This window comes from Girardinichthys multiradiatus, chromosome 9 (assembly GCF_021462225.1).
Source record: "Girardinichthys multiradiatus isolate DD_20200921_A chromosome 9, DD_fGirMul_XY1, whole genome shotgun sequence".
In the NCBI taxonomy this organism is placed as follows: Eukaryota; Metazoa; Chordata; class Actinopteri; order Cyprinodontiformes; family Goodeidae; genus Girardinichthys; species Girardinichthys multiradiatus.
In genome coordinates this window covers 30,987,165-31,226,969 of record NC_061802.1, presented here as the reverse complement: position 1 = coordinate 31,226,969, position 239,805 = coordinate 30,987,165, and the positions used below count along the sequence as shown (strand labels likewise).

General features: G+C 39.9%; 3 protein-coding genes across 4 annotated transcripts; all 3 read right to left on the bottom strand.

Moving 5' to 3' along the window:
• Positions 1–9,885: 9,885 nt before the first annotated feature.
• Positions 9,886–53,813, bottom strand: ell (elongation factor RNA polymerase II). Its single transcript, XM_047375136.1, has 12 exons — positions 53,641–53,813; positions 39,488–39,532; positions 27,792–27,913; positions 26,829–26,992; positions 23,468–23,718; positions 23,204–23,328; positions 18,588–18,663; positions 16,266–16,875; positions 15,432–15,498; positions 13,702–13,873; positions 12,301–12,345; positions 9,886–12,208 (listed from the first exon to the last, which is right to left on the bottom strand). The coding sequence occupies exons 1-12, from the start codon at positions 53,773–53,775 to the stop codon at positions 12,104–12,106; spliced, it is 1,917 nt and encodes a 638-aa protein (XP_047231092.1). The 5' UTR covers positions 53,776–53,813; the 3' UTR covers positions 9,886–12,103.
• A 3,318-nt stretch (positions 53,814–57,131) lies between these two features.
• On the bottom strand, positions 57,132–65,453 carry fkbp8 (FKBP prolyl isomerase 8). Its single transcript, XM_047375990.1, has 9 exons — positions 65,297–65,453; positions 64,524–64,794; positions 63,996–64,165; positions 63,771–63,859; positions 61,743–61,963; positions 61,068–61,240; positions 60,905–60,982; positions 58,812–58,949; positions 57,132–58,359 (listed from the first exon to the last, which is right to left on the bottom strand). Exons 2-9 carry the CDS (start codon positions 64,759–64,761, stop codon positions 58,273–58,275), a joined length of 1,194 nt encoding a protein of 397 aa, XP_047231946.1. The 5' UTR covers positions 64,762–64,794; positions 65,297–65,453; the 3' UTR covers positions 57,132–58,272.
• Positions 65,454–66,643: 1,190 nt separating this feature from the next.
• On the bottom strand, positions 66,644–200,300 carry ssbp4 (single stranded DNA binding protein 4). 2 transcript variants are annotated; one of them, XM_047375147.1, is made up of 18 exons: positions 200,145–200,300; positions 184,144–184,216; positions 178,235–178,296; positions 166,522–166,606; positions 98,702–98,791; positions 81,189–81,272; positions 78,953–79,079; positions 78,177–78,244; positions 77,147–77,211; positions 75,144–75,189; positions 75,007–75,042; positions 74,852–74,906; positions 73,676–73,746; positions 73,491–73,569; positions 71,727–71,755; positions 71,530–71,631; positions 69,914–69,935; positions 66,644–69,751 (listed from the first exon to the last, which is right to left on the bottom strand). In XM_047375147.1, the coding sequence occupies exons 1-18, from the start codon at positions 200,198–200,200 to the stop codon at positions 69,690–69,692; spliced, it is 1,212 nt and encodes a 403-aa protein (XP_047231103.1). In that variant the 5' UTR covers positions 200,201–200,300; the 3' UTR covers positions 66,644–69,689. The 2 variants fall into 2 exon arrangements, with proteins under 2 accessions (XP_047231103.1, XP_047231104.1); XM_047375148.1 differs by lacking the exon at positions 69,914–69,935.
• Positions 200,301–239,805: the final 39,505 nt, after the last annotated feature.

Sequence of the window (239,805 nt, the reverse complement as noted above, 5' to 3'; positions counted from 1 at the left end):
ATTGATATAAGTCTATGTTTACATACATGAAAGGACCAACACATAAAAAATAATATAAATATTCAAATGTATTGAAAATATAAAACCATAATGTAAATAGAGTCAACAGTGAATACAAGTATAATATTACACATAGCACAATTAAAAGGAATCAATTTACACACAAACACTTCAACCAGTGCTTTCTTTGACAGGATGCTTAATGGAATCTTAAGAGTGCACACATCTGCAGTTACAAATATCTGACAAGCACTCCCCCCTCTGGGTATTTTAAGGAGGATTCTCATTGCACCATTGTATGCAACATTAAACTTCTGCATGCTAAGTTGTTTATAAGACATCCACAGTTGGGCAGCAAAGAGGGCTGTGCAATATGTTTTAAACAAAGCCACTTTTATTGGAACTGAACAGATGCTAAACTGTAAAAAAAAGCATAGTATAGTATAGTATAGTATAGTATACTATAGAGCTTACAACAGAGTCTGTGTAGATCACCATCATTCTTCATTTGATCAGTAATAAAATATATGAGGTATTTCACCTTTTTATAAACCTCAAGAACATTGTTGGACAGTTTAAACACAGAAAAATGTTGCCTTTTATTCTGCTTGGTTCTACATGTCACAATAACACTTTTAACAACATTGTACTTAATATAATATCACACATCATTTTCAGTACATACATTAAGGAACTACTGTAAACCAGCACTACTTGGACTGAAGACCACCAGGTCATCTGCATATGGTTTATCAGCATTTTACCTAGCATGCATCCAGTATTACAGGCTCTTAACTGAATGGACAGATCAACATATAAATGAAATAAAACTGGAGACAAAATTGCACCCTGTTTAACTTTATTGCCATCATCAAAATGGAGGCAGATGTCCAACTTCACAATTTAACCTGCATCTTCTGACGAGCAAACCAGTAAGGGAGGACCTTCACAATATACCCTGGAACTTCCCGTCGTTTAATTTTGCCAAAAGGTTTTCTGTATTTCACTCGATCAAAAGCTTTAGAAGCATCAATAAAACAAATGAGGACAGATTAATTTTTGGCCCTATACAAATTCACTATTTAATTTGCCAACTGGTGAAATGCTATCTAAGGAAGTTCACAAAGTTGCATTAATAATCGACTTTGCAGAAATCCTATTCTATCCCTGAGTCATTTCAGAAATACAACAAAATAGGAAACATAACATTCTCTAAACATATTTTACCCTTGACATCAAAGCAGAATTCTGATCAAAAATGCTCTGCATTCAGATTTTAGTTTAAAAAAATTTTAAGACTGATGTAACATCACTAATTTGAAACAGTGTGTTGTATAAATAGTTCTCAGATTAGATCATGTTGGCCATTAATAATATTAATCAGTCGGTATCTATTCAACCTTATTTGTTGATCTGTTCAAGGCTTTTGAATTTGTAGATCAGAAATTGCTGTTCAGTCATTTTGGTATGAGTAAGTGGGGCTTTAGGCTGGTTTAGAAGCAGCTTTTCAGAGACAACACACTGAGCTTCTGCTGATGGATACAAATACAGCTTTTTGAAGTCTCTATCTTTGGCCCTTTTATTTTACAAGTAACATTGAGGGAAAAATGTCTATGTGAAAACTATACCTTGGTGCAGATGGCACCACGCTTCGCTCAGTTGACAATACTCTGAGGAAGGGTGTTTCTGAGGTTCAACAGCCTTTCAGTTGTTGCAGGCTTTACTATATGTCCAAAATGTGATTATTAATGTTAAACAAAAAACTAGGATTTATTTTCTTGATATTGGATGATTGTCCTTTGAAACTGAACGCTGACAATGCAGCACAAATATCTGCAGGTTAGACTGGGCTTCTGTTGTCAAAATAGTCCCCATCATAATTTCTCATTCAGGAAAAACTTGTTCAGGCTGCATCCTTATTTTCCTTGACCAGGGTGACCACTTTGCTGTAGAGAATCCATCATGGTCTACTTTGATCTGGTTTCTTGGCCTTCGTTATGTATAAGGAGAGAACAGCACTGGTTTGTTTTATGCACAAAACTATTCAGGATTAACTCCCCTCTTAGAGAGCACTCTTAATACCTTCAAACGTTTAGTATGAGTTTCTGTCCTTGAGTTGGCTTCTCCATAGAGTACCCTGAAAACAGTGGGACTGCTGCATTTGCATCTGCAACAGTGGGATTTTAAAGCTCTTATGTAGTCTTATTTGCCTGAAGAGTGCACCTGCTTATCATAAGCTGGACTTTTTGCTTCTATTGTAACTCTGATTTGTTTTATGTATTTTGATGTCAAACTAAATGTCAAACTAAACCAAATTGTCAAAATATTACAATCACCTGCCTTATGATGTGTTGGTCCCTCTGTTGCTAACACAACAGCCCTGACCTGTTTAGATGTGGACTCCACTAGACCCCTGAAGGTGTGCTGTGGTATCTGGCACCAGGATGTTAGCAGAGAATCTACTAAGTGCTTCAAGTTGCAGGGGTGGCATGTCAAACAATTTTTTAGTGAGCCGCAGCAAAAATACTTCAGGGCACTTCATCCTGCTGAGAGAGGCCACAGTCATCGAGGAAACATGTTTTTAGCCTTAATTGTCTAGGGATATGCAGTCCCATACTCAACGGAGATCTTTCGTGTTTTCTGACACATTTCTCTCCGAACCAGCCTAAACTTCTTCAGCAATTTGAGCTCCAGTGAAGACCGCTTCCTTCTCCATCACTCTTAAGAGCTTACAGTCTTCTCAGGTGCCAATGCTGAAAGTGCTTTTTCATGCATTGCTAACCATATTAAAAACACCAACCGTTTATTCATGAAGAACGTGGAATAATACACTTTTCCAACGAGGTGCGTATATACAGTGCCTTGCGAAAGTACTCGGCCCCCTTGAACTGGTCAACCTCTTGCCACATTTCAGGCTTCAAACATAAAGATTTAAACTTCTAATTTTTTGTGAAGAATCAACAACAAGTGGGACACAATCGTGAAGTGGAATGAAATTTATTGGATGTGTCAAAGTTTTTTAACAAATAAAAAACTGAAAAGTGGGGCGTGCAATATTATTCGGCCCCCTTGCGTTAAAACTTTGTAGCGCCACCCTTTGCTGCAATTACAGCTGCAAGTCGCTTCGGGTATGACTCTATCAGTTTTGCAGATTGAGAGACTGAAATTCTTGCCCATTCTTCCTTGAAAAACAGCTCGAGCTCAGTGAGGTTGGATGGAGAGCGTTCGTGAACAGCAGTCTTCAGCTCTTTCCACAGATTCTCGACTGGATTCAGGTCTGGACTTTAACTTGGCCATTCCAACACCTGGATACGTTTATTTGTGAACCATTCCATTGTAGATTTGGCTTTATGTTTTGGATCATTGCCGGCACTAAGTCGGACCTGTTCCCAGTGCATGTTGGACTCCGGCAGGGCTGCCCTTTGTCACCGGTCCTGTTCATAACTTTTATGGACAGGATTTCTAGACGCAGCCAAGGGCCGGAGGGGGTCTGGTTTGGGGACCAGAGGATTTCGTCTCTTCTTTTTGCAGATGACGTGGTCCTGCTGGCCCCCTCTAGCCAAGACCTACAGCATGCACTGGAGCGGTTCGCAGCCGAGTGTGAAGTGGCTGGGATGAAGATCAGCTCCTCCGAGTCCGAGGCCATGGTTCTCGACCGGAAAAGGGTGGCTTGTCCTCTTCAGGTTGGAGGGGAGTTCCTGCCTCAAGTGGAGGAGTTTAAGTATCTTGGGGTCTTGTTCACGAGTGAGGGAAGAATGGAGCGGGAGATGGACAGACGGATCAGTGCGGCTGCCACAGTAATGGGGGCGCTGTGCCGGTCCGTTGTGGTGAAGAGAGAGCTGTGCTGAAAAGCGAAGCTCTCGATTTACCGGTCGGTCTACGTTCCTACCCTCACCTATGGCCATGAACTTTGGGTCATGACCGAAAGAACGAGATCACGGATACAAGCGGCTGAAATGAGCTTCCTCCGTAGGGTGGCCGGGCACTCCCTTAGAGATAGGGTGAGGAGCTCGGCCATCCGGGATGAGCTCGGAGTAGAGCCGCTGCTCCTCCACATCGAGAGGAGCCAGTTGAGGTGGCTCAGGCATCTATACCGGATGCCTCCTGGACGCCTTCCTCGGGAGGTGTTCCAGGCACGTCCCACCAGGAGGAGGCCCAGGGGACGGCCCAGGACACGCTGGAGGGACTATGTCTCTTGGCTGGTCTGGGAACGCCTTGGGCTCCCCCCGGAGGAGCTGGAGGAGGTGTCTGGGGAGAGAGACGTCTGGGCGCCTATGCTGAGTCTGCTGCCCCCGCGACCCGGTCCCGGATAAAGCAGAAGACGACAAATACGAGTTCTGGATCATTGGAAGATAAATCTCCGTCCCAGTCTCAGGTCTCTTGCAGACTCCAACAGGTTTTCTTCCAGAATGGTCCTGTATTTGGACCCATCCATCTTCCCATTAATTTTGACCATCTTCCCTGTCCCTGCTGACGAAAAGCAGGCCCAAACCATGATGCTGCCACCACCATATTTGACAGTGGGGATGATGTGTTCAGGGTGATGAGCTGTGTTGCTTTTACACCAAACATATCGTTTTGCATTGTGGCCAAACAGTTCAATTTTGGTTTCATCTGACCAGAGCACCTTCTTCCACATGTTTGGTGTGTCTCCCAGGTGGTTTGTGGCAAACTTTAAACGAGACTTTTTATGGATATCTTTTAGAAATGGCTTTCTTCCTTCCACTCTTCCATAAAGGCCAGATTTCTGCAGTGTATGACTGATTGTTGTCCTATGGACAGACTCTCCCACCTCAGCTGTAGATCTCTGCAGTTCATCCAGAGTGATCATGGGCCTCTTGGCTGCATCTCTGATCAGTCTTCTCCTTGTTTGAGATGAAAGTTTAGAGTGACGGCCGAGTCTTGGTAGATTTGCAGTGGTCTGATACTCCTTCCATTTCAATATGATTGCTTGCACAGTGCTCCTTGGGATGTTTAAAGCTTGGGAAATCTTTTTGTATCCAAATCCAGCTTTAAACTTCTCCACAACAGTATCTCAGACCTGCCTGGTGTGTTCCTTGGTCTTCATGATGCTCTCTGCGCTTTGAACACAACCCTGAGACTATCACAGTGCAGGTGCATTTATACGGAGACTTGATTACACACAGGTGGATTCTATTTATCATCATCAGTCATTTGGGACAACATTGGATCATTCAGAGATCCTCACTGAACTTCTGGAGTGAGTTTGCTGCACTGAAAGTAAAGGGGCCGAATAATATTGCACGCCCCACCTTTCAGTTTTTTTGTTTGTTAAAAAAGTTTGACACATCCAATAAATTTCATTCCACTTCACAATTGTGTCCCACTTGTTGATTCTTCACAAAAAATTTGAATTTTATATCTTTATGTTTGAAGCCTGAAATGTTTAAAGAGGTTGAAAAGTTCAAGGGGGCCAAATACTTTTGCAAGGCACTGTAGGTGTGTTTCTACTGCAGGAACCAGAGTAGTTTGTTTTTTTCCCTCCTGCCTTCCACTGCAGGAAACGGGAACAAATCAGACATAAGCAGGTAGAAGTCTACCCTGACAACAGCCCAGGTAGAGAGCTACAACTTTTGGAGTAAATCTTGAACTAAAGTTGGAATTTTGTAGAGGGAGGATCCCACTAATTTCTTTCTAAATATTCCCAGTATTTTATTACAGTCCACCCTCAGTTCATGCTTCTCTGCAGTTTATATGTTCTGTCAACTTTAATTTCAGCCACTCATGCTGAATACCACAGAGTTTTAGAGAGTTTTTAGAACAATATCCCTGATATTGAAAATATTTATTTGAAAGAAACTCCGACTTCCGCTTTCAGAGGAAGATGGATAGTGAATGTTCTCAAAGCCTTTTTAAGAGATTTTAACCAGTAAAGTTCGAATATTTGTTTTGCATTCATGTTCTGAGATACAGATTCAAGCAATCTCATCTGCACAGCCGTGTTAATCATTCACTGATTTTAGGTTTAAACGGAGCAGACACTCTGCTGCTTCCATGTGTGGTTACTGTTCCTATGAGACACATCTTGCAGGCTTTAGATCTGTAGATTAGTGCAAACATCACGTAATTTTAATTCAGTTTCAGAGCAAAAAGAGTCATAAATTAGTGTCTTTACATAGATGATTGTAATCACGACCTGAGCTATTTTTTTTCTTTGTCCCAGAGTCGTTTCTGAGAGTATGAGAGTCTCAGAATGCAGTTAATTTCATTCTTCCTAAACAATTCGGAATGGCAAGTGCAGCCTTCAAACTTTAAACGCTATGAAAAATCTAAGATTAATGCCATTTGGGTCTGATTTCACAGTTTGTAGTCGTGCTCTAGACTCAGACTGCAGAAGCTGCAGCAAACATGGAAAATTAGAACGACCCAGATAACTTCCAGGAACTTTTTTATTTAAGTTCCAGGGAAAACTGTTTAGGAACCCATAGCTGAGACATGCCTTATAATGTCTTAGTACAAAAGTGTTATTCAGTAACATTTAATTGGGCTATGAGAAAGTTACTGGGAGAAGTAACGCATTTGTTTGAGGAAATCTCTCAACTCTGGAAATAGTTTACACCAACTTTTGACCTCATTTTATTTGACACTCATAATGAAAGAAAAGTCAGAGTCAGCGCTTTAACTTCAACCAGTTCGGTAGTGTGTACACAGATCACCTTTGGTAAATACAAACACAGGCACAGAGTTGATCAATGTACATGATCGGAGGTTACAGCAGGGAACCATCAGACATATTTACCAAAAAAAGTTCAACTCTGCAAAACAAACACTAACCACATCGATTCTGACGATTTTCAGAGTTTGCAATTCAATAAACCTTTAATCTTACAAAACAAATCACATATAATATAGCCAAAAAAAAAAAAAAAGATTTGAAATACAAATTAAGGCAATAAGGCTTGCAAAATACTGCAATGTGGTTTTGCAATCACCAGCTCAACCGGTACAGAATAAATAAGCCTCGGCTCTCCTCACAGGCAGCAGTTTTTCAGGTCGATCAAAATCAAAGTATTAACTGCTCTGGGAAGCTGCTATTTATAATAAACACCTCCAGCATTTGCACGAAAGCAATGATGACTCAGCATATGTGAAACAAATCTGTGTGATTGAATAAACTATGCACGCTGCGGAACTTATGGGATGTTATCTTAATTCATTAAAGGTTTTCTGCACAACTGTGAACAAAAGGCCTAGAGTTAAAGGAGAGAATGTAAATTAGAATTAAAGACATTACGGATAAATAAGCTAAACTCTTTCAAAGAAGCTGACTAATTCACCCTGCTAATCTAGAACAGAGCTAGTATTGTGTTGTGGGTTCAGTCATGTGCAGCTGGTGTGTAATATATTTCTTTTTAAATATATTACACACAGGATTCATAGCAGGGGAAGCCTCACAGATAAAATGGTCAAGATCAATAGAAAGCTCCGAAAATGTAATATATAAAAAGTCTCCAGTCCAAAGAGGATACAGGGTGGCCAGTTGTAAACATTTATATATCTTGCATACTAGAAAGCTTGGCTGTAAATCACTTTAGCATAGATAGAGATAAATTCCCAGCAGCCAATCCTGGTGGTTTGGAGTCTCACTGATGCAATATATTGCTTTGTGTTAAAAGCTGGGAGAAGCACTGTCTCTGGCTCTTTTAGAAAAGTAAAAGAAAAAATCAATTTGTCATGCTGTATTAGGTGCTTTGTGTAAAAAAAAAAAAAAAGAAAAGAAAAGAAAAAGACATTTAGCCTGGCCCATGTCTAAGAGTTGAGAAACTGCACAATGATGTCCCTGAGCCTTACCCTGCCAACCCCGGCCACATGCAGTATATGCATGGAGTTTTACTAAGGCTTCAAAGTATGTGAATAAAGAACATTTTGGCTTGCTTGAAATGTACTGCAAATGACCAAAGACATGATTCTGGAACAAGATGAGAATGTTTTTTATTATTAGGCTACTTGGTTGATGGGTAGAAATCAATGAACCCGTTTCCTTACTGTAACTCTCCTGCAAGATGCAGTTACTTTTAATAAACAACCCTTCATTTACACATAAATGCAGTTATACAAGCTGACCCATCTCTATTTGGCTCCGAAATTCAGACAAAAATAAATCCCATCTGACAACCAAAAATCTTGGAAACACAGAAAGGGACGGAAGCTCCGCTGTGTGTGTAAACATGTCAATATACATGGTGCTGTATGTCGGGGGAGAAAGAGATGGCAGCCTGCCACGGTGAACTTGCTGACCGGGCCCCCCTTCAGCTCCCCGGGCTGCTTGGAGGCCAACTTTGGGATGGGAGCCAGTGTAGCAAGGCTCAGGCACAGCACAGAAAATTGGAGCACAAGTTGCTATGAAAATTTCTGGGATCTGTGTGAGATTACAGCGAGGCGTGCCCTCTGCGTTGCATCTTCTGCCCTTGCTGCCATGTTATGTTGGGAAATGATGCTGATCAGATGCTACACATCCATGCACACCTATGAGGAAAACAAAAGGGTCTCAAAACTCTGTCCATACAATCAAACGACTCCTTGTGGATGTGGCCTATAATTGGTTACATTCCACCACTCAAGATTTAGCAGTGTGGGAGACCGTAGGCATTTATTTTTAGGTTTAAGTGTAATCTAATACGTGCATGAACATTCAAAAATAAAATGTGAAAATGTTTACGCTGTGAAACTGCTGCCATCTACAGGAAATTAGCTGTAACCAGTTTTGGTTTCAGAACTCGAAATGCTTGTCATTTCTGTAAATTAAACGCAATGCAAAAACTAAAATCTCAAGAAATAAATCAAAAGAGAAATAAAAAAAGTTATACCACTGTCTCTAAAACCTGAAATGTGTGGCTTGCATTTGTATGCAAACCCCATTCACTTTGATACCCCTAAATTAACTCCAGTCCAACCAATTGCCTTAGAAATTGACCATTTAGTGAATGGACTCCAACTGTATGTAACTTACTGTTGGTATAAATACAGCTTCTCCATGAAAATTTAAAAAAGAATAATGAACAAACAGTAATATAAAAGATTAAGCACACCAGACAGGTCAGGAATAAAGTTGTGCAAAAGTTGAAGTAAGGAAGATGGTAAAACTGGCGAGCCGAGGAACAGGATTGATTGGAGAAGCAGCCAAGAGGCCCATAGATTCACAGTTCAGGTGGGAGTATCTGTTGACAGGACAACCATTAATCATGCACCCCATAAAACTAGCCTTTGTGGAGGCATGGTTAAAGGAAAGACATCAGAAGTCCTTTGCCACAAGCCATGTAGGGAACACAGCCAACATGTGGAAGAAGGTTCTCTGGTCAGGAGACTCAAATTCAGCTAATTAACCCTGCACATCACCCTGAGCAAACATCCTTCTTGATGAAAGATGGTGGTGCCACTGTTACGCTGTGGGGATGCTTTTTTTCTGCATGGATAAAGTTAAAGTGAAGATGTAGTGTTAGATGCTGTAACAAGCCTGAGGCTGGGACAGATGTACACCTCCCAGCAGGACAAAGACTCGTAAATTACATGCAGAGTTACATTGGGATGGTTTGTTTTTTGTTGTGATGGGCATGAAACTGTGGCTAAGCATGAAAAATACTGCTTACCGATCATCTCCATCCATTCTGACTGAGCTTGCGCTATTTTGAAGGAATCGTTTACTCTTCCACTTCACAATTTACATTAGTTTGTGTTGGTCCATCAGATAAAACCCAAATAAATTACATTGAAGCCTGTGGTTGTAACAGGACAAGATGAGGAAAAACAAGGGAATAAAATGTTTTGCAAGAAACCATAGATAAAGTTTCAAAACCACTCAAAACTGAGGGGTCTTTCCTTTTGGTGAAATAAAAGAAGACCCTGAAAATAAACCACAACAACTGGTTCTGATTTTCCCACACAGGGGTTTTAGAGAGTTTTATTGAAACAAGTCACTTTAAGTCCCAGTCCCTTATGGTTTCCAAAAGGAAAAAAAAAGAAAAGAAAAGAAGCATACTTTGGATTTTAGCGCCGACATTTCATGACTAATCTTCAAAGCCCTCCTTGCTTTCACAGCAGCGTGTACATAATCAAAAAGAGTACTATACAACAGGTCATTTTGGCACAATCAGCTCATACAGTGGCACTGTGCTGGTATGTCTCCACTGGCTCAAAACATCTTACGCCGATCAACTCCTTCACAATGGGTTTGAAGCCGTAACAGAGATGCGCTACAAAACTAAACACAGCGATGATGAGGACAAAGGCATTCCTTGTTAAAACAGCTGTGGTTCTGGAGGTAAGGTGAAATGTTGGCTGCAGACATCTCTGATCCAGATGTCATCAAATCCAAGTTCCAGATCCAGCAGCACATGATTCAACACCGTTTTGATACATGCTTGACTATTAAACTTAATGTAGTGTTACCAGAAAACAGAATTAAAGTGAGTATTTTCTGACTTCCTCTTGTGCAGAGCGATGAACTATACAAAATGAAGGAATGATAACGGGAAGTAAAGAACACTGCAACATCCTTCTTTGTCAACGTTTGGTGAAGTGTTTTCTGCCATCTCGCTTCATCAGCACTTTGGCGTACATGCTGGTCTGAGCCTCGACTAACCGATTCCACAGACGCCAGAGGTTCCTCTTGCTCAGATTTTCATGTTCGTGGGCAGATTTTTCCCCCACAACCAGGTCGAGATAAAGGACTGCTTGTTGTAACATTCATTTAGCATGCATTCTGATACACAGAAAAAGTGTATTTTGGACAACCCCCTCCCCAACCCACCTAACCCAGTAACAGCATGATCAGGAGAGAGAGTGCTGATTTGTAATATTCACATAAAAAGATCAATATAAGAAATGCATGACTCGCTCCTGCTGCTTATAAGCTTCTCAGAGGAGGCAGCGGGTTCAGGCGAGACATTTTTCAGGGACCATTCATTGTTGACATCACATTTGAAAAGGCAAAACACTCAGCTCCTTCTACGTGAAGGATCGGGAGATGAACAACAATGGCTTTGTCTTAACAGTCATCTCATTCGGGCTAGAAAGAGGGTCAAACAGCAGACCGAAAACAGAAGTCTTTTTTTTTTTTGTCATTTTAGATACAGTAAACATAACACAAAGGATGATCATGTAAAATTTAAAACATAAAAGATCTGATCTGAAAAACAACTTTTTTTCCCAAATAACTTTGAATCTCATGTTGCTACAAAATCCTGAAAAGGAGTACCAATTAGGAGTCAGCACATGGACTCGTAGGAACCACTGCTGTAAGGAGCACCACAGATCAACACGACAGGGAAAAGAGAGCGACTGAGAACTTCGGCTCCCTCCGTTAAGACATCTCCAAGGTTTGAGAATAGCCAAACACAAAAACCAGTGTCAGACTGTGCATTTCTTTTTGATTCAAATACTAATTTCTGCATCTCTACATAGAGAAAGAATACTATTGCCAACACTGACAATTAGAAGGGAAAGGCAGCTTCTGAGTAATAAAATACTGGCAGACATTCATGATGTGAACACACAAAATAAAGAGACATTTAAGGACTGATTTGTTTTTTGTGTGTTTTGTTTCCTAATGGAGTGTAAGATAATTTCAACCCCACGTAAAGGTAAATGACAAAAAATAATAAATAAAAAGATTCAGCTTTGTGAGCATACAATTATATGGAGAAAACTGATGAGCAAGTCACTATTTTCCTTTTTAAATATTCAAAAACAAATTAGATGCATTCAGTGAACAATCTGAAGTTTGCATCTCCAAGTTTAATTTCATCTGGTTTCAAAAGCAGGGAAGATCATTTGGAAAATCTTCAGAGAAAGTAGGAATATTTCAGGATGAACTCTCAGGCATTCTTTGTGCACTAAAAGGCAGGGAAGGTTGCTGAGAAACAATCTTTCTGGATCCACTTCTACCTACGCTCACAGACCTGGGCCACAACCTTAAAGAAAGAAAAAAAACAAAAAATGGGAAAGGTAAAGGAAAACAGATCATGTGTCCTGCCTAGCCCCAACAAACGGGATTTGTCCTCTCATGACGTTTGTTTTAGTGGAAGAGGAATCCAGAGATTTCCTTTTATCTGCCTGGTAACAGGGACACGCTCTCTAACTACATTTAAAGTTGCTGATGATCGTAGTCCGCGATAAGCTTCTTTATATGAGCCAGTTTGTTGTGTAGATATTCACAACGGTTCTTCTCTTGGCTATAATTTGGATTAGTCTGCAAAGACAGAAGCACAAAGTCATAACTTTATCATCTGCTCAGATTCCCTTTTTTATTTACTGAAAATCAGAGCAGCAAAAATACACTACCTTTTTTATTTTATGATACTCTTGAAGTATCTGATTGTGGATTGACTGTTAGGGAAACAAAGATAAAGAGCATTATATATTAAAACATGCAGCCAGTATTTTCTCAATTTATACAAGTTTTCTGCAAGTTTCAATAGGTTATATTTAACATTTTTTAAGATGCAAACGACTCATGAAAGAGTAATAACCATCTAACCTAACCAATTGGTTTTTAATTTGAGTTAAATAAAACCATCTAAGTAAACAGTTTTTTCCAGTTCTGGCATGTGGATAGAGTGCTGTTACATCTGGGTTATCCAACTTAAACACCTTCTAATAGTATCCAGTGTGCTCTCTAACAATTATGCACGTGTTCAGAAATGTTCGTATAGTTAAGGCACCGGCTATGGGCTGTTGATAACACAACAACTTGAAACCAGTATAAGGAGCTGAATTATTTCACAGGCTGAATGTATGGACATAAACTCCTTTGGACAGCTCTTATTCCTTCATCATGGGTAGAAATGCATCGATCGGGGTTTTTGTGTCTGATACAGATACAATGTATTTTTTTTAAAAGGACAATAATTCACAATGGAAAAAGTGCATCCAGGTTCATAGACTGAAAATGATGGCAGTTCCTACCCTTCTAAGACAGCCAGGAACACCATGGCTGTCCCAGTTTTAAACCCGTAGAACTGAAACCCGATAAGACGCAAATGTACAACCAGAGGCGTTAAAAACTTACATATCACACTCTTAGAGGCTGAAACGTATCAGTACTTTGGGATAGCACTGAACACTGGGATTCAGTAGCTGTCAAAGGTAAAAGAGATGTGGCATAGAGGAGATTGAATTATAAAGTTGAATTTGAAAGTGAGGCGACATGTTTTGTAATGTAATGGCAGGGACACGATCTGAGGAGGAAATTAGTTCTCAATGCGGTCATCTAGGGTTCAATTCCCAACACCGGGATCTGCCGCATCCCTTTCACCTTCTCTCTCCCATTTCCTAGCGTCATAAGATCCTTAAGAAAAACACCAAAAAAGTAACAAAAATGTGTGTAATATTTGTATGGTAATGTCCGACTCCCGCTTAACTATATGAAACAGATTATGTTGATGTATATGCAATCTTCTTGCAAATTGTTCACAATATATATAATTTGTATTTTATTTTGCTCCCCTAACGTCTCAATTCCTCAGTAAGAGCAACAAATCGGAAAAAAGTCCTAATCCTGCCAGCTCATTCATCGAATGAAAAAACGTTTGGAAAGAGCAATGAATGAACAGCCCATACAAATTTAGGGCTTAAGTAAATCTAATTTAAGACCCATTATGGAAAATCTGGGTGTATTTAAGACTTTTTATGGCCCGAAATGAGCACTTTTGAGAGTTTTTGTGTGTTTGTTTGCATATGTACCTTGTACTTGTCTGTGCCTTGTTGAAGCTGTTTCAGCTCGTTGTCAAGCACGGTGAACTGCCGGGTGATGCCCTCTATTCGAGCATGCAGACCCCGGTACTCACTGTACTCGGCGTTGAAGTCGTTTTTATACCTTTGGCGCTGCTCCTGGGAGGTGATCACTGTGTACTTCCTGGGTTTGAAAATACAAGAAAATATGAGCAAAATAAATAAAAATAAACTCATGTCATATAGAAAAATTTCATTGCTTTTGCAGGGAAAATAAAAATATTGGATTTATTTGATGCAAATGGTAGAGGTGCATGCAGATATTTTCTGTGTTGAAACGGCTGCAAGGACCAACACAGGAAGTCTTTCCTGCACCTCACAGGAGCTTTACTAAGTCACTCTATTAAAATTAATTCTACAAAAACGGTTCATGTTTAATTATAGGATTCTTCTAGACAAGTTGACTGTCTATCCCTCAGTAAAATACAAACAGTCACTTATAAATGGTGATTTGCACTAAAAATAAACGAAATCTCTGAATCATGTCGGTTGGGTCTGATTTGATAGACGTCTGACGATATTGCAGCATGGAGGAGATCTGTGTCGACCACAGTTGCAACTAAAGAGTGTGTTTCCAAAATGACAGAGGGTAATCACATGTTTTCAGCACTCTGACTAACACCTGCCTTCCTGACTCCTTTCTCTCGTCTGCCTCACTGTGTCACTAACAGAGCTGCCCTTCAGATTGTGAGAAAATAAGTTTTATTCTTGCTGGGATGTCTCTATCCGATCCAAAGTACTGGCTTAGGCTCCAGTCCAGATATTTTTTAATGAACAGTATCAAAGTCCTGACACTGGCTGGTGGGCTGCGTGATTTGATGACTGCAGCACCCTCAGAAAGCCATGCACCTGTAATTTGTAAAGACGGTTTACTCTGCAAGGTTTGAATAACTGCATTTTTTTGCACATCATTTTACTTATCTGACCAATCGGGTTTTACTCAAGTGTTTTTCATAGAGATGGAACCAATTCGGTTCAATACTACTACTGGAACTGACACCAACCTAATCTTGGATTGGATACTGGGTTGAGGTTACCAATCCAGACATGATCCTGTGTTGCTGCAGGTCATATTTAAGCAGAGTTCACCCTGGAAGCTGTTGCACACTTAACTACCGTTACCTTCCGAAGTCTATTGTATAGAATAACCAGCAGTGCCTATGATTTAGTTACACGAGCTTATACACAACAATCACATAAAGCAAGCTTTCTTTGTCAGGAAAAGCAGCACAGAAAGCAGCTGAAACACCAGTCATTAAAATTAATAACATTCCAAGCAAAATGTTAAGTTTCTAAAGCTGGAAAATAACACCCCTTTTTGTTTAGCCTGCAAAAAAAAAAAAAAAAAAATCAACTGGAACATCACCGAAATACGTTATAAGCCATTTTATCAAGGAGTCATATCTACACAAAGAGCAAACATACTAGCCCAGAGCTAGCAAGGTGGGAGTTTACTGAAGACTGCAGCTGTATGTGTGGAGTCATTTTACTGCACCTCAAAGCTACCACGTTTTCAAGCATACATCTGGCATTTATTTTAATGACGTATCAGACTGGGGGACTTGGTACTGGCAAATGCCCATTTTAAAATTACTTCGATTGAGATTGGGGACAATAATTCCTGACTTGGAAATCCCAGATTGTGTATTTACTGCCCACTTAGTACAACACTTAATACTCACAATAAATAATCTGCCACCTCAGGAGATGATGAAGGAATACTGGTAGTTTTGCACATCCCATTCAGATCTGAAATAAGGTCACAAAAATGAGAATTAAAATATATATTTTTTTTTAAATGTGACGTCTGCAGGGTTTCCAAACACAAAAGTCTTGGGTACAAACTATAAAATGCTAATTTAGAATAAAGACAGCTTATTCGTCCATCAGTCAGAATGTGTTTTGCGCGTACAGGGGAATCACAGATTAGAAGATAGTCCAAAGAACAGATTCCAGACGCAAAACACAGCTTGTCGATCTTTCACAATGGGTTTTGTCTTACAATCCTCCTAAAGCTGTGGTTATTCCTGTTGCCTGCGTACTGTTTTTCTACCACATTTTTCCTTCCACTCAACTTTCTGAACAGCTACCTTCTTTAGCTACCCTCAGTGACTGTGAGCCGGACCACTGTCAAGTCAGCAAGTCAAAACTATTCTGTATTTAAAAATTCTTAATTCGTCACTCTTCTTGGTGAACTTTTTGTTTCTTTAGTTAGCTATAAGCCATAATCACCAAAATGATCAGAATTCAGCAGCTGATATTCTAACTTATTGAGATGCACCTGTATTTACACCCCAAACAGAATATCTCCCCAAAGAACAGATCAGAGAATATTTCAGGTCATTTGGACATAAAGCTGAACAGCAGGGGTCTCACTTTAGTCACTCAGAAGCTTACAGGTCACATGATTCATCACCTACTCACTGGGATGACTAAATAGATAAAGTACTATTTTATTGAAAAATATCCTCAATTATTCCTGTGATAAAAGGTGTGTTTGGGTGTGCTGGTGGTACCTGTGCTTTGAAATGCAATACTGTTGTTGTTGCAGTTTGTCAGGCTCGTTTCACAGGCTGCTTTGGACTCAGACACAGGCTCCTGACCGATCCTTTTCCCCTTCTCCCTTCCTTTCCCTTTCCCCTTGTCCTTACTTTTCTCTTTGTCTTTATGCTTTTTTGACTTCTTTTTGGATTTGTTGTTAACTGGTGAAGGGGTTTTGTCCTGCGGCCCCACCAGCACCGTGTGCCCAGAGGAAGATGTGCCGACACTAGGCGTGTAGGCCACCGTCGACACAGACGAAAGCGACGACGGCTGACTGAGCCTCTCGGACAGTTTCGTTTCCTGAGAGTCACAGTCGCGCCCGTTGTTGCTGGAATCATTGCTGACGTCCGATAACGCCTCGAAAGGACGAGGGATGTCCAGCACCGGGAGCGGCTGTGAGCCGGATGTTATGATGCCTTCGGACGTCGATACCGCCGCTCCGGACAGCGATCCGCCAGAATCTCCTCTGCCACGGGAAGAGCTAAGCTTGCCATTTACTTGGACTGGTACAGCCTTGCTGGCAAGATGCGATATTCTGGGCTTTTTGTTGACAAGAGGGTCGATGAAGTCTGCAGCAGGCCGTTTCTGGCAGGAAAACAAACATTCTTTAAGGTGTGAAGAAAGGCCAAAAGTTCTGCAAGAGTCTTTTCTAGTATAAAAGATTATATTACAGAAAGGAATTGTTGACCGTCCCAAACACTTAAAATTGGTTATTTCAGCTTGATGCCAGAAGACAGAAACCAAGAAACACTGAATGATTGGTACTGCATCTGCAAGACTCATTTATCCCCTACCTAAAACAACCATTAGGATAGCCATGTTCTTTTTATGCAATTTTTCAAACCCTGAGAGTCCTCCTTAATATGGTAGTATAGTTGGGGATAAAACTGAACCAGCCAAATCATGGATGATAGTTTTACAGTGGACCTCAAAAATGTCACATTTTTGTGATATGAAAACATATTATTCATGGTAAAGAAAGAAAGAAATGGTTCCACCTCTAAATGCCGCATATATTCTGTATAGCTCAACTGAAAAACTAATTAGTTGATGGGAAAACATTTAAATGCCCAGATGGCCTGGATGGAACGACTTTGTTGAAGTACCTTGTGATTCAATTTCAGCAGCCGATCTTGAGATAACGTTTGCTTTCAATTTTTGTGAAGCTGATTAATCAGAAATAAAGTTCACCTCTCCGTGTACTTTATTCCAACATCAACTAAAGCCACAGTTTCCAAAGCGCTTACAAAGAATCAAAGGGATCACTAAAGCTTCACAAAACCTTGAGGCAAAATGCATGATGGACTGATAAACCCAGACTTCACCATTATCAAGAGGTAATTCCAAAGTAGCTACAAACATCATACCTGTAGTGAAAGATGGTGGTGGCAGCATTATGATATGGGATTTCTTTTTTCTAGATGCGACGAGCTAAATCTGTGGGGGTCACTTAAAAAATGGCTGTGGGCAAAAGATACCCTCATAATTGATTTGGAGATGAACAAATGTCATCAAGTCAGGAGGTTAGATGCTGATAGAAGAATAAAAGATTACACTGAATTAAAAACAGGGTCAGCAAAGAATTCAGGTGTGTGCACAAAAAGATGTTCTCGGTTTTCTGCCAACCGCTCTTTTGACACTTAAATTGTGGGAAAAGGAGGTTAACAGGATGTAACACTTTTGAAATCCACCGTACTTGTTCAGGGAGTATCAGAAACGTTATTGTGAAACTACCTGATTAAACAGACATCAACCTGAGCATTACACAAAACTCTCTGAGGCTTTTTTGTAAGAATTAAGCCAAAGACTAATCCTTCATTACAGCTGTCTTTTGTGTATGTAAGCATGTGTGTGTTTGTCTGTGTTGTGTTTGCTGAGGGAGGGACCGGAAAGAACGGGGCATACAGCAGGTTTCTGGGGTCAAACAACCTGAAGGGACGAAGCTTTTAAAAAAACAGAACAGGTTCTTGTTTCTCTACCTGATGGAAATGTAAATTATCCTGCTGGCCATGCGTTTTCTAAAAGCACCCGACAACCATTTAATACAAGTGAAATGGAAGCAGTTAGACATACATTACAAATTAAGTTGTAAAATACAAAAATGCAGTCAGGAAGAAAAAAGTTAAAGAATGTAAATAATGTCAGTTCAAGCAGACTTATAAAAAGATAAATACACAAATATCTCCCCTTTCTTAAACTGAGCAGAAAAAGTGCTTAGAGGCTGCAGTAGAAGTGTGTGAGGCCACGTGTGTGGAGTGTGTAAAGATGACGACCAGGTGAGGGAAGATGGGACTCACCTGAGATGGAGAACTGGATCCCAACTCTTTGGGAGGACTCTCTAGTACAGGTGCAGAACTGGTCTGGGCCTGTTTTCTGTGGGAATTCATGGAACCACAGAGGGAGATGCAATTAAGTAGCTTGAAAACAAAACGACAGCCAAAGCTAAACTTGTGACAGCAGCAGAAAAAAAAGTAGTCAATAAAACATCAGCAGTGTCTCCCAAAAGCACTCATTCCCTTTGAAGTTTTTCCACACCGTCACATTAAGCAAACTTCTTTGTATTTTATTGGGATCTTCTGTTATAGACAAACACAAAACTGCAGGGACCCCTTTATCCTGATTCCCATAAATAAAATCTAATGCAAATGATCTGCGTTCACCTAATTAGTGATTAGAGCCAACCTTAATCTCAATATAAATACTCCGGTTCCATAAAACCTCAGAGGTTTTTTAAAGAGTATTAGTGAACAAACAGCTTCATGAAGACCAAGAAACACAGCAGACGGGTCAGGGAGAAAGTTTTGGAAAAATTAGGGTGTATAACATCTCAGAGCACCGTGGAATGGTAAATGTACTTAATTTACATTGTGCTTTTCCAGTCATACCGACCACTCTCTGCACTAGAGCCACAGTCATCAAATCCCACTCACAAACGCTCACATATTCATACATGCAACAAGAGGTTAGGACATGTGGCAGACGCTGGAATTGAACACACAACTTTTGGACTGCAAGATGACTATTCTCTCTAATGAGCCACGGTAACTCCTTGGCCTTTTCCAAAGGGTATGGCACAAATGCAAACTCCTAAGACACGGCCGTCCAACTAAACTGAAAGGAGCAGGTAAGGAGAGCATTAATCAGAGAAGCTAAGATGGCCGCTGTATCTATGGAGGAGCTGCAGAGATCCACAGCTCAGGTAGGAGAATCTCTTGACAGGACAGTGGCAAGAACAAAGCAGTTGTTGAAAGATATCTCATAAAAAGTCCTGCTTGCAGTTTGTTACAAGCCAGATAGAAGAGACAGCAAACATGTGGAAGGCTGTGCTCTGGTCAGGATGTAACTATATGCAAAATGTCTGACAGGAAAGTTCAAATGTAAATCACTGTTTCCAAATAAAAACACGGTAGGGGCATCATCATGCTGTGGGGATACTGTTTGGCCAAGACATGAAAGCTGGTCAGAGTTGAAGATGGATGGAGCCAGATCCAATGGCAGGAAACCTGTTGGATGTAGCATAATGGTCAAGAATGAGGTAGAGGTTCACCTTCCACTTAAAAACTGACCGAGTTTAACCTATTTGTAATAGTTTTCTTTTAATATAAATAAAAAGGGACACCATTAGCCTCAATATGCACAAAGCTGAAAGAGACCTACCTCAAAAATGCAAAAGGTGTTAGCTCAGGGGGGCTGAATAATAACAATCTGATTTTTGTTTGCATAAAGAAAATTCTTTACAATTACGCACTACTTTCTGTTGGTCTAGTGCATGAAATCCTAATTATATTCAGATCCTTCAAAATCAAAAAAATGTATCATTCAAACAAATCCAATCACAGAACAAAAACTACCGAGCTTTATCTCTTTGATGACAAGTAAATTACATGGAAGTGGACGTCAGAGAGAAGTTACAGTTGCTGTGTGAAGCTGAGTGGGTTGCTATGACAACTGTGAAGGGGGAAGTACTTGACAGAGCAGCATTTTCATCACAGATTATGCTGATGTTCGGTAATTAAACCCAAACATTTCCCTAAGTTTGTGTGTTTTTTCAATAAGCATTTAACAGATAATTCTTGTACTGTCTGATCTCACACAGAGCTGAGTGTTTATTTTATAGCTTTACAACTACGGCAGCTTGTTAGAGACTGGTGAGACCGCGGCTTGACACTCTGCACTGACAGAAAGAAAGCGAGAGAATATGGTGCTGCGGCTCACTTTGAGAAGGGATGCCATTTGGCCAGTGGGATTATGAAAACACAGACAAAATGGTTGTTTGGAGGAGTTGAGGCAATGGTAGCGTTCGTTTTTGACCACCCCGAAACAGAGCTTGCATGACTGCTCCATTCAACCTGGCTCTGGAAGACACACTTCATTTAGCCAAGAAGAAACACTACAGCTCCAGGTATGAAAAGAGCCTCATATTGTACCAAAGCAAGCTGTTAGGTGGAAGCAGCCAAACAAGGAGCTCAGTTGATATTAAACTGACCAACTGAGACCAGATGATCTTCTCTGTGAAGTCTTAGGATAAAATAAAAAAATCTAAGCATTGATCCAGTTTTTATGCAAGCATAGCATGCACACTAATGCTTAAGCATTAAACATTAAAGCTGCACAGTTTAATTGCTCTGGATCATGAGTGCACAAATAGAGATGGTTGCAGAGTTAAAAGGCGTTTTGCAGTTGCACAGACAATGCTGCCCCAGCTGATGACAAACTCTGTAGTGGAGCTCTGAGATAGACAAAGTCTTGTCCCTGTCCTGCCCCGGTTAAATATAGTTGCGCGGTTTGGTGTGCCTGCTGTGTGGACAGTCCCACAGGCACCAAGGCAGGGACTACAAGTGAGACGAGAGGCAGGCCGATATGGTTGAACCTTGGACGGATGCCAACTCACACACAGATCAGCATGTGCTGGATCACTGTTGCATCATGTGCGTTCCAGTCATGTTGCTCCGCTGCTCCTGCGTGACTTGCTGCATGAGCACCAAACTCTAGAGGAACTAAGGTGGGGGAGGCAGAATTAGGTGGGAGGATCTGGTTGTTAGTCAGCTGATGAACTCACTAACTGAACTCAAGGTACAAGAGAGACAAAAAAAAAAGAACAAATATGCAGATTTGCACTCAGGTCTGTGAACCTATTGGAAGCACCGGGAAATAAAATAAGAGAAATCCATTTAAAGTGAGATAGTCCAAGACTATTAACAATCTGTTACAAAGTACATCTCTCCTATTGTACTTACTACACTGATAGGCAAGTTTAAAGACAAACAAAAAGGAAGGAATACAACAAATTAAAGCAAAAACATGGAGTATTTATATCATACAACTTTATTAAAATGCAGGATAATTGAAAATGGAAAATGTAGATGCTTTAAAGCAATGTGTGTGGGATTTATTGCAGTATTTTGCTGGGATTCTGCAATATACAGCACAAATGCATTCATATTTTATCACAGTCAGCGATAAAAATCTTATCGTCTCTGGAGCTGTGCTGGAGGCATGACTGTCATGATACTACAATATCATAGCCTATACCGAGACCAAGACAAATATCGGATACTCGATAACATTTTCAGTTTTGTGGAGAGGTAATTGAAGGCAGAGGGTTCTTTAACCAACAAGCAGTAGGCAAATCAGCAGCCCTTTAGATTTAGTTAAAAATGACTTCAAAGTGTCATTTTCCAACAGGTTATTGGAAAACAGATTTCTTCACAGAGCAAACAGATTTGTTCTGTACAAATACATTCAGCAGCAGCCTTGCCCAGTTTCTGTGCTTCTGGTAATTTGGCATCATATTTTCTATGGTGAGTCAGCAGGGCCGTGGGATATACCTCCAAACTTTTCTGCTTTTGTCTTTTCAACTACAGGGATCTGCCAGGATGTACTTGCCATGTTACAGGAGTTGTTAAACTTCCAGCATAAACTCATCGTTTTGATTGTCTGCCCTCATTGTTCAGGAGAGGCTGCGGCAAGGCAGAGGAGGAGCTGAGCATCTGAGTCTGTGTAAAATTGTTGACGAATTTAGAAAAATTAGGCTCAGTTTGAGGTAGACCTTAGGCGGGGGGTTCTACTATGTCCTGGGGCTATGGTAGAGGGGCGTGGGGGCCAGGAACGGGCTGTCCAATTATCAATTTATAAAAAAATAAATAGAAAGCATATTTGTGAAGAGAAATATTTGTCTAATAAGTTTCAAAAACCCTTTTCTTTTATTTTTCCTTCCTAGTGGTCCTTGTAGTTGTGGTTAAAACTTGCTAGTAGCTTGATTTTCAGTATTTTCAGTCTCACCAGATTTCTCAGCAGGATAAATAGCCAAACGATACATAATTATAGCAACCAACACTTTGTCGCACCATTGGTAGACGTGTTTAAAAAGCCTTGAATTAAATCATCTTTTATGTGAGTAGTAATCCCACACTAAACATTTATTTTAGAATCCTCCCTTGAATTTTTAATCGGAAAGTTCCTTTAAAAGTGTTTTAGTGTGTCGCAGGAGATTGGGCAAAAAACGTTTTATATCCTATTTCCTTTCCACCAACTGAATAAATTTACTCAGATTAAAAGAGCAAACGTGTTACTTGGTCTTCAAAACAGAAATGTTAACCCATTTTTCTTTTTTTACAAACAACAAATCTGACATATCTGACACAAAACACATCTGTTTTCAGCCACCTTGAGTCAATATTTTGGACAGATTTAAATTTCTATTCATTATTCTTAACACAACACCTCAAGCTCAGTTAGACCCTCTGGAGGCAATAGCATCAGACTAAAGGGGGGTAAAAACAAGGGCACACCACAGTATTCAGATTTTTTATGCTAAAACATTTTGAAAAACTCTTCCTTCTACATCACAATTATGTGTTTTTTCCTAGTTGGTCTATACCATATAATCCAAATAAAGTACAAGTTGGCATACCTGGACAAAATTCTCTTGAGAAGCTGCTGGTCTCCCTCTGTGTACCCTGGCCAATCCTTCTGGACTTCCTTATACATAAAATCCTTCAATGTGAAGGTATTTTCTTTCCCATTCAGATTGGCAACCTAAGAACAGAAACATAGCAATAGGTTAATACACTAATCATCACTAATCCGGGGAAATAAATCTTCAAGTTTAAGGGTAAGTGAGTGGAAAAAGTGAAAACACTAATGCAGAAACTCTTTCCACGTGTGCATGACTCACCTGTTGCAGGTGGCTGTCCAGAGACTCTTTGTCTAGCTGTGAAAGGCCATCCTTCTGCAACCTCAAAATCATCTCAGGTTTTTTATAAGGTTTCAGGGCCAGCAGGTGTATGAGGCGCTCACGGAGAGGCCGGTGCTGAGTCGTGCTTTTTTTCAGTGTACTGCTGGAGATGAGGACGGGCCGAGACGTCCTCCGTGAGGGGGCCACATCTGTAAGCGCAGGTGCCGGTCTCCGGATCTGGACTTTCTTCCCTGAGAAAATTAGCCACACATGAAAGAAGATTTTATTGACATAAAAAATATAAATTTTTTCTACGTTTGTTTGTTTTTTTTTTACTTTGTATCAAGGTATTTATAGTTCACCCTCTTGGATCCATGCAATTAAGTAGAGATGTCTCATAAAAAAGGACTACACACTAGAAACGCACAAGGAAATCAGCTGTGTGACTGGAATCAGACTCTAATAAGCTCGACTCACCCTGGCTGGTGTACACTGACCTATGCTACTGGGTCACGTTTCACACACCCTTAGTAGATAATAGGAAAGTTGCTTCATTTAATATTTTCAGCTTTTAGCCTCTGTTATAAACCATGCTGGATTTGGATGTTGCCTTTTGGAAATCTGAGTTAAGGCAAGAATCTACATTCTCTCAGGAACATGTAAAGACGGTCGGTTTTCCATTGCTAGCTGCAGTAAGCACTCATAAAAGCCAGCTTAAAATATTAACTCCATAATTGAGTCGTTATTTTTTTAAAGATGACAGTAAAACCCAGTTTTACTAACTGCCCTCTTGCACACACACATTGTGATATCTTGTCAGTCAGTCATTTTCTACCGCTTATTCCATAGTGGGTCGCGGAGGAGCTGGTGCCTATCTCCAGCAGTCTATGGGCGAGAGGCGGGGTACACCCTGGACAGGTCGCCAGTCTATCGCAGGGCAACACACAAACAACCACACACACACTCATACACCTAAGGGCAATTTAGAGTGACCAATTAACCTTATAGGCAGGGGGAGGAAGCCAGAGTACCCGGTGAGAACCCACGCACGCACGGGGAGAACATGCAAACTCCATGCAGAAAGACCCCTGGCTGGGAATTGAACCCAGGACCTTCTTGCTGCAAGGCAACAGTGCTACCAACTGCGCCACCGTGCAGCCGTGATATCTTGTATCCTTCTAATATAATTATGGACCACTCATGGCAGGATGGCTAGAAAAATATATTTTCAATACTGTTTTTGTACCTTCTACTATTCAGAATCAGAATCAGCTTTATTGCCAAGTTCGTACATACAAACAAGGAATTTGACTCCGGTACACTTTGCTCTTTTGTTCTGTTTTTGCATTACAGAATATACAAATTTACAATTTACAATGTACAATATACACATATCTAATAGAAAAGGTGCATTTGCAACATCTGTATGCTGTTGTTTTGTACTTTATTGAATGTTCAACAGAGAAATAGCCTGGGGGAAGAAACTGTCTCTGTGGCGGCTGGTTTTAGTGAACAGTGCTCTGTAGCGGCGGCCTGAAGGTAAAACTCTAAACAGTTTATATGCAGGGTGTGTGGGGTCTGCAGAGATTTTGGCGGCTCTTTTCTTGACCCTAGACCTGTATAAGTCCTGGATGGAGGGAAGGTCAGCTCTGATTATTATAGCTATTAAAGAGAAATCAGGATCACCAATCAGCAGGTCAAGGCTTAAAAAAACCCAAAAACAAATCAGAAATCTGCCACAAAACTCTGATCAGTGCATTTTTCCTAACCAGCCTCAAATCTATACAAAGAAATGTTGATGACAATGAAAAGAACCAAAGCAATTAAAAATATGAAACATAAAACCCTCTTCACGGACAGTTGGACTGTGTAAAAACAAAAGGATTCACACAGCAAACAGAAGTAGCTCAGTATACTCCTGGTATCACATACACACACTGCAATGACAGCAACAAAAGCAGCGTCAGAAGTTGGAGCAGCGCAGCGTATGCACATCACCCCCACTAAACGCATACATGTCACCTCTGAGTACCTCCATTACTGGCTCAGGGGGGTGTGAACTCTTAACTTGAACCAGTGTTAATGAATTAAGCTGTTTTCAGGGACACTAACAGGGCTGTTCACCAAAATAGGTCCAGTGTCTAACCATTGCAGCTAAAGCCAGTTCCTAACGGGTTCTAGAGAACCGATTCGGCTTTCGGCAACCTGAGAGCCATCCTGAAGCTCTGTCATCAAGTCATTATCGATGTCCCATCCAGTTAATGTTTGATTATTATCATCATTTTTAATGTTTTGTTCATGGAGACACTAACTACACAAATAATATCATTCAGGTGTTGCTGCAAACAGTTGTCCTAATATCACAGGACTTAATTTCTTGAAGCCATTTAAAGAGAGGTTACTGCTAGATAAATGTGATAGTTTCAGACCAACCGTGTTTAAGAATCGAGTTCAGGGAAAAATATCAGCTGGGAGAGCTGCTCTATGCGGAGAATTGACCTGCTTAACCTCTGTGACCAGAACGTTAAGATATACAATGGGAAGATAAGAGAAAGGGTGTTTGTGATATTTTAAAGCTAATTTAAACACTTTTTTACAGTTTAAGTGTGTTTTTATTTTTTTCTTAAATTAAGGAGATTAAAAACATAACCAGCTCTAGAAATGTAAACGTTTTGATTGGTTGCTGGTTTCCTCCTGTTACCGGCTCTTTCCTGCTGACCAAGCGCTAGCACCAGTTTAGCACTGGAACCCGTGAAAAAGAGGCCTAAGATGAAAAATGTGTCGTCAAACTGTCTGCAGTCTGACCCTCCCCAAACGTGTAAATACAAGAGAGAAAGGATTGACTATTCACAGAAGAAACATTTCTAATGAAAACTGATTTGGCAGCAAGCTGGTTTTCTGGCAGCAGAAAACCAAACCATTTTTTAATAGAACTGTTAAAGACCTGACTTTGACACCAGCTCTAGTTAGCTGTTAGAATCGTTTTGCTGAAAAAATATTGAGGGCCACTTAAGAAATGATAACATCAAATGCAAAAAATTCTTTCTTGAATGAGGAATACTTGCCGTTAACCATCTAGCACTCTACCCAAACAACCTGTCAAATCTAGAGTAAACCAATTCAATAACAGAGCAAAACTGCATAATCATGGGATGTTTGCAGGATGAGATTCTTCCAGTCTGACTCTGGTATTTAACTCCTGACAAGGTTACGGTGTTGAAGTGGAGGACCTGATTGCTATGCCTCCTGTTCTCAGAAACAAAAGGCAAATTTATTAGACAGCAGTCTTAGCAAGCACAAGGCTAGAAGCTATCTATACACTGACCAACAGTATGTTCAAGTCAATCTCCAGCCTCCTCACCTACATATCTTCCCCCAGGCTTAATGACAATAGCACTCCTACTTCGAGTCTCCTCCTCAACCTGGGCCATACTTTCTCTGGCTTTCTGGTAGGAGTCGTCGGTGGCTCGTACTGTAATTTTGTCCTGGATCCCACCCAGGCAATCCAGCTGAATACTCCCTTCGCTGCCAAAACAAAGAGCAGACACTAAGAAAAACACAGGAAGGAAGAGGATAGTTACTGAAGAAATCTGGAAAATAAAAAATGTATTTGACAGCTAACTGAAATATATTCCAACTCTTCTCATATTTATACTTTTATGCATTACATGCAGTCCCCATCTTTTCCACTCTTCATGCCCACCCAGAGATCGAATGAACCTTCCTGAAGGCATAACTATTATTTTTGCAATTTCCTCCAACCAACCGTGGTTTCCCAGAGTGCAGCTCATTGGCGCATCAAATCTGATTCTTTCCTGACTTTCCAACTCTTTTTGATTCTCCTCCACTTTGGCAGAAAATGAGATGGTGCCTGCACAGTCTGTGAAAAGCTGAGCTCACTCATTTGGGTTTCATATTGCAATTCAAGTCTGATTAGGACCCAGGGAGAGACTTAAATGAACTCTGCCTGACCCAAATGTTAAAAATACTTTCAGAATAATTGAGGTCAGAAATCTCAGAGCCAAAATGACAACATTTTTATCGTTTCCCGTTGGGTTTCTCTGCTCGTCTTTTTAGACACGAAAATCAGAGGGTTTTTATTTAATTAAGCATGTACCATGTCTGCATATTTGGACTCATCACGACTTCTTGTGTAGTGAATTTAACCTCCAGTAATATATTCATTTATTTCTTATTTAGAAGCTTATCAAGAGGTTCTGAGAGCATCTAACAGAGGTTTGTTCATTCAGTTTAAAACTTGTTTGAACTTAATTTTTACTGAAAAAGAGGGACAAAAATGATGCGATTCTGCTATAGCTTTCACCTGGTGATGTACTGCTGGATGCAGTCGAAGCTGCCCTGAGGGTTATCTCTGCCCACATTCGACAGGTCGAAAGAAAACATTTGCAGCTCGCTGGAAGTTTCTGACCGTGGTATTGAGATCTTCTGTTAAAAGACAGAACAAAAGATATGATTTAAATCAAAAAGAGTCAAATGATCAAGATGCCGTTATGCAAGATGTAGTCATGACCTTATAATCTGTGTAATATTGTGTCAAATCTAAATAACGTGATGCAATACAAGGAAAAGATGAGCTGCAAATAAGCTTCAGACATTTCTCCTTGAAGAATAAAAAAGTGTGGACAAAACCATCTAACTCCACAATATTACCATATCAGCAGGGCCTGGGAAGCCGGGTCAAGGTCTAATGAAGTATTCGTTTCAAAAGTGCAAACATTTTCCGCATTACCACTCCTTCAGTTTACGTTTTCTTCCCCCGGCTAGATGCAGCAATAGAGCAATACAATGCTGCCCCTCTCCTGCCTGTTGCTGCACACTACCAGCAAGCAGGCCTAAAGTAGACTCCTACACTGCTCTCTTGCTAAAAGAAAGATTAATTTGGTTGTTTGGAAATATTTCCAGTCACAAAAAACCCAGACAGTCATGATGTGGAAAGTAAAGGAGCAACGCTCGTCATACCTTTCCAAGGCAGCAACATTTAAAGCTGTGCTATGACTAAACCAGCAAATATTTGCTTATTGTACCTGTATTACTCTATGAAGTGCAGAAAAACAAGCTAATTGGTGCTACTTAAGTTGAAGAAATAGCCTGAAAAGAAACAACAGAGGTTTGGACATTGCATGCTAGTAAGCTCTTTCAAAGCCATGTAGAAGAAGCAGCAGAGGGAAACAGGGTGACCTTAAAAACCTTCTATTTAACCTCCTATTTAAGGCTAGGCTTGTGTGTGAGGCTGGCTGGCTAACTGAATTCATGAGGGATCACTGCATCACACTGATCCAGTTCAACACCAGCCAGAAGCAGCAGCCAATTAGATACATTTTAGACTCCTAACACAGGTCCACATGACCAGTCAAGCAGTTCATTAGTAATAGCCTAACCTGAATAAGAAGCTCAGGATGTGACTCAGTGGTTTTCATCAGCGCCAGAACTGACATGTGATCAAGATGTGGGCTGCTCAGCTGCGTTCAAAGAAGATCTCAAAATGTGAGAGGAGAGGACGAGTTACAAAGAGCTCTGCATATACCGCGGCACATCTAAAAGAACTTTAAAACTCACAGAACCGTTTATGGTCAGAAGTATCACATTCAGAAGCTGAGGGGGGTTGAAACAAAGGGTTTTAAAGTGGACAGAAGAGTGAATGTTATTACTAAGTGGAGACTCATAGTTAAGTATGTTTGTTTCCTCTAATATCACTTTACACTGATCACTGATTCACAGATGCAAGTTAAAATGTGTTTTCTACAACATTTTAAAAACACGTCTGCAGCTCAAACAGGCTCCAAGAGAGTGAGATATACAGTGAATGACAGGGAGGTTGAATGGAGTACAGCAAAGTTGCTGTTTTATCCTTGTTTTATCTGTCAGTTATGGATAACAATTATTTTAGATTTAATGGAAACATTTTTGAAATTTCTGACTTAAAAGGTAAGAATGTACATTCCCTAAGGGATACGAATAGGAGGAGGCTGTTTTAGTAATACTAGGTGTGCTTAGCACAAATACAAGTTGCTAATAGCCTGTTTAAAATGTCCACTCCATGTTCATTTTGTCTTTATTTTAAAATGTATTACCTCATTTTACAGTTACTGTTCTCACACAAACAACATGATGATGTCTCGATGTCTACTCAATCTCTTTTTGAATCTTTCTTCCAGCACTGTATGACCTTCAGCTTCTTGATCAGCAATCTTGTGTCAGATCTGGCCATCTACTGCAGTGAGATTTCAACCAACAGCCTTAACATCTTATTAACATGCATAATGTGAAGTTAAGACAATTTAAATACATGAGTAAGCAATTATTGCATTACAAACATTCCTTTGTGATATTATGCAATACAATCTGCTGAAGAAACACGTCTCAAAAAACATTGCGATTGAGCAATCTACAGAGAAAGATCAAAAAGGAGCTCCGATGACTGCCTGAATGGGGGGTTTCAACTAATAATTTACACTTTCATAAAACAGCTGTCCATATTAAGAAAAACAAAGATGGTTTGAAAATGGTCATTCAAATAGCCATCCTTTTCAAAATAATGAAAAACAAAAAAAAACAGCTAGTCAATCAAAACTCACCATATTCTGTTCCATAGAGCTAAGCATTAATTTTTAAGTTATATTAGGCCAAAACATGCAAATAAAGAAGGGAAATTAAATTACTTCTAACATGTAAAAGAGTGCCCTAATGGGCTCTTTTAAACTCATAGTTTTTGTCGACACAGGAGGCCAAGCACGCTTGGCCTATCTGTTAGGATTCTTCTTGTTCATCGATGCGGATGCCAGCATTGTTGTGATTGTGGTTCCACTTCTGGAAACTGGAAGTGTGACCAACACTTTAAGTGCAGATGCTATAGCTGGGTGCATAAAAACAATGCAGAATAGTGCTGGAGGGCAATGTTCTGCTGAGAGACTTTAGGCCCTGACTTAACATGTACCACCCACCTAAACACTGCAGCAGTCAGACCACACACACCTCTTCATGAATAGTTTTACAGTGGCAGGATAATGCACTTCTGTAAGACTTGAGATCCATTTAGCAGTACGATGCTGATACTTTACTTTGCAACCTGGTGACGTTTGAGACTTAACAGCTGCACTGCCATACAGATGTCTTCTGCTTATGCTTTTTGTCATGGCTAAATGACTTGGAACATTGGTATTATCAGTCTCAAAGACAACCAGTGTAACTATGAAGAGCAGTTATCAAGTAGTGATTTCATTTATTCAGGGGAAAAGCTATCCAAAACTGCCTGTGCCTGTGTGAAAAAGTAATTCACCCCTAAACCTTAATACAACCCCCAGCAGTCACGACTGCCATCTAAGGTTTGAAATAACAGGCAATAAGTCGAGGAATGTTGGCAGAACCTTTACAGGATTGTTTTGATGCAGCAACACTCTGGGATTTTTTCAAATGGGTTGTTTAAGGTTATACCACAGCATCTTAAATCGGATTTAAGTCCGAACTTTAACAAGGCCTATCCAAAAGCTCTCCCTTTTTTTTAGCCATAAGGAGGAGAGCTTACTAGTGGGCTTCGGATTATTGTCCTGCTGAATAAACCATGTAAAGGTCAAGAGCTGATTCCAGGACATTCTCCTTCAGGAATTTCCTGATTGAGAGCAAAATTCTACTTTCTATTGATCACAACAAGACATCCACACCCTGCAGATGCAAGGCAGCCTCCAACCATTACACTAGCACCACCGTTTTTGATGCTCTTTGGCTAAAATGTTAGTTTCTATTTTTAAATCATGAACATAGACTTTAACAGAGGCAAGTAAGGCCTGCAGTGCTTTGAATGTCATTCTTTGTTATTTTGTGACCTTCTGGATGAGTCAGTGATTTGCTCTTGCTCTAATTTTGGTGGGCCAAAAATCTCCTGTGAAGGTTCAGCGCTGTCCAATGTGATCTTAATTTGTGAATAAAGCTCAACACTGGTAAGGAAGAGTCCTAAAGTCTTAGAAATGGCTTTTTAAACATTTCAAAAGGTAATAAATGTTAAAAACATTGTTTCTCATCTGTTGTTGAAATTCTTAAGATAAGGGCTTGGTGTGTTGTTTTTTCAAGCCTTCGTATTGTATATTTCCAACCATATAGACTTAGGTTGTTTTCAATAGCTTTTCTTTTCTCTTAAATAAAATTATTTGAAAACTGCTTTGTTAATTTACACGTCATCTTTCTAAAAACCTTTTTTTTAAATGACCTGGCCTTTAATTACAGTAGAGAAAAAAGCCCTCTGGAACATTAAATGTCTACAGGCATGAAAAGGACACCAACACCAAGAAAGCTGTAAAAGTCAAAGTGCAGTCTGCATGTTTAACACATTTCAAAAGACAGATTAAGAAAGAGGCTGAGCTGACTGTGTTAGTCCAGATACGATTAGGAGGCAGAGGAACTGACTGGAAACCAGGGCACAGGGCTGTGACTAAGCTGGTTTACTGACTCACGCTGTAGAGGATGACACCGCGAGAAGAGGCTCCTCCGCACCAAATGGCTCAGGTTTCACTTGAACAAACATTATAGCTGAAATCACTCTGAGCATGCATAAAAATAAGAGCGAAGAGTCTGTAAAAAAGACAAATCCAAGCTGAAGAGCCCCTTTTAACCCAAAACAAGATAGCATTTCTCCTATGTAGGTGAGCTGCGACTCCGGGGTACCAAAGCCTATTTGTATATGCGTGTGGGTATTGATGCAATATGATTCAATTGCATAGTGAGAGCAGCATAAACTGACACTGATTGTGGCTTGAGAAAAAAGTTATACAAGCATTGTTGTGTTTGGTTATAATATCTATGACTACACCTCAACTTAAATGAGATTTACATTATACACCGGCAACGAAAATCACAAAAGTATAACTATAGACCCAAATTAGCCAGAATATAACACTAACTTTAAGCTCCTTTTAGCAGCAACCTGCGAAGATATGATGTAGCTGTAAGTAAATAACACTCTTCCAAATAAAATAACACCATGTATACATCAGTTTTATATTTAAAAAAGTAAACCGTAGACTGGTTTTGCTACCAACAAACAGACTGAGGAGTGTGGAGGAAATGAACACACAGCAAAGACAAAAACATATCTAAGAGCATCCACTGAAGTAGAGTTTTAAAAGATCATCTCATGCTTGATTGGACTGAAGAGAGAATTGCAAAAACATGGAAAAGGCAGAGTTTCAGCTTTAAATGGTCATATTTTGGGTGTACGAACCATGTCAAAAAAACACTTACTATGAAAGCTTTGCACAACCTGGCATAGATAATCAGAATACACAAACAATCTGACCTTTCACCTCATTTCATTTATGCTTTCCTTCTTTAAATGTGCTTGCTGGACATTTAAAAACAATAAGCTTTTATCTCATGCATAGGGCATCAACTCAGTATTCCAAATCAGTTTTTATGTTTGTATGACTTTGAAGGGTTGTGCTAAAAAAAAAAAAAAGTCTTGTTTGGATGCATCTCAGTATATAAAAATGATCTTATTTTGTTAATTTAGAAATAAAAAAGCAGCTTTTCAAAACAAATCATGGTTGGTTAACTTTATTCCTTCCTCTGGAAAACTCTGAATGTGAACTTTTTTATTACAGCAGAATGATTAGTTTTAAAACCCTGAAAGTGAAAAGAGCTTTTAGCCAGCAGATTGTAACTCATGATAGTTTGTTCTCTCTATAGTCCAAAAGTGTCAAACTAGAGTCCTTGAGGACTGGTGTCATGCAGCCTTCAAATGTTTTTCAACACATCTGGGTCAAATAGTTAAGATTATCAGCAGGACTCTTGATTGCTGATGAAGAAATTCAGTTATTTGATTGAGCTTTACTGGGCCAGGAATATCTAAATGTTGCAGAGCAATAGCCCCGAACAACTGGAGTTTGAGACCCTTGTCAAAAGAATGCATGGGGAAAAGGTTTTTAATCACCTCTCCCTAGCAGTTTATTGCACATTGTCCAAAGTCTGCTTCTGATTGGCAGATCAGCACCAAGTGATGACTCTTCCCCCAGAAACTCCAGCTCCAGGCGAGCTTTAATGTGTTCTGAAAGACTAAAAAGCCAACAGTCAGAACCAACAAAAGGTTTTGCCCGACTGAGTTGGGAAGAAAACTGATCAGCAAGCCGAGGTTTGGTTGGAAAAAATATCGTATTTGCAACGTATGCTTTGCTATGTTAATGTAATTTGTGGGTCAATTCTGCAAAGGTGTTTGTTTTTCTTTTACACCTCCAATGAAGTCAGGGTCCCCCAGTGACTTTTATTAATAGTGGCACCCAGTTTCAATTTCAAAATTGGGACACCAACAAACTGAGCCAGAACTAAGAGCCCTCCAGTTTCTTAGTGGTATCGGGACAGATACCACTTTTGGAATAGGAAAGTCTTTCAAATAGGCAGCTAGCCTCTTTCTTGAAACTGTTGAGATGCCAGTAAAAATCTGATAAAGATAACATTTTTAAATCATTGATTTTAATCATTTTTCATAAAACATTCTGCTTCTAGTCTGCTATAAGAAGTGTAGAGCAGTTTTAGTTAGCATATTGGTTTTTATTTTGTGTTTACTTGATTTAAGAAAAATGTATTGTTTTCTTGATTAGATCCTTGTGGTTTTTCTTATAATCCCTGGTTAAAGAGTGATTATTTGTGATTGATGCTAAATCTTAACCAACATTAACATATGCTATATGCAAGGTTTTAAGATCAAAACACAATGTGACAAAGAATCTTAATTTTACAGACAGACTTCATTGCATACCAATTCGGTATTAAAGATTTGTGTATTCCATCCTTTAAATCTGGTCTATCTTTGCTTTCTTTTTACTCCAAAAGAAATTAGTAAAAGCTTTGCCAAAGCTCAGAGAGAAAGAGTTGTACCAGATGAATGAATCCGACTGAATGAAAAGTGGGATTTAGTGACAGCCAGACCATCTGTTCTATAATTCAGCCACTTTCTCACTTCTTACAAGCATTCTGAACTAGTAGCAACAAATATTTTCTTAGACAAGTGTGTGGCATCAAAAAAAATAAAATAAAAAAATCTTCTGCCTGCATGAATGATCAGATGATAAATTAGCTCTGCAACACCACTTCAGCATGTGAAAACCAGCACTGTATGCGCCGAATATGTCACTAGTGGGGGAGCATACTGCAAAAAGCTAACTAACTATGGCATCCCTGCAACATCACTTTATGTTTTGCTGAATTTTCTAGATAAATCTTTTCTGGGCAGATATGCTCATATAATTATCAAAGAAAATAGTTAATATAGTTCAGAAAATGCTCAGTAAGGAGTATTTGTTTGCATTCTTCACCACGAAGCAGAAGGAATCAGAAGAGAAACAAGATGAACTGAAACCAAATATAATTGAGAAATGACATTTACTTTTCGAAACAGCGGGACACACTGTTCACAGCTGGGATACATGTATACTACTAGAATCCCACCCATGGAACAGTGGCTGTACTGGTGAAAAAGGGCCAACAACTTGTAAGGAACAGCATTAAGAGATCCTCCCCCCCTCTTTTCAAAATTCTGACAGCAGCCTTCCCTCCGTTAATCTGAATAGTGAAAGCAAGCTTTGGGTAGGCAGATGGTTCATTCATTGACCTTCGTAGTAATTTCCTCTTTCTGAGTGCTTGCATAGTTTCCACAAAAGGCTTCCAATATAGAAATAACCCATCCTGCAGATCTGGTTAAATGGCGACTAGCACAGCTTGCATCCAACTTTCCTTAAATGGAAATCTGAACCCTACCCTGTACAACTGCAATTTTTATCATACAACAGTTAATTTAATTCAATTACAAAAGCAAAACGTCTATGTTAAAAGAGATTTGTTAGACAATTTCATATTTTTAAGAGCTTGTTTTTATTAATTTTGATGAATATAGAAGAAACAAAAGAAGAACAAACAATTAATATTATGCCTTACCGTTTTGTTGGGTCTGGTGTCTCTCAGCTTCCTCTGAATAAAACCCCAGTTCAACTATGGGGTTTAGGTCAGATGAGTTTGCAGGTATTTGGTACGTTTGGCAGTGTTAGCAGGTGCCACGTACTGCTGTAAAATGAAACCAGAATCTCCCTAAAGCTCATCAGCAGACTCAAGGAAGAAGGGCTTTAAAACTTCCTTGTATATGGCCGTGTGTGGTGGCTCTCTAAGAACCAACTCCAGCCACAGACCACACCTAACGAGTCTACCCAACCTCTTGAATGGATTTTCTTCACAATCCTCTCAATGCTGTTGCTATGCCTATTGCTTCTGCACCTTTTTACTAACCACACATTTTACTTCCACTAAACTTTCCATTAATTTGCTTGGAAGCCTCACTCCGAGCAGCCAGCTTCTTTAGCAATGGCCTTTCTTTCCTGGTTAAATCACTGTGTAATGAATATATTTAATATCAAGTTTCCCTTTTGAACTGAATTACTGAAATAAACTCACGCTTGGATTATGTTCTAAAATCAGTGAGATGCACCTGAAAATCAGCATTTAAGAGAACCAGTGTGTGACTGCCAAAGGTTCAAATCTTATTGTCACTACAAAACAATATTCAACTCATCTCATAGACCATTTTCTCCCCCATCTCATCTTTTTATCTTCTCTACTTTATACTCCAATGTAGGAACATGAATATAGAGATGTAGAAGCCATAAATCCACATGGAGAAGAATTACAAACATTTCTATTATTCCAAGATTTTCTTATATCACCCTTGATGACACATGATGAGCCAATGTCAAATCCAGCAAGTAACAGTGTGGACTGGACAAAATCAGTACAAGAGGTAAAATGAGGCAAAGTAATATTTCTTTTCATACATGCATCATCATCATCATGCATGGACATGTTAGACGTTTCTGCAGTTGTTGGAATGGGATCTACAAGCAGCCTACAATTACAATATTTTGGATGTGGGGCGTTGCCAGCAGAGTGTTTGGAGATAAGAAATCCCTAACTGTGCCAGACTAATGCATGTCAAACCAACCTAAACCTTTGCTGAACAGAAGAGCAAATAAACTGAGAAGGCATGTCAGGCCGAGCATGCTCACACGTGTTAATCATTTGTTTTCCTCGTCTTTTTGTGAATAGTTACGTGAAATGCGTGCGCAAATGTATAGTTAGTTTTATTAACATTCAGAAGCACCAACTTGCTGCAGGAAAGAAAGAAGTGTTAATACTTGAAAATAAAATTCCCTAGTCTATCTTATAAATGCATTATCACTCATCAGAGAGTCAACCGTGTGCTTTCATTGACATGCCTTTGATGCTGAAGAGGCAAAACAAGCAGACGTATGTTGAGAGAACTGAATCTGTGCTGCAGGGTTTAATCATTTGAATACATTTGCTCTTTTCAGTCGATATTATTTGCATCTCCTTTTTCTCACTATGTGAAAACGTTGCATAACTATATATTTCTTTCACAAGTGTTAAAGTAGACTGAATTTCCATGGCAAGTACCACACAGGCAAATAAAACTCCCACAATCTGGGGTACCCTAGCATTTCTCAAGAGACTGATATATTACGATCATATTTCACAGGCCATACAATGATTCTAACAATAGACAGAAACATGAGTATCCTGACAGAAAAAAAAAAAAAAAAAACTGATCCTTACGTCGGCCTCTATGACACCTAGATATACGTACACAGACCAAAGAAATTTTAAAAGATACATGGTCCATGTTTTCCGAACCTACAATGAATATTAACAGGTTTTGATTGGCCGAAATCAAAATACAGTTCTGGCCATATTAATTTGCTACCCCGTTAAAGTGCAAAACACCTTTAAAAAAAACATAAACTCATCTTTAACTGCAGTAGCACAATGTCACAATCAAAAATGTAAAAATCCTACTTTAAATTTGGGCACGTTTTCAGCGGGGGAGGGTTGTGTGTTTGTGTGGTGGGGGGGTGGTGGTGCCATGTTAAGATAATTGTTTTGGGCTTATTTTGCAAGAATTAGTGGTGGCACAGTTATTCGTACTCCCAACAGCTCATTCAACATGAACGTAACTAAAGCACTTCTTTCCCAGTATTCTATCACTTTCTGTTTTCGTCGGGCGTAAACGTAATATAACAGAGGCCCATTTCACCAGGTCTCCAAAACAACCGTTACAAACCATCTGGATGCCAGTTGATTGTGGGTGAAAAAGCCTTTTGTCCCACCAGCAAAAACATAAAACATGTGGAGTTGGCTAAACTCTAACCTTAAGTGGAAGTGTGTTTGAGTGTATTTTTTACCAAGCACTCCTGGAGTGAGAGTTCACAAATATTGCGGAGGTTCCATGAACCTGTTGGTCTGTTTTATGTAAAGTGCAACGCATAGTAACCCTTTGGGAAAACAAGTAAATGCTGGAAAAAAAAAAAAAATCTGGTGGACTCTCAGTGAACAGAAGATTTGTTGGGATAATAATCACATGATAATGATTTAAATCAACAGAAATGGTTCACCAGATAGAAAGCTAACCTTCATCCATGGACATCTCAGTCCCCAGAGCTAAATCGTACAGAGAACCCCAGGATCAGTTGGCAAATGGGAGCTGTGCAAAGTGTTAAAAATGTGGTACCAGTAATTGTACTACTGGTGAATGTTAAAAATGCACCATTTCTTATTTTGGGATTCTTCTTTTCTCACTGAAAAAGGCACTCAAATTAAAAGACAGAATATTAAAATTGTGTTTATGTTTGACCTTATGGTACTCATTAGAATTATTTAGTTTAAGGTTGAAATTAATTTAAGGTTGTTATTTCTTAACCTTAAGTGTGGTTAGTCCTGTAAACCAAAGGAAAGGGTGGGAAACAGTGCAAGAGAGGATTAAAAAAGCAGGCAATGCTCACAGAACAAATGACCCAAAAATAAAGAGTAAAGCAATAATTTAAGGACAACTGAAGCTACATCTGGCCTGGCTCTGTGTTTCGCTGTGGCACCTTTCTGGAGGGGGGCATCAGCCAAGCGGCTGCCGCCAACAACTTAATGCTCACCTTATACTGATAATACACATGGCCCTGTCTTTCAGTGTTTAACCCTGTCTCTCATAGACATAGCTACTGGCTGAGCTTTTACTGTGACTAACTGTATGTGCTCTATTTCATCCTCTAGGCTTGAAAACTGGCTCAGAGTTCATCTGCTTATCTGTCTTTTTCTCCTAGATGAAGCCTCTAAAGGAGCTACAACCATTAATGTTTTACTATTCCTTCCCATAGAAAGTACTCCTGGATCAGTGCTTCTGTGCTCTTTGCTCTGTTCTCTAAAACCCCCAGTCGGTCGTGGCAGATGGCCGCTCACACTGAGCCTGGTTCTGCTGGAGGTTTCTTCCTATTAAAAGGGAGTTTTCCTCTCCACTGTCGCTACATGCATGCCCAGTATGAGGGATTGCTGCAAAGTCAATGCAAGCGACTGTCCACTGTCGCTACACTGTAGGATCAACTGGAATGTATGTACCCGACTTGAAATCTGTATGATTCGATTAAACTCACTTTGTAAAGTGCCTTAAGACGACATGTGTTGTTAATTGGCACTTTATAAATAAAACTGAACTGAATTGAAATAATTAGAATTATATGGCAAACAAAAAAAATGTGAATTAACAGCTTTATATTTTAGATTCCTCTAAATAGCCCCCCTTTGCTTTGATCCCTGCTTTGCAGGCATCTGCCTCATGTGCTTCATGAGGCAATCACCTGAAATGGTTTTCCAACAGCCTTGAAGGAGTTCCCAGAGGTAGGAATAAAAATAAAAACAAACCACTGAATTAGAAGGTGTGCCCACATTTTTTACTGGTAGTGGAGCTTCTGGTGGTCTGCTGCGATGCTGGTGGACATGATTTTATAGCAACAAAAAGTTTCAGCATCAAAATGAGGAAATCTTGAATAAAAGCCTTCATGAAGGCTAAAAAAAGACATTTTGGCATTTATGGATAACTAGAAATGAAGAATATTAACTGCAATCAATGCTTTGTTACACATGCATGAATAGCTCTGCTGAGATAGGGAAGGATTGTGTGCTGCTTACCCCTTGGTTTCCATTAAATCTAATCAATGGCTGTTGTGACAGGACCTGCAATGAAGAAACAACAGAAATTAGAAAAAGTTTTACTTCAACATGTAAAAATGTTTTATTCAAGCCACTTCTCAAAAATCTGTTCCAAAAGAAATGATTATAACAGGGAAAAGTTACTACACAAAATTACTTTCACCAACTCCTTAAACATTAGCCACTGAACAGAGATAATTTAATCAACACAGCCGCATACTGAAAAAAATATTCTAATTGACTGCATTTTACCAGAATTTTGTTATACTTTACATTAAAATATGGGTGATTGCAAATAAAAAAAATGCATAAAAATAAAAATCATTTGAAATGTGGCTTAGAGATGCAAAGCTACACCTGAACCAACTGCAAGTCCTGCACAATAATGTTCTTTTGGCAAAAATAAAAAGTGAAATTGATTGGTCGTAAAGCTCACAGGTCATTTTGATCAGATGTGACAAAGACTTAACAAAAACACCTCACACCAACTATCATGTACAGTGCTGGGAGGGCTGGTCAAACGGGTTCCTTCTGCAGCAGCAGCAACAACATACTTTTAAGTTATTCGGCCAGTTATGAACACTGCTAATTAGTTTCTGGGTCATCTGTCTCATGCAGCAGGTTCATCATAGCACATCAGATAAAGAATCACTGTTTTCCAGTGGTCTAGTCAAAGTCCAAAACACAAACAACTGAAAGCCTCTGGAGAAACCAGAGCATAAATAATACTGGGAAAAAAGAAACTTTATGAATTTGAAACCAACTTAACAAGAAAACAAGCTTGAGTTAGGTGATACAGAGTAAATATTTTAAGTAACGGCTGCTAGAGGTGGTTTTTACATCTACTGGATCATGGAGTTTACTTAGTTTCTCTATGCATAAGTTTAGATTTGGGCCAAGCTTGTTAATATGCAAAGACTGATTTAAAAATATTAATTTATCTACATTTTCCAGATTTTAAAGGCTTGACAGTCTTATTATCTAGTAAAACCTAACTATTTGAAAAGGTATGTACTTTTTACACACATTGAGTGTTGCATAAGTTTGAAATGTGGTCCTCCGAAGATTCTTGGAAGTACCTTTAGCCAGAAAGAGCTGGGCCCAAGACATTGTGCAGTGTAAAAGGACACATATTTAACAGTTTATTACAGATCTAGGCACGAGGATACCATGGATCTTGATTTGTTCTTGGAACCTAATTTAACACAGGATTTAACTTTGTTTTTACACATAAAGGCACAGGTCATTTCTCCACTCCGCCATTTCATACTTTAACGTTTTAGTTGTTCATTCCCCGGCTTTATCCAGGTAATAACAGCTGTTGTCCTCCGTGGGATATTTAGTGCTGACAAGGCGTCAATTTGTTGGTCGCTTAAAAATAAAAAATTGTTTTACTTGTTTTTGAGCCATAATTGTTCATATTCCACAGGAGTCATCTGGTCTACATGGGGCTCATAACCACAGGCAATAAAAACAGGGTCAGTAAAGGATTCAGAACATACTCACTTGAAATTTGAGCATTATATGACAGCAATTACTGCATTATTCAAAGTCATCAGGGTGAAAAATCTGTGAAACTGACTTATGTTGAGGAGGACAAAGTATTTGAGGACGTTTGCAACCCCCAAAAAAAACAAAAAACAAAAAACAGTCTCCACTGTATTGTTTGGTGTTTACTAGTCTATTGCTGGTTCATCGATTAATATCAATACAAGTGAATATTTACTTGAATCCAATTCTTGTGTCCGTTTAATGGTACAACTGCACAATTTAATGAAACTAGTGTACTTAAATAGTATATAATGAGTACTTATTATATTTAGGGTAGTAGAGTTTGTATTGTTCTGACTGAATGGAAATGCAGATGTAATGCAAAAAATACTCAAATAGAATAAATTATTGGGATAAAATATTTAAGTCCGCATTACTTATCCCCAATGTATCTTTATAAACAAAACAACAAAAAAACAAACAATGGATATGCAATGGTCAACAGGTATGGAACGAAATTAGAAAAGGGATGAAATCGCGACATGTGGAAAGGAAACAGAGGTATGAATTGATGTAGCTCCAAATTAACCCACAGCCTCTCTCTCTCTCTCTCACACACACACACACATCCATGTTTTGCTATCTTTATGAGGACTTTTCGGTTACTTCCATTGACTTCCATTCATTTTCCTTGATTTTTAGTGCCTAACCCTGACCCTAACACTAACCCTGACCCTAAACAGTTAATACCTAACCCTGACCCTAACAATAACTCAATTCATACCCTAGTCCTAAACCTAACCCCTGTCCCAAGAACGGAATTTGAAAAAGTGAGGACCAGAAAAATGTCCTCACTTTGTCAAAATGTCCTCACTTTGCGATAAAAATACGAAAAATGGTTCTCACTCAGCAACAAGTACAAGAACACACACACACACACAAAATGGAAACATGTTTTTTTACTGAGATCATTGAGGGTCAATGACAAATAGGGCTTATTTTTTAATATTTGCAGAACAGACATAATGCATGTTTCCGAATTTGGAACAATGTATTTAAACAGGTGCCCATAACGCTTTTTTAATGCTTGAGAAACTACAAACATTTTCACTGAACCACAAAGGTCATTTGGGTTCCTCTAGATAATGAAATCTCCTGTTCACAGTATTTCTTAACAGTATAGTAAAAGCCCAACGTTCTCAGTTGTGTCACCCTGACTTATGAAAACACACAAATTGCTGGACCACCGTTTTATTTTTATTTTCTTTTAGGTATCTCATCAGCTTTCAACCTGTTTGTAAAATTTGGCCTATCAGAGCTTTCAAATAATCCCACCAGTTACTAGGTGTTTTTATTTTAGGTTTGTTACCATTCAAGGGCTACTTTTAAAAGTCATCGTAGACTCTTAATTAGATTGGACAGTTTTACCACCCAACATTTTAGAGGTTGGAGCTGCCAAAAACATATGGATTGTCATTATTTTAATGTAGTCAAACTTTATTCAAACTGAATAGATTTTTAAAAAAATATTTCCATTTCATAAATTGATTAAATGATTTTAAAAGCAAATAATGCACTTAGCCAATAACAGTGCTTAAGGGTCATAGCCTTGGTATCCATGCTTTTGTGTCTATTCGGAGTCAAACTAGCACCTATGTGGAGGTACACCTTAAGAAACTGTTAAGGATTCACTGACAGCTGTGTGGTCCATGCAAGACACTTTAAAGACAGATAAGCACCCATCTCCATCTGTCTGATGCACTCAGTCTAAAACAACAGAAAAACGGGAAGAAAAGCAGTAGTTCACCAGCTTTACAGCAAGAGACTGTTTCATTTCCTCATGAAATCTGCACATTCAGACCACCGAACTGGCCAAAGAGCCACACTGAACTTTTAAACAGTGGCGATCCCACCCAGCAGCCCCCACCTCTTCTCTCTGGTAACATTGCTAACATAGTGCTACCCTCAGCCTGTTCATTTCAATGGGCTGCTGACATGTCACTATTTTCTGGGACCTAAGCCCAGAATGTTCCACAGAGCTAACCTTGGGGACAGCGACTGGGTCCCGACCACCGACCGAGGCCGTAGATGCTCCCAAACAGGGCCAACCAGCAACAGAATGGGGATCAGCTTGACATGGCTCATCTCTGCGGCCAAGCTTGCTGTACAAAAACTAAACAGATACCCCTGTCTAAAATTTGCTTCCTATGCCGTTAACACTTGACCTGCACATTTCCCTGTTTTCTGGGAGAGCAGCTAGCATTATATAAAGAACACAGAGGAACAGACATCGGGCTACAGCCCATAACCAGTGAATTACAAGATGCTACCCTGCTCCTGTGATATCAGTAAAAATCTTTTCTAAAAGGTTTTCAGAAAGGAAGACGTGCCACAAACACACAATAGATGAAAATGATAACACAAAAACACAGATTTATTCAAGTACTTCTGTTTTAATTGGAAATACGCAAAGGATTACCCAGGTCTAAATAGAAATATGAACTAAAATTACCAGGCATTTATTTGCATCACTGTCACACTAATGAGATGTTCAACTTGTCAATGACTAAAGAAGTGGAAAGAGTATTTCTTTACTGTACAAGAGTGAAATGACAGTCTCTATATGCTCAATGAGCATTCATCATTGATGATTAAGTCTTGCCGCTCTGCCCCATTAAAATGACTGTGAATAGGAGACCAAGTAACAGATGTTGGCTTTATTGGACCCAGTTATTTGTGCTTTCATAGGAGCTGGCTCCTCAACACTAGAAGAACGTCCTTTGAAGCTTTTGTCTTTCACTGATGAATGCATCAGTACGTTTGATCTTGTGCTTCAAATGGAGGCATTAGTTTAAGATGTTTGCATCTTTCTTCGCTGTAAGAAGATGATCAGTTTATGTCATATCTGCTAAACACACACCTCATCAACTGCTCCACCGTGGCAGCCAAAGTAGGGAGACGGTCATTAAATGCCATTTTTGCTCTTTCTTGCAGCAGTTCTTAGATGCTATGGGCCAAAATTCTGAAAACATTCCAACAAAAAGGAAATCCCAAGGAAATGTTCATATCTTACATCCTACAGATGGGTTTTAACATTATATGTAGAGGCACAAAATTTGTGTTGCTGTTTTCTGTAAAAAAAAAAAAAAAAAAAAAAAAAAAGACTCCTTGGGTATAAAAATTTGTTTTTCTTAAACAGAAATTCAGCCTTCTGAAAAGTTATACAATACTGATTACTCTGCAGAGATAGGCTACAAAGGTCATTAACAATTGGAAACAAGATAAATTACAAAAAGCAGAAATATTTTTGTTGAATAATTGTTTTACAGTTAGGTGCTGGTTTTTGAGAAAAAGGTGATGCTTTGAAAATCACAATAAAAGGTCCCCCAACTCTTTTTAAAAGCATATGTGCATATAAACCATGGATCAAGCAGCACTTGCTGTTGGCCATACTATTGTTATCACAGGTTGACCAGAACACTTGACAACCCAAACATAATAGTACTATTTTGGAACCCCTTTTGCTCTACGTTACATGGCACAGATTCAAAAGGTGTTGGAAACTTTCCTCGGGGATTCTGGTTGATATTGTCATGATAGCCCCATGCAGTTGCTGCAGATTTGTCCATGATGCAAGCCTCCTATTACACCAAATCCCCAAAGTTGCTATATTGAAATGAAGTCCGGTGAGTGTGGAGGTCATTAAAGTACAGTGGCATGCCCAAAAAACCAGTTTGAGATGATGTGGGCTTAATGACATGATGCTGGAGGAAGTCACCATCAGAAGATGGGTACACTGTGGTCATAAGGGATGGTCAAGGTCAGCAACAATACTCGGGTAGGATGTGGTGCATAAGCAATGTTTGACTGGTAGCAAGGGGCCAAAAGTGTGCAAAATAATTTTCTACTGCTGAAGGTAATCTGTTCCAAGGTTTGACGTGTTGTGCAATCAGAGATGGTATCCTGTATTGTAATGAGAATACAAGTGACAGCAAAAGAAAAATCTTGAGGAAGTACACTGATCATATAAATACACATTTTGACCTTAACATTGGTACTGTTAGGTGTTTTACATTTATGCAAGATTTTGCCTTAAATATTCAGTCTATAGTTAAGAGTTAGCAATGAATAAGCTTCTTAAAACAAAGGTGCTGTCAGACCCTATAATGCTTCTCTTCGCGTTTGGCGAGAGCCACTTGCACCATACATGTCAACCTTAGAAAAACTGAGAATGTACCCGAGCAGCTGGCGCAAAAGAAGACAACCCCTACTGGCAAACTCCCGCTGTTGTTTTGAAGACAACAGTGGCTCAAGTAAATTCCAAATTAATTGGTGATAACAATCTCTTCCACATGCAAACATTATCTGGAGCAAGAAGTGAATTCATCAGATGTTTCTCTAAAAATAATAAATCTATTTCCAGTTTTCAGTGTTGAAGGAGAGAAGGCCATCCTGCAGACTTGAAAGGACAAAAATTTGAATTTAACAAAATATGTGAGATTGCAGAGCCTGGAGCGTCAGTGCTGTGTGAGTTAAGAGTGATTCAATCACAAGCACTAAATGCACTAATGTAAAAATTTCAAATAGCCTTATATGGGTATTACGACATAAAATGAGCTTTACAATGGCTACCCTCAAAGGCAGATGTTCTGTTTTTGGCTGCAAAGACCCACATGTTTCCATGCACATTCTCCCACTGTCGGATAACAGAGATTTGTGGCTTCATTTTATTTTTGAGGGCAACGTTCCAGACACATTGCCGAAGACAGTACTAGTTTGTGTGAATATCTTCACCATGGACTGCTTTGAGAACTCAAATCAGTTCACGTCAGGATTGGCAGAAAGACTTAGACTGGAGAAAATTCAGTCCCTACTGTTCATGGCAAATCTGTGAATGTCAGGTGAATGGCTGTACTGTTGGCATCTGCTGGCAGGAAGTGCTGGCCGCACCCCCTAACATTGAGTAGGGGGTGTGGCCAGCTAATTTGCATAGAGGTGACAGGGCCCTAAAACAGCTCATTCTGAAAGGAGCTCAAAATAGGGGCAACTGAGGAGGTGAAATCTCATTATCTGAGAATGAAAAAAATGTAGTTAACAAGTTTTGTATAATCCATAGACCTGTCCCAAATGTTTAAAAGAAGGTATAATAGGTCACCTTTAAGTCCATCTTAAAAAACGTTAAATTCTAAGCAGGCTTGTAGTATCATAAGCTGCATTAAACATGTCTTCATAGGTGTACTCCTTGTACAGTAACTGGCAAAAGTGAGTTTACCCCTCACATTTTTTAAATATTTTATTATACAATTTTCTTTTAATGTGACAACACTGAAGATGTAACACTTGGATAAAATAGAAAAGTACGCCATGTACAGCTTGTGTACATTTGCTGTTCCCTCAAAATAATTAAAAACACAGCCATTGATGTCTAAACCACTGGCAACAAAAGAAAGTACACCCCTAAGTGAAAATGTCCAAATTGTGCCCAAAGTGTCAATATTTGGCCGCCATTATTTTCCAGGACTGCCTTAACTTTCTTGTGCATGGAGTTCACTAGAACTTCACAGGTTGCTACTGGAATCCTCTTCCACTCCTCCATGACGACATTGTTGGGAGCCACATTTAGAGGCGACTGTGGCTCAGTAGGAAGAGTAGTCGTCTTGCAATCAGAAGGTTGGGGGTTCGATTCTAGCTTCCTCCTGGAAGGTGCTTAACCTCAAGTTGCCTGCCGATCTAAGTTCAGTCCATTTACCATTTATGTTTAACCTCAGTTTATTCAGCAGTGGTCGTCTTGGAGGTGTGTTAGGGGTCGTTATCATGCTGGAATACTCGTTTCTGAAGGGAGGGGATATTGCTCTGCTTCAGTATGCCATGTTGGCATTCATGGTTCCCTCAGTGAACCATAGCTTCCTGCAGCACTCATGCAGCCACAAGCATGACACTCCTACCACCGTGCTAGACTGTAGGACAGACACACTTGTCCATGTACTCCTCACCTGGTTGCAGCCACACACGCTTGACACCATCTGAAGTTTATCTTTGTCTCATCAGACCACAGGACACGGTTCCAGTAATCCATGTCCTTCGTTTGCTTGTCTTCATCAACCTTGTGGTTGTGGGCGTATGGTCTGAGCACTGATAGGCTGACCCCCCAATCATATCCACAACCTGTGGATATGATGCTGAGCAAGTGCAATCAACTTCTTTGCTCGACCATAGAGAGGCCAGTTCTGAGTGGAACCAGTCCTGTTGGCAATCTTTTTATAGCCTAGGCCGTCTTTATGTAGAGCAACAATTGTTTTTTTCATCCTCAGAGTTCTTTGCCATGAGATGTCATGCTGAACTTCCAGTAACCAGTATGAATGCGAGAGCGATAACACCAAATTTAGCACACCTTCTTCCCCATTCAGACCCGAGACCTTGTAACACTAACGAGTCACATGACACCGTGGAGGGAAAATGGCTAATAGGACACAATTTAGGCATTTTTAGTTGGGAATGTCCTCATTTTTGTTGCCAGTGGTTTAGACATTAATGTATGTCTGTTGAGTTATTTTGAGGGGACAGAAAATGTACAGTTTATTCAAGCTGTACACTGACTATTTTACATTGTATGTAAGTGTCATATCTTCAGTGTTATACCATGAAAATATATAATACTTACAGAAATGTGAGGGATGTACTCTATCTAGTTTTGTGAGATATGCATTAATATAGTTTGCAGTTTTTGCCAACACTAGCATGACTTACAGGACTCAGTGGGCCCGAAAACCATTTCACTAGCTTGAAAACGGTGACAGAAAATAACCACTCTGAGGTTGATTTCCATGTGATACACTTGTATTAAAAAAAAAAAAAAAAGATGCTCCTACAGCCAGCACCATGTTATTTATGCTGCCCTAGCTGCATACTGCTGCTTGCTTCTAGGCAAAACTACAATATCAGTTAAAATCCACCTTGGCAAAACGTGTTTGTGGAAAACAAACAGGGACAGAGGCACTGACTGATCTCTTGAAAAGGACACAACAGATCAGGCAGTCTGCTGCCACACTGGCTTGACATGTTCACTTGTAGTAACCCAGTCACAGGACTGAGGAACACCGTGACATTTAGAGAGTCACATTTGGCCTTAGTCACTACAGCCATCTCTGGCACTGACCCGTGACCTGCTGAGTCCGAGGAATAAGCATTCCTTAAATAACCATGGTGCTGGCACAGACCAGCCAAAGTTAGGCAACAAAATCTCCACCCTTACTTCCCTCGGATCTGAGGGTTGAGACGGGCATAGATGCCCAGGCCTATAGCTCCTCATTTTTGAGACTCTAAACAAGGATTTGCTTGTTTGCTTTGTCATCAGCAATAAAATCTGATGACAATTTAGATTAAACTCTAAAATGCATTTATGTGATTTGTACAGCAGCCCTACTAGGACAATAATTATATCAAAAACTATTGATTTCCAGAAAAGAAATCAAGAGAAACATTGCAAACTCATTATTTAAGGTTAAGGCAGCCAACACCTAAACCTGACTGCCTTTCAGATTGTTAAACCAGGGTCTTCCTACCTGCTGGAGGAAAGATCAACAGTTGGGACCAAATATTTTCCTGTCAAACGTTGTCCGGTATACTCTCCGAGGTACTTTTTTTTTTGGTGGAAGCTCCCTTAGAAATCCCCCCTCAAACGACATTTACCTGGCAATACCAGAATTCATACTTTGTTTGGTACAAGGGTTAAGTTACTACAACTAAAGTACACGTGGTACAGGCTCATAACAGTAAGCTTTTAAACCACTAGGTAGAGTGCTAGCCTGTCTGCAAACTACAACCTGCAACACTTCTCATGGCTTCCTGCTACTTAGTGTACAAATAGCAATATAAATCTTTGTCATGTTAGCTCATATTCAGACTGCATCACTACCATCTTGTAGGGGTCCATTAAAACGGTTCAATATGCGATAAAGTCGCCGAATGTTGCAATGATTGCATCTCTTGCCATAAATAAACAAAGACAACAATTTCTACTTTGGATTCACTGCAAACATAAACCCCAAACAGTGAGAAGTGTCCCCAACCACTGGGAAAGAAAATGTAATTATTTCCATCCAGATAAGCCAAGTCTGGCTTCTTATACAACTGAGTTTGTCTAAATTAATCTGAAAATTGCATCACACCGAGTTATTTGTGTTGACTAAATATGCATATTGCCTAAACATTGGGTTTGCTTGTGTACATTTCTATAGGGGTCAGTGGTTTTCTGTCTGACATGCTGACATTTTGTACACACTCAAGCGCTGACACAGTTTGGCAGAAATACGTTTGGTGCATTTGCACGATCTGTGTGAAAGGATGAAGAAAGGTGACCACCAGATCAAACATTTTCTTCCAGGCTAAATTACAACGGTGCAAATAATTAGGTAATAATTTAGACTTGAAACAAACTCACAAATGTATGTGGACACTGAGCTTCTTTGTATGAAAACAATTTAATCTCTAGCAATGCTGAATCACACTTTGTTTCTCAATACAATTCAAAGACAACTACTTTCCAAGGCGTCATTAAAAACTCATCTGCTCTCCACAGACCGTTCTGGATGACGCTAGAATTACTCATTTCCTCACTCACGTCACAGCCGCTTTGAGAGGAAAAAATAAATAAACATGATTAAAAGGAAGAGTGAGTGTTGGGCTCCAAGTCCCCCAGCAGGAGCTACGGTTAACTTTGTCCTCAAATGTACAGAGAGAGGAACCCAGCTGACAATCATGTCTCTTACAGGAAGCACTCAATACACAGAACGACGGCTGCTGGAAGGCTGTTGCGTAACGTCCAGAAACATGAGAAATACTCTCAAATCAATAGACTAAAACTTGTAGAAAAAGCTGCATAAGCTCTGCACCTGAGCCAGCATTTTGCATTTGCTTAAACAGGAATGAGATGAAAACGTCTGTAAGGAAATTCTTCCTCCCCCAGTGTCGACACGATATGCTGAGATACTGTACAGTGATGCAATTAAGAGTTGAATTCTCTAATTCGCCCAACCTGCTGCTGCAGCTGGGTACCAGCCAGGGTTCGGGTTATGATGAAGCTAAAGGCATGCAAATCCCTCAAGAAAAATACCCCGAGTCACAATAAAAACTGTTAAAGCTGCAGTCTAGGATGTTGCAACATGTAAAAGACAAATAAGATCCATTTTGCTTACTTCACTCGTTTGCACAAAAACTCTAATCGGGATGATTAAGCTCATTCTCATTAATGTTCAGTTAAGCAGTCTGTCATACAACACTATAGGTTTGACTGTCATCGAACGCATTTTAGGCTTTATAGACTTTAATTTTTATAGCAAAAAGGCAAATTACTGTAAATCCATCTACGATCACGAGGCCCATCGTGGATAGGAGATTATTCACCCGAGAGTTCCCCAATCATCTATTATCATTGTCATTTACGAGCATTTACCTGAAATGCAAACTGAGATCTCCAAAACTGTTAACAAAGACCCTCCCCTGTTCGAAGGAAGGCAAAAATAGACCAGATCATGATTCGCCGTTCTCCAGATGATCCTGCAACTGCTTATTTTCATGCCAGCGCTTTGAACACTCATCACAAAATAAGCCCCTTCATGAACCCATCGGATTATGTGGTAGACTCCATCCAATAAAACGGAGTAAGCATTTTAAGTGTAATAACTGGGAAAGGCATAAAGACATGGTTAACCTATAATGAACTTGGCAACTGCAGCTGCAAAACCGCTCTTTTGCTTAGGATTAAAACTGTTTTTTTCACCGTCTGGTCTGTCTGAAGCATATGACTCTGCTCTATCAGTTCCTTTCATCTATGGTGTAATATTCTTCTGACAGCAGCTAGTGTGTCTGCACTAAAGAACGGCACCTTCAACAGTCATGCCAGACGGTGACAAACTCAAGTGTAGTTTAATTTGACAAAAGTAACACCCCAGAAAGGTTAGTGTCAAACCAATGCATGTGGCTACATCAGCAAAGAATATCTAGTCAAGTATGCACCTAATGTAAGAACGATGTAGGACTAGGTTCAAGAGTCAACAAATAACTGCAGGAAGGAGTATTTTTGAGACATCTGTTTTAATCTTGAAAACAAGCCGAGGAATTATAACACCAACTATAATAACCGGCAGTATGAATATTTCTGATCACATGCCATGCACTCTAATCAACAAAATTCATTTTACTCCAGGGATTCAGAGGCTTGATATATTTTATTGAAAGACACTACTCACTGGTGTAACAAAGCTAGGTAATGAAGTATGCAGTTCCACTGCAGGATCTGAAGTAAACAGGAAGGAAAAAGGTCTTTTGCTCTGTGTGTATTGGGTTGATGACAAAAGAGCCACAAGAATTGAACTAATCAATAAAAATGATGGCATGCGGGCAACTCTTGATACATTTTACAATAACATCTGAAGCATTCGAGTTGCAGTGGGTTCAACCTCACGTGTTCTAGCTGTGCTACGACGACAGCCCAGACAGAAGCTACAAATGTGTTTGTGGAGCTGCAAAATGTATTGAATCACAACGGCCTTTTCAGTATAAATGTATCCAATATTCCAATTACAAAGGACAGCTTAGATGAAAGGTTTGGCAGGCTGTGATATTTCAGGTGCGATACTCCGCTTCCCAGTGATTTTGTTGGCCACTTGGATAGACCTTCACTGTCCCATTATGTATTAGATGTTTTCTTAATATCTTCCAGCCCTTAGTGTTCAAGTTGTTCCATCCGATTGGTTTCTGTGCACATTCATCACTTGTAAATTTTATCACCGTAATCAGTTTAATGATTTGCCAGTACAGTTTTATTCCACGCAGACCTAACTCTGAGCTCAATAGCTTCTCTCTTTCTGACTGCCCAGTGATTTTTCTTCTTCTTCTCCTCTCCGATGTTGACTAGAATTATGGTTAAAAGGGTCTGCACCCTGCAGCTCTGGAGCCAGAGGCAGCTCTTAAGTTCCTTTACTGAAGCTCTAAATAACTTTGGCCCAATAGTCTATAGAAATGAACAGTGTTTTAAAATGTAAAGGGTACTAGAAAAAGGCTGGTCTTAGGTGTTCTTTGAAGTGTTTTCATGCAGTATTTGCACAGATCTCCACAACAGGTTGTCACAAATAGAGCCAGGAATTTATTTTGTTAAAGTATGTTTTATTTTTTTTTAAACTTTCCTCTTGCAGTCAAGGCTAAAGGGTTTTCTCTGCCCTTAAACTGCTACTATTTGTTTTATTGTTGCCAAATTGTCCTGAAAGCCCTGCAGTCTTCCCACATACGGCTTTTATATTCTGCTGCTGTCTTACAAAGTTCAGATAAGCACCATTTTAAGGAGAATGTTATTAAAAAAACATCCAAATAACTAGATATATAATAAACGCTGATCTCCTAGTTGCCTTATATGATGTCACCATAGGAGTGTGTGTGGGGTAAGCTTTAACCTGACTGAAAAACTATAATAAAAACTTTTAAAAAATCTAAAGAGTTTTATTGATTTTACGTTTAAAATGTGGCAAACCGTTTTCACAACCATAAAACTGAAACAAATGTTTATTTTTCCAAGCCTAAAAATGCTTCTGTGGTACTTAAATCGAATAATAATAATAATAAGTTCAACATAATTTGCATGTCATGCATTTGTGAAAATAAAAATCGAACATCCTACAAGCCAGTCTAATTGTTTTGGGCTATCAGCTGCAGTCCTGTTGCAGACAGCCACTGAAGCTGGAGATGAGGCCCTTTCCTCTCCTCCTGCTCTGCCAGGCTTTCCCTGTCAAATATTTATAGAAGCTGAAACGTTAGATGGCCACAAACAGACTTGAAGCTCTGGGCACAGAAAGTCCAGCAAGCAGACGCTTGTAGAGCCATGCCTGTGGATAATTTGAAAGCAACTGTTGACATTAATGAATAAAGTGTCCGAAATGATAAGTTTGACGCAATTCTTAAAGCTGTTAAGAGTACGTGAGCCTTTACTGGAACTGAGGGGGTTGGGAAACGAAATAATCACTTCTGGCATGAATGTTGGCTCTTCTTTCCTAATTATTCACGGCGTCGACATTTGACAGACAACCTAATTAACTGTTTCCGCTGACATTACTTTTAGGACAAAGGTGTTACTTCAGAACAGGCGATTTAAAGACCAACCCTGACTGCTTCCAGGCAGTGGCAGGCTAGTTCTGCTAGCAAAGGCTTTGCCAAACATTTCTTTACAGCTCAACAAAGTTTCTGGAAGCATCTACACATGACAGCCTAGATTCTCCCCTCGATTTCACATTAATCCCCAACACATGTTGAGGCGAACTAAGTTAAAACTGTTGCGCCAAACCGAACCAAGCACCCTAATCCAATGAAATAACCATTGAGGTTCTGTATGGAGCAGCAGCGAGCTTGAGAAATGCGAGACTACGGAGCCCCACAGTCTGCGTTGAGTGAAAATCAGAGCCTCGCCACATTTCCAACTCAAAAAGCTGGACTTTACGAGCCTGGCTGCTGTGAGTCTCAGCTTTAAAGGCAGCGCAGACAGGTCGGCGACTGACCTCCCTCTGCCTGCCTCTCTGCCTCTCCGCCTGTCACTGCCGACAGGAAGAGTTCAGACCCGAACCAGAATGGCAAGCTGCTACAAAGAACAAAATTACCTTGCTGCTCTGAAAGCCTTCAAGCGCCTTCAGCGCGCTGTCAGTGAGTTTCACATGAAAGACGGTGACATTACTGCCGTTGCTCACTCTTCCACAGGACAGTCCGTAGCACTGCTCCTCCTTCAGCGCCGCCATCTTACCCACCGTTCCCACACTCTGTCGTAAACCGAGAAGTCCCGTTGCTTTTCATTGAATATTCAGTGGCTGGTCATTGATGAAGTCACTGAACTGCGAGGAAGCCAGTGCAGTTATATTTACTAAACCCTCATCCCTTCACGTCACGTTTCTGCTATTTAGTCAAATTAAAGCAATATATCCGTCTCGTTAGATACTTTGAAAAAAAAAAAAAAAAAAAAAAAAAAAGTTAGGTGACCTCATGAAAAATGGGTCATCAGGTAAAATGGGTCAGATTTGGTTGGAAATATTTCTTTAAAAAAATCGTTGATAAATTGTACATATCTGCTCACTTGCTACAAAGCTGATTATTAAAAAAAATCGGGGTGGTATAAGGTCCTTTACATGGGGAGAGCATGTAGAGATCTCAGAGTGGAGCATAAAGCAATATTATGGTATCCCAGTATGGCATTATAGATATAGAGATGATAGAACAAATATTGTATGTTTTCAAAACAAAAAACAGTTTGTTTTTATACATTTTTGGACCAGTTCTAAAACTAAAATTTTACAGATTTTAAATAAGTGCGATTTCTGTCCCAAATTACCAAAAACTCAACATTAAGATTGATTACGTTTCCAAAATACACATTTTCTTCTAAGAATTAACTGCTATTATTATTTTATCCTGATGCTTAAATGTCATGTTTAACTAAACCATTTTAAATATTACATTTAAAATTACTCACGTTGACCCATATTACCTCAGAAATGGATGGCTGCTACAATCATCTAATTCAGTGGTCCCTAAAATTGGGGGTTTAAAAACTGCAAGTATGGCACCTTTAGATACTTTTAACAAATCATTATGTTAGAAATTAAATACTAGTTGCAAAGAGCAATAGTTTAATTGCACATGGTGCTTGTAATGTAGTGCTTGAATGTGCAACCAATAGTTGGGGGGCTTTGTGGGTCTGAACCTGAAACATTTGGAAACTACTGGTCTAAAATAATTTTTTCTTTTACTAAACTTTTCTAAGGCAAATGTCAATTTGCAAAAGCATTTTTTAAAAGTTGTTATAAAATTCTTTATCAAAATGTGGTCAATTTTAGCTGACTTCCTTCTATAATGTACAAAATCTTTTCTAAATTCTAAAACCCCATAAATGACATGCATTTTACAGCAAATGAGATGTAAGTGAACATCTTTTTTCATTCTTTGTTTTTAGGGAATAGTAAAACATTCATAAAATTCTGATTTAAGTTATTAAAACACAATTAATAAAACTTTTTAGTCTCAATCTTAGGATGGGATTAGAGTTATTATATTGTTGGTTTGTGATCACTGATTTTTCTGACCGTATTATAGGCTGCCAGAAATGCAAGTCAAACTTCCTACTCGGTGCAGGAACAGATTTGGCCCAGCAGTAATGCATCGGAAGCGGGAAAGATAAGTCATCTACAGGTCCTTCTCAAAATATTAGCATATTGTGATAAAGTTCATTATTTTCCATAATGTCATGATGAAAATTTAACATTCATATATTTTAGATTCATTGCACACTAACTGAAATATTTCAGGTCTTTTATTGTCTTAATACGGATAATTTTGGCATACAGCTCATGAAAACCCAAAATTCCTATCTCACAAAATTAGCATATCATTAAAAGGGTCTCTAAACGAGCTATGAACCTAATCATCTGAATCAACAAGTTAACTCTAAACACCTGCAAAAGATTCCTGAGGCCTTTAAAACTCCCAGCCTGGTTCATCACTCAAAACCCCAATCATGGGTAAGACTGCCGACCTGACTGCTGTCCAGAAGGCCACTATTGACACCCTCAAGCAAGAGGGTAAGACACAGAAAGAAATTTCTGAACGAATAGGCTGTTCCCAGAGTGCTGTATCAAGGCACCTCAGTGGGAAGTCTGTGGGAAGGAAAAAGTGTGGCAGAAAACGCTGCACAACGAGAAGAGGTGACCGGACCCTGAGGAAGATTGTGGAGAAGGGCCGATTCCAGACCTTGGGGGACCTGCGGAAGCAGTGGACTGAGTCTGGAGTAGAAACATCCAGAGCCACCGTGCACAGGCGTGTGCAGGAAATGGGCTACAGGTGCCGCATTCCCCAGGTCAAGCCACTTTTGAACCAGAAACAGCGGCAGAAGCACCTGACCTGGGCTACAGAGAAGCAGCACTGGACTGTTGCTCAGTGGTCCAAAGTACTTTTTTTGGATGAAAGCAAATTCTGCATGTCATTCGGAAATCAAGGTGCCAGAGTCTGGAGGAAGACTGGGGAGAAGGAAATGCCAAAATGCCAGAAGTCCAGTGTCAAGTACCCACAGTCAGTGATGGTCTGGGGTGCCGTGTCAGCTGCTGGTGTTGGTCCACTGTGTTTTATCAAGGGCAGGGTCAATGCAGCTAGCTATCAGGAGATTTTGGAGCACTTCATGCTTCCATCTGCTGAAAAGCTTTATGAAGATGAAGATTTCATTTTTCAGCACGACCTGGCACCTGCTCACAGTGCCAAAACCACTGGTAAATGGTTTACTGACCATGGTATCACTGTGCTCAATTGGCCTGCCAACTCTCCTGACCTGAACCCCATAGAGAATCTGTGGGATATTGTGAAGAGAACGTTGAGAGACTCAAGACCCAACACTCTGGATGAGCTAAAGGCCGCTATCGAAGCATCCTGGGCCTCCATAAGACCTCAGCAGTGCCACAGGCTGATTGCCTCCATGCCACGCCGCATTGAAGCAGTAATTTCTGCAAAAGGATTCCCGACCAAGTATTGAGTGCATAACTGTACATGATTATTTGAAGGTTGACGTTTTTTGTATTAAAAAAACTTTTCTTTTATTGGTCGGATGAAATATGCTAATTTTGTGAGATAGGAATTTTAGGTTTTCATGAGCTGTATGCCACAATCATCCGTATTAAGACAATAAAAGACCTGAAATATTTCAGTTAGTGTGCAATGAATCTAAAATATATGAATGTTAAATTTTCATCATGACATTATAGAAAATAATTAACTTTATCACAATATGCTAATATTTTGAGAAGGACCTGTAATTATGTCAGTGAAGCGTCATTGTCGGGAGTAAGAGAAAAACGTGATTAAATGTGAGCGGATATCCAGAAACATTTGGAATGTCCAACTGTAATCAAACAGTGAGGGGAAATATTTGACACCTGACCTCTGCTTGTTGTACAAGAGAAAACCATGACTTGATGTATCTGAATGGGAAATGTCCCTGCTGAGCATTCTCTGATAATACAAATGTAAAAACGCAGCCGGTTAAACACAGCTGGACAAGATACATCACAGTTCAATAGTTAAGCATTGCCAATAATGAAAAGTACACAAAACAAACTGTACTTTGATGAGATATTTATTGGTGCAGAATACAAAAATTAGGAAAAGCAAGGAACGCATTTAATGATCTGAAGAGTAACTTGGTTGGCATAAAACAAATTTTGGCTCTGTTATCTCATCTATTCTGAGGACAGCACATCCGAGTCACAGTTCTGTTTTGGAATGAACAACATCAGTACACAACTCAAAAGATAACCTTTAAACGGTCTTCAGCTACGCTCCAAACAATGTACGCCTTTAACAAACTAGTTGGGATGAATGAGAAATAAGGAAGTCTATCAACAATGAAATAAAATTCAAGAAAAATAAGTTATTTTGCATGAACTTTGTTTGACACCACCATCAGTGTCATTGAGGGTTATTTCAACCTTGTGTTATTTTGAAAAGAATGCAGTTTATGTTTTATTTAACTGAAATATTTTGTTCGGTGGTTATTAATTTTTACTCTCTTGTCAAGGAGGGAAACTACCTCATCAAAAATCAACTGAAGAACAGCTGATCAACGTAAAGTACTCAGTTTAGGACTGCTGTATTGCACTGCTTTGTAAAGGTGTTTTGATAACTTTGGTCATTCAGTGTATTTACATATGTATATAAAGTGTAAACGGGCCAGCACACAGCCAACTATCTCGCCATCTTGTGGACCTCAGATAATAAGGAGCAGTTTGACAGGAAACATCGTACCACAAACTGAAATCACATCATTTGGATAATAAATATCATTTTACAAGCGCAATCTACTGCTTTTACTATATCTCAGCAGAATAGCCATTTATTTTATTTTCTATGTGGTAAAAATATCTTCTTTCTCAATCCATTCTCATTATTTTTTTTATTTATTTCAAAAAAATCACTTCCACACACCTACTAACAAGAAGAACAAACTGCCGGAACAAGGGAACGATGCATAAATCTATACATCTACAAGGCTGGAAATACATTTCCCCATATGCAATTATTATAAATTTGATTAACTGTCACATATTGTTCTCAAACATAGCAGAGAAAAAAGTGTTACAGTGAAGAGGCCATTCACCACCTGACATTTCCACCTCCTTTCACTGAAGGACTGAAGGTGCAGCCAGATGTGCTTCAGTGTTTTAGGCTCCCCCCACTGCATTTGACTCCACCGGTTCACTTCAGTTTCTGGCCGCTATGACAACAGATAGAGCTACTCCACCTATAGCCACAGCAGTTGCACCAAAAAGCCACTTCCAGCTGAGACCCTGTAGATAGAAAAGCAGGGAGTAACGGTTCAGCATGAGGCAAAAAATGGTTCAACAAACATCACAGATGCTCCAGTTTAGCCAAAGTAAATCAGCATCACTTCATCAATGATCGACCGTATCTTTACTGGAGATGCACTGATTAGGCTTTTCATAACTAATGCCAAGTTTTGTTTCTGTTTGAGGTCTTAATCAGGATCACAAGATCATCTCCATTTATTCATTAAATCATTTCTCCCCAACCTTTATCTGATATTATTTATAAAACTGCATTCAAGTACAGCTGGTTGATCTACTTATAGGCCAAAAATGGTGGATAATCTTAGTCTTTGCACATCGGTTTTTTTTTCTGTATTGGACCAATTAGAACCAATCCAGAGAAAACTGGCTGACCGATTGGTGAAAAACGGATTTTCACAATACAGACTTTTCTTAGTTTAAGACTTTCTCACCCATGAAGACTTGGCTCTGGATTTCTGTATGCCGCTACTACTGGTAGGATTTCCCAGCATCTTCTTGTACATGGCCTGCTCCGCTCCCCTTTGCTCCGAGTGCTTCTTCACCAGTTTGGAAAGTTCAGCATGAATTGTCTGTAGAGTTTAAAAAACGAATAACCCAGAAAACAAAGTGATGCTGCAGGATCCAGTTCAGACTTTAAACGTGGTTCCTATACATGATGAAAGTTGTAATTCCATACATTTCCAGAGTTCTCAGTAAATCTATGAACCACTGTTTCTGTATAAATGCAAAGGTTGAAAACAGATTTTTGATATTTCCACAGAGGTCGGGCTTTAAATATAAAACCTGCATAAACCGTTGACTGTCATGAGGGATGGGCAAATGGACGGACGGACAGTCAAATTACATGCTGCCAAACAGCTGTCATTAGCAGACAGCCGGTTGGAACATACAAAAATGTTTCATTTCAAAGAGCAATTTGCCAAACACATGTTTTATATTATCGATAAAGGAAATGATAAATACAGCAATTTAAAATGACTAAACACTGGAAAAATGTTAGTTCGACTCTGCTGGCTTCCCTGAAATCACAGGCTTCCATTACAACAATCATCCTGCAGTTTAGCCCACATGTTCTCACAAATATTCCAGAACCTGAGTTTCCAGCATAGGCGCTGATGTGAGTCATTTCTTTTCTCTTAAAGCTCTTGAGTGACTAAGCAAATCAGTCTTATCAGAGACAGAAAACATTTATGCTTGGCAATTGCACTTCATCAGAAAGACTGAAGAAACACTGTTCGGTTTAGAGGAATATTTATTCTAATACTAATTTAATATTTTGAACTAAATCTTCCTGTGCAGACTGGTACAGGAAGATTTTTGCTGCCAGTTATACAGTGAGGGGACAGTGTTTAGATGTGCATCTAATGAAAGTGATCACTGTTTTTAAGGAAATATAAAACTGACAGAATAAAGACCGGTTCCCAAAGGAAAGGACGAAGTGTCCCGTTTGTCCAAACACCGTGCTGAGTAAAAGCAGTTTAAACTAGAAATGTCAAGTCTGCATGTCATATCAGAAAATTAAACAAAGCAGACAAATAAATCCTCTCGTCAGAACTGAAGAGGGAGGAGGCGTGCCAATGTAATCGGAGTTTCTGTAAGGGCATCAAGAGGAAAGCATTAGCAAAATCCTTCTACTTCCTGCACCTGTTAAAAAGCACCTTATTGATTTTAATGAGATGTTTACTTTAGTATTAAAAATGAATCAGACCACCATATTACCAATGTATTATATCTTACTATTACAATGCATACGCAATGGTACTCAAAGATTATTTTGCCATTAGATGTTTTTTTTTTGATGACAGGAAGACAGTAAAGGATGCACAGAAAGGCCTTCCAGCTTAGATTTATGGGGCACCACCCGAGCTAGTTGTGCAAATCAAAATCTTTCTGAAAGTTGTGTTAAAAAGAAACTAGACTTCTGTCCAGCTCTCAATCTTTATTGTTGAAACCATGCTCAAGCATTTTAGTGTCAACTTTTTCCAACATCCTCAGATAAAATGCAATGCATGCTTCAACCTCCAAAATACACACTCACCTGCAAATGATGCAATTTACCTAACATGCATCTCTCCAAAATGAAATGGTACCCATCATTACACTGCATGTGTACACTTGCATGACCTGTGCATGTGGTACACAGGCCATGTGGTGTATAACAGATTGGTGTAAGGCTGACGTGGAGAGTTCTGGGCATCAACTACTATGGTGCTGCAGCTGATCCAAGAAGCCCACACACTTGAAAACACTCTGTTAAGAGGTCCTTATATAGCCAAATAACCTTATATAGTCGGCTGTACGAGCAGAAGAGGAATCATGGGTAGGCTTTAGATACGGCCAGGGTGCAGGGCGAACCTATTTACAGCAGTAACATGAAAACAGATCCTTTGAAATGATGAATCAGCGTTACACCTGACTTTGCACTGCTAATGGAGTCATCTTTTACCCAACGGCGCCATCTAGTGGCCATAAAAGAACACTTTATTTTGTGCATTCACCAAATGCACCTTTTGACAAAATTTACCTTGTTGCTTGGCTCCAGCTTCAGCGCCTTCCGTAAGGTCTGAATGGCCTCGGTGTATTCACCTTGCAAAGCCAGAACCTTAATCAAAAAGACACACACCAAATCATGCGTGAATCTGGCAGAGTTCAGCAGAGCTTGGAAGATGAAGGAACGAGAGCAATACCTTGCCCATGCGGAAAAGGGCTTTTATGTTATCTGGCTGGTGAGCAAGAGCTGAAACACAAGATTTAAGAGCAGCATCATAGTGGTCCAGCTTCAGCTGAGAGGCCGCCATGTTGTTCAGACACTTTACTTTGACATCCAGCAGTTCCTCCTCCTCCTCAGGACTAATGTCAACTGACCCAAAAAAGACAGAAATTAAACAAGAATCATTAAAACCTAATATATGTAGACAAAAAAGATTGGCAGCAACATTGATACTGACCAGTGTTTAATTGCTGTGCACCATGCATTATAGGAATAAGATAAACAAAGATTACAAATAGAAATTAAACAGTAAAATTGGAATTGTATTCAAAATATGGCATTTGCTATGGGAGTCAAAAGGCACAAAATGTGAAGAAGGGACACAGATTGATCAATATTAAAGACCTTAGGAAAAAAAAGATTTAAACTGAACCTAAAATAAACAACCTGGCCAAACAGTGTGTCATTTGGATCATCACGGCCAAGGTTACGCAGAAATAAAATAAAAACACAAAAACATGTCCTCAGGACCCACGCGGGCTAAATAAATAGGAGTTATTTTCTATCATCAAGCAACACTATAACATACTTTACATCAATAAAATGGGACATGAACAAATAGAGAACATTGACTCCTTGCTGTTTAACGCACCTTTGGAGTTAGAATCTGTAATCTGCAGGGCGATGCTGTATGAGTTGACAGCGAAAGCATAGTCTGCACGCTGGTAGTGAACATTGCCCCTCTCTCTCTTGCGGATGGCCAGGGCAATTCTTTGTGAAGGCAGCATCAGCTCCACGTCCGGCGCATCAGTAGCCTCCAACAGTTCCACTTCTAAGGACAGCGGAGTGTTAGGGGGTACCTCAGGTTCAAGACTGGCAAGAGAATGAGACACAGGTCCAGTGAGGGAAACCAAATAAAAACACCTGGATAACCTAAACAATTTCATCAAAGCAGAGAAAATGCATCTACCATGCTAGTGTTGATGTCAACAAGCTGAACAATATCATAAAGCTACACTACTAGCTCAATTTAAATGTATGTTTAGAGGCTCACTATAAATTTCTAATTTGTGATATAATGCGGTTTGGAGCATGTGAAAATAAAATAACATAACATACGGTAGCAGGATTACAGCAGTAGCAAATACAAAGATCACTGAATCTAGATGTAGGTAAGATCATCATTAAAGGTTTCTGGGTTATTGTAAGAAATGGGCAAACAAATATACAGCATTTTAAGAAAAGTATTATTTCATACCTCTTGGACTTTTTCACATTTTGCCAACATCACAACCAAGCACTTCAAAATGTACCATATAGGCATTTTATTTGAATGATACACACAACGTAGAGAAAGGTAAGGGATACGTCGTTTTTAATTTTTTTTAAGCAAACAAAATTCAGAAAAGAGTGAACATAGCTTGTCGGATATAGCATCAACACAAATATGCACTGAAATGATAAATTAACCCATGTTTGGTCTTTCTAAACACATCCAGACTTAAAGCTTGAGAAAACTTTCATAAACCTGAGTTTTTTTTCTGGGTCTAAAACCTTTAAACAAACTAAACACATGAAATCAAAAACATTTAAATGTCCTTTTGTACAGAGGTAAAAATCAGTTGTCAAGTAACAAGTTGAAACATTCCTTGTACACTGACTTGCAAAAGTATTCACCCCCAAAATTATGGTCAAGAATATCCCTGTATTTAGCACCATCCATCTTTTCCTTGACTCAAACCAGTTTCCAGTCCCTGCTACTGAAAAACATCCCCACAACATGATGCTGCCACCGCCATGTTTCACTCTGGGAATGATGTTCTCGGGGTGATGGCATGCGTTGGGTTTGCATCAGACATAGCGTTTTCTTTGGTGGCTGAAATGTTCAATTTTTGTCCCATCTGACCAGAACACCTTCCTCCATACATTCGGGGAGTCGCCCACATGCCTTTTGGCAAACTTCTTATATTTAACACTAAGTAATGGCTTTTTTCTTTTTCCATTAAGCCCAGCTCTATGGAGTGTATGGCATATTGTGGCCCTATGGACAGGTACTCCATTCTCTGCTGGGGAACTCTGCAACTCTGTGAAGATTTTTAATCGCCAAGCAGTGTACTGTGTTACACCATGTATGCAGTCGTAATAATTTAGCTTTGTGCGGACGTGTCCAGAGGTCCTCCTCAACTATGCGAGGTCCTTATAGGCACCATGGAGTCAAGTCATGTAGACTCTAGGGGAGTCGGGCGTACTCAAGCATATTCTACATTTCTCTTGCAAAAGACCACAGTTTAACCTAAAAAGGTTTACCCTTTTTGTAGAGAAAATTGTATCGCATTTTTACTGCAGTCCATGCAAACGGTCAACTCTTACTTCTAGGTAAACACAGCCTTCTTTTTTTTTTGTTGAAGCAATTTAAAATCAGGAAGTTTTTTTTTTATTTTTTATATCAGCCCATTCCTCTCTATGTTACCAGAGAAGCAGGTCTGAATGGCGAGCAGTTGCTGTTCACAGCAAAGTAGCCTGATTAACAGCAAGGCAGAGTGGATACTAAACATTCGGGTTAAAAATCAGTCAGCAGACAGATCTAGATCAGCAATGAGTGTTCCTGCTCTGGAACCAGCTTTCTTGTCAGTAAATTGTTTTCAAAGCGGTTAAAATATACAGAACTATATTTTCCTACCTTCCCCTGGCACCATATGCATATTTTGCATCAGTGTGTATGAGAGCCTTCTCTCCCATTTCCATGAGCTGCACAGTCAGGTCCAGTGCCTAAAGGTGAGAAGCGTAAATTACTGTTAAATACATTTTTATCAAATTTGCTTTCCTAAATGTAAAGCCTGTAAAGCAAATCACAAAAATGTGCATACATCCATATAATTAATCTAACAAAAACAAAGGTTTGTACCTGGGTGATATCGCCATCCCCAAGAGTAAAAGAGAGATTATGTTGCTCTTCTACAAGGGTACCATCCATCAAACTTGTTTTCAGATTAATTCCCACATTCTGTCCTTTCTGAGGTCGGCTGCCTCGCCCCTTCCCTGCCTCTAGGACTTTCTTCTTAAGCTGGTCATTTCCTGCAAACAAAATAATTCACATTGTATCAGAACAAAAATGATCTCTTTCTGGTGATTATGGAGCAATCAGAAGGTAAAATCAATTTTGTTCAACATTATGCAGATTTGGACTCATACATACAAAATGAACAAACAACAGCACTAATCCCAAAGCCTGAGTCTATGTTTAAGATTTCACTATAAGGCACCGTGAAGCATGCTATTAGCTTCAGTCCAATTATGTGTGATTAACATGTAGGCTATAAAGCAGCCTCCTTAAAGCCAGATCCACATGCTGATTGTTACCACCAGCTTTAAAGCTCGAGTAAAACCTTCCACAGGAATGTGATCTGTCTATCATCGTACATTTCAAACATACCTAACACATCCAGCCATTCGTCCAATTGCTCTGAAGCCTCCGATTCTTCATCGGCATTTTTCTTCTCTCCATTCTCTGCTTTATCCCCATCCCCACCCCCGGCATCTTCCAAAGGAGGAAGATCGTCATCGATGTCTTCTTCATCTAAAACCTCAAAGTCTTCCCCGCTGTCCAGCAACGACGTTTTTCCACTCGTCTTGGCAGAAGGAGTATTTTCATGGCCATCTGATGCGTCCATAGTCTCCAGTTTTTCAATCAATAGTGCATCACTCTGGTAGGCAAAACAAAAGGAGTGTATTAATATGCATTTAGGAGTCATATTTAGTTCTGAGCTAAGATCTTAAGAGACGAAATCACAATCACAGATCACTTTTTCATTTAATCAACCTTGAGATGTTCTACATCAAATGTTATATAACTGTTTCACACTAAAATCTGTTTTAATTTTAACAAAAAAAGTACTAAAAGGTCGAGAGGAAAATTCCGCACCTAAGTGGATACTGATAAGCAGAAACAATTGAATTTGTGGCACATTTCTACAAGTTTCTAACCAATTACCTACGAGCCAAACTCAAGCGGCTAGCAGGCTAACAGATTAGCAAGATACAGTAGCATTAGCTGTTAGTCTCGCTACTAGCTAGCTAGCAAACTGTTTGTAAACATAAGGGAACACCTTTTTTCGCCTTTTTTAGCCACGTACAACTCATTTAATAATTTCAGAAGGTAAGAACAGGTCAATGCGTCATTGAATAAACAAATAAATCACCGCTTACCTCCAAACAACCTTGTTTTGGTCCCGAGTCGTGGCCCCCTTCATTCAGTTCACGGCAGAGAAGTTAGCTCTCGCTTCGTCATCGGGACAAGACTTAGTTGTGTTCGTAATGGCGAAGTTTCAACATCATACTTACTTCAGCCAAACAGCAACCCCTGCTTCCGGTTGACCGGAAGTCCTCCTCCGCTCGTGTTAATGGTTTACCTTGCATAAACTCACAACCGTGGTTTAAACGTTGTTGATTATCTTTGCTAATTTAAAAGCAATAGAGAGTATACTGCTGAATAATTAAAGGTTTTCAAAAAGAAAATAACTACAGCATTATTAATATTTACACTCTCCAGAATTGGAGAGTGTAAGTTTTTTTTTTTTTTCTATGGCAGCATACACATTAATATTCCACGTCCTTTACAGAAAAATAAAGGTATATAGATAAATAAAATGACTTTAAACCAAAATATGCATTAAAAGAATTAACGTCAAATTTAAGCATTATGGAAGCAATAAAAACCTTGAACATGCAAATTCAAACAACAAATAAATAGTTAAGAACTGATAAAAATTGAACTGATAAAGAAATGTTTGTCCTTAAAGGCAAAGCTGGAAAAATGGTAATGTTTTATTCCCAACAGTCTGGGCACATCTGAGCTTTTTGTGAAGTTTGTTATGCAGCTGAGGAGCCTAGAAACTAAATGCTGCCTACTCTTGTTTAGGTAAGATCTCTACTAACCTAGTAGTCATGGTTAATACCTGGCCAGTAACTTGGAAATGTAATTTGCCCATGGCCTTTTAATGCTTTATAGGCCTGTGATATTTTAAACGTATCCCTTTTTAAACAGGGAGTGAGTTCAGCAGTCAGTACTCTGACTTTTATATATTACATTGTATGATAAATTAAGAGGAACTAGATCATGTTGTAGCTGGGAACCTTGATCATAATTTAATTGGTGAACTGTGAAAACGAATTAATTCAATTTAACTTGGGTGAACTAAATTTAGAACTAGTTCTTGTTAAGGATTAACTGGTACAACACTTCCTGTCCTCATTTCTCATCCCCCTAAGCTCAGCAGCCCATTTTCTGGCATTTATCAACTGTGCAATTCATTGAATATCATCTGATCACGATTCATAGAAACCCTCTCTAAATGCAGATTGTCTTAATTAAAACTCAAGCTGTAAAATTAGTTAAACAATATTTCTGCCAGTCTGAAACATTTTGGACAAACATAGCATTTTATTCACTTTATGTCAACTAAACCCCTCAGTTCAGACAGTGTATCTATTTTGTGACCCTTTGAATTTAAGTTAAAGAAAGATTTAAAAGAAGAAATACAGACAACAGGGAAAAAAAATCAAATTACATTTATTATTGATGCATTGTTTCTTTTTTATAAGCAAATTATGTTTTTCTTTCAGTCTAAAGAAACTTTACAATATAAAGAAACATACAAAGAACATCTTTATTACCTACACAAGACACCTAAGTCCCTAAGACAAGATTCTCAACTATCCTACCATAAAATACAAAGCAAACCCAAGAGACAGACTGCTTCATATTGAATACTGCCGCGTCATCTGAGAGGACCATGAATGGTTCAATCCAAACTCTCCCCGAGTAAAACAACCAGCCCACCCGACCAGCAAATCTTCCTAATGGTACAGTATTATACATCACAATAGAAGTACAGAGATGGCCAACGATCAATATACACAGAGGACCGAGAGAGGATCAGTGACAGAGCTTTCAACTATACAATGCTATAACAGGAGTGAATAGCAAAGAACACAGTTTTCCTATATTTCTGATTTTGATTTACTCTTAATTTATAATCATGATATCCTTTTTTTGATAGAAATCATTCATATTACTGCAACATGAAGTCACATGTCTTTTGTCAGAAGATGCCCTTTGGAAAACTTAGGCACAGGATTTTTCTATTTCAAAGCCAACAGTTACATTAGACTGAAATAAGAAAATAAGTAAAGGGGCAGAGCGAAGGACGCCTCGGCTCGTTTTGCATCTCTCCATCCTGTCCTCTTTCTGTCCTGTCCTCCCTTACCACACCTTCACCAGGTTGCTGTCATTTACACATTCAGTCACTTTACAGTATCTTATAAACTTAGCCACGTGAGCCAAATGGTTGGGTTAGCGCATCTTTTTCTCTATGAAAAAACATGAACAGTTTTATTTATAATTTACTTTCAGCTGTATTCATTGGTAGTGACTGACATATCAAAAACATGTCAATGATATCAAAATGCATTTTACAGTATTTACAAAAAAATAATAATAAAGAAAATGAAAGAAGGGTTGTTGTGGGAGGAAGAGGAAAGAAGGAAGTGTGTCGCTAAATCTAAAGGAAGGGCAGACTGATTCCCAGGCCAGTGATTGCCAAATTCTGGAAATATCCCTGTTTACACTGATATCAGGAAACATAAATATGTCACTATCACCCACAGGGGCTCCAGCTGTTGATTGCTCATTGTCTGTTGTGAATGATGAAGAGACATTTTGATTGGAGCAACAGAACATATAGGAAAAGGCCTAAATAGTTTGATATGTAACCATGTTTAACATTGAGTAAAGATTAGATGGGCTGCAATTTCTGCCACATACATTAAAAAGAAAAGAAAAAATGAAAGCAGGCAACTGAAAATAAACAATCATTTTCAGAGTTTCCTATGGTTGTTCCTCTTCTTTAGACCGGTATGGCTACATCTGCAAAATTCAAGGTGCATCATCTGAGGGAGTCCATCACCACAAATCGAAGGATCTGGCCAAAGGAGCTGGTTCAGTGAACATTTAATCTGCATTGTCTAAAAGGGGTTCATCCGATTGAATGATTGGCATGGACCAGTTGACTGTATCAAGGTATACCGAGGTTTTAAAAAGTTAAGCTTTTGAAAATGTCAGAATTAAATAGCAACATTTTTACTGTTGCTATGGTCTTTTTAACAAGATTCCAGCTTTTTATATTATTGGTTTTATTACATTAAATATGGTCAGATCTAGCTGTTATGAAATTATTGGTTGCTATACCTATATAAAGAGCCGGAAGAAATAAAAGCTATTATGTTCTGCAAAATAAGACCTGTTTATTCTATATTTTTGATTAAATGAAATCCCAATAACAATGCTTAAATACTACAAATAACTTTATATAAGGGGAATAACTAACAGCTTATATTTTAGCAGCAGTAGAAATAACTGTTGCTTTTCAGTTTTGAATTAAAGCAATGACATCATGCTAAACAGTTTTGTTTTAATATTTTGGTGTTAACATTGTGACGCTGCAGGATTTTAACAATAGTTATCATACCCTGAGAATCTTATACCTGCTAATTCAAAGCAAGATAGGCTTTGTGAGTGTATTACAAGGTTTAAAGTGATCCACCAGTCCAAAAATCTGACACTGACAAGATCTTTGATTAAATCCCAGATGAAAACGTAGCCACATAGGTGTCCAGAAGACAGAGAGAGAGAGAGAGAGAGAAACTAACCAGATCTAAGGATTCACTAACAACTTGTAAATAACAAGAAGACAAGCACGTCACAAGCCGAAACCTGTTGTTATTTATAGAGTAGAAGAAATCTAGGATCCACAAACTGCTGTCCTGCTTTGTTATTGAGTTATCCGAAACAGTTCCCGTCCGGACTGTCAGTGCATCCCAGCTCAGCTACTCTCCAGCAAGTGAAACACAGTTGTTTGAGGGGTGTTTTTTTTAAGACAAGACAGATGATCATCCATGTGCACCAGCAAGCAACCTGTACCAGAACAAGTAGCTCTCTTCTTTCAACCACATCTTCATCAGATGACAGCCGATTGCCTGTCCATGAAGACCATCTGGAAGGCACACTGTACCTTGAAATGCAGTTTTATGGAGAGCCACACAATGAGACAAAAACAAACAACAGACAACATCATAACATGTAAACAGAAAATCATTGTGCATTCCTCAGGTGTGTGCTTCCATTGTTTTCATTGGTGCTGCTGCTGAGATACAATGTGCCCTTTAACAGGAAAATCATACCTGCATTAGCTGGATGGTAGCAGTTATTAAAATTAGAATATTATCACCCAAAAACAAAACAAATATTAAATGAAACTTGTCCTGACATCACATTGCCAGTTCATCCTTTTGAAATGTCTGCCATAGGAAAAGAGTTTTCGAAAAGTCCCATGTGAGTCAACAGCTGCAAAGTCCCCCGCATTTATAATCTGCATGGTGTGATGGTGGCATCTGGGAGGGCAAAAGCTTAATGAAGAGTGCAATCCTGGGTGGCCTACATGAGAAGGTTCTTGCTGAAGGAGAGGCAGGCTCTCAATGCAGTAGATAAACAGAGAAGGTCCTTCCTGCTGTTTGGAGACCCTTTCAGGCTCTCACACCCATTTTACAGGCAGTGGGATGTGGGGCCCGAAGGGAAGTCCTGCTTTCCAGGGGAATCCCCAGGGGCTGTGTGGCACCACACACACCATCCATGTAGAGGAGGACAAGGAGGAAGGGAAGGTAGTTAGAGGTAATGCAAGATGCACCAGAGTAGTCGGGGAGGAAGGGATTCAGATAAAGGGAGATGAAGAGGTAAAATGAAAGATTAAAAAAAAAAAAATCACACACTCATCGTCATGTTGGGTGAATACTGCAAAGAGAGAAAAGAGAGGAGAGACAAGATAAGCCAATGCTGGATTAATATTGTTATGTCACCCAGTTTTAGATGAAAGCAGTACCACTAGGGCAAATGCCTTGTTCAGTAGAAGCTTGCAGCAAACATAGCATACAGCAGATAATTGTCTGTTATTTATTTTAGGTGGTAGAAAGCAGACAAGAGATGAGCTCAAGGAGAAGATGTTGCAGAATTTTAGTTTTTACTGATAGACCAGCTTCACACAACCACAGTATAATTTAATTTTGCAACTGTAAGAGAAAGCATACTGTGGTTTTCTACATGCATGTTTCCGAATAGGCTAAAACAAGCAGTGGCGTTTCTTGCATTTATGGTGTCCTGGGTGAGCCCCTCCTTCTGCCTATCCCCAATGAATCAAAATGCAGGAAATAGTCTGCAATTCTGGGACAGGACAAAATGCAGTGCAATTCTGCACAAAGCACATAACCTAGTCTTGCTGTTGTAAGCATCGAGCATGGAGTTCCAACTCCCGATTGACTGCACATGCTGAAAAGCAATAGAACATTTGTTCAGGGTGCAACTGGTAGATAGTATTTTTTATTTTATGTGATGCTCATTCACCCCTTTTCTAAGGCTGTTCTGGGCAACTGCCCACATGGCCCACAGCCAGTGGTGGCCATGGTTCTGTTAATCCGCTAACAGCTAATAGTGGGACTCATTTTTTGTTTAGCAGATTAACGTTTTTGCTAACGTAGCCTTCTCTAAATTAGGTTTCACTAACTTCAAGTCTGCTGACAAAATTCACAAGTTTGTTCCTTTCTGTTGTGGGTATGTCTCGAAGAGTTCATTATGAAAGCAACTGGCTTAAGTGTACATGTGACAACACGTCATTTTGCGACGCAGCAGCAGCAAGCTAATGGCAGTATTGAACTCCAGTTATGAAGTGTTCTTCAAGCTATAGAAGGTGACAACAAAGTTGTCTTAGCAGTCAAGCAGTCAGGGATAGTTTCCGCAAATTTTTTAATCTGATTAACGTTAGCTAAGCTATTATTTTACTTAGCAGAATATGGTTTATCAAGCTAACGTTTTGGTGAGCTGTGCTCACCACAGCCCATATCTAAAAACACCATTGAAAACAAGACAGAGTAATCAAGGCCTGTTTTTGCTTACATTGACTTGCAACAGCATTAACCCCCCTTAAACTTCACGTTGTTTTAAGTTATAACCCCAAACCATTATTGGGATTTTGTTTGACGGACAGTGAATGATTTCCAATTATTTCTTTTTATGATTACAAATCTCAAAAGTGTGACGTGCTTTTGTATTCCAACCTGTTCTGTAAAGGCCTAAGAGATTTGTTAGAGAACATTAGTGAACAAACAGCATCATGAAGACCAAGGAACATACCCGGCAGATCAAAGCTAAGGAGAACTTTAAAGCAGGGTTAGATAGAGCAAAAGACGCTAATCACAGGTCATATTGAAAAGCTGGCATGCTGAACAGCAGTGTAGATTTAGCTTTTTTTTTTTTTTACCAGGAAGTAGGTGTGACAGCAGAGGTGAGCCATTTAGTACATAGGGGAATGTGTGTTGTGTTACATGCTACTCACACTTTCACTTTGGAATGGGTTTAAAAAGTTGCCTGCCATCTCGCCGTCATCCCGCGGAGTGCCGGGGGGATTGTTCATGCCCGCCATATTGTTAGGCGAATTCTACAACCCAGGTGGAGGAAATCAACAAGAGCCAATATGTAAAGATACATGTGGAAGAGAAATCAGCAACTGTGTAACAAGTCAAAAAGTCTTACCTTTGGCAACCCATCCATGTCACCTGAGCCTGTGATCAGAGGTAGAGAAATTAAAAGCATTAACAAGATATCCAGATAAACTTAAAGTCAGTACATTGCTAAAAAACATTAAAGTAATAAATCAGATCTCAATTGGAAAAAAACATGCTGGATATCCATACTGATATGGAATGGGTAATGTGTTTGGGACAAAAGAGCACCAAATCATTTGATGAACTTGATCAACACACAGAAGGCTCAATTCCAAGTCACTGAGAAATGTAACCAAAAAAAACTGATGTGGCAGTCTAGTCTGATTTGTTGAAATGTCATTGCAGCAACTCAAAATAGTCGTCAGTAGTTTGTATGGCCCTCACGTGCTTGTATACATGTCTGACAACATCGGGGTATGCTCCTTATGAGTTGAGATATGGTGTCATGGCGAATCTCCTCCTAGATCCTGACCAGAGGATCACTGAGCTCCTGGACAGTCTAAGGTGCAACCTGGTAGCATTATGTTGACCTAAAAATTATGTTCCAGAGATGTTGTATTGGATTTAAGTCAGGGAAGCATGGAGACCAGTCAATGGTATCAATTCCTTTATTCTCCAGGAACTGCTTACATACTCTTGAGGTGGAGCATTATCATACACCAGAAGGAATCCAGGACCCACTGCACCAGTGAAGGGCCTAACAATGGGTCTCAGGATTAAACCCGATACCAAATGGCAGTCAGAGTGCAATTGTTTATCTTGTACAGCCCTGTGCGTCCCTCCATGGATAAGCCTCCACTATCAAAATGATCATGCTGAACAATGCTGCCGACAGCATAACATTCACTGCAGCTTCCTCAGACCCTTTCATATCTTTCACATGAGCTCAGAGTGAACCTGCTCTAGCTGTGGCCCTCAGCCCACCCTCACGAAGTCTGTTTCTAATGGTTTGGTTAGAGACATTTACCCCAGTGGCCTGCTCAAGGTCACTTTCTAGGCCTATGGCAGTACTCATCTTGTTCCTCCTTGCACAAAGGAGCAGATACCTGCTGATAGGTTAAAGACCTCCGATGGCCCTGTCTAGCTCTCCTATACTAAATGCCTGTCTCCTGGAATGTCCTCCATGCTCTTGAGACTGTGCCTTCAGGCAATGACACTTATTGATGCCATCCTGGTGGAGTTGGACTGTCTAAGCAACCTCTGTAGGGTCTAGGTATCGCTTTATGCTACCAGTAGTCACACTGACCCTGGTCTAATGCAAAGCTATTGAAAAGCAGTCAAACAAATAAGAAAGGGGAACATGTCTGTAGCCTCCACCTGCAAAACCATCCCTCTTTTTGGGGTCGTCTCATTGTTGCCCCTTTAGGGCACCTGTTGTTAATTTCACTAAAACCAAAACAGCTGACACTGAAAAACACCCTCTACTACTAAACTGATCAGATCAATATTCAAGAAGTTTAACTGACTTGATATTGTACAATGAATAAAATGTTTTCCGTAAATTTTTTGAGTAGTGTATTTTCCCTTATAAGTAATGGGTTTTAATTAAGCTGTTTGTTACTAATACAGACAAACAAGAACTTTTTCTGGCTTCACTAATCACATCACATCCACAAGATCAATAAGCCTGCTCATCCCCCTCTAATGGGTTTAAACTTTGATCAATAATAATAAACACTGTTAAAAACACTTCTTGAATCTGCCATGAGAGGGCAACGTACTACTCCTAAAAGCCTCTGAACAAAGAAAGAACAATGTTTCAGCATGAATGTACTTGTGGTATCTGACTCACCAAGTGATCCATTCATATGATGCTGCTCCATAGCTCCCATTCCACCCATGGGTCCATCCGGACCTGGTCCCATTGGAAACTAAAAACAAACATTTTTTCAAAGAATAGTTAAGAAAATTATTATTTTTTTAAATTTCTTTTTAACATGGCAAAATAACTTGTATATAAGCGGAGTCGATCCTTACACTCGGTCTGTTTCCACCTGGACCAATAGGGTTCATCATTGTGTAGATGTTTTCGCTTGAATTTGTGGAATCTGTCGAAGGAAATCAGGTGAATCTTAGAGTGCAGAAGATACTACAGCTATTGTGCTGCAAGATCTCTGTATTAAGCCAACATAGTACTTCCAGTGTGATGTATACCTTCAGAAGTCACCTCATAGGTAAATAGAGTCTACCTGTGAATAATTTAAGCTCAGTATAAATCCAGCTGCTCAATATAGACCTAGCGGTTAGAGACCATTAGTGAACAAACAGCATCTTGAGGACCAATGAACACAGCAGACAGGTCAGGGATGATGTGTAGGAGAAGTTTAAAGAAGGGCAACTGAACCATTGTTCCTTCTTCCCGTTATGAGGAAATTAGATATGGATACCCTGGAAACTAAGCAATGCTCAGTGCGTGCTGTGTGACTCCTTGTGTGTATGCTGGAACGATTCAAAGGGATAAGGTGACCTTGCTCTGACACTGCAGGTAGTATATAGCAGAGAAAAAGAAACAAGAGACAAATTGATCCAGCATGCATAAAGTGGTGGTGAAATGCTGGCTCTGAATGCCACTTGTGGAAGGGGGGAGGACATGTGAGGCGTGCCTCACTGAGGGAGGTTTGTGTGACTGCAGAGGAAATATGCTTTCCCTCCCGGTGTGCGTGTGAGCGTTGCTGTGAAAAGGTTGCCCCGCAACATATCACAATAGATGAATGTATATAAATAATGAATGGAGGACATAAAAAGAAGCTCTACACAGGCCAACAGGAACAGAGCAGTTACACTGTATCAGTGTTTTCTTCTTATCCAGTCCTCCACAGAGGCACTTTATTGGTAGGCTAAAGCTGGGAGGACCAGTCAGTGGATTGCAGATCTACATGCCTTTGCTTCCTTAAACACACTTGGCTGAGCTAATATAAAATACAGCAAACAATTCTGGAATTTCAGTGTTTTAAAGGAGGAAAAAAAGAGCACAAAAACAACCAAAATTGTATGTATACATCACTTTATTCAGTATTTATTTAAACTTTTTCCTTAAATATTTTGAGGCTGAAGTTTCCATATTTCTCAAGGAGAGACAAGTTGCTGTCAGAGATCAAGTTCAGACGGATCTAAACAAGTTTAGTTTTTTTGGATAAAAAATAAGTTACTCACCTCCAGGACTGGGCATGATTGGAGTTCCTGGAGGTCCACCTCCCCCAGGGGGGCCCTAAAGAGGAAGGATGAGTGGTGAGCGCCAGTCAGACACCACGGTGCAACGAGTAAATTATGGTCTGTGGTCACAAATGAGCACATGATGGGGCACCTACCACATAGTTTCCTGGAGATGAGGATGAATAGGCTATCTGTGAAGAGAACAGACATAATGAGAGAGAAAAAATCAAACTCAGTTCTTGTACAGACAACCAGTCCTGGCAGAGAGAAGAGTTGAGAGAGAGTGACTCACTGAATTATTGTTGGGGTTTGGCCACGGACCTCTTCCACCAGGACCCCTGAGAATACCAGTAAGAGAGGTAAAATTACAGAATGGGATTAATGTTTGTGATTCACAGATCTCAGGAGCTGCTGCTTCATGGAGTGATACTTAACAATAGGAAACAAAAGAGTACTAACAGAATAAATCCTGATCAATAATAGATTATAAGTGACTAACACATGAGTATTATAAACCCCAACTTAGACTAAAACATTTTTTCTAGGGTTTAATTCCAGAAAAGTGAAGGTCTCTTATGCTCTGGAGATAATTGTGTTCTCGAGTCACGACAGATCGACATAATTAGTCAGAAAATGTTTATTTTTTCTGTTAAGGAACCACTGGAATTTTTTTGTCTCAAAAACTGTTTGTTTACCATCTAACATTTTTATAGCAATCCTGGTTTTGTTTGCAACAACTTTCAAGAAAAAAGTTGATAACAGTCAACGTATGTTTTTCCTTCTTTACACCTTTCTTTCATTTAAAAGAGTTTACAGTATGTTTGCATCCAAGCACGGTCACAACTGGTAGTCGGGCAACTTCAGCTAAGCTTTAATTGACTTTTAAAATCTTTTCAACAATGTGAGATGTGTAAATCAGAAATAAAGTCTTTATTTGCACACATTAACTATGGTAATCCTCAAGGCTCAATTCTACATCCAAAGTTATTTCCCCCTATTTATGCAATCTATGAATCATCTGTAGTTATCATATTTATCTTAACATTTATACTGATGACACAGGATTTATACTTTCATGTAAATCCTCAAATGTTCCTGATATGCAGAAAACATTTTGTAGCTCTGCGTTTATTGAAAAGAAAATCCAGTTTATTGCCTGTAATACAGATGAATAATTAGGTCAAGTCCATCCCAACAAGGCCAAACCCAAAAAAAGTTGAAAGTATTTAAATGCTAATTAGCCTTTTGGGTTATTTTTGTGGACATACACAGACAAACATCCCCCTGTTCAAAGGCTACTCTTTCTCCTTTTTCCACCAAAAAATATTTTGCAGACTTCTTGTGTTCTGGTCTCAGTTTGATTAGCAAATAAAATAAATAAATAAAATAAAATTCATTAGTTGCTTCTCAGTCATGAAATCAAACACCATAACAGACATATGGCTGTGAATAGGACATCACAGATAAGAAGGGAGAGTTGAAGGGCCCCAGCAAACAAAACAAATTCTCAGATTGTTCTGGTTCCTGCTCTAGGAGTAATGTAGGTACCAAGCATAATAGTTTCAGTCCTGTTTTTATAATCTTCTGAATATTTTAGCAACACCTCCTCATAGTCCTGACTGCTGATCTTTTTGTCGTTGCCAAGTGGTATCTCAACTGCAGTTTGTTGGGGTTATATCTCTGCAAATCCACATTGAACTATTTTTTTTTAAAGAGCAATACAAATAAAGCACAAACAATTAAGCACAAAATGATTAATAACATTAGTAGATTTAGGTTTAAATTATTTTTTTTATCAAAAAGTATCTTTTGAGGAGAAGTAATATTAATGTTTTGGAGAGCTCATCACCAAAGATAAATTATCAAAATACAATTAGAAAGATGCAAAAAGCTGATTAGCAATCAAAAAACGTAGTTGATTGCCGAAAGGCCGATAAAGATTTTTCATTGATTATTGAAAAGGGTATAAATAACTTTCAACATGTCAGGGTTAGTAAAATGGAAATAAAAATCAATAAATAGTTTTTTGATACTCCATTTGCAATGTTAAATTGTCTCATTTCCAAATGGAAACAAACATGTTGGTTGAATGAAAATAAATTTAAATCTAAATTTGCCAGGGATATGAATAACGTTGCACCTAAATGTAAGTAAACCACAACATTATTTTCTATTGCAGAGATTAACCACGTTAGTTTAAATGTTTAAACACAGGTACACAGATAGCTGAACTACAAAATGTATTAAAAAATTTGTTTTGAGGAAAAAAAAAAGCTGATTCTTCAGCCTACTAACATGTTCATCCCTGGCATCCCCGGTCCCATGGAGTTTGGAGGAGGCCTCATCCCTCCGCCGTAGTTCTACACAAAGAAACATGCACACAGTCAGGACAGAGTCCCACACCTGCTCCTTAGAAAGTTTTTGAATCCTGATGAAGGTCAGTGAAGATCATGTCTCCTCCTAACAAGGGTCTAATTATGTCCTGTGTGTGTATTTCAGTGTGTCTGCACACCCCGCTCTGTATCTGCATGTATGTTTTTATGGCTGCCCTGTGGAGACATTTGGCTGCCAATACATGTTTATACGTGTGTGAGGAAATAGTTCAGGCCACAGATCTGCTCCACCAAAGGAAGAGTTTTGTTCAGCAGACGATTACACTTGTCGAGCAGATGCCACACCAGCTGCTGCTGTGCTCGCTGCCAAAGTCAGAGAGACATGGTGGCACACGGTGGGGCTGAAGAGCACAGTGTGTGTGTGTCTTTGTCTGAGATAATGTTTTAAAATGTGCGGTGGCAGGGTGCAGAGAAAAGAGTCTTTATGGCAAGGAAAATTCAAAAGGAAACTGTTCTTTGAGCATCTGACGTGTTAAAAAAACAGCCCATTCAGTGGAATCAAAGTCATAACAGACAAGTATCAACCTTTGCTTCAGTTTTGGCTCATACCAGTGCATTTGAGTTAACCAGCTACATTTATCATGTATAACTGGTGTTCGCAGGGTGTACCCTCTGGTCAGAGCCAAGGTAGTCATCATGGCTCTTCTGATGTTTAAAGGTAAACTTATGAGGGTGGTCCAGCCAAATAAGCCCATTGGTTATTGGTTGTTGCTTTAAAATAATCACCGTTTTTATAGAGATACTCAGTAAACGGCAGCCAAATGTTGGCTCGGCTTGTAAACTGACAGCCTGAGCACAAAAATGATACTGCAGAGCAGCTGGACAGAGAATGGGCTTTATTGGAGCCCATTCTCCCATGTTGTCACTTCTTTTGGCAACATTTGTGTTGGTCCTTAACAACTATAATGTCCATTAGGTGTGTTATAAATTACCTGTGGGCCCATGCCTCCCATTCCTCGTGGGGGATTCATTCTCATTGGACCTCCCATGTTTGGATGTCCTGTTGTGGTACACAGAGGATGTTGGAATAGGAGCAAAGTTTAGAGTCACAATAACTACATAAAGATTTTTCTCTAAAGCAAAAAAACAACAACACATAAGCATTTATTGCAGCTTCTGGTAAAGATGGTTAAAATAAGATCATCTTGTATTTGAGGTCGCATAATCTCATCTGAAAAATTGGGAAAATCCAACCTTTTTAACACTGCAGGCTGAATTACTATAAAACAACTGCATCTGAATCTTTATGGTAATTAATGCCTTAATTTATAATTTTTTTTGAGTTTCTAAGAGCTTTTAATTCTCTGAGGCACTCCTAAAAATGAGAAAGGAAAGGGAACATGCCATTCAAGTAAGGCAGATATGTGTTGATTCTCAGTAAGTCAAGAAAAAGCACCATACAAATAGTTACTTGGGTAAACTTGCTCAAATCTAAAGTCAAAGCAACAATTTCAAAACTTTCAAAACAACTGGAACAGTGACAAACAAGGCAGGACAAAGAGCCAAGTTTATTTTCCCACCATGCACACTAAAGATGATGGTAAGGGAGATAAAAAAAATCTCTGAGGCTCAGTGTTAGAGAAATGCAGCAACAATGTGAGATTATGCCACTGCTGCTGAAGATCAATTTATTTTAAGGCTTCTGACACATTACTAGGTACACCAATAACTGTGGAGGGCGCTGTAACGCCATTATTCTAGACAGTACCTTGAGGTCTAGTGGGGTCTAGGCTGTTTGGAAGGAGGGGCTGAGAACCTGGGATGCTCCCAGGAGGCTGGTTTGGCATTCGGAGGGAGGGTCTGGGGCCACCTGGGTACCGTGGAGACATGAATGGCTGCAGGATAGACAGGGGAAGAACACTGTTTATACATTATTTCAGAACAATCAATAACTAAACATACATGTTTCATGACTGATAGGTTTTCAAATATCTTAAAAATGTTTTCCTTGAGATCGTCTTTCTAAAATTAAACTCCAAAAGCAAAAAACACTTATCAAAAACTACACCGTGAATTTGATATTAATGTGATATTTGTCCCAGATTGAACAAAATATATAAATTAATGAATAAAATTTGACTATATTAGGAAAATGGGCTAATTAATCACAAAAAATACACTTTGAGCAACTTTTTCAGGTAAACCATAAATACATTGTAGCTTTTGTTAAAATGAAATATCTCATTTTATCTATTTAACTTTATTTGATATGGAAAATAGCTATTTCAAATGTTTTTGTCTTCACAGTTTTGTAAAAATTATGTCAGATAAGAACAGACCAAGAGTAAAACATTGCTAATAAAATATTTGAAACCAATAAAAATGATAACACTAATATCATAATACACTATGAGGGAGACTTTATCTATAAAACTGATCAAATATGACAGAAATCACAGCTTGTAATAAAAAACACACACCTAACATGTCACAGCGTGCTGCGGTCATTATCAGCTCAGTCCTTAAAATTCAACATGAGTTCAGTTGCAATCAAAGTCCATTTTCACCCTGTTCCTGGCTTGCTATTTCAAAATGGACTAATATTTTGTGGGCTCTTACTTAAAAATAAATGTTTGACTTTTTAACTTATCATCTGTTTATACAATTCAAGAATTAAATTGACTATGACCTGAATAATTATTTCAAATAGGCCTCTTAACTACACTTTCTCTTTTCTGTGCAGATCTGTTGAATTCTTTTATGTAAAAAGGATAAAAATATATGCTCATTACAGCCCAACCAGGGGTAATTTTGGGCCAGAAGCAATTAGAAAGCCTGTGCTGAGCTGAGCTGCTCACTCCTAAGGTGTTTTCTCTACCAACCAGCAGGGGGAGCTATTGTGCTGGATAATGATGAGCTTTTGTTTGGTTAGGTATCCTAAAAATGAGAAGCCTGTCCTTATGTCTTGCAAAGTAAGACCCCAGCTGGTAAAAGCCATCAGATTAAAGGTAGAGGATCAGACAGTGTAAACAGAACAATGCGAAGTGCAGCAGAGAATAAGAAGATGCACAGGAAAAAGAGAGATTATACCAATACAGGCAGAGAAAATATTCCTGTATACTTGTAAGGGCAACAAAGAATGTACTAAACCCTTTGTTACCATCTCCTGTAAACCAGAGAACAGAGCTACAGTGATTCTGGACGCATAGTCGGAGCAACTTCAGACGCAAACCTGGACGTTTCAGCAGAGCTGGGGACAAGAACAGGCCGGCAGGCACACGCATACAGAGCCAGCGCTGCTGAACTAGTGAATAATGTAAACCATCACAGACAGACTGTTAGTAGTCCCTATGAGAGTACATTGCTGCAACTACAAATACCCACATCCAGTGGGGCCATCTTTCAGTGTCAAATGAGAAGAAATAGCTGTAAACAAACTCCAACCTGGGGAAACATGCATATTTGAATGGAAGACAGATGTGTTAACATCAACTGCAGATCAACTGAACTGCAGATAAGCAGAGATTGTGTTTAAGGGGGAACTATATGTTTTCTGTGCCATTGTGTGCTTTTGGGGCAAGCGGAGGCCAGCTTATGTAATTACACTCAATGCTGAAGGCGATGGACTGACTTACTACTGTTTTCCTACTCTTCCCTCTACCACTTCCTGTTTTCACCACCCTCCTCCCACATTTTGGTGGGTTTGCACACGAAGAGCTGCACAGTGTCAGGCCATGCTGCAATATTAATGCTCTATTGATGGACTATGGGTTTGTGAGTGCCAGGCTGAGGGAGAGCGGAGGCCCTCCAGATGCACCTCCGCTCCTTACGGCCAACAGAGCTAAATTATTTATCCAGTCCACCATCCTGGATGCTGCCTGTCCCCAGCTGCTCGGGCACCAAGGGACCCGGTAGCTGTTTGTACTTTAGTGTTACAATGAATGAGTAAATGAGTGAGTGTTCACAGACACAACCGGGAGGAAAGTAAAAGGAAGTTCCCTTACCTGTCCATGGGGTCCCATCATGGGATTGCTGGGGTTGTGAGGCGGGGGCTGTGTGTGAGGGGAAGGCTGAGATCCTGGAGGACCCTGGAGAAGATGATAAATAAACATGAAAATAAATTGTGAGAAGAATACAGCAGGTAGTTTTCAAGCTTATGGAGAAATTTGTTTATAGAGTCGCTTGCAAAAGCTTTCAGTCTCTTTGAACTTTTGCACGTTTTGCCACATTACAACCACAAGTTCTCATGTATTTTATTGGGATCAAATGATAGCCCGACAAACAATAGCATCACAAAAGTGTTGAGTGCATTTGAATTCAAGTGTCTCTGAATCAGTACTTTGTAGAACCGCATTTTGCTGCGATTACATCTGAAAGTCTACCAGCTTCACACATCTGGCCCCTGACGTCCCTTTCTTCTTTGCAAAACATCAAAAGTGTAGTCAGACTGTATTAGGAACGTCCGTGAACAGCAATTATCAAATCCCAGAGTTTCATTTCAGGCATGGGCCATTTTAACACATGAATGTACTTTGACCCGATTTGACCTTTCATTTACATTTTCTAACAGGTTTTCTTCTTCAGTATTGCCCTGTTTTTTAGGTTCATTCATCTGCCCATCCTTAGGTGAATTGTTTTTTGTACTTAAAATTTGCCAGTAAAAATTCACCTGCAAGAATACTGCAGGTGAATTTTTGCAGGTGAATTTTAAGTACAAAAAACAATTCACATACATAATTGCACAGGATAAAAATTCAGTGTTATGAATTCAATGTCTAAAAAATGTCTGATTCTAATGAGACTATTTTACTTCCATACCTATTGCATTAAATCGCAATAAAATATATTGATGTTTATGGTTTTAACATGACAAAATGTGAAAAGGCTCAGAAGCTCTGAATACTTTTGCAAGGCACTGTAGATATGTGCAGGGAGTTTCCAAAAACCCTATGGATTCTCTCTGCATTGAAAAGTATGGTTCAACGCATAGAACCACTTTGAACCATTACATATTTATGTGCAACCCAATACAGTGAAAGTGAGCTGAGACTTCCTTTTATTGCTATTTAGAGGCTTTTTAAATTTTGTAAGGCTCCATGATAGCAGGGCCACAGCTATTGAACGCTCAGGATGTCATTTACACAAAGATATCAACAGAAATCTTGAAACAACAAAGACTATTAAACTTCTGCACCTTTGGTTGTTCAGTAGAACGTATGCAGAAGCAGAATATCCTATGAGACAAATGCAGCCCTCTTTAATACAACTTCGCTTGTCCTACAATGTCGAGACAAAACGTCAGCTGCAAAACAAACCAACGGACTAGTGAGACACAATTGCTCCACAAATTAATAGAACAGCAAGATGAACGGTTAGTTAATCAACAATCAGAATGTTAGGAGCTCAGCGAGGCTGCATTTTTTGGATTGGCTCATATGTAGGTTAGAGCCAACTTAACATCTCATTGTAAAAATCGTCACTTTTAAGACCAAACCTTAAAATACTTAATATATGTGATGCGGAGGATTGGGACTTTTTCTCAAGCATAAATTCAAATTAATGTGTAAATCACAGTGAGATTTAACTAGATAAACAATGTAATGACAGTTTTGTTAGAAAATCCATTATGATCACACACTTACAGACACAATATCAAAAAGAGAAAATGTGATGCTTTAGATTGTAAGGAATAAATAAGGCCAGTCAGTTACTGAGATTTACAAACATTTAGAAGACTTTTTTCAGGATTACCAACTTAATCAAATGTGACTCTCATTTACAGTATATGGTCATAATCAAGAAATTGCACCTATTTTAAATTCATGGTTTTACCTTCATTCCATACATTTTCTTTTGTACTCTTTCATTTTCACTTCATCGTTCTTGAATAAATGATAGCATGGTGGAGTCTGTTGTGTAGTTCTGTGCACCTGAGATCAGATTTAAATAATTTCAAACCTCTAAAAGACCATATAATTTGTATGTAACCCTAAAATTGGCAGGCGTGCTTTTGTTTTCCATTATTCTGTAATGCAAAAACAAAATTATTCTGTGATGCAAAAACAAAACCAAAGAGCAAAGTGTACCGGAGTCAAATTCCTTGTTTGTATGTACGAACTTGGCAATAAAGCTGATTCTGATTCTGATTTCCAAGGCTATGGACAAAACAACTATAGGACAAAAATAGGCTATGTGGACAGGTGGCAAATTTTAATGATTAATAAACGTGATAAAGCAGACGTGAACCATACATGAGGAGAGAAAGGCGGCATAACATACAACAATTTGAGAAGGAAACAACAGAGAACGAGAGACTTGACAGAAGGAAGTAACAGTATGTTTGAAATGTAGCTGCAGGTCAGAATTTCAAAGCTCCAAACTCAGAAATGTCAACTACACAACACCCTGAGGTTGGAATTGTCAGTCGGTTTGAAAGAATTTCTAATCAACTCCAACTTTAACATCCAACATGGCTGCAGTGCAAATGAAAGTACTGTAAAGGTAGCTGCAGAATTAAACTGCTTATGTGCACTTTTACCTGTAAGTATCTCATTATATCAATCACATGCATAATAATACTGCACAACCTCTGTTTGGGAACATGCTGCTACAGTAAACGCCAGAGGAATACATTATCAGAATAGTCAATAAGTCCAACAAATCCCACAGCTTTTTTAGACATGCAGCTGGAACGCGGTTTGACTAAGGTGTTATCATCCCGAGATCTAATGAGGTAAATAAAATAGCACCTAAACACTTGAGCATGTGTCACAATCAGAAACTAAACAAAGGTGTGAAAGGAGAACAATATAAAACTGACCAAGGAAACAAAACTAAACATATTCACAAAACCATAACATCAGAATCTAAGAAAGCACACAAAAACCCCACAGATCAAACTAAGCCCTGGAAAGTTGGTATCACGTGAGCAAGCCAAGACCTAAGTTTCATTCTTTCTACATAAATTCATTATTTAAACATAAAGGTGGCATGAAATGCTAAAATATATCATCTAAACATTAGTCGCATTAATAAAAATATTCATGTTACTTTTTATAATTTCATGGTTTAATCAAAAAGACTGACAAAATGCCAACAAACCTGTTGGCATTTTGTAAAAGTAAAACAAAACAAGCAGCAGATTAAATACATAATACAGTATAACACCTAAAGATACATCTAAGATATAAAAGGCTGCTAAAGACAAATGAACCAGGAAAAAATCAGCATACAGGAGGAATGTGAATGATTCATCAGCAAATTAGCTCAATAGTTGTGAATTAGTTTCAGCCCCCGTAGTCACTGCACGTCCAGTATACATATGTAGCCTATAATTACCACACAACTATCATATCTAACCTATTAGCCCAACAGGGAGTGTGCATAATAAGATTTGTCACTGACATTTACAAATGACCACAGTAATTCTGATGTACAGGAATTATTTTTAGCCAGGATGAGGTCAGATCAATGCTTGAGGAATGCTGTAATCAGTGGTCGCTTATAGTAATGTGGCTGAAGGATAACTCGGTGCATGTTGTAACACGGTATTAATTCTGCCAATTTCGCCTTCAGATACACTTGATTCAAGCAGGCTTGATAATCGTTCAAATACAGAATCAGGTGCCAAACAAAGCTTATTTCTTTGGGTCAGTTTAATTTTATGAAGAAGTACAACATTTTCAATGCTGATCAAACATCACAGTTGGAATAAATAGAAGAAAATGGCTCAACTCATTCTTTAACACTGCATTGAAGACACATCGCTGTAAGTAAAATCGCTTCCACTTTGTATTTAGAGACTGACTGTACTTTTTATAGTAAGACTAAGAAATAAAACCTGCTACACAAAGTGATGCAGTACAATAGATCAGTGTGAACTTTCTCCCTGCAACAAGGTAACATTACAGGTGTGAGCTTGACAATAAGTGCAACCAATAGGTGGTACAAGATTCTTCCTGAAGGAACATCAGGAAAATTTTCTCCTTAATGCTGAATGTGCTTTATATAATGAGTTTATGTAAAAGCATAATGAAAAAGTGAAGGATTAGAAGATACACTGTATGGCGTTCGTTTGCACTCCTTTTGTAGGCAGTTGTTGAAGTATAAATAAAAATATTCACAGTTAATATATGGGAGATATTTCTACAGGGGTCAGGCTTTCAATAATGTACCAGCAAAAAACATATACAGATGGATGGATGGATGGATGAATGGATTGATCAATGATGGATGGATTGATGGATGGATGGATGGATTGATCAATGATGGATGGATGGATTGATCAATGCTGGATGGATGGATGGATGGATGGATGGATGGATTGATCAGTGATGGATGGATCGATGGATGGATGGATGGATTGATCAATGATGGATGGATTGATGGATGGATGGATGGATTGATCAATGATGGATGGATTGATGGATGGATTGATCAATGATGGATGGATGGATGGATGGATGGATGGATTGATCAATGATGGATGGATTGATGGATGGATGGATTGATCAATGATGGATGGATGGATGGATGGATGAATGGATGGATGGATGAATGGATTGATAGATGAATGGATAGATGGATGGATGGATGATGATGGATGGATGGATGACAGATGGATGATGGATGGATGGATGAATGGATGGATTGATGATGGATGAAAGGTTGGATGATGGATGGATGGATGGTGATGGATGGATGGATTGATGATGGATGGATGGATGGATGGATGGTTAGATGAATGGATGGACGGATGACAGATGGATGGATGGATGGATGAATGAATGAATGAATGAATGAATGAATGGATGGATGGATGGTTAGATGAATGGATGTATGGATGACATATGGATGTATGGATGGATAAATGGATGGATGGATGGATGGATAGATGAATGGATGGATCGATGGATGGATAAATGGATGGATAGATGGATGGATGGATGGATAGATGGATGGATTGATGGATGGATGGATAGATGGATGAATGGATGGATGGATTGATGAGTGAATTGATAGATGAATGGATGTATGGATGGATAAATGGATGGATAGATGAATGGATGGATGGATGGATGGATGGATAAATGGATGGATGGATGTATGGATGGATAAATGGATGGATAGATGGATGGATAGATGGATGAATGGATTGATGAGTGAATTGATAGATGAATGGATGTATGGATGGATAAATGGATGGATAGATGAATGGATGGATCGATGGATGGATGGATAAATGGATGGATGGATGTATGGATGGATAAATGGATGGATAGATGGATGGATAAAATGGATTTTTTACACTCCTCTGAGGCTGTATGTTGTGTTTGTAATGAGTTTATTGGGGGCATATAAAGATTTGCTTCTTAAAAGGTTGGTTAAAATATATAACTTTTTTGCCATAACTTCAGGGCTGTTGAAAGTGTCATCCAACACATCATAAACACAACAGTTACTGATTTGGTAACCTCATGTTGATATTTTCAGACAAGCTCAGTTCTTTTACTTTTGTTTGTGTAAAATGAGGCCACTGCAGACGTACCTACATAACTCTGGCTTGTTGTGACCACCCTGCTCTTACATTCCCAGCCCGCCCGTGGATTGAGCCTCCCACCCAGAGGGAGTGCCCTGCTAGCATGGCTGGGAGATCTGAGCAATGGGAAACTGTGGGTGACGTTACAGCGAAAAAAATAAACGTGCCTGACTGACTGACAGCCTTAAACAAGCGACGTCATTATCCTAAAGCGACACCAGCGTTAGGATCGGATGCACGGCTGCTAAGAGAGGGACTTCCTATCCTTCAAAAAACTTTCTTTATGCATTAATTCTGTTCATCTCCTCGCTGCGAGAGAGACTTATCTGAGGAGCAGTCAAGTCGTCACTAAAGCCACTTCTTAACAAGCCACACAATGTGCGGCTTGTCAATTATTTATTCAACGCTTTGGAAATGTTTACTTAGTTGTACATACAGCGTATTCTGGATGTGTTGGCACAGTTCTGACATTTGTATCAGAGCCAGTGTGTTTTCTGCTACTCTCTGTGATCATGTGTGTCTGTGTGTGTGTTTTGGGTGGTTAACACCAGCTGTAGTGGCTCTCTCTGTCTCTCAGCAGGTTCACACTGAGGCTAATGCAGCGCTGGCTCCAACTGACCTCAGAGGTTATTGTTGTTGCCAAGCCAGTCTGGATGTGTGTGTGTCTAACAAGGCACCCCCGCGGGGGTCCGCTGACTGCACTGACCCAGCTGCAGCAGTCTGGTTCTTCTCTGCACATAGGCAAGCACCCACAGCTGAGTTTTAGTCACTTAGTAGGATGTCGCAGTGGCTTTACTCATCACTGACAGTAAACATAAGCACAGCACGCCTCGCCTTGATGCTGGCAACAAACTTGACCTAATCCTAATGTCAGGAGATTTAAAGCTACAAGCTAGGCTTTTCTGTAAAATCGATAAAACTCATTTTAGATATAGTTCATCACTCATAAAACAACTATTTTTATTTTATTTGTTTTGTAAATCAGTGTTCAATCAAGACAAGATCTCTACCCGCCTAAAAGAATGCCTCCAAGTACATGTGCCTCTATTGACATCACATGAGGTAACTGATCATTGCTCTTTTGAGTTCAGCCATTTATGTTTCTCTTGTCTTTTTTCTTTTTATTAGCATATTTGTCTTTAAATTTCTCCTTCAGTGGTGTTTATTTGGATAGTATATGGTTTTTTAAAGAGGACCAACAAAGACTATAGGGTAAGGTGGGAAAAAAAATCACTCTACTGTTAGTAATTGAGATTGTTTTAGAAAGTTAAACTGGCTGCTTGTGGTGCCACTGTGCTGGATAAACATATAGCTCTATTTAAGGTGATATGAGCAGATTATGTTATTTACTCATTTTATTAGTGGCAAATATGCACAGAAACAAAAAAGCTGATGTTTAAACAGTAATATAAACAGATTTATCTAGTTTAGAAGCCTATATTTGTCACTGTTAGCTTTGGCTTCACCATCCATGACTGCATCCATTGAAAAATCAGACACAAGGTTGAATGCCTTCCAACTCAAATGCTTCAGAACCTTTGGTAGAATTTGCCAGGAGTCCCTTGCCCACCATAATCTTTACAAATCCCAACTGATCATCTTGATTCTTGGGCCTCCTGTGATATCATCCAGTTGCACACAAAGAAGGATTAGCATCTGGTTTCATTGGTGTGCTTTATGAAAGAATATTTTTACTATTAGAAAAAAACAGCGCACTGAATATTATCTTTAAAAGTTTTGAAGGTTTCCTTTAAATGTTTTGTCCCTTTAACTTCGATTCTACAGGTTTTCTTTGATGCGAACAAATCCGAACATACACAGATCTCTTGTTCGGCTCTATAATGTGCCATAATGAAGCACAGCTCCTTGGACTGAGCCTCCCCAGGTTTTCCTGCTATTACATCTGAATGGGCCAGCATATGGCCTTTACAGCCGCACTGTTCCCTTTACAGGTCCCCACAGAGACGCACCGAGAGAGAGCATTTCAGCCATCACAGAGGTGTACGCGGGGCAACTTATAAAAGTAGCTTTTCTCCTGTGGGTGTGTGCGTAACCATGCGACCCCTTGTGTGATGTTATTTGTGTGTTTGCGTAAGAGAGGGAAAGAAGGAGGGGGACACGGGGAGCGTTAAATGAAGCAATTAATAAAATCATTTTCTACCCGGCTAAGGAGATAACAGCTTGGCACAGCACCACAAACCCATCAACACAAGCCCCCCTCGCCTCCCCACCACCCATTTCGGCTTAAGGAAGACCGACAATGCTGCCCCTGATAGACCACTAACAGAGAGAGAGAGGGAGGAATAGATGGAAGAACACCAGTCTTTTTCCCTTTCTTTTTAAAGCAGTGGGCACTAGAGGGCAGTGTGTAGCTGTCTTCAAACTACTGCTCTAACACACAAACACCAACACACACACAAACATGCAGACAGAGAACACAAAGCCGCCTGCATCATTGAACACAACAAACAAAGCCAGGAGGAACAGCACCACACACACACACACACACACACACACACACACATGCGCGAACACACACACTGGATGCACTCTCATTGTCATTCCTTGCTAACATTCCAGAGAGAGCAGCGGTGGTAGCTTTAGGTCTCCTGCTTGCTCATGGTATATACCAGACAGGAATACACCATCCTGCCGGTATAGGAGGAGGGAGTTTTATCCCAGAGGAGAGACATGCAATGGTGACAGACTTTAAACATGTTAGGATGGCACCAAATGATTTATAAAAGCACTATTCTGCAGAGGTGTTAGGCAGTATTCACGCTGTCATCTAATTAATCAATTCTGCAGCTGGACAACAAATATACCTCCAAACACTGATAAACCACAGAATTCACATTTACTCTCCTTTATAAAGTTTTTCAAACTACTTTACACAACAAGAGGTTTTATGCAGAGGGTCTTTGATCCCTCGAAGGTTGTGTTTGCGTTCATCATTAAATAAATGTGGCAATGGTGACATACAAACTCTGCATTCAGCCTGTACAAAACAGACTTTGTGGTAATAAAAACAGGATTCTATGCACACAGTCCTGCATTGTTTGTATTTGTGTACTTACAGGACTATCCACTTCCAAGTGCAAGATATAAGAAGAAAAATAATCCAGAGTTTTGTTAATTCACCCTAGGCAAGAACTAGTTATAAACTGAGTTTGGACAGACTAAAACTTAAATCAATTTCTTTTAAAAATCTGAGTTAAAGTTAGAACTCCTAAATTAACTGGTTGATGTTCATTTATCACTTTTTTACCAGATGAAGTTTCCAAAAAGTTAAAAGTTTTAGGTGACGTCATTTGTCATTGAGCATATTTACATCATAATGTCGTGTTAGCAATCTGGTCTCTGCCAGCTAATTTAAATCACTTTGATTTTTTGTGCTTGCATAAACTGGATGCACTTAAGATCTACCAACTGAACATCCTAAGTCTTAATTCTATTAATATTTTATAAGGCACAACATCAGCTGATAAAACCTCCACTCCCTTATATTAGGAATTACATCTGTACCATTATTTCAGCTGCACTTTTATTATTGATGGACAGAAAGCAGCAAAGTCTCTCAAAGTTGTTCTCTTGTCCTTATTTCCACAATGCCTTTTCAGAAGAACCTGCTTCCACAGGGTGCATATTACAGATATCTAGAACCTACAGAAAATTAGAACCTAAATCTCCTTTCTGTGTTCAGCAGCTGAGATTTCTCCAAATAATCAGTTATTTAGTAAGGGTAAGGCTGTTTAATATTCCTACAATTAGCTCCGTTAGCTCCAACTCTTTACAGAAAACACTGTACCCATATCACAGTCTTGCGTATTTGCAATACATTTTTGTGGCATACAAAGATAAGTAGATTTGGTAAATAATGTTGCCTTTCAACAACTCTGATTCTGTAGCACAGGTGACTCAGATGCCCGCCCTCAAGGGGCCAATGTCCTACAACTTTTAGATGCATTCCTTTTTCAGTACAACTCCTCAGCATGCAATCATTTTTTGTAGTATCCTGCTAATGACCTAAATATTTAATCTAAGTGTGTTGAAGCAGATGTTCATCTAAAAGTTGCTGGCCTCTGAGGACTAGAGTTTGAAACCCCTGCTGTAGTGAGGGGTCTCAAGTAATTAGTAATTTTGGCTCCAAGTATGCAAAGCTGCAACAGATTATTTTGGACAGTCACAAACGTCTGTGACATAAGTGTCACAACTCAGGGAATACATACAGTACTGTGCAAATGTTTTAGGCAGGTGTGAAAAAATGCTGTAAACAAAGAATGCTTTCTGAAATACAAATGATGATTGTTTATTTTTTATCAATTTACAAAATGCTAAGTGAGCGAACCAGAACACACAGCCAAAGTCATTAAGAACTATCTTCAGTGTAAAGAAGGACAAGACTTACCACAGAGCCCTCATCTCAACATCATCGAGTGTGTCTGGGATTACATGAGGAGACAGAAGGATGTGAGAAAGTCTACATCCACAGAAGATCTGTGGTTAGTTCTCCAAGATGTTTGGAACAACCTACCAGACGAGTTCCTTCAAAAACTATGTGCAAGTGTAGCCAGAAGAATTGATGCTGTTTTGAAGGCAAAGGGTAATCAGTGTTCATTCACTGCATTTTGTTGATTGATGAAAATAAATGATTAACACTTTCAATTTTGAAAGCATTCTTTGTTTACAGCATTTTTTAACACCAGACAAAACTTTTGCACAGTAATGTATTTGCCACTACGTGCTGCACAAATGTTGGGCCAATGATTCAACCACATTACTTAATCTAATGTCATGGTATGCAGATGCTTTGTCTGCACTGAAGAAGATTTGCAATTTTGGCATGTAGAATGCTTAAAGTACTGTACCCGCTAATTGGTAGCAATCTGACAGCAATTTTTGATTAATTTTTTGACAACTAGAGGGCACTGTGTATAGTGAATTCAACTTTTTGCTTGAGATTGTCAGGCAATCATTCAATACAAACAGTAAAAAAATAAATAAAATAAGGCATGTCATCACTGAAAAAAAGAGAAAACTTACTCTGAGCAACTTTTAAGCACAATATCAATTTTACAACCTTCATCCCAACACAAATGCACTAAATGAAAACAGGTTGCATCATAAATAACACTCCTACCTTATATACATGACAGGGGTTGATGTTATACAAAATGGGCTTCTTTTTTCCATGTTTAGAACCACATTTTTTAATCTGCTAAGAAACACAGTAAGAGGTGTGCCCGTGTTCACACCTCTCATGAAGGCACTCATTTGAATGCATTCATGCTAAACGGTCATTTTATTTTCAGGAATCTAGCTTAGAGTGTTGATGATCTTCCACATAATTGCTGACCAACGATTTGCATGTTTCCACAGGTATTTTAAAATTTATCTTTGGAGATGAGCTCCAAGTCTTTGAAGTTGAAAGGCCACTTTGCCATCACCCTAATCTTTAGCTCCCAACACAGACTCTCAATCAGATTCAGGTCGGGACATTGGTTGGGTATGGGTTTACTTGAAAACTATATTTTCCAGGGCTATGAATAATGCTGGGATTAACTTTACATCATTTTAACACAGCAGAGCCCTTTTACAGATGGTAAAGCCTTTACTGAACCTTGATCATTATTATAACGAGCAAACTAGAGAATGAACATAAAGACAGAAGAAAATGTGACCAATTGATCTAGAACGTCCAGTTTTTTAATGGATCCACCGTTGCTAGCAATAGCAACTTTATCTATTCTGTGAACAAGGTTTAGGAGAGTGTTCATAGTTAGATGAGAAAACCAGTATTGTAGCCTCTGCTCTAATTTAACCCAAATGTGTTCAAGAAGGTTGAAGTCAGGACTCTGTGCATCAGAATTCATTGATTTGATGGTGTGACCCAATACTTTTGGAGAACAGTGTATATGCACACAGAGTCAGTGGAATACACCCTAACCCATCCCATTTCTATAAAAGACAATTATTTTGCTAAGGTTACAAGAAAATATAGATTGCAATAAAGCTTCCAATTCTCCAGCTGTGATCTTCTTTCAGAGCACTCTAAGCACCTAAAGTTTCAACAGCTCATGTGGAGGTGTGTATCTGTGTACGTTCGGAGAGATTTCCTACACCTGTCTCCAAACTGATAAACCCCAGCGCGTCGGACACACAGTACTGATAGAGATGACACCTGCACAGTGGGAGACAGAGACTACAGTCAAAACAGTGTTTTACTGCGGCGACTGTAGCAGGGGTTCTGAGATACTGAGAGTAGCAACAACAAACAATGAGTGAGGAAAACTTCAGCAGGACAAATGGTATTTTGATTTTTAGGACTCATTCAGAAAATCATTAGGTATAATTTTTGTTTCCGACTTCTCAAGGATAAGCACTGATGAAAAGAGTAAAGGATGGTCACCCTTCTTGTTGACTCTTATTTCAGGCAGAAGTGAGAAGAAATGCCAGGAAGCTCTTATCCTAGATCCTCTAGCATTTGCTTTTTTTTAAACTTTGACTCCAATGGCTTTTTCAGCTGAGGTAGATAAAAAGGCATTTAAATTCAGCCAATTTTGCCAAGTGATGAAAGAGTTTGAACGCTGTTATATTTCCATTCACTGAAGTTTAAAGTTCAGGAAATATCCAGGATCTTAACAAAGACTCCACTAGTAGAGGAGCAACAATGGCTTTAACCAAATACTGAGATTTAAACCTTTGACTTTTACACTTAATGATGCTGTTTGAGAGCACATTATTCTCAGATGTGCAAATCAAACATCTCATTTTAAGTAAATTCCTAAATGTGTGGTCAATAGCTTGGTGATTTATTCTTTAGTATATAATCATATATACTACCGACTACGCCAAAACAAATTCCTTGTATGTCCAAAAACGTACTTGGCAATAAAGCTTTTCTGATTCTGATTCTGATTCATAGTGAGTTCTACTGTTGTGGTTTTTGTAGCTGAATGTTTTCAAACCCTGCCTTAACAGATTCTTTGAGAACATCGTTTTGATAACTAATTAGGATGTCTCACTTGGAGATGGTAGAATCAGGTCAGGAAAAAAATCGTCAACTTTAAGTGGAATATATTTCGTGCAAAAGTTTGAAATTGTCCCTCATTTCTTTATAATTTGCTTCTAAGAAGCCAGACTTTTTTTCAATCTCCTTAAATTGGTCTTAAACAACAATTTTCCAGGCCTACGCTTTTTTCCTGGACTTTAGGGGCTCTTTTACAAAGTTTCTGTACATGACAGCACAAGTGTCTAAGCAAAATGTGACAAAAGACTTGCCTGACCTAAACACCTACAACAGTTTATATACACTGTATAAAAAGATGCAAACTTTCTTTTCCTCACAGATATATAATTTTTTATATTAGTTTCTTAAATTGTAGAAGTTTACGCAAATTTCCTGAGTCTTTGAAGAATTGAGTTTTGAACTGCTTGACTTGACCTGGTGTAACCGAGTCAGCTTTTAATGTTGGTTTGCTTACGCACACCTCTTCAGCTCTGCCCACGTGTTTTCTATGAGACGGAGTTCAGAGCTTTGTAATGGCCACTCTAAAACACTGGCTTTATTGTATTTGAAACACTTTTTCATTAATTTGGACCCATTTGTGCCCAAGCATTAATTTCCTGGCTGATGTATTAAGATGTTGCTTCAATATTTCTGCATAATCTTTAAACTTCATGATGCAAACAGCCCAACAGCATAATACTGCTACCCCTGTACTTCACAGTTGGGATTCATCAAACTTATGAAGGTCCTTAGTTCTCTTCTTGATGTTCCAATAATGTCACACAGGAAAGCATTCATATTTGTAACTCTATTTAACTCAAATGTTGTGAATTAACCTATCAGAAGCTTACAAAGCCATGGCATTACTATTTGGATTTTCACAAACTGTTCAGATGGAAACTTTTGACTTTGAAGAAAGCAATAAAAATGGTCTCTCCCACTATTCTGGCAATTAGTAAATATAACTGATTTTGGTAATTCTAATAAACTGGAAACAGGGAAAATTTAGTCTGATTTAATGTCAGACAGAAAGAAAAATAAGTTATGTATTTCTTCATAAGTGTATATAAATATTTGGTTTCAGTGGGATCTAAGGCAGTTTAACAGTAGCCTCTTTTAAAATACGTTTCATTCATATAGCCGCAAACACAAGACATTCAACAAAACAAAGGTTTCTCCTTGGTAGGACAGTATAATGAAATAAGAGATTATTCTTTTGCACAGTAATATATATCTAGAAAGCACAGCTTACCTTTTATTTTTGTTTTTTTAAGTCTAGGTGTCCTCTGCTACTTTTACTGTCTACCTTTTATTAACTCTGCCACCCCTCAACCCCCCATTATCCTCTGTCATGTACCCTTTTTCTTGTCCTCCCCAGAGGGACATGAGAGAGAAGAGGATGCCAGTCCAATTGTATACCTTATACAGTATATGTATTCTTTGCTATTAATTCCCCTGTTTTGTTTTGTAAACGAAGGCTGTTTTGTAGCTTTAACTTCAGTCCTACATATATGACATAAGTGGTGGTGAATGATTGTACTATGCGTTGATATCCATCAACAGACGGCAGGGTGTTTGCTTTCTGAAGTTGTAGTTAGTAAATCTTAATTCCACAGATGAGTTGAGACTCATTCCAGAGTCAATAACGGGATAGAGCAGTCTACGGTCGTCCAACACAAATGGAGGGAAGATGTTCAAGGAGATGAGGTGTTAAGGGACTAAACCAACTAGGCATGTGGAGAGATCAGCAGAGTTATGAAAATAAGGCAAAATATTGACTGTTGCATTCAAGTCAAGTCAAACACAACTGTCCTTATTTTTATACTTTCAATACATTAGTTTATTGATGGATGGATGGATGGATGGATGGATGGATGGATGGCTGGATGGATGGATGGATACAACATTTAAACTGTACGTACTGATACGGCAGAAAAGATGAATCACATATCAAGGTTTAACAAAGTTTTGAACTGGACACCCTTCTCCTTTCACCCAACCCCAGTTTCCATTTGTTCCCTTATTTGGCCCTTGCTTCACCCAGGATCAAAGATGGTAACTGATTTTAGGTCGTATATGTTAATTATCAAACCAGTCCTACATATATCTGCAGCATGAGCACATGGACACATCATACATGAGCAGCGCACCCACAGATGCTAGTGAGTTTGCACATGTCCCCAAGGCAGTCAGAGGAAAAAATAATAATTTCAAAGACAAGTAAGAATGGAGGGAGTGTGGAAATGTCATGGAGAAGGGTGGCAGACATGCAGAAAGAGAGAGGCGGGAGAGAGGGAGAGAAAAACTGACCCCAAGTTCAACTGAGAAATGACTAAAGCAGCAGGAAAATTTAGTTTACGGCATATAATCCATTCAGAATTCTATTTCGACAGTCGAGCTGCTGTATCCACGGAGTGGCAGAGGAGGAGCGATGGGAGTGGGAGGAAAACTTCCACAATAGGTGGGAGGAAAGAATCTGCTTCCCCCTTCATTTGAATGAATGAATGTGTTGCAGAAAACTCAGCAGGCTGCACTTTCAGATTGGTCCGCAGCCATTAGTTCACTAGGGAATGGGTGTCGGAGCAGAGAGCAGGGTGTAATGCTCAAGTAAAATGATGTAATGTGAACAAGACACTGCTACACTGGATGCATTCTGGCTGTTTTGAAAGAACAGTTTAGTCTTTGTCATTCAGACTTCAATTTCTTCTTTACAGTAGATTATGATAACGGAGTTAAGCAGATAGAAGAAGGGATAGACAAGAACATGCAAGTAAATCTATCTATTCATCCATTCATTCCCTCTCTCTGCCCACTCTCCCTGCCCATCTAACTGTCTGTCTGCCATGCACGCAGCATCTATTTATGGAAAGCAATGTCCCTCACGCAACACCATCAGATAGCTTTCTCCCCAGCCTGCTCACAACACATACATCATTAACATTCTCACATCCACATGCATGCACAAGGCTGCATAAAGCATGATGTGCTGCCAATCAAGAACTACAAAAAAGTCAAAAGTTAAATCGTCACATTAAATATTGTGCATATAGTGGACACTGAGTCAAGTGAGATTTGTGCAACATGTTCAGGGGACACATGCATAAAAAGAATTAACAATATATAAAGAATGAACCAAGAAATTGACTGATGACCAGAATCAGTTGGTTTTCAGCTTGATGTGGCCTGACTGGTGACTGGCAAGCTGAAAACTCTAATATTCAATCTCTTTTTGACCAGTGAATGCACCATAATAAGTGCTACCAGCTCTCACTGACAACAACACCCTTCTGTGTAAACAGTTACTGATGGAAAAAGTCTCATACCTAGTTTCAGTTGTTTAAAATGAAAATAAAGGAAGCACAGAGATGTCAGAAGCCATATAACAGGAACATGGTTTTCTACAACATGACTACTGTTTCATTTAGGCTATGAGAGAGAGCATGACTTTTAACTGGTAATGGAAAGGCTGAACGGAGTACAGCCAAGTTTCTCCATTTTATCCTTTTAAGCTTTCACCATCTGTCTGTTCTTGAACAGGATGGACAGGATGCCCTTTGGAAATCTCACATACATTCTCTAAGATTACACTCATAGACAGCAGTTTTAGCTTTGCTAGCCATGCTAGCTGCATTACCTGCTAATACAAATTGCTTATGCTAGTTAAAAATGTAAACTCGATATATTTCTGTCTTTGTTTTGAAATATAAAAAAACTGTTTGACAGCGAATATTCACTGACACAAGTGCCTCTGCTCTTGTCGGACAGCTAGAAGAAGATATTTTAAATGCTATACTTATATATTATTTTACTGTGATTCTTAATAGGAAATCAGTATCGGTATTTCCAAGTTTGCAAAAATAAAAGATAAAAAATTGACCGCAAAATCTTGTTCAGTGCAAAGAAATTTTGTTAAGCAGTCCAATAAGATCAAATGTTTTAAATGTGTGGGAACCTTGTAAGATGTTAGCTAGAAAAAGCAAATGATACCCACAATTTGCTGACATTCATGTGAAAAATCTTGGACTGCATTATGAAAAATGTATTACGTCATTACAACAGCTATATAAATGTGGAATATTTGTTTTTAAAGAGGGAAGCTCGCACACATTATACTTAATTATGTTTTCCACAAAAAGTCAGGAGAATCCTTCCTCTCACATGGTTGTACTTAGCTTTAGCATATAATAGAAGTAAAGCTATTGTGGGGATGGCAGATATTTTCTGATTTTCAGCCAGATCCAAGTTTGTTTCTTTCCATGTCTCTGAAGTGCAAATCACCAAACAACAGCTAGTTGCCTTTGCATGGAGAAAGGTTTGTATGTTTCTGCTTATCAAAAGCATTGGCAAGAGAGTTGAAAAAGTGTGTCAATAAAACTGTGTACTTTTTATTTAAAGGCTTTCTTTTAGATCAACATCTTTGTACGCTTTGCAGTGACTGACCTCCCTTTTTTACAGTGAATAACTTGGGAACTATGTGAGACATCTCATCAACTTTTAAAATGTTACTAGTTTAATTAGTATCTGTGTGTGCACATATTAGAAAGAAAGGAGGAAAGGACGAGAAACAAAGAGGATGAATTATCTCACCAGCTTTTGAAAGATTTCTCATTGGAGAATTAGTTAAAAAACAAGAGTAGTAACAGCTTCCTCTGCTTCTCTCAAATAAACACAAGTATTAACTCTGAAAATATTCACTGTAATAAAGCAAACTCTACAGAGAAATAAAGATCAGCGAGAAGACCAGGGGTTAACAACCCAACAACTCATGGACATATGAGACAGAGGCAGGACAGAAAAAGGAACACATCTGGACAGGGATTAGGGTGGCTAAAGAGGCTAAAAAAAGGAGGAGGAGACAGAAGGATGAGCTTGACGCTAAGTGAGGGGGAAGGGTCTGTTTGGGGTGTGTGATAGCTGAACAGCAAAGCTGACGGTGGGTAGGGAGAGGAAATTTCAGGAAAGATTCTTACTTGAAAGAAGCCAGGGGGCATGGGTCCTCCTGGCATGCCATCATTGGGTGGCATGTTGCCCATCACTGGACTGGGAGCAGCAGCCGCACTCTGAAAAGATACAAAAGAAAACACAATTTTTTTCTCAGCATTCTTGTTAAATACAGCAACAAAAAGTGTCATGACGAAGGTGTTAAAATATTCTTGGAATTGCCTAAATTACTAGATAGTGAGAAGAAGTCCAGCTTTATTGGCACGTTCAGAAGCAAACAATGCAGTTACAAATATCCAATGACAAGTGATCTAAAATTCTGTTAGTTAGTGCTCTAACAACTTATATCATAAAGGCCTTAAGACAAAAGTACTGATCTATTATTTGAAAATTGAGTATAGCACAACTACAAACCTACCAAAAACATGGCTGTCCATCTAAATTGGACAGAAAGGGCATAAATCATAGAACAGTCAAGAGGCCCATGGTAATTTTGAAGGAGCTGTAGAGATCCAAAGCTCATGCATTCAACAAATTATGGAAGAGTGGCAAGAAGAAACCAATTGCAACCATACGGGATGCAAAAGACTTGAGACTGAGGTAGAGGTTCAACTTTCAGCAGGACAACAACCCAAAACATACAACCAGAGCTATAATGAAATGGTTTAGATGAAAGCATCAGATTTTTTTTGGTAAAAAAATTGCAAATTCATGTATTTCTTTCATTACTTTTCTCAACAATGAAAAAATCCCAATAAAATGCACTAACGTTTGTGGCAAGTATGCATCATACTCATATGTTATAACCACTTTTTGGCACTATTTCCTTCATCTCTCCTCTCAATTATAATGATTTTTACCAGAAACGAGAAGACTGGCGTAAAATGTGCTGCTCTGATTTCACTTTGAGACAGTAAAACTGACCTTCGGTGTTCAGACCTGTCGTAGCTTGACATTCACACTTCGTTAGGGTCAAAGAGGAACAAAAAGCTACCCCAAGAGACAAGTATGTTGGTTATTTCCATAACTCTCAATGCAAACTTTACGTTTTTCCTGACAGATCTTCATGTTGCCCTCAGAAGGTTGGAAAGATGGATGGCCATGAAAGAAGTCTGTCAGTCAGAGTCTGTTAATCTACCACAGAGCACAAAGGCTCAGTTGCCTACACATAACCTTTAACATGAGGACAAATCTCACATGAATATTTTTTTCAATGGTGTCACCATTCCTATTTCATCAATCATGGGCTTGTTTCCACAAAATGCATACAGAACCCCCCAACACCAATGAGGTCTCCACTCACTTCCACTGCAAACAATCCCAGCGTGACCTTGCTGACCTACACAGCACAGGCGCTAAGTAAGAGGGCCCGGGGCCATGAGGCCAGACACAAACAGCATTGTTGATGGGGTGTGATTCTGTGGGACTCAGAACAAAATGTTGGAGTCTGTAGGAAAGAAAATATTGCAGAGAGCAGGCACGTATGTGAAGAAGAAAAGGATGTAGAAATAAACTGAGAGGTGACAAGAGGTTGTACAGTGTTCAAAGGCCCAACAAAGATGCCACTGTATTACTTTCAGGTCTTGGTGTTAACTCCTTCAGCTCATTCTGAACTCGACAGTGGAGAAACATGAGGAGGTAGAGGTCAAGACTATCTACTAGAGTAAATGTAAAGGACTTAACTGCTTATCAAAGCAAACAAAACAGGTGATCGTCTCACATGAGATGTTTGCAACAGTTTCTGGATTTTCTTGTATCCTTTGAGAAGTCCTTTGTTTCCTCTGAGAAGTGTAACAACAAATGGTATTGTGCAATCTAATAAGATATCACATCCATAACCTCTCAGTTCGTAATAACCAAAACCCGAACCCGAACCACAGTCTGAGCTGGACTCTGTCCTGGTGATTTACAGGTAAACGGACTGTGTTATTTTGTTCTACCAGATCCCACAATTTACTTTGAATGGATATCTACTTTTACACTGCAGATCCTGCTAGCATTGGGCATATTTTGTTGATTGCAGCTTCTGATTTTTAAATGCTTCTGCAGATGCAACAAGAAGGAAAGGAAAGAGGCAAAGCAAAGAGGAAAAGATGCTGGATACAAAGAATGCTTTCAAAAATGGAAGTGTTAATCATTTATTTTCATCAATAAACAAAATGCAGTGAATGAGGAAAAGAGAAATCTAAATCAAATCAATATTTGGTGTGACCACCCTCTGCCTTCAAAACAGCATCAATTCTTCTAGGTACACTTGCCGATGAAAAATAAACAATCATCATTTATATTTGTGAAAGCATTCTTTGTTTACAGCAATTTTTCAAAACCTGCCTAAACATTTGCACAGTACTGTATACCAGAGAGTTATTGTCTTATTATGTCACAGCCATGCAACATCACTAAGAACACTTACACTATATGAGTCTTTGTTAATGATTATAATGGTAAACTAACAAGTGATATGAAGTAACATCATCAACCAATGATGAAAACTACAAAGCACATCCAATAAAATAATTATCCATAGTTGCTTAACTAATATTTGTTGCATTCGCTCAAAAGGAGTTTTAAACTGCTACTTTTCTTTCTTCCTGTAGCAACTAGCTACGCTACAGTGCTAACACTAGCTTGTACGTAAACAGAAACAAGTGGAGATCCGGTTGCAGCTGTTATGTTTATTTCTTTGACAGTACGTCCTCTTAAGCATTGCTTGAGTAAACAATCATTGTATAACTACATACATCATATTCTACAGCCACCACAAGCTGGTGGGGCAGAAGTGAAAAACCCCACTTCGCGCTAATGACTGTTAGGACTCAGAACGTGACTCAAGGTCCGGGAAAAATATTTATCTCCTGTTATTTGGGGTAAAAGCAACAGGGCATGAAAGCCACAGACTGAACACTTGGACAGAGATGAGCATATGTTATAAAAAGATATGTTTTACTCATTAGTCAGGGACATTAGTTGACTACGATCAATTATTTGTTACTATCAATGTATTTACTTTAGCTCTATGGTGACCGTTCTGATGGACTAGTATCATTACAGATAAAAACACTTTTGGATTTTCAAACTAAAAGCACCAAGAGTTCTTTTCATTAAGAAATTTGGCATTCTTTCTCAATTAATCACAACTTTTCGTCTCTCTTTTAATTTTTATATTTTTTATGTGCTTTGCAACATTTTAACTGGTCATACCAGACAAACATTTTAATGTGGATGCACAACATGTTTTCATAACAATTTTGCAATTCTTCCAACTCAGAGTAAGGAGAAGTATACCCTAAAAACCCAATACTGTACTTTGTAGCCAAGGAGCAGACAGAGTGGGCGACAGCAGCTCAGGTGGTATGGGGTTTGTCCTAGGTTGCCGGTTTGAACCCCTGCTCCTGTCTGAGGGCTTGGTGGTGTCGATTGTATGGCAGCTTCATTTCCGTCAGTGTTTCCAAGGGCAGCTGTAGCTACAATTTAGCTCACCACTGTCTGTGTATGAATGTGTGTATGAATGGGTGGATGACTGATTGTAGTGCAAAGTACTTTGAAGTCCTTGGACTTGATAAAGTGCTATACAAGTGCAGGCTATTTACCATTTACTATGTCAGTACAAGGGCACTTTAATTTCTTCAAAAGTAAAAAGCCCTTCCTCTCTGAGTAATTTAGACACTTTTACAGTTTTCTGTGCATCTAATTGCATAAGTATCAAATTTGCTTCATCAAATTTCTAAATAATTTACAGCAGTTTTTTTGCATGCTGAATGGAATGTTTAAAAAGATAATTAATAAATCCAGATTTGTTAAATTAGGCCTTAATATAAACAGGCAAAACCTGCAGCCAGTGTGTGTATGTGGGCCCCACAAGGATTTTTCTCAATCTGGATGCATATTAATGGTAATTGGACTGAACTTATATAGTGCCTTTCCAGTCATACTGACTACTCAACGCGTTTTACACTAGAGCCACATTCACCCAATTGCACTCACATTCATACACCAATATGCAGATCGATAGCCAACTTGCCCAGGGGGACATCGATATGTGGCAGGAGGAAGCTGGAATCAAACCAACAACTTTCTTATTGCAAGACAACTACTCTTCCTACTGAGCTACAGTCGCCTGAGCTCACAAAAGGCCTCTTAAATTGGACCCATTGGGGTTAACTAAATGAAATCCAAATCAGCAAAACAGATTGGGCACCTAACGTAGTTCTTAGCCTCTTCTCAATCTATTTTTGATAAAAATCTATCCAGATTCCACAACATGGAAAATTCAACCTGGGGCACGTTTTAGCCCCATTTGCTACCATATGTAAATGCTGGCAGGGGCTACAGCAATGCAATGACATGGGCAGACTATGTTGATAACATCCAATGAGAGAACTGTATTCTCAGTCATAACCAACTCGACTTTGATTTATTACTCAAAGCCTGGAGTTTCACAATTTTGTACAAAAATGGGGATCAAGAAGTAAATGATATAATCCACCTCCCCTACCCCCCATTGCAGGAGGTTGAAACACAGTAGACTAAATTCTGGATATTAATACAAAGACAAACACATAGCGTATACACAGTTAACCAGCTGTGCTGCTTCAGAGAGCATTACCGGTAACAAAGAGAAAAGACAAAGAAAAGGAGGATGAAATGAAAACAAGCAAAGACACAGAGATCTCAGGGAGAGGTGGAAGAGTGAATGGAAGAGGTGGTGCTGGCATGGAGGTATGTGTGGCCAGCATGGACGTGTTTGTGTGTGTGTGTGCGTGTGTGAGCGTGTGCGTTGCTCGATAGTTTGCAGGTGAAGCAGCAGCAAAAGGCCCCTTCTCCTAGTTGCCATGACAACCCCGGCCTCAGCTCCTGCTCTCCAGCGCCCATTAAAACCCTCAGGCCGTCAATCATCAGCATGGCCAGGGAGCAGTGAGAGAGGGAGGGATGGAGGGAGATATGAAGTGAGAGAGAGAGAGAGAGAGAGAGAGAAATATGAGAGAAGAAAGGAACAGAAAAGACAGAGTCTTAAGCAGCCTGTGGCTTTTGATAACTGCCCTGTCTGCCACAGCTATCTGCCTCTTTTCCTCTCGCTGCACAAACAAACCATCAGCACAATACCTGCACAGTGTTACGTCCTCACACACACCAGTGCCTCCACAAACATGTCTGCTAATAATCATAGTCGCACTTCAAGACGCGATTTAACAACATTGTTATCTCATACAATATTTTTCCACTTTCAAACTAATCATTCTTCTTGGTCACCATTTAACATCAACCATTCACAATAAACTATAAAAGTTTAGTTTCCTGGATATCTATGGGAAATAAACACCCATATGAGCATCTATTTCGAGCCTTTTTTATACCAATGCTGTGGCAAAAAGCAATAAGTGAGACAACGTATATGAGTTTTGTATTTATTTTCTAGCAAACCTCATGAGGGATACATTTTACCACTCGAGTCTGAGAGTAAGATGGTCTCCAGCAGGACACTCACCGTTCATCATCTGAACCATGATAACGACAGGACCAGCATATTTCAGAGGGTTGTTGTCAGATCCTAATTTCCACATTGCCTTATATATACTTTAAGGGTAAAGGTTAGATCCACACACTGATTCCACTATTAGGGCAATATGATAAATATGACATCATAGCCAGCATGAAGAATAAAGCATTTTCACTGGAAACCATGGGAAATGTTTGTCAGGCTTAGCCATGGTAATGACTCCAGTCATTTATTACAACTTAATTTTAATGATTCCATGCCTCTCCACACATAAGAAACTGGCTGTGCACATAGGCTGCAGTTTAAGTTTAGTTTTAGCACAATGCACTGAAATCTAGGTTTTCTTTTTTTAATGGAATTTAAGAATAATATTGGATAATGTGTAGAAGATAATAGAAGGCTTGAAATGGAGGAATAGTTGCATAGCTATCTGCTGAGGAGGTAGCTGGCAAATTGAGCTGACTCAGGCAAAGCTGCACAGGGTGTGGTATGCTTGAAGACAGAGAATGGGCAGCAACCCAGAAGACATGCTATTTTCTTCTCAAATGCATCATTTGGATAAGATGTATTATGTATACACAGCCTGTAAACCCGTGAGCATGTACACTCACAAGAAAGAGACAGCTTTTTGTGCTGTATTAACGGTGTTGGAGGCTAACATTCTTTAATCCAGAAGACACAATGGCAGGTCTAATGTGAGAGATTCTGATGTTGAGCTGAATGACTGATTTAAAATTTAATGCAGTAATATAGGTATTAAGGAGTACTGCAACCCCTCAGCCAGTACAGCAGTTTGTTACCATGGAGACTGAATGCAGACTAGTGGACATACATTGTTGGCCAAGGAGTTACACTGCACTCTTGCTGCTGCTTGGGCATACAAGACGGCCCCATGCTAAATGCTTTTTAATCTACTAGTCCTCAACAATAAGGAAGTTTTAGGAGCACTAAAATCTTTTATTATACCACTATTTCAAAGTCTTTAGATGCAGGAGATTGTGTGTGTTCTTCTGCAATATGGACCCCCCCCTGCCAAACACACCTACTGTTGTGTACTGACTCCCGCACTTTTACCTCACTAACACTCACTAAGTTTTAGCTGTTTTCAAATTTTTCCCATTGTGAACAACACTGATATTGTTGGGGTTGAAACTCATCAAATGACACCCATTTCTCTTATTAACGTTGTTACTGACATAGTTTTATAGTAAGCTATAAATGGCATGTGTTTAGCACCTGACTGTAGCCCAGCAAATTTCAGCATGTAGTTCTCTTAGCCTTACTCTCTGGAGGGCAAAAAAGTACAATGGACAATGCAAAAACGCCTCAAGAAATACCACAAAATTTGGCAATGCTATATTTTGGCTTTTCTGTTTCAAATAAAAGCAGCTGCATTGTGTCATACATTCTTAATTTTTAAGTTTTATGTTAATATTATAATACCGTGAAACCATGGTAATTTAAATGAATTAACTCAAGGTTATCATGTAGTTAGAATCTCATACCGGCTGATGCCTAGCTGTAAGTCATACATAAGATGAGTTAAAAAACGCTCAACTTTCCCTTTATTTACTTTCCCTCCAGTGTTGCATTATCCTGGGATGTGCATCTTATAATTGACTCATACAGAAGGGGGTTCTGCTTTTCTGTGGCCCCCGGTTGTGATCCTCTTTAGCTCCATGCAGGAGGCTGGCTGCAGCACACAGGCTGTGACTGAGCAGCTATATCTGCATGGTGATCAGACCTCAGCTTCCAGGGGGTAATGGATCTGCTGTTATCTTGCTCCAGACAAGCAGGCCAACACACGGCTACCTACTGGCCACAACAACACTGATACCAACCCACTGGTGTTGTGAATAGTTGCGTATATCTGTGTTTCTTTCAGATTGTGAAGGATCACCCTAGCCCTGACAATAAAAACACACAAGAATGTTCACAAACATAAAAAACTCAATCTGCTGACAAGGGTGACAGATAACAAATCGCTAATGTATGGAATTTGTCCTTAATGATCAAAGGCTGTAAAGATAAGATGAATGTGAAGGAAATGATATACAGTGCCTTTCAAAAGTATTCACAACCCTTGAACCCAAACACTTTAATGTATTTCATCAGGATTTTATAACAGAACAACAAATAATTGGGAAGTTCTGTGCTTCCAGCAATTACTCCCTAAATTATTTTCCACCTCAATACATTCACTTCAGACACAAGTCTTTCTTTTGGGGGAACATTTATTTTATCCATTTTTTTTTGTTCTTGGAAGCTAGATTTGACACAAGCTTTAAGCAGGACTTTCTACTGCTTTTTTTCAACAACACCCAGACTGGTGCAGTTCACAAACAATAGCATCAACTGATTTTCAGAACTGAGCTGTTGATCTGTGTGGCTCCTCCAAAGTTAATTGGTTACTTCTCTGATTTATGATCTCCTTAGATGGGCTGTCAGTTTAGTTAGACAGCCATCTCCTTTTGCAGGCATACTCTGGACTGGGGCGATTGTGGCGACAGTGGTAGAGATTCATCCTGTAACCAGGGGGTTGCTGGTTCGAACTCCCGCTCTGTCTGTTTCAGTTGTTGTGTCCTTGAGCAAGACACTTCACCCTTCTTGCCTGCTGATGGTGGTCAGAGGGCTCAGTGGCATCTGTGTAAGGCAGCCTCACTTCTGTCAGCCTGCCCCAGGGCAGCTGTGGCTAAAATGTAGCTTACCACTGTCAGTCATTTCATGTCTGTCATTTACCATTTACCATGATGATGAATTTAGCAGGGCCCCAATGTAATGTTCTAATCTGGGGATATTTTCTATAACCTCAAGCAGCTTCAAACTACTACAACTGAATACAACTAGTACAACTACTACAACTTTATCACTGACACTGTCCGCTATGTTCCTTGGTCATCGTCATGCTTTTTGTTCAATAATATTCTCTAAAAGAGGCCTTCACATAACAGCTGGAGTTTTTATGAGATAAATTTACACACAGCTGAACTTAATAATATAGAGTTCATCCAAAATGGCGCCGCAGATGGCTGCCTCTGTATTTCACCCGCTAGTTTTTTGTGTATTTTTGTATTTTCTTTGTTGTATCCTGCTACTATACTGGACCCACTTTTACAAGAGAGCAACTCCTGCATCAGGGAGACCTCTCTAGGCAGTTTCTCCCTGATCTTCATTGAATAAGAGAGTTTTTTAGAGATCCTGGTTGGAATCGCGGCAGCTCTCTGTGGAATCTACTGAAGATGCACATCTTACGAGGATCTATGCTTGTGGTTCTGAGTGTTAGGAAGTGGACCGATGAGTCAAAACAGATTAACTGCCTTGATTGCACAGATTGGAATGTTTTTGAAGCATCTGAATCTGATTTAAACCAACTAACTGATGTTGTGACTTCATACATCAGCTTCTGTGAAGAAATATGTGTGCAGACCAAGACCTTTTGCACTTTCAACAACAATAAACGATGGTTTTGTTCACATCTGAGGCGGCTGCATCAGACCAAAGATGAGGCTTACCACAGTGGAGACCAGGCCCTGTATAAGCAGGCGAGAAACAAATTAACAAAGGAGATCAAACCAGCTACAGTGAGAAAATAAAAAACAACTTCTCGGCCAATGACAGTACTTCAATGTGGAGGAGTTTGCAGACTATTAACAACTATAGGAAGACCTATCCCCCAGGCTGACCAACTAACCCCCATCTTCACTCATATGTTTAACAACTCTCGAGGAACCAGCCATTCTCAGGACCTGAGATGATCCTCACACATAGATGATGTTCGGAAGAAGTCAGCAGAGACTTCATTCCTATGGCAACTCAAGAAGTACAATGTTCCATGGAAGATGCTGGTCATCTTCTACACTGCTATCATTTAGTCTGCTTTGTGCTTATCAATTACTGTGTGGTGTTGCTGGCCCACAAAACAGGACAGGTCCAAACTGCAACAAACAATTAGATCTCCTCAGCCTCCCTGGTAAGGCCTACGCCAGGGTATTGGAGAGGAGAGTCCGACCGATAGTCGAACCTCGGCTTCAGGAGGAACAGTGTGGTTTTCGTCCCAGCCGTGGAACACTGGACCAGCTCTATACCCTCTACAGGGTGCTCGAGGGTTCATGGGAGTTTGCCCAACCGGTTCACATGTGTTTTGTGGACCTGGAGAAGGCATTCGACTGTGTCCCTCGTGATGCCCTGTGGGGGGTGCTCCAGGAGTATGGAATCGGGGGCCCTTTATTAGGGGCCATCCGGTCCCTGTACGAGCGGAGCAGGAGTTTGGTCCGCATTGCCGGCACTAAGTCGGACCTGTTCCCAGTGCATGTTGGACTCCGGCAGGGCTGCCCTTTGTCGCCGGTCCTGTTCATAACTTTTATGGACAGGATTTCTAGACGCAGCCAAGGGCCGGAGGGGGTCTGGTTTGGGGACCAGTGGATTTCGTCTCTTCTTTTTGCGGATGACGTGGTCCTGCTGGCCCCCTCTAGCCAAGACCTACAGCATGCGCTGTGGCGGTTCGCAGCCGAGTGTGAAGCGGCTGGGATGAGGATCAGCTCCTCCAAGTCCGAGGCCATGGTACTCGACCGGAAAAGGGTGGCTTGTCCTCTTCAGGTTGGAGGGGAGTTCCTGCCTCAAGTGGAGGAGTTTAAGTATCTCGGGGTCTTGTTCACGAGTGAGGGAAGAATGGAGCGGGAGATCGACAGACGGATCGGTGCAGCTGCCACAGTAATGGGGGCGCTGTGCCGGTCCATTGTGGTGAAGAGAGAGCTGAGCCGAAAAGCAAAGCTCTCAATTTACTGGTCGGTCTACGTTCCTACCCTCACCTATGGCCATGAACTTTGGGTCATGACCGAAAGAACGAGATCACGGATACAAGCGGCTGAAATGAGCTTCCTCCGTAGGGTGGCCGGGCACTCCCTTAGAGATAGGGTGAGGAGCTCGGCCATCCGGGAGGGGCTCGGAGTAGAGCCGCTGCTCCTCCACATCGAGAGGAGCCAGTTGAGGTGGCTCGGGCATCTATACCGGATGCCTCCTGGACGCCTTCCTCGGGAGGTGTTCCAGGCACGTCCCACCGGCAGGAGGCCCAGGGGACGGCCCAGGACACGCTGGAGGGACTATGTCTCTCGGCTGGCCTGGGAACGCCTTGGGCTCCCCCTGGAGGAACTGGAGGAGGTGTCTGGAGAGAGGGACGTCTGGGCGTCTCTGCTGAGTCTGCTGCCCCCGCGACCCGGTCCTGGATAAGCGGAAGACGACGAACGAACGAACGAACGAAGAGGATCATCAGGGCTGAACTTCTTTCCATCCAGGACTTGTACAGGTCTATTGTCAAGAAAAGGGCAGCTAACATCTCTGCAGACCCCACACATCCTGGACAAACACTATGTAGTCTTTTAGCTTAAGGTTTTTGCTACAGAGCGCTAATGGCAAAACCAGCTGCAAAAGAGACAGTTTCTTTCCCTTGGCTGTCTCTCTGTTGAACACAATGAACACCTCACAGCCAAAATAGTGAGCTACTGTGCTGGAAACAAATAAGCACATTTGTACTATCACAACCTGCCTTCCATCTTTAAACAGATAAAAAACCATGAAAAACACACACTTGTACATACTGTTCCTTGCCCTTATTTATTTGTTTTCACAAATTGTGGTTGTTGTTTGGACCGATGTTGATATATTTGAGTGATGGAAACCGAAGTCAAATTCCCTGTTTGTGCACTCAAACTTGGCTAATAAAGTTGATTCTGATTCCTGTGGATATTTGTTGTGCTGGATTTTATTCAGAGTAAAGGGGGCTGAATGCAAAGGAAAATAACTATTTTCAGGTTTTCAATTGTAAATAAATGGTGAACCATGTAATATTTTTCTCATACTTCACAATTATTCACTACTTTGTGTTGGTCTGTCACTTAAAATTCAAATAAAATGCATAGACGTTTGTGGTTGCAACATCTCAAAATGTGAAAATGTTCAGAGTATGAATAATTTTGCTAGGCCCTGTACACGCTAGGACACACATTATATATTGTCTTGTTCTTAAATGAATGCTCCATGTATGTGGTTAATATGTGTATGTACTGCAGACAAAATGGTACTTTGTAGTGTTTCATGTAAGCCAAACCAGGAATTAGTCTTCAAGCTGCTCCTTACTGTCACTGCTGTCAAACTATGCTCTCAGTTCCCTCATTTGTCCCTCTGTCAAAGCCCTCCTTCGCCTCTTCTTTCCACAGCTTCAAGTGCTCCAATAAGTCTGTCAGTGTAGTCAACTCTATAAAGATTAGCAGAGAGGCAGGAGTGTGTAAGCAAGGCTGCCAGCCGACAGACAGGCCTAATCGATGGAAGACAGAGAGCTGCCAGGCCGCGCTGCCGGGAACCCCACTCCTGATGCTGTGGCATGGAAACGTCCTCAGTCCCAGGAGCTTCTCTCTGTGTCTCGCACACACAAACCTGTAACAGGTCTGCAGAAAAATATTCACATGCACACATGCCGAGTATGCACGCTGCATAAAGCACACGCAAGCAAACTCGCACATATGCTTCTGCCTTCCCCCAGCTCTGGCAGCTGTTATGTCAATCAGGTGAATTAATTACCAGTAAACAAATCTGCTTGGGATCCCCCAAACAGATCACACACAAACAAACCAACACACACACAAATACACACATCTCCCTCTTCCTCACAATGCCCATGTCTCTGAAGCATCTCCTCCCAACACCCAGGAGCCTGGAGATGCCTCCCAGCTACCAGAACAGCGCTCCAAGGTGGAAGCCCAGAGGGAAGGTGCTGTGGCTGGTAATGCACTGCCTGGCACCTCCCCTCTCTGCCCCAGAGCTCCTGCATTGACTCCCACTGCTACATTTAATGCTAACCAATCAACCTGTGAAGCCCCTAAAGAGAAAGAAAACTGATAACTGTGCGCAGATGGCATGCTTATGTGTAGATGCATGCGCACAGATGGGAAAACAGACACCTGAAAGAACTGCTCTTAGTGAGATGAAACAAATCAACTCAGGTGAAGTGAATTTTGCTGCTCAGTTCCTCCTGCTCTGTAGATGGTAGAAGAAAAAATTAAGGTAGATTGCAATCTGATCGATAAAAATGTGCAAAAAAACATTTAGAACCAAAAGATTATCAGTATGATCAGAAAACTGCTTTCTTTCTATAAAAAATGTATGATGCTAAAGGAGTTTCAGGTAAGTGTTCGGCTAATACCTTTCTGGGAATCATCTTGTAACTAAAATACTATTTTATGTCTGTCAAACTGTGCTATCTTTGGTATTTTTTACAGATTCAGCAAAAGAAATGAGTGCAATTTGTGTCTTTGTGACAGGTAGGCAGCTAGTTACAAAGTGCCTCAGGGTCCAATTTGAAGTTGTTCTTTGTTAAATTACCTGTTATGTGTCAACAAAACATTGGTTCATTCCTTCAGCTCAAGAAGCTTCTTTAACAAATTAGATAAGCAGATAAAATAAAACAATCCTTTTAAAGTGGTCAGACAGCTGACTGAACAAAGTGACAAAGGAGCTAAAATCCAAATAAAACTTGGAAAAATATTGTCCAAAAAACACTTCAGGAATGTTGGACTTAGGAGCGAAGTATAAAGAAGCTGGGGATGACCCAAGACTTTTGTATTGTACTATACGAAGAAGGCCTGAGGTAGACACGTGGTGCATGCCCCCGGTGTTTATTCGCCAACACTGAACAGGTATCACAGCAATCACACACATGTAAAACCTCTGGTTAACAGACAGCATGACATCTCTGTAGCAGCCTTTTAATAAAACTGCTTCCTCAATTATGTGCTATTTTCCATGACAGCGGTAGAATAATCCTGCATGCGGACCAACATCTTAAACTTTTTCACATTTTGTCACATTGCAAACACAAACTTCAATGTATTTTATCGGGATTTAATGTGATAGCCCAGCACAAAGTAGTAGATAATTGCGAGGTGAAAGAACATTTATTTATGGCTTTCTAATTTTTCTGCAACAAAAGAAAATCTAAAGAGTGTAGTGTGCATTTGTATTCATTCCCCTGAGTCAAACGTTTACTGAACCATCTTTCCCTGCTATTACAGCTGAGAGTCTTTTGGGGTGTATCTCTATCTGCTTCATACATCTAGATACTAACGGTTATCTTCTTTCCAATACAACTCAAGCTCAGTCAAACTGGCATTCAGATTCTCAATTGGATTTAGGTCTGGACTTTGACTGGACCATTCAAGCAGATCAGTTTGGCTGTATGTTTAGGGTTTGTTTGCCCTGATGGTTAGAAATTGTCAATTATTGCATGGTTTGTAGTTATTCTTAAAAAAAGAAATCAATCTTCTTTGTGATCTGTGGTAACCGCAAAATCTGATAACACGATTTAAATTGCTACTTTTGATGTTTGAACTACTTCTGTCAATGAGAACAGCAATAATTCCTAAGTTTGTGTTTAAAAATATGATTTAATGCAAGTCTTGCATGCTGTTTACCACCACATTAGCACTACTGGATATAATTGATGTAGGACGGAGGTCTGAATATATGAAGTGATACATTTCAAGCCAAACTAAACAAAACTGGGGAATTGTTATGTACCGGTTACTAAATATTATATCATTGCCTCAAAAAATACCACAAAATATCATGATATCTTTAAGGATTGCCTTTTATTCATCTCCATCCAACCCATCAACTCTGACCAGCTTCCCTGTCCCTGCTGAAAAAGCATTCCCACAGCATGATGCTGCCACTACCATGTTTCATGGTGTGGTAGGATAACTTGTTTAATGTTTACCACACTAGGAAAGGCTTAAATTCAACCCTAACTCAGTTTAAACTAACTGAAGGTGGCACAAACCTTTGCAAACTCTGTAAGGATTATGCTGATGCAAAGTTAATTTAGTAGCTGACCTCCTGACATACACACATACATGTAAAACACACCCATACTCACACCCCAACATCCAGCAGCCTTTACTGGCTGTGTCAGTAGTTAATGACCAAAGCTTGGTGATGGCCTGCTGCTCTCTTAGTGACCCTTTCTAACACAGGTCCCCCCTGCCAGCAATGCTCTTTAATTACACACACACAAATACACAGATACACAAACACACACACACACACACACACACACACACACACACACACACACACGCTGAAATGTATCCCCTGTCCGCCCTCCGCCCATGGCCTTTCACTTCTTCATTAGCCAGTTGGTGTTACGGTGGAAAACCACACAAGAACCAGACAACGGGGTGTCTCCACGCTGCAGTTCACAGATTGATACACACACATTAAAAGAAACACATAGACCTAAACACGCACAATGCTATATGCCTAACTGACGTTTATAAATGGGGCTAATTAGAGGATATTAGAAAGCTCAATGCCTGGAAACTAAACTTAATGTGAGGGACATGATTGTTTAGAATAAAGCGAGATTTAATCATGTACTGTCTGTCTAGATGTTCAACTCAGGTCAGACTGAGTCAGTCAATTTTTCCCTGAAAAAGACCAATTAACAGGTGACGACCCAAAAGCATGTGCAGCCTCCCAAAACACTTTCAAATCCTGACAATAGCTTTAAATGGTGAAGTATGCTGAATTCTCAGACATACTGCATTGTGTCTTTTCTTGTAGCTTGGATGTAAATAAATCCTCAGCAGTTTAACACATCAGTCTTGTCAGGTGTTTTATGTCTGTAACTCAGAATCCGCCAGCAGGACTGTCTTTCATCTGCCACCCTTTTTACATCAAGATTCAGCTGTAATATAAAGAGAAATCAGTCAAAAAGAGAGGCTCATACAGCTCAGCCTCCACAAACGCAGCTGAAAAACAGAGCGGCCGAGATGCTCCTTGATTTCAGCCTCAAAACCTCAACTCACACTTTCAACTCCTCCTCCCACATGGAGAAATTTCGCAACAGGTTCACAGCTTCTGTCTGGGCTTTCCAGAATATACAGGTCCTTCTCAAAATATTAGCATATTGTGATAAAGTTCATTATTTTCCATAATGTCATGATGAAAATTTAACATTCATATATTTTAGATTCATTGCACACTAACTGAAATATTTCAGGTCTTTTATTGTCTTAATACGGCTGATTTTGGCATACAGCTCATGAAAACCCAAAATTCCTATCTCACAAAATTAGCATATTTCATCCGACCAATAAAAGAAGTGTTTTTAATACAAAAAACGTCAACCTTCAAATAATCATGTACAGTTATGCACTCAATACTTGGTCGGGAATCCTTTTGCAGAAATTACTGCTTCAATGCAGCGTGGCATGGAGGCAATCAGCCTGTGGCACTGCTGAGGTCTTATGGAGGCCCAGGATGCTTCGATAGCGGCCTTTAGCTCATCCAGAGTGTTGGGTCTTGAGTCTCTCAACGTTCTCTTCACAATATCCCACAGATTCTCTATGGGGTTCAGGTCAGGAGAGTTGGCAGGCCAATTGAGCACAGTGATACCATGGTCAGTAAACCATTTACCAGTGGTTTTGGCACTGTGAGCAGGTGCCAGGTCGTGATGAAAAATGAAATCTTCATCTCCATAAAGCTTTTCAGCAGATGGAAGCATGAAGTGCTCCAAAATCTCCTGATAGCTAGCTGCATTGACCCTGCCCTTGATAAAACACAGTGGACCAACACCAGCAGCTGACACGGCACCCCAGACCATCACTGACTGTGGGTACTTGACACTGGACTTCTGGCATTTTGGCATTTCCTTCTCCCCAGTCTTCCTCCAGACTCTGGCACCTTGATTTCCGAATGACATGCAGAATTTGCTTTCATCCGAAAAAAGTACTTTGGACCACTGAGCAAAAGTCCAGTGCTGCTTCTCTGTAGCCCAGGTCAGGCGCTTCTGCCGCTGTTTCTGGTTCAAAAGTGGCTTGACCTGGGGAATGCGGCACCTGTAGCCCATTTCCTGCACACGCCTGTGCACGGTGGCTCTGGATGTTTCTACTCCGGACTCAGTCCACTGCTTCCGCAGGTCCCCCAAGGACCTTCTCCACAATCTTCCTCAGGGTCCGGTCACTTCTTCTCGTTGTACAGCGTCTTCTGACACACTTTTTCCTTCCCACAGACTTCCCACTGAGGTGCCTTGATACAGTACTCTGGGAACAGCCTATTCATTCAGAAATTTCTTTCTGTGTCTTACCCTCTTGCTTGAGGGTGTCAATAGTGGCCTTCTGGACAGCAGTCAGGTCGGCAGTCTTACCCATGATTGGGGTTTTGAGTGATGAACCAGGCTGGGAGTTTTAAAGGCCTCAGGAATCTTTTGTAGGTGTTTAGAGTTAACTCGTTGATTCAGATGATTAGGTTCATAGCTTGTTTAGAGACCCTTTTAATGATATGCTAATTTTGTGAGATAGGAATTTTGGGTTTTCATGAGCTGTATGCCAAAATCATCCGTATTAAGACAATAAAAGACCTGAAATATTTCAGTTAGTGTGCAATGAATCTAAAATATATGAATGTTAAATTTTCATCATGACATTATGGAAAATAATGAACTTTATCACAATATGCTAATATTTTGAGAAGGACCTGTACAGGGGTTGGACAATGAAAATGAAACACCTGTCATTTTAGTGTGGGAGGTTTCATGGCTAAATTGGACCAGCCTGGTAGCCAGTCTTCATTGATTGCACATTGCACCAGTAAGAGCAGAGTGTGAAGGTTCAATTAGCAGGGTAAGAGCACAGTTTTGCTCAAAATATTGAAATGCACACAACATTATGGGTGACATACCAGAGTTCAAAAGAGGACAAATTGTTGGTGCACGTCTTGCTGGCGCATCTGTGACCAAGACAGCAAGTCTTTGTGATGTATCAAGAGCCACGGTATCCAGGGTAATGTCAGCATACCACCAAGAAGGACGAACCACATCCAACAGGATTAACTGTGGACGCAAGAGGAAGCTGTCTGAAAGGGATGTTCGGGTGCTAACCCGGATTGTATCCAAAAAACATAAAACCACGGCTGCCCAAATCATGGCAGCTCTCCTGTTTCCACCAGAACTGTCCGTCGGGAGCTCCACAGGGTCAATATACACGGCCTGGATGCTATAGCCAAACCTTTGGGCACTCATGCCAATGCCAAACGTCGGTTTCAATGGTGCAAGGAGCGCAGATCTTGGGCTGTGGACAATGTGAAACATGTATTGTTTTCTGATGAGTCCACCTTTACTGTTTTCCCCACATCCGGGAGAGTTACGGTGTGGAGAAGCCCCAAAGAAGCGTACCACCCAGACTGTTGCATGCCCACAGTGAAGCATGGGGGTGGATCAGTGATGGTTTGGGCTGCCATATCATGGCATTCCCTTGGCCCAATACTTGTGCTAGATGGGCACGTCACTGCCAAGGACTACCGAACCATTCTTGAGGACCATGTGCATCCAATGGTTCAAACATTGTATCCTGAAGGCGGTGCCGTGGATCAGGATGACAATGCACCAATACACACAGCAAGACTGGTGAAAGATTGGTTTGATGAACATGAAAGTGAAGTTGAACATCTCCCATGGCCTGCACAGTCACCAGATCTAAATATTATTTAGCCACTTTGGGGTGTTTTGGAGGAGTGAGTCAGGAAACGTTTTCCTCCACCAGTATCACGTAGTGACCTGGCCACTATCCTGCAAGAAGAATGGCTTAAAATCCCTCTGACCACTGTGCAGGACTTGTATATGTCATTCACAAGACGAATTGATGCTGTATTGGCCGCAAAAGGAGGCCCTACACCATACTAAAAAATTATTGTGGTCTAAAACCAGGTGTTTCAGTTTCATTGACCAACCCCTGTACACTGCTCAAAAAAATAAAGGGAACACTAAACAACACAATATAACTCCAAGTAAATTAAACTACTGTGAAATCAAACTGTCCACTTAGGAAGCAACACTGATTGACAATCAATTTCACAGCTGTTGTGCAAATAGAATAAACAACAGGGGGAAATCTTTGGCGATTAGCAAGACACACTCAATAAAGGAGTGGTTCTGCAGGTGGGGACCACAGACCACTTCTCAGTACCTATGCTTTCTGGCTGATGTTTTGGTCAATTTTGAATGTTGGTGGTGCTTTCACGCTCGTGGTAGCATGAGACGGACTCTACAACCCACACAAGTGACTCAGGTAGTGCAGCTCATCCAGGATGGCACATCAATGCGAGCTGTGGCAAGAAGGTTTGCTGTAGTGTCCAGAGTCTGGAGGCGCTACCAGGAGACAGACCAGTACACCAGGAGACGTGAAGGAGGCCGTAGGAGGGCCTGCAACCCAGCAGCAGGACCGCTACCTCCGCCTTTGTGCAAGGAGGAACAGGAGGAGCACTGCCAGAGCCCTGCAAAATGACCTCCAGCAGGCCACAAATGTGCATGTGTCTGCACAAATGGTTAGAAACTCACTCCACAAGGATTGTATGAGGGCCCGACATCCACAAATGGGGGTTGTGCTCACAGTCCAACACCGTGCAGGACGCTTGGCATTTGCCAGAGAACACCAGGATTGACAAATTCGCCACTGGCGCCCCGTGCTCTTCACAGATGAAAGCAAGTTCACACTGAGCACATGTGACAGACGTGACACAGTCTGGAGACACCGTGGAGAGTGATCTGCTGCCTGCAACATCCTTCAGCATGACCGGTTTGGCAGTGGGTCAGTAATGGTGTGGGGTGGCACTTCTTTGGAGGGCAGCACGGCTGCAGTGCTCGCCAGAGGTAGCCTGACTGCCGAGATGAGATCCTCAGACTCCTTGTGAGACCATATGCTGGTGCGGTTGACCCTGGGTTCCTCCTAATGCAGGACAGTCCTAGACCTCATGTGGCTGGAGTGTGTCAGCAGTTTCTGCAAGATGAAGACTTTGTAGCTATGGACTGGCCCGCCCATTCGCCAGACCTGAATCCGATTGAGCACATCTGGGACATCATGTCTTGCTCCATCAACCAACGTCACGTTGCACCATAGACTGTCCAGGAGTTGGCGGATGCTTTAGTCCAGGTCTAGGAGGAGATCCCTCAGGAGACCATCCGCTGTCTCATCAGGAGCATGCCCAGGCATTGTAGGGAGGTCATACAGGCAGAGAATATTTCATTCATTCATATCTAGGATGTATTGAGTGTTCCCTTTATTTTTTTGAGCAGTGTATTTTAGAGGAAAGCCAATAGAAGAAGTAAAACAAAAATGTACATGTGCATGTAAATATGAAAAATCTACATAAAATACTGAGGCATCTAGACAAAATGTAAATTGTACAGAAACAAACAGCAGGAAATAATCCGAAACAGCTGTGCTCAAAATGAACTGCACACTCATATTTAGAGCATTAAACTGACATTTACATATCTCTAAATATTTACTTGTCGTAATCATGTTCACACAATTTAAAAGCCATTCACAAAACTCGACCGCAGATACGAAGGATTTATTACATTATGATTTAATTCTGCTGGTTTAAACAACTGCTGCTTCTCATATGGGTAAATCCCCATCTATACAAATGAAAAGCACTTTGTTGAAACTACAGGAATAAACAGCGATAATCAGACAAATATTATTTCAATAAACGCACGAGAATGTTAGGAAGAAGTTTTAAATGGCCTTATAAAGGCGATACAGCACAGTGGAAATGATACAAGAAGCACCATACTCTTGTGAAACGTTTTGGATCTTGATTCTCACTTTCCCACCAATATTCATAAACGTTACGATCCTTCAATTATGGATTCTACATACTGTTTATAAATGATTAATATGGTTTTCTCTAATTGCATTAAACTTAGACGAAATACTGAAGATGTGTAAAGTAGCAATATTTCACTGGAAATGGCAGAAAAATTGAGTTGTATTTTTATTTATTTAATGATTGTAGAGCAATTATGAAAATGTTTTTTGTGACTGTTGTTTTAATTTTCCACCGTGTTTATTTTCAACTATATGTGGTAGTAACATACAGCTAACAGCAACTGCGGTGGATGTAATGCATGTTTCCCAGCTGACATGTTGCTTTTTAAAGCACTCGAAATGTTTCTGCTGAAAAACAGAATGTTTTGTTTATTATGAAAAGGGATTATAAAGTGATACCTATTGGCAAAGTCATATTCACTGCTGGACCACATTCCTACTTTTGGACTGATGAAAAATTATGGAATTAGTGAAAGCATGGAGATGTTAACTAGACGAAGAATAAAATCTTTAGCTAAATAGCTCACCGCTGTCTTCATCTGACTAGCTAAACATGATCAGTTTATTTTAACAAAAATTTGAAATAACTGAGTCCTTAAATACTGAAGCTGTTTATAACATTAACGTCTGCTACGATGAACTCTCTTGAGTTCAAAAAGGCATTACACAGTCCTGGTGAAAAGAAGGTACAACCATTGCCAATCCTGGAGTTTTGACATAAATTATTTGGTTTTTACAAGCTTACAAGCTAACCTCAAGTGTGCAAAACCATGCAACACAGACTCCACTGATTTAAGGGTGGTGAAGAGACAAATTTAACTATCTAAAGTTAAAAACATGAATCGTTGACATTTTTATGTGTGTTTGCAGTAAAAGTGCAGGACATCAGCAAAACTTGTAATTGTAATGCCTTTACTGAATATTGACCAGACAAAATCGAATATGATTAGCCTACATCTTTCTACTTTTCCTACAACACAATGTAACCAACACTGTGATTTTCAGCATCTCGACAACTGAAAATACACATCCACTGTGGGCATTGAGGCAGGCCAAATACACCATTGGCATGTAGAATATGCATGTATGGCCCTTCAAAAAAATATCCTACCAAATAATACAAAATAGATGAGAACATTTTTCTATCAGGCCATGCTTTTAAGCAGCCCTGTTCATTTAAAGACAATTACAGCTGCCGTCGCTTTCTTTAAAGACACCCAGCCTTACAGTGTTTCTGAGAACAGGGCTTTCCACAGCTGGGTGCTCTCACTATTATTGCAGTTAACTTTCTGAAGTGGCACTTGGGTTTGTTAACAGCAGCAATGCTTAAAAATTATAAAACAAGAAGCTAAAATAACTCTTTGAAAGCTATTTTTTTTTTTTTTTATTGTTCATAACATAGAAAAGGCATTTCGCTGCTCACTGCTGAGTTATTGATCCAGTGCTAATCACACCTTTAGCCTAGCAGGGTTTTAAAATGTTGCACCAAGCCTGTGTTTTTGTCAATTGTTTGTCAGGATTTATAAAAGTGCATCAGGATTGTTGATTAACACCCCTTTATAAAAGGTTGTTGTCTTATTAAGCTTATTAATCAAGCATACAGTGTTGCATAATCTTGTAACATCACATGAACCCAAATTGCATCCAATAATCTTTTGTCTACCTTAAAATTACCGTAGTAAATCACATTCTATCATGACAGAGGGGGGAATTGTATCATGCCCTGTTGTTTTTGTCCATCAGTGTATGTAATATAAATTGAATCTTTTGGAGTGTATCAAGATACATATGGTATAGGCCACAGACCAGAGTTGCACAGGCTTAGAAAACAACATCTCCCATTTAAGTATGGCTGGCACTTTAAAATGTAATTTCTGCTGTAATTTTACAGCAAAGCCAGAAAAGTCTGGATTTCACAGATGTGTCAAAAGGTATTTAGAAAGTTTACTCAATAAATGATTTGCTTTCATTAAATCTTTACTTGAATGTAAAGCTGATCAGATCCGTGTTTTAGGTCTTAGACACTGTAAAGCTGCTTCTGTTTTAATCTATTGCACTTCAAACTTAGCCAAGATTTAATAATAAAATCTAAATCTTTTTTTTTCAAACAGACCTCCTGTGGGACTATTAAAAATTAAAAGACACTCTGACAACCTTGTTAGCTACATCTACCTCCTTCTTATTCTTTGGCATTTTTTCATTTTCATCTTCTTCTTTTCGTGTTGTGCTCAGACAACTAAAAATTTCTGCCGAGCCGAGGAGGTGCCAGATGAAAAGAAGCAGGAAGTGCTGGTGCCTTTATAGCATAAAAACGAAAAATAGGGAGCAGACGGAGCGGTACAGCCAGCCTGTACACACTCCATAGTGCCTGAAGGAATGTTATGGACCTCAAAGCCAGACGTCTTTAGCTGCCGACAGTTAAAGGATCGCCATATAATGTTCTGCATAATGTGGTCTTAGGGAAAATGAGTTGAGTAAAGAGGGAGATGAAGCCGAGCCTCACAGCTAGTGTTATCCGGTAACTTTTGACACTTGGCCCAAATTCACACCCATCTACCAAGCTAAATTTGTGCATCTCATAATTATGTTTGGCAACCAACAGAAACAAACCAGACATTTAAAACCATCTCTAGCCAGTCTGATCCACTCCCCCTGTTTCTATTTTAAAGCATACGTGCTTCTGGGTGTGTACTTCTATGTGTGTGTGTTCATGTGTTCAGGGCCAAGCAGGAAAGGCATTCCCAAAGGAGGAGTCCTCCTGAGTGCCAGACATTGGGGGGGGGGGGGGGGGGGGGGGGGGACATGCACACACACTCTCTGAGAAACATATATATGAGGCACACGCAACCAATTTTCATTTTGTATCCCACAGGCACCACCATGTAGACCACCTCCACCTCATGAGTCATAGCCGATGAGATCGGCTTCCAATATTTTGATAAATATAGAAATTCCCATGAGGCCTTCACCCTATAAAGATACATCTGTACAGGGTGTATCTGTGTTAAATACAGAAAGGACAAAGGACAGAGTAATCAAGAACATGTTTTAACAAGATATTTTAAGTCCGGAAACTTACTTTAACAGCAGATGTACACAAAAGCGGAGTGTCACCAGCTGTTCTTTTTAAATAGTCTTTAAGTTTTCAGGTCAAAGCCAAGTTTAGACCAATCAGCTGTCCTGGCCCAGGTCCCGAGGTCAGAGAGGTTAGAGTATTTAAACCCAGTGCCCTTGAGGACCCAGGAGCTGAACACCACCTTACATTGTCTCACACCAGACAGGAGGAGGCGGCGGAGGTGAGTGGAGACAGCTAAACCACATTCCCAAGACAATGGATGGTCTGTGGAGCATGCTGAAACTCTGAGGACCCAGAGGCATGTTGAAAACAAGAAGGGAGTGAAAAAAGAGCTCAAGACAGAAAGAAGGCTTGAAGAATAAGGAACAACAAGAGACAAAATATAGAATACGAATAAACAGGAAAGTAAAGGCAGGGGAGAACATAAATAAGGGAGTAGGCGTAAGGAGGAGATTAAGGGCAAAATGATAGAAAACTGATTAGGCGAATCAGGATGCCCTATTTGTGCAGTACATGTTTTAAAAATCTAGACATTCATCGCTCATCAAACAGATTCAAAGAAACTGTGTATATGAGCTACTTTAATTGTTCACAACAACAAGAAAAATGTTTAAAGGAGTCAAGGTAAGTATTAAACATAGCAATGTTGCACCAGCTGTCAACACCTTACCTTGGAAATGGTAACTCTTGGAATAAATAAAACTGGTCAACAATAATACTCTGAAATACCCTTCCCAAAGCCCTGACCTCAACCCATTTAAGATTTGTGAAAAATGCTTTAAAAGTAGGACAGGAAGACAGGAAACAAACCAGTTTAAATGAATTCTAATATTCCTGATAAGAAGAGAGGTCAAATTTTCAGCCATAATTATGAGATAAGAAGGCTGTTTATAGTTACAAAAAACAAGTGGTCAAGGTGTGACTTGCTAGGGGACATTTCATTTGGTAAATATAAAGCCAAACGTTTTCACATGTGGTGTACCTCAAGGATCCATTCACGCTTTTATTCAACATCTACATGATCCCATCAGCTCAGTACAATATCAATGCTGATAACATAACGATAGTCCTCTTCAGTCACCGATTCAGCGTGTCCAAAATATCCATGATTGGCTAGATTCGACTTTCCTCTATCTCAATACAGAACAATCTGAAGTCTTTGCTTTTGATACCAAAAGGGAAGGTTAGATCCCAAAACTGAGCAACACTCCATGGGGCTAAAGACCAACAAGTGAGCAAAAAGAGCCTAGATGCAATTATGGACTAAGACCTCAACTTTAGCCAAATAAACTCAATCATCCTACTATCACATAAAACCATCTTAAACCATTTCCAGAATAAAGTGCATGCTATTATTTTCAGTATGTTAGATAATTGATATAGCATCCTTACAGGCTTCTTCCAATCAGGCAGCTGCAGCTCATCCAAAATGCTGCTGCCAGAGTCTTGAAAAGAAACACCAGGAAAATGGATCAGATTACACCAGTCCATAAATCACTGACTCCCTCTGTAAAATGATATAATTTAACATCTGGTTAATGGTCTATAAGGCACTAAATGGTCTTGGGCCTAAATATGTTTTAGAGTTGCTGATCAGGTATGAACCATGCAGAGTCTTTAGATCTTTGGATAGCTCTTCACTCTGTGTTCCCAGGATGCAAATTAAACAAGGGGAGGCATCATTTAGCTTCTATGTTCCTTAGCTCCGGAACATCTGCCTGAAAACCTAAAATATTCAGAAACTGTTGGCTCATTTTAAACATTACTGTTTACTGCAGCTAATCTATAAAGGCCAAATATCTTTTTATCATTTCTATTATGACCTAGCTTTTTATTAGCTTAAATTTTGTCATTTTAAGATTTCTTGTCTCTCTGTGTGATTATATTTTATGTTTTTAAGCTTTAATGTGATGCTTCATTTATATTTTGGAGGTTTGATGTGTTTTTTTTTATCTCTGTTCCTGTCTTTTTCCTGTAAATGACTTTGAAATAAATGTGCCTTTTACCAAATATTAGTGAGGGTGTATGTATAATTTCTGCCAGGTGTAAAAAAGAATATTAAATTGAAGAGTGGACATAAACCCATCAGAACTGTATATTGGTTGCCTTCTGATCATTTTTTAGCAGATGATTTTAGGGGGACTTAGTGAGACTCCAGAGTACTCCAATCCTCTCCTTCATGAGGTGAGTATTGTTTGGTGATTGTTTCATGCACACAAATCACCCCAGCTCTTAAACAGAAGCTCAAAAATCCAACATTTCCCACTATAGAACAGAAGCTCAACTGAGTCTAGCTCCTAGAAATGTGATACATATGTTTTAATAACTTTAATGGTAAATTCTGTTGTATAAGCATGAACTGGAATGAAGCACACTTGTCTCACAGTTAACAGTGCATATCAGAGCAGAAAACAAGCAATGAGGTCAAAGGAATTGCCTTAAGACCTCCTTTATGGGACTCTGCCGACGCACAATTTTGGAGAATGATAGAAAAATATTTTGACAACATTTAACGTCCAAAAAACCCCTGTATTATCAGGAAGTGGAAAAAGTTTGGAACCACCATGATCTCCCCAGATCTGGCTCCCTGAGCAAACTGAGTAATCAGGGAGCAAAGACATTGAAAGGTGATCAGGAACTGAATGGTTGCTAAAGGGAGTTCCAATGTTCCCTTGTAAACCATCCAGAAGGTCAGCCAATGGTAACATACTCAATACATTAGGGCTTGAAGGGGCAACATGGACACAGCACTCTGCTTCACTTTTATAAAAACACACCTTAGAGATGGCCTTCTTTTCAACCAAACTGTGCTCAAATCAGTTTTGTAATAACTCTGTTATGTAACAAAATGTGGAAAAAGTGAAGGGGTGTGAATGCTCTCTGGTGGCACTGTACATTCTAAGAATCCACTGTCAATTTTGTTTTTGCCACAAGTTGTTATTTCTCGCTTGTTTCTATTTTTGGTTGCTTTACCAGGTCCTCTTCCCTTAGGACCCACTGGGGCTGACTCTGAAGTCAGTAATTGATGCCCTTCGTTTTACTCTGTAAATGTGTCTCACAATAATTATCTATTCAAATTTTACATGGTGAATGTGCACTGTGCCCTTAGGTTAACATCTTATAAACATTTCTTCATTTTTTCAGAAATCCAAGTCAGCATCAGCCAAATATGAGGTGTACTGCCAAAGGAAAATGCTGAAGTGAGTCTACCAATGAGTCGCCCAAATAATACCACTCAGAGAATTCAGATAAAAACAAAAAACTTATTTTGATTGGTTTTAATAACAGTCTTAAGAAACACTGCCAGGTTTTCTCAATCTTTTGCATCATATTTGAAGTTTTTGAATTGAAATGAAAAAAGATTTTATACGCATTCTAAAAACTAGCACATTAAACAATGATCAGCACTTCCCATTTTTAAACAATATTGCCTTTTCTCTTGCATTTTGCCTTTTTAGCAGAATATTTACTTAATACGCAGCTAAAAATGGTTTTAAAGGAAAGTACTGTTTTTAAACTGGTAGAACTCTGAAATAGTCTATTGAAAATACTATTTGTTAACATAGGGTCAAATCAATGTCAACCCTTAACTTTACAACATTCTTACTACTTTGATGTGACTGAGTCCAGTTTGAACAACATAGTCACCAGAAGGTCAGTCGTTCACAACAGGGATACTATGCAACATTAAACACTCTCCTTTCCCAGTCATCCCACTTTCATACACTCCTTGCTCTGTATGTTCCTGGGAGACACGGCAGGAAATAAATGGTTTTGCTGACATCTGGACCACCAGCTGACAGACTCCTAGAGTTCAGTGGGGTCTGACTTACAATGACATTTGACATTAATGTTCTCTATTTGCATTCTTGCACCTCAGAAGTGTGTTGGAGAACGGCTACACGGTTCATAGCCGGTAAATGGCTCCTTGTTGGAGACAGCGGTGTTGGAAAGGGGCAGTTTCAAGGGTGATTTAAACTCCCATCTCAGTGACAATGGCCTTTCATCTCCCCCCCTTGACAAAAGCCAGAGACCCCTGGAGAGGTCAAAGAGTGAACACTTGATGGGGTCGGCTTTAGCGGACGTCGTTACTATAAAGATTGTCAAATGCTGACTCTGGAGGAGTCCCGGAAGAGGAGGTAAAGATTTCCGGGGAGAACACCTCACTTTTCTCTAGACTGAAACTTACATGTGGGCAGGCGCACTCTCACCAGCATTGCCATCAATAAATAAACAGGGACTGACAGAAATATCCCCAGCATAGACTCAGCCAGCAGTGGCACGCACAGAGAGAGGGAGGGAGGGAGAGAATACAGCATGGAGATAAAGGCTGAAAGAGACAGCAAGTGAGAGGAGAGAAGCAAGGAGGAGGGTAACAGAGCAAATAAATAGGAAGAGCTGAGAAACAGAGAAAAGATTACAATGTGTTCTTCCAGTTCAGAATTAATGGCTGAGGGGAAACATGCTTATGGTTTTAGTCCTGTTCCCCCACCCACCCACGTTTCCCCTCTACCCCTCACCTCCACACTCCGGCACACAGACCAGAGCAGCACAGTGACGTACACACACATAAACACACACATACCAATACCCCCATTTCCATCTGAGCCTCTGCTCCATCACCCAGTCTCAACCTCTGGTTCTCATTTAGAAGCAACCTCCCTTCTCCTTCTCCTCCTCCCGAGCACACCTCGCACTCCCTCACTCAGCATGTTTGTGTGTGTGTAAAATCCTTATACCGACACATGTGCAAGCCCAGCCTGAGACATTTATGTCACCCCCCCAGCACCCCGCACCCTCTGTGAGCTGTGGTAACGTGATCACAAATACACATACGCAGGCACAAACACATGAACGAGCAGCATGGAACAACCGAGATCACATTCATGGAGACACACGCTCCCCCTTCTTCCATGATTAGTCTAAATATGCCAGTGATCACAGAACGGCAGGAAGACCCACTCCACACGGAGCTCTAGATACGGATACGCACACACAAACCTCCTCCTCTCCCTCTGCTTCACACACACATATAAAAGAAAAAAAAAAAAACACACTTTCCATTTGCTGTCTCCCAAGCTGGCAGGTTGCCAAGCTTCGCATAAATTTGGTGCAGTGCCTTTCACAGCCCTACTGCAGGTACAGTAATGCAAACCCTGGGTTCAATATATCCAGCGCTTTTAATAACAAATCACACAGGCGAGGAGGAAAAACATTAGAGGATGTTGTGAGTCCTCCAATCAAGGCAAAGAAGCAGACGTTTCATACTGTAAACTCAAATTACCGCTTCACGGTTGTATGCCTCCACCCACCAGTCAAACTGCAGTTCATATCAATGTTCCCATTTTTGCCCATTAATAGGAGATTTTTTTTTTTTGCGCCATCCAGGCTCTGGGTCTAAAGGTATGTTGTTCACTACAGAGACTGTAAAGCTCCAAGAGGCAAATTTTGGTGTGAGAAGGGAGATTTTGCATGAAATAGATTGTATCTTACCTGCAATAGACAGTGGTCAAAGCAACCTGAGAGGTTAATTACAATAGGACAGTGAAGCTTACATGTACCATATGTAGGGACCATTGAACAGTGAATTCCACACTAAGATGGTCCCAAGGACTTAGTTCAATTGGGCAGGGATTGCTTAAACCTCACCTTCATTTGGTTTGGTTCCCCCTTGCACTGGACTTTTAAAAGCGGATCAACCCCCCCTGAACAAAGTCATGGAGTTGCAACACCTGCTTGTTTGGGGCGCTATGACCAATAGTTGCCCGGTATGAGCAGCAGGCGTACATGGTGTCTCCCATTCCCATTTAAATTATAGATATCGGAAATAAAACCTTCTCAATTACAGCTATCCACAATGTTAATTCTAGATAGGAAGGATGTATTTGTGCATAGGTGCAGCTGTAAACCCAACACACATGAAGGAAGAATGATGCTTCAGGTAGCTCTAGAGTTCATTGTGAATATTTGTCTTTAAAATAGCTTTTTACATCTCTGTGCTTCCTCTGACTTAACTGCTACTAACAATAGGTAACTTTAAGTCTTCTTCCCACCTCCACACTGACGAGTGTTGTCACCATGACCTTGAAGCAATTTGCTATGGTTAAAAAATGGTCAGATTTTTACATTTCAGACCAGTCAGGGCCGATAGAGTAGATTAGTCACCATCTGATTTCTCTGTGCATCTTTGTTTGACACCACATCGCTACGTGTAATTTTGATGCAGTCTATTCTTCCACAAGGCTTGTCTACCAAGGGTTTTAAGTCACAGTTTCAACAAGTCATTATTATGAGATCCCAGTGAAAGCACCAGAGTGACCAGATTTTCATTCCTAGGTGTATGGAGCATAGGTTAAAGCAGCTCTGCCACTTTCCCACCTGTTGCTTCATCCTGCCAGTCAGCTGGCTGAAAGAAGGCTCCCATACTTTTCCCTCACTTACAAAAAGACTAATTGTCAGATGCTTGTAGTTTTTATGAAGGTGACACAGTTTTGAAACTACAGCTCACACGCTTTAGCCATTGTGTCTTTTAAGCAACAGACTCTTTATGGTTATGTCTCCAGTATAAGCTCATTACAGCCCACACGTACTGCCACTGTCTGCCACAGGCAAGGCACTGAGATGTACAGCAAATAATCCTAATGAAAAAAATATTTAAGCATAACCTTTTCTTTCCAATATATCTACATTATATCACTGTTCACTAGATGCAGTAGATGGCAGTAGGACTCATCAAATGTTCACTAAGCTTGTGAAAAATGTAATGTTTCACAAATGATGGTAGTGACCACACATTGTCTTTCTTGTTTTAAAATTTTTTAATTTTTTGTAATGTGTTACATGAAACCTTTGTTATGTTTTCCCCAACACAGCCTCCATTGTCTTAGTAACAAGAGAAAAAAGCTCTGAATATGTGCTCATTTGCTGTTGCTCTCTGCCACCAGCTGAACAAAGCAGACGCAGTGAGCTGAGCCTTCGACACGGAAACAAAAGCTCGCTCTTGCTACACGGTAGTTGAGATTGTTTAAAAAGTCACATGATATGCTACAATGTGCTTTCAGAAACAACCTTTTGGCTCTGACACGTCTAAGAACGTCTATCTTCTTCAAAAATATGAGACATTTTACACTAATTCAGAAACAAGTGAGAAATCACACAACGAATCAGTGCATCGGCATCTTGCTCCAAGACCGTTTACCACATGGGAGGGGTAGATATCAAACCTTCTGTCTTCAAACTGGAAGACATCTAAATTCAAGTGTCAGTGAAAACAATAATTAAAAACATTTACATTTTAGTTTGGATGGTCAGGACCTAAATATACATATTGTGTCAATGGATGCAGCAATTGCCTTTAGAGTGTATAACGAAAAATCATCCTTCTTTGCAACTATTTGCATTTTACCACTTCTCATTGTACATCTTTATAGCTTGGAGAAATTATGACAAAAGTGTCCAACCCAGCATGTAATCTACTAGCAAGTCACAGAAGACAAACAGTGCTGTGCAAAAGAAAACCTGCAAATATTCTAAAGGTGTTGGAGGTTGAGTCTCAACATGTAATCATGCAGCTGGACATGTATGCATGCATGTATGCATGCATTTACACGCAACCATGACCAGCAGCTTTTATTATATGACCCAGAAAAGATCATTTACACACATGCTTCCACGCCCTTAACACCCCCACTGGCCCCTTGATTCTCCTCACCCCCCTTCCCACGTCTCCTCTCTGCCCTCTCTCCCACCTCCTTCTACCATTTCTGCTCCAGCACGAAAACCAGAACACACACACACACACACACACACACACACACACACACACACACACACACACACACACACACACAGCCCCATGAGGAGAAATGGGGTCGTTTGCTTCCGTTATCTCCTTTCTACTACACACACGCACATAGAGCCATGCCCCCTTCTGTCTTTCTACCCCTTGCTTAACTTACTCCCACTTCACTCACTCTATTTCTCCTCCCCCTCCCTCAACAGCCTTCAGCCAATGGTATCTCAGAGAAGCTGTTGTCATGGTGATGGGGCTCCTGTCTGCGCTCTGTCCCTCAGGCATCCCAGATCCAGAGAACGCCGTGGTGTTTACGTGAGACCGGAGGAGAGAACAGGGCTGTGGATAGATGTGTGTCAGAGGCAGCAGACGGAGGAGATGGAGAAAGGGAAGACAGAAAAAAATCTTCCACTTTAACCAGCTTTTGTTCTGCCTTGTCTTTGGGTTCAGAAGATTTGTATTTAGTGTATTTAGTCATGTGTGTGTGTGTGTGTGTGTGTGTGTGTGTGTTACATGGCCTTCCAGACACCCAGGCATCCGACACCCCTATTCCTGGCACCTCCACCCAATCTCTGACCTTTCCTGGACTCCAGCAGGCACACTCACAGAGGCTTGACCCAGTACACAATCACAGTTCTTCATATGCACGCACAGACAAACACACACATTGGCTTTCGATCATATAAGCAGCCCAAAACGCTTGCACCTGGTGTGACCTAAAATAAGGTCCTCGGGTGGCCATAGAGTGGAGAAACAGTGACAGAGTCTCAACAGCAACCGCTGTGCTGCTCTCACATTAAACATGTGTTCACAGTGTGGAGCCCAGGTCACCAAATGACTCACCATGGACCAGATCTGGATCCAATTAAAGCTATTAGATTTCTAAAGAATATTTTCTTCTTTACCTGCAGATCTTTTTTCCATTTTAAGTTCTGCAGCTTTACCAGCCATTATTGCAGTCACGGTGTAGCAGTGATCGTGCTTTACGCCAGGAGTATGTGAACGGACCGGTGGTTTCTGCAAAGGGAAAGCAGTCAGCAGCAACAGACACACACATGGCTGAGAATATGAAACTATGAGAGAGGGACTGAAGAAAATCCAAACCGCTGTTTCTAAACTAAGCAGTAGAGCGGACAGAAAACTCTATCCAGACTTAAAGGACTCCAGCATGTTCAATGCTCACATGCAAATTTAAAACAGGTTTGTCTCATATGTTCAGAAATAGTGACGAGGTTTAAAATCGGAAAAGTTTTATTATGAAAAGTATTTTACTTAACTTTCCCTGCTCCTGCTGAAGAGAAGCATCTCTACTACATGATGATGCCACCACTGTGCTTTATGATGGGAATGGTGTGCTCAGGGATGTATGCCCAAATTGATCAATCCTAACCCCATCTGACCAGAGCAACTTGTTGTGATATGTTGCAAACTGCTAATGGGATTTCTAAATGGTTCTTGTTTTAAAGTGGCTTACTTAAAGCCACTCTTCCATCAAGGCCCAATTTGTGGAGAAGACAAAAGAAAAGTTGAGCAATCAACAGACTGTTAGCCTGAAGTGTGGATTTCTGTAGCTTCTACAGACTTACCCTAAGCCTCTTTGCTGCTCCTCTGATTAGTGCTATCCTTGTCCAGTTTTCCAGTCTTTGTGGACAATCATGTCTTGGTAAGGTTGAATTCATACAATACTTTTATATAGTATAGTATGGTACAGCATTTTCTGCGGTGTTCCTTGTTCACTAATATCCTCAAACAAACCACTAAGCCCTTTACAGAAGTGCTGGATTTATAATGAGATTAAATTACACAAAGATTGACTTTTATTTGGGGGTATAGACTTACATAGACTTACATGGTCTATACGCTTTACATGGACCAGTCAAAGCGCTTTTGCATTACAACCCCTCTCATTCAGCCACACTCACCAACATTCATACACCAACATGCAGAAATTGATAGGCAACCTGGTGAGACAGAGGAGCACATAGACAGGTGGAGAAAGCTGGTATTGACCCAACAACTTTCTTATTGTGAGACAACTATGCTTCCCATATATCCACCACTGCCCCAAGTGTCAGACTAAAGGAGTTCAAATACAAATGCACACCACACCTTTGATTTCAGCACTTTCTGATAATATGTCTATCCAGTGGTAGGTAAATGGGGACAAAATGGATTAAGGTAAGGAAGAAATGGGCGAGAGTATTATACCTATTCAATCGTGTTGGTTTTTTGAGAGAAAGTTTGCTTGTATTGTTGCTCTTTGTGTATTCTATATTTAAAAATTGAGCTGGAGTTGAGCTTTATTAGCTGTCAGTATTTTGCAGTCTTCTGAACAGCTGGAAGGTTAAATTACTTCTGCATTTCTAAAGATCTGCCATGCACGTACAATCAAGAATACATCAGTGTTTGCATTGGACCTAGCAATGATGTAGCAAAAGATGAATTATCTCATCATAAACAGAAGCACATAGGAAACAAAAGATAGCATGTTTTCATATGTGATAGGAATAATAAGATGCTACCTGCAAACTGCAATCAGGCGTTCTGGTGTTTGTGTCATTATTACGAATTTCCTTCAATATAATTTTGACATAACACCTATTCGTAATCCTGACCTTTGCAATATAAACTTCAGTACAAGCCTATATCAACATTTAAGGTGTTGAACAGCTCTCTAAGCCCTCACTGACATGTAATAAGTCCCACAAATTCCCGAGCTTCATCAGTGTTGGCCTAATGCTCTACCCACTTGACTTTCTCTTCTCTTTCACAGGACAATCCAGCACATTAATTGCAAGGTAAACAACTGAAGAAAAGTGTTGCCCTTTTCTTCCCCTCCCTTCCCTCCCATCTCTCCTCCTCTGATTTCTTACTGAGGCAAGCTTGGTTTAAGCCCCCCTTTAGAATCAGAATCTGGACAAGCACCAGTCGGAAGCTAATCCGGCTCGCGGACTGGACCCCTCCTCTGAAGCAGCCCAGCGGGGGGCGGACTGATGAAAGGCAAGTTGATATGAGAGACATGAAAGGCATTGTCAAGGCACACAGAGCTGCAGACGCAGCTTGCCTCAGACCCCCGCGCTGCCTTCAGCACTGTACAAGAAGCCATTTAAGACATTAAAATTGCACAGAGTCCTCAGAGCCGCTTCCATATGCCACGGCTGGCGCGTTTTGTCTGCTGCCACTTGACGCGCAGGTTAAGACACTTAATGTCTGAACTGTGATCACTTTGTGTTCTAACAACTGTTTAACTAGCATCCTGCTTGATCAAAGCAGATCCTCTTGACTGGAACATTAGACTTCTCTCTCGGTCAGTGGGGTGTGGCAACAAAATTAGCTCCAGTTGGAGTAAGGAGTAAACTTTTTTGTTTCAAGCTGTCCAAACATCATAGATTAATTAAAAATAGCTGCCTGGAGCGCATTAGTGGAGCTGTTAGGAAACATATGGCTTGTTAGGGTAGATGCATTGACTGGATCCGTGAGTGTTTTAAGCCCGTTCACATTTATAGGACAGAACAAAGCCTCTACAGCAGGAGACTCAAACTCAAGTCCTTGAGGGCCGATGTCCTGCAACGTTTTAGATGCATACCTGTTCCAACACATCTGAATCAAATGGCTGAATGACTTTCTCAACATGCAGTCAATTTCTACAAGGTTATATCTTGGTCAGGTTTTACAATAGTAAGTATGACACATCAGTTTTGATTAATGACCCAGAGTTTGAAGATACAGGGGTTTCATACAAAATGACTAATCAAAATATAGTTTTTATGAAAGACATCAGACAACATATTCTTAAACTGCTTTTCTTACAGGTTCATGAGTGCAAGCAGAATTATAAGGTTCATTATAGATATTTGACTAGAACATGAGACACACAATGTTGCAAAAAGTATTCGCTCACTCATACAAATCATTGAACTCCAAGGCCACAGGTGTATAAACGCAGCATCTTGGCATGCAGACTGTTTTTACAAACAACATTTCTGAAAGAATGGGACATTAAAACTCAAGAGCTCATTGAATTCCAGCATGATACTGTAATAGGATATCACGTGTGGTAGAAGTACAGTCATAAAATATGCTTGCTACTATGTATTGTACGGTCAACTGTAAGTGATCTTATAGCAAAGTGGAAGTGATGGGGAACAACAGCCACTCAGCCAAGACGTGGTAGGCACATAGAATTACAGACCAGGGTCAGTCGATACTTTGGTACAAAGTATGGAGAGGACACCAGCTCTCTGCAGAGTCAATAGCTACAGACCTCCAAACTACATGCTGACAATAAATAACAATTTCTGTCCTGGGCAACGATTTAAGGCAATCAGTTTTTAACTAGAGATGCACCAAGAGCTTGAGGGTGAACCGCAATCCGTTGATTTTCAGCTTAATTTATTAGATTTAAGAAGCCATTCAAAAGAGCAAGAGAGAGCATTATTCTCAACAGGTAACAGGAAGGTTGAACAAAATACAGACAAGTTGCGCTGCTTAATGCTTTTGAGCTTTCAACCTCTTTCTGTTATGAGAGACATTGGATTTGAAACAGGTGGCAACCTCATAGAAACCTCTGAATGAAAATCAATAGTAAAACCCTGTTTTACAAAGAACGCTGCTACTATAAATGAATAAAGTAAGCTGAAAGTGGAAGGTAAAATAATATTGTTACATCTGCTTGTAGTTGTTAAAAAGAAATCTGAGTTGATTAAAATCTTTATCGGCAGGTCAAAGCTAAGAGAAATCAGCCACAAAATTCCCAACATAGATAAAAAAAAAAAAAAACATAAATATTCTATTAACCAACATGTCAGCTACATATTTTTGAAGTATTAAACAAATTAAATAACAAAGGTGAACTATAAACTGTGGCACTAAAATCATGATCCAAATCAAACCTCATTTTGTGAACTATTCCCCAAAAACTGACTCCAGGACATATAATGTTTTACCACTAGGGGAACACTAGCCCCCAAGAGGACTTCTTGTCTTAATCCTTTTTATTGTAACATAAATGTCCCATATTTAACCTATATTTAAATATGGATTGTTTTTGGTATTTACTACTTGTCAAAATGGCCACTGTGCCAGATAAGATGGTAATGTTAACAACATGAGACAGAAATTATTGGAGAACAGAGAACCAGTGGTTAGAAGACTGTGCATAGTAGTTTTTTAAACATTGATTAAAGCCCAGCTCTCATCACCATGCACCCCTTGGCACTAAATGTAGAATATGTTTCTGACACTAGTGCACTGGTTTTGTTTGCGAAAAATAAAAAAGATATGGACGCTGCCAAACATGACACACAGTTCACATATTAAAAGACAGCAAAAATAGTTTTGAAATCCAAACTCACCAAAATGTTAGCTATGTGTTAATTTTAAATGTTCTTGTTCATTTACATGTGTTTGTGGTAATAATTGCATGGGACAAGATCTTTGAAAATAAAAAAATCTTAATTAGACTAACCGACTTGTACTAGCCAAACGTAACCCAATCCATCAAGTTAATGGGGGAGGAAGTGTCTAGTCTCCAAATAAAATTCTGATGTTATCAGAATAATATGTTGTAAGAAACTAGATTTCTTTTTCTTTTAAGGTGAGCATTTTCTGACTACATTACCCCAGACCCATACCCAGATCCATAAAACACACAAGCAAAAACCTAAACCAAAATCAGATGCCAAATGTGCACTCGTATTGTTTATTCTTGCGCTTCATGTTCAAATTTAAAGAGATTAAAAATAGCTTAAAAAAATAAACACACGACCCACAGCTAACAACAGAATCTGGTAAACTGATAAATTTGTTGAGACCTCAGCCTGAGCTTCAAGCATAAATCAAAGCTGTGTGAGTCTGAATGACTTTGACACAATGGAGTAAAATAAGATTTTGATGCTTTTAGAAGAAAAAAAAAGAAACACCAAGGACATTTTTTAAATTTGTCTTTCAAACACAGAACAGACTAATTGTCTGCTAATATCTGAAGAGCATCTTTTCGCTGGCACACACACACACACACACACACACACTCTTGTTTTGCTATATGTAGTGAGGACCATGTGTTGACTCCTATTGACTTCCATTGATTTTCAGTCATTTTCAACCCTTTCTATGCCCTAACCCTGACAATAACCCTAAACCTAACCATTACCAGTTCATGCCTAACCCTAACCTTAACCTAAAGTCAATTCATACCTTAGTCCTAAACCTAACCGTTAGCAAAATAGGTTGTGAGGACCAGCAAAATGTCCTCACTTTGGTACAAACGGTCCTCAATTTGATGGTGAAATTGGGAAAATGGTTCTCACTGTGATGCCAAGACAGGAACACACACACACACACACACACACACACACACACACACACATACACACACACAGAGGACAACTTGATGACAGATGGAAAGAAATTAGAGGCAAAGTAGCGTTAATATTCCATCTCTTAATAACAACCAGGGCCCTTCCCCCACCTCTGCGGCATCACACACACCTAACACACACTCACACGCATGTTCATGCGCATGCAAACAATACTGTCCTGGAGAGCATTTTAGTGTAGCGGGCAGACAAATGAGTCAAAATTCTTCAGATTCAGTCCTTCTTTTCCCCTCTGCTCCACCTTTTTACCCTTCCCCCCTGCCCCTGCCCCTGCGCCTCCCTCCCCTCCCTCCCCTCAGTGCACCCACAAACCCAGCCTAGTTGCCCTCCAGCCCTGCAACCTTCCTGCAAAGTAGAGAGCAATCCCTTGGTGGGTCAGCCAGATTAAACTGCCACTGTAATCCGCTTGGCTTTCACCTCCTTGTCCTAAGCTAAAGAGCACAAGGGATGGAGGGATGCAGAAGAGGAAAGAAGGAGGAATGGGTGGAGGAATAAAATGGGCAGAATCATTGAGACAAAGAAAAGACAGGAGAAGGAGAGGAGAAACAAGGAGGGCTGTGAGAATGGGGGGAGTAGGACTGGGGGAAGTAGCTAAATGACAACGAGGGCACGGAGAAAGGAAAAACAAGGAGAAGGAAAAACGGAGGGAAACTAGGAAAAAGTGGAGAGCGGCATCTGCATTAAAGGAGCATGAAAAGAGGCAACGGGAATAATGAATCGCATAAAGGAACAGATAATGAGGACGAATGAGAGTCAAATAAACTGTGTTACAAGAGGGAGTGATGAAGGACAGAGGGGCAATGTTCGCAGTGAATAAACAGGAAGCTACGCCAAAGCACCCCCTTGTATTGTTGCAATGATGAAATTCATTCTGTATAAAATTTCAAGGAAAATGTCTCATTTCCCTCATGGCTCATCAGTTTCAAATCATTTGCCTTGTTTTGTTTGGACCTGAAACTGCTGCTTCCTGACTTCCCCTATTTTCAACCATTTGCTCTAATAATAAAAGGTATGGAGATGAAGGAAGGAATGTTGTGGTTGACCCTCATCGAAGGGAGTCGGAACGATGGAGTGCGATGATTAGATAGATTAAACTGTCCAGTCACGGCTGAAACACCATTAGGCGTTATCACAAAGTTATGACGTTAAACGTCCTCCTGCCAACTAGTTTTATAGCATTGCTTTGCAATGTGATGGATAATCATTTATAACTCTAGCAAAATTCAATTTTGATCAGTGGTTTATTAAACAACTTGGAAGTTCATTAGGAGTAAGTTCTACACGCACGAAGGTCACTAAATTTCTCCCTGCTGCTAATTAACCTTGTCTTCTCTCTTTTTTTCTTTCCATAGAAAGTACATCTGACCCAAAGCTTCAGTGCATGACTGTTTTTTTTTCCTGAATGGAGTCATTGATAAAGCTATTTCTAGGTTTACTCGCTTTGTTTTACCTTCCAGAGAAACTAATCCTGGCCCAGTGATTCTGTGTTAAGCTATATCTATTGTCTTGACAAAGCTGTTTACAGAAATTTGGTTTTTGATAAGGATGAATGGACACAGACCTTGTTATAAATATATTTAAGATAAATACACTGATAAAACTTTATTATTGAAAATAAATTACCACAGTTTAAAAACTGTTTAAATGTGACCTCAAAGCAGTTGTAGATTGCTGTGTTTGGAAACAAAGCTATGCAAGATGTGCTGAGCTTCTCATGCTTACTTCCATCAGCAAATGTTTAGTTCAAATATGCTGAATCTGCTTTTCTTTTGCTTTGGAAAAATAAACAATTTCTAAATCTTAGAAGTGAAATTTGTATCTGGTAATGGGTAAAGCTCATTTAACACGAGTAGATGTGAGGAAAACAAAAACTGCATGCAACAATTTGATTCTGGTCAAATAAAATGAGTTGATTTCCTTTTGCAAATCTGTCATAGAAAAAAACAGAATGTGTGATAAAATACCTCAAACAAACAAACTTTTCCACCAAAGTAAAAGTAAAAAAAAACTCCATGAAAGTAGAAATAATCTCTTACCATCAGCTCTGGCTACTGGGGGCCTAGTGGAAAATTAAAGCAATGACAGAAAGAGTTATTCGCCTCACTGATGAGCATCTCATCCTTTTAATCGAGTTTAGCTACAATTACGACCTTTATGCAAATAAGATAATTAAGTCAATTTGTGCATATGACAGTTTCAATAATCAGAGAGTTGCCTGCTGCCAGTTAAAGCGTAATTTCATGTAAATTTGCTGAATTTCAGGACAAAAGTGTAAAATGGAGCAACAATAGATCACCTCAACCAGCTGGGATTAAAAGAATCAGCACAAACGCACTAAACTACGATTCGTACCTTTTGCCACAGCCACGTTTTTTAATCAGTTCAGTGATGTCTAACTTTTTTATTCAAAATATAATCAGCAAAACCAACTAAGTTGTAAAAAGTTCTTGCATTTTGTGCAACCACACTTCAAACAACTATGGAAACTAAAACTAAACCTGAGGCACCCAAAGCCTGCAGACTGTGTGCAGGGGGAGCTGGTCCACTGGGTGTATGGGAAGAGTTTTTAGGTGTAGAAACAAAATAGAGTTAACAGGTTCCCCCACCCCCAAACTGACCCCAGGTTTATCACTGTACAGATTTGGGGTGGGGGGTGGGGTTTGGGGGCAGACAGGAAGAGGGAGGATATCCTGCATTGAAAAGGCTGTGATATATGAGCAGGCTACTTCAAACAAGTAGGGGGGTGGAGGGGGACACCCATACCCTAATAAAACCAAGGGAGGTAGAAGAGGGAGAAGAAAAGAGCAAGACTTCAAGAAAGAGTTACAGTAGAAAGGAGGAGATTTGGAGGGAAGTGGTGCCAGATGAGCCACAGTGGCTGGATGTGAATGAGAGTGGGATTCCTCCTCTGAAGGAGCATCATAAAACCCCCCAAAGTAGAAATATTACAGAGGGAACCTGGGGGCTGCAGACAGAAATCAGCAGGGTGGCTTCTTTTATGTTCAAATACAAGCTGAACTCAAAGAGCAACAGAAAAGAAAACATCTGAAAGTTGTTAAAGCAACAGATAATTTGATAATTAATTATGTTTATTTCTTTATTTATGTAATTATTTAGTTCTTTATCCATGTAGGTGAATAGAAAGATCTATTTCTCCATGGAGGTCTGGTAATAGGCTGAGTACAATGTTCTCAAGACATTCGCAGTACTATCATTCAGGTTCTTCTAACAAATCTTTGTTTACATCTTAAATACTTTAATCAGGTGCACATAAATAACTAATACAGAAAAAGGTACAACTTATGAGGAATGCTAAATAGGATCATGTGAGTGAATTTAATATTAAAAAAATAAATGTGATGGACAATATTAGAGCTCAAAGCACTAAAAGCAGTTTGATGGAGGCTGCAGTAGGAATATTTGTGAAACAGTTGTTTCACCAGTTAAGACATCTGCACTTGATTTAACTGCAAAACGGTCTTACAGAAAACTTTCCAATTACGATACACAGATATCAGAATGAAAAATAAGTTTATCCCACAGGAGACCTGAAATCAGATCTCCAACACTGCAGCGCCTCACTCATCCTACTGAGTTAAAACAGCCTGTTGTTTGTGAACGTTCAACCGTGTATCTGCTAGCAGATATGCTTCAGCCTCCAATCACATACAGGGAAGTGGGGCTCTGATTGGTTAGAGCATTGTCTTCACCTTTTCAGGATTCTTGCCTATATTACATTTCAAACTTCTCCTTCAATGTAAGAGCCCTTTCTGGGGTTCAAGTATAAATATTTCTTGTAAATTTACTCAAATTGAAAACATAAAAAGCCCAGGCTGAGCACAAAAGATGGTTAACCTTTTCTGAAAAAAGAAAGAAATATGTCGCTGTGTACCTGTCAACAAAATGTTTAACTCAAGTCTTGAAGTGGTGGATGAATGATACTGCACGTTGCACCTTTTATGTATAATCAATATTAAAATCGGATAACTTGTGATTACTGGAACAACTGAAATTAGAAATTCCATTTTCTTATCATTTAAAGTATGGAACAGTGAAAAACGTCTAAGCTACATCTGTTTTAAACGTTTACCCACATCAGGAAAACACTGAAGCAAATTTCCAAACTTTTCAAACATGTGTTAGGATCCAGACTGATCCAGCTGGGCTAAACCTGTACTAGATAGTTGGTAATTTATCACTAACTTAATACTGTGTAGGTCAGATGTGTCCCACGGATTGTCACTTTCTGATTAAATCTAAAGTGCCTTGCAAAGGTATTTATACTCCTTTTCACAAATTATTTGTATTTTGAAGGGTTTTTTTTCTGTCACAGACCCACAAAAGGAAGTGGAATGGATGATTTTACATGGCTTTTATTTTTTTCAGTAAAAAATACAGTACATTTAAAATAGGTTCTAGACCATTAGTTTATCCTTTATTATTCTTGTGCATATAAAAACTGATCATTTGTACAACAAAATGCTGGATTTTGGGGTTCTCCTGCTCAAAGTACTCAATTTTACTTTTATAGACTCATTATCTTTCAGAAAACTCCCAGTATTGTCCTTGTTTTAAATCATAATTTGTTTTTAATATTAAAATTTATACGATTTTTTGTTGCATCGCTTCATAAAACACACAAAGCACACACACACACGCATACACACTCTGCACGCATACAAGGGAACACACTGCCGCGTCCTACAAGAAGTGATTGATGAATTCAGGAAGGGGCTCTAGGGAAGAGGAAATCCAGTCTGGGTCAAACTTCATATACACATCCATCCGTGGGCACCATCTGTATGCACTCATAGGTCACACTCTATGAGGTCAGTGTGTGTGCTCTCCTCTAACATACACACACAGGAACTTGATCCTATACTTTTGACATGTGATATGGCTCCTCTCATGCTGTTTATTATATAATGTCTTTTCCTCCTTGGCTTTCCAGCGTGGGTGAGACAAAAGGAGGAAGGTGAGCGTGGCATGCTGGCACTTTCAGACTTGGCGTGCCATTGGGGGACCAGCGTGAGGCCGTTTTTGACAGCAGCCATTACCGCAAATAATTGAACAGCAAATGAAGACAAATGATATGATTGCAGAGCGCGTCCCAGCAGTCAATCGTCTATCTTGGTGGTTCCCATTCAAAGCCATTGATCAGCTTTCCAGCCTAAGTAGCCGGCCAGGAAACTAAATGGTGGAGATCAATGCTATTTAACAGATTATTGACTGCTGACTGGTTGCCTGGGATCAAAACAGAGAGAGGGTGACGAAGAAATAAGCATATTAGACGAAGGGGAATAAAAAAAAAAGAAAATCTTGAAACAGGTTTTTTCACCTGGGTTATGATAAATGGGGAAGAAAAACACTGAGACAGCAGAGAGCGAGGAGAAGAAAAGTTGCTTGTATAGAGTTCTGAGATGAATGTGTGTGATCATGTGCATTTAATGTAGAGGGAAAATAAAAAAGGCAGAAAACGGAGCATTACCGGAAGAAAAATATCCCAGTATACAGTCAGGTTTTGTGTTTATGTCTCTGCTGCACACCTGAAGACTTCACAATGAAGCAAAGATCAGCTCAAAGAGAATGAATCTGACCAAAAATCAGCCAGCGCTTTCTACTCGTCTTTGTGGGAATGATTCTTGACGGAGCCTCTGAGAATCACTGGCTGGCACATAACAACAGCTGTACGCACCGCAATTACATGCCTTTGACTACATCCTCCTTCATGTGCCTTTTTCCACTGTCTGTGGTCATAATGAACAAGGCCGACTCAAGCTGGCCGTCGTCTCGTTGGGCCCTCAGAGCTGCGCGTTTGTTGGGCTCTTTATGTGGAGCTTTTCAGTCAATGAAAATGAGAATCGGGGAGTGGAGATTGATTCACGAGTGAGACACCAACTACTGAATAGGTTTCTGTGTATTCAACAGTATAAAGTACATCAACAATCCTCAAGTGTTGTAATGTTTAATACACACATTGAAGTGTTTCCATGGCTGCTTGGGCCAGCCCTGAGGGCTGATTTATGTCAGTGAATATGTCTTTATGACTGTGAGACACTGAAAAGCCACATGTGGATTTATTTGAGCTTCACAAAGGACTTTCCTACCATACAGGTTCCAGTGAATGGCCAATGACTTGTTCAAATTAAAATAATAAAAAATCCAAACACTGTTTAGAACTCAGTTTCTAAATACAGATCAGAGATTGGTATAGTAAAGGCCACTCACTCAACCTGAGTGTTGCTTAAAACAGTATAAACAAGGCTGGTGATACTGAGACAACTGTTTGCAAGGGATAACATAACAAACCCAATGATTGATATGGTAAAATAAAAATTCCTGCGATCCTTCATAGAAATAAATAATAAAACATGGGAAACATTTAATAAAAGAGACAGTCTAAACTAGAGGGTGACACGGGAATGGATTTTCTCTCCTGTCCCATCCCGCTTCCACAGAAAAATGTCTTGTCCCATCCCAATCCCAGGCCAGCATAAAAAAAAAAACCTGTCCCATCCCACTCCTGGTAAATTGACTCCCACTTCCATCCCGCTCCCATTTAGAATGACTCCCACTCCTGTTTCACTCCCATTTTTGTTTTCTTCATTTAGTCTTTTGGCAATTTCTTTCTTTGAAGGACCAGTTATGTCCCTGTTTTTAGCTGTAGTAAAGGCCAGTTAAAGTAAAAAGAATAATAATGAAGAAATAATAAAATATCAAACAAGGAAACAAACCATGTCCATCTTAGTTGAATAAACAAAATGTACCTAGTTGTATTTTACGTATTTATTAAGTGATCGTTTTCTTTGAACAATGACATTACTTTTGTGTTTCAAGTTGCTGAACGAAAGAAAAATGCACCTAGCAAGAGAACTGTACTTGTTGAACAAAAGGGCAAAAAGGCATTACCTTCACAATTTAGAAACTGTACCTTAATGGTTCACAGCCCTGGTCCACAGGGACCCCTTCCCTGCAAGTTTTAGATGTGTGTCTGCTCCAGAACACCTGATTTAAATTCTGACATGACCTCCTATACAGGCATCAAGAATGGAGGGTCAAACTGGACAAAATTAATACAATAAAATCATCATTAAATAAATAAATGTTGTGAATGTCCCATAAGTGAAGTAAATGTAACATGAAAGAAATGTAACATTAAATGTGCCATTAAAGTAAAGGTACCATTTATTTATTTAATACATCATTAGAAACAATAAATGTACAATTATATCATGAAATGGACTATTATGCAAATGTGCCACTGAATAATTAAGTATAATTTTAAAGATGACAGGACGTAATTAGTGGTACACTTAATATTTAATGATGTATTAAATAAAATTTACATTTAATGGTACATTCAAGTTTTTTCTATTTCACAACATATTTATTTAATATCTTCCCTTGATGAAGCCTTTCTATACGGGAGGGAACAAGGGGAATTGTTTTCTTTTGCGTTCTCAAGCAATAGTCTTTGCGTTATTTTGCAATACTTTGTGGGATAGTTTCCAAACCAGATAACTGCAAAAATGAAACAAACACTACACCCGTTTTGAGATTTATTGAGTTTTATTTTGAAATCAGCCTTAAATAAAATTATCTTCAATCAGACTAAAAGACAGTTTTTATCCACAAGCTGTCAAACAAACTACTGAACTCTGGATCATAATACTGCATGAAACCACATCTGTGACACTTTGTTTGCTTATTACTGCTGCATGATGTGTACTTTTTTTTGTACGCTGTGTTTTTGTTTTTATCATGATTTGAACGGTTCTTCTTATCCTAAGTATTTCATCGCATTGTTTACTGCGTGTTAACTTGCATATGACAAATAATCCATACCAAACACATATCAGTGTTTGTTTTATGAGCAGTTTGTCATCTGTGCTGCTGCTCCAAAATGCCGAACGCAAAAGTATTGCGTGGGGACGCAAAATAAATAAATTTCCCCATGTCCCCTCACGGGCTTCCGTACCTTACCTCTTAAATCTTTAGAGCACATGCAGCAATTTTGTTGGTCAGATGAGACTTGACACATGATGGTACTTTTGGTTTGATGAATAAAGAGATGCAGGACTGCTTTAATCCAGAATCTGTCTTACAAGTGTCCCTTAATCACTGGTGTACTTGATTACGACTAAACACGTTTTACAAGCAGCAGACTGCGTGTTAACACCGCTACATTCAACTCTCCTGAAGTTCGGTTATATTTGCGACTTTCCTGTCAGCTCTATGAGTTTAATAGATAAGTCCTTATTTCTGACTTTACGTTCCAAATCCAATTTTACCACGTCCAGTTTTCCACCTGCGTTTGCTCCCTCCATGCTGAACGCAGGTGGAAAACATCGATCAGAAGCACTGTTGGCTTGTGGGTCGTGTAGTTCGTTTGACTCGCATTATAGTATAGGCCTCTTGGAAAAAAACTACACAATGGCGGCGTCGATTCAAGTTTTTTTTTCTTAACATTTATAACAAAGTCTCAGTTTTACATTTCCAAAGATAATTGATCCTAGTTTATTTTCCCTCCTATTGGTTAACTCCCGCTCCCGTCTGCTCCCGTTCATTTTTATCCTGTACCGTCCCAATCACGTGATCTTTACTGATGCTGTCTCCCGTCCCGCGGGATTCTTGTGGGAATACCGTGACCCGTGGGACTCCCGAAAAAATGTCAGCCTCTAGTCTAAACGAAGAAATGATGTGACTCCGAGGTGACTCTCCTGCAGTGGAAAACTAGACTGGTTCTCAACTTTATTTGACGAACCAGTTTAGAACAACTAGCAGTATGGAAAATATAAAAAAAAAATACTTCTAAAGTTGCTGTCACACCGTTTTTTATATTTAAAAGTATGTTGAGGTCCAGTGGTGCATTTGGTAGCATTCCTGCCTTGCATCAAGAAGGTACTAGAGACTTTCTGCACGTAGTTTGCATGTTCTCTCTGTGCATGCATAGGTTCTCTCTGGAAGCACATGCAAATTGCACACATCAACCCCCTTTCAGCCCTCTGAATTAAATCCAGATCTGTCTTGCTGTGAGTTGTAATCACACAGGGTAATGGTGAAAATTACAGAGATGAGAATTAACGTAACTGTTCTTTAGACCTGCAAGTTGAACAATTTAACTCCGTAATGCAATTTAATGTTCCAAATGCTCACATTTATTTTTTATTCTTAGTACTTATTTCTTCTTCAACTTTTATTTCCGGGCTGCAAGGTGACAGCAAGAAAGTCTTGGGTTCGACTCCCGGACGGGTGTCTTTCTGCATGGACTTTGCATGTTCTTTCTGTGCATGCATAGGTTCTCTCTGGGTACTCTGGCTTCCTCCCACAGACAAGCAACATGACTGTTAGGTTAAATAGGTATCTCTCAATTGCCCTTTGGTGTGAATGGTTGTGTGTCTCTATGTGGCCCTGTGATAGACTGGCGACCTGTCCAGGGTGTACCCCGCCTCTCGCCCCTCTCTCTTAGACCACTGGAGATAGGCACCGGCTTCTCTGTGACCCTCTATGGGAGAAGCGGTATAGAAAATGGATGGATGGACTATCAAAACAGTAAATTGTATGGGTTTGACATTAAGGATGCACCAACAAGTCTATGAGTGCACCCAGGTGATCCATTTGATCAGGAAATAGGTTCAGCTGCCCGACTGTCTTAGAAACTCCATGCATTCTTTATCGTGACACACAGAAAGTCTGTATAGCGTAGCATGAGATAAAATAATGTTATCAGATAAAAGCTACCTTATTTGCATCATATTGGGATACATTTTGTACCATTGATGTACCTGCATGTGTGCTATATTTTTGCTTCCTCCCACAGTCCAAAGACATGCCTGTTAGGTTAGTTGGTCTCTCTAAATTGCCCTTAGGTGTGTGAATGAGTGTGTGCTTGGTTGTTTGTGTGTTGCCCTGCGATGGACTGGTGACCTGTCTAGGGTGTACCTCGCCTCTCACCCATAGACTGTGGGAGATAGGCACCAGCTTCCCCACAACCCACTATGGAAGAAGCGGTATAGGAAATGACTGACTGACGGAGGATTCGCATGCTATTAGTTTTTGTCGTCTCTTGCAGCCTGGCTTAGCTGCACTTCGCATTATATGTGCTACAGGAAGGAAATGCTGGTGAGGTAAGAACTTATACATGTGCATGTTTATAAGCCCTAGAAAGGCAGATATGCAGCAATGTGACAATGTGATAGATTCACTTCAGATTGTTGCCCAGCTTCATCGCAATCCTCATTTCTAGAAAGTTACATTAAAACAAAATGACACGGCGTTCATGCTTTGAAACAGAGAAAAAGTGGCCAAGCTTCAGTGAGTGTTATCGCAGACTGAACGAGACTGTGGACATATAGCCTGAGTGTGTGTGCAATGGGTCTGTGTGTGTGTGTGTGTGTGCATGCGTGAGTGTCCCTCTTTATGTGCCTTTGTGTGTATGTATACACATTTCCCTCGCCTTTTCTCAGTTCAGCAGAACCTCATTAATTCAGCAGGAATGGAAATCATTTCTGCATGGAGTGCACAGGAGACAGAAAGAGACGGAGAGGAAGATGCATGGAAGGGTGGCTTGGAGTGTGTGTTTGTGTGTGGGGGGGAGGATGCTAAGGCCACAATGAATTCTGAAATTTCTTTATTGGAAATCATCCCATTCCCGAAAATAATTTCCAACAAAACTTCACAACAATTTATTGTATTAGAAAAATAATTCTACACTACAAGACATGAGCGTTATCTTAGTACCCAACTGTGTGATTGAGCTCTGAATTCTCATTGACTGCCTTTTCTCAGTTTGGATTTATTAAGACTTAAATCTTATAAGGTTTTTACAGTTCCTTCTTCAACAGAGGCAACAAACAACCAAATATAGCAAATATCCAGATGGATACATTAATAAAAAGGTAATCTCATGTAACAGCTTCCCTCCCCCGTCCATCCTGAGGCTTGCCACCAGACAATATGGAGCAGACAGTAATCTGGCCAAGCACTGAAGAGATTACAGCATCCAGCAGAACAGTTCAGCAAAGAGGTGAGTGGCTGAGTTGGGTCCAGCACAGAGAACAACTGATTTCCTTACAGGGAGAGGGACAATCCGGGTGATCGACTGAAGCAACACAAAGCAGCATAACAAGAAAAACCCAAAGCAAAAGACGAAGCCTCTTGTTTCCCTCAAATTCGCAGAGCGACGGCTGGAAGCACACAATCCTTCAGAGCAAGCTGACCTTTTCAAGAAGCAACAGAGTGCAGAGCAGTTCGCTGTATTGCATCTCTATTCCAAATGTCAATTTTCACACTGAAGATCTGATCGGCTCAGTCGGACATAGTGGACAGGACAGATGAAGGGACTAACACATGTAGTGCGCTAACACGCTGTCTTTTAAAAATTTGGTTTGCATACACACCATGCATCCATGAACAGACAAAACAAAGCTAAAACAACTTCAAACATTCAGTCAACAACGAGGCAGATGCGCTGCCCCATTTATCCACTGAACTTAATCATAACAGATATAAATAACTGATCTGAGGGCTTACATCCAGACAGACGGGTTGAGGTTGGAAGTTCACACAGTGCAGTTGTTGCTAAGTACACGAGGTGGATTTTTGTGATTTTCAGTCCTCTCAGAGTTATTAACCCCAAACAGCAGCAGGGCAGCCTGCACGCCCATGTGCTGACCTCGAGGCAGTCTGACTGCTGTTGCACAGCTCATTCAGTGAAACATATCAAATGCACACAAAGATACACTCATCTCAATTTTTAAGGAGCAAATCATTATCTCTAAACAGTTTTAGCTGTGGGAAATACAGAAGCAGTAACATCAGCACTGAAAGGTCTTGCACTGAAAGTGCTTTTGGATTTTACTCCCTTGACTCTCATACCCCAAAATTAAATCCAGTGAGATCAACTATCAGCAGAACTCTTATTAGTACATACAGTCTACCTGGGTGTATTTTGATCGCAGTATAAATACTGCTGTACTGTGAAAACCTCAGAGCTTTATTAGAAAACATTAGTGAACAATCAGTATTGGTGTAATATAAACCAAGAAACACACCACACAGCCCAGGGAGGCATTTGTGCATTAGTTTAAAGTAGCGGTTAGGTTATAAAATGTTTTCCCAAGCTTTGAACATCTAAGAGCACTATTCATTACCATTATCCAAAAACTAAAAGAGTGTGGCGCAGCTGAAAACCTACCAGGACACGATGATCCATCTAAACTGAGGAGTTTGGCAACAAGGGCATTAAGTAGAGAAGCAGCTAATAGGTCAATAGTAATTCTGGAGGAGCTACAAAGATCCACAGTTCAGCTGTTGACAGAATGGGTCAACAGGACAAGTATTTATGATCACTTAAAAAAATCTGGCCTTTGTGGAAGAGGGGGAAGAGAAAAAGTTATTGTTGGAAGAAAGGCAGAAAAAATCTCACCTCCAGTTTACTCTGATGCAGAACTGAATACACCATCTTCACAGTGTAATGTGGTGACAAGATCATGCTGTGACTAGGCTTTTCTTCAACAAGGACAGAGAAGCTGAATAAATGAAAAGTATGTAAAAAAATTCTGTAAATAATTGTGTAAATACACAATCCACACAATCCTTGAAAGTAATACAGGAAGAAAACCTGCTAGAGGTTGTCAAAGACTTGAGATTGAAGAAGAGGTTCACCTTAAGAATGGCCCAGTTAAAGTCTAGACCGAAATACAATTGAAAATCTGTCGCAAAATTTGAAAACGAATGTTCACAGATGCTCTCTGTCTAATCTGACTAAACTTGAGCTCTTTTGGAAAAAAGAATTGGTAATTATTTCTGTTGGCAGATTAGCAAAGCTAATAGATACTTATCCACAAAGGGAAATGCTGCACAGTGTGTCTCTATCTATGAGGGTCTATCATGTAAAATTTCCCTAAAATACATTGAAGTTTTTGGTTGTGATGTTGCTATGAGTTCAGTAAGACAATTAATCATTTTTTTAGCTCCAAGTTAGTGTATGCACATTTAACAGGCACAATCCACAACCCATTTCCATTGTTATATAACGTTTAGCATCAAACCCAGATAATCCACATCTGCCTACTGTCTGAGCCATTAGCAGCTTTTCACAAATAGCTTTAAAACTGTGGGAACAATCCGAGATGGCCATTTAAGGCTGCATGACTTATACATTCAGCTTAAAGTGTTTTGGCTGGCCCTCAGCTTTAAAAATGGACCAGGTTACAAAGCATAAAGAGATCTGTTAATACTATCTTTAAACTGGAATTTATCTCCACATTGTTAAGCCATAATGACTTTGGCAATCTAAAATCTAAAAGGGGTTTTGCAAAAAGATTTATTATGTGTTATAAATGTTGCCATAGTTGTTCATTGAGCAAATCACAGCTAAAGACGGTGTATCAATAAGTGAGTTTAAGAAGAAATACTGAAAAATGTAAGTTTTCAGCCATGAGTGGAATCTAAGCTCATGTTTTGTAAGGCTTGTTTGAAACAAGACTTCGAAGATTGTCCCAACAAATATTGAGTAAACTGAGGAACTATGACAGGTTATTATTAGATATATCACTCGGCAGTAAATATAAAAGCCCAACTTTCAGCCTGGACTCACTCAAGTACTGAAAGCTTAAAATAGCAGCAGCTCAAGGGTAATGTTATTCACCATCTCCAGCTCTTCTACAAGTGAACAGGAGGGAAAGTTCAAAACAGAAAACATCTGAAGCTGGAACAAGACAAATGAGGGAGAAAAAAAAAACTAAAATAAAGAAGGATGGCTTGAGATCATAATAATAGACAGAAAAATAGAAAACAAAAGAGTGCTGACTTGCCATTGTAATCTGAGCACAGACGAGACAAAAAGTAATTAGAAACTGACCTTTACTCCCTTATTCTGTTGTCTAATATTCCTTTTTTTTTTGCTTCCCAACCTTTCACTACTATTATGTTTACTACTGTAATATAATTCCATTCCTACAAGTCAATGATATACTGATATTTAGGGTAGCCTCATTCATCATGGCCAATATGCTGTAAACAAAACACTGCAGCTCCTGCAATGACACGACAGTTTTTAGTGTGCCATTTAGGAAGGGAAATATACATTTAAAGTCTGATTTGAAGTAAGTCTTCATGTCAAACATGATTTGGTTTGAATAAAACCAATCAACAGAGCCTTGTTTCAGATTTCCTAATATTTTGTATCCTCCATGTCTCAACAAATCTGCTCGAAAATTTCAAAAGCAGAAACTCAACCCCTCTATAAAAGATTTCGAGATGTTAGCTGCAGATCTTTACAATTCAGTAAAGTTGATTTGCCTACCAACACTGACTTGGGTTTACAGAGAATCATCCAAGAGAAAATATTCAGAACTGCATGCACTGCAGCAAGTGTTAGCTCATTATTGTTGCTGTTAGAAGTAAGAGGAAAATGGTCAGACTGGTTGAGGATGATGGAAAAGCATTCAGAAGCTCAAGCAACCATCCATCACAACCAAGGTACACAGAATACCATCACTGAATGTTCGTCACATTGAACACTGAAACAGATGATTATCAACAGTAGAAGACCACATCAGGTGCAACTCTTTCAGTTTAGAACAGAAAAGGGAGGCAAATTCACTAAAACGGGACAATAAGAGATTAGAAAAACATTGCCTGGGCTGATTAGTCTCCATTTAAGCAGCAACATTCAGATGGTAGGGTCAGAATTCATTGTAAAAACATAGAAGCATTGATCCAGTCTACGTGTATCAGTGGTTTTGGGTGGAGGTGTAATGTTTCGGGCATCTACAGGGGTTGGACAATGAAACTGAAACACCTGGTTTTAGACGACAATAATTTATTAGTATGGTGTAGGGCCTCCTTTTACAGCCAATACAGCGTCAATTCATCTTGGGAATGACATATACAAGTCCTGCACAGTGGCCAGAGGGATTTTAAGCCATTCTTCTTGCAGGATAGTGGCCAGGTCACTACGTAATATTGGTGGAGGAAAACGTTTCCTGACTCGCTCCTCCAAAACACCCCAAAGTGGCTCAATAATATTTAGATCTGGTGACTGTGCAGGCCATGGGAGATGTTCAACTTCACTTTCATGTTCATCAAACCAATCTTTCACCAGTCTTGCTGTGTGTATTGGTGCATTGTCATCCTGATACACGGCACCGCCTTCAGGATACAATGTTTGAGCCATTGGATGCACATGGTCCTCAAGAATGGTTCGGTAGTCCTTGGCAGTGACGCGCCCATCTAGTACAAGTATTGGGCCAAGGGAATGTCATGATATGGCACCCCAAACCATCACTGATCCACCCCCATGCTTCACTCTGGGCATGCAACAGTCTGGGTGGTACGCTTCTTTGAGGCTTCTCCACACCGTAACTCTCCCGGATGTGGGGAAAACAGTAAAGGTGGAGTCATCAGAGAACAATACATGTTTCACATTGTCCACAGCCCAAGATTTGCGCTCCTTGCAACATTGAAACCGACGTTTGGCATTGGCATGAGTGACCAAAGGTTTGGCTATAGCAGCCCGGCCGTGTATATTGACCCTGTGGAGCTCCCGACGGACAGTTCTGGTGGAAACAGGAGAGTTGAGGTGCACATGTAATTCTGCTGTGATTTGGGCAGCCGTGGTTTTATGTTTTTTGGATACAATCCGGGTTAGCACCCGAACATCCCTTTCAGACAGCTTCCTCTTGCGTCCACAGTTAATCCTGTTGGATGTGGTTCGTCCTTCTTGGCGGTATGCTGACATTACCCTGGATACCGTGGCTCTTGATACATCACAAAGACTTGCTGTCTTGGTCACAGATGCGCCAGCAAGACGTGCACCAACAATTTGTCCTCTTTTGAACTCTGGTATGTCACCCATAATGTTGTGTGCATTTCAATATTTTGAGCAAAACTGTGCTCTTACCCTGCTAATTGAACCTTCACACTCTGTTCTTACTGGTGCAATGTGCAATCAATGAAGACTGGCTACCAGGCTGGTCCAATTAAGCCATGAAACCTCCCACACTAAAATGACAGGTGTTTCAGTTTCATTGTCCAACCCCTGTAGTAGACATCATGTAAACACAACAGCTTACTAGAAGAAGCGGAGCAAGTGCTGTGTGGAAATATAAGGAAGTGCTAATTTACTGCATATGTTCGTTAAACTTTAATTAAGTATTTTATTATTTATTTATGTCACAATTCACAGAGCCACTCATGACATAAAATCCCAAATCTGTGTGTTTTTTACTGTTTACTGTGACCTGATCCCACCAAGGCTCTTACATTGTTTTTCATAAGCCATGGAGAGACAACTGTAAAATAATATTGTATATTCCATAAATTGCTGCATGTGCTATTTTCTTCCTTCTTTTCTGTCTGTCTTGCGTTCTTCCCGTCTTGCCTCCTCATTCCTTAAATATAATGCAAGGGCTTCTTTGGAACAGCATGAGAAATTCATTTTGCAAATAAACTGCAGCCTGAAAACACACACTTCTTGCGTCAATCAGTCTGCGCAATTTTGAGGTGCTAGTCCTTCTACCCCTCTAGGAGCCCAACGGTATAAAAGGTTTAGATAAATGTTTGGCAAAGGGCCTTATCAATTTTCAGTTTTTACTGCCGTGAAAAAGATATTTGGTTTCTTTCAGCCGCTTATGTATCACCCAGAGCAGTGGCAGACTTCTTAAAGCCTCATATAGTTATTCAATCAAGAGCCAATCAAGCAACACCTTTACATGTACATGGAAAACATACACATATACATACTGATATATGCTGGTTGAAAATGAACGATGGGTGATGCTTGAGAGAAAGAAAAATGCTAGTGTTAACGATGACATTGTTTTCACATTAAAAGGCACTGTAAAAAGATGAGGGTGCAGTCTGCAGATGGGTTCAGTCAAAAGGTTTACTAAGAGGGAGGAACAGGAGGCGTGGTGATGAAATCAGGGGGGCTGAGGTTATAATAGTAAGTAGTTTGGAGAACTAAAGGAGCCAGGTGTGGCGACCGTCGCAAAGGTAATCAGTGCACCAATGGGGAGTCATTCCTTTCATAGCTAGTGCGCTGCCAAAGTACCTGGAATAAAAATAATCATTATGCTGCATTAAAGTCACTGTCTGTAAATATGCCCAGGGCGGCTGTAAAACACACTCACGGTGGCCCATGCACCTTAAAGCACACATGTGTGAATATCTAAATACGCATATTTGTAAATTACAATATTGCAAATATTTCAGGGGTTGGGATTTTTCTGCACAAATGGCGAGGAATCCAAACCTTCCCTGCTGAATGTTCTTCTACTTTTATCCAATGCCACTATTTTGATGCTTCTGTAATGTGCAGATTTTGGAAACATATTTTGAATCTTTCTACATAATTATTATGCTCACTTATAACATGCTGTTGTTCACACCTTAAAATGTGTGACGGATTAACCAAAGGCAGAGATGAAATAATGTTTCATCCCCACGAAGGATGACATAAAGTCTCATCCACGGATCCACCTCCCACCTTTAGTAACCAATCATTGTAATTTTGATACACGTTATCTACTCTATAAAACATGTAAGTACTGAATGATGGGGGCTCTTCCCCTGCAATATCGTGTGTGTCTTAGTGTGTACACTGAGTTGAACCAAACCCTGAGCCTCGAATAAATTCCAGACGCAAGTAGTTTTGTGGTCTGTACTCACCAAATGAACATGCAGAGTTTTTTTGTTTTTTTTACTAAACACTGCCTTCATGGCATTATCACAAAGAAGGGAAGCTTTTAACAGAAACATACTCTTCTCCCAATATAAACCAACCTGCTCAAAGCCCATTCATTACCTCCACCCCTCCCCTGAAACTTATAAGTGTTATTTTAGCAACAGAAACCCTAACAGAGGCTTCAATTGGATCTCTTTCACACTTTTATTCTGCCTCACAGCATAGCTGCCTTTAGAAAATCTGAGGATTAAGTCTGCATTTAGCAGAATTTGAATTGCAAATACAGCTTTGTAATTGTTTTTTTCTTTAATCCAAGCAGGGAGGGCCCTGCTGTAATGCAAAGTTTAGACACAAGAGCATCTTGGTTCATCTGAGGAAGGCCTGTGCTTGTGTCACAGATTTGTTCAATGACACAAATGAAAAGGGGGTCCAAAAAGCTTTCTGCACACACACACACACACACACACACACACACACACACATCCGTGTTTTACTATCTTTATGAGGACTTTTCGGTTACTTCCATTGACTTCCATTCATTTTCCTTGATTTTTAGTGCCTAACCCTGACCCTAACACTAACCAGTTAATACCTAACCCTAACCCTGACAATAACTCAATTCATACCCTAGTCCTAAACCTAACCCCTGTCCCAAGAACAGAATTTGAAAAAGTGAGGACCAGGAAAATGTCCTCACTTTGTCAAAATGTCCTCACTTTACGATAAAAATACAAAAAGTGGTTCTCACTCAGCAACAAGTACAAGAACACACACACGCACACGTATACACTCGTAAACATGTACATAAGCACTAACACTAGAAGATGCACTCCTACACAGCACTCGAACTGGAAGGCTTGGGGTAGCCAGTTTATTTTGGTCATGAGTTTGGGTGCCCAGCTGGTACTTGAGACTGGTGGACTGGCAGAGCAGTGGCAGACAGAAGACGCTCTCACACACTGACACATGCTGAGTGCCAGGGACACACAGCGCCAGGCTGCAGCGTCTGCCAACAACAAGCCTGCCCACTGTTACAAAGACAGACCGAGTCTGAAGAGGAAGGCCAATAAAAGTGGACCAAGAAAAGGAAAAGGATAAGGTGCCAAAGAGTTATTCAAGTTACCCCCTTTTTTTAAGAACTTTCTTTACTATGGTTTCTTAATTTCTACAGGTCAACTGAAACAGAAAAGCCAATTTAGTCAGTTCTGGAACTTGTTTTGGAGTAATTTACAACTATCAAGCTCCTACCATGCTCATTGTGCATCTGGTGGTAGCACAAAACATGATGAAAAAAACTCTTGAAATTTTTCTACAAGAAAATCAGCACAAGATGCTCCAAATTTGCCTTAGACCAGATTGGTTTTAATTAAAAGCACCTACTTTTACTGTTAGAGATTTGTTTATGGTCATATATTATCTCTAAACCATAGCTTCCTTCTCAAAACACTTCAATGTGGTGACTTAAATCTTGTCAAGTCTTGCTGTCTCTGTGTATTTTCTAAAAGGACTAAGGCAGTCAAGGCGGTTGAAGTCAATGCAACATTGTTACTCCTTGACTCCTCTGTAAAGGTAAACAGGCACTGTGGATTGTGTATGTAATGAAGTGATTCTCGATGGTCTGTAAAGACCAGATAGCTGGCAGAGACTACATCTCTGTAGTGTGTACTTGGTGCACACAACTATGCCACATGCATTGCATGGCTCTCACCGAAGTGCACTATGATAGAACGGATGACTGGACATCAGCAGGGGGTAGTTTCATTATTAGAGGTGATGCTCAAAAATAGAACAAAACTAAAAAAGGCATCACATTACTGCTGTGCTTAACCCATTCGAAAGGCAGATATCTAACTATGATGTTTAATTATCAATATCAACCACAGTCATTTCTACTCAGCTTCTCATTTGGTTCTGCAATTCCAGTTTGAGGTTGGAAAGCTCACCTACGTTGTATTGCAGACTTGATTTGTGATTTATCAAGGGCGACAGGCAGCTTGGAGAAAGTTCATCTTGATAGGATCAATGAACTAGTTTTACATCACCTCAAATACAAAGCCTGTCAAGTATTTGTAATCAATTGAAGCAGCCAGCTCCTTCAGCAGAAAACCGCATGCAGCAACATATGAAAATATACAGTAAACAAAAAGTGTGAAATATCTTAAAATTTTTATATTTTAGAGTCTTCTACAGACAGACAGACAGACAGACAGACAGACAGACAGACAGACAGACAGACAGACAGACAGACAGACAGACAGACAGACAGACAGATAGATAGATAGATAGATAGATAGATAGATAGATAGATAGATAGATAGATAGATAGATAGATAGATAGATAGATAGATAGATAGATAGATAGATAGATAGATAGGCTCCAGGCTGAGCTATAATTTTGGAACCAGACGTAAAAAAGGAAATGGCCTCTAATCTATCTGTGGGAGTTAACCTACAGGAGTATATGTTTAAAGATAGTTTCTGCTTCCTGGGATTTCACTGACAATTATTCCTCTAACTATCAGCACAGTTTTAGATCCAATGAGGGATGACAGTAATAGAGAGCTCCAAGCTCCTTTTTTCTCAGGGAGGAAAAAAAGTTGATTCAATGAAAAGAAATTTACTTGGTGAAACTGTGCAGTTCTTGGTGATTTAAGTACAAAACTTGAAGTGCAAAAACAGAAAAAAGCTTTAAAGTGGGGTCATTTTTTGCCATTTGTGCAGGTTAGATTGTTATATAATTACAATAGACAAAGATGTGACATGTGTTTTTTTTAAATTGTTGAAGCTCACTTTATTTCCTGTAATTAGAAAACTGAAGTAGAAATGGCAACCCTCAAAAGAGCTGGCACTGATTCCTAGAATGTAGCTTCTGTTCAAAGTGTTAAGTTTAAATATTATCGATTGGTGAAGTTCCATCTAAGGAGGTATTCATGGGTAAGTGGGTTAGGGAAATTAAATGGAGAGGTAACAACCTGTGCGTTGTTACATCTCCAGCTCCATTTTTTGTTTTTGCTCCCCTCACTCTCTCTACACCCGTGTCATTTAGCTGTCTTCATGTGTCCGTCTCCATGTCTGTCTCTGTCAAACAGAGATCCAGCAGCTTGTCGTTACAGAGCTGAGATCAAATGCTAAACCATAGCTCAGCGTAAGCCTGCTCAGAATGAACCTGCAAGGGAGGCAACCATAAACAATATTTGATCTCGTGCTTCTGTCACTTCTAGACCTCCACACACAGACACAGCTTGAGGGCAGCACTTTCTGGCTTTGTTGCCTCCCTCAGATAGAGGAAGGTATACACACAGACAGAGGAGCTGACTGGCCTTTTTCATTTAGACTGTAACAACGGTAAACAACGCCGCACAAAGGCAGCATCCTCTCACTCAGCTTACAGCCTGCACTCCACACGCTGTTTGATATTAAAAAGACAAAACAGGCATGTATGGAGGAGGAGAGGTGGCAGTGGGGATGGTGGAAGGACGGATAGAAATGGACGCAATGTTATGGCAAGATGTTTGCATTGTAGACTACATTTAAGTTATAACCAAGAGCATTTGTATGAAGATGATATCAAAACAAGCCGACTCCTCTTATTCTCTGTCCATACACACTCCTCCTACGGTATGTGTGCTATTATTATTCCTGCATGTCGTCATGCCGCTTCAATCCTACCCTTGAGCAAGAAAGCGGGCACCGCTGGCATCTGGCCAGATTAGACAATCAATCTCCAAGAAGAAGGGAGGCTGGAAGGAGTAAGAAAGAGAACGTGGAATGGAGAAGAAAAGAAAAGAGCAGCAGGAGAGGCTTGGAGGATGGATGGTGAAAAAGAACAGGGAGAAACCGAAGCGGGCAAGATGGTGTAGGAAGTGTAAATTGTGTCTTTGAAAGAAGAGCAAAGACCGAAAAAGAAAAAACTGAGACTGGTTAACAGTGAGCACCTGGTGCAGCAAAACAGCGAGAGGCAGTGATGGAAAACACACAGAACACCGCACATGGCGTCCAGACAAAGACTCGGCCATCAGCGGTTGTTTACAGAGCGCGGCTCCTCCCCTCCTGCCACCTGTTACTGTGGTTGAGCCGAACAAATGTTTAACCCTCTCAAAGAGTCCCTCAGCAACAGCCAGCAGAGCATCTCCATTCAACCACAAACTCCACGCTCCATGCTGAGCAGCTCAGTTTAGGGCTGTTCAGCATATTTATTTCCCCTTATCTGTTTATATGGACTAATTGATCAGGAGCTGAAACGCTTCTGTTTACTCAATTGGTCGACTAACAGAACATGTATCACTAAAATGTATCACCAAGTACTTCACAGCTAGCTTTCAGGCAAACAACAGTTTTCTAAATAAAAAGCTTGACTGATATTTTTGTTTTGTTATGATATTAATTGTTTTCTGATATTAACAAAAACGTTTATGCTTCTAAGTTATCTCTGTAAAAAAAAAAGAAGTTGGGCTGGTAAATATCTGGAGAAAATAATACGTAATAAAAGGATAATAATTTTCAGGTTTCTAAAAATTTGTTTATTTAAAAATGTGTACTTTCCACTGTGACTCTGAATCATTTTTTGATGTCTCATTATAAACATTTACAATAGATGTAAACATTTAAAAGAAAAATTACTTAACTAATGTTACTTAATACTGTGTAATCCTCATATTGCCATGAGGGAAAGGACAGGCTGTATTTGGAAGATGGTGGATGAGAGGGAATGAGACTGTATTTACCGAAACATTTATAAATACATACATATGTATATATATATTATAAACGCTTTTCTTTAAAATGTAAGTTAAAAAAACATTTTGACAGCTGCAAATAACAGAACATGTTCACATCTAGTTTTAGTATTATGCCCAACAATTTTTTTTTGTTATTTGATTTTGATACAAAAACTTACAGAACAAGACTGACAACAGCAACAGGTGTGAGGAGGGTAAGTACTGTATAACTCTAAGATCCATAAAGTTGGCCAAAGCTCTGGTTTCACCATCATCTCATTAAAAGGGCCTTAAACCGTAAAAGCCTTGGCATACCTTGATAAGGTTAGAGGTCTAATCTAGCACCGTTCAGCAAGTGATAGAAGACAGCTTGAAATCCTCTGATTGGTGATCGACAAGTCGAGTTTTTCCCTATTAATTAAATGCACTGAAAGTGAAAAGCAAGACTTTCATATGCTTGCAAACACTTTAACAAACAGTACATCCTTTGATTGATGCACTTTGTTTTGAGAGTTTGGAAAAAATCAGATAAAGATCAAAACATATGCATTGATGCATAGATACATGAGGCTAATCTTTGAATTCCTTTGTTTTCTGTTGGATTCAGAATCACTTCATCTCACTTGCAGCCACTTTTTTATTTACGGTCCATTTAACTGTTGGATTAGTGCGAAGCTTAAGCAAAAGAGTTTATTTATGTATTTATAGTTCTTAGAAAGAAAATCTGAATTCCGTTATTCACATCTGTTATGTCAGGGACAGCATATAGTCAGTATTACATAGAAACATTTCACAGCGTATATAGGCCAGCTAACTTAAGATTTTCATTTCTTAGTTGGGCTTTCCTAATAAAATAAGATAAAAACAAAACAAATTACTTACATATTAATAAAAAGCTCTGCAATTAAATGACCAACAAGGCCAAGCAAAAACTCACACATAGAGATTTATTTCAAAAACAATAAAGAGTTAAAGGTCAGTGCATTTAGATCTAGACCTGATTGGTACATTTCAAAACATTTCTATTTAGGAAAAAAATTGAATCTGAATCTCGAGGTTTAATGTGCGTTAATTAAAGTTAATAGTTAATGAAACCACAACAGAACCATTGTGAAGCACACTTTGAGTTAACTTAATAAGAAAATGAGATTTTCATTGTTCAAATACTAAAATAGTCATAAAAGCTTTTCTGCATTGTAATTGCTGTTTTCCATCCTTAGATGTACCTGGAATACACTAAAAATAAATCTGTTGTCCATACATTTATACAACGTATGGTTAAATCTATTTTTCCTTAACCTCGAATGCCAGAAATAAAAAATGCAAGAAACCAGCAGAAACAAATTAAGTTGTACTTAACACAAAATGCTTTTTTGATTTCCTCATGACTTTCTGCCAGCTATCATCAGCCTCATCAGTCGACCCAGAGCTCAGTGGAGTCAGTAAAGTGCTGTGACGTGACTGACGCACATGTGGCACTAAATCTGTGACTCTCCGCAGGCGGTGAACCCAGGGTTGCGTGAGTCGCAGATGTTTGGGGTCGCAACCTCCAGCTGGGGCAAAGCAAAATGTCTGCAACGAGGCCATGCATAACACTTCCTGAAAGACTCGGTTTGTCTTGGACTGCAAGGGCGCGCACTCGTGTCAGCCAAGCAGAAAACAGGAGGCTCCTTCTTTTAACGCAAACAACATTGTAGGAGTGTGCGTGTGCAGACTTAAGTTCCTGTTGGTACGTAAACATGTTTGTTTTCTTCATCACAAAGTTTGCGTGCTTTAATCACTCATATTGCATTACAAATGACATGCTCTTATAATCAAACACATTTCCTCAACAAAGCGCTCTTTTGAGGATCGTCCAAATTCCCAAATAGAAAAAGGACTACAAAATGTGCCAATCTCATTTAGGAAATAAACATGATTAAAAGGCACTGTGAGGAGGAAGGCTGAAATACAAATCCAACAATTAAGAGAAGAGGGAAAGATTACTTTACAAGACTTTGGGCTCTTTATCCTACACTACCTCACTCACTTGGAGTATGCATATTCATTTGCATAAATGTGTGGGGGTGTGATATGCACATAAGCCTTTCTTCATGTGGGAGTGTTTACATGCAACCTGTAAAGTGATAAACAGAAATTTTCAGATTTAAAGGTGAAGCCCACCAGCTACCCCCCGTGAGTCAGAGGGCTCTAGTTCTGGGATTGTGTCCAGGGATCCAATTCCACCACTCTCCCCTGGATTAGCTGTCAACCATTCCCCCAGATCTGAGGATTAGCACATTATTTTCCAGTATCTCTTCCCAAACTGGGGAGTCTGGATCAAGTCGACATCACTGCTGTCAGTGAGGGACTTAAGACGTGGCTGCAAATCGAGCCAAACGGGGACGTGAGAATCCAGATCTGTAACTAAGACTGTACGCTGGCTTTATGTTCCCCAGCAACCAAATTAGTTTTGGGGAAACAAGCAAACTGAGTGAGTCTAAATATTTATTTTAGAGCACTTTCTTGGTATTTTTTTCAGTGCAATCTCAAGCAGATATTCCAAAGAAGACAACAGATAACATTGAAAAGACCAGACAGTTCTTGGTCTATCCTGCACACATTTTTCTTTCACTATTCTCGTTGAGCAACACGCAGAGCGAAGCATGTGCGGCTCCTGGGGCCGTGTTGTTTTTCACTCAGTAATCTGGGCAGGCTCAGGGGAACGAGGGATCCTTTATCAGCAAGGGGCCACGATGGAGACTCGATCAGGCCGTCTGTCTGTGGGGACCAAGGAGCTGAAGTTAATCAGAGACCGACAGACCCCTCATTACCCTGAGGATTCACACACTGCGACCCTGACACTCTCTCCGTCTCTTTTTGTTGTACAGACACCCACTAACAAAAGCATGAATGCTCACTCGCACCTTCACCTTCTCTTTTTACCATCAGCAGGAACTCTGCCACACCCTCTGAGGCCTTACTTCAGATTATGCTCAACATCAAGAATCAGTAGACAAAAGAAAAAACTTAACTGGAGCCTTTTTCTGATCACATTTCCATCCCCTCTTTTAAGATTGCTTGTATGATTCACATCATATAAGACAATCTGCAGAAATCAAGGGCAGTGTCTGCATTCAGAACATGCGGCTGGGAATGCAGAACCAAAGGAGGCATGGCATATAACTCAGCAGCATTCACATGCTCAAAAGCACCCAATGCTTCAAATAAAAGCAAAGTTGTTCTGTATCAACCGTAATATGTTATCATGTGAATCAGGTTCTGAAGATCAAAGCATTTCTGAGATGAGATGGACCTTGAGCGTCAAAAAGTTGCGCTACTCTCCCTGCACTGTGCAGCTATTGCTTTTTTGCTTCGAATTTGCTCATTGAATCCTGGCTTACACCTACATTACTGCACAGTGACCACTTCCTTTAGTGGTGGAAAGACTTTGGCTTTCAACAGCTAATTATGAGGCATGAGAAACATGCTAGGATTTTGAATTGAAACTATGATCTAAGGCCTAGTTCACAAAAAGATGAAAACGGTATTGTTTTTAAAAACTGTTTCCATGAAGATGGCCTTGAATTAGAAAAAAATTGCATCCAAACACGAGCACGCAGCACCACTAAAATGACATGTCACACCAAGTACAATGACAACGTTTCAGGTGCAGTACCTGAGAGACGCTACAGAAAGAAAATTTCTTCAAGGCCTTACTTTTGTTTTTCGAAAACCCAGGTCACTGCCAAGATAAAAACAAAACATCTGGGCATCATGGTGTCCATGGACGTGTGGTGCTGCTGTTTTTTGAGCTAAGAGATCTGGGGCGGATCACCTGCAAAGCCTTAAATTGATGGAGGTGTCGAGATGGGGGATTTGGAATGGCGTCTCTTCTAGTCAGAGGTCTTCTTCAACTTTGGAGCTTTTAGAATCGTCACAATCCGTAGAATCAACCAAGAGTCTGCTTTACGCAGCGGTAAAGAAACCCAGGAACATGCTCCAGGTAGATTAATTGTATTTTTAACACCGCAACACTTGCTATAATACAGTACTTTATTGGTCATCATGGCCAAACTGCCCTTGGTGGCTTTTTTTTAAAACCTGGTTTAGCTAGTTCCAGCGTGTTATCTCTGGTTTAGTTTTTGTATTAATTTTTATGTGTGCAGTACACTGTATGTTTTTATGTATTACTTTAGTAAGAGATACAAATTGTCTTTTTCCATTTTGTAACACAATTTTGCTCTTTTTAATTTTAGGCAAAGCTGAGGGGACATGCTGAAAAAGAGACTTCCAGTGGACTCTGGAGCGCAGGAAGACCTCAAAATGACAAAGAGGATGTTGGAGCTAATGGAGGAATAAACAGACGCAGCGCAGAAACCATGCAGAGCATAAATGCCAGTATAGCCAAAATTAGATATATTCAGGAAAGCTTTGCTGTGATGAGAGAATTACTCATGCAGCCTTACCCTGCACACCAAAGCAGTAGTAGCAGTGCTGGATATAGGCAATTCACAGGACATCCACCATAATACATGCATGTGACCCCGCATCCCACTACAGCAGCCTATCTTAACACACCTACTGCCATAACAAGCCACGCTTGAAGACACACATCCACACCAACATATGAGAACTAACAGCAGCAAACATCCTCATTTTCACACAGACAAGCATGTTTGAAGATAACTAATGCATTAAGCACCATAGTTTATCAATGCACTTTAAAAAGTTGCCTTTAGGGTATGTTACTCGTTGAAGGACGTTATTTACTCTTATACTACTCTATACTATAGATGTATTATAAACAATCTTTTTTGCTTAAAAAACTGTATTAAGTTTTTTTTTTTCAATTTCAATCCGTAAAGGACAGTTGAGTTGGTGGATGGCAGCTATGAAAATGGACAACTAGTTCCTCTGCCTCTGACTCTGTAAAAGGTAGCTTGATGTACCTTGGACCCAGATGAATGGAGATCGCTGTGCATCTCTGCCTGACAATAGTAGACACAGCCTGATACGACACGGCGAATGCATTAGTGGTCTTCCGTAGCCTCCCCTCATTGCTTTGGTAGTGAAGTTTTAACGCAACCCTTTTGGAAGGATTGATTAGCACCCTCGTGTTGGTTGTTAGCCTTTCGATATGTGTGTGCAGTTTTTTGGTAAGTACGACAACAGCAGCTCTGGATATGCTAATGTTCACCCGCCATTCAATTTCCACAGCAGCACCATTGACAAAGTTGCCCTACCAACTGCTAGTTCTGCTGGGTCTTTTCCAAAACTTTCTCCGAACGTGTCCTTCCTGTTCTTCTCTGAGGTGGATCAAAAAGCATGTGGTTCATGCGGTTCTCTGTATCAAGTTGGAGCTCATGGTTGTAGAAGAGGAGCAGTAACTTCTGCTGTAATTGCCATAACAAAGCCAGTATTTGCCTTAGTATGAATGTCATGCTGAACGACACCATGTTTGTTGTTCTTGTGAGAGTGAGGCAGATGGAGATTACAGAGAGAGGTGGATCTACAACGTCATTGTTTCAGAAAATACACATTTTGCATGTACACACGAAAACACGAAACTGGTGTTTTGAAACCTTTTCACTAAGGAACCGTTTTCTAAAACTATTATTTTTGGTCTCCCAAAATGCTGAATCTGTTTGAACGCAATGCCTAAACGACAAAATACCTTTGCGGATACACCCAACATTCATGTGGAAGGGCTTAGGTAAAGAGGTCAATGGGTAAGGGTTGAGGTGCACCCTAGACAAGTCAGCAGTTCAGCAACAAAGAGAAACACAGGATAGGTAATCATACATGCCAATTGCAAAACTAGAATGATTGATTTTGCATCGTGGGAGGAAGCAAGAGTACATGGAGAGAACCCACACATCCACTGGGAGAATATGCAAACACCATAAAAAACCTCCCAGCCAGGATACAAACTCTGGACCTTCTTGCAGTAAGGCAACAGTGTTAACAACAGTGTTAACCACTGGACATATAAACAGAGATTTTACTGTTCTGACAGATCAAATTAGTCCTCTGACTTGAACATTTCACAACTCTGACATTCTGAACTCAAACCAGGTTAAAAGTCAGGCTACAATTAGTCCGACAGCTCTGCGTTTGTCTGTAGAAAAACAATACAATTGGACCTCTTAGTCTCCAATCTGCCCCAGTCAAGTCAAACCTACCTTTATTTTGTACGGGTGACTTTCACACTGCAATAAACTGCCTGGACAGCGTCATGCAGTTACAACAGCTGAGCATTTGGGGTGCTATCGCAAGAAGCTGCCTAATATGAGCATGAGGAAAGGCTATTGAGCATGTTGCTCATTGTACAAGAGACAAATACAACAGAGGAGAAAAAGACAGCAGAGAGCAAGATACAGTATGATATGCTCCTAGGGTTCCTCAGATGCAAAGTCAAGTATTGCAAAGGTTTTGATATTTTTAGATTACACTAATGACATAAATTTCAGTTCACTAGATAGTCTGTTTGTTTTCACACTACAACTAAACCATACCAGCAGTCCGAACTACGTTTTCAGTCGAAGTTCACGTGTTTGGCCCACACCAGGGTTAAAATAAGCTTTCAGAGGAAACAAACTCTGATCCATTTAAAGTAGACCAATCAGTTCTAGTGTGAAAGAGCCCCTAAACTTTAATTTGACACATTTTTCCATGTCTCACATGTCTCTTAGCTGGCTAATTGTAGTGAAGGACTTCAACAAATGTAAAGGCCCTGCAACAACAGCAGAACTCATACCTAGACATTAAGCCATATATTGACCAGCGCTGTCAAACTGCAGCCATTAAAGAGCTGACACACAGGAATCCAGCTGGCCTACCTCTGGAGAAAGGTGTAGGAAATTATATGGCATTTAGATTAATTAGACACAGTTGTCAGATTTAATTAACTACTAGGTTTAATTAACCATGTAATTAATCTTATGGTGGTCCAACACACGTGCACAAGCAGACAGGCACAGAGGCAAACACATACACTCAACTAGTGTTCACATAGATATGAATAGTTCATGCGCAGCAAATGTAATCTGTTCAGCCGACAAGCGCTCACACTTTTTTCTGTCAAACCTCACAAGAGAGTTCAGCTGAATGGGTGAATGGCTACAAGCTAAAACAGCCTGAATGAAGAGCGTGTGGTAAGAATCGCACCTTTAATCCATTTCAGGTTTAACTCCTGCCCTCATAGGATGATAATCTTACAGCTAAAGCAACTCATTCAGTCAACATCCGCACACCTATGTAATCCTTTATCAAACATATACCAGGTAACATAGTGCAAATATTTATCATAGTCCTGACAGGCTAACAGAAAAGACATGGTAGGTAAAATATAGAGCTTAGTTTCCCATCAAAATAGTCATTTTAAAATATTTGAAGCTCTTCAAGAAAGATGTGAGTTGATTGACTGGTGTAGCTCTTTAAAAGATGAGAGGGTCAGGAGGGGCCACTAACCCTAAACTTTCTCATCAACAAGTCCAACCCTGGTAGCTATAACAAGCGTAGTCTGGGAGCATCTCATGCATTGTGTGTGACTGTGGTTGTATGATCAACGAGCTGGTTTGTGTGGTTCGACCTTTACTTAAACCATGAGTGGACCAATAGGTAGCTGGGCATTTCCACAACCTTTTACCCCAGGAAACAGAGAGTGGCAGGGACCGAAGGGATCAGAGCAGCCAACAGCTGAACAAAGTTATGTTGCTGTAACAGCAAGGAGAAAAAAATCAAATCTGATTGTAGCAGGCTATGTGTGAAGTAGCTTAAATTCATAGATGTGTCTCTGAGGGTTTTCTCATAAAATATGGAGCTGGAGTTCTAGTGTGATATATTTTTAAAGCAGAGTATTTCAGCCATGTGCGTCACTGTCTCGCCCATCTAAAATTAAAGCTGCAACAAATAAACATGTCAGAAAACATGAAGCAGCAGCAGCAGCAGCATTATGACAACAATTACAGTTACACTCTGCACGTGGGCTTTTAAAGATGTTGGATCTGTATGTGTGTGTGCCCTGCTGGAACGGTATTGGTGAAGTTCACTTACATAGTCATGGAAAGCCTTGGCCTCGCTGGAATGTTCGCATGTCTCCCGCCGGTCCGGGGCGGCGCAGTACAGATCCCAGAATACACTGTGCACACGGGACAAGACAGTGACAACAGTCAGACACTCTGCTCTGAACATCTACAAACATTTAATGTATCTAATGCGGACAGGTTTGTGAACAAAGTCAGGTCAAAGTACAACGAATGGAAAGGTAAAACAAACCTTCATTATGATCAAAATTTGTAAACAAGATCCAAATAAAGTTTACGAATTGACAAGTTTTCCTGTAATATGGAGTTTTACCTAAATTTGTCTAACTTTGTATAATTCCAAAATAAAAGCATGCCAAAAATAAATCAGGAAACTCTTACGGCATTTGGCATTAGCCTCTATAAAAAATACCAAAAATAACTCAAACTTAGATGTTTGTAAAAAAGGAAGTGCTGATTGAATGCTAAACATTTGGTGTGACTGGCATTTCTTTTGGTAGTCATGATTCTTTTACTTTTACTACAATAATCTTCTCAAAGTGTCTTAACTATTTGAGTTATTCTAGTTAAATCGTTTAAAACCTTTTGAATTTCATTTGGTTACAAAAGTGTTTCTATACATATAAAAGAAAGAATTATAATTAATGTATTATCAGTAGTAAAAGTGGTAGTAATAGTAGTAGTAGTCACAATGACAGTACTACGACAAGTAGTAAAAGTATTAGTATTAACAGTAGCTATTTTAGGAAAAGTAATCAAAGTAGTAACAGCAGTAATAGTTGTAATAATAGTTATAAAAATTAGTAAAAGTAGTGACAAAAGCACTAATAGCAGTAGTAAAGGTAGTAGTTTTAATAGTAATAACAACTTTAGAAGTAGTAATAGTACTGTTTGTAGTAGTGGCAGTAGTAGTATTAGTAGTAGTAATAGCATAGTTAACAATAGTAGTAGTTATGCTGACTGTGGCTCAATGGGAAGAGCCATCGTCCTGATATTGCAAAGTTGTGGGTTTGATTCCAGCTTCTTTCCCTGTCACATGTCAATGTTGTCAGGCTCAGTGCAACGAAGGAACCCCGAATGCAGACTAGCAGGCAGCATGACGGTAAGTGAAAAAGGATTTAATAAACAAAAAACTCACTCATAGGAAGAGGCAGGAACAAAACAATAAACGAGCAGGCAAGACAGGCAAGGCATGATCCAAAAAACAAGACATGAGCATGATTGAGACAATGTTTCCACGAGGAATAAACAGAGCAAAGGTGTATATATGGAGCGTGAACCAGGTGAAGCAAGGAGACTGATTAGCTAGGTGCAGGTGAACCGAATAAAGTTGATTAACAGACAGGAGAGAACAAAACGTGACTGGAGCCAAACAGAGACTCTTGAATACAAACTAATAGAAACTAGAAAAACATGAAACTAAAGCATAACCAGATCCAAAAACCAAACTTGACAAAACATGAACTAGAAGACAAAAACTAAAGCATGACCAGGAAAATAATAAACAGAAGCATGATTCAAAAACTGTGAGAAACATATAAGAAAAAAACAGAAACCAAACAACCCCAAATCATAACAAATGTGCCCCTGGGCAAAGCACCTAGCGCATGGTTTCTTTCCATATATCGTGGTATGAATGTCTGCGCTTGAGCATTTGTGAGTGTACGACTGGGTGAATGTGGATCCGGTGTAAAACACTCTAAGTGGTTAATATAACCTGAAAAACTGACAATTTACCACTAACAAGCAACAAACGTAACAGTACCAGTAATAATACTAGTTTATTATTATCTATTATTATCTATTACTAATAATGGTACTAGTACTATCAGCATAACAGCAGTAGTAAAACAGCAAGAGTAAAAATAGTAGTTATAACAACATTAGTTACAGCAGTAGAAAAATTAGAGTAATAGTAGTCACAATACCTGTAGCAGTAATAGCTGTAACAATAGCAGTAGTAACAGATGTAGTGGTATAGCAGTAATTATAATAGTAGAAATTGTAATCTTAGTAGTAGTAGTAGTAGTAGCAGTCGTGGGAGTACTAGCAGTAATAGTAGTGATACTATTGCAGAAGGCATAATAGTGCATTATAACAGTAGCAATATTAATAGTATTAATAATACTGTTAATAGTTGTCATAATGATAGTGGCATTAACAGTAGTATAAGTAGTAATAAGAGCAAAAATAGCAGCAGCAATTATAACTGCTATAACTGATTGAACAATCCAATCTCTGGAATTCTTCTGAAAGGCTGATCATTCACACCGTTAAACCCAGAGACCATCTACTCCTGTTTCCATACCTTGACAGTGTATGAAACACAAAGCTACAGGTGCATTTTAGTCAATTTTTGCAACGTTTCACAAATTAAAACTTAAAACTGAGTTTTATATCTCCAAAAGCTCATTAAAGTTCCCCCTTTTTCCACTTGAAAAACTTAAAGTGAGCTCCGAAGAGCTGTTACCATGGAGGACCTCCAGATGCTCCTCTCAGTCTGCCCTGCCGACCTGCAGGTTACTGACCAATCAGTTCTGATTATGTTACTTACTGCCCAATCAGCCGTCCTCATATAATTTAACTGAAGCATGTCCAGTCCTCCAGGGCAACAGGGGCCACAAGGTCCCACTCCAAATGGGCCCTTAATTACTGCACTGAAATTAAGTACTTGGTAAGACAGTTCATATAAAGCAGATCTCCTTCCTCCCTGTATTGATTTTATGGACCATGTATTAGCAGAACTCAGGAGGGGAAATTCTTGCAGGCTTTTAAAGGTGAAAATAATCTGTTAGCTGTCTTATCTTTGTTGATGGAAGGACGGCACCGTGAAATTTGACAAAAGAGAGAAAATATCGATCACCCATAATTGACAGAGAGTGGCTCGGTAGAGCTCTGCCATATGTTTCTTATTATATTATGGACATACTTATAATAAAAACAAAATAATTTTTTTTTTTACTGTTTTGTTTATTATTATTTTTTGCTATTTGAGGGTATCAAGGATACAAAGGAGCAACAACAGGTGTCCTAAAAATAAAAAGATTCATAAACATCCCATTTCAACCCTGCCGCACATCATACCAACGTCTAACAGAAAACTAAAACAGAAATGTATCTTTAAAGCATCTAAAGATTTAAAAGAAAGTCATTGCCCTTGGGTGCACCGTAGTCCTTTCTAGACAACGAGGGGGGCTGAAGAACAGAGAGAGAGCGTGGATTGTGTGCTGTGCTGCTCTCCTGTCACTCCACAATAAAGCCAGCGAACATTATCATATCTATCGGTTGGCGTTAAAGAGATTGCTGCTCTGTCGGAGACGAGCTGTGGCGAGGAGGTGCGACCATTGCAAATCCAATCGCCTCTCTGGGAAATGAAATGCGACTCGGGTTAGAGTTTGTTACGGGGAAGACACTACCGGGTCGGTGGTGCAACGGGGGGTAAGGTGATTTAACACCTCCTGGCCTGTGAAGTCGATAATATATTACAATTTGAACAGCTGACCTGAGTGTCTCTGCGCCTCGCAGGAAAATCTCATACACGCCACGTCTCTGCGCTTAATCTAAAGGAAGAATCACTGTTAGAATGAAAGTGAATGTACAAACCGAGACTTTCATTATTCTGATATTATTTTGAGAGGTTGACATTTTTCTACAGAGCAAGAATGGGAAGTGAGGAAGGTGAGAGGATGTTTTAGATATGAAAAAAAAATTTAAGTGCCTGACAAAAGTTTTAATACCTCTTCACTTCATGTATTTAAATGGGATTTTGTGTTACAAACCAAAACAAAGAAACTTATTGGAAAGTGAGAGGAAAACAGGACATGCTTTTCAAAACTGTTTAAAATTAAAAATCCATCCATCCATCCATCCATCCATCCATCCATCCATCCATCCATACATGGATTTCAATTATCTGTAATTGGCTCACAGGGGTAAGGGTCCCAGAGGGAATCCCAGGTATCCGTCTTTGAGACTAGTTCTCGGGTATGCCAAGCTGTCCCTGGGCCAGAAGGCATATATAGTTCCTCCAGTGGTTTCTGGGTCTTCCCCAGAGACTCCTCCTAGTGGGACGTGCACATAAAACTTCCAAACAGATGCGCCCAGATGGCATCCAGGTCAGAAGCCAGACCCACCCCAACAGACTCCTTATGATGCAGGGGATCGGAGGCTGTACTTGAAACTCCATACCCAATTTAAGGCTGAGTCTGGCCACCCTACAAAGGAAGCTCATCCTGGCTCTTTGTATCTGGGATCTTGTTGTTTTGGCCGTGATGCATATCCAATGATCGTAAGTGGGGGTCGGAACATAGATGGACTGGTAAACCGAGATCTTTGACTTCAGCGAACAATTTCGATTTCTAAAGCTGGTGGAGGAAAAACCCTAGACTTGCAGCTGAAATTACAACCAATCTAAAAAGTAATGACCAAGGGCAGCTGGATACAATTGCATGCCACACTTTTTAGAGTTTTATTTGTGAAAACAAATGTTGAAAACCACAAATCCTTTTCTTCTCAGTTCACAATTATGATCTGCTATTTGTAGGTGAATCACCTGAAATCCCCTTAAAATGCATATTTGTTTATATTTGAAATTTCAAGGGTTGTTAAAACCTTTCCAAGGCATGTCATACTCTACAAAGGGACTGAATCCTTTCACCACCAACCTGACAATTGCAGCAAGATTTAGAGAGAAAACCTGTGTCAAAGTTGTTGTCACATCCTTTTAAAGAGACGCTAATCTGTAGAAATTATCGGGGAAGTCAACATTTGCAGTTAATTAGCACCAGCAATCAACAAGAAATCTGGTGCTCCTGCACACCCTTGTAACTGCAACATTTCTATCCAATTATCTAATCATCTCAATCTAATCATCTTATCATGGGAGGCTCTTTATGGTCTTAAGGAAAGTAACTAGTGTTTGAGCCACACAACTCTGCTCTGAGGGTGGAAAGTTTAACTGCTCTTTACTTTGAAGTGCTACAGGAGAGATTCGAACCCAGCTCTTTTATTTAGATGAAAAGTAAGTATAAGCTAGCTATGTCAGTGCACACGCACACATGTACTTGGCTTCGAGGACAGAAGAGGAAGGGGATTAGCATCCGTGCATCCAGGAGAAGACAATTACTAAAATGAAATGCCATCACGATAATTATTTGTAATTAACTGCAGCCTGTCAAAGCCAGCGGTTACAGTGTGCTTTTCCCATTATAATAAGGAGAATAAACAAAGATGGAGAGGGACAGCCAAGCAGACGGGTCCACATGATAATCCTGTCTGTGTCAGCCGGTCAGTCAGCAGAAGAGAAAGAGACATTAGGAGGAAGGTGGAGACAGATGGAGATAAGGAGGCAGGCAGAGCATGAATGGAAGAAACAGTGAAATAAAATTACACGGAGCCAACAGAGCTCATCTTATCAGAACGGACTCTTCTTAATGGGACAAAATGTTTGAATCAAAGACAGGAGGTGGAGAAACACAACCCGTCCAATTCTTCTTGTAGCCCTGAACAGCAGATACTCTCTTGCTGGTATATAATATAAATTTAGCAGGCAGGAGGAAGCAATAACCATACTGTAACATGAAAATATGGGAAACTACCTCTACATTGTGGGTAATAAATTCAGTAAATTATAGTGGGAGAAAGGGATGGCTCAAAATAAATGAACAAACTGTGTTGAATTTGTGGTTTGTGTAGCTCCCAGACAAATTGTGAAACTATTTATAAATAAAGAGACAAAAGGTTGTGGTTAAGGCTTTATGTTGTATAGTTTATTGGAATTATTACTAATAAAGATTCATTTTGAAGCCACTATCCACAGTTTGCTGTAAAATCAGTTAAAGTCAGGTTAGATATAGTTAAGTATAGTTATTTTGGTGTAAATCATTATTTAATCAAGATAAAATCAGTCAAGTTGTCTGTCTGATATTAAAATTGGTTCTGAAATATTCACCTGTGAAAAGTAAATAAAAAAGAGAAATCTCAAAAGAAGCGAATAATTTTTATAGTTTTTCACAGAATTGTACAAAATACATTGTACAAACTATTTGTACAATTCTGGATGGATTGTAAGATAGAAAAGCCCAAAATATTGTCCTGATGACTGGACTAAGAGGAAGATACTGGAACCAGATCAGCCAGTGCTGATCCACAACCATTGAAACTGCTCATATTTAGAGTCTCAACAACAAAAACACACAAAATAAGAGGAATGAGATAATAAATTGGACAAGCAGACCGGGATAGAGACTAATTTCTCCTGACACCTAGAAGCAAAGAATGCTTACTGTTGCCTCTGATCCTCACAAGTAAGAATTGCTGCAATCAAAGAGAGATACTGTATCTGCATACTGTTGTTGACCTGCGGTTTATGGTGAAGGGTTTAGTGTTTACGAGGGCGGGGATTAGGGGGGAGGGTGTTGAACATTCACAGGCCATCCAGTGAAAACTGGTTAAAGCGATCGATTCTGGGATAATAAAGGAGACAACTAGCATCGGCCAATAGAGAGAGAGCTAATGACACAATCAACACCTGCAGCCCTCACTGAGCCCTTTCTTTATCCCTCCACCCATAACAACAGATGTGGATGAGTGACCCCCGCCAGCAGCCCCCTCTCCCAAGGTCTCAATACTTTTTCTCTCTTGTGGGACCCTCCCACCCACCTTTACCGTCCTGGAGGAAACAGTAGTTGAGAAAAAAAGCTGCAAACCAAGGAGCTGAGGAAGAGACAGTGGGGGTGGGGCCGGGTGATGGTGGGGTCGGGGTCTTAGATTTGGCTGTTTAACACAAAAGAGGCAGGAATGCAAAGAGTTAATCCATTTGGGGGTCTCGCTTCCGCAAACAAAGGGACGGGCCTTCAGACAAAGGTTGAGGGAGGAGGAGCGGTGGTGAGGGATGAGGGAGGTTGGTGGCTTTTTTGCCATCTGGAGCTTTTGTTTTGGGGGATGCTGGAGGTTGGAGGGGGTGAGCTGGGTGGCACAGAGGTGGAGAGGGGGCTCCGCCTCCTGTCCTCCTCAAGCAGCCAACCCTCCACTCCCCAGACGCCATACCCAGGACGGAGTCTGGTCCACGTGCTCTGTGGCCCAGACAGACACCCCTCAGCTAGGTCATACTACACTGGAGTCTGCCCTCTGTAGCCCAGATAATCATCAGCCTATTCTCCCTCCACTCCCTGACCAATGTCATTTCCCACACCAATGAAATACATCAGTACAGTTAGGACACACACTCAGAATGCTTGGTTTTCCTTTTTGATTCCTGCCTTCACACACATACACACACACACACACACACACACACACACAAACGCTCTCTCGCTGGATGCGGCTGAGTCGAGAGCAAACTATTGCTGCACTGTGTGTTTACGAATGTCATTCTGTCAGTATAACTGGTAGCTGTCAGATTGAGAGAAGCCAGACTCTTTAAGGGCCATTATGAGCCGTGTCAACAGGCTGTACAATCACAACACACACGGGGGCCGGAGAGGATGAATGAATGAAGCCGCATGTCCAGGTTTATTACACAGGGTTGGCCGGGGGGCTTTGGGGATGAGCGGGATAGCTTGAATGACAAACAAAGCGGACCCTGTCAAAGCTCTTATCCCCTCTCCTCGGCTCTCGTGCTGCCTGGCTGAGGATTCAACGTCCCCGCCTTGCTGCCAGACGGATTCTTTTTCTGCACTAGTTCCTGCTCCTTATTCTGTCCTGCCTGTTTTTTTTCTGTTTTTGCCAAAAACTTGTCTCTCATTTTGACAGGTACATTTTTACTCTCTCTTTTGCTCTGAGAAATCGTGTGCTGACCGGAACTGGACAATTTTCAGCTTGATTGGCTGTGACCGATCAGAAATGCCTCAGGTTGTGCTAAAAAAAAAAAACAGTCTTCAATGTTGTCTGGGTTACTGAGTAAAGGAGATTAAAAGTTAGATATGTGTAGTATTAAAGAGGTTTCCACTCATTTGAGGTCTATGATCACACTAGCGTGATCAGATCAAGTGGCGCTAACAAAGCTACGTAAACAAGTGTTGCTGTCAGCTCAAAAGTGCAGATTTTAAACTCCCTCCCAGTTTTTTTATTTGATGTTAATAGATCTTATAAAAGTCGGAAAATAACACTTTAATCTGATAGTATAGAATATATAACATAGTGTAAAGGCAGGTGTAAGCTGCATGCAGCCTCCCCACCCACTCCCATTTATCCAAACATATGAGTTTACTCTGATACTAATTTCAAAGGGTTGGACGGTCTTTTTCCTTGTGTTTAGTTTGGGTCATATTTAATGTCTTATATGTTTATTAAGTTTGAAGAGTTGCAGCTGACAAGATAAAAATGCCCATCAATATAGAGTTTTGTATGGGAAAAACTTGTATATATAGTTTTACGATACTTCAGTTTTACCTTTACATGCTCATACTTGCAACCTGCAGAGTGTTTACTTTTCTAGTTCCAAAATAGTTAATTGAGCATGTGTGTGGTTATTATTCTAATAAAAAGTAGATATTTTTTATCCATCTATCAATTCTCTTTATCCACTTGTTCCGCAGAGCATCAGTGCGGCTGGTGTCTATCTCTAGCAGTCACTGGGTGAGAGGGGGGTTCGATCCGGACAGATCACTAGTCCATCACAGAGACAATTAACCATGCACGCACTTACACCAAAGGGCAAATTAGAGAGGCCAGTCAACTTTACAGTCATTGTTTTTGGGCTGGGGACCAAGATTTGAATCCAGGACCTACTTGCTGCAAGGCAACAGTGCCGACCACTGCACCACCATGCTGTACACTTATTTCAATACGGATACCATTATTCCTGTGCATCTACGGGTCCGATATGTGAATAAGGTCACTTAAAGTGAAAAATATAATTATCAGATCATACAGATGAAGTTGTGCTTAAACTTTCTGATGATGGAGCAAAGGTTTATTGGCCATGAGGGGGATACACAGTTAAAGGGGCAGGTGCATGCAAACCTTCTGCAAACAACAGCAGGCTTTGGTTGACTAAACTGCTAATGCAGCTTCCTTAACATGGTCAGCAGTTACAGCAATCACAGAGGATGGGACACATGGGTTTTGGGAGCCGTCATTTTCTTGTAAAACTTTTCAACTAACAGTCAAAAAGCAAAATCTGTATTCCTTTTAAATTTTGTGACAGCCATTTGAGAGCATTCCTAGAGAGTCAAATAAAAAAAAAAACCCACTACAAATCCATTAAGGTATTAAAAAGGGTTAGTGTAATGTTTTCAGAAACCAGTTCTCTGCTTCCTGGATCTTCTGCTCAGAGGAGCCAGGTATTTTAGATTTTCCAGATATTTTTAGCATTGCCACCCTATTTGGGATCCTTCTAAAATGTTCATGTTATTTTCCTCCCGATAACTAAACATTTCTGGTCTCTTGCATCTGTTTTCTATTCTCATCTGTATTTTGTTGTACTGCACAGAGCAAGAAAGTTATGAATAGTACTTATAAAACACTGTACTCTAGAGGTAGAGGGCAATCATACATGTCAAAAGTATTTGAATTTACAAATGGCGTGTGATAATTGTTATATGTATGTCACATGAGGTTTCAATGAAAGGAAAATTCCTAGAGTGTGTAAAGTATAAATTTGAGGCAGATGTTTCAGGTATCAGGCTCCTTTCCTGCTACGTTTGTGGTTATGTTGCGATAGGCTTAGGCTGCTGGAGGACATGCTGATCACTTCTCCACACTCTATTTCTTTCTGCTACACTTTATTTAGGCAATATTCTTTAAATTATTATGGTCATTTTCTGTCTTCTGTGTTTAGTGTTTTTTTTTCCTAAAAGGGGCAGTAATCTTTTTCTATGTTTGTGTACTGTCTTAGTTTTTTATTTCATATAAAAACAACCATTGGCTTTGTGCTTTTGTTTTAAGATGTGTCTCTTCCCTAAACAAAGTCATTAATGGAGCTATTGCTTCTATACACTTTGTGTAGGCTCTTTGTTTTTCATCATAGTGAGTATTCTTCACATCATGCATCTGCTTAGCTGCATTTCTTTTCTGTCTGGACTGAGCTAATAAACAAGCTATTGCTTCCATTAGTTTTGAGTATTTTGTTTTTCTTTTACACAGAAAGTACCCCTGGCTTAGTACTTCTCTTTTCTGTCCTCCCAACCCCTAGACAGTTACAGGAGATGGCCAATCAGCCTCGTGCTGGTTCTGATAGAGGTTCTATTCCAGTTAAAAGGGAGTGGTTCCTCTCGACTGTCACCACATGCTTACTCAGGATGAGGGATTGCTGCAACGTCAACGACTTGATACAATCAACTGGATTTCTTTACTTTCTGGCTCAAATGAGTTTGACTGCTTTGTATAATGATTGGGAAAAACTGGACTGTTTGTAATTATCTGAACTGAATTGATTTGGGATTGAACACAATTCTTGGGAAAGGATTGGACCCGTATGTAATTTATTAGATAATTGGCCTTGAGATGAAATGAGGTGTGAACTGATGCAGTATAAATAAACTGACAGTTGGTAGCACTGTTGCCTTGCAGCAAGAAGGTCCTGGGTTCAACTCCCAGCCATGGGTCTTTCTGCATGGAGACTGCATGTTCTCTCTGTGCATGCATGGGTTCTCTCTGGGTACTTTTGCTTTTTCCCACAGTCCAAAAACATGACTGTTAGGCTAATTGGTTTCTCTTTATCGCCCTTTGGTGTGAATGTTGTGAACGGGTGTGTGCATGGTTGTTTGTCTCTGTGTTGCCCTGCGATGGACTGGCAACCTCTCCCCCACAACCCTGTACGGAAGGAGCTGGTATAGAAAATGGATGGATGGATGTTAGTACTCCAGCCTCTAAACTGCAACATACTGCAGTCATGCCAGTATGATCACAACAGTTGTTGTGTTTATTTCAGCATTTTACACCAATAACAGTCATATATTCAATCAGTTAGAATATTATTGAAAAGTTAATTTGTTTCACTAACTGACTGATGTTTTAAAGCTTGCATTTTTGTTAATTATGATGATGTCTTGCTTACAGCTGATGGAAACAAGACATTTAAGATTAGAATATTACTTCAGACCAATAAAAAAAACCTTTTTAATGCAGAAATGTGGGCTTAATTAAAAGTGTTTTAATACCTGCTTCAAGGTTGTTAGTTTAGAAAGGAAAGTTTAATCTGACAAACGAGCCTCATCGGAACACATATTCTAGATTTATTGAAAATCACTGTACAAGTTAAAGAAGAACCCAGACTTTGACTATACAACTATAATTTCTATGAAACAGGCATTTCCGAGAGGTATGTTTTTGAACTTTGTCAAACGTTAGTGTTAGTAGTAGTTATGTGCATTTATAAGTAAAGCTAATTCAGTTAACCTTTATCACTATGAGTTTGCCAAAACAAAAGTGGTGTCTCTGCCACACTGAGAGGTGGGACTGGTGAGTTAGTGCAGTTCAGTCGCAAGAGTTTGTAAACCAAAATGATTGGAGGATCTGTCACTGATTTTTTACATTAACTAAAATGTGAACACTTCATAGAGAAACTATGAAAAGAACCTCAAATAAAAGAGCTCAGTTGTCAATCAGGACACCAGGAGATGATGCAGTTAGTAGTACCAGCAATTACTGTCTCCATTCACACCTGCACATTTCTTCAATCCTCTAAGACTACATCTTTGGTATAAACATGAGACATTTAAAAAGAATCATGTGTGTGGCCAAGTAGAGGAACAAAAGAGAGAGGATGAATGAACACGTACCACCACCATGAGTGTAAAAATCCTGGCGGTTCCCCAAGTGTGATATTCTTCTCCCATCGGATCTGTGAGAAATAGGGAAAGGGAAAGAACATTCAGGGGAAGAGACAAAGGAGAAGAATGAAAAATTAGATACTGCTGCATGTTTTATTCATAATGTAACCATTTTGCTTAACGTTTCTCCCAACTTTAGGCTGACAGAGCGACACTGTGGGAGAGAAATAATCGGTCAGGGAGTGATCTATAGTGCAGAGCAGAAGAGTTCGTGGGTAAGAAAGTGTGACTGTCTTGAAGTAGCAGTCCTCTGAGCTGCCCTCTGAAAACCAGCCAAGCTCCTGCCTGTATCTGGACTCTAAGATAAGATCCAAAGAGAGATAGCTGCCCAACTGTACACAGTACCGCTAACTTGACTGTACATACATAAACAGCACAGAATAAGGGCTTCTATATACAGTCTAAAAGTATGTGAAGACAGCATGACAGGGCTGAGATTTCTCTATATTTTGTATATGTGCTATGTATCAAAAAGAAGAAAATACAGATACAAGGCCTAGGGTTCTATTAAAGTGTCTATCCTACAGATATTCCCAGTGCCACTTATAATGATATGATGTGCAGTGCGTTGTTGTGAGGCTGTTGATTTAATGCTGCTAAAGAGCTGAGTGCTGCACTGTGCAGAAGAGCAGAATGTGGTGAAGCCCTCTCGGGGCCAGGAGCGCATTGTGTGGATACTATAAACGTTAGTGAGTGCGTGCGCTTCACGCTAGAGGAGGAACAGAGGCTAATTAAGGCCGGAGAGGCCTGGTGATAACGCTCTCATTAGATGAGCAGGTGTATCTGTGTGGGACCTTAAATTTATCTACAACTATAAAAGTCTCTAATCTATTACAAATACCTTGTGTTCATTCATTTGGACCCTATAAACTATATAATTTCTCTTGAAAGACTTGATAAAATCATGTTGTACAAATTATTTTCATAGCAATTTGCTAGTGACGGGCTGGTTCCTACTTTCCAGGTAAGCAAGAACATACTTTATTTGTCACTTCATATAAAATGAGTTTATAAAATGAAAGAAAATTATGAGATACAATCTCCTTCCCTCAAATTATAGTACCACAACATCTCTCACTATATGTATGCTGATGCCACACAACTGTACACTTCTCTGTCACCATATGGTCAAAGCCCATTACAATCAATGAATATAGTGTGTCTATAATATCAATCAGTGCACGGGTCAGAACTTCATCCAACTTAATGCAAATAAGATAGAAGTCCTTGTTTTTGGTAGAGAAACTACAAGGCTAGAGATCAGTGTATAACTATACTCAGTGGGGTGAAAGACAACAGAGCATGCAAGAAAACTGTCATCTTGGACTCGAACCTCATTTTTAACAAGAATATAAAGTCTGTTGCTAATTCAGGTTACTATCATCAAAAAAAACATTGCCAGGGTTACAGGGTTTTCTGTCAAAGGACACAGAAAAAAAATGGAACCTCTTACTACCTGCACCTCGCACAGGCCAACATCCCTGGACCCAGTTATTTCCCTCCTTATGTGGATTACACCTTGGTGACCAGTAAAATCTCTCCCTTTTCATTAAGACTACTCACTGTTGGCAACAATCCATCTCACCTCTCGTCTCCTCCTTCCTCCCAGTGACTCCACCTTAAAAACGTCAGGAACCCTCCCCTGATCAAGTCTTAAAGTTTACCTGTTTGCAATAAACCGTTTTTAAACTTTTCTCCATCTCCTGTTAATTTCTGCATGTGGGTCTAAAAACTGCCTAGCACTATGACAGATTGTTGTAATGGTTTCTTTACTGGTCTCTGAGAAAAATCAATCAGGCAAGTAAGTATGTGTTGCTTTCTGAATAGTCCATGTCTACTGGGGCTTAAAAGCAATTTATGCTCTCTGCTAACAGTCTTGTAGTGCTTTTGTTTTATATTAGAGAACTGACTGACTGGGAATAAAATTTCAATGTTATATGAGGTCCCCCAAGTGGTCAGGTAAACATTACCTGAATTCATCAAAAAGGAGGTCATGCTGTCAGTCTTATGTTCAGTTTTAGGCGTCCAGCCTGCTGAAGTCAGTGAACTATTTAGAGAACATAGTATGAAATTAAGTCATGTTGTCATTGGGTCATTACTGGGATATTTGAGTTGCAGTTGTACCAGTGTATACGCACCGTATACACTCACTGGCCACTTTATTAGGTACACCTTGCTAGTACCGGGTTGGACCCCCTTTTGCCTTCAGAACTGCCTTAATCCTTCATGGCATAGATTCAACAAGGTACTGGAAACGTTCCTCAGAGAGTTTGGTCCATATTGACATGATAGCATCACACATGCTGCAGATTTGTCAGCTGCACATCCATGATGTAAATCTCCCGTTCCACCACACCCAAAGGTGCTCTATTGGATTGAGATCTGGTGACTGTGGAGTCCATTTGAGTACAGTGAACTCATTGTCATGTTCAAGAAACCAGTCTGAGATGATTCGTGCTTTATGACATGGTGCTTTATCCTGCTGGAAGTAACCATCAGAAGATGGGTAACCTGTGGTCATAAAGGGATGGACATGGTCAGCAACAATACTCAGGTAGGCTGTGGCGTTGACACGATGCTCAATTGGTACTAAGGGGCCCAAAGTGTGCCAAGATAATATCCCCCACACCATTACACCACCACCACCAGCCTGAACTGTTGATACAAGGCAGGATGGATCCATCCTTCATGTTGTTGACGCCAAATTCTGACCTGACCATCTTAATGTCGCAGCAGAAATCGAGACTCATCAGACCAGGCAACATTTTTTCAATCTTCTATTGTCCAATTTTGGTGAGCCTGTGCAAATTGTAGACTCAGTTTCCCGTTCTTAGCTGACAAGAGTGGCACCCGGTGTGGTCTTCTGCTGCTGTAGCCCATCTGCCTCAAGGTTTGACGTGTTGCGAGTTCAGAGATGCTCTTCTGCATGCCTTGGTTGTAACAAGTGGTTATTTGAGTTACTGTTGCCTTTCGATCAGCTCGAACCAGTCTGGCCATTCTCCTCTGACCTCTGGCATCAACAAGGCATTTGCGCCCACAGAGCTGCCGCTCACTGGATATTTTCTCTTTTTTGGAAAATTCTCTGTAAACCCTAGAGATGGTAGTGTGTGAAAATCGCAGTAGATCAGCAGTTTCTGAAATACTCAGACCAATCCGTCACCAACAACCATGCCACATTCAAAGTCACTTAAACCACCTTTCTTCCCCATTCTGATGCTCGGTTTGAACTGCGGCGGATCGTCTTGACCATGTCTACATGCCTAAATGCATTGAGTTGCTGCCATGTGATTGGCTGACTCAAAATTTGCGTTAACAAGCAGTTGGACAGGTGTACCTAATAAAGTGGCCGGTGAGTGTATGCGTTTTTTGGTTTACATGGCATGTGAGAGCTGTGGCAGAATATTTAAACTTAAATATCTGGCTTAGGTGAGGATCAATTTATTTTATGCTACAATGTCAAATGTATACTAAAGTGATGCAGATGTGTTATCTCCTTATGGCCTAATGTCTTTCTATTCCACTAAAACATAAAAAATATATGCAGTGGTGTGACAAGGGGATTAGGTTAAAAACTCATGAAAAAGCCCTAAAAGGCCCTAAATTCCATCCAGTAATAAAACACCACAAGACTCCATCTGAATACCATGCGTGCATGTGCACTTCATGTGAGTTTATCTGTTAATATGCAGTTTTAATTCTGATCTGTATTTGTGTGCCTCTGGTTGCCTTCGATCCTAAATTTCACCTCTTTCCAACAGCTCAACTGTAAAACCTAAAAAGACTCACCCGTTAGGCCTCTGAAATTACCAAGGCTTTCTGTAGCCCAACTGCTTATCTCACAGTGCTGCTCTCCTCATCATAACTTAGATTTGTGATTTTGCTGTTTATAAAAAAAATCTAAACCTTTTTTTCTGGATTTGAAAAAGCAGCAGTCATCAGAATGTCTGTTTTTTTCTGTCTTGTCAATTAAATCAAAACGGTTAAAATACTTTTTGTTTATATCAGTGAATGCATCGGCAAACAGCATGCTCTCCGATAGATGTTGGTTTGAGTTAAGAAAAACTTAGTTAAGGGTTAGTGACATTGGCTCTGTGGCATAAATGGACATAATCCTGTATTATATCCATTTAGGTATCAAGGTAAATGATTCAAAACTATCACCTCTAACAAAGAACCTGCAGCACAACTTTGTTCATTTAAAATCAATGTTTGTTGCATTTAATTAGTAACTAAAAACAACATTTACACAAATTAGATTTTTTGTTTGATTAAGTACCTAAATGTAAAATCCAACTTGGAAGGACAGACCTTGAAAGGTCCGATTAGTGCAACTCTAGAAGATTTTGCAACTATGTTTGAAAGAATAACAGATTTAATTCTTGTTAATTATCTTAATAGGACGTTTGGTGTTTTACTGCAGACGCTTCACGGACTCTTTTGTGGAGAACCACAAGGCTTAGTCCTTGGTCCTTTTCTTTTACTTCACATACTGGCTACCATAAAACACATTCTTCATGGGTATATCAAGTGCCATTTAGATCCAGATGATACTTAGGTTTGTTTTTCATTCACTCTCCAATAGAGAGCCAACTACCTTTTTGGTTTTATTTCTTAAATATGTCAGAGCTTAACACAACTAAATCTGAATATAAAATAAATAGAAAAATATGTGAATCTTGAGTTGTTTTTTTGATTGCCACTTTTTAGTTGTAGTTAAGATAATAGTATTTTGAAGTAATGCTGCATTCACTTGAATTTCTGTCTACTATATCAAGCAATGATCAGTATGTAAGTGTGTTACTGCTTTGCATTGCTAGTTTGAACTATTTTATACAGACTTTTATATACAGGAACTGACTAATTCAACATTTAAAGCCTTTGTTCGGTTTTTTAAATGTTTATTTTTTTTTTTTCATGTATGAGACTTTATTTGACAAAATGAAGCCTGTTTAGGCGGAAAACAGTGGTGGACCTGGTGCAAACTACTTTCCAATGTGACCTTTAACTGAAATTTCGGAAACTTTAATCTGTAAAATACTTAGCATGTGTTGTTATTAAAAAGTTTCCATATTATCCTTCATCTCCATCCTGAGAAAATATGTATGACTTAAACTGTCAAATAAATACAGTGCTTTACAGATGTATGTATAAGGTGTATTTGGAGTTCAAATAGTTACAACGCTGTCAGTGTCACTCTGACCTGAGCTAACAGAATGACGTGACAGATAAATATGCCCCGATTTAAGGTGGTCAGATGTCGACCTGCCTTTGCTTTTACTGCGAGTGATTGTCTTTCTTAGAACTGAATAAAGCCAGTGTGCAGGAGATGTTTTCAGCTGCAGAAAGCCTGAACACTGAACCATTAGCAGGAAGGATGTCCATTAAGAAAAGGATGCAACACATTAGAGCGCTTACAACTTCTACAGAGCAGAGGCATTATAAGAGGCTAATATGTCCAGTAGACTGTGGGCAAATTGTTGGATTGCACTGACTTTAAACAATCAAGGTTTAACTTGGCAGGCATGGGCTTCCCTTATCAAATATCAAAACTGAACAGAACACAAACAACATGTACTCATAGTATATCAGGGTGCTCTAATTACACAGTTTATGATCGCAAATTAAACCTAATATAGAGGGGTAGTTAATCACATTAAGTAGACCAACCAATGTTTGCATTGTTCTACACACAAAAACCGACTGAAGTACACTGCTGACTGTATGAAAGGTCACTTGTAGGTTACAGAATAACTGCCCGGAAAAACCTACAATGTGAATTCCATTGGTGGTTGTACAATACAAGAGGGAGTCACGCTCATCCTTTTTAAACAGGAAGTTTCATTAGGAGGACATCTTACCTCTGACAGGAAAGTCTGTGCGGATTTCTGTGCGCCAACATGCAGTAAATACTCATAGACGTATAAAGCTAACCTGGAAAACAAAGCAGAGAGAAAGACAGAAGGTCACATTTTTTAGTTGTACATAACACTTCTCAGATTCATTCAGAATGGTTTTTAGATCATCTTAAATTTCTTTAAACAAGCCGATTCAAGGATTAACACTTGTTTCACTCTAAGAAAGCAATCAAACAAGATGGTCAAACTTTTAAACAAAAGTGGCACAAAATCCTCACCGTTCACACACAAAGGAGCTTAGATAAACAAGACTTTAACCGTCTGAGGATCGTATACATTGTGGCGAGGTTGTAAATGTGTGATATAAGGCTGTGCAGCGAAGAGCTAAAGAGCTTTGGTGGCACTCGGCCATATCCCTGTGGTTTTAGACTGTCTGCTGTTGAGGCCGAGACACTGAAAACAAAATGATGTAGACACTCTGAGGAACACGGGACAGGGTAGAGGAGCAATGAGCTCGGACATGATACTCAGACGTCACCGCACCACTGGTTCAGAGGAGTCTGTGGCATCAGATCTACATCACATCAGAAAAAGAAATACCTACATCTTCAATATTTTACATATTTTCACAAATCACAAACGTTGTTCACATTTAACTTAGCAAAGTACTCCAGTTTTTATGCCGGATCCTGGTGGTCAGAAAGCCAGAAATAGCAGTGAAATGCCCCTCTGAAGCTGCACAAAATGCAGTTGTCATGGCTATATCAATGTGTTCGATATCACAAATTCAAGGGACTGCTTGAATGCATTATTTGGTAGAATATCATGTTTCGAGTGCCATGCATTCAAATTCTGCATGCCAATAATGTTTTTTGGTTTTTTGAAAGACTTTCTTTGCCCCCAGCACCCACATCAGATGTATGTTTTTAATGGCTGAGAAGCTCATGGAAAAAGGTTGGACATTGAGCTACGGTAAAAAAAGAAAGTGCAGTCCAGATTCCTTTAAAAACAGAGGTGTAACCCTATAGTTTCGCACCAAAGACTATAGTCTTTTTACTCTCTGCTTCTCCTCTCACTTTCTAATTTCTACTAACTACTTCACTCTCATCATTAACTGCTTTTGAGACAAAAGTACATAGTTAATGTAAAGTTTCAAGTGCATGGTTTAGTATTGCATGGTTGCAGTTCCTGACATTTCACGTGTGGTCTGACCTTTACCATTTCACAGTTTCTAACCCTGCATTGGTTAGACATTGTTAGGAATGCATGTTATTTGGTTGAGACTAGGCTGGTAAGATACTGTAACTTATTGCTGCCTGTCTTTAATCAGGCATAACATTGCAAAAAATACTAGCGAAACCAAATTAATTTAATATGACTTCCCAAAGTAAGATTTCCAAACAATCTCGAAAACAGAAACAGTTATGATCATCTTATTAGTAATTGCAACCATAAAGTAAAAGAAATACCATTTTATTTTTGTCTTGTTTCAGAATGCAAACAGAGATGCATTATTTTGAGCAGCCACAGGCAAAAGCAGATTCTTCAGACCGTTTGCCTTGCAAACTATTTGAAATTATGAAAATGCATTTTGGTTAGTGTTACTTGCAAAGGTACAACCTAAGGTATGTCTTTAGTCTTTTTAGAATAAATAATATTCTGTGGGTGTCTTTATATTTACACTTCTTGTAATTGTTCAACAGATGCACCATTGGTAAAAAACTGGCTCACAGTGAACGTTATTTCCTGGTGTACTTGATTTTCTTTATAATTGTGCAACCATCAGGATATTTTAAGATTTGAAGGTGTTCTTGCTGATTACTTTTATCTAACAAAATGTTATAATACAGCAAAGCATGCTCATATTTACACAGTAAACACATGAGTTCAGAGTTATTTTTATTTATTTATAAGTGCTTAGAATACAAAGGGATTTTAGCTAACTAGAAACAAAAATCTTTTTAAAATTTCACAAGTGAAAGATGCAATATTTCATGGGATGAATAAATGGAGAGTAGTTGTCTCCCTCCACTCTTTCAAACATCAACTATGGATTTATTCCAAAAAAAAAATTTGTTCAATAAAAAACCAAAACAGACTATTGTTCATATTGCTCAAATGAACACTTTTGTGAGCCGTGTAAGTGACAAAGTGTAGTTTCATTGAAATATTACATAAGGCTGCATTTAATATCAAATCAGTCCACTGAATAAAAAAGGCCAAACTTTACAGGTTGTTTATTAGTTGGCAAAACATTTTAATTCTTCTCGCTAATTCTTCAGATTTCAACCTAAAAACCTGAAAGGTATAGGTATAATGCATCAGCAATGTGGATGTAGATGCAGTGGAGTAATTTGTTTCTGCTGGTTTTACCATGGTAAAAACAGATTACCTAAGTGGAAGATTACCAAAGAAAAGGGGGTAGAAATTTTGATATTACCCAGAACCTTCAGACCTGAGCTTTGTGGAAGGAGCGTGTTAAGGACTTTGGATCTTAAGAATATTTTTAGGATTATGTTTCATTTTAAACTACTCTACAAATCGTCTTTCATTTCAGTCCTGATAAACTAATGGACAACAAACAACACACGAGAAACTAAGGGTTCAGGGTAATTAGGTCCTGGAGGATAAAGGTTCAGGGTAGCATATTGGTAACAAGCCTTTTACTAAAACTCTCACATGACAATGTCGGCAGCAAATCGAAAGATAGGAAAATGACAAATACAGAAAAAGTCCAGATTGGTGTAAAAAGGTGTTTTTTTGTATGCATAAGGACTATGTGCAAAACAACCTGCCTTCTGCTGAAGCATCACATCATTAGTCTATGGCATTTGGTCCCTTAGATGGAAACCAGTAATTTATTACATTTCATTTATCCCAAAGAAAAGACTATGGGATCTGATTAAAGGTTTCCAGTTGATCAAAAAGGAGACACATCCTGTCAGCCAGGTGTTCTTTCAGCTACTAACAAGTGATCGCAAACAGTGTGTGTTTGGAGCCAAAGAGTAGCTGGCTGACCAAACACTACTCTGGGTTTTTATTATACTGAGTAAAATCAAAGCATTGGGGCTCTTATGGAAGGACATGCAAATTGCACACATCAACCCCCTTTCAACCCTCAATGAAATCCAGATCTGTCTTGCTGTGAGTTGTAATCACACAGGGTAATGGTGAAAATTGCATAGATGAGAATTAACGTTGTTCTTTAGACCTGCAAGTTGAACAATTGAACTCCGTAACGCAATTTAATGATCTAAATGCTCACATTTCTTTTTTATTCTTAGTACTTATTTTTTCATCAACTTTTATTTTCAGGCTGCATGTTGGCAGCAAGAAGTCCTGGGTTCGACTCCTGGCCGGGGATCTTTCTGCATGGAGTTTGCATGTTCTCCCTGTGCATGCGTGGGTTCTCACCGGGTACTCCAGCTTCCTCCCACAGTCCAAAAACATGACTGTTGGGTTAATTGGTATCTCTATATTTCCCTTAGGTGTGTGAATGAGTGTGTGCTTGGTTGTTTGCGTGTTGCCCTGCGATGGACTAGCGACCTGTCCAGGGTGTACCCCGCCTCTCGCCCATAGACTGTTGGAGATAGGCACCAGCTCCCCCACGACCCACTGTGGAAGAAGCAGTAGAGAATGACTGACTGACTTTTTTTTCTGCATCTTGTTTTTGACTTAATTCATAATATTAAACACCAATTCTACTTACATAATACTCAGGTTTAGGTTGTATACATTCCTTAACAAAAATACCACATACTAACTAACTAACTAACTAACTAACTAACTAACTAACTCTGGAGTCTTTTTACAGGCACAGTCACTGTTATCTCAGCATGTTTCATTTATTAGTTACATCCCAACTGCAATGCACACATAATAGCATAATTTTTCAAACTTTAATTTCAATCTCCATTTTAAAACATTTTTCAATCTTGCTCTATTCAGTTATACTAAATATTAAATATCCAGTTACTACCTATTTTTCTCTCTGTGCCGCCTTTTTTCTTGCTGATCTGACTTAATAGACAGCTTATAAAGAGCTGGCTTATAATGAACTTGATATATTAATGCAAACTCTTCTTTTCCTGGAGAACAAATTGTTACTTTCTCTCAATAGCTGACTCATCCCTGTTACTTGTCACTGCCTTTGCCTTATTAGTGCTCATCACACAGTCACTGTAAGGGATCTTGAGATGTATAGCTGGCCCAGACTTCAGGAAGCTCAAGGCTATCATCCCAAGCAACTCAAATGTTGTCGCCCACAGTTAACTGAACTTTGCAGACACAGACAAAACTGCATCATTCTCTTCAAACAATCAAGGACAAAACACACATGCACCAATAACAAACAAGCAACTACATAGTTTTATGGTAAATACAGACACTTCTCCCAACTGTGATCTGCTATAAAATTTTCAGATTTCAGCAGAGCTGCAATACTTTTGTGTAATGTGAATGCCTATTTATTTGCAGATCACATGCATTCAGGCCAGCACAAACACTGATATGTTGTTTGGGTGGATACAGGATGATGTTGAGTGAATCAATATTGAACTAGGCCAAAAGTTGAACAACCTGATTTTTCTTTAGCTTTGGACAATCAGAATTGAATGCAACTCAGTGACATGTACTGAGATATATTTGCTCAAAGGAAAATAATTTGTTGCAACTGATCCAAACCAGCTCAAACTTGCAATGAACAGCAAATATGATCACCAGCCTTTCTGTTTTCAAAACCACACACACATTTATTTCCAATCACTTGTGAAAACATAAATGCTTTAAAGTTGGACTAATTATCTGATATGTAATTATCTGTTAGTAAGCATTAACTGGGTGGGTTCAGTACAGTAACAATAATCACTACTACACCTAAGGTAAATAACAGGTAGGAGTGTTGGCTTTAAATTGTAATACCAATCCTAAAAAGTACTGTAAAAGTTAGCAGTATTGTGTTCAGAAACATGTTTATTGAGGCCTGTAAAAATTTAATCTCACACATGGTTATCAGAAAATATCTAGAATGCATTGAAAATGTCCCAAAGAACTGTCAAATCTACAAAAATGAATAAAAATGATTAACTCTAACAAACTAAAAATATTATACAGCAAGTTGTAAAGGTCAAACGTGTGAATGTGTTTTAGCACAAGAAAAAATATTCTTCTTGCTAATTCTTAAGATTACAATTTAAAAAACCTGAAACATATTGGTAAAATGTATCATCAATGAAGTGGAACCATTGTTGATGGTAGATGCAATGGAGACATTTGTTGGATATCACTAAACTGAAACAAGGATCATTCAGCCATGTGTAAGGATGCCCGATATCAGGACTAACATCGGTATCGGTCAATGTTACTTTTTAACAAATTGTTATTGGTCCCATGAATAAAACTGGGCAAATATTAACAACCAATGTTTATTTCCATCTTGTTGCCATTTGTGTATGTATACCCAGAAGAAGAGAGGCCTTGTGGTATTTGTTTGGTCTTGTAACAGTGACACTATGCAGTGCAGGATTGAGGGGTTTTTAGTTGAAGCAGAGAAACAATGTCAGCAGTGTGCTCATTTTGTTCATGTCTTGAATGGATAGGGAATATGTATAATAATATTGGTATAGTAATCTTAAGGGTTTGTTACCATTACTAATATAGTCTAGAAAACGTTGCTGGTTCCAGTTCTGTTTTAGCTTTCATTTGTTTACACATGGTCTAATAATTTCCTTAACTGGACTCAGATACATAGTAGAATATATATAGTGGATTCTATCATGATGAGCTGACCAGGCCCTGCTACAGCAAAACATCCCAAAACATGACACCTCCACCTCCCCGCTTCACAGTTGGTATGAAGTTTCTTCCTGGAATGTTTTATTTGGTTTCAGTCAAACATGTCCTCTGTTGTGTTGTAAATAACAAAGTTTTACAATAATATGTTTAAATAACATTATTACTGTAGTTTAGCTCTTTGTCTACATTCTCTTTGGCAAACCTTCGTCTACCCTTCATGTTTTCTGAGAGCAAAGGTTTCCTCCTTGCACACCTCCGCTGAAAGACAAACATGTTCAGTCTCTTTCTGATTGTAGAGGTATGCACTTTTGTATAAACAGCAACAAGTCTGCTGGAGGTCCATGATGACATTTTAAGGTTTTTGGAGACCTTTTTGAGAATAGGGTGTCCTCTTTTTTTCAAATGAATGCATTTGAATTTAACTTTTGCTAGTTTATTTCCTTTATTTATTTGCTTATTGAATTGGTTCTGAATAAAGATTAGCGGGGGCACAGCAATAGGGTCTTTATACACCCGCAATCACTAATGAATTGTAAACATTTGGCACTAAAGTGTTTTAATGGAATATATAGTTCAATTAATGTTTTGAAGCAAAACAGCCAAACAACTTGATGCATTTCAGAGAAACGTATGTAAGACATGTTCCAGCATGTATATGTTGACTTATTATTTTTGAAAATAAACTGAAATTCTGAATTTGCATAAATCAGTCTCTGTTTTTACAATCTGTATTTTTTCCTTCTTTCCTCTGTTATGTACACATGTTTTCCTCTGTTTCCATTGTGTCAGCCTGAACAGTTCAGACAGCACTGACGTCATGGTGAAAGCAGGGGGAGTCCACTGCTGTAATGTGTTAAATTAAGCCCCTATTTGCAGTGTGAAACACCCAGCAGCAAGCGTCAGTTCCTATATACCCCCTTTTTCACTGTACAGGATCGCACAGAGATTCCCACGAGTTCTGCGGCAATAAAATTTTCATGGTAAAGGCCGGTGTGATCTGAGGGGCGCTGTGCACCAGCAACGGGCACCTGCCCCGACTGCAATGCATTATTTAAAAGCACTCATTCAATTCAGGCTTCAGGGGACACCTTTTGTTACTCTGTCAGGAGCAGTAAGTGTAACTCTGCAGAACAGGAGCTTCAATGCAAGCTGGGGATGCAGTTTTTTTTTAAAACATGTACAGTACGACAGGTGTGTCAGAGGGAAACTAAGGGTCAGTCTGTTTCTTTTTTTAATCTGCGGACACCACAAACCTAAATTCATCTTTAGTGACCCCGACAATGCTTACATGTGTCACTCAGGAATAAAAGATGAGATGCTTACAAGACAAACCACACGCGGCCTTCTCAATGTCTCCCATTTCCTCCAATTTGGCTTTCACTCTCTCTGATGATGTCCACTGATGAAATGCAACAAAGGAAAACACTGATACAAATTCTACGCTGGGAAGTGAGAGATCCGACTGAGTGGGAGGAGGCTTGTTTGACCTGTAACTGACAACATCATGACCATGATAGCAGGTTCACTGAACATCTGTCTGTCATGCTCTTTCAGCGGCAGGATCATTTGCATCTATTTTTACTCCATACTCATTGAGCAGGATTGTAGCCAGAGGACAGAAAAAAAAAAACATCTACTAGTCCCTTTGTGATTGTCTCCTTTCTTTAGGTTCTCCTTTTCATGCAAGCAAAACAGCACTTTGTTTCACATCTATTCATCAAGAAGATCTCCCGGCCTTCCTCGTCTTGAGAAGCAAACCTGACATTTAGCCTCAGGCTATCCCAGCCAGCCTTCTCTCTACTTGCCCCCAGAGATGAGGGCATCTCTGAGTTTAGCCAGCTAAAGCACAGACAGTTAGAAAATTAACTTTCATGTCTTGATTTGAATAATTCAGCCGTGATCACAGTGTCAGAGTGGGGTAAGGTGTGCAAAGAGGTGACGGAGGAATAAGCTGAAGCAGTTTTTGCATTTAGTGGAAGAAGAATTAAGAGATGCACAGACACACTGCTCCCAAAACTAATCATGCTCCTAGGACTTTTTCACATTTTGTCCCATTTTAAACACAAACTTTGATGGGTTTTATATGACAGACTGACATAAAATAGCACACAAAGTATGAATGTATTCAACCCTCTTTATTCAATTACCCCTGCATTACATCATTGGGAATACCAACTGCTTCTAGAAGTCACTAAATTAGTAAAATATTAAATTGCATTAAATAGTTTGAATCCAAATGTATTTAGTCCCCCTGAGAGAATATTTTTGTAGAACACCCTTTGATGCAATTACAGCTGCAAGTCTTTGGGGGTTTATGTCTAAAAGCTTTGCATATCTAGAGACTTTTGTCCATTCACTTTTGCAAAACGTTTAAACTTTGGTCAACTTGGATGAAAAGCATCAGTGAAGTCTTGTCACAGATTCTCAATACAATTTAGCCCAGGACTGATTGGGCCATATTGTGCTCTGATTTGATCTAAATCATTCCATTGTAGCTCTGGCTGTATGTTTAGAGTTGCTGTCACACTGCAAGGTGAACCCCCGACATGTTTTCTTCCAGGGTTGTCCTGTATTGAATTCCATTCATCTACCCATAAACTCTGAACAGCTTCCTGCAGACTGGGTCTGTTTTGGATTTCTTTCAACAATGATTTTCTTGCAATTCTGCAATAATGGTCAGATTTGTACAGTGCATGAGTCTCACACCTGTGCGGTGCATCTCTGCAGCTCCTACAGATTTACGATGGGCCTCTTGGCTGCTACCCTGATCATTCATTTCCTTCTCAATGTAGATGGACGACTACGTTGTAATAGGTTTGCATTTATCCCATAACTTTAAAGTTTTTAAATCTTGGGTTAAACTGAACTCTTTGAGATATTCAAAACTCAAAATATTTTATTATAACCTAATCTGCTAAACCTACTGCTTTAAATTCTCTAACTGTGACCTGTCTGCTGTGTTCCTTGGTCTTCATGATGTTTGCTCACTAATGTTCTCTAAAAATCCTCTGAGGCCATTACAGAACAGCTGAATTTAAAATGGGAATTACGTACACAGGGAAAATTGGCAGCACTGGATTATATTTAGGGATAGCAGAGTAAAGGGAGGTGAATACAAGAGCATGCCACACATTCCAGATTTGTATTTATAAAATGTTTTGAAAACCCTGTATCATTTTCCTTGTAATTTTTAGATATGCACTACTTTGTGTTGGTCTGTCACCTAGATTTCCAATGAAATACATTAAACTTTGTGTGTAACGTGATAAGACGCAGAAAGGTTAAAGGTATAGATATTAAGCTTTGAAACAGAAATAAAGTGTTAAATAAAGTCACATGGAGGTAAGGGAGAGGTTTGGTGCCTGTTTCAGACCCCTATGATGCTGTAAAGATGTTTCACTGAAGCTTATTCCCACTGTGCACAGCGTGTCTGTTTGCGGGTCTTTGTTCTGGCAGTCCTTTTGTCAAAACAAATCAGTGTTGATGAGCATGTAAACACAAACGGCTTTAGCCACGGGTTAATCCAGCCATTTTTCACGCATGCGCATAAACGCATCTGCATTCATAAGAACACATAAATACAGCATGATCATCTCACTGGTAACCTGTTTAACTGTGATAATATCCTCTTACCTCAGAGACACATCTGAGGCATTTCTAAAGATTAAGCATAAGGAACATGTCTGATATTACTGGTACAGGTTTGCCAATAATGAGTTTCATCAACGAGTAGTTAATGAGGGCAACAATGACATAACCTACCATGAAGCAATTAGTCCAAATATTCAAAACACTCATCTGTTTCCTATTATCACCTGACGCTCACCTCATAGCTGTTCGCACGGATGCTTTCCTCTGTATGTTAATAAGAGACAAACTGTTCTGCTCTGTGTGCAGTGTTGCCAAACTGATTAACAACTTCAGGCACAGAGCTTCAATATTTATACTGCCTACTTTATTTCGAGTGCGAAGGGCAACAAATTTGTGCGGATGCACCAAAAGCGGCTGACAACAGGAGGCATTAATTGACTGTTGACACATCTGAATGGGAGCGCCATCACCCCAAATGGTGCTGCGGGTAAATCAAGGGTTTCTTTACTTTCCAAATTCTGTTCCTGCTAATGTTCCTTTGCAGTTCTTTATGCTTCCTTCAAAAGACTAAAATGCAGATGGCTGAGCCATCTGTGTAGAATCAAAACCGTGCATTTAGACATGAATATCTCTGTTAAATGGCATGTAAATAGGTGGGAGGAGCCAGAGGAGGAGCGGAGGATGTAAAGAAACTTGCGTTCAAAACAAACTGATTAACTTTGCACTTGAGGTTCTTCACCCAAACAAATCTAGAACCACTTGAAATAACATCAAAACACTGTAAACACAAAGTAAATACTAAATACGGTCCTTCTTAAGAGAAGATGTTTGATCAAACTTAAACTTTTTTTTTGTGAATCAAACCCTTAATTTAGGGTACTTGATTCAGTCAGTCAGTCATTTTCTACTGCTTATTCCATAGTGGGTCTCGGGGGATCTGGTGCCTATCTCCAGCAGTTTATGAGCGAAAGATGGGCTACACCCTGGACAGGTCGCCAGTCCATCGCAGGGCAACACACATACAACCACGCACACACTCTTTCACACACCTAAGGGCAACTTAGAGAGACCAATTAACCATTAAGTCTTTGGACTGTGAGAGGAAGCCAGAGTACCTGGTGAGAACCCACGCATGCACGGGGAGAACATGCAAACTCCATGCAGAAAGACCCTTGGCTGGGAATTGAACCCAGGACCTTCTTGCTGTAAGGCAACAGTGCTACCAACTGTGCCACCGTGCAGCCCGGATACTCGATTTACTAGAACAAATTGAAAAAAGTTTCCATTTACTGTATAAGGAAAAAAAACACATCTTAATGCTGCTCTGTTAGGTACTCCTATTCATGCATACCTTATTTTTTCTATTTCTATACTCGCTTTTCACACTGCAGGGTCATGGGAGGATCTGGGGTTTATAACCAGTGGTTTATATGGTAGAGGCAAGGTGCACCCTGAGGTCCATCAAAGTGCAGGACAGTACAGACATTTATGCACGCACAAGCTCGCATCTCAGGGAAATTTACAGTAGCCAATCAAGATGACATAAGTGCTTTAGCATTGTGGGAGGAAGTTGAAGTAAGCACCAATGCATGCTGGGATAGAGCATGCAAACTAAGCTGAAGGTTTCCAGATGGAAATCAAACCCAGGACCTTCTTGCTGTCCTAACATCACCTCCACTCGCTTGACACCAGTTTTTAGTCCTTTCAAATTTAATTTTAATTAAAAATGCACTGACCAGACTTTTCCTGGCCAATATCAATTACTGATTTTCTTTGAGTTCTGACTTGCTGATTATGCCGAATATGATTTCTCTTTTTCAGAATTAAAGCATATGAAAAAGAAAACAGAATGTGGTGCAGGCACTTTCTTAGAGAGAGTAGTTTTGCATCCAACAGAAGATGAAGGCATTACAAGGTTACACTCATTTATGCATCAAAGCAAATGTAATTAACTTTAAGCAGATTTTTACTAAACCAAAAACTTGATCAAAGTAAATGCTGGGGGATTGATGTATTTATAGCTCTGATGCAAATAATACATAGGAAAAGAAAAGTGAAATGTTTCAGTAATTGACGCGGCGATCATCAAACAGAGCCCAACAAGGGAATATCGTCCAATTCTGACCTCTGATCGTCTGATCAGTTCTAATTAAAAGGCTAAGATAAAACAGAAGAATAACAACAAATTGATGACCATACGCATCAGTTTTTCCTCTCCTATTTTTATCACACTAGATCTTTTCTGTTCACACGAAAGACCTAAAGAAAATAACCTTAAACAAGGATCTGGTGTGAACACATCCCTACCCCCTACCCCCTACACTCCTGCTACCTGTGCTATGAGGAAAATTAAGCTAGCCAGCTGAATCTCACTTATATGGTGAGGCCTTGGTTGTGTGGAGGAATCCACGTAATTGTTTGCATGCCAGGATGTGTTCAATTGCATTTCTAAACAAAGTCAAGACTTTCAAGGCTTTACAGATTTCTTTTTTTTTTTTACATCCAACACTGTAAAGTACAGCATCCTAAACACACTAAAATGCACAGTTGAGGTTGTATCTAGGAACATTTTGTACACTTAACCTGAGATCCACAGCATGTAACTGAGACGTTCAGTACTGTAAACCCTTTTTTCGTTGTGTTTCAATTTCAAAATCCACTGCTTCACACATGCACACACCAGGCTATCTGCAAAACACCAACAACTGCACCGCAATCAAGGCATACCTCAAATAAAGCATTATTACCAGTGGAGCCATGGTTACACAAAAAAAAAAAAAAAAGCTGCATAACAACTCTGACAGTGACAACATATTTTAGTCAAACTCTTTATATGTTAAAGAAGAAAAAACATTCAAGAAACTATCGAACTAGTCGAATATTTTAGGAGTAAAGTAAAAATTCATGAAAACCAGCTGCACATTTGCAAAAACAAAACTCAGAAAATGAAGTCAACAGCCCATCTTGTTGTTTTAAATATTAATATGGAAAAATGATGAAATGATGCACTGCAAGAGCAATATAAGGAGGCAGTTTATTAAAATGTTTACAGACATAATCATTCATATTTAACTCTAATTCTAAGTTTTCCTATTAAACATTGATATTCTAGTATAACTTATACAGTATGAAATGTCCACACCCATGCGGTCTGACTGCCTCCAGCTGTGCAAGCAAAACATTTCTCTACACTCTACATTTTGTAAATGTTGGTGTCAACAAGTTTTGCATTTCTAGCTAAAACATTGCATCACCTGTTCTTCATTAAAACAACGCCAAGATAAACATGTTCGTGCAGCACTTTCATTGTCGTTTATTTTTTCACTCTGATCTCAGGTCAGGTTCATGTCATGTCGTTTTCCATTCATTTTATTAAATAAGAAAGACCTGATGATCAATCCTCACAGCAGGAGCTGCAGCTTTGATGCCAAACTCTTGCTTTAATGGCACATGCATCCATCTGGTGTGCCTTCTTTTCATTAGGCCAGTATGTAAGGGTTTTAATGAATATGTAAATATGAATATGATAATTCACTGAAGCCGTTGTTGCGAGCGCTACGATTACAAGGGAACATGTGTTAGCCCTGCGGGGCAAGTTAGGGGGACAAGACAGGTGAGGGGAGAGGGCGAGCCTCGTCTGTGATGTGTGGACATTACCTGCTGGCCTGTGACGTGTATACACACCAAATACAGTGCTTTGCAAAGCGCTTACTATTTCACATTTTGTCACGTTAAAACCACAAACTTCATTGTGTACTGTTAGGATTTAATGCGATGGGCCAACACAAAGTAGTGCATAATAGTGAAGTGGATGGAAAATTACACATGAGCTCCAGATTTCTTTTATAAGTAAAAGTATCAAAAGTGTGGCATTGTATTTAACCTCCTTTACAATAATGCTCATTAATTATATCCAGTGCAATCAACTGCGCCCAATTAGTAAAGAGAATTCACTTCCGTGTATTATATCTTTAATATAAATACGGCTTTTCAGGGAAAACAGAAACAAACTACTTCAGAACCAAGAACACAGCAGCCAGGTCATTTATAAGGTGTGGCGAGTTTGGTTATAAAACAATATTCCAAGCTCTGACCTTCACTATGCTTTCTTCAGCTCATCATCCAAAACATGCTTGTGGTTTAACTGCTAACCCATTGCCCACAACCCAAGCTGACAACTTAGAGCAGAGTCTGTAGTAACTCTGGAAGAGCTGCAGTGATCCACAGCTCAGGTGGGAGAATCTGTTAGCCATGAACTCTACAAATCTGGCCTTTTTCAGAGAGTGGCAAGAAGGAAGCTATTGCCGAAAGAAAGTCACAAGAGGTTCTGTTTGGATGTGAATGGTGCTCTGGCCAGATAAGATCACAACAATACTGAACTTTCCGGCTCACATGAAAAACGCTATATTTGGCAGAAAAACTTCAATACTGCAAATTACCCTGAACAACCTATAACCACAGTGAAAACTGGTGGTGGCTGCATCAGGCTTTGGTGATGCTTTTCTTCAGCAGTTCAGGGAAGCTGGTCACAACTACTGGGGAGACAGGGCAGGAAGTTCACCTTCCAACTGGACAACAGCCATAAAAGCCAGATCACCATTGTTAATGACTTAGATCAAATCATATTTCTGTCTTAAAATGGTCTAGTCAAGGTCCAGACATGAAACCAATCGAGAATTCATAGCAAGACATAAAAGCCTGTCTGAACACAAATGTAAATCATGGCTTTTGGACTTTAATTTGTAAAAAATGTTGAAAACCATGTATTATTTCCCTTCCACTTTACAGTTATGCACTTACTTTCTGCAAAAAATCTTATAGAAATAGATAGCACTGGTGATTGTAATGCGGCAAAATGGGAAATAAGTTCAAAGGGTCTGAAGCTTTTGCAGAACACTATAAACAAGTTTAAGAATTGGATAGGATTCTTTAATAGTATAGGCAAGTTGTTACAAATAAGTGACAGATATTTAAATAACAGCAAACAGGATGAACAATAAAGGTTTTGTAATTTATAAGCAGCCTCGAATTAGATGAATTCATCTTTCGCAGCTTTTCTCAAAAGACTTGTAGTTCTTATGAGTTAAATAATTAATCCTCCTCCTACACTATCATTTGAAATACATGCTGCCTCTGCACTGATTTCACTCCCAGTGACACATGCAACATAATCCACAGCCCCTCAAACAAGCAACTAAAAACTAACTAAAGATAAATTATATATCGGCTTTTACCATACTGTAAATAACCCAGGCTCCACAAACAGGTGTAAACAGAGATGCTGGTGCTTCATATGCAATATTAAAGCATCATATGCTGGTTCAAAGGTCAGCCCGCCTGCTGCTGCTCATAAATCCACATGGGACTGTTTTCATTTAGGATTCACTCCTACGCATTAAGAAACACACAGACACTCAATTTTTCAACAAAATGATGTAAATTCAGAGTGAAATCAAACGCTCCCTACAAGCAGATGTGCACAAAGTCGTCCTAGAGGAAGCCTCCGCTAAGCGCCTAAGCGACTCACATCACTGGAAAGCTTAATCAATCAAATATGACACGGTAATGCATCAAAACATATAAGAGTCTCAAAAGAAATTGTGTTTCCATTACAGACGTATGATGAGGGTCGTGTAGCAGCACAGCCTCCCAGGACTTGACATTGTTTTAGGGATTACAAACGCGTCTCCATGGGGAGCCCATCTCGTTGCTCCACAAATTCGTACTGTTTGGTGCGTAAAACAGGAGACCTCATGGTGATAGAACAGCACCATGACGATTCAAAGAACTCTCTGAAGGCTCCCGTAAAGAAATAACTTTTTACTCCACTGAGCTCAGCAGTAAACGGGAAGACATCACTCTGTGACATTTAAAAGTTGCTCATAATAAACCAAATGTCTTGCAGCAGCCAATAAGCGAGTTGATATGAGAATAAAAACTAAAACTGGAAACAGAGAGTTTTTTGTTTTTGAAAAATATCTGCTTGGAATAAAGTTTCACGCTGAAATAAAATCACCGTTTTTCAATTTAAAAGTTAAGCATCTTTGTATGGTTGCTGAACGGGACAGCGCCTTCCCCCTCTTGCCGCCTGAAGTGCCTGCGCCCCATGTTTTGCGCACCAAAAACGCACAGCCTAAGCGCTTCAAGCCTCTAAAAAGCACCATTTCCACCGAAAGCATCCAGCGTCTTCATCCTTGAAAGTTTCAAGGAGACACAAGCGAGCAATCCGTGCATCCACGGACACATGCTTTTACCCCAACAACAATGCCTCCTCAACTTTTACCGCCGCACAAGTGCGCGTTATAAATAACCAGATAAATAAAGACACAACCCGTCCAATTTTCCTTATCCCCGCACTAACTTACAGAGGTGTTCGCTTCACATTGTTAGAAACTAACATGCGCATAATTACACACGGGAGACGTGTTTTTGAAGGAAAAAGTTTAAGAGTCGCGACTCCAAGGTGGTCGGATGAGCTGAGGATGAGCGCACTTTACTCCAGCTCACTCCTTTTAAATTACACTACCTAGTTTAGAAAGTTGTGCGCCCCTCCGCTGCCCCCTCGTCCGCACGGATAAGCAGGTAAAAACTCTCACAATAAAGCAGCAAAATCCACTTACTTTTCTCTCGCTTGGCTATCGGAAGGGACGACAGCTCCTTTACCTTTGGCGTACATGCTGAATTCTGTTTTAAGACTTTTGCCCCACTCAACACCTGTCAAAGAAAGCAGCCAGGAAAACGCTCCATCTCCATAGCTACCCCTTTAGTGTTTTTCCTTCCCCCCCCCCCTCCTCCTCCTCCTCTTCTCCCCCCCTTCCCTCCCTCCACCCCATCCTCCTCCCTCCTTCCTCTCTCTCTCTCTCTCTCCTCTCCCTCTCTCCTTTCCTCTCTTTCTTTTTTTTTTTTTACATCTCCAACATTGGCCACAAATCAGGCACAGTTTCTACTGGGGAGACTTGAAACCGTCCGCTATTGGATTTTTTTTTCTACATCTCAGTCGCTGTTCCACTGACCTGCTCCTCCTCCCGCCGCTCTGCAAATGGTGGGGGCTCCTTAAAGGAAAACGCACACTTTTTGTTTGTGGAGTTTCACCAAGATGAGGAAAAAAAGGGGCGGAATGGGAAAGATTTGCCGGGTACTTTTACTCCTCTGTTCGGGACAGGGTAGCTGGTATATCCTCCCTTGTCTTTTGAAAACATACCAGGACTTTGACTCCCCCTTCATTCACAGGGATGGAAACGCTATCGAATGTAACCAGTTCTTGCAGACTCTTACCTTTGTATTGAATGAGCTCCATATGTAATGAAAAGGATTAATATTAATGACTTAGGGGTTTCCTATGTGATTACAATCCACTACTTCTGTTCGTTATAGAGTTGCACTGATCAAGCTATTGGCCTGCTGATTGTGGTTAGTTGTTTTTTTTTACAGAACAATAACAAATGGAAGCGATTGCTTTTATTGTAGCAAGTATGTGTGAAAGAGTATGTAACCATGAACTGTGAAGCTGCTCTAGAGTGTCGGGAGTGGTGGCCTAGCGCGGGTACTTTTGTTTCGGGAAGCCTGCAGGTTTGCTGGTTTGAATCCCAGAGACTGAGCAAGACTCTTAGCCCTAGAATGCTCCCCATGTGCTACACAGCAGCCCACTGCTCCCCAAGAGATAGAATGATGATTGTTGATTTTTATCCATTTACAAAATGCTAAGTGAGCGAACCCAAACATACATTCATTAAGAACTATCTTCAGCGTAAAGAAGAACAAGATTTACTGGAAGTGATGGTGTGGCCCCCACAGAGCCCCGATCTCAACATCATAGAGTGTGTCTGGGATTACATGAAGAGACAGAAGGATGTGAGAAAGCCTCCATCCACAGACGATCTGTAGTTAGTTCTCCAAGATGTTTGGAACAACCTACCAGCCGAGTTCCTTCAAAAACTGTGCAAGTGTAGCTAGAAGAATTGATGCTGTCTAGAAGGGTGGTAACACCAAATATTGATTTGATTTAGATTTCTCATTTGTTCATTCACTGCATTTTGTTGATTGATGAAAATAAATGATTAACACTTCCATTTTTCAAAGCATTCTTTGTTTACAGCATTTTTTCAAACCTGCCTAAAACTTTTGCACAGTACTGTATTTATGTATAGACATGCACTGATCAAGAAAGTTTTTTTTTTGTTTTCTTTGAGATCAGACCTGCTAATTCCAATTGTTCCAAAATGTCTTTGCTAGAACTTATTAATAAAGATTAACTGTTGAAATTTTTGTACAAATACAAATTCTTTTTTCGCCCTCATGATATCTAGAGGCATCTAATCAGTGCACAGTTTCTACGGCTCAATGACAAGAGATAAATGATATGTTGTTTCCATCAACACTATACAAATCTCTAAATGTGCAAAACGAGTAGAGACATAACCCAAAAGACTTTCATCTGTAAATGCAAGAAAAAACTTTTCTACAATGTGCTGACTCAGTGAGGCTGAATATATATACTGTATATATCTATCTATATCTATATATATATATAGTGCCTCGCGAAAGTATTTGGCCCCCTTGAACCATTTCAGGCTTCAAACATAAAGATATAAAATTCTAATTTTTTGTGAAGAATCAACAACAAATGGGACACAATCGTGAAGTGGAATGAAATTTATTGGATGTGTCAAACTTGTTTAACAAATAAAAAACTGAAAAGTGGGGCGTGCAATATTATTCAGCCCTTTACTTTCAGTGCAGCAAACTCACTCCAGACGTTCAGTGAGGATCTCTGAATGATTCAATGTTGTCCTAAATGACTGATGATGATGAATAGAATCCACCTGTGTGTAATCAAGTCTCCGTATAAATGCACCTGCTCTGTGATAGTCTCAGGGTTCTGTTCAAAGTGCAGAGAGCATCATGAAGACCAAGGAACACACCAGGCAGGTCCGAGATACTGTTGTGGAGAAGTTTAAAGCTGGATTTGGATACAAAAAGATTTCCCAAGCTTTAAACATCCCAAGGAGCACTGTGCAAGCAATCATATTGAAATGGAAGGAGTATCAGACCACTGCAAATCTACCAAGACCTGGCCGTCCCTCTAAACTTTCATCTCAAAACAAGGAGAAGACTTATCAGAGATGCAGCCAAGAGGCCCATGATCACTCTGGATGAACTGCAGAGATCTACAGCTGAGGTGGGAGAGTCTGTCCATAGGACAACAATCAGTCGTACACTGCACAAATCTAGCCTTTATGGAAGAGTGGAAGGAAGAAAGCCATTTCTCAAAGATATCCATAAAAAGTTTGCCACAAGCCACCTGGGAGACACACCAAACATGAGGAAGAAGGTGCTCTGGTCAGATGAAACCAAAATCTAACTGTTTGGCCACAATACAAAACGATATCTTTGGTGTAAAAGCAACACAGCTCATCACCCTGAACACACCATCCCCACTGTCAAACATGGTGTTGGCAGCATCATGGTTTGGGCCTGCTTTTTGTCAGCAGGGACAGGGAAGATGGTCAAAATTGATGGGAAGATGGATGGGGCCAAATACAGAACCATTCTGGAAGATAACCTGTTGGAGTCTGCAAGAGACCTGAGACTGGGACGGAGATTTATCTTCCAACAAGACAATGATCCAAAACATAAAGCCAAATCTACAATGGAATGGTTCACAAATAAACGTATCCAGGTGTTGGAATGGCCAAGTCAAAGTCCAGACCTGAATCCAATTGAGAATCTGTGGAAAGAGCTGAAGACTGCTGTTCACGAACGCTCTCCATCCAACCTCACTGAGCTCCAGCTGTTTTGCAAGGAAGAATGGGCAAGAATTTCAGTCTCTCGATGTGCAAAACTGATAGAGACAAACCCCAAGCGACTTGCAGCTGTAATTGCAGCAAAGGGTGGCGCTACAAAGTATTAACGCGAGGGGGCCGAAAAATATTGCAAGCCCCACTTTTCAGTTTATTATTTGTTAAAAAACTTTGACACATCCAATAAATTTCATTCCACTTCACGATTGTGTCCCACTTGTTGTTGATTCTTCACAAAATATTAGAATTTTATATCTTTATGTTTGAAGCCTGAAATGTGGCAAGAGGTTGAAAAGTTCAAGGGGGCCGAATACTTTTGCAAGGCCCTGTATATATACATATATATATATATATATATATATATATATATATATATGTACTATATGTATACACATACACGTTAAACATTTAAAGTTTTAAAAAATAAATTAAAACCATGTATCATTTTTGTTTTACTTTTACAATTAGAAGGATCTTTTTGTCTATCCAATATTGCAAGAAAATACACTGAAGTTTGTGTTTGAACAAGTAATGTGAAAAAAGGTGGAAAACAGTACTTGTGTGAGCCACTGTATTCATATTTTTTTTCCAGTGACTTGTAGAAAACCAAAATAAAAGAGCTTTAATGTTGATCCAGAAGCCATGAGCTACTTAAGAGTGATCTCAGAAAGCAAATCTTAGCACGACTCTCCTGTCATATATCCCATTCTGCAGAGAGGGCAACTGTCTTGCCATCAGGGCACATCTTCCACTGTTTTCCACATCTTGTACAAGACCACTGACATGATGATATCCTCAGCTGAGGTCTTGCCATAACGGAGTTGATTGTTATCGTTCATTCCATATCTGTCACCAGACTGACCCAAAGGGCATCTCTTCTTCTCTGGTTACTTACATATCTGGCATTCATCAAACAGCAACTGTAAGGAATTCTCCATCACAGAGAGTAACCAGGACAGTTCAATATCAATCTCTGATTAGCTGCTACATCCTTTATTTGAAATACAATTGTGGTGTCTGCTGGCCAGGCTTAGAGGTTGCATGCACTTCTGATCTGCAAGTTTTAAAATCCTACATATGGCTTGTTCTTTTAACAAGTAAATGTACTGCTCACAAACATTATTAATGAGGATGTCATGGTTTGAGAATTTGTAGAAGGACCAAAGTGCAGACAGGAATTTGCAATGAGCATGGTGGAAAACGTACAGGTCTCCGTTTACTGAGGAGAGGGGGATGGGGGGGAATGGCAAATGAACCAAAAGAGCTAATCAGAGGAAATGTGGAACAGCTGTAAAAAATAATCAAGGAAGGGAAGCTGAGGGAAGGAGGCTAATTGCCACAGCGGGAGCAGAACTAAGACACAATGTCTAACCAAGGGAAAAGACTAACACTGAACTGAGAGAAATAAATCCAAATGCACAAAGTGCAGAACCCATAAAACATAAATAAACCACGAGGATGAAAACCAAAACACAAACACCTGTGGATCATAACAGAGGATATAGAGAGTTAGGACGTGGAAGGCACATCTCAGGTATACAAAGAATGTGATCAGTATTTGGTGTTTAACATGTATAGAAGACACTGCTGTTGCCGTTAAGCCATATTACAAATAAAAGCCAAATTGGTTAACTGAGTAGTTAATAGAGAGCAGGTAGTGGTTCCACTGTCAGTAGCCTGACAGCAGGGTGTACCTACGGGTGAAAAAAGAGTAAGTGATTTCTTAGAAGCACATTTGCTTATTATTTCAGTGCCAAAACTAGAGTACAGTGCCTCACAGTCCTGCAGAGAGCTGACATAACCTTACTTTAATTGTAGACAGATATGTAATCTGAATCATATTTCCTCTTTACTATTAGCAAATATATTAATATAAAAATATGATTAATGTTACAGAAAAGAAAACATATATTCTAAGGTATTTTGTGTTTAATAATATAGTCTTTATATTCTATATAATGATGAAAATAACTAATAATGAAAAATAACATGACTACAATAAAAGTATATACAAATATTATTTTGTATATAAATTTATATGTGTACACAAACCCGAAAGTAGGAAAACCATTAAAATATGTATTTGAACTCAAACAGGATCTGCTGAACTAACTTTAAGACCATGACCCCAAAAAGTGGAAATCTGTGCTTTCATGTAATTTTCTGTCATCCATTCACAGTCTCATTGCTCCCATGATGGCAGCAAGGCTTTCTGTCCTTTAAAGTGTCAGGATTGTTTAGCCACTCGCAATGTGCCGTTCAACAGCCATAAGATGGCATCAGGTAGACAAGGGTTTAAGGAACAAAAGTCATCTTCAAAAACCAAGTCACTTAACACATCATGTGCCTGCCCTTTTTGCAAGGAAACATCAAACATGGGACGCGGAAAAGTGTTTTTCTGGCAAAAAAAGAAAAATCTTTCCATAATCACGATGGCTCCCAGCTTTACTAACAAGGAAAGGTTTTTGGTATGGTGTAGGAAGCTGCATCAGGATCTGGGAGCTGTGTGCTTCAGCTGAACTATGCATCTTCAGGTTGTATCAGATTTGATAGTGGGCATCTTACTTGACTGTGAGTCCTGGTTTGAGTGGTGATCACTGGGTCTTCCATCAAGAAAATGCTGCAGTTTATAACAATTGTCTGACTAAGGACTTCTTCCAGAAGAATAATATCCTTGTTTTGGACCATCCTGCATTTTGTCCTGAACCCTTTTATTTCAGTTTTTTTCTGCAATGGTCCTAAACTTTGAATTAGTTGATGAACAGCCTGTTTGAGTTTATGTGTCATAAAAATGTCAGATCAGCTTTTTTTGTTTGTTTTTTACTCCTGTTTCTTGTTTTCGCATTTTGAAGCTCAGTGTGCAATCTGGCTAAGATTCAGTAAAATTTGTTTTACAGTCCTTTTTTATATTTTTAATTCGTAAATATTATTTTTACATTGGGACATACAAATGAATAAATCAGATAAAATTAAATGAAATTAATTGCTTGCCTCTTAGCAAGATGTTTCATTTAAATTTTGTCAGTGCAGGCTTCTTCTTGGGGTTTGCATGTATCTAGGCTGCATATGTGGATTTTTCCCTTAGTGCTCAGGTTAAATGGTGATTCTAAATTGCTCATACATGTGTGTAAATGCCAGTTCATCTCTGTGGAGTGAAAACCTGCCCTCTGCCTCACCTCACCCCAAATCCCCCCAACGACCCTGAACAGTATTAAGCAGAAAATGGAATGATAACAATAATAATCATATTGTTAATATAAAATTTTTCTTTGTGGTCAAAGTTTACAATTTTACAATTCATAATGCACATTCATGATATGTAATGAAAGCTGTTTTTTTAGAGAAATAAAATAATCCCCATCTACTCTGGTTAAGTACCAACATTGACCATTACAATCCATCTTGAGTTTCTTTAGCATTAAATGTGTTGAATTCTTGTTGCTCTGCTTCAGTCTGAAGGTTCTGCTCCTTGGGTTCATATGATATAGCTGCTTCAACAGCTTTGACTCAGAGAAGGCGCTCAGGCACCCCTGTGAGCTTCCCTCTGCCTTCACATCTGCCTGCATTGGATTAAAAAAAGCACTTTAAGTTGCAGTCCAGAGCAACAGAGGAATTCCCCGCACCCTGCCTTTGTGAGGCCAAAATATAATTCATTACAGAAGCCTTTTTCTCCACCTGCTCCAGGAGGTGTCCCTAGAGCCTAAAAGTGTGTGTGCATGTATGTTAAGGGTGTGTATTTGGTATAGAGCCTTATCCAGAAGCAGTAAAATGAGAAGAACGTAACCCAAAAACAAGCAAACACAAAACACCAATGAACCCTCCACCCTCCATGAGTCAGCTTTGACCCTGTGTGGTTTCATGAACCTCTTTTCTCCCTCTTCTTTCAATTCACTCTTCTTTAACATCATGCATTTTGCAAAACAAAAAATCGAACAGACACATACACACATAGGCTTGCATGTAGTGTGGATAACGTGATTCTTGAAGGCCATACTTCTGCTGAAAATATTTTGTCCTTGGCTCAGCAGGGTGAAAAAACTTTATGTGTATTTGTGTGCAAGCAGGAGGGAACTGAGTGATAATGACACATAAGCCCATGAAGTAAACTCATTGATATTGTTTTTATCTGCCACATTAGTATGAAATAAAACTGTAATCTTGTTTGACCCATGTTAATATGAAGTAATGGGCTAGTCTTTGCTGTCCTTTTCAGCTTTCATCCAGAGCTTTAACACTTTGCCTATATTATAAATAAAACATCGCAAAATTTTGCATTCCATGTTATTTACTTTATACCCCTAAATGTAATCCAGTGCAACCAGCTGCCTTCTGAAGTCATCTGATTAGTAAATAAAGTCCACCTTTATTTACCTCCTCCACACGTGAAGGCCTCAGTAGTTTGTTGGAGAACATTGGTGAGCAAACAGCTTCGTAAAGACCGAGGAACACACCAAAAAGGTCAGGCATAAAGCAGAAAAGTTTAAAGCAGGTAACCTTATAAAACTTTATAAAACAATTTATCAAGTTGTGAAAATCACTTGGATCACTGTTCAGTGCTATGACAGATGGCAAGCCTACCAAGAAACAGCAGTTCACCTAAACTGAAAGGCCTGGCAAGAGGAACATTTATCAGAGAAGCAGTAAAGACAACAATGGTAACTCTGAAGGGCCTACAGAGATCCTCACCTTAGGTGGAAATCTGGTGTTAATGCAAGATGTCAAGAAGAAAGTTGTAATTGAAAGAAACGATGTTGTGCATGAACACATTCATTTGAGCAATTGTGAAAAATCCAAATTAAACAATGTTGGTTTTTAAGTGTTGAACATGAAGGTAATGTAGCTTGTTTTGACATAATTTTATGGTGCTCCGTTTGGGGGTGAACAAAAGATTTACACTGTGTTTTTTAATGGCCAAACTCTCTTTGTCAGATATTTCACAGAGAAAGAGCTGTAGCATTTCCCCTCAAGGATTTTGTGCTGCCCAATTTTTGTTGCTGTTGTTGTTTATGGACAGAAAATGGAGCAAAGACACACAGAGAAGCTGCAGCTTTGAACTCTGCTCTCCAACCATCCAGTGGGTAAATAACTGAAAGAACAACAAAGATGTGTTTAATTTACATGATTGAAGATTTTGTCAGATAATGTTCTTAAACAGAATCAAGATTTTATTAGAGAGGAACATCGTGGTGACTGAAATCCCTTATGGCCAAAGTTACATCAAGATGACTTGAATTTATTTGGATTTTAAGGTTGTGCGATGAGTGGCTGCTTTTGACCAAGACAACTTAAAATTTCGGTATTTGGTAGACATTCCGTGTTACTTAGAGTTTTTGGCTGTGTGATCATAGTTTAAAAGGGAAAATTAAAAAAAATAAACTCTAGACAAATCCTGTCAATGCTGATTTGATATTAATAAGATGACTTAAAGTGCCCGCAGTTGTCTAAATAGAGGCTTTTTATTGAAAATTTCCATTTTCTTTTCAGTTTTTAAAAGCACTCAAACATGTAAAATTAGAGCAGCTGTTTTGGGAATTCAAGCATTATTAAATACAGTTTACGTGAGCAAAGACACTGCAAGACCCTTTGTAATTTTAAGTTATGAGCCTGTCTTTCTGTTTGTATCTGTTTGCATGCCTACCTACCAGCTGTTTTGGCTGTCTGGCCGCTGCTGTGGCTGTTTGTCTGTTTTGATTTGCATCACTTCACTTGGTCACCAAGTTCATCTGTACCATTCCCAAATGGCCGACACCCTCTCAGCCCTTCCCCCTTTCGAACAGCTTTATGTCTCTTACACCCAGCGGCTACAGCAGGGCTCTGCTGCGGTGAAGAGAGATCCTTCAGCTCTGCCATAATTAGATACAAAGACAAAAATAAAAGGATTATTGCTCCTGTGTAGCATGCTTGCAGATGCGGGTCACAGCAGCATGTGAAAAAAAAAAGTCTATTAACTGTATCTTTATGATAGCTTGAAAAAACATTCAAAGTCAGTGCAAACCTTAAACTTTACATTTTGTGTTGGACATCACAAAGCCTTGACTAATTCACATCTGTGTTACATTTTCTAATGTCTCATTTGAAGTCGCATTTGCTGCTATTCCAGATTTACAAGCAGGTGAAGGCAGCTCACAATCATGTGCAGTTTTAACATGCGGGAGATGAGGCCTCACCTGGAATGCAAGCAGAAAACGGCCCTTCATTTAATAACAGAGGCTGCACTGCTGTGGTTTCTCAGTAAGATGATGAAATATGATCCAGTTGTGCAGAGTGCCCCATTTTAAGACAGAGCAAGAAAATTTAAAGGTATTTTGTACAATCATGGCCAGACACAAATGTATCATCCTGTGGCATCAACATTTTAAAAGCCCTTGTTGTACAACAATGATTAATTAAAAACATCCAATCAGCTTCAAAGGCTTTCGTTTACGAATTCATCTAATTTATCAAAAGAGGAAAAATTTACTACCTTCATAACTTTGCATCTTGCTTGAGGCATGTTGGATATCAGTTGGGCCAATAGTTCATTGTAATCTTTTGACAACTGGTTTTATGCCTGCTTTTTCAGAATGAACCACAGATTCTGAATTGGGATAAGCCCTCATAAGGTCAAAGCCATACATCCAAAATTTTATTGTGGCAATCTTGGAGCCATTTAAGGATCAGTTTTACCTTGGGACACTGCACTCCATGAGACCATAAGTTAGACAAAACCACTTGGAGAAGATTATGACTCCACTAATAATCCATGAAGTTTTCTTGAAGAGAATTCAGTGTAAACTCACACATTGAGTGTCATTTTCACAAGTTAGAAGTCATGGTAGCACTCAACATTTCTTCAAACAGTTTTACAGACATCCTCTACAGGAGGATTCTCGATGGAAAATAACAAAGGAATTATAGCACTGTTAATTATACTGCAGTGTATCATGGATTAGTCCAATTTACCTATTTGTCAGTAAGTACTGTAATCAATTTATCAATCTGCGGTGAATTCTTTGCCATCTAAATGGCATCTAAAAAATCCTTTTTTACGTCTGGTTCCAAAATTATAGCTCAGCCTGGAGCCTGCCTATCTATCTATCTATCTATCTATCTATCTATCTATCTATCTATCTATCTATCTATCTATCTATCTATCTATCTATCTATCTATCTATCTATCTATCTATCTATCTATCTATCTATCTATCTATCTATCTATCTATCTATCTATCTATCTATCTATCTATCTATCTATCTATCTATCTATCTATCTATCTATCTATCTATCTATCTATCTATCTATCTATCTATCTATCTATCTATCTATCTATCTATCTATCTATCTATCTATCTATCTATCTATCTATCTATCTATCTATCTATCTATCTATCTATCTATCTATCTATCTATCTATCTATCTATCTATCTATCTATCTATCTATCTATCTATCTATCTATCTATCTATCTATCTATCTATCTATCTATCTATCTATCTATCTATCTATCTATCTATCTATCTATCTATCTATCTATCTATCTATCTATCTATCTACAGGTCCTTCTCAAAAAATTAGCATATTGTGATAAAGTTCATTATTTTCTATAATGTAATGATGAAAATTTAACATTCATATATTTTAGATTCATTGCACACTAACTGAAATATTTCAGGTCTTTTATTGTCTTAATACGGATGATTTTGGCATACAGCTCATGAAAACCCAAAATTCCTATCTCACAAAATTAGCATATTTCATCCGATCAATAAAAGAAAAGTGTTTTTAATACAAAAAACGTCAACCTTCAAATAATCATGTACAGTTATGCACTCAATACTTGGTCGGGAATCCTTTGGCAGAAATGACTGCTTCAATGCGGCGTGGCATGGAGGCAATCAGCCTGTGGCACTGCTGAGGTCTTATGGAGGCCCAGGATGCTTCGATAGCGGCCTTTAGCTCATCCAGAGTGTTGGGTCTTGAGTCTCTCAACGTTCTCTTCACAATATCCCACAGATTCTCTATGGGGTTCAGGTCAGGAGAGTTGGCAGGCCAATTGAGCACAGTGATACCATGGTCAGTAAACCATTTATCAGTGGGTTTGGCACTGTGAGCAGGTGCCAAGTCGTGCTGAAAAATGAAATCTTCATCTCCATAAAGCTTTTCAGCAGATGGAAGCAGGAAGTGCTCCAAAATCTCCTGATAGCTAGCTGCATTGACCCTGCCCTTGATAAAACACAGTGGACCAACACCAGCAGCTGACACGGCACCCCAGACCATCACTGACTGTGGATACTTGACACTGGACTTCTGGCATTTTGGCATTTCCTTCTCCCCAGTCTTCCTCCAGACTCTGGCACCTTGATTTCCGAATGACATGCAGAATTTGCTTTCATCCAAAAAAAGTACTTTGGACCACTGAGCAACAGTCCAGTGCTGCTTCTCTGTTGCCCAGGACTGGGGAATGCGGCACCTGTAGCCCATTTCCTGCACACGCCTGTGCACGGTGGCTCTGGATGTTTCTACTCCAGACTCAGTCCACTGCTTCCGCAGGTCCCCCAAGGTCTGGAATCGGCCCTTCTCCACAATCTTCCTCAGGGTCCGGTCACCTCTTCTCGTTGTGCAGCGTTTTCTGCCACACTTTTTCCTTCCCACAGACTTCCCACTGAGGTGCCTTGATACAGCACTCTGGGAACAGCCTATTCGTTCAGAAATTTCTTTCTGTGTCTTACCCTCTTGCTTGAGGGTGTCAATAGTGGCCTTCTGGACAGCAGTCAGGTCGGCAGTCTTACCCATGATTGGGGTTTTGAGTGATGAACCAGGCTGGGAGTTTTAAAGGCCTCAGGAATCTTTTGCAGGTGTTTAGAGTTAACTCGTTGATTCAGATGATTAGGTTCATAGCTCATTTAGAGACCCTTTTAATGATATGCTAATTTTGTGAGATAGGAATTTTGGGTTTTCATGAGCTGTATGACAAAATCATCCGTATTAAGACAATAAAAGACCTGAAATATTTCAGTTAGTGTGCAATGAATCTAAAATATATGATGGTTACATTTTCATCATGACATTATGGAAAATAATGAACTTTATCACAATATGCTAATTTTTTGAGAAGGACCTGTATCTATCTATCTATCTATCTATCTATCTATCTATCTATCTATCTATCTATCTATCTATCTATCTATCTATCTATCTATCTATCTATCTATCTATCTATCTATCTATCTATCTATCTATCTATCTATCTATCTATCTATCTATCTATCTATCTATCTATCTATCTATCTATCTATCTATCTATCTATCTATCTATCTATCTATCTATCTATCTATCTATCTATCTATCTATCTATCTATCTACCTACCTACCTACCTACCTACCTACCTACCTACCTACCTACCTACCTACCTACCTACCTACCTACCTACCTACCTACCTACCTACCTACCTACCTACCTACCTACCTACCTATCTATCTATCTATCTATCTATCTATCTATCTATCTATCTATCTATCTATCTATCTATCTATCTATCTATCTATCTATCTATCTATCTATCTATCTATCTATCTATCTATCTATCTACCTACCTACCTACCTACCTACCTACCTACCTACCTACCTACCTACCTACCTACCTACCTACCTACCTACCTACCTACCTACCTACCTACCTACCTACCTACCTACCTACCTACCTACCTACCTATCTATCTATCTATCTATCTATCTATCTATCTATCTATCTATCTATCTATCTATCTATCTATCTATCTATCTATCTATCTATCTATCTATCTATCTATCTATCTATCTATCTATCTATCTATCTATCTATCTATCTATCTATCTATCTATCTATCTATCTATCTATCTATCTATCTATCTATCTATCTATCTATCTATCTATCTATCTATCTATCTATCTATCTATCTATAGTCAAATCCAATGACTTAGAATATTATTGTATATATATAGAATAATATTTTGTATTACTGTGCCTCCATCACTAAGTGAAACACTTAACAGATTAAGTATCTTTGTAAACATTTATTTCTGTTAATTATGATAATTTTCTCCTTACAGCTAATTAAAACACGACATTTAGGATTAGACTACTACATCAGACTACTACATCAGACTACTACATCAGACCACACATAAATACGATTTTAATACAGAAACATGGGCTTAATGAAGAATATGTTAATACCTGCTTAATAGTTGTTATTTTCTAAAGGTGCTTTTAATCTGACAAACAAATCTTGTCAGAAACCATATTGAAATTTGTTGAATATGACTATGCTATTCTCTCCCGTTTTCTTTGTTCATGTAAACTGCATTTAATAATGGTTGAATTCCCAAAACAGCTGCTCTAATTCACTTATATTGTAATAAACCAAATAGACATATGTGTAAAGACTTAACAAAATACCAAACAGTTCCTTATCCTTAACTTAAATGTGAAATAAATGCTTACATTTCTTAAATTCTGAATTAACATTTAGCAATGATATTATTTAACTGATTAGGGACAAACAATTATTCAGAACTCACAAGACTCTCACAAACCTTGTCCAAAAGATCTCTAACTTTCTGATGCACATGTATCAATTTCAAGTCCCCAAGAGGTGATGTGTACCAAGTCCAGCACAACTGATTTAAATGACTGAAGTACCTTCTCATGCCCCCAATTTCTGCAGAACCTTGCTTGAAACATAAACCTATATGGTTCAGTTGCACTGATGCAGAGACACACCTAAAAGTTGCAAGACACCAGCCTTCGTGGAATGGAGTTTTACACCTGTGATCTAATGTAAAGGGATTTCTGTGATTTAATAACACCTATTTGTGTCCAGTTTCACAACAGGCAATAGCAAGGATGTCCCCCGGTATTGAATTTTGTATGTCCCTCATGCATTGCTCACTTTCAGGCAGGCAGGAAGAACAGAAATCCACTTTCTCTCTCTATAAACAAAGTAGCATCACAGGTGGCTGGTTCAGGTTAGTTTCTGTTTTACCACAGGTGTTAGGGAGTCCAGGTTCAATATATTGCACCAGGTCAGAACTAACATAGTACATTGATTGACACTAACTTTGTTTAATTTAGATAATGTGTGGGGGTTGAGCTTTGATGACCTCTTTAAACTTTTATCAATATCTTTAAAATTATAGCAATAAAAACACAAACTTTTACAGTCCAAAACCAGTACTAGCGTAGCAAAAACACAGGATAATCGTACATGAAAATAAGGGAAAGAGTTATTAGGTGACATAAATAGAACATAGATTGGAATGCCATCAGCTGGAGCTGCTCCAAGCATCCAACATGCAGAAGTGAGTAAACGATTAGTGCCTATAACTACATATTAGTATGAGATTAAAAAAAAATATTATTAGGTCTTTGCTGTGGCATTTTCATGGATTGTGAGTTGAAGTTTTTGTTTTGAAATTGAAAAAAATCTTTGATAACATGGCTTAGATTAACATCTGCAAGTCTCCATATGTCATTAGAATGCAGGCAAATGTGCAATAGAGGGACGGTGGTAAAAGGTTGACTCTATTTCCTTGAAAACGTCAAGCAGCAACAACAGTTCTTCCATGTTCCTCTTTTTTCGGTTGCATAATGTTTTAGGGTTTTAATCAACATTTAGGAAACCACTTTTATGAAGTCTTTTTATACAGTTTTAACATACTGGCAAACTAAGTGCACAAACATAGTTACTGTTTGCAGCACAACGGATAGCATAAAACTATTACAAAATCTGGAAAATGTACTCATTGGCGTAGAAGAGCTTCTTTCACTTTACCTCCAAAAAGCTTTTATTATTGACTTTTAGACACACTTTGTTCTAAAAAGAAGACAAACCTCCACCCCAGGCTCAAGTCTTTTGTAGTCTCACAGGTTTTCTTTCAGTCTGCCATGCATTGAGCTCCATCCACCTTCTCATGATTGAATGGTGAATGGAAGGTCATCATGTTTGTATTGGGAACTGCTTCTCAAACATTTACCAGGGAAATGAACAGATGAACTCTGCTTACTAAATAGATGACTTTTGAAGGCACTTGGTTGCATTTGGTCTTATTTGGGGGTTTCGGAGTAAGGGGAATAATATAAATGAAAAATACACTTCAGATTTTTATTTGTTAAACAAAATCCATGCATTACCTACTACTGCACAATTATGCACCACCTGGTGATCCTCTAGCACATAACATTCATTGATGTTTGTGGAAGTAACATGACAAGTTTTAAAAAGGTTTTTTAAAAGGTTTAGGGGTACACTGTGTGAGGATATATAGATTTTGAGTCAGTTTTAAGTGAAATCTGTCAACTCATGATGTATTCCCTTCTTGAAGTGGCTTTCCTTTTATTAGGGAAATATTGTACTCTTTGCTACTCCTTGTCACAAGGGATAAGGGTGGGGGTAAAACTTGGAAATGGGCTTCAACATACTGGTAAGAGTAAAAAAGTATTCAACCTTAAAACTTGTGGTAGTGCTTTCATAAATGACATTTTGGTGTGCATGATACATCCTGATGATGCAAAATGTCTCCACCCATACATTCTCATTAGTCCTGGGTGATAAGTGAGGAAGAACTGTTTTCCATTGTGGCTTTCTCCTTAGCTTTGAATAAGAACCGCTAGAAATTAGGCCAAACCCAAAAGAACCACAGTAAAATATGTGGTTACATTCTGGCCTGCTGGTTGTCTCTTTTCCATCTTCCACTATCCACCATGATCCACCCTGCCATCTCCTGCACCACCACAATATACTAGCTTTCTCTTCCTCAGAAAAGGCAAATTGTGATGATAGTACATAGAAGAGGGAGCAGGGCACAGTAGGCCCAGAATGTAAGCATCCTATTTGTGTTCCAGGCTTTGTGGTGTCTTGGTCCCCCTCAACCACACTGGGTGGGCACGGCAAAATGCAGTTTCAATCAGATAATGACCAGAACAGTGGTGGCAGAGAAACACGTAGCGCCTGCGACTGGCAGGCAGGCAGGCGGCCAGGAAATTGCGTCATTAGTGTAAATTCAGCCAACACGCCAAAAACATGGCTCAGTTTTATTTGCAAAACAAGGCTGTGTCAAATCACTTTTCCTCCTCCTCCTCTTCTTCTGCTGTTGTCCCTTGTCTGCACTATCCACGATCCCACCCCTTCCTTCCCCCATTTTAGCCTTCACTTTGTCACATTTGTTAATTCGCTGCTCAAAAACATGCTCTGAAGCACACTTGCCGGGATGCTTGCCCACACTGGCGCGCACGTACATTGTGCATCACAGTTAGTCTCTGCTGCATGTCTCCCACACGCCACTGGCAGCCAGCACAGAGCGACATGACCTCCCACTGCCCTAAGGCGCTTTGTGTGTGAACATATATGCACGTGTTTGCATGTGTCTGTGTGTAGAAGGTGGGGGAGGGGATGGGGTTTTGGCAGACGGGTAATGGGGGTTGTCACACCAGGGAGTCAGGGATTGACAGTTGTCTGCTCCTTCATACCCTACAAGGGACAACCGGTCCTATTATGAACATCATTCATTCCCACCACCTTGAAACACAAGCCATTACATTATGAAGTTATTTTTTTTTTTTATAACAATAATCACAATGACCCCAAAGCTTCTGTCACACCTTTTCCTTTGCCATGTGTATTGGCGAATTAAAAAACATGTTATCAGTTGATTTAACTATAAGAAAATGAGGCATTACATCGAGTGCTGAACCATTTGTAAAGTTTGTGTTTAATACATAATTCCCCCCTGTAGTGTGTGGTGTGTGGTAATTCGGATGAAGGGTGTACAATTCATGGTCCTTTTGCTTCACCGTTCCATTTTATTTGTTTATTTATTTGTTTCATTTGATTGAACTGACTAGCCATCTGGGGATGAACGTTTAATCTTCCACAAGTGCCTATAAGTGGTCAAAAAATCATTAGTCGAATTAATCAGAAAGTACTGTGAAAAAGTATTTGGCCCCTTACATATTTTTACAGATCATCAAACTAAATTTAATATCAGACAAAAATAGGCTCAGCAAAACATGATGCAGCTTTTAAATGATGATTATATTCATTATGGTAATAAAAGCCAAACCAACCTGGCCCGTTTTTCTAAGTAATTTCACCCTAAACTTAAACTTCATCTAAAATAACTGGGTATGAGTCTTTTACATCACTACAGAGGAATTTTGTCCATCTTTTCCTTCCAGGATTATTTTAATTCATCCATACTGGAGATTTTTTGAGCATGAATGGCCTGTTTAAGGTTATGCCACAGCATCTAAGCCAAGATGATGAGCTTCAGATCATTCAACTGATGGTTAAACATTTACATTCAAAATGTTCTGGTGGAGAGCAAACTTCTTGGTTCTTCCAATGGAGTCAAGTCATCCAGGTCCTGAAGTAGCAAACCAGGCCAAGAACATCTCACTACCTCATCAATGTTTGGCAGTAGGCAGATGTTGTTATTCTAAAATTATGTGTTAGTTTTACTCCAAATGTAACGGGATGCACATATTCCAAAAAGTTTCCTTTTCATCTCATCAGTCCACAGAATATTTTCCCAAAAGTCTATGGGATCGCCAAGATGTTATTTGGCAAATGTGAAATGGGTCTTTGTGTTCAGCAGTGGTTTTGGGCTTGAACACCCCCATAGATGACATTTTTGCACTATTGCACTATATAATATCTATTTCTTGTTGAATCATTAACAATGACTGCAGTGCTTTAGATCTTGTTATGAGTTCTTCTGTGATATCCTGGATGAGTCATTGATGCACTCTTTGAGTTATTTTATTAGACTGGACACTCTTGGGAAGGTTCACCATACTTCCTGTATGTGTGAATAAAGGCCCTCTCTGTGCTTCAGTGGAGTCATACAATCTTACAATTGGCTTTGCAACTCTTTCCAGACTGATAGATGTGAATGACTTTGTTTCTCATTTGTTCATGAATTTCTTTAGATCTGCACATGATGTGTGACCTTTTAAAATGTTTAGCTTAATTATAGCCAGACCTGACAGAGCAGACTGAGCATCTGTATAGCTTAAGTGATAATGTGCGTCATTCCTACAACCTTTGAGAAGCAGTTGCCCAAACAGTAGTGCAACATATGGCACTTTGAAGTATGTGTTTCGTTTTTGATGCGCCCTATTTGATGTGTGCACATTTAGTTGAAGGGGTGAAATTCATAAACATATATTCTTTCAGTATGGGGTACATAACTTTTGCCATGCAGTCAGCATTTTCCTTTTCTTTTGTTTATGGTCAAATAAAAAATTAAAAAATAAATACAAGGGAAATTAATCAGAAAGTAGGTCAGACAGCCGTCACCCCTTGTTGGACCCCTTTAACCATTCAGCATGCTGAGGTGAGTAAAACTTCATCAGTGCAACTGTTGTTATCAGCTCATTGCTGGGATATTTGTCACATTTGCTGTGATATCTTATATGTAAATTTTGTAGCAGTGATTCATACATGCAGGATTCTTTATATATATAGTATTGGTGTGAAGCTCATACCATGAACTTTTTAGACAAATCTAGTGATACCATTGCAATGCAGGGCAGATTTGCAGAGATGCTGTGTGGTATTCAGATTTCTCAAAGATGACTTGCCATCCCTTTTAAATTCAACATTTGACATCTTTCCAGCAATATGCAATTGTAAATAGTCCAGTCGATGTATATTTTAAGAGATACAATGATAAACTGCTCACTTGTTGCCCATTCTGGGTACCCTGTAAAAAGAGACAGGGTCACCAGGACGACAGATGCCAACATGGTAGCTGCAGGTGTATTTCATCATGCTAGGCAGAAGGCGATTGTGTTGGTGGGTGGGCAGACTGGATTGTGTTCCTGTCAGATGAGGGGTGGGGGTGGTGCTGATATGAATAGTACCATAGAGAAAGTAAACAGTTATTCTTAACACCCACACCGGCAAACTGAAAAACAAAATGGTGAAAAGAAGAAGATTTAAAAAGACAGAGAGAGAGAGAGAGAGAGAGAGACCAAAAAAAAAAATCAGAAGATATTTTAATGTGAAGCTAACCAAATTCTTTAGGCTCCAAAAATAGCCACAGGGAGATGTTAAATTTCAAGCTGGCTTTGTTGTTGGTAGACTTATGAATGAAGTGTTGTTTGGATCTGTTTTGTGTATTCTTTGCATTTAACCTGCTGATGCATAAACTCAAGGAAGCCTGTTTTCGCATGTTAACTCTGCACCTGATTTAAACCAGACGGTAAAAAAAAACGCAAAAAAGTTTGAATGAGAGCAGTTCACTTCACAAAAAAGACTAACATCAAAATAAACCAACATGGTGGGATGCCAGGGGAATGCCACTGCAGGCTCCTCACCGAGATGCAAGCTTTGCAACACACTTACCAAGGCTTTTTTGGTTTCCTGGTGAGACCGTACAATCTGTGGGTGTGTAGTCTGTTTTAGGACTGTAGCATCCCTTCTTCACACTTTCTATCTCCTCAGATATAGCTACAGTACTAAAAATGGCTGATATGGCTGTTTTTCTATCTGTGTTTAAGTGGATGTATTTATCCTGCATGAAGGGGGGTTCAAGATTTCCAGAAAGTCAGTTGATGTGACCTACATATTCATGTGATTTCTTATTATCTTGCATCATTTTTTCACGTAGAAACATGAGGAAACACACACACACACACACACACACACACACACACACACACACACACACACACACACACACACACACACACACACACACACACACACAAGCGAGAACAGTGACCGGTGTCAGGCAGCAAGAAGAAGGCTATTTTACATTAGCAGCACTGCTTTCTTTGTCTGCATTCAACCGTCTCTTTTTTTAGAGCAGATGGCATGCTGCTCTCACACGTACATGTGGACATAAATAAATGTGTAATCAACCCATTGGCTTTTAATTTACATGCTCAAGATAAGATATTGAGTAAAACAAAACTTGAATGGTAAAATTAGGCTCCTTAAGTATATTAATAAAAAATAAATGGTTGTCAACAAAAGTATGATAAAAACTTTTTAGGCAGTTGTAATTTCATATATATTTCAACACTGATTTGGGATGATATTGTCATTGTTGTGTCTAAGAAAAATTTTAGCTGTTCAGAAAATCTGAGATTTTTCTGATAAATCTTGCACTTTGTGGCACTGAATTGGTTTTAAACACCCCTGGATTCAGTAGCTATTTTAGCAGGATCAGGTGTTTAAAACAACTTATCCAGATTTAGTAAAATCTCAGTTGTGAGGTATGTTTTGTTACCTGCACACACACATATACATTTAAGCCCAGAAAGATTCCCACCCCTGGCAGATTTTGGTTTGATGCAATGTTTTAAATTGACCAATATGACTGGGTGTAATGTTTGGAATAGCCAAGCCAGAGCCAAGCCAAAGTTCTAACTTGTGGGTTGAATTTAAATCTACCAGCCCTATAATTGATTTTGGGCGTAACTGTAGTGCCCTAGTCACTCTTTTTCTGCTGAGAGTGTGCAAAACAATACACAACGTTTTAACTTCCTCTGCAGTCACCAATTTTTTTAACATGCTGCTTGGACAAAAATAATAATGTTAAGCTAGAAACCAAAAAGAAATATTTTAATTACAACTTCCATAGATGGAAACAATATAAATTATTAATACGTAATAGCAGCACTCTATTCTATTGCCACTGTCCTGCAACCTATAGGTATATAAACTTTCAAATGTTTTAAAGTTGCAGTATACCAGTCCTTGAGGACTGACGTGTGAGACGTTGTGTGTCTTCTTGTTATGAGTGTGCTGTAGTTCACCCTTGTGTCATGTTAATACTGGTAAATTATTCATAACCTTTAAGCTTTTTCACATTTAGTCAAATTTCACCCATAAAATTCAATGCATTTTGGGGGGATTTTATGTGATAGACCAACACTAAAAGACAAGTCACTCAAGTGCAGGGAAAATAACACATGGTTTTCATATTTTGTTTTTCACCAAACAAAACTGAAGTGTGCAGCATGCATTTATTCCCGTTTGCTGTAATAACCCAAACTAAAATCCTTTTTAACCAGTTATCTTTAGAAGTCACCTAAGTGGTAAACAGAGTCTGTCTGTGTATAATTTCAGTGTGTGTCTCAGTTTATATTCAGCTGTTATGTTAAGGTCTCAGTGTTATTTGTAGAGGACATTAGTGAACAAACCACATCATGAAGATCAAGAAACACATTAGACTGATTATGGGTAAAGTTGTGAGCAGGGTTAGGTTTAAAAGAACATGATGCAACAGAAAATCTACCAAGACATTGCTCTATCCCTCTAAACTGACAGGCCTGGCAAGAGGACCTTTACTTAGGGTAGCAGTCACGAGGCCTGTGGCAACTCGGGAGGAACAGCAGTGATACATAGCTCAGGTGGGAGATTTTGCTGACAGAACAAAGAAGAGTTGTGAACAAATCTGACCTTTATAGAGCAGTTTCAAGAGGGAAGCCTTTGTTAAAAAGTAAGTGATGAAATCCCTTTCGCCATGGAGGAAAACAGCAAACATAAAGTAGAAGTTGGTCTAGTCCAAAGAGTCCTAAACTAAAACGTTTCGGCCTATGCAAAAAGTGCAGTGTTACTTTTTCTGTGATGGATAACTAATGCTGCACATTACCCTGAACAGAGAAATATGGTGGTGGCTGCATCATGCTGTGTGAATGTTTTTCTTCATCTGGGAAATGGAAGCTGGTCAGAGTTGATGGAAATGTTGAAGGAGATATTTACAGGCTAATTCTAGGAGGAAAACCGGTTCGAGACTGTGAAAGAGCTATGATGGAATGGTCATCAAAGGGGTGGTTTCCTGATACTCTTACCTGTATTCCTGCATTAGCACCCTGAATCAGGAGAACTCTGTAGGACTTTACTACATACCAATAGCGTAAATCAATTATTTTATTCAGGTATGCTGGACAAAGGACACCTTTATAAATTGCAAGACAGTTGCCTTTGAGAACTGGTGTCTGAGAGGTGGTTCTGCAAAGCCCTTATTCTGGGAGATGAACATTAAATGTTGGTCTTTAGCATAAAACCCCAATAAAATACAATAAAATGTGTGGTTCTAACCACAAATTTGTATAAAATAGTTAAAATATTCAAAGAAGATGAATATTTTGCGATACACTGACTTCAAATTTTCACTAATGTAGAATGATACCACCAGATTACTGTAAAGCAGGGCATGTTTGAAGGGAGCTGATTTATGCAGGATATCTATGGAGGTGCCAGTTTGCAGTAGTTCCAGTTGTGACCACATTTCACTGGAAGAATCTATGGGTGTCAAGTACACAAGCAACTGTAGACAACACTTGGTGTCCGGATCTGGGTTGTGTTCGTGTATGTTGTGCTTGCAACTTGTGTCTCAGTGTTTTCCAGACTGTGCTGAACTTCCCAGGTGTGCTGGGTGACAGGTGCAACTTATCCTGCTGATTGCTTGGTGGAGTATTTAAGCAGGAGGCTGCCAGTACTTCAACGTCAGAGTGTTTGCCTTCTGTGGTAACAAGCTCAGCCAATGCAAAGTCTATGCTTCGTCTCTCCTTTTTGTGGATTAACTTTGCTCATGTGTTTTTGCAGACCAAGAACCAGGACTTTTGGATTTATATCTCTGAGCCACGGACTCTGTGAGCTAAGTGTTTTCTGGTTTAACTTTGTTTTGTGGACTTCGTTCTCTACTTCGTTTTCGTCTGGCTGTTCGACCAAGCTGGCAGTTTCCTGCAACTCTCATCTCCTGGACCAAGAACTAAGCGCTACCTGTCCACCCTCCACTGCAAGTATCAGCACAAGGAAACAGCCTCACCTTTCTCCAAGCACAATTAAGTCACTGCCTAATGATCTACTACGTAGACTGGACTTCAACAACCCGAGTCCCGAATCCCTCTATCCCTGGCAACCTGACCACATCCATTCAGTAAGCCGTTTATGTTTCCTTCCTGAAATTTCTTGGTTTTTGCCATCTACGTGTGTTCCCTGTATTTACCAGTTCTCTTCCCCTCTTCCCCAACAGTTGGAGTTTTCGCCTGTTTACGTTCCCTGTTCATTTTGTTTTCCAAATAAACAACCTTATAACTTTACATTCTCTCTCCGGAGTGTTCTCTGTATGTGGGTCAGAGCTATTACGAAAACGATGACACTTGGACCTGACACTTTTACTTTCTCCAGAGATCATATGTGACACCAGCATTGTGAATGATTGGGGTCATGAGGGAGAGTGGGGGAGGGCTGCAGACAAGCAGGAGATGGGTGAGACGGGGCTAATTATCATATTCATATCCCCGCATATTAAATGAACCAAGGATGCAAAACAACATTTTATCAGTTTTGAAGCAAAAGGTAATCAATTTCCAGACTATACTTGTTAGATACCATTTTAATGAAAAGTCATGATTTTATGGTCCCCTGATCTGAATCTATCTTCAACTTTAACAGCTAGTTTTAACTCACTAGTGACATTAATGATAACATCTGCGCCAGAGTCAAGTTTCAATAACTAACTGATTCAAATATATTTTAGACAAAACAGACTCATATAGTACATTTCAAAAGTACACACACCTCTATTACCATTCCACAAAACACAATATATTGCCAAAAGTATTTGTGTGTCTACTTTTACATGTACATGAACTTTGACACCCTATCCTGTCTTCTGTAAAAATCTATCCGTCGTGTTTTGAAAATGGCAGCCTTATGTTGACGGAGAGATAATCTATTTAAATGAAGGCTAACAAAGCAGAGAAACCGACAAAAGAATAACAGGAAAGCAAACAATGATGACAGGCACTCAGGAAAAACAGCATGGAAGACTGCGGATGACGGAGATCGGAAGAATCTAGCCGGGAGATGAGCAAACTAACAAGCTTTTAACTACTGGGAGGATTGATGAGAGGCATGAGAACCAGGTGCACAAACCAGGAGAATGTAAACCCGAGCAGGGAACTGAAGGAAGGAGACTAATAAACACCAAGGGAAATAAACAGGACACAAAATTATCTAATTAAACCAAAAAGCTAAAAACTAATACTAACATAAAAATCCAAATCATACAAACACCTGTGGATTGTGACTCTACCAGCATGCCACAGCATATTACATTTAACTTTTTAAACAGTTGATTCACAATTTAACTGGGCAGTCAATTATGTTTTCACAGATGGCCCAGTTGGTTTGGGTAGCTTTTGTTCCTTTGTATAGATTAAGCTCAAAATGATTTGCACCCCTGGTGGATTTAGTTTTGAGGTTTTTTTCAAATTTCCTGTTTCCCCTAAAGTAATATAAATGGACTAGCCCATTCACAGTCCCGACTAGTCCTTCTGTCCAGCCAGCTCTAGCTTCTATCTCCTCCTTTGGCCATGTTAGTTCTCCTACAGGGCATCTGATGACTGGCAAAGTGTAGGTATTGGTGGCTTGAGTTTTGTGAGTCAGAATTTGTTTCTTGATTAATTTGGGTGTAGGATGGAAGCTTCCATAGATTCCACATCCTCTGCTTGTAGCATCGTTCACTGGGCTTGTAAACAAAGTAGCATTCCAGCAGTTCAGAATTCTCCTCTCTCAATCATGTTAATCTTGTTCCAGTTGTCCATCTACCATTAAAATGTTCTGGTTCCCCAACATCTGATGAAAACCATGGTAAGAGTGTCATGATTTTTACAGCCGACTTAACCCACATGCAGAGACTCTCAGAGAACTTTGTAAAAGGAATAAGTTTTTATTGAAAGATTGATCAGGAACAACAGGAGTGACGAGTCTAATCTTCCTTACTGTGAAAACACAAAGAGAAAAGATAAATAGCTGAACCTCAGAAACATGAACCAACATAAACGTATCTTACTGGAGATTCCGGAATAACCCGCCAGGGAAAGAATAAATGTCAGGAAAGGAGTTCAGCTTGCCATGCACAGACTAGATCAGGAAGTAGCCTTAGCCACTACGGAGGACTGGAACAGATCAGGTAGGATTCACACCTGGAACAGGTAACAAAGCAAGTTAGAGTTCGCAACAACAGATCCTTCAAAAGATATCCATGGTAAAAATCATGCAAAGATTTCAGAGCTGGCCAGAAATTTCCACGGAGGCAAAAACACTCAGGCGCCGAGGTGTTGGCAACCTTCCTCTGTATGCTTCCCAGCTGATGAGTAGATGCACAACACCTGTCGCCTCAGGTACACTCCTACTGGTGGCACCTAGTGTCGAAAAGGTGTAAGCAGCAGGCAGCAGAACTCCAAATCCTGACACCACCTCCCCCTCAACGGCCGCCTCCTGGCGGCCCAGAAGACGGTGCTTGGTGGGCCCGGAAATCCCGGATCAAAGAGGGATCAACAATGAAGGAACCCGGAACCCAGGAGCGATCCTCCGGACCATACCCCTCCCAGTCAACGAGGTACTGATGTCCACGTCCCCGTCGTTGAGAGGCCACAATGCGGCGAACAGAGTAGACAGGGTGGCCCTGAAAGTCCCGGGCGGGTGGAAGGGGCAAGGCCGGAGGGCAGAGCGTGCTGGTCTGAACAGGTTTCAACTGAGAAACTTGAAAAACAGGGTGAACACGGAGACTAGGAGGCAGACGAAGGCGAACAGATGCAGGACCCACGAGAGGATCAATTACATAGGGTCCGATGAACCTGGGAGAGAGCTTTCTGGACAGGGACTTGAGTGGAATGTCCCGTGCGGCGAGCCAAACCTTCTGACCAGGCAGGTAACTAGAAGCAGGCAGTCTTCGACGGTCTGCATAGCGCTTGTTTCGGGCAGCTGTCTGGTGAAGCGCCCGGCTGGCGGCGTTCCAAACCCGTTTATATCTCCGTATGTGGTGTTGTACAGTAGGAACCGTGATGTCCTTCTCCTCCAACGGGAACAACGGAGGTTGGTATCCCAACGAAACCTCAAAAGGTGAATAACCGGTGGCTGAGGAGACATGAGAGTTGTGGGCGTATTCGATCCACCCCAAGTGGTCACTCCATTCAACGGGGTAGGTGGACGTCACGCACCGCAGGGCCACCTCCAACTCCTGGTTAAGGCGCTCCACCTGGCCGTTAGTTTGGGGATGATGACCGGAAGTTAGCGCCACCTTCGCCCCTAGGGCTTCACAGAAATGTCTCCAGACACGGGAAGTAAACTGAGGGCCCCTGTCGGACAACAGGCAACAGGGGATGCCATGCAGGCAAAAAACATATTTGACCATCAATTTAGCAGTTTGGAGGGCCGATGGCAGCTTTCTGAGAGGAACCAGGCCTTGGAGAATCGGTCAATAATGGTCATAATAACAGTCATTCCGTGAGAACATGGTAGACCCGTGACGAAGTCCAAGGCCACATGGGACCAGGGTCGACCAGGGATGCTGAGAGGTTGAAGTAAGCCTGCAGACGGTCGATTAGAAGACTTACTTCTAGAGCATGTGGCAGAGGCCGTCACGTACTCCTTGACGTCTTTGTGAAGGGACGGCCACCAATAGCGTCTGGTGATTGCGGCAATAGTCCTACTGACACCAGGGTGAGCGAAGAACTTGGACGAATGAAACCAGCCAATCACTCTGGATCGCACTGATGCTGGAACATAGGTCCTTCCAGGAGGTCCAGTTCCTGGCCCAGGATCATCAGTGAGAGCTCGCCGCACCAAGTCCTCTATCTCCCAGGTTAAAGAGCCCACGGTACAGCTAGGCAGCAGGATAGACTCGGTATGTTTCTCTGTATCTTCAGGTTCAAATTGGCGGGATAGAGCGTCTGGTTTGATGATCTTGGAACCTGATCTAAAAGAAATAGACAGATTAAATTGAGAAAAGAAAAGAGACCAACGTGATTGATGTGCATTGAGACGCTTAGCTGACTGAATGTATGACAGATTTTTTAGGTCTGTCCAGACCAACACAGGATGTTCAGCGCCCTCCAGCCAATGCCTCCACTCCTCTAGGGCCAACTCAATGGCCAGCAACTCTGTCTCCAACCTGGTAGTTTCGTTCAGCAGGGGTTAATTGACAGGAAAAAAAGGCACATGGATGAAGCCTTCCATCCTGATCAGAAAGCAGGGAGAGCACCGCTCCCACCCCAGTATCTGAGGCGTCTACTTCCAGGGTAAACTGTTTTGTAGAATCTGGATGGATCAGAACAGGCGCTTGGAAGAACAGTCTTTTCAGCCGGGTGAAGGCGGTCTCAGCCTCCGAACCCCAGCTGAAGGTTGTCTTTGTGGAAGTTAGCGCATTCAATGGGGCCGCCACCTGGCTGTAATTCCTAATAAATCGAGGTAGAAGTTGGCGAACCCCAAGAACTGCTGCAACTTCTTCCTCGAGTCAGGTACTGGCCAGTCCATTACTGCTCGGACCTTTCCTGGGTCGGCACGAATCTGTCCCTCCTCCAGAACAAAACCCAGGAAACTGATGGTTGACTGATGGAAGTTGCACTTTTCCATCTTAACAGTCTGTTTTCAAGGAGACGCTGTAGAACCTGTCTCACATGGTGGCGGTGTTCCTCTAGACTCCTGGAAAAAATTTAAATATCGTCCAGGTACACAAATACAAAAATATTCAAAAAATCTTTCAACACGTCGTTGACGAGAGCTTGAAAAACTGCTGGGGCATACTTAGGCCAAAAGGCATCACAAAGTACTTGAAATGCCCCAGAGGAGTCTTAAATGCTGTCTTCCACTCGTCTCCCTGGCGGATTCTGACTAAGTGGTAGGCATTTCTGAGGTCCAGCTTAGAAAAAACAACAGCGCCATGTACAGGCTGAAACGCAGAAGCTAGCAGAGGAAGAGGATATTTGTTTTTAACAGTAATTGCGTTCAAACCCCTGTAATCTATACAAGGGCGTAAACCTCCATCTTCTTTCCCCACAAAGAAGAAACCTGCCCGTAAAGGAGACGAAAAGGGACGAATAACCCCAGCAGCTAAAGACTCAGCAATACTGTATATTTTTCCATTACTTTTCTTTCCGGCCCGGAGATGCTGTAGAGTCGGCTGGAGGGTAAAGGGGCACCAGGAAGAAGATTAATGGCACAGTCGTATGGTCGATGAGGCGGTAGAGACAGGGGCCGAGACTTGCTAAAGACCATCTTAAGATCACGATACTTGGGGGGAACTCTGGTTAAGTCTGAGAGTTCCTCCTCCATATCTTCCTCACCAGGGGTTGTAGGACAGACGGCTGACTGTAAACATGAATTGAGACATCCCTCAGACCACCCTTCTACCAGTAATTCTGCCCAATGTATGTGGGGATTATGGCGCTGGAGCCAGGGAAAACCAAGTACTAACGTACTCTGAGCTATGGGAAAAACAAAAAAAGATACCTCTTCTTGGTGATTACTGGACAAAACAAGCTCTAGAGGCAGTGTTTGATGGGTGATCTCATGAAGAGATAAACCATCCAAGGCCAAAACCCGACGTGGCTGGGTCAATCTTTCTGTGGAAATCCCTTTCTTTGAAACAAAATCAATATCAATCAAGTTCAGATCACAACCTGAGTCAACTAGGGCAGATAAAACCTCTGAGTGATGGTTCACAAACAAAGTAGCCGGTAACGTGAAGCGTAGGGTCTTACTACTGGAGGATCGGTCCGTCGGTTGCCCCATCACAGTCGACGGACCTGCCCTTTTGGCCGAACCGGACAACCGGAAATGAAATGATCGGAAGCACCACAATAGAAGCGCTGGTTGGCCTCTCGACGTCGTTGTTGTTCTCCAGGCGGAAAGCTAGCTCTCCCAATCTGTATAGGTTCGGTCTTGGAGTGGCTGATTTGAGGCCCTAATGACACTGGTAACGGGGATGGAGGAAATGGAGAGGTTCGCTCCAACGCTCTCTTGGAGCGATTCCTCCTCCTTTCCCGAAGGCGAGAATCAATGCGGATAGCTAAATCAATGTACTTATCTAATTCTTCTGGTTCATCTACAAGGACTAGTTCGTCCTTTATGGGCTCGTTCAAAGACTGGAAAAATGCCGCCTTTAACGCACTTGCATTCCAGCCTGAGGATACAGCTAATGTACGAAAATCGATAGAAAAGTCCGCTAAAGGACGATTCTGCTGTTTCAACGCCCACAATTTGCGGGCAATACAGGACTGATCTGAAGCTACATCAAACGTCTGTTTAAACTCCTTAATGAAATCCTCATATGACAACCCGGAACCAGTGCAGTTGGAAAACCTTGCCTCCACCCATCGGAGCGCCCTTCCAGTTAACAAAGTCAAAACATAAGAAATCTTACCCTCATCATGCAAAAAAGCTCAAGTTGACCAGTTAAACACCAACCTACACTGAAGTAAAAAACCACGACATCCACCCATCTCTCCGGAAAACCTCTCAAGATGAGGAGAAGAAACATCTCGAAAAGGTGGTGGATGTTGGGCCTCCAGTGGCTCAGCAGCACCCCAATGGGTGCGGCAGACTCAGAACTAAGAGCACCTTGAAACAGTGATGCCAAATGCTCCAGCTGCTGGTTTGTTTGCAGCTGTCTATCTAGGAGGGTTTGGAGAGTAGAACTGTGCGTATGAATTTGCTGATGTTCAGCTAAAGTTCTCTGAAGGTTCTCCGCTGGGTTAGGCTGGCCTGAGTGTTCTGTCATGATTTTTACAGCCGACTTAACCCACATGCAGAGACTCTCAGAGAACTTTGTAAAAGGAATAAGTTTTAATTGAAAGATTGATCAAGAACAACAGGAGCGACAAGTCTAATCTTCCTTACTGTGAAAACACAAAGAGAAAAGATAAATAGCTGAACCTCAGAAACATGAACCAACATAAACGTATCTTACTGGAGATTCCGGAATAACCCGCCAGGGAGAGAATAAATGTCAGGAAAGGAGTTCAGCTTGCCATGCACAGACTAGATCAGGAAGTAGCCTTAGCCATTACGGAGGACTGGAACAGATCAGGTAGGATTCACACCTGGAACAGGTAACAAAGCAAGTTAGAGTTCGCAACAACAAATCCTTCAAAAGATATCCATGGTAAAAATCATGCAAAGATTTCAGAGCTGGCCAGAAATTACCAGGGAGGCAAAAACACTCAGGCGCCGAGGTGTTGGCAACCTTCCTCTATATGCTTCCCAGCTGATGAGTAGATGCGCAACACCTGTCACCTCAGGTACAGTCCTACTGGCGGCACCTAGTGTTGAAAAGGTTTAAGCAGCAGGCAGCAGAACTCCAAATCCTGACAAAGAGTGGCAACACCCAAGCTGTCATGGCATCATTTGTGTGTCTCTTATACCTTTTTGTAAGAGGCCAATGGAGATCCCTAGAGGTCCCTGGAGGTTGCCTTAAATGGGGTTTGAACCCATGACCATTGGGTCCAAAGAACAATGCCCTTAACTGATTACTTATGTAACCACCAATGCACAAATAAATTCTAACAGTGAGGAGATTGTCAACAACTTCACCAGTTGTAGGTAAAGAATGACTGCGAGCACAAAATAGACCCCATTATGGATAATTGGAGTCATAGGTGAGAACAGTTGGGAAATCCTTCTGTCTAATTTGGCCAGCATTGTTTTGTGATCTGATCATCCAATTATCTTTCTGTGCTAATATTTAAGAAATCCCAAATTTCTGACAAACAAAAAAAAACAACTATGAAAAAAAAACGTTAAAATTAACTAAAGATCAAAAATAACTATTTTATGCCGAACTGTTAAATAATATGCATTTAGTTCTGCTGAGATCAGTTTATAATTTAAAAACTACACAATAAATAATAGTCTTGAACATGTGCTCATAGTGCAGAGATCTACAAAGAAAAAAATGCACATACAGTAACACAGTAAAATTTATTTAATAATCCTCCTACAGAGCATTGATATTTAAAGTTTCTGTCAGAAATTTTGGTAAACAGAAATTTCGACACCATCAAACCTCAGAATTTTCTGTGGTTTGTGATTCACAATATTGATTTCCCAACCATGACATGATTCTCTTGTCTTGCTTTGTTTAAAAGCAGAAAACTATTTAACACACAATTGCAACACAACAGGAGACATCTGCAGGAATGTCTTAGCTTTCTGGGTGTCTCTGTTTAACCATTTCAGATCAGTAAGCAGGAGGCATCCACTCCCCATTACCTCCCTTTCACTCTTTCTCCACTGCTGTTTTCTGCTTTTTTGTCTTTTTTATTCAGCCGTCTCGTCCTCTCCTCCCTCTCCCTCTGCAGAAAAGCCATCCCCAGGACAACTATTAATCAGAGGGAGAAATGATAGATGTTTTGCTCACCAGCAATGCCATCTATTTTGCCTAAGCACAAACAGTTGATGTGCTCTGCATATTTATTTCAGTAAAAAAAAGAGGAGTGACTCAAAGGAACACGCGTATTTGCACACTGACAAGTGCACTCACACAAACACACATATTCTTGTCTTCTGTAAACAACCTCTGCCAAAGTGACGCAGAATCAAGACTTAACAGATTCAGCTCTCCGTTCGAGTATCTGCTATTATAGTGTGTCATGGCACCTTGCAGCTTCTTCTGTAGTCTGATGATGAAGCTACACAATGAACACTGGTCACCGCAGGCATAAAACCTCTTAAAAATACCGTAACCAAAGGCAGGCATGAGTCATAAAACTACAAAACCAGTATATAAATAGTATAAACCAGACTTGAGCCTCTTATGAATCATTCAGGCTGAAGTGTTTTGCAAGTTGACCTGTTCTAACTTTTTCTTTCAGTGAAAAATAAAAGAAATTCAGCTGACGGCCAAAACCAAACAACACACCAAGAACATAGAAATGATTGTCAGGGGAGCGCTCATTCATGCCTACCTGACAATGGAAGCTGCACACTAATAATGCAAAATCCAGTTTTTTAGATTTCATGGTTGTTATCCTGTTATCCTTTGGTTTCTGGACAATTGACAATGCTGGCAAGAGGTTTACACACACATGATGATAATTCTTTTTAAATTTTGGGCTTTAATGTACATCAAATGTTTGTGCTTAGGCAAAATAGATGGATTTCAGGGGGGTGTGATTATACAAAAAATAATATCAATACATTTTTCAAAGAACAATTTGGTTTGAATATATTATGCATTTACACAGGTTCAAAATTATACAAATGCTTTAACAGATATTTAATTTTTGGTAAGATACCGTTTCCCAAGTTCCAAAGAAACCATGCATTTTTGAAGCAACCAATTCCTGTGATACTACCTGCTGGAGAAGAGCACTGCGGCAAGACGTCATAATAAACTAATAACAGATGAATAAATAGTTTTAATCCTAAATCCTGACTGGTACTCTTTCCTTTTGCTCTGTATTAAAAAACTAGCAAAAAACCTAATGAATACACAAAGAACAAAGACACACAACTAAGCCCCCTGTAGTTTTTCATTGATTAATGGACCGTGCACTAAACATTTCCTGTACTGTTTTGACCCACCTTATATAGGACTTGTCACACCAAAATGGGATAAAAACAACAGATCTGGGGGATATAACATGTCTTTATTCATTGTTACTTGTATTTATACATTTACATTAGGTGTATTAAATTAGTGTGGAACAATCTTGTACTAGAAATTCAGACCCCCCTAAAGTTGACTGTACCTACTCTTACCCTGCCATTAGTTGAAAGAACCTCTTTATCAGTGGGCCACCAAAGTGGGTATCTAAAGTAAGTAGAAAAATAAATGTTTAAATTGATTCATTTTTACATTTTCTCTTGAGAATTTATTTTTAGCAAAGTGTCTGTGTTAGTATATGATTGATAACTTCTGAACATGCGCTGTAAATAGCTGTCTCTCTTATTTATCTACTGAATTGGAGTCCTCAAATCCGATGCTAACTTCAGTGTTGTGTTGTCCACCTGAAACCTCTTTAACAGACCAAGAAGAAGCCATGCTAGATTCAAAATAAGCTTTCAAAGAGCTCATATATATCTGATTACACAAGATCATTAATATTTACATTTGGTGTCCGCTTGATGCAATAACCATAAATGATATTTTTTTAACCGTTAATTCATGGATGCTTAAGTATGAATAGTCTCTGCTTAGTTTTACTGCCATTCAGTGTTTATTTCTGTCATTTGCTCCTCTTATACAGAAAAAAGGCATACATTAGGATCCACTTGGCATGAGGGATTGCTTCAAAGTCAACACCAGTGACTGTCCACTGTCGCTACATGCTCATCCAGGAGGAGTGAATGCTACAAGTCTCTGACTCGATGCAATCTGTTGGGTTTCCTTAGATAGAAAAACGTTTTATCCAATTTGAAAAAATAACTGAAACTGACTGCACTGTCCAATGGTTAGGATTAATTTGAATGTATGTACGTGACTTTGTGAACTGCCTTGAGATGACATGCATTGTGAATTGGCGCTACACAAATAAACTGAACTGAACTGAACTGAATTGAATTGAATTGGAGGTGGTGAAGGACCAAAGTGGCAGCGGGACATCAGCAGACGCATGGAGGATGGATACATTTTAATGAACAGACTAAAACTTACAGGACTTGAAGGAAAACTCAGGAACCAGCAGTAAGAGGAAAACCAGGAGTAACAGTAAAGGAGCTGGGCAAACAGATGACCCGACAATGAGGGAACAAAAAACACTGACTTAAATAACAGAGGATTAACAGGTGGGTGCAATTAACAGAAAACACAGCACAGGTGTGGGTCATGACAGTGCCACCCCCCCCTCCCGAGCATGAACACAGTTCTTGAGGATGGCAGTGATGTTGAGACCTCAGCGGAAGTCGACAACTGAGAAGGAGTCTAGGAGGTCAGCAATGACTGTGAAGGAGTCTGGGAGGTCCGCGATGACTGTGAGGGAGTCTGGGATGCTGGCAACAAAGGTGCAGGTGGTCTGGAGGCCAACTGAGCAATGTGGAGAATCCTCGGAGAACCTGGTCTGGAGGTCAGCCATGAGGAAGCTGGCTGCAGAGCACAGCGGACCTTCAGAGAACACAGGCTGAAGGCCTACCGCAAAGTGTAGAGCACCCTCAGAGAACACAGTCTGGGGGTTGGCCCCACAAGGAAGCTGGCCACGGAGCGTAGAGGACCTTCAGAGAACACAGGCCGAAGGCCTACCGCAAAGTGTAGAGCACCCTCAGAGAACACAGTCTGGGGGTTGGCCCCACAAGGAAGCTGGCCATGGAGCGTAGAGGACCTTCAGAGAACCTCATCATTTGGTTGACTTATGGGTCAGAGTGGAGACTTGAACCCACAGAGGAGCCCTGGAGAGCAGTGCAGGAGCCACTGGAACCCATGACAAGGCCCTGAATATCTGCTGTTGTCGTGGCTCTGGAGACGGTGTCCCTCAGGAACAGGATCAGGTGATGGAGGTGGTTCATCCTCAAACCCCTCTGGAACAGAATTAGGAAACTGAGGCAGGAGTATAGTTGATAATGGCAGGTCAGCAGAGGATGAGGGTGATGATTGGCCCATGAAGGCTGTGGTAGGACTCTCAGTGGTGTGAAGAGGAATACGGAGGAGCCCTGAGCAGAAGCCCCAGAGAATCCCAAGAAGGTGTGCAGGAAGAGGAGGCTGGGCCGACATGACGAGTGGGTGGTCTGGAGAAGCTGAAGCATCTGGCTGAGCTTCAGCAGTGGCAGGAGCTGAGGCGTCTGGCTGATTTTCAGTGGAAGCAGAGGCTGAAGTGTCAAGCTGACCCTAAACGGAAGCAGAGGCTAAAGTGTTGAACTGACCCTCAGCAGAAGCAGAAGCTGAAGTGTCGAGCGATCGCCAGCTTTCAGCTCCCAGAACAGTGATCGCTGCCTCTTCTTCTCAGCCCTGCACAAGCTCTTCTCTGCCTGCCATCTGAGCTCTTCTCTGTGTGTTGAAAATGGCTTGAAACCTATTCATTTGAAAGAGCTCCCATAATTTGACAGAAGAGTTTGGTTTTTCTTCAAGTTGCTTAGGGACACTTTTCCAAACTGTATGTACAGTTTAAAGCCTTTTAGAGAAAATTGACCTAAAATTAAAACACCCATAATAAGTATCCTAATTATTCCACTGTAGAAAATGTAACAATTAAAAACTGTTTGAAAAAAACCCCCAACTTAATTTGATATGCTTGATACTGTATGTATTGGCACAGGCTACACGTTGCTTTCCAGTGTAAAACTTCCTACTTATTTAAAGTGCTCCATCACTTTAACGTCTTAAAAAACAGTTTTCTTGGTACTTATCTTTGCTTTATTATTATTCTATCAGTTGTGTTTTAGTGTGGATGTTTGTGAACAGGTCCTTCTTAAATGAGACTTTGGATCTTAACTAGGCTAACCAGTAAAATTAAATAGACATAAAAATCACTGTTTGATTATACATACTCACTTGTAGTAGATGGTATGTTTTGTCACCAGTGCTTCATTCTATTAATATATGCAGATTGCATCCTGTGTTATAATGGCCAAAAGAACATGAAAAAGCACTGATATTTGCTGCCTCTTTTTGGAGGTTCAAATATGGCTGGGCTGCATTTGGAAAAACATTAGAGTTTGAGATAAAATGTTATACTTCCATTGGCAAGGTTATAGTATTAAATCCATGTATTGGTCATGTTAATGTGATGTTAAAAATCAGCTTCCATTAGAAAACATCAGTGCACAATGACCGATTCTGATGTTTTATCTGCAACGCAGGCTCTTTCCTACATGCAAAGGACCTGATGGCTCATAAAATACAATTCCCTGTTTTATTTCAGCCTTTAAATCAAATGCACATATATAATTTAATGGAACCAACAAAATACTCCAAACTGTAAACAAAATGAAAAGAAAAATATAGTAAATACAAAAAAACTAAATAAAGCTACCACTTCCTTTAAAAGTAGTTACAACTGTAACTACAGTTCTATACATCCCAGATGACCACCAGAGGAATGACCAGCCTTGCGCATACACAGGTTGGGAATTAATAACAATTAATAACAGATGGTCATGGAAACCGAGTCCAGACCAAGCCACCCCTGAAAGACAAAGTGGAGAAACCACCAGTTATCTGGAGCAATGGGGACATGGACATATATGTTGCCAGTCGCCCGGGGAGATTGCTTGCTCTCATGTTGACCACCTCCCTGGCGGTCGACATGAGAAAGGGCATGACCCTCAAGTAAGTGTTCAGACCACTGAGGTCCAGTATCGGACAAAGACCACCGGTCTTCTTGAGAACCAGAAAATCAACTGAATAAAAGGCTCCTGGATCCTGCGAGGGGTCCAGAGGCACTATCACACCCTTGACCAGCAAGGTACAGAGTTCTTCGGCCAACCCCTGTGCCATCAGTAGGTCACAGATAACAGTAATCCAAACCCTGCCAGATACTGAGGGCCGGTGTTGGAACCCCAGGGTGCGACAGGCAACAGAAGGAGGACCATCAACTATCCATGTCCCAAGAGGTTGATGGTCACACCTATGAAGCCCTACTAGCTGTTGCCACGTATGGGAACCCTGGGCAGTACGCTCCAGGGCCACAAGCGCAGCTGAATCAAAAAGTTCCCCCGGAACTACAGGCAGGACTCTCAGGGTCCGTCTACAGCGCTCAGTAAGGGGTGACTGCTGGCCACACCTGACGCAGAGCATGGACTAAAGTGGAGATTGTTTGGCCAAGTTACCGCGTCATGAAGGCAAAGGCCTGCAGGGTCGCATCCACCATGCCCTGAGTGAACTGGTCCAAGGACACAGACAGAGACCCAGCAACAGATGGGAGAGGGAATTCCCAATCCGGCCCATGGTCATCAGTAAGGCCACACTGCGGCTGAGGACAGAGGGCACTAGCCCGAAGGGCCTTATCAGGAGGGACGATCAGAAAGGTGACACCAGGCTCCACTGTAGGCATCTGCTCCATACCAAATCTAGAGGCATCCTGCATCGCAGCAAGGACCCTGCTTACTGACATTGGCTGGGAGAACGAGTATCTGACCAACAGGCATGCAGCTCTCTGAAATACGCCTAAGTTTGAGGAGTCTGAACCCGAGGCCTGAGAGCTCAAGTCTGGAAATCCCTTATGAAAAAAGTGCCGGACGCCGCCACTGAAAGAGCATCCTCATCACAGGCTAAGGCCACATCCGGCACAGGAGAGGAAGGCAAGCCACGGTCGCCAGCCGCTTGGAGAGACTGAAGAAGGGCCTTCATCTGGGCCAGCTCCGATGTCAATTCATCCATCTTAGTGGACAACTCCTTGTCCGAATCAGTAATCAAGGAATAAAATAAAGCGAACAGAAACTACAACCAAACCAGTGGGGTACACCAACAACAACCTACAGCGAGAAGGTGAAAAGGGACTGAACTCCCAGTGACATGTGAGGTCACAGGTGACTTTGTTGTTATTAATTCCCAACCTGTGCATGCGCAAAAGTGATCACTCATTGCTTGAAGCACCACCTCTGGCAGTCAGTAGGGATGAAATAGAAGTTTTTTCATACAAATCCTGCATAAAAGAGGAGAACATAACTACGGAGCCCGCGAATGGACATGGGGGGATTTATTTTCCTTTTACATCCCCACGCAACACTTTAAATTGGCCTTAAATAAAAGGATATTCAATCAGACTTAAAGACAGTTATTATCCACAAGCTGTCAGACTACTGAACTCTGGACAATATACTGCACTAAACCACATTTGTGACACTTTATTAGTTTATTGCTGCTGCACGGTGTGTACCTTTTTATCATTGTACGCTATTAGTGCTTTTGTTTTTAGAGTGAGTTGAACAGTTCTTCTTATCTCAAGCATATCATTACATTGTTGATTGTGTGTTAACCTGCGTATGACAAATAAACCTTAACAAAGCAATATCAGTGCTGGTTGTTTTGTGAGCAGTTTGTCATGTGTGCTGCTGTTCCAAACTGCACAATGTTCTCAAGGTGATTAACAACTTTTGTGTAGTAACACAAAAAGTATTGCGAGCGAATGCAAAAGTATTGTGTGGGGACGTAAAAGAAAAAAGTCCCCCATGTCCCATTGCGGGCTTCGTGCATAACAACAACAAGACAGAGAGATTTTATTTTGTTTATACACTAAAATTTGATGTACAAAAGCAGGGAAGAAATGCACACAAGCATTGTTAGATAAAAAAAACTTAAATTAAGAGTCTCCATCCCATTGGCTACTCTGAACAAGAAATAAGCAAAATAAGCCACTATCCTTATCTAAAAAAGAAAGACTCACAGAGCATTTCCACTTCAACCTATTACTATTTTGTGTATCACAAAGAGCAAAATATTTGTTCAAAGGGCTCTGGGTCAGCTCAGATCCTCTTCGTCAGTGTGTACCCTCCTTTTGTACCCATGCTGTGCCGTGGTCCCTTCCTTTTTCAGAGTTTTGCTGGTAAATAAACCATTGGTAGTGATGTATGTACTTAAACCAGCTAATATCATTTTATTTTACATTGAATATTAAATATGTTTTTGAATTATTGAGATAATTGCTTTAATCTCATGCATAATAATATTATTTATTTGTACATCTTTTCCAAAGACTTTTTTAATCCCTATTTGTGTCAGCTAATTTCTTTTTTTTTTTTTTTACCTGATGAGGTGTCCTCTCCGGCAGAGTAGCGCTCAGAACTGTTGTCTGAGTGCCAAGAAAAGCCCAACAGATTTATTTTCACAACTCTGCTTGATATTTATAAAAGAAACTTTATGAGAAACTGCTTTTGGATTATTTCAATTGTTATGGACACAGAGACAGAAACTAAAAGGAGAAAATAAGAATCATGAAAGAGAGAGAGGTGGGACAAAAAGGAAAAAGGGAGAGTGAGAAAAGAATGGAGGAGAGAAAAAGGATGAAAAGATTACAAGATAACATCCTCCTTGCTTCTACACCTGCAGAAACATTCATATTATCAGCTTTTTACCAAAAAGCACACGGTACTTGAATGAATGCCAGATGTATTTAGTGGTAAATGTGGCTCAATATAGAACATTTGTGTATCTGTTAACACCTGAATCTAAACACTTGCGTGTGAGCGCGCTTGTGTATACAAGGTTTCTCCATAAAAATATGCAATAGTGAGTGTGAGGAGCCACAGACCTGCCCCCATGGACCAGGGACAGATATGGAGGTCCGAGCCATAAATATCAAAAGGCCCCCCAGAGCACAGGAACCCCAGGAGAACCACCGCCAGAACTACCGCAACCCCCCCAGAGAAGAGCTGGGGAGAGTCCCAGGGAAACCACCCAGCAGCCACAGTGCAGAAGCCCCAGGGAGCTGCAACAACGAGCCCATAGGCCCCGCTGGCAGCCGTCTATGCCCGAGCACATCCAGCCATGGACCCAGAGACCTCAGACCCCGGGACATATCACTCCTCAAGCAGAGGTTCGACAGAGCCCAAGAGTCCAGGCCCCGGCAAGCAGCCACCGGGAGTGAGCCAGCAAACACCAAAGCACCCAGCCCCGAACCACAAGTAAACCAGTGGGCAGAGACACCAACCACCGGCAGGTAGTATGGCGGGGAGGAAATAGGCCCCTCATTTGATGGGGGGCCTAAACTGATCCAGGAGAGGGAGTAGTCCAAGACCTAACCTGATACAAAAGACACACCTGATTGTGACACACAGTCACAA

Bases quoted from the DNA above. Each gene is read 5' to 3' on its own strand.
- ssbp4 (XM_047375147.1), bottom strand. From the start codon at position 200,200: ATGTACGCCAAAGGTAAAGGAGCTGTCGTCCCTTCCGATAGCCAAGCG. The intron at 98,792-166,521 runs GTAAGTGAACTT...GTATCTTTTCAG, and splicing joins CCAAGGCTTTCCATGACTAT to AGTGCGGCTGCTGCTCCCAG. The intron at 81,273-98,701 runs GTAAGAATCTTT...CATCTTCTCCAG, and splicing joins TGCCCCCTGGCTTCTTTCAA to GGTCCTCCAGGATCTCAGCC.
- fkbp8 (XM_047375990.1), bottom strand. From the start codon at position 64,761: ATGGACGCATCAGATGGCCATGAAAATACTCCTTCTGCCAAGACGAGT. The intron at 63,860-63,995 runs GTACAAACCTTT...TCTCACCTTTAG, and splicing joins GGGATGGCGATATCACCCAG to GCACTGGACCTGACTGTGCA. The intron at 58,950-60,904 runs GTAAATTTTGTC...TAAACTCTACAG, and splicing joins AGCTGGAGCCAAGCAACAAG to ACAATTCATGCTGAACTTTC.
- ell (XM_047375136.1), bottom strand. From the start codon at position 53,775: ATGGCGGCGCTGAAGGAGGAGCAGTGCTACGGACTGTCCTGTGGAAGA. The intron at 27,914-39,487 runs GTAAGCAGCACA...GTCTTTTAACAG, and splicing joins GATTTAATGGAAACCAAGGG to AAGATCTCAATACCACGGTC. The intron at 23,329-23,467 runs GTGAGTCATGCA...TTCTGTTCTTAG, and splicing joins TGGACAGCCACCTGCAACAG to GTTGCCAATCTGAATGGGAA.